At 40.0% G+C, this 212307-nt stretch overlaps 14 protein-coding genes and 1 long non-coding RNA gene across 16 annotated transcripts; 7 read left to right on the forward strand and 8 right to left on the reverse strand.

Annotated features, from left to right (window-relative positions):
• Positions 1-51078: 51078 nt before the first annotated feature.
• LOC134813127 (uncharacterized) lies at positions 51079-51543 on the reverse strand. Its single transcript, XM_063820814.1, has one exon. It carries the CDS (start codon positions 51541-51543, stop codon positions 51079-51081), a length of 465 nt encoding a protein of 154 aa, XP_063676884.1.
• An 11586-nt stretch (positions 51544-63129) lies between these two features.
• LOC134812546 (pro-cathepsin H-like) lies at positions 63130-69372 on the reverse strand. The gene is made up of 11 exons (XM_063820030.1): positions 67643-69372; positions 67397-67513; positions 66605-66721; positions 66355-66468; positions 66078-66231; positions 65563-65738; positions 65123-65238; positions 64541-64656; positions 64124-64303; positions 63725-63968; positions 63130-63480 (listed from the first exon to the last, which is right to left on the reverse strand). The coding sequence occupies exons 1-11, from the start codon at positions 67766-67768 to the stop codon at positions 63408-63410; spliced, it is 1533 nt and encodes a 510-aa protein (XP_063676100.1). The 5' UTR covers positions 67769-69372; the 3' UTR covers positions 63130-63407.
• A 3856-nt stretch (positions 69373-73228) lies between these two features.
• Positions 73229-85166, reverse strand: LOC134812524 (uncharacterized). 2 transcript variants are annotated; one of them, XM_063819997.1, is made up of 17 exons: positions 85031-85166; positions 84738-84843; positions 84338-84554; positions 84111-84191; positions 83813-83974; positions 83324-83485; positions 82947-83137; positions 82330-82466; positions 81533-81652; positions 81127-81353; positions 79872-80100; positions 79642-79729; positions 75685-75762; positions 75077-75221; positions 74782-74933; positions 74376-74477; positions 73229-74037 (listed from the first exon to the last, which is right to left on the reverse strand). In XM_063819997.1, exons 1-17 carry the CDS (start codon positions 85161-85163, stop codon positions 73914-73916), a joined length of 2454 nt encoding a protein of 817 aa, XP_063676067.1. In that variant the 5' UTR covers positions 85164-85166; the 3' UTR covers positions 73229-73913. The 2 variants fall into 2 exon arrangements, with proteins under 2 accessions (XP_063676067.1, XP_063676068.1); XM_063819998.1 differs by lacking the exon at positions 85031-85166 and having other exon boundaries at positions 84734-84827.
• Positions 85167-85431: 265 nt separating this feature from the next.
• Positions 85432-89321, reverse strand: LOC134812606 (polymerase delta-interacting protein 2-like). The gene is made up of 7 exons (XM_063820092.1): positions 89112-89321; positions 88780-88883; positions 88543-88648; positions 88160-88340; positions 87893-88035; positions 86863-87015; positions 85432-86250 (listed from the first exon to the last, which is right to left on the reverse strand). The coding sequence occupies exons 1-7, from the start codon at positions 89286-89288 to the stop codon at positions 86077-86079; spliced, it is 1038 nt and encodes a 345-aa protein (XP_063676162.1). The 5' UTR covers positions 89289-89321; the 3' UTR covers positions 85432-86076.
• A 731-nt stretch (positions 89322-90052) lies between these two features.
• LOC134813128 (recQ-mediated genome instability protein 1-like) lies at positions 90053-91535 on the reverse strand. Its single transcript, XM_063820815.1, has 3 exons — positions 91431-91535; positions 91122-91332; positions 90053-90843 (listed from the first exon to the last, which is right to left on the reverse strand). The coding sequence occupies exons 1-3, from the start codon at positions 91533-91535 to the stop codon at positions 90053-90055; spliced, it is 1107 nt and encodes a 368-aa protein (XP_063676885.1).
• An 825-nt stretch (positions 91536-92360) lies between these two features.
• LOC134812346 (trigger factor-like) lies at positions 92361-102060 on the forward strand. The gene is made up of 5 exons (XM_063819736.1): positions 92361-92499; positions 92704-93319; positions 97208-97345; positions 97465-97518; positions 101440-102060. Exons 1-5 carry the CDS (start codon positions 92374-92376, stop codon positions 101616-101618), a joined length of 1113 nt encoding a protein of 370 aa, XP_063675806.1. The 5' UTR covers positions 92361-92373; the 3' UTR covers positions 101619-102060.
• Positions 102061-102162: 102 nt separating this feature from the next.
• LOC134812347 (uncharacterized) lies at positions 102163-103843 on the reverse strand. Its single transcript, XM_063819737.1, has 5 exons — positions 103709-103843; positions 103451-103594; positions 102979-103216; positions 102477-102862; positions 102163-102323 (listed from the first exon to the last, which is right to left on the reverse strand). The coding sequence occupies exons 1-5, from the start codon at positions 103838-103840 to the stop codon at positions 102258-102260; spliced, it is 966 nt and encodes a 321-aa protein (XP_063675807.1). The 5' UTR covers positions 103841-103843; the 3' UTR covers positions 102163-102257.
• A 7187-nt stretch (positions 103844-111030) lies between these two features.
• On the forward strand, positions 111031-134499 carry LOC134812601 (chromatin assembly factor 1 subunit B-like). Its single transcript, XM_063820088.1, has 11 exons — positions 111031-111157; positions 111346-111454; positions 111628-111654; positions 111887-111998; positions 112262-112365; positions 113596-113692; positions 113924-114141; positions 114483-114552; positions 114703-114804; positions 114957-115082; positions 132287-134499. The coding sequence occupies exons 1-11, from the start codon at positions 111035-111037 to the stop codon at positions 132891-132893; spliced, it is 1695 nt and encodes a 564-aa protein (XP_063676158.1). The 5' UTR covers positions 111031-111034; the 3' UTR covers positions 132894-134499.
• On the reverse strand, positions 116202-116822 carry LOC134812602 (uncharacterized). The gene is made up of 2 exons (XR_010159927.1): positions 116711-116822; positions 116202-116445 (listed from the first exon to the last, which is right to left on the reverse strand). It is a non-coding gene; the product is annotated as an uncharacterized LOC134812602 (long non-coding RNA).
• On the reverse strand, positions 116877-118448 carry LOC134812348 (uncharacterized). The gene is made up of 5 exons (XM_063819738.1): positions 118345-118448; positions 117769-117870; positions 117533-117653; positions 117104-117350; positions 116877-116995 (listed from the first exon to the last, which is right to left on the reverse strand). The coding sequence occupies exons 1-5, from the start codon at positions 118446-118448 to the stop codon at positions 116877-116879; spliced, it is 693 nt and encodes a 230-aa protein (XP_063675808.1).
• Positions 134500-159908: 25409 nt separating the features above from the next.
• LOC134812775 (protein arginine N-methyltransferase 5-like) lies at positions 159909-163392 on the forward strand. Its single transcript, XM_063820337.1, has 4 exons — positions 159909-160773; positions 160953-161022; positions 161276-161394; positions 161984-163392. The coding sequence occupies exons 1-4, from the start codon at positions 159928-159930 to the stop codon at positions 162740-162742; spliced, it is 1794 nt and encodes a 597-aa protein (XP_063676407.1). The 5' UTR covers positions 159909-159927; the 3' UTR covers positions 162743-163392.
• Positions 163393-163515: 123 nt separating this feature from the next.
• LOC134812593 (uncharacterized) lies at positions 163516-176220 on the forward strand. Its single transcript, XM_063820080.1, has 13 exons — positions 163516-163670; positions 163859-164025; positions 166367-166680; positions 168400-168489; positions 168673-168753; positions 169186-169326; positions 169491-169747; positions 169852-170008; positions 170344-170499; positions 170637-170858; positions 171045-171162; positions 174524-174666; positions 174901-176220. Exons 1-13 carry the CDS (start codon positions 163516-163518, stop codon positions 175045-175047), a joined length of 2148 nt encoding a protein of 715 aa, XP_063676150.1. The 3' UTR covers positions 175048-176220.
• Positions 176221-180068: 3848 nt separating this feature from the next.
• On the forward strand, positions 180069-183979 carry LOC134813357 (ADP-ribosylation factor K-like). The gene is made up of 7 exons (XM_063821060.1): positions 180069-180382; positions 181495-181643; positions 181907-181983; positions 182252-182394; positions 182681-182757; positions 183264-183349; positions 183515-183979. The coding sequence occupies exons 2-7, from the start codon at positions 181547-181549 to the stop codon at positions 183584-183586; spliced, it is 552 nt and encodes a 183-aa protein (XP_063677130.1). The 5' UTR covers positions 180069-180382; positions 181495-181546; the 3' UTR covers positions 183587-183979.
• Positions 183980-184806: 827 nt separating this feature from the next.
• On the forward strand, positions 184807-189147 carry LOC134812125 (cysteine proteinase 6-like). Its single transcript, XM_063819320.1, has 10 exons — positions 184807-185505; positions 185713-185952; positions 186128-186284; positions 186511-186686; positions 186854-186957; positions 187102-187199; positions 187486-188085; positions 188182-188247; positions 188414-188552; positions 188815-189147. Exons 1-10 carry the CDS (start codon positions 185254-185256, stop codon positions 188900-188902), a joined length of 1920 nt encoding a protein of 639 aa, XP_063675390.1. The 5' UTR covers positions 184807-185253; the 3' UTR covers positions 188903-189147.
• Positions 189148-192684: 3537 nt separating this feature from the next.
• Positions 192685-194495, forward strand: LOC134813432 (uncharacterized). The gene is made up of 4 exons (XM_063821209.1): positions 192685-192855; positions 193102-193241; positions 193485-193560; positions 194079-194495. Exons 1-4 carry the CDS (start codon positions 192721-192723, stop codon positions 194217-194219), a joined length of 492 nt encoding a protein of 163 aa, XP_063677279.1. The 5' UTR covers positions 192685-192720; the 3' UTR covers positions 194220-194495.
• The last annotated feature ends 17812 nt before the right edge of the window (positions 194496-212307 follow it).

Below are 212307 nucleotides of genomic sequence, written 5' to 3' on the forward strand. Positions count from 1 at the left end.
TAAGTAACTACTGTTGCTTTAACTCTAACAGGAAGGGATCAAATTCAGGTGGAGTATGCATCGGAGTTCACAAAAGCTTAAAAGCTGGTGTAACCAACGTTCGTATGAATTCCACGGAAGATATCGTTGTAGTTAAGCTTAAAGCTAACTACTTCGACCTAGACCGAAACACCTATATTATCAATGTCTATGACTCACCCAAAAATGGATCCTACAAGAAGCGAAGAAAAGGTCTGGAAACTGAAGACAGTATGTCAACTCTAGAGGATCTTCAAGAATTCCTGGCTGGAGTTCCTCTGAACGAGGATATCATTCTTCTCGGGGATTTCAATGCTAGAACTGGCACTCTGGACGACATGTTATCAGACCATAGTCTAATGAAGGATACAGAGCTCGACGCTCATTTCTCTAAAAAGCTGGCTAAACGCAATAACTCAGACCCAAAGCTAAACACGAATGGGCGACCCTTCATCGAACTCCTTCAGATGACAGGCCTAGTCATCCTAAATGGCAGAACTCTCGGCGACATATTTGGTGAACCCACCTGTATTCAGCGGCATGGTGTCAGCACAGTTGATTACATTTGCGTCTCGACGAGTCTTCATGACAGAGTCCGCCACCTGAAAATTGAGAGCATCTCCCAATATTCCGATCACAGAGCGCTGTCAATGTCAATATCGACAAACCCTTCAAGAAGGATTTCTAACAGTCTTGAATCGCCAGATATCCAAGATGCACCTAAAGCTTTCAAATGGAACTTATCAGAGAACCTCTCTGCAGACACAGCAACTAAGTTCCGGCTGGCACAGAATGATCAGTCATTCAAAGACAAAATGGACTGCCTCCTTGATCAACCAGTGAACACAGCAAACGACGCTGCTCAGCTTAATGAAGACGTGGTTGCAACATACCACAATCTTGCGAATTTTGTTACTACGACCAAAAGTGGCAAACGCACCAGTAAGAAAAAGTGGTTTGACCAAAGCTGTAGACATGCTAAAAGGGAGGCCAACAGAGCCGACAGAAATGCCAACAGTAACCCACACAGCAACTTCCTTCGTGACCAGCACTTCCTCAGAAAAAAGGAATACCGAGCTATTAAGAGGATGAAAAAGGGGAAATTCCTGTATGAGATGAACCAGAAGATAAACGAAAGTGGAGATGTAAACTGGGCATCACTCAAACGGCTATCTGACCAGTACAAAGATGAAGAACCATTCGACATTTACGATCTCATCCTCTTCCACAAATTCTTTAATGATCTCTACAACCGGAAGTGTGGTAGGAACGATCACTCAAGGGACGATGTCACCTCTACTCCATTGTCCAACAATTCGCAGCTCACCAAGGAACTGGTCGATGAACTGAATCGCGACTTCACGTTACAGGAAATCAAAGATGCAACTAAAAAACTCAAAAACAATAAGAGTGTGTCCGATGATCTGATATCCAACGAAATGTTGAAAAACTCCAACGAGAAACTCCAACTCGTCGTGGTAAAACTCTTCAACTCCTGCCTCCAGCATGGAACTTACCCCTGGAACAACTCCATCACAACTCCCCTCCATAAGAAGGGTGACCGGCAAAACCCTGATAACTATCGGGCCATAACAATTGGGAGCTGTCTCGGTAAACTCTTTTCGAATCTACTCCTCAAACGGTTAATCGAATTCAGAGAAAGAGCCTGTCCTGACCGACCCTATCAACTTGGATTCAGGAGTGGAGCCCAATGTAATGACCACATACTCACCCTAACTACTATCATTGAGAAATACGCCAAGAAAGAGAAGAAGCGACTATTCGCATGCTTTGTTGACTATCGCAAGGCTTTCGATAGTGTATGTAGGGAAGCACTTCTGTTCAAGTTGAGCAACATGGGAATAGCAGGCAAATTCTTCGAATGCATCAGTCACATGTACAACAACTCTTCAACCCGAGTCAAGCTGATCCAAAAGCTCTCCGCAGCCATTGACGTCACGATCGGTACAGAACAAGGGCATCCAATGTCCCCTGAGCTCTTCAAACTTTATATCCACGAGCTCTCCATCAGGCTGGAACAAATTGAGGAATTGGATGTACCTTTATTAAACGGTGTTAAAGTAAGCCACCTCCTTTGGGCAGATGACCTGGTCCTCTTAGCGCTGGATGCGGACAGCTTACAGAAACTGCTGAACTGCTTGCATGACTATGCCGTAAAGTGGGAGTTGTCTGTGAACATCAACAAAACCAGTGTGATGGTATTTAACACAAGCTCACGAATACTCAAATGTGCTTACGGATTTAAACTAGGAAACTTGGACATCGCACCAGTAAGAAAATACTGCTACCTTGGAATCCAATTCTCTCTGAACGGTTCCTTCAAACAAGCAATCGACGAGCTTAGGAAAAAAGCTCTACGCTCGTTCTTCTCTATGAGACGAATTATTGACACGAGAGCACTCTCCACTAGCACGATGCTAAAACTCATCGATAGCTTAGTCAAGCCAGCAGCTACATACGGATGCCCTGTTTGGCTGCCATCGACCAACATCGCGAAAGCCATTCTCTCAAAAAACCAAGAAGTGAGTCTCCCAAAAGCAGCAGCAAAAGATGCTCTCGAATCTACTCACCTAAAAATTCTTAAATGGATATTGGGTGTCCACAAAAAGGCAAATAACAACTTCTGTTACGGCGACACAGGAAGAACCCCCTGGACAGTGACCGTCCTCCCTCAATGTATTGCCTACTTCTATAGAGCATCACAAGCGGTAGTAGGTAACGTGAACACACTTCTGCACCATACATTTCAGGAGCAGAAACAACTGAACCTTACCTGGTATGACACTTGGTCCACTATCATCAAGATGAGCACCTCCGCTAAACCAAACCTACACCCCGCTCTTGCAGCACGTGAGCACATACACGAAACCTTTGTGAACCACTGGAAAAAGGATCTTCACAACCAGCCGAAGATGTCATTCTACACCGCGGTCAAACCTGAGTTTGGTGAAGAACAGTACTTACAGATTCCGTGCAGGCTTAAGAGAGCTAACATTGCTAAACTTCGCTCTAGCAGTCACGATCTGAGGGTAGAGAAAGGTCGATATACTAGTGATCGATACAACACAGCATTGAAAACGTGTCGTTTTTGCTGCTCTCCAGACACAGACGTCATTCGCTTTTTCGAAGAGCTACCTTTCTTTGAAACACCTATCCTAGAAACTGAGGATCATGTCATAACTGAATGCCCTGGATACCACTCCCTCCGCTCAAAGCTTTCTGATAACCTGAAAAGCCTTGTAATGCTAAAAGAGTATAGGACCATAATGAACTCTTGTCACACAAAAGAATTCGGGAAATACCTAACAGACTCTTCAAACCTTCGAAATCCTAAAAATAAGTCCTAATCCTCGTACTCGAACTTTATTTACTGTATTACCTTAAATTATTATAGACGATCTTCTTTTATTTTCGTGAAATTGTAAACGGTTAAATTTTAATAATTTTTAATTGATTCAGTTTTAATAATTGTATTTATTGATTTATTCATCCTTGTATAGCCAAGACGAGTCCGTTAGTGTTCTCTCTGGTAATTTCATGTTTAATCCCTGTTTAATCCTGTTTAATCCACAGAAGTTGTTTTACAATTTCCTCATTCAGTAATCGGTACTGGTATTCAGTTTCAGGTTTCAAGGGAAAAGGGCACGAACCTATAAAACAATCCATGTTCCATGCTTTTAGACCCGGGTAAGTTGCTGCTCCGTTAACATATTTCTTACTCTTCAACATACAGTAGTTCAGTTCCACTATAACATTTCGTCATAGATGATCACGAAAGATTGGCAATTAGCCAGATCATTGCACTTCTTAATCTTGTAACAATCGTCTATTCCAATAAAGGGTTGGTGTATTAAGTCATATCCGGGGTAGTCTGTATCTTTGTCCATGCACTGCAGCCAATCTGAAATATTTTAAATAATATCATTCTTAGATTTACGATTTCTGCTGTTAGTTTCCTCCGACCCGAATCAAATTGATTTTTTTTTTTTTTTTCGAGATTTTGACTTCCAGTACCCCAATTTGGTTTCATTTTATCATCAATTAACTGACTAATTGGTTTGTGGGCAAAAATTTCATCCAATCTGTCAAATGGGTGTTCAGAAATTTTCACATCTGAAAATGGGACAGAGTTTTGAAAATACAACTTTTTGTTTTGTTAAGATTTCTGCTGTTAGCTTCCTCCGACCCGAATCAAACTTCCAGCACCTCAATCGTGTCATTTGGCATCTATAGTTGACTGACTAATTGGTTGCAGGTCAAAAATTCGGCCAAAACTGTAAAATTTCGGTCCTGGAAATTTCAGCTTCAAAAACTGAAAATGGGACAAAGTATGGGACAGTATGATTTTCAATTTTTTTTCGAGATTTTGACTTCCAGTACCCCAATTTGGTTTCGTACCATCATCAATTAACTGACTAATTGGTTTGTGGGCAAAAATTTCATCCAATCTGTCAAATGGGTGTTCAGAAATTTTCACATCTGAAAATGGGACAGAGTTTTGAAAATACAACTTTTTGTTTTGTTAAGATTTCTGCTGTTAGCTTCCTCCGACCCGAATCAAACTTCCAGCACCTCAATCGTGTCATTTGGCATCTATAGTTGACTGACTAATTGGTTGCAGGTCAAAAATTCGGCCAAAACTGTAAAATTTCGGTCCTGGAAATTTCAGCTTCAAAAACTGAAAATGGGACAAAGTATGGGACAGTATGATTTTCAATTTTTTTTCGAGATTTTGACTTCCAGTACTCCAATTTGGTTTCGTACCATCATCAATTAACTGACTAATTGGTTTGTGGGCAAAAATTTCATCCAATCTGTCAAATGGGTGTTCAGAAATTTTCACATCTGAAAATGGGACAGAGTTTTGAAAATACAACTTTTTGTTTTGTTAAGATTTCTGCTGTTAGCTTCCTCCGACCCGAATCAAACTTCCAGCACCTCAATCGTGTCATTTGGCATCTATAGTTAACTAACTAATTGGTTGCGGGTCAGAAATTTGGCCAAAACTGTAAAATTTCGGTCCTGGAAATTTCAGCTTCAAAAACTGAAAATGGGACAAAGTATGGGACAGTATGATTTTCAATTTTTTTTTTCGAGATTTTGACTTCCAGTACCCCAATTTGGTTTCGATACCATCATCAATTAACTAACTAATTGGTTTGTGGGCAAAAATTTCATCCAATCTGTCAAATGGGTGTTCAGAAATTTTCACATCTGAAAATGGGACAGAGTTTTGAAAATACAACTTTTTGTTTTGTTAAGATTTCTGCTGTTAGCTTCCTCCGACCCGAATCAAACTTCCAGCACCTCAATCGTGTCATTTGGCATCTATAGTTGACTAACTAATTGGTTGCGGGTCAGATATTCGGCCAAAACTGTAAAATTTCGGTACTGGAAATTTCAGCTTCAAAAATTGAAAATAGGACAAAGTATGGGACAGTATGATTTTCAATTTTTTTTTCGAGATTTTGACTTCCAGTACCCCAATTTGGTTTGATACCATCATCAATTAACTGACTAATTGGTTTGTGGGCAAAAATTTCATCCAATCTGTCAAATGGGTGTTCAGAAATTTTCACATCTGAAAATGGGACAGAGTTTTGAAAATACAACTTTTTGTTTTGTTAAGATTTCTGCTGTTAGCTTCCTCCGCCCCGAATCAAACTTCCAGCACCTCAATCGTGTCATTTGGCATCTATAGTTGACTAACTAATTGGTTTTGGGTCAGAAATTCGGCCAAAACTGTAAAATTTCGGTCATGGAAATTTCAGCTTCAAAAACTGAAATGGGACAAAGTATGGGACAGTATGATTTTCAATTATTTTCCGAGATTTTGACTTCCAGTAACCAATTTGGTTTCATACCATCATCAATTAAATGACTTATTGGTTTGTGGGCAAAAATTTCATCCAATCTGTCAAATTGGTGTTCAGAAATTTTCACATCTGAAAATGGGACAGAGTTTTGAAAATACAACTGTTTGTTTTGTTAAGGGTTCAAGAACATTGAAAAAAGACGGAAAAAAATCGAATTTTTGATGGTTTTGATTGCCTTCTACTTATAGTATTAATGTCCGTTCATAATTATGTCCGTTGAAGTAATGTCCGTTGAAGTAATGTCCGTCCAAATAAGGTCCGATAAGGTACTCACTGTTTATTACCTGATTCTATTTCTTATAACTAATCATTGTGTCGTTCAGTTCCACAGTATAGTTCCGCACATGCTGAACATCAAAGTTCCGGCAAAAACGCATTTATCTGCGTTGTTTCATAGTTAATTAAAACAATTTGAAGAAAAATAATGTTATAATCAAATCTCTGCAGTAAACTACTGGCACCCATTACATTTGAACCAGTTGATGATAAAATTCATAATCACCAAGTATTATGAAATTGAAATCTCGACTTACCTTTATCGCTAACGTCTTCAAGATGTATTGTTTCGTAAGATCCGTCCTCGACCAAAGCAAGAGACATTTTATCGTTAGAACAGGTTACCGTGCTGGTTATTGCTGAAATAAAAAACGTTTAAAAAGATGAGGATCTTTGATGGTTTTGAATGCCTTCTAGCGTTCATATTAATGTCCATTCATAATTATGTCCGTTCATTTAATGTCCGTCCAAATAAGGTCCGATAAGGTATATTAAAGCTTTAAAGCATATATATATGTGAATTTGACCAAAACTCATAATTGGGTAGAGTGGACCGCTGTCATGGTGTTTCTCTTTCCCAAAAAAAAGTAAATGATATTAATTTGAATGACCATCAGCAAAGGCAAAATGATATCGAGAATGAATGATTTAGGGTTGGGATTAAGGGTTTTGTAAAACCGTTTTGTTCGGCTGCAAAACCATGAAAACCAAAGTCACGTGATAATTTTAAGTCTAGCGAATTAGAAAAAGCCAGCGCCGAGACATTTAGCGTGAACCGTCGCAAACCGACATCCTCCGCTATCTATTTTTTAAAATAGCGCTAGATGTAGCCGCGTCAGATGTCACTGCGACATCTAGCGCTAGACAGCGGTAGATGTTGCCCACAAAAAGGCCAGAAATTCTGTGCAAATAGCGCTAGCTGTCGCCTGGCGACCATGTCGCGTAACTAGCGTTAAATGACGCTAGATAGCGTTATCTAGCGTCATGTAGCGTCATCTTGATCTTGACGGATGTTACTCGTCTAAATTTCTTCGAAGTAGCGCGCGCCGCTTTCTTCTCGAAATGTTAATGGCCCGACGGCAAGTGCTACGAAGTAGCGCGCGCCGGGCCAGACCATTAACAATGGTCAATCTTGATCTAGCGCTATTTAGCGTTATCTAGCGTCATCTAGCGCTATTTAGCGCTATCTAGCGCTTGATAGCGACATTGAAAAGGTGCAGAACAATTGGCGGCATTGTCGCTAATTGTCGCTAACTGGCGGTATCTTAATTTAGCATCATCTAACGTCATTTCACGATAGACGACGCTATAGATGACGTAAGACGTTAAATGAGTACAGTACGGAATAAATGTAAGTGGGAAGTATCGATGTCAAAGAAGACGCTTGCGTTTGAAATGATATTTCATATTTCAAGCTTGGCCAACTCTTCATATTTACTCAAACTACAACTACAAGGATGTGAATTGTAAGCCGTGAATCTAATTTTGCTTAAGCATGAAATCCAGCCCTTCTCGCTGGCTAATATTGATCAGGTTATCTATCAGCTGACTGTACCTCGTGACTGCGTCACTCGGTGACCACGTGCCCGACTGACTGGTGCGGGACAATATAAAGGTAAGCTGTTATAGAACTCCTGACCAAACGAGTGCCGAAGGCACGAGTTGTGTCAGGAGTTCTATAAATTGCTTATGGTACGGCACAATACAACAGTCTTGGGAACATTTTCCGACCATAATTTTGAAATTTGGTGCATTTTAACTGTGTCAAATTGGCAAAAAAATGTATCTACTTCCGACACAAAGTGTTCATTGTCCAATGAGCATTCTGCCAGTGCCATGCTGCTACCATCGTGTTACTCTCGTGGTTGCCACATGACAGCTTACCTAACTGCTATTGGACAGCGCACTTTTGTCACGTGTGTCACATTTATTGAGTACAGTACGGAATAATTATGTAAGTGGGAAGTATCGATGTCAAAGAAGACGCTTGCGTTTGAAATGATATTTCATATTTCAAGCTTGAAGGATGTGAATTGTAAGCCTTGAATCTAATTTTGCTTAAGCATGAAATCCAGCCTTTCTCGCTGGCTAATATTGATCAGGTTATCTATCAGCTGACTGTACCTCGTGACTGCGTCACTCGGTGACCACGTGCCCGACTGACTGGTGCCGTAACATAAGGTCATTAATCCTTTTCTGTGATAAATAGATTCCACATATACCTATCTAATAAATATAACATGATCTAATATCCGAGCAAGGTACACTACATGTCTTCTGACTTTTTGTAATTGAATGATGTTCCAAATCTCTTCATAGATCGAAAACACATAACTTCGCTGGGACGCAAGGCAAATTTCCGTCGATTCATAATTATTAGGGGGAGGCTGTGTACAACAGATATCAGGATACCTTGCGTCCATCCGATGTTAGCACTTTAGCACAGCTGATGTGTCCAGCTTTATTATATATATAGGCATTTCCCCATGGGGCTGTATATTGAGCAACCTTCCTCTGAGTCTGAGTTCTGTGTCGAGCGTGCTAAATCACTTTACAGTCGATCTTCGAGATTGTTCTAAAAGGGCCCCCGACAGTTGAAACCAACTTCAATCGACATATTTTTTAAATGCTCCCCTGACGACAGTGACGAGATATTGGTGAAGAACTGTCTCGATCACGTGATATGACCGTATAAGCTTAAGAAAGTTAGTCTAATTTCTCCTTAGGGTTAGGGTTTCAGCATATGCTTTTGTTAAGGATTGTGTTAGGGTTAGGGTTGGGATCAGATTAGAGGGTTACCAAGGTAACACGTGTTAACTGTTAGTGTTACCATGATGATGTAATAACAGGGTCATAGTAACTGTACCGACATCCTCCGCTATCTAGCGCTAGATGTAGCCGCGTCAGATGTCACTGCGACATTTAGCGCTAAACAGCGGGAGATGTCGCCCACAAAAAGGCCAGAAATCCTGTGCAAATAGCGCTAGCTGTCGCCTGGTGACCATTAATTCGCGTAACTAGTGTTAAATGCGGCTAGATAGCGTTATCTTGCGTCATGTAGCGTCATCTAGCGCTATTTAGCGCTATCTAGCACTAGATAGCGACATTGAAAAGGTGCATAACAATTGGCGGCATTGTCGCTAATTGGCGGTATCTACTATATCTAGCGTCATCTTGATCTAGCGTCATCTAGCGTCGCATTATTTCACAATAGACGACGCTAAATTACGCTAGATGACGCTAGATGTCGAATTTCAACAATCGGTAAAGGTCCCTGCTCTCTACAAAATAAAAAACAACGTACCTACTGTAAAGCGATACAAAGTTTATGGTCATTAGACATTAATCCTCTTGTTTCACTTGTCCTTGTCTCTCAACCGGATATTATCCAACTATCAGTATTTCAATCATGAGACTAATAAACAGCGAACTACTCCATCATTTGATATTAATCATTTTCTTTGATAAATGTAATCATGATTTCCGCTTGGTACTCATCAGGTCTCTAAGAAAGCCAACAGTGTGCTGATATGCATTGTCATATGTACTTCCTAGAAGCAGCACACGGCCCATTTATGACTTGCACGAGTTATAATTATTAATCCGTATATTTTCATAATCTAATATGGCCGAGCAGGGTAGATGTCTCCTAAACTTTTGATTGATGTTCCGCAAATCTCTTCCTAGATCGAAAACACATACCTTCGCTGTGACGCAAGGCAAATTTCCATCGTTTCATAATTATTGGGGGAAGACTGTGTACAACAGAAATCAGGATACCTTGCGTCCATACGATGTTAGCACTTTAGCACAGCTGATGTGTCCAGCTTTATAGGCATTTCTCCATGGGGCTGTATATTGAGCAACCTGTCTCTGAGTTCTGTGTCGAGCGTGTTAAATCACTCTACAGTCGATCTTCGAGATTGTTCTAAAAGGGCCCCCGACAGTTGAAACCAACTTCAATCGACATATTTTTTAAATGCTCCCCTGACGAGATATTGGCGAAAAACTGTCTCGATCACGTGATATGACCGTATAAGCTTAAGGAAGTTCATTAGGGTCAAGGTTTCAGCATATGCTTTTGTTAAGCATTGTGTTAGGGTTAGGGTTCATGGGATCAGATTAGAGGGTTAGGGCACAGCCGGGGATTTCATGAATGATTTTGGCACATTTTTGAAAAAAAATCAAATACAATTTAATGGTAATTATGACATTTCAAAGTCGAAAAATTTATTGTCTACGTTGAGTACGTTTAAATATAGAAAATACAACATACGGCTTAAATTAGACTAAGGCTAGTAGCATAAAATCCGTGGTTCTTCCTCAGTATGATCAGACTTTTCAATTAATCATCTCCGTGAAATTTGCGATAAAACATACTGCATACGTAGAAACTAAAAAGTAAAGATACTGCACTGCAGCTAAAACTTGTCATACGTTGTATGACCCGCCGCGCACGAGTGCGCTGCTCCCCCTGTATCGTCACCATAGTGAAATGACCGTGGGGGTCGCAACGTGCTACAAGCTAAAACTACGGCTCAACGCAAACTACAGAGCCTAAAATTTTGTGAACCAAGCCATATTTGGATGTGGGATTACTTTTAAATCACGAGGTCGAGATAAAGTAGCAGCTGAGGGTTATCCTCAGTTCCGAGTTGAGGATTAGAAATTAAGTATGGATCTCAGGATAGTGAGGATTATCCTGAGTTGGTTCACAGCACGAAGTTGCGGTTTAATCCTCAAGTCGGTGAGGATAAGCCGCACCTTGAGTTTAATCCTTCCCGATTGCATCACATCAGCCTAAATTATATTTATAATCAAATTCATGTTTCAATTTCTGACTTCAGTTTGGTAAACTACCCCCGGCCCCGGCAAAATAAAAAATTTCCCGGCCCCGGCCCCAGCCAATTCTCAGTGGTCAACCCCGGCCCCGGCTATATTGGGGCTCCCCGGCCCCGGTCAGAATCCTGCCCCGGTCGACCACTGCCCCCCCCCCCCCCCCCCCCCCCCCGTCTACGTGCCTGTGATAGGAGAATTTAAGGGTCAAGGAGGCCCGGTGAAGGTTTTATGGAGGTACATACATCACATAATACGTAATCAAACCCCCCCCCCCTGGTTCATGAATTCTTCCATTCCTAGTTCTAGACAAAGTGTTTTATCTTATGATCAGATTATAATCTCCTCGGATCCCAATCTTATTCCGGAGAAATCAGTACGGTAAGGTAAATTGATCGAAGCAAACCAATATCGCGAGAAGAGGTCACGTCAACCTGGTGAGCACAGTGGATATCCTTACTGCATACGGCTAGTAAAACAAGGATTTGAAACTGTGGGGTCCGTGCAGACCCACCTACCTGTGGCTAATGCTCTAATTTACTAAAACAATACATTCTAGGAGGAAAGTAACAGTTCCTGATTGAACTAAGCAGGGCCGGTGCACTCCAGTTAGACTTTTCATTCCACTTGTTCCGCGGAAGGAATATTAATAGACAAGGATTTCGTAGAAATTTTTAATTGAATTCCACAATCAAAATTCCAACTGCTAAGGATTCTTTCAAAGAAATTTCTAATAAAACAGTAAACTCATATCAGTGCCAACAATTTAAAATGAAATTAAATATAAATCTAGGTACAACATTTTAGTTGTTTGTCCCGAGAAATTGATTGGGTATTTTAAATCAAAATAAAATAAAATTAAGAAACTGTTAATAAATAACGGTTTTACATAAACCCTTACCCGACCCCAATCCAAACCATAACTACCTTATCGGTCATAATTATCACATTACTTTCACGCTGAAGATAATAATGTCCGTAAATAATAAAGTCCGTAATTATTCCCATTAATTTTAGTGTGTATCCCTGCATAGTGCATATGTGTAGATATGTGTGTAGCCGATTACTATATTAGTTTATTAGTATAAACCAGGGCAAATATAATCACTCATGCACTCCTCAGTCACATTCTAGAGTTCAGAAAAAGAGTAAAACACTTAGCTAACAAATCACCAGCCGCGGGGTCTGAAAACTTTTACAAAATGTCCCCAATGTCTTTTTCAACATAAACTGATCAATATACTTTACAAGTACTATTAGAGTATTAATAAAGGTTAAGACTAACTAGTTGGAGAGTTTCAGGAAGATGAACAGATATCTTTTCTAATTTAAATTACTCTATAAAAAAGTCATGTTTTTTTGGAGCACCCTGTATCAAAGTAATTGATAAATTACCTAGTCTTTTCTTGTCTTCTTCGAGCTTTCGATGAGTCATTAGGCTAAGTAGACATTTTCATGATACAGTAAAACCTTTTATAGCGGGTCTCGGGAGAAACGGAAAGTGCACGATATAGAGGAGGAAAAGAAGAGGCCCGGTATAGAGGAGGAAAAGAAGAGGCCCGGTATAGAGGAACAAAAGAAGAGGCCCGGTATAGAGGAGGAAAAGAAGAGGCCCGGTATAGAGGAGGAAAAGAAGAGGCCCGGTATAGAGGAGGAAAAGAAGAGGCACGATATAGAGGAGGAAAAGAAGAGGTCCGGTATAGAGGAGGAAAAGAAGAGGCCCGGTATAGAGGAGGAAAAGAAGAGGCCCGGTATATCCAAGTACCCGGTATACATTGGCACAGTTGATGGTATATGTAATTATTAGATCATACTTCTAGTTTCGGGATAGCCTGTAGCAGACAACGCCCGATACTAATGTATCTACAGACTTATGGACCAGGTGAGAAGGTGAGAGGAGCTGCAAGGTGAGCAGGTGAAACAACAGATGGACCAGGTGAGAAGGTGAGACGAGCTGCAAGGTGAGCAGGTGAAACAACAGATGGACCAGGTGAAAAGGTGAGAGGAGCTGCAAGGTGAGCAGGTGAAACAACAGATGGACCAGGTGAGAAGATTGATAGGAGCTGCAAGGTGAGCAGGTGTAACAACACATGGACCAGGTGAGAAGGTGAGAGGAGCTACAAGGTGATCAGGTGTAACAACAGATGGACCAGGTGAGAAGGTGAGAGGAGCTGCAAGGTGAGCAGGTGTAACAACAGATAGACCAGGTGAGAAGGTGAAAGGAGCTGCAAGGTGAGCAGGTGTAACAACAGATGGACCAGGTGAGAAGGTTAGAGGAGCTGCAAGGTGAGCAGGTGTTGAGGTGTAACAACAGATGGACCAGGTGAGAAGGTTGATAGGAACTGCAAGGTGAGTAGGTGTAACAACAGATGTACCAGGTGAGAAGGTGAGAGGAGCTGCAAGGTGAGCAGGTGTTACAACAGATGGACCAGGTGAGAAGGTGAAAGGAGCTGCAAGGTGAGCAGGTGTAACAACAGATGGATCAGGTGAGAAGGTGAGAGGAGCTGCAAGGTGAGTAGGTGTAACAACAGATGTACCAGGTGAGAAGGTGAGAGGAGCTGCAAGGTGAGCAGGTGTAACAACAGATGAACCAGGTGAGAAGGTGAGAGGAGCTGCAAGGTGAGCAGGTGTAACAACAGATGGATCAGGTGAGAAGGTGAGAGGAGCTGCAAGGTGAGACTTGTAATGTGCTGGTTAGTTACTGGGGAAGAAACCGGGAAGTAATCTGGAACTAGGGAGAACAGGGTCAGCGAAGTTCAGGGGCTTTACAAATGTGAGAGGCTTCACGAATGGTAAAGGCTTAACAAAAATAGGGCCTCCAACGCTACTGTTTTGGAAGTAATTCGAAGCCTGGCCGCTTTCGTGAATAAAATGTAATTTCTCTTCAATGCCGTCCCGCTGATACGGTTTTTCACCGGTATGAGTCATCTGATGGTGAACTAGGTTTGATTTTGGCTTGCACTGTAAGAACATTCAGAGCATTTATACGGTTTTTCACCGGTATGAGTACGCTGATGGTAAACCAGGTTTGCTTTTCGGCTTGCAGTGTATGAACATTCAGAGCATTTGAAAGGTTTTTCACTGGTATGGATCCGCTGATGGCAAACCAGGTTTGCTTTTTGATGGGCACTGTAGGAACATTCAGAGCATTTATACGGTTTTTCACCGGTGTGGGTCCGCTGATGGCAAACCAGGTTTGATTTTTTGCTTGCACTGTAGGAACATTCAGAGCATTTGAAAGGTTTTATGCAAATATGAACGCTATGGTGGGAAACTAAAGTTGATTTTCTGGAAGCACTGTAGGAACATTTAGAGCGAATGTAAGCATTTTCACTGGCATGAACCCATTGGTGTGGAACTAATGCTGATTCCTGATTAAGACAATACAACTGAGAAACACCATTCGAATACACTTCTGATTTGATTAACAAGTTATCTTCCTCCTTCTTAATCTCTGTCTTGATCAATTCTGGTGGAAAACTTTCTAATTCCTCCATCTTCATCTCATCTTTAAAGTCTGGAACATTTTCTTCCTCCTTCTTAATCTCTGTCTTGATCAATTCTGGTGGAAAACTTTCTATCTCTTCCATCTTCATCTCATCTTTAAAATTAAAGTCTGGAACATTTTTCTGCTCCATTTCACTAAAAAGTCAACGACCTTACAAAAGTTGCCTTTTAACAATCGTCATTAGAAAATAAAATGAATATAAGTTCGAGATACTAAATTCCAGTGTTAATTTGGAGAGCTTTTCGTGTAAAAGTAGTAACCCAGAAAATAGAAAATAAGCGAAGAAGGTTAACAAATTGGATACAAGTTTGACCAAAGGTTAACAAGGTATTGCTGATAGTGTTGATATTAATAAGGCAGCTCATGTTACCAAGGTAACATGTGTTAGTGTTACCAGGATTATGTAATATAAACAGGGTCATAGTAACTGTACCGACATCCTCCGCTATCTAGCGCTAGATGTAGCTGCGTCAGATGTCACTGCGACATTAAGCGCTAGACAGCGGTAGATGTCGCCCACAAAAAGCCCAGAAATCCTGTGCAAATAGCGCTAGCTATCACCTGCCGACCATGTCGCGTAACTAGCGTTAAATGACGCTAGATAGCGTTATCTAGCGTCATCTAGAGTAATCTAGCGCTATCTAGCGCTATCTAGCGACATTGAAAAGGTGCATAACAATTGGCGGCATTGTCGCTAATTGGCGGTATCTAGCGTCATCTTGATCTAACGTCATCTAGCGTCATTTCACAATAGACCACGCTAGATGACGCTACAAAATAAAATACAACGTACTGTAAAGCGATACAAAGTTTATGGTCATTTATACTTTTCTTTGATAAATGGATTCCACATATACCTATCTAATATAAACATGATCTAATATCCGAGCAAGGTACACTACATGTCTTCTGACTTCTTGAAATTGAATTATGAATGATGTTCCAAATCTCTTCCTAGATTGCAAAACACATAACATTAACTTCGCTGTGACGCAAGGCAAATTTCCGTCGATTCATAATTATTGGGGTAGGCTGTGTACAACAGAAATCAGGATACCTTGCGTCCATCCGATGTTAGCACTTTAGCACAGCTGATGTGTCCAGCTTTATAGGCATTTCTCCATGGGGCTGTATATTGAGCAACCTACCTCTGAGTTCTGTGTCGAGCGTGCTAAATCACTTTACAGTTGATCTTCGAGATTGTTCTAAAAGGGCCCCCGACAGTTGAAACCAACTTCAATCGACGTATCTTTAAAATGCTTCCCTGACGAGATATTGGCGAAAAACTGTTTCGATCACTTGATATGACCGTATAAGCTTAAGGAAGTTAGTCTAATTTCTCGTTAGGGTTAGGGTTTCAGCATATGCTTTTGTTAAGGATTGTGTTAGGGTTAGGGTTGGGATCAGATTAGAGGGTTAGGGTTTCGAATAGTCGTTCAGGACCAGCTAGAGAACGGGTTGAAAAAGTAACGTGACAGTCGAGTGTATAGTGATTAATCATCATTCGTTCTGTGTAGTATTACTGTTATCAGGGAAAGTAGTTTTCTCGTACCATTCAACATGCAGAGTGGCCTCAAATTCTTGAGTGGTCCTTAAGGTTTTCCTGGCTTTTGAAGAGGAGTCAGAAAGCCTTCTGAAAATGATGAAAAATGTTGGCTGAGTTCAAACAAACGATTTATGAGGGACGTATGTCGCAAATTGCCCAAAAAAGAGTTCTGTGTATATTTTAGGAGCTCATTTGGTCTGGACCAACAGCCTCGCCGTTTTTCAACTTGGAGACTGTATATTGGACTGCAATAGGGGTGATACTGATAGGAGTATTGAAGGGTCGAGCAGGCCCGGTGAAAGATTTTATGGAGGTATATAATATGGGGTCGTTCACATAATACGTAATCATTTTTTGGATCATTTTTACACCCCCCCCCTCCCTGATTCATGGATTCTTCCATTCCTGGTTCTAGACAAAGTGTTTTATCTTATGATCAGATTATAATCTCCTCGGATCCCAATCTTATTCCGGAGAAATCAGTACGGTAAATTGATCGAAGCAAACCAATATCGCGAGAAGAGGTCACGTCAGGATGCCAGATGCCTCAGGAGGTAACTAAGGCTAGCTTATATAACATCTGAACCGAAAGCAAGAGTACTTTCTTGACGAAAGTAAAATACAAGGAAACACTATCGAGAAAACCATAGTATATAGCTAACTCTAGCAGGGGAGTGTTGGTTATGTGCCTAACCTGGTGAGCACAGTGGATATCCTTGCTGCACGGCTGGTTTAACAAGGAATTGAAACTGTGGGGTCTGTGCAGACCAACCTACCTGTGGCTAGTGCTCTAATATACTAAAACAATACATTCTAGGAGGAAAGTAACAGTTCCTGATTGAACTTAGCAGGGCCGGTGCACTATCAGTTAGACTTTTCATTCCACTTGTTCCGCGGAAGGAGTATTGAGAGGCCAGGAGTGTTCCACAAAAGCAGTATTAAATTAATATTATTAACTATTAAATTAATAGTTAATAATATTATATTCTACGAAATCCTTGTCTATTAATACTATTAATAGACAAGGATTTCGTAGAAATTTTTAATTGAATTCCACAATCAAAATTCCAACTGCTAAGGATTCTTTCAAAGAAATTTCTAATAAAACAGTAAACTCAGTGCCAACAATTTAAAATGAAATTAAATATAAATCGAGGTACAACATTTTAGTTGTTTGTCCCGAGAAATTGATTGGGTATTTTAAATCAAAATAAAATAAAATTAAGAAACTGTTAATAAATAACGGTTTTACATAAACCCTTACCCGACCCCAATCCAAACCATAACTACCTTATCGGTCATAATTATCACATTACTTTCACACTGAAGATAATAATGTCCGTAAATAATAAAGTCCGTAATTATTCCCATTAATTTTAGTGTGTGTCCCTGCATAATGCATATGCGTAGATATGTGTGTAGGGGGGTGGGGATCATGTTATTTTTTGTCCGTTTTTGTCCGTTTTTGTCCGTTAATTTTTGTCCGTTTTGAAAATATAGCTGCCAAACGGACAAAAACGGACAAAAACGGACAAAAATTGTAACTTTTGATTTAAATTTTCTCCACAATTTGTAACAGGCTATCTGCAGAAATGGGTAGCCCGGTTAATGACCATGGTCCTTTCTCAAACTTTTAATCTTCAATTAGGCACAAAGAATAGTCTACACATTTTTTAATAACATAAAAAGGGATGAAAAGTTTTATTACTGGAGAGTAAAACTTTGTTAAACACAAAGATTCTTGAGCACATTTTGAGTCAGACTCAAATGCGCTTAAAAACATTTTAGTATATAACAATAAATTATGTTAACAATAACACCAACAATAATTATAAATTGAACAAATTATTGAGAGATGAAAGAGAGGAAAAGGAGGAGGGGGGACTGAAGAGGGGGACTGAGGAGGGAGAGGAGGGGGGCTGAGGAGGAGTGAGACTGAGAAGGAGAACTGAGGAGGAGGAATGAATAGGAGGAGGAGAAGAAGGACTCAAGAGGAGGAGGACCCAAGAGGAGGAGGACCCAGGAAAAGGCCCCATGAGGAGGACTGGGGAGGAGGAGGACCGATGAGGACTGATGAGGACTGATAAAGAGGACTAAGGACAAGGAGGAGGAGGAGGAGGAGAAGGACTGAGGAGTGAGGAGGAGGACTGATGAGGAGAAGGAGGTGTATGAGGAGGATGAGGAGGAGAAAGGAGATAAACGATGAGGATAAGGAGGACTGAGGAGGAGGACTGGTGAAGAGGACTGATGAGGAGGAGGACTGAGAAGGGGAGGACTTAGGAGGACTGAGGAGGGGAGGACTTCGGAGGAAGAGGAGGATTGAGCAGGAGGAGGACTGAGGAGTAGAAGGAGGAAGAAGACTGAGGAGGATCAGGAGGACCTAGGAAGAGGAGGAAGAGGAGGAGGACTGAGGAGGAGAAGGAGGACCCAAGAGGAGGAACCAGGAAGAAGAGGAGGAGGAGGACTGAGAAGGAGGAGTGAGACTGAGAAGGAGAACTGGGGAGGAGGAATGAATAGGAGGAGGAGGAGAAGAAGGACTCAAGAGGAGGACTGAGGAGGAGGAGGACTAAGGAGAAGGATGAGGAGGAGGACCCAAGAGGAGGAGGATTCAAGAGGAGGAGGACCCAGGAAAAGGCCCCAAAAGGAGGACTGGGGAGGAGTAGAAGGAGGAAGGACTGATGAGGACTGATGAGGACTGATAAAGAGGACTAAGGACGAGGAGGAGGAGGAGGAGGAGGAGGAGAAGGAGTGAGCAGTGAGGAGGAGGACTGACGAGGAGGAGGTGTATGAGGAGGATGAGGAGGAGAAAGGAGATGAAAGAAGGAGATGAAGGATGAGGATAAGGAGGACTGAGGAGGAGGACTGGTGAAGAGGACTGATGAGGAGGAGGACTGAGAATGGGAGGACTTAGGAGGACTGAGGAGGGGAGGACTTGGGAGGAAGAGGAGGATTGAGGAGGAGGAGGACTGAGGAGTAGAAGGAGAAAGAAGACTGAGGAGGATCAGGAGGACCCAGGAGGAGGAGGAAGAGGAGGAGGACTGAGGAGGAGAAGGAGGACCCAGGAGGAGGAACCAGGAAGAAGAGGAGGAGGAGGACTGAGAAGGAGGACTGAGAAGGAGAAGGAGGACTGATGAGGAGGATGAGGATGAGGAGGAGGGTGACTGGGGAAAGGATTGAGGAGGAGGACGACTGAGGAGGAGGAAGAGGAGAAGGACTGAGGAGGAGAAGGACTGAGGAGAAGGAAGAGGAGGAGGACTGAGGAGGAGGACCCAGGAGGAGGAGGACACAGGAAAAGGCCCCAGGAGGAGGAGGATGACTTGGGAGGAGGAGGACTGATGAGGACTGATGAGGAGGAGAAGTAAGTGGATGAAGAGGATGAGGAGGACTGAGGAGGAGGACTGGTGAGCAGAAGGAGGAGGACCCAGGAGGAGAAGGAGGAGGAGGAGGATAACTGAGGAGGAGGAGAAGGACTGAGGAGGAGAAGAGGGATCCAGGAGGAGAACCCAGGAGGAGGAGGAGGAGGACTGAGGAGGAGGACTAAGGAGAAGGAGGACTGATGAGGAGGATGAGGAGGAGGGTGACTGGGGAAAGGACTGAGAAGGACTGAGGAGGAGAATGCGGACTGAGGAGGAGGAACCAGGAAAAGGAGGAGGAGGACTGAAGAGGAGGACTGAGAAGGCGAAGGAGGACTGATGAGGAGGATGAGGATGAGGAGGAGGGTGACTGGGGGAGGACTGAGGAGGAGGGTGACTGGGGGAGGACTGAGGAATATGAGGAAGACTGAGGAGGAGGAGGAAGAGGAGAAGGACTGAGGAGGAGAAGGACTGAGGAGGATGACTGAGGAGGAGGAGGACTGAAGAGGAGGAGGAGGACTGAGAAGGAGGAGGACTGAGGAGGAGGAGGACTGAGGAAGAGGAGGAGGAGGAGGAGGAGTGAATAGGAGGAGGAGGGGGACTGGGCAGGACTGAGGAGGAGGACTGAGGAAAAGGATGAGGAGGAGGACTGAGAAGGAGGACTGACCTGAGGAGGAGAACTGAGGACTGAGGAGGAAGAGGAGGAGGATGAAGAGGAGGTGGACCCAAGAGGAGGAGGTCCCAGGAGGAGGACCCAGGAGGAGGACTCAGGAGGAGGTGGAGGATGACTGAGGAAGACTGAGGAGGAGGAGGAAGCATCTAAATATTATTTCCATTTTTGTTATTTTTTGTCCGTTTTTGTCCGCTCTATTTTTTGTCCGTTTTGGGGGGGGGTGTCATGTCCGTCTATGTCCGCCTATGTCCTGTCCTTTTTGGATTCTATGAGACAACGGACGTGTTTTTTGGGACATTGGCGGACACGGACGGACATTGGCGGACTCGGACGGACATTGGCGGACTCGGACGGACATTTGCGGACCCGGACGGACATTGGCGGACTCGGACGGACATTGTTGGACATTAGCGGACATTGGTGGACATTAGCGGACAAACATTTTGAGAATTTTTCGCAACTTCTATGTATTATAATTTTGTACAAAACAAACGACTTATTAATCATACTAAAGCTATTAATAGCTTTAACTTAATATATCAAATTATATAGGGACCCAGGAAAAGGCCCTAGGAGGAGGAGGAGGAGGAGGAGGACTGGGGAGGAGGAGGACTGTTGAGGACTGATGAGGAGGACTGAGGACGAGGACGAGGACGAGGACGAGGACTGAGGAGGGGAGGAGGAAGAGGACTGGGGAGGATCAGGAAGACCCAGGAGGAGGACCCAGGAGGAGGAGGAGGAGGACTGAGGAGGATGACTCAGGAGGAGGAGGACTCAGGAGAAGGACTCAGGAGCACTGAGAAGGAGGAGGACTGAAGAGTACTGAAGAGTACTGAGGAGGATGGCTGAGGAGGATGGCTGAGGAGGATGGCTGAGGAGGATGGCTGAGGAGGATGACTGAGGAGGATGACTGAGGAGGTTGACTGAGAGGGAGGAGGAGGATCAGGAAGACCCAGGAGGAGGAGGAGGAGGAGGACCCAGAAGGAGGACCTAGGTGGAGGAGGAGGAGAACTGAGGAGGATGACTGAGGAGGAGGAGGACTCAGGAGGAGGACTGAGAAGGACTGAGAAGGAAGAGGACTGAGGAGGAGGAGGAGAAGGACTCAGGAGGAGAAGGAGGACACAGGAGGAGGAGGACTCAGGAGGAGGAGGACTCAGGAGGAGGAGGACCCAGGAGGAGGACCCAGGAAAAGGCCCCAGGAGGAGGAGGAGGACTGGGGAGGAGGAGGACTGTTGAGGACTGATGAGGAGAACTGAGGACGAGGAGGAGGAGTAGGAGGAGGACTGAGGAGGGGAGGAGGAAGAGGACTGGGGAGGGTCAGGAAGACCCAGGAGGAGGACCCAGAAGGCAGAAGGAGGAGGAGGAGGAGGACCCAGGAGGAGGAGGAGGACTGAGGAGGACTGAGGAGGAGGACTGACGATGACTGAGAAGGAGGAGGACTGAGGAGTACTGAGGAGGATGGCTGAGGAGGATGGCTGAGGAGGATGGCTGAGGAGGATGACTGAGAGGGAGGAGGAGGAGGACTCAGGAGGAGGACTCAGGAGGAGGACTTAGGAGAAATGAGAAGTAGGACTGAGGAGAACTGAGGAGGAGGAGGAGGAGGACTGAATAGGAGGAGGAGAAGGAGGGGGACTGGGAGAGGACTTAGGAGGAGGAGGACTGAAGAGAAGGATGAGGAGGAGGACTGAGGAGGAGGACTGAGGACCGAGGAGGAAGAGGAGGAGGATGAAGAGGAGGAGAAGTACCCAGGAGGAGGAGGACTGAGGAGGACTGAGGAGGATGGCTGAGGAGGATGACTGAGAGGGAAGAGAAGGAGGAGGAGGAGGAGGACTCAGGAGGAGAAGGAGGAGGACTGGGGGAGGAGGATGGAGGAGGATGGAGGACTGAGGAGAAGGATGAGGAGGAGGACTGAGGAGGACTGAGGACTGAGGAGGAAGAGGAGGAGGATGAAGAGGAGGATGAAGAGGAGGAGGAGGACCCAGGAGGAGGACCCAGGAGGAGGACTCAGGAGGAGGAGGACTGGGGAGGAGGAGGACTGTTGAGGACTGATGGGCCCCCTCTCTTGTGTAAAAGCGACATGAACCCTAAAAGGTGACCAGAAGCGACCCAAAAGCGACCCAAAAGCGACCAGAATTAGAAGCGACCTAAAAGCGACCAAAAAGCGACCAGAAGCGACCAAAAGCGACCAAAAAGCGACTAGAAGCGACCAAAAAGCGACTAGAAGCGACCAGAAGCGACTAAAAAGCGACTAGAAGCGACCAAAAGCGACTAGAAGCGACCAAAAGCGACCAGAAGCGACCAAAATTTAAAAAGCGACCTGTGCAGAAGCGACCAAAAAGTGGCCTCAACGTGAAAAAAGCGACCAAAAGTCGACGTTGTTAAAAAAAAGTGACCCAAAAGGGCCACTTTTCGTCATCAAAAGCGACGGTCGCTTTTACACAAGAGAGGGGGCCCCTGATGAGGAGGACTGAGGACGAGGAGGAGGAGTAGGAGGAGGACTGAGGAGGGGAGGAGGAAGAGGACTGAGGAAGATCAGGAAGACCCAGGAGGAGGAGGACGAAGAGTAGGAGGACGAAGCATCTAAATGTTATTTCCATTTTTGTCCGTTTTTGTCCATTTTTGTACGCTCTATTTTTTGTCCGTTTTTAAAATATAGGGTACCGAACGGTGGAGGAGGACTGAGGAGGGGAGGAGGAAGAGGACTGGGGAGGATCAGGAAGACCCAGGAGGAGGACCCAGGAGGAGGAGGAGGAGGAGGACCCAGGAGGAGGATGAGGACTGAGGAGGACTGAGGAGGAGGACTGACGATGACTGAGAAGGAGGAGGACTGAGGAGTACTTAGGAGGATGGCTGAGGAGGATGGTTGAGGAGGGTGACTGAGAGGGAGGAGGAGGAGGACTCAGGAGGAGGACTTAGGAGGAAGTGGAGGAGGAGGACTCAGGAGGAGGACTTAGGAGAAATGATAAGGAAGACTGAGGAGGAGGAGGAGGAGGAGGAGGACTGAATAGGACGAGGAGAAATAGGGGGACTGGGAGAGGACTGAGGAGGAGGAGGACTGATGAGAAGGATGAGGAGGAGGACTGAGGAAGAGGACTGAGGACCGAGGAAGAAGAGGAGGAGGATGAAGAGGAGGAGGAGGACCCAGGAGGAGGAGGACTGAGGAGGAGGACTGAGGAGGATGGCTGAGGAGGATGACTGAGAGGGAAGAGGAGGAGGAGAAGGAGGAGGAGGAGGAGGAGGACTGAATAGGAGGAGGAGGAGGACTGGGGGAGGACTGAGGAGGAGGATGGAGGACTGAGGAGAAGGATGAGGAGGGGGACTGAGGAGGACTGAGGAGGAAGAGGAGGAGGATGAAGAGGATCAGGAGGAGGAGGACCCAGGAGGAGGACTCAGGAGGAGGAGGAGGACTGGGGAGGAGGACTGTTGAGGACTGATGAGGAGGACTGAGGACGAGGAGGAGGAGTAGGAGGAGGACTGAGGGGAGGAGGAAAAGGACTGAGGACGATCAGGAAGACCCAGGAGGAGGAGGAGGAAGAGTAGGATGAGGAAGCATCTAAATGTTATTTCCATTTTTGTCCGTTTTTGTCCATTTTTGTCCGCTCTATTTTTTGTCTGTTTTGAAAATATAGGGTACCGAACAGACAAAAAACATGATCCCCCTATAACAGCAAAAATTGAACATTTTATTTAGCAATTTAGGTGTCCATTAATGTCTGCTAATGTCCGCTAATGTCCGTCTATGTCCGCCTATGTCCGCCTATGTCCGTCTATGTCCGCCTATGTCCGCCTATGTCCGCCTATGTCCTGTCCTTTTTGGATTCTATGAGACAAGCGGACATAGACGGACGTGACACCCCCCCCCCCCCCCCCCCCCCCCCCCCCCCCCCCCCGTTTTGATAATATAGGGTTCCGAACGGAAAAAACGGATAAAAAACAGGATCCCCCTGGAGGAGGAGGAGGAGAAGGATGACTGAGGAGGAGGACTGAGGAGGACTGAGAAGGAGGAGGACTGAGGAGTACTGAGGAGGATCGCTGAAGAGGATGGCTGAGGAGGATGGCTGAGGAGGATGACTGAGGAGGATGACTGAGAGGGAGGAGGAGGAGGACTGAGAAGGAGGAGGAGAAAGAGGACCCAGGAGGAGGACTCAGGAGAAAGAGGAGGAGGACTCAGAAGGAGGAATGAGGAGGACTCAGAAGGAGGAATGAGAAGGAGGAGAACTGAGGAGGAGGAGGAGGAGGACTGAATAGGAGGAGGAGGGGGACTGGGGAGGAGGAGTACTGACGAAAAGGATGAGGAGGACTGAGGACTGAGGAGAAGGACTGAGGACTGAGGAGGAAGAGGAGGAGGAGGAGGAGGAGGAGGAGGAGGAGGAGGAGGAGGAGGAGGAGGAGGAGGAGGAGGAGGAGGAGGATGAGGAGGAGGAGGAGGAGGAGGAAGCATCTAAATGTTATTTCAATTTTTGTTATTTTTTGTCCGTTTTTGTCCGTTTTTGTCCGTTTTTGTCCGTTTTTGTCCGCTTTATTTTTTGTCCGTTTTGAAAATATAGCTGCCAAACGGACAAAAACGGACAAAAAAACATGAGCCCCCCCCCCCCCGTGTAGCCGATTACTATATTAGTTTATTAGTATAAACCAGGGCAAATATAATCACTCATGCACTCTTCAGTCACATTCTAGAGTTCAGAAAAAGAGTAAAACACTTAGTAACAAATCACCAGCCTTTTTTAGTGTGTGTTTTATCTGAAAACTTTTACAAAATGTCCCCAATGTCTTTTTCAACATGAACTGACCAAAATACTTTACAAGTACTATTAGAGTATTAAAAAAGGTTAAGACTATCTAGTTGGAGAGTTTCGTGAAGATCAGATATCTTTTCTAATTTAAATTACTCATAATAAAAAAGTCATGTTTTTTTGGAGCACCCTGTATCAAAGTAATTGATAAATTACCTAGTATTTTCTTGTCTTCTTCGAGCTTACGATGAGTCATTAGGCTAAGTAGACATTTTCATGATACAGTAAAACCTTTTATAGCGGGTCTCGGGAGAAACGGAGAGTGCACGATATAGAGGAGGAAAAGAAGAGCCCCTTATTTGGACGGACATTACTTGAACGCTGGAGGCCCTAGCGTTCATTTTAATGTCCGTTCAAATAAAGTCCGTTCAATAAATGTCCGTCCAAGTTAAAGTCCGTTGAAATTTTTTCAAAAATTTGTCCATTTCGAACTTTTTGTCCAGAATATGACAACTATGAGAACTTTATTGTGCCGTAAGTTAACGAAGGAAATGTTCTCCTTGGTCTGCTGGAGGCACAGAAAACTCTACTAGTATATGATGTTTTCAAGGGTCACTTGGCGGAAAAAGTCAATAATAATATATGATAAGTGACGTTCAGGAAAATTTGATGGACGAAGAAAATTGAAAATTGAAAATAAGACACAAGTCCAGAAATGAGCTGGCGGTGGGATCGAATGATAAATTAGCTTAGCCGACTGAATGATTCAATGAAACAAGAAATATTTTAAGACTGTATAATTGGTGTGGAACAGCCCTTAAACATTCTGCAATTTATGGAGGATTTCTGGAATTTCTGGAAATGATCTTACTTTACCTCACGTTTGCACCCCGACACTAAGTGGACCGACAATGGTATGGGGGTCACGACATGATGGTATGAGGGTCACGACAATGGTATGGGGTCACGACTTCATACAAATCTTAATCAGGTAACCAGAAGTTAACCCAGTAGAGGAATCTATGAATCTTTCCTAGCCGTTAAGTAAACATCTACGGTAAGGTAATGCTTCCCTTGACGATAACCCAGCCTGTGGACATACTATGTTTCTAAGATAAACATATATCTCTGTGGCTATTTCTATCCTCAGGATGCCAGATAATGTGAAAAAAAAACACTTCAGTTTATATTGGTCGTTCGCTTTTCTTATTCTGATTCATTCACGGCCGATTTCATTCTCGGCAACATTTCGCGTTTAGTACAGAAACGGTAATTTAATTTGATATCATTTCCTTTTATTTGGAAAAAGGAAACTTTTGTTACGTTCCATGCACTTTATATTATTACCCAATTTTAAGTTTTGGTTGAAAACTATTTCCAATGGAATTGAACATGAAATAATTTAAGTTTAACTACATGTATATTGTATAGTGTCAGTGACAAATAAAAGTGTCAATGCAATGCAAACATTTATATGTGCCATTAATTTACGAGAGGGCCACCAAAATGTTTGTCGAAATAATTTTTGGGAACTAAGAGTAAAATAAGAAACTTTCTAATAGTAATTGTGGTACGAGAGAGCATATTATTATAAACAAATTAATTCTATCAAAATTCTTGTTACTGGGCGGCGCTCGGCCTATCAATTGTTATTCCAATATATATTCAACCTGTTTATGAACAGAGAGGTCCCCAGGTAAAATTGTTTTTTATTACCTAGTTTTTTTTTGTCTTCTTTGAGCTTTCGATGAGTCATTAGGCTAAGTAGACATTTTCATGATACAGTAAAACCTTTTATAGCGGGTCTCAGGAGAAACGGAAAGTGCACGATATAGAGGAGGAAAAGAAGAGGCCCGGTATAGAGGAGGAAAAGAAGAGGCCCGGTATATCCAAGTATCCGGTATACATTGGCACAGTTGATGGTATATGTAATTATTAGATCATACTTCTAGTTTCGGGATAGCCTGTAGCAGACAACGCCCGATATTAATGTATCTACAGACTTATATGGACCAGGTGAGAAGGTGAGAGGAGCTGCAAGGTGGGCAGGTGAAACAACAGATGGACCAGGTGAGAAGGTTGATAGGAGCTGCAAGGTGAGCAGGTGTAACAATACATGGACCAGGTGAGAAGGTTGATAGGAGCTGCAAGGTGAGCAGGTGTAACAACAGATGGACCAGGTGAGAAGGCGAGAGGAGCTGCAAGGTGAGCAGGTGTAACAACAGATGGACCAGGTGAGAAGGTTGATAGGAGCTGCAAGGTGAGCAGGGTAACAACAGATGGACCAGGTGAGAAGGTGAGAGGAGCTGCAATGTGAGCAGGTGTAACAACAGATGAACCAGGTGAGAAGGTGAGATGAGCTGCAAGGTGAGCAGGTGTAACAACAGATCGACCAAGAGAGAAGGTGAGAAGGTGAGAGGAGCTGCAAGGTGAGCAGGTGTAACAACAGATGAACCAGTTGAGAAGGTGAGAAGGTGAGAGGAGCTGCAAGGTGAACAGGTGTAACAACAGATGGACCAGGTGAGATGGTGAGAAGGTGAGAGGAGCTGCAAGGTGAGCAGGTGTAACAACAAATGGACCAGGTGAGAAGGCGAGAGGAGCTGCAAGGTGAGCAGGTGTAACAACACATGGACCAGGTGAGAAGGTTGATAGGAGCTGCAAGGTGAGCAGGTGTAACAACAGACGGACCAGGTGAGAAGGCGAGAGGAGCTGCAAGGTGAGCAGGTGTAACAACAAATGGACCAGGTGAGATGGTGAGATGAGCTGCAAGGTGAGCAGGTGAAACAACAGATGGACCAGGTGAGAAGGTTGATAGGAGCTGCAAGGTGAGCAGGTGTAACAACACATGGACCAGGTGAGAAGGTGAGAGGAGCAGCAAGGTGAGCAGGTGTAACAACAGATGGACCAGGTGAGAAGGTTGATAGGAGCTGCAAGGTGAGCAGGTGTAACAACAGATGGACCAGGTGAGAAGGCGAGAGGAGCTGCAAGGTGAGCAGGTGTAACAACAGATGGACCAGGTGAGAAGGTTGATAGGAGCTGCAAGGTGAGCAGTTGTAACAACACATGGACCAGGTGAGAAGGTGAGAGGAGCTGCAAGGTGAGCAGGTGTAACAACAGATGGACCAGGTGAGAAGGTTGATAGGAGCTGCAAGGTGAGCAGGTGTAACAACAGATGGACCAGGTGAGAAGGCGAGAGGAGCTGCAAGGTGAGCAAGTGTAACAACAGATGGACCAGGTGAGAAGGTTGATAGGAGCTGCAAGGTGAGCAGGTGTAACAACAGATGGACCAGGTGAGAAGGTGAGAGGAGCTGCAAGGTGAGCAGGTGTAACAACAGATGAACCAGGTGAGAAGGTGAGATGAGCTGCAAGGTGAGCAGGTGTAACAACAGATCGACCAAGAGAGAAGGTGAGAAGGTGAGAGGAGCTGCAAGGTGAGCAGGTGTAACAACAGATGAACCAGTTGAGAAGGTGAGAAGGTGAGAGGAGCTGCAAGGTGAACAGGTGTAACAACAGATGGACCAGGTGAGATGGTGAGAAGATGAGAGGAGCTGCAAGGTGAGCAGGTGTAACAACAGATGGACCAGGTGAGAAGGTGAGAGGAGCTGCAAGGTGAGCAGGTGTAACAACACATGGACCAGGTGAGAAGGTGAGAGGAGCTGCAAGGTGAGCAGGTGTAACAACAGATGGACCAGGTGAGAAGGTGAGAGGAGCTGCAAGGTGAGCAGGTGTAACAACAGATGGACCAGGTGAGAAGGTGAGAGGAGCTGCAAGGTGAGCAGGTGTAACAACAAATGGACCAGGAGAGAAGGTGAGAGGAGCTGCAAGGTGAGCAGGTGTAACAACAGAAGGACCAGGTGAGAAGGTGAGAGGAGCTGCAAGGTGAGCAGGTGTAACAACAGATGAACCAGGTGAGAAGTTGAGAGGAGCTGCAAGGTGAGCAGGTGTAACAACAGATGGACCAGGTAAGAAGGTGAGAGGAGCTGCAAGGTGAGACTTGGAATGTACTGGTTAGTTACTGGAGAAGAAACCGGGAAGTAATCTGGAACTAGGGAGAACAGGGTCAGCGAGGTTCAGGGGCTTTACAAATGTGAAAGGCTTTACGAATGGTAAAGGCTTAACAAAAATAGGGCCTCCAACGCTACTGTTTTGGAAGTTATTCGAAGCCTGGCCGCTTTCGTGAATAAAATGTGATTTCTCTTCAATGCCGTCCCGCTGATACGGTTTTTCACCGGTATGAGTCATTTGATGGTGAACTAGGTTTGATTTTTGGCTTGCACTGTAAGAACATTCAGAGCATTTATACGGTTTTTCACCGGTATGAGTACGCTGATGGTAAACCAGGTTTGCTTTTCGGCTTGCAGTGTATGAACATTCAGAGCATTTGAAAGGTTTTTCACTGGTATGGATCCGCTGATGGCAAACCAGGTTTGCTTTTTGATGGGCACTGTAGGAACATTCAGAGCATTTATACGGTTTTTCACCGGTGTGGGTCCGCTGATGGCAAACCAGATTTGATTTTTTGCTGGCACTGTAGGAACATTCAGAGCATTTGAAAGGTTTTATGCAAGTATGAACGCTATGGTGGGAAACTATAGTTGATTTTTTGCAAGCACTGTAGGAACATTTAGAACGAATGTAAGCATTTTCACTGGTATGAGTCCGATGATGTTGAACCAGGCTTGATTTTCGGTTTGCACTGTAGGAACATTCAGAGCATTTGAAAGGTTTTTCACCGGTGTGGGTCCGCTGATGGCAAATCAGGTTTGATTTTTTGCTGGCACAGTAGGAACATTCAGAGCATTTGAAAGGTTTTATGCCAGTATGAACGCTTTGGTGGGAAACTAAAGTTGATTTTCTGGAAGCACTGTAGGAACATTTAGAGCGAATGTAAGCATTTTCACTGGCATGAACCCATTGGTGTGGAACTAATGCTGATTCCTGATTAAGACAATACAACTGAGAAACACCATTCGAATACACTTCTGATTTGATTAACAAATTATTTTCCTCCTTCTTAATCTCTGTCTTGATCAATTCTGGTGGAAAACTTTCTAATTCCTCCATCTTCATCTCATCTTTAAAGTCTGGAACATTTTCTTCCTCCTTCTTAATCTCTGTCTTGATCAATTCTGGTGGAAAACTTTCTAATTCTTCCATCTTCATCTCATATTTAAAATTAAAGTCTGGAACATTTTTCTGCTCCATTTCACTAAAAAGTCAACGACCTTACAAAAGTTGCCTTTTAACAATCGCGTCACTAGAAAATAAAATGAATATAAGTTCGAGATACTAAATTCCAGTGTTAATTTGGAAAGCTTTTCATGTAAAAGTAGTAACCCAGAAAATATTAGAAAATAAGCGAAGAAGGTTACCAAATTGGATACAAGTTTGACTAAAGGTTAACAAGGTATTGCTGATAATGTTGATATTGATAAGGCAGCTCATGTTACCAAGGTAACACGTGTTAGTGTTACCAGGATTATGTAATAACAGGGTCATAGTAACTGTACCAACATCCTCCACTATCTAGCGCTAGATGTAGCCGCGTCAGATGTCACTGCGACATTAAGCGCTAAACAGCGGTAGATGTCGCCCACAAAAAGGCCAGAAATTTTGTGTAAATAGCGCTAGCTGTCGCCTGGCGACCATGTCGCGTAACTAGCGTTAAATGACGCTAGATAGCGTTATCTAGCGTCATCTAAAGTCATCTAGCGCTACTTAGCGCTATCTAGAGCTATCTAGCGCTATCTAGCGACATTGAAAAGGTGCATAACAATTGGCGGCATTGTCGCTAATTGGCGGTATCTAGTGTCATCTTGATCTAACATCATCTAGCGTCATTTCACAATAGACGACGCTAGATGACGCTACAAAATAAAATACAACGTACTGTAAAGCGATACAAAGTTTATGGTCATTAATCCTTTTCTTTGATAAATGGATTCCACATATACCTATCTAATATACAACATAATCTAATATCTGAGCAAGTTACACTACATGTCTTCTGACTTCTTGAAATTGAATTATGAATGATGTTCCAAATCTCTTCCTAGATTGCAAAACACATAACATTAACTTCGCTGTGACGCAAGGCAAATTTCCGTCGATTCATAATTATTGGGGTAGGCTGTGTACAACAGAAATCAGGATACCTTGCGTCCATCCGATGTTAGCACTTTAGCACAGCTGATGTGTCCAGCTTTATATGCATTTCTCCATGGGGCTGTATATTGAGCAACCTGCCTCTGAGTTCTATGTCGAGCGTGCTAAATCACTTTACAGTCGATCTTCGAGATTGTTCTAAAAGGGCCCCGACAGTTGAAACCAACTTCAATCGACGTATTTTTAAAATGCTTCCCTGACGAGATTTTGGCGAAAAACTGTTTCGATCACGTGATATGACAGTATAAGCTTAAGGAAGTTAGTCTAATTTCTCGTTAGGGTTAGGGTTTCAGCATATGCTTTTGTTAAGGATTGTGTTAGGGTTAGGGTTGGGATCAGATTAGAGGGTTAGGGTTTCGAATAGTCGTTCAGGACCAGCTAGAGAACGGGTTGAAAAAGTAACGTGACAGTCGAGTGTATAGTGATTACCAGGGTTGTGAAATACGTGTTTTACGTTTTTTTGAATTGAAGCGTTTTTACGTTTTTTTAACAGGTTTTTGCGTATTTATTTAAAAAACGTTGTGATTTATACGGAAATTTACAATGTTTTGACGGTCACCGACTACCAGTAAACAAACCAGAGAAGTACGAACACTAAGGCCTGGGCCACAATCACATAAGCAAATTGCAGTCTTCAGTGACGAGAGGATAAGCGACCTTACCCTCCTCAGTCACAAAAAGGAGCTTGTCAAAGCTATAGACATTGCTGTCATTATTGACAAGTTTGCTGAGAGTAACCGCAGAGTTGTGTTGAATTGAACAGTCTCAGTGTCAATTATGTTTTAATTGTTATTAAAATATTTTTACCTTTATTTCACATTTAAAACATTATGTTTTATTGAACTCTTCAAGTTAATTCAGACACTTTCTGGTAAGGTTATTAGCTTGTAAAAACGCAAAATTTTCTGGGGTGCTTCGCACCAAGTTGCACCCCAAGAATAATCGGCTGGAGCCATGCCTGGTCAACACAACTGGCAAGTTTGATTGGTCATACCGCTACATTTTGAATTTTCACGTGATTCTGCTTGATTAGATTATGCGAACGTTTTTTCTCGTTTTTTTCTCGTTTTTTGAAAAAAATAGAAAAAAGCACGTTTTGAACGTTTTTTGAGTTTACCATTTACGTTTTTCACAACCCTGGTGATTACTCATCATCCGTTTTGTGTAGTATTACTTGTTATCAGGGAAAGTTTGAAGCAAACCAATATCGCGAGAAGAGGTCACGTCAGGATGCATCAGGAGGTAACTAAGGCTAGCTAATATAACATTTGAACCGAAAGCAAGAGTACTTTCTTGACGAAAGTAAAATACAAGGAAACACTATCGAGAAAACCATAGTATATAGCTAACTCTAGCAGGGGAGTGTTGGTTATGTGCCTAACCTGGTGAGCACAGTGGATATCCTTGCTGCACGGCTAGTTTAACAAGGAATTGAAACTGTGGGGTCTGTGCAGACCAACCTACCTGTGGCTAATGCTCTAATATACTAAAACAATACATTCTAGGAGGAAAGTAACAGTTCCTGATTGAACTTAGCAGAGCCGGTGCACTATCAGTATCAGTTAGACTTTTCTTTCCACTTGTTCCGCGGAAGGAGTATTGAGAGGCCAGGAGTGTTCCACAGAAGCAGTATTAATAGACAAGGATTTCGTAGAAATCAAAATTCCAACTGCTGATAATTCTTTCAAAGAAATTTCTAATAAAACAGTAAACTCAGTGCCAACAATTTAAAATGAAATTAAATATAAATCGAGGTACAACATTTTAGTTGTTTGTCCCGAGAAATTGATTGGGTATTTTAAATCAAAATAAAATAAAATTAAGAAACTGTTAATAAATAACGGTTTTACATAAACCCTTACACGACCCCAATCCAAACCATAACTACCTTATCGATTATCGGTCATAATTATCACATTACTTTCACACTGAAGATAATAATGTCCGTAAATAATAAAGTCCGGTAATTATTCCCATTAATTTTAGTGTGTGTCCCTGCATAGTGAATATGTGTAGATATGTGTGTACTCGATTACTATATTAGTTTATTAGTATAAACCAGGGCAAATATAATCACTCATGCACTCCTCAGTCACATTCTAGAGTTCAGAAAAAGAGTAAAACACTTAGTAACAAATCACCAGCCGCGGGGTCTGAAAACTTTTACAAAATGTCCCCAATGTCTTTTTCAACATGAACTGACCAAAATACTTTACAAGTACTATTAGAGTATTAAAAAAGGTTAAGACTAACTAGTTGGAGAGTTTCAGGAAGATCAGATATCTTTTCTAATTTAAATTACTCTATAAAAAAGTCATGTTTTTTTGGAGCACCCTGTATCAAAGTAATTGATAAATTACCTAGTATTTTCTTGTCTTCTTCGAGCTTTCGATGAGTCATTAGGCTAAGTAGACATTTTCATGATACAGTAAAACCTTTTATAGCTGGTCTCGGGAGAAACAGAGAGTGCACGATATAGAGAAACCTCGGTATAGAGTGTTTCATACACCCCATTAACATTAAGAGGCCCGGTATAGAGGAAGAAAAGAAGAGGCCCGGTATAGAGGAGGAAAAGAAGAGGCCCGGTATATCCAAGTATCCGATATACATTGGCACAGTTGATGGTATATGTAATTATTAGATCATACTTCTAGTTTCGGGATAGCCTGTAGCAGACAACGCCCGATACTAATGTATCTATAGACTTATATGGGCCAGGTGAGAAGGTGAGAGGAGCTGCAAGGTGAGCAGGTGTAACAACAGATGGACCAGGTGAGAAGGTTGATAGGAGCTGCAAGGTGAGCAGGTGTAACAACAGATGGACCAGGTGAGAAGGTTGATAGGAGCTGCAAGGTGAGCAGGTGTAACAACAGATGGACCAGGTGAGAAGGTTGATAGGAGCTGCAAGGTGAGTAGGTGTAACAATAGATGTACCAGGCGAGAAGGTGAAAGGAGCTGCAAGGTGAGCAGGTGTAACAACAGATGGACCAGGTGAGAAGGTTGATAGGAGCTGCAAGGTGAGCAGGTGTAACAACAGATGGACCAGGTGAGAAGGTTGATAGGAGCTGCAAGGTGAGCAGGGTAACAACAGATGTACCAGGTGAGAAGGTTGATAGGAGCTGCAAGGTGAGCAGGTGTAACAACAAATGTACCAGGCGAGAAGGTGAGAGGAGCTGCAAGGTGAGCAGGGTAACAGCAGATGGACCAGGCGAGAAGGTGAGGGGAGCTGCAAGGTGAAAAGGTGAAACAACAGATGTACCAAGCGAGAAGGTGAGAGGAGCTGCAAGGTGAAAAGGTGAAACAACAGATGTACCAGGCGAGAAGGTGAGAGGAGCTGCAAGGTGAGCAGGTGTAACAACAGATGTACCAGGCGAGAAGGTGAGAGGAGCTGCAAGGTGAGCAGGGTAACAACAGATGGACCAGGTGAGAAGGTGAGAGGAGCTGCAAGGTGAGCAGGTGTAACAACAGATGTACCAGGCGAGAAGGTTGATAGGAGCTGCAAGGTGAACAGGTGTAACAACAGATGTACCAGGCGAGAAGGTGAGAGGAGCTGCAAGATGAGCAGGTGTAACAACAGATGGACCAGGCGAGAAGGTGAGAGGAGCTGCAAGGTGAGCAGGTGTAACAACAGATGGACCAGGTGAGAAGGTGAAAGGAGCTGCGAGTTGAGCAGGTGTAACAACAGATGTACCAGGCGAGAAGGTGAGAGGAGCTGCAAGGTGAGCAGGTGTAACAACAGATGGACCAGGTGAGAAGGTGAGAGGAGCTGCAAGGTGAGCAGGTGTAACAACAGATGTACCAGGTGAGAAGGTGAGAGGAGCTGCAAGGTGAGCAGGTGAAACAACAGATGTACCAGGTGAGAAGGTGAGAGGAGCTGCAAGGTAAGCAGGGTAACAACAGATGTACCAGGCGAGAAGGTTGATAGGAGCTGCAAGGTGAGCAGGTGTAACAACAGATGGACCAGGTGAGAAAGTGAAAGGAGCTGCAAGGTGAGCAGGTGTAACAACAGATGTACCAGGCGAGAAGGTGAGAGGAGCTGCAAGGTGAGCAGGTGAAACAACAGATGGACCAGGTGAGAAGGTTGATAGGAGCTGCAAGGTGAGCAGGTGAAACAACAGATGGACCAGGTGAGAAGGTTGATAGGAGCTGCAAGGTGAGTAGGTAAAACAACAGATGGACCAGGTGAGAAGGTGAGAGGAGCTGCAAGGTGAGCAGGTGTAACAACAGATGTACCAGGCGAGAAGGTGAGAGGAGCTGCAAGGTGAGCAGGTGAAACAACAGATGGACCAGGTGAGAAGGTTGATAGGAGCTGCAAGGTGAGCAGGTGAAACAACAGATGGACCAGGTGAGAAGGTTGATAGGAGCTGCAAGGTGAGCAGGTGTAACAACACATGGACCAGGTGAGAAGGTGAGAGGAGCTGCAAGGTGAGTAGGTGAAACAACAGATGGACCAGGTGAGAAGGTGAGAGGAGCTGCAAGGTGAGCAGGTGTAACAACAGATGTACCAGGCGAGAAGGTGAGAGGAGCTGCAAGGTGAGCAGGTGAAACAACAGATGGACCAGGTAAGAAGGTTGATAGGAGCTGCAAGGTGAGCAGGTGAAACAACAGATGTACCAGGCGAGAAGGTGAGAGGAGCTGCAAGGTGAGCAGGGTAACAACAGATGGACCAGGTGAGAAGGTGAGAGGAGCTGCAAGGTGAGCAGGTGTAACAACAGATGTACCAGGCGAGAAGGTTGATAGGAGCTGCAAGGTGAGCAGGTGTAACAACAGATGTACCAGGCGAGAAGGTGAGAGGAGCTGCAAGGTGAGCAGGTGTAACAACAGATGGACCAGGCGAGAAGGTGAGAGGAGCTGCAAGGTGAGCAGGTGTAACAACAGATGGACCAGGTGAGAAGGTGAAAGGAGCTGCGAGTTGAGCAGGTGTAACAACAGATGTACCAGGCGAGAAGGTGAGAGGAGCTGCAAGGTGAGCAGGTGTAACAACAGATGGACCAGGTGAGAAGGTGAGAGGAGCTGCAAGGTGAGCAGGTGTAACAACAGATGTACCAGGTGAGAAGGTGAGAGGAGCTGCAAGGTGAGCAGGTGAAACAACAGATGTACCAGGTGAGAAGGTGAGAGGAGCTGCAAGGTAAGCAGGGTAACAACAGATGTACCAGGCGAGAAGGTTGATAGGAGCTGCAAGGTGAGCAGGTGTAACAACAGATGGACCAGGTGAGAAAGTGAAAGGAGCTGCAAGGTGAGCAGGTGTAACAACAGATGTACCAGGCGAGAAGGTGAGAGGAGCTGCAAGGTGAGCAGGTGAAACAACAGATGGACCAGGTGAGAAGGTTGATAGGAGCTGCAAGGTGAGCAGGTGAAACAACAGATGGACCAGGTGAGAAGGTTGATAGGAGCTGCAAGGTGAGTAGGTAAAACAACAGATGGACCAGGTGAGAAGGTGAGAGGAGCTGCAAGGTGAGCAGGTGTAACAACAGATGTACCAGGCGAGAAGGTGAGAGGAGCTGCAAGGTGAGCAGGTGAAACAACAGATGGACCAGGTGAGAAGGTTGATAGGAGCTGCAAGGTGAGCAGGTGAAACAACAGATGGACCAGGTGAGAAGGTTGATAGGAGCTGCAAGGTGAGCAGGTGTAACAACACATGGACCAGGTGAGAAGGTGAGAGGAGCTGCAAGGTGAGTAGGTGAAACAACAGATGGACCAGGTGAGAAGGTGAGAGGAGCTGCAAGGTGAGCAGGTGTAACAACAGATGTACCAGGCGAGAAGGTGAGAGGAGCTGCAAGGTGAGCAGGTGAAACAACAGATGGACCAGGTAAGAAGGTTGATAGGAGCTGCAAGGTGAGCAGGTGAAACAACAATGGACCAGGTGAGAAGGTTGATAGGAGATGCAAGGTGAGCAGGTGTAACAACAGATGGACCAGGTGAGAAAGTGAGAGGAGCTGCAAGGTGAGCAGGTGTAACAACAGATGCACCAGGTGAGAAGGTTGATAGGAGCTGCAAGGTGAGCAGGTGTAATAACAGATGGACCAGGTGAGAAGGTGAGAGGAGCTGCAAGGTGAGCAGGTGTAACAACAGATGTACCAGGCGGGAAGGTGAGAGGAGATGCAAGGTGAGCAGGTGAAACAACAGATGGACCAGGTGAGAAGGTGAGAGGAGCTGCAAGGTGAAAAGGTGTAACAACAGATGGACCAGGTGAGAAGGTGAGAGGAGCTGCAAGGTAAGCAGGTGTAACAACAGATGTACCAGGCGAGAAGGTGAGAGGAGCTGCAAGGTGAGCAGGTGTAACAAAAGATGTATTAGGTGAGAAGGTTGATAGGAGCTACAAGGTGAGCAGGTGTAACAACAGATGGACCAGGTGAGAAGGTTGATAGGAGCTGCAAGGTGAGCAGGTGTAACAACAGATGTACCAGGCGAGAAGGTGAAAGGAGCTGCAAGGTGAGCAGGTGTAACAACAGATGTACCAAGTGAGAAGGTGAGAGGAGCTGCAATGTAAGCAGGTGTAACAACAGATGGACCAGGTGAGAAGGTGAGAGGAGCTGCAAGGTGAGCAGGTGTAACAACAGATGGACCAGGTGAGAAGGTGAGAGGAGCTGCAAGGTGAGCAGGGTAACAACAGATGGACCAGGTGAGAAGGCGAGAGGAGCTGCAAGGTAAGCAGGTGTAACAACAGATGTACCAGGTGAGAAAGTGAGAGGAGCTGCAAGGTGAGCAGGTGAAACAACAGATGTACCAGGCGAGAAGGTGAGAGGAGCTGCAAGGTGAGCAGGTGAAACAACAGATGGACCAGGTGAGAAGGTGAGAGGAGCTGCAAGGTGAGCAGGTGTAACAACAGATGTACCAGGCGAGAAGGTTGATAGGAGCTGCAAGGTGAGCAGGTGTAACAACAGATGTACCAGGCGAGAAGGTGAGAGGAGCTGCAAGGTGAGCAGGTGTAACAACAGATGGACCAGGTGAGAAGGTGAGAGGAGCTGCAAGGTGAGCAGGTGTAACAACAGATGTACCAGGTGAGAAGGTGAGAGGAGCTGAAAGGTGAGCAGGTGTAACAACAGATGTACCAGGCGAGAAGGTGAGAGGAGCTGCAAGGTGAGCAGGTGAAACAACAGATGTACCAGGCGAGAAGGTGAGAGGAGCTGCAAGGTGAGCAGGTGAAACAACAGATGTACCAGGTGAGAAGGTGAGAGGAGCTGCAAGGTAAGCAGGGTAACAACAGATGTACCAGGCGAGAAGGTTGATAGGAGCTGCAAGGTGAGCAGGTGTAACAACAGATGGACCAGGTGAGAAGGTGAAAGGAGCTGCAAGGTGAGCAGGTGTAACAACAGATGTTCCAGGCGAGAAGGTGAGAGGAGCTGCAAGGTGAGCAGGTGAAACAATAGATGGACCAGGTGAGAAGGTTGATAGGAGCTGCAAGGTGAGCAGGTGTAACAACAGATTGACCAGGTGAGCAGGTGTAACAACAGATGGACCAGGTGAGAAGGTGAGAGGAGCTGCAAGGTGAGCAGGTGTAACAACAGATGTACCAGGCGAGAAGGTAAGAGGAGCTGCAAGGTGAGCAGGTGAAACAACAGATGGATCAGGTGAGAAGGTGAGAGGAGCTGCAAGGTGAGACTTGGAATGTACTGGTTAGTTACTGGGGAAGAAACCGGGAAGTAATCTGGAACTAGGGAGAACAGGGTCAGCGAAGTTCAGGGGCTTTACAAATATGAGAGGCTTCACAAATGGTAAAGGCTTAACAAAAATAGGGCCTCCAACGCTACTGTTTTGGAAGTAATTCGAAGCCTGGCCGCTTTCGTGAATAAAATGTGATTTCTCTTCAATGCCGTCCCGCTGATACGGTTTTTCACCGGTGTGAGTCATCTGATGGTGAACTAGGTTTGATTTTTGGCTTGCACTATAGGAACATTCAGAGCATTTATACGGTTTTTCACCGGTATGAGTACGCTGATGGTAAACCAGGTTTGCTTTTCGGCTTGCAGTGTATGAACATTCAGAGCATTTGAAAGGTTTTTCACTGGTATGGATCCGCTGATGGCAAACAAGGTTTGCTTTTTGGTGGGCACTGTAGGAACATTCAGAGCATTTATACGGTTTTTCACCGGTGTGGGTCCGCTGATGGCAAACCAGATTTGATTTTTTGCTGGCACTGTAGGAACATTCAGAGCATTTGAAAGGTTTTATGCAAGTATGAACGCTATGGTGGGAAACTAAAGTTGATTTTTTGCAAGCACTGTAGGAACATTTGGAGCGAATGTAAGCATTTTCACTGGCATGAGTCCGATGATGTTGAACTAGGCTTGATTTTCGGTTTGCACTGTAGGAACATTCAGAGCATTTGAAAGGTTTTTCACCGGTGTGGGTCCGCTGATGGCAAACCAGGTTTGATTTTTTGCTGGCACAGTAGGAACATTCAGAGCATTTGAAAGGTTTTATGCCAGTATGAACGCTTTGGTGGGAAACTAAAGTTGATTTTCTGGAAGCACTGTAGGAACATTTAGAGCGAATGTAAGCATTTTCACTGGCATGAACCCATTGGTGTGGAACTAATGCTGATTCCTGATTAAGACAATACAACTGAGAAACACCATTCGAATACACTTCTGATTTGATTAACAAATTATCTTCCTCCTTCTTAATCTCTGTCTTGATCAATTCTGGTGGAAAACTTTCTAATTCCTCCATCTTCATCTCATCTTTAAAGTCTGGAACATTTTCTTCCTCCTTCTTAATCTCTGTCTTGATCAATTCTGGTGGAAAAATTTCTAATTCTTCCATCTTCATCTCATCTTTAAAATTAAAGTCTGGAACATTTTTCTGCTCCATTTCACTAGAAAGTCAACGACCTTACAAAATTGCCTTTTAACAATCGTCACTAGAAAATAAAATGAATATAAGTTCGAGATACTAAATTCCAGTGTTAATTTGGAGAGCTTTTCGTGTAAAAGTAGTAACCCAGAAAATAGAAAATAAGCGAAGAAGGTTAACAAATTGGATACAAGTTTGACTAAAGGTTAACAAGGTATTGCTGATAGTGTAGATATTGATAAGGCAGCTCATGTTACCAAGGTAACATGTGTTAGTGTTACCAGGATTATGTAATATAAACAGGGTCATAGTAACTGTACCGACATCCTCCGCTATCTAGCGCTAGATGTAGCCGCGTCAGATGTCACTGCGACATAAAGCGCTAGACAGCGGTAGATGTCGCCCACAAAAAGGCCAGAAATTCTGTGCAAATAGCGCTAGCTGTCGCCTGGCGACCATGTCGCGTAACTAGTGTTAAATGACGCTATAAGATAGCGTTATCTAGCGTCATCTAGCGTCATCTAGCGTCATCTAGCGCTATTTAGCGCTATTTAGCGCTGTTTAGCGCTATTTAACGCTAGATAGCGAAATTGAAAAGGTGCACAACAATTGGCGGCATTGTCGCTAATTGGCGGTATCTAGCGTCATCTTGATCTAACGTCATCTAGCGTCATTTCACAATAGACGACGCTAGATGACGCTACAAAATAAAATACAACGTACTGTAAAGCGATACAAAGTTTATGGTCATTTATCCTTTTTTTTGATAAATGGATTCCACATATACCTATCTAATATATAACATAATATATAACATGATCTAATATCCGAGCAAGGTACACTACATGTCTTCTGACTTCTTGAAATTGAATTATGAATGATGTTCCAAATCTCTTCCTAGATCGCAAAACACATAATATTAACTTCGCTGTAACGCAAGGCAAATTTCCGTCGATTTATAATTATTGGGGTAGGCTGTGTACAACAGAAATCAGGATACCTTGCGTCCATCCGATGTTAGCACTTTAGCACAGCTGATGTGTCCAGCTTTATAGGCATTTCTCCATGGGGCTGTATATTGAGCAACCTGCCTCTGAGTTCTGTGTCGAGTGTGCTAAATCACTCTACAGTCGATCTTCGAGATTGTTCTAAAAGGGCCCCCGACAGTGGAAACCAAATTCAATCGACGTATTTTTAAAATGCTTCCCTGACGAGATATTGGCGAAAAACTGTCTCGATCACGTGATATGACCGTATAAGCTTAAGGAAGTTAGTCTAATTTCTCGTTAGGGTTAGGGTTTCAGCATATGCTTTTGTTAAGGATTGTGTTAGGGTTAGTATAGGGTTGGGATCAGATTGGAGGGTTAGGGTTTCGAAAAGTCGTTCAGGACCAGCTAGAGAACGGGTTGAAAATTCACGTGACAGTCGAGTGTAGAATGATTAATCATCATTCATCATCCGTTCTGTGTAGTGTTACTGTTACCAGGGAAAGTAGTTTTCTCGTACCATTCAACAGACATAGTGGCCTCAAACTCTTGAGTGGTCTTTAAGGCTTTCCTGGCTTTTGAAGAGGAGTCAGAAAGCCTTCTGAAAATGATGAAAAATGTTGGCTGAGTTCAAACAAACGATTTATGAAGGACGTATGTCGCAAATTGCCCAAAAAAAGTTCGGTGCATATTTTAGGAGCTCATTTGGAATCTGGTCTGGACCAACAGCCTTGCCCCCCCCCCCCCCCCCCCCCCCCTGGTTCATGAATTCTTCCATTCCTAGTTCTAGACAAATAGTGTAGTCATTCTGGCAAAATAACGTGGACAATCTTTTTACAAAGGATTTTTGATTTCTACTTGTAGATATAGGTCTCAGCTAACTTCTCTCAAAATTCCCAAGAAAAAAACCTTGTGCAATTTGCGTGGCGGCCACGCCCCTTTTTTAATATTTGCTCGTAATCGGAAACTATTGAAAATCGTAATTTTCGTCAATTTTCACAAGTTTGATGGCTAAATCTATGTAATTTTGCACGAGAAATCGATTCCCGTTGATGTTTTTGCTCTATATCGAGTTTTTAGGCGACCACGCCCTTTTTAAACAGACGCATGTGCCGATTTAATTTGAAAATCGAAATTTTGGACAATTTTCACATAGATGAATCTATGGAACTTCTCCCACAGAGGAATGAACATGAGCCAGTGAAAAGTATCCTTAAGAAGGAAGATGTTGCAATATCAAATTCAATCGGTACTCGCTATTATCAGTGAATACCATTTATATGTCAAGTCATATTATTATTGACTTGACATATAATATATAATTGGCCCCAAAGGTTTTGCTCTATTAGGGTAGACCTAGGATGCTGCAGATTCAACTCTGTACATTCAGACCGTCTGTGCGTGGTGAAGAGCCACATCCTGCTCGAGGTGGAGGCTGCATGCAACTCCAGTGATGGAGTTGTAACTGAACACAGCGGATCTAAGGGTGCACCCCCGAAAAAAAGCCGGGCATCCTCAAGAACAAGCCTCAAGAACAAGCCCGTGATGATGGTGATGTGGGTTAATTAAGATGTAACAGATTCCGGAACTATGGGAGCACCACCTGTCATCTTACCGTTTTATTTACTGTATGTGGGAACATCTACTGATGAAGTAGCTATCAAGAGAGCCATTCCAGTGGCGCAGGTGGCTCACGTGTCACATAGCCAACAGAAAAGAAACATGATGAATAGTTCTTGCAGCACTAGGGTATCAGCCCCTACTTTTGTTTCTGGACGTGAAGGTGGTAATGATTTCACCAACTTAAATCCGAATGGAAGGTTGGTGAATGATGAGCCTAATCAACCTGAAATACCCAACAGCATAAACGAAAACAACAAAAAAAGTTTATTTTCATGTACCGACATTACCTGGGTAGGCACTCTTAACACTAGAACGATAAGAACTACCCAGAGGAAACTGGAGATGGTACATATTTTCGAGAAGAGTGGCGCAGAGATTGTAGGTATCCAAGAGCACAGGATAGTTCATGAAGAGCCTGTCAGAGTAGTGAGAGTTGGCAAGAGCAGCTATCTAATTACTTCATCAGCTACTAGGAATAGGGCCCAGGCAGCAGTGGGCGGAGTGGGATTCATCCTAACAAGCAAGGCATTTGATGCAACTACGGAGATAACACCATTGACGGAGAGAATCTTTAAGATATCTCTCAATGGAAATCCTAAACCAACCTTCGTCTGTGTCTATGGACCTACGGAGGCAGATAGTGTAGAAGCGGCAGAAAAGTTTCATAACGATCTAAGGTGTGCAGTCTCACAGATCCCTGCTTACAACTTCTTGGAGGTGATTGGGGATTTTAACCTTAGTTGTAGTGAACGTACGGAACGTTCACTAAAAATAGTTTGTGAACGCGTTCGCTAAAAGATTTTAACGTTCGGAACATAAGGAACGTTAATTGCTATTATGAAATTAAAATGCCGGACATAGCCCAATTATCCGGCAAAGTACTAGCGTTTCCATTGCCAGGCCTTCAGGGCCTTATATTGATCCAACCCTTACTGAGTCTGTAAGCAATAAAAGTAATGCATACAAGAATTTGTTTGAGTGCGCTAAAGATTTAGTGTTTGACCCCCATTTCTGGATAGAAGTCGACTATTTATGCTCAGATCTCGAGCCGATAATAGTCTTGCTTAGATTTTCAGAAAATCGTCTTAAGATTCCTGTTGGTTTCATCGGTGTAATTTATTACAAATATTATCTGTTCACCTAAAAGTTAGCAAAATTTGCTTTCCGCAATAAAAACCATAAAAGTGATATGGTTAGTCTTGCCAACAAAAGGTGGCTCGAGCTCCATTCCCCCCTACTTTCAGTAGGGATTTGTGTTCACCCGGCTTATCAGGGATATGATCAGCACACGAATCAGGATGTCTGGAAGGAGTTTCTAGATGTCATGGACACGTGGTGTGACGGTGCAACAAAGAAGAAGATACTTTCGCAGTACACGTTCTACCGAGAAAAAAGAGGCTTATTCTCTACTGACGCTGCCTCAAGTTTTAGCCAAGATTCTGACGATCCAGTCTCTTGGTGGAGCAACTTCGGTTGCGAGGTACCCGAACTACAGAGTTTTGCAATGAAAGCGCTGTAGCAATCGACATCAGCCTCACCCTGTGAGACGAATTGGAGCTTGTACGACTGGGTGATAAACAAAAAAGAAACCGCCTCACAGTTGACAAGCAGCGAGACCTTATTTATGTTAACGCAAGTTTGCGTCTTATGAACAATTCAAGAACTAAGGAGCAATAATTTCATTACTATTTGCTATACTAGTGACTTATTTTTATTCGTTATTGTTTATTTACTGTCCAATTCCGACAACATGGTTTTATCTCATTGTATCCATCTAAAGTTTAAAACTATCGGAAAAATTATCAAAATATTGACTAACGTTCACTAACGTTCACAAACGTTCACTACAAAATGATTGGAACGTACGTTCAGTACGACTAAGTTCAGCGTTCACTACAACTAAGATTTTAACGCTCACTTATCAAAGAGGGACGAGAATGACTGTGATTGGTATTTCCATGAGAGAACCAACAAAAATGGGGAGCTGCTTCGGGATACTGCCCTGGAATGTAATCTGGAGATTACAAACACCAGGTTCAGAAAGGAGCGGGGTAAGATATGGACTCACCTATCGGATGGAACCCTGAATAAGTCTCAGATAGACTTTATTCTAGTGAGGAAGAAGTGGAGGAACAGTATCAAAGACACTGAAGTCTACAGTTTCTTTAGTACACTGGGTACTGATCATAGATTTGTTTTGTCTAAGATCAAGCTATCTCTTCGACGAGCAAAAAAGCAACCCAAGAAAACCTGGTATAATTGGGGAGCACTAAAATCGGATGAAGACCTACAGAAGAGATATGCAGTAGAAGTCAAGAATCGGAACTCTGCTTTATGCGAGCAAACCGATGAAAGTGAGGTTACGGAACTGTATGGGCATATTGTTGATGCGATTGCTGATACCACTAAAGCCATACTGCCTAAGAGAGAAAAGAAGAGACGTGACGATTTCGCGGGTGATCAGCGAGTTCAAAACGTGCGTACAGCGTTGCAGCAAGCAGAGACTGTCTATCACCGGGATCCTAGTGAAGACAGTCGACTATCTGTTAAGCTACTAAAAACTGAATTGGATCAGGTGTACCAGGACATCTTTGAAGAAGATCTAGTTGCCAAGGTTAGAAGGGTCGAAATGGCTGCAGACAGATGCAAAAATAAAGAAAGTTGGAATGTCATAAATGAGATTACTGGTAGGAAGGCCAAGGGGGCAACTCAAATAAGGGGCAACGGAGCCGAAGAGAGGAAGGAAAATTGGCTTAGGCATTTCACGAATCTGTTAGGGAGTACACCTAATGTGGAAAACGAACATCCTAGCATCGAGACTCAACATCAGTACAGAACCTGGGCCAGAACCTTTTACTCTAGAGGAGCTCAAAGCTGCTAAACTCAGGATTAAAGAAGGTAAAGCACCAGGTGATGACGGTATACCACCTGAAGTCCTCAAAAGATGCGACCTGGATGAAATCGTGTTGTCCTTCTGCGCCAGGTCAGTGGAGGATAAGCAACATCATTCCGGTCCCCAAAAAGGGAGACTTGACAAACCCTAGAAACTGGAGGGGGATATCTTTGACTTCACTTGTAGCTAAGACTCTCAATAGAATGGTGCTTAATAGGATCCAGCCGGCTATAGAAGGGGTACTTAGGGACACTCAGAATGGTTTTCGGGAAGGACGGTCCACTACTAGTCATATCTTGGCACTCAGAAGGAAACTAGAGGGGGCTAGACAGAGAAATCTACCGGCAGCTATGGTGTTTGTTGATTTTAAGAAGGCCTTTGATTCACTTCACCGGGGAATTTTGATGCAAATACTAAAGGCATATGGGATACCAGACAGTATTGTGGATATCATTAATCTACTCTATGTAAACACGAAGGGCAAAGTTATTACACCTGATGGGGATACCGTCTACCGAGCTATTTGATATCCTGGCAGGAGTTCTTCAAGGGGATACGTTAGCACCATACTTGTTCATTATAGCCCTTGACTATTGTATGAGACAAGCCTTAAGCAAGCACCCTGAAATAGGATTTACCATTAAGCCTTATAGGAGTAGGAGAGTTAAGGCGGAGAAGATATCAGGCACTGGTTTTGCAGATGACATTGCTCTGATAGCAGATACTGTAAAGGAGGCAGAGACGCTGATGCTAGAGGTAGAAAGGGTTCCTGCTACAGTTGGACTTAGAATGAATGAAGGGAAAACCAAATTCATTACTCAGAACATCGTGAACCCTGATACCATCAAGTCCCTGGGTAACAGTACAGTAGAGCATGTGGAAGACTTCACCTAACTGGGTTCTAGAATCAGAGACAGTGAGAGTGATATCAGGGTTAGGAAAGGAAGAGCATGGGGAGCATGCCACATACTAAAAAACTTTGGAATTCTAAGCTTAGAAAGTCTATCAAGATCAGAGTGTTTACAGCACTAGTGGAGTCGGTGCTACTGTACGGTTCCGAGACTTGGACTATGACGAAAAGGCTAGCGAAGATGGTTGATGGTTTCTATACGCGAATGTTAAGAATGGCCCTTAACATCAATCAATATCGAGACCATGTCAGCAACCACAGCCTGCACGGTGATCTTCCCAAAGTCAGCTCCAAGATAACCCAACGAAGGCTCTGACTTGCAGGTCATGCTCACCGACATCCGGAGCTGACACTGAACAAACTGATCCTCTGGAAGCCGAGTCATGGGCATACTAACAGGAGGGGGCGACCTCACTTAACACTACTAGATAACCTAAAAGCAGATACTGGGCTGAAGTCAGTAGATGAGATAGCTAGACTGATGGAGGACAGAAAGCTGTGGAGAACTGTTGTCAATGGATCTCGGGAATACTACCCGCCTTAAGTCGAGTCAAGTCACTATTATTAATTGGTTGAATTATCCAACACTTGCTTATGATATATTATTCAATAATTTGTTAATTGTTGTTAATTGTTTACAGAGATACCCAATTAACTTGAATTATTCCATTGGGTGTTGCCGATGATGACATTATACATTTACCAAATACCATCACTATATAATCCTATTTTATGAGGATCATTGGTTCACCAAAATAGTCAACTATTGTGAATTGTTCGAGATAAGTTTTTACATTATCTATTTTAGCTTTTTAATTTAAATTATTAAACTTTTAACTTATTAATTGGTTGAATTATCCAACACTTGCTTATGATATATTATTCAATAATTTGTTAATTGTCAGACGATATTATGTTTCATAATTATGTATTAATATATTATCGTTTTACAAGACGTTTTCGTCTAAATTCAATTCAAAATTTTAAAAAATAAATTTTGACAAAAAAATCTATAAAAGTGTCTAAAAACTTGTTATAGAGCAAAGAAACCAACGGGAATCGATTTCTCGTGCAAAAATACATAGATTTAGCCATCAAACTTGTGAAAATTGACAAAAATTTCGATTTTCAAATTAAATCGGCACATGCGTCTGTTTAAAAAGGGCGTGGTCGCCTAAAAACTCGTTATAGAGCAAAAACATCAACGGGAATCGATTTCTCATGCAAAAATACATAGATTTAGCCATCAAACTTGTGAAAATTGACGAAAATTACGATTTTCAATAGTTTCCGATTACGAGCAAATATTAAAAAAGGGGCGTGGCCGCCACGCAAATTGCACAAGGTTTTTTTCTTGGGAATTTTGAGAGAAGTTAGCTGAGACCTATATCTACACGTAGAAATCAAAAATCCACTGTAAAAAAATTGTCCATATTTCCGTGGATTTTATGCCAGGATGACTACACTAAAAGTGTTTTATCTTATGATCAGATTATAATCTCCTCGGATCCCAATCTTATTCCGGAGAAATCAGTACGGTAAATTGATCGAAGCAAACCAATATCGCGAGAAGAGGTCACGTCAGGGGCGGCAACCTTGATATAATATAATTGTATGTAAAATATACAGCAGCTTAAAACATTTCTCCTCGTTACATTAACAATATGAAACACACAATTCACAAAATTGTTTCATTGTTTATCACAAATTAACACCACTAAGCAGACAAATGACAAATTACCGAACGGCTGTTTCGAATGTAATTGTAATGTCAAGCGACAATGAAACGCGAACAAGATTCTGACATTCTGTAACCGACTTATCATTAGTGTCCAGTACATGAAACATTTATTGTTACCCTCACGCGACGTCACTCTGCATAGTCCAATCACAAGCATTAACAGATATCACGAGATAATATTTTATCCAACGCGAACACAATCATACGCAAATAACTGGCTATTTAATTACTAAAACGCGCGGCTTACATATAAAATTATTTGAATTGCGCGCGGCTTCTCACTTTCCAAATTTAAATTTTATTCATGGTACACATTTATGTTTCGTTTTAAAATTAAAAAATTGTGATGGCAACGGCCCTCGGACAAATCTAGCGAGCGCGCTCCAGAAATAGAAAGGGGGGCGCTTTTTGAGTTGAGCGGGGGTCGCCCAGTTGTAGGTTTACAACCTACCAGGACTCGTCGACGTTCCAATATATGGAACAAATATTTTACGAGTATCACCCGTTAAGCGCCAAGAAGTAACGTTACGCCACTCATGGTCAGGATGACTCAGGAAGTCAAAAGGTAACTATAAGGCTAGCTTATATTAACTAGCAGGAACCCGTCAACCCTTTAAAACTGGTGTCAAGGCTCTTTGGTGGCCGGATCAGTTTCCTACCCTAAAGTCTCCCAGTAAAAATAATTATTACCTATTTAATTCGCGTTTTTGACACCACGTCTTGGGGGTCCAAATTTTGGGTACTAAAATTCTTATTCCTTGGCCGATTTTCGATTTTTTTCATGCTAATTTGAAGGCCATTAAAGCATTTGAATCAATTAAAAAAGTTTCAGTTTTATATCTTTTACGGTTTTTGCGGAACGTCGTATTATAAAGTTAATGCCGTGGTGTCAGTAAAATGGTGCGGATAAATAAATATATATATATATATCGTCTCGCTTTATATATAGTAAGATATAACATCTGAACCGAAAGCAACAGTACTTTCTTCATTTCTTGACGCGACGAAAGTCAAATACAAGGAAATACTATCGAGAAAACCATAGTATATAGCTAACTCTAGCAGGGTAGTGTTGTTTATGTGCCTAACCTGGTGAGCACAGTGGATATCCTTGCTGCATACGGCTAGTAAAACAAGGAATTGAAACTGTAGGGTCCGTGCAGACCAACCTACCTGTGGCTAAAGCTCTAATATACAATTACAAAAACAATACATTCTAGGAGGAAAGTATGAAGTAACAGTTCCTGATTGAACTTAGCAGTTAGACTTTTCGTTCCACTTGTTCCACGGAAGGAGTATTGAGAGGTCAGGAGTGTTCCACAGAAGCAGGTCAAGGATCTCATAGAAATTTGTAATTGAATTACACAATCAAAATTCCAACTGCTGATGATTCTTTCAAAGAAATTTCTAATAAAACATGCAGTAAACTCAGTGCCAACAATTTAAAATGAAATTAAATATAAATCGCTGTACGACAATTTGGTTGTTTGTCCCGAGAAATTGATTGCATATTTTAAGTCAAAATAAAATATAATTAAGAAACTGTAAAATATATAATTAACGGTTTTTCATAAACCCTTACCCCAATCCAAACCACAACTACCTTATCGGTCATAATTATCACATTACTTTCACGCTGAAGATAATAATGTCCGTAAATAATAAAGTCCGGTAATTATTTCCATTAATTTTAGAATTATTGTGTGTCCCTGCATATGCGTAGATATGTGTGTAGCCGATTACTATATTAGTTTATTAATATAAACCAAGGCAAATATAATCACTCATGCATTCCTTAGTCACATTCTAGAGTTCAGAAAAATAGTAAAACACTTAGTATTAGTAACAAATCACCAGCCGCACGCGCGGGGTCTGAAAACTTTTACAAAATGTTCCCATTGTCTTTTCCAACATGAACTGACCAACATAATTTTCAAGTACTATTAGAGTATTAAACGTTAAGACTAATTAGTTGGAGAGTTTCAGGAAGATCAGATATCTTTTCTAATTTAAATTACTAAATTAGTAAGTTTTTTACCTAGTCTTTTCTTTTCTTCTTCGAGCTTTCAATGAGTCATTAGGCTAAGTAGACATTTTCATGATACAGTAAAACCTTTTATAGCTGGTCTCGGGAGAAACGGAAAGTGCACGATATAGAGAAACCTCGGTATAGATGATAGAGTGTTTCATACACCCCATTATGCACGTATTGTGATTGAACACAGATAGATGTGTACTCACATCACCCACCAATTACGATATGAGCTATGATAAATCACATTTCTTGCACAACTCGGTCTACGTCTGATTGTGGAGGAAAAGAAGAGGCCGGGTATAAAGGATGAAAAGAAGAGGCCCGGTATTATAGAGGAGGAAAAGAAGAGGCCGGGTATAAAGGATGAAAAGAAGAGGCCCGGTATTATAGAGGAGGAAAAGAAGAGGCCCAGCATAGAGGAGGAAAAGAAGAGGCCCGGTATAGAGGAGGAAAAGAAGAGGCCCGGTATATAGGAGGAAAAGAAGAGGCCCGGTATAGAGGAGGAAAAGAAGAGGCCCGGTATAGAGGAGGAAAAGAAGAGGCCCAGTATAGAGGAAGAAAAGAAGAGGCCCGGTATAGAGGAGGAAAAGAAGAGGCCCGGTTTAGAAGAGGAAAAGAAGAAGCCCGGTATAAAGGGTGGAAAAGAAGAGGCCCGGTATAGAGGAGGAAAAGAAGAGACCCGGTATAGACTATAGAGGAGGAAAGGAAGAGGCCTGGTATACAATATACATACATGCTACATGAAGAGGTCTCCTCCTAGTCGTTGGAGTGGCCTGCATCACACACATCTCTTCTACGGCGTAACATGTTCCTCCATTCCACTCGCTTTAGAGCTAACCGTTTTACTGCGTCTCTGCTGATGTTATCGACACCTGTTAATTCAGCCGCATCCTCGAGTACACAGGCCATCCAGCCTTTGCGGGGTCGTCCTCTCAGTCTCTTTCCATAGTTTGGTTTCCAATCCAGTAAGAAATTGGGAAACCGTGACTCTGGCATTCTGACAACATGTCCGTGATTTTCACGCCGATGAGGCATGCGGCTTAGTGTTCCCCCTGACTATTTTAAGTTTAATTCCAGTTTAATTCCAGTTTAATTCCTTAATCTAGCTGCACCGATGAAAGTTTCGATAGACTTAATTACAGCACGCCTGAGAACTTCTTCATTGGAGACATGGAAGAACCACTTTATCTTCAAGATTCTTCTCAGGGAGGTCAGATGGAAGACCTCAAACCGTTTCATCTGCTTCTTTGTTGTGTTCCAGACTTCAGCTCCATATAACAGAATGGTAATAACAGCAGCCTTGTAGATACGGATCTTGGTGGGCGTTCTTATAGTTCGACTGTTCCATATCTTCCAAAGCTGATGGAACGCACCATTAGCACGCTGGATCCTGATGTCAAGATCTCGGTCAATGGTACCATCCCAACTGATGTTGGCACCAAGATAAACAAAGTTGCTGACCTGTTCACCAGGTTCTCCCTCCACTGTTAGCTTTATACTGTCTCTTTCGGCATGTAAGGTCGCTGGGACGCACACTTGCTGATCGCCATGCATTGTGTCTTTTTAGCGTTGATCTTTTTACCCAGCATAAGAGGTGTAATAAGCGATAAGATCAGTGGACTCTTGCAGCCCTTCTTCAGTATTGTCCATCACTGCCAGATCATCAGCGTAGTCACTATCCATGATAACTTTTTCATCTGCACCCTTTAGTTCCTTTTGCAGTACAGCACCATGACTGATAGCCTTGTGAACCTCAGCCAAAAAGATTCCAAAGTTCAGACAAAAATTAAATACAGGAGGGCCCTGGATATCACCCTGTCCAGTGCCTGAATTGACAGAAAACCAATCAGACATTTCCCCATTAACCCTGACAGCACTCATGGTTCCGTTGAAAAAGAGGCCTGGTAAAGAGGAGGAAAAGAAGAGACCCGGTATAGAGGAGGAAAAGAAGAAACCCGGTATATCAAAGTACCCGGTAAAGAGGCCCGGTATAGAGGAGGAAAAGAAGAGGCCCGGTTTAGAACTAGAAGAGGAAAAGAAGAAGCCCGGTATAAAGGGTGGAAAAGAAGAGGCCTGGTACAGAGGAGAAAAAGAAGGCCCAGTATAGAGGAGGTAAAGAAGAGACTCGGTATAGACTATAGAGGAGGAAAGGAAGAGGCCCGGTATAGAGGAGGAAAAGAAGAGGCCCGGTATAAGGGAAGAAAAAGAAGAGACCCGGTATATCCAAGTACCCGGTATAGAGGAGGAAAAGGAGAGGCCCGGTTTAGAGGAGGAAAAGAAGAGGCCCAGTATAGAGGGCGGAAAAGAAGGGCCCGGTATAGAGGAGGAAAAGAAGAGACCTGGTATAGAGGAGGAAAAGAAGAGGCCCGGTATACTAGAGGGTGGAAAAGAAGAGGCCCGGTATAGAGGAGGAAAAGAAGAGGCCCGGTATAGAGGAGGAAAAGAAGAGGCCCGGTATAGAGGAGGAAAAGAAGAGGCCCGGTATATAGGAGGAAAAGAAGAGGCACGGTTTAGAGGAGGAAAAGAAGAGGCCCGGTATAGAGGAGGAAAAGAAGAGGCACGATATAGAGGAGGAAAAGAAGAGGCCCGGTATAGAGGAGGAAAAGAAAAAACCCGGTATATCCAAGTACACATTGGCACAGTTGACGAATGACGGTCTAATCTATTTATTAGATCATACTTCTAGTTTTGGGATATAATAGCCTGTATAACTATAAGCAGGCAACGCCCGATACTAATGTATGTACAGACTTACACAAGTCTGTGTACACATGTATCTACAGTCTACAGACTTATAGGTATAGAGAGGTTTTATTTACTGCACAAATGTGATTATCTTAATTCCACTGATTAATCATTGAAATCGATAAAATAGCTTTCGATTCTTAAAATAATAGTACAGCAGGTTATTGGTTCGATCTCGAATGGGCCTTAGGTGCAGTTTTTAATTTTTAGTAGAATTGATAAGGCTGCACTGGACTTAATTAAGAAACTCAAATATTGTGTGGTTTACGTTTATCAGTTTCCAATCTTTCCATTTTATTTAGTTATTCCTAGTAACTAAAATCTGCTGAGATTTACTAAACTTCAATTATAAATATTTTCGATTTTAACATTTTTCAGCCTAAAAGCAAATTTGTAAGTGAAAAAGTTTTTCTAAAAATTACTTTTCTCCGTGTTTCAAGCGATTCCAACCATTTTGAGCCAATAAAGAATTTTATGATTTTTAGTAATTAGCTAATTAATAATTAAACAGTTATATGATTGCCCGATGTGAAAATAGTCGGTACAAAAGTTTTTCTCGTTGATAAGATAAACACCCTTGATTGTTGATTAATCTGCAACCTTATATTAGTGCTTTTCATTCAAACAAGTAAAAACAAGTCTTTTATGTCATGTTTCCAGGGTTTGGACTGGAATTGCCCGCTTAAATAACTTCCATCGCGTTACATTACATAATTTTCTGAAACATATACTTCATTTACAATAAATTATGCAATATCACAACACTTATATGATATTCACAACTAATAATTAATCTATAAAGATACCGGGAAGTAATCTTGAACTAGGGAGAACAGGGTCAGCGAAGTTCAGGGGCTTTACAAATGTGAGAGGCTTCACGAAAGGTAAAGGCTTAACAAAAATGGGTCTTCCGACGCTACTGTTTTGGAAGTAATTCGAAGCCTGACCGCTTTCGTGAATAAAATGTGATTTCTCTTCAATGCCGTTCCGCTGATACGGTTTTTCACCGGTATGAGTCATTTGATGGTGAACTAGGTTTGATTTGTGGCTTGCACTGTAGGAACATTCAGAGCATTTGAAATGTTTTTCACTGGTATGGGTCCGCTGATGGCAAACCAGGTTTGCTTTTTGGTGGGCACTGTAGGAACATTCAGAGCATTTATACGTTTTTTCACCGGTATGAGTCATCTGATGGTGAACTAGGTTTGATTTGTGGCTTGCACTGTAGGAACATTCAGAGCATTTATACGGTTTTTCACCGGTATGAGTACGCTGATGGTAAACCAGGTTTGCTTTTCGGCTTGCAGTGTATGAACATTCAGAGCATTTGAAAGGTTTTTCACTGGTATGGATCCGCTGATGGCAAACCAGGTTTGCTTTTTGGTGGGCACTGTAGGAACATTCAGAGCATTTATACGGTTTTTCACCGGTGTGGGTCCGCTGATGGCAAACCAGGTTTGATTTTTTGCTTGCACTGTAGGAACATTCAGAGCATTTGAAAGGTTTTATGCAAGTATGAACGCTATGGTGGGAAACTAAAGTTGATTTTTTGCAAGCACTGTAGGAACATTTAGAGCTAATGTAAGCATTTTCACTGGTATGAGTCCGATGATGTTGAACCAGGCTCGATTTTCGGTTTGCACTGTAGGAACATTCAGAGCATTTATACGGTTTTTCACCGGTGTGGGTCCGCTGATGGCAAACCAGGTTTGATTTTTTGCTGGCACTGTAGGAACATTCAGAGCATTTGAAAGGTTTTATGCCAGTATGAACGCTTTGGTGGGAAACTAAAGTTGTTTTTTTGCTTGCACTGTAGGAACATTTAGAGCGAATGTAAGCATTTTCACTGGCATGAACCCATTGGTGTGGAACTAATGCTGATTCCTGATTAAGACAATACAACTGAGAAACACCATTCGAATGCACTTCTGTTTTGATTAACAAATTATCTTTCTCCTTCTTAATCTCTGTCTTGATCAATTCTGGTGAAAAACTTTCTAATTCTTCCATCTTCATCTCATCTTTAAGGTCTGGAACATTTTCTTCCTCCTTCTTAATCTCTGTCTTGATCAATTCTGGTGGATAACTTTTTAATTCTTCCATCTTCATCTCATCTTTAAAGTCTAGAACATTTTTCTGGTCCATTTCACTAAAAAGTTAGTGTTATCAGGATGATGTAATATAAACAGGGTCATAGTAACTGTACCGACATCCTCCGCTATCTAGCGCTAGATGTTATATAGCCGCGTCAGATGTCACTGCGACATTTAGCGCTAAACAGCGGTAGATGTCGCCTACAAAAAGGCCAGAAATCCTGTGCAAATAGCGCTAGCTGTCGCCTGGTGACCATTAATTCGCGTAACTATGCGTTAAATGACGCTAGAAAGCGTTATCTAGCGCCATCTAGCGTCATCTAGCGCTATTTAGCGCTATCTAACGCTATATAGCGACATTGAAAAGGTGCATAACAATTGGCGGCATTATCGCGTCATCTAGCGTCATCTTGATCTATAACGTCATCTAGCGTCATTTCACAATAGACGACGCTAGATGACGCTACAAAATAAAATACAACGTACTGTAAAGCGATACAAAGTTTATGGTCATTAATTCTTTCCTTTGATAAATGGATTCCACATATACCTATCTAATATATAACATGATCTAATTTCCGAGCAAGGTACACTACATGTCTTCTAACTTCTTGAAATTGAATGATGTTCAAATCTCTTCCTAGATCCAAAAACACATACCTTCGCTGTGACGCAAGGCAAATTATTGGGGGAAGACTGTGTACAACAGAAATCAGGATACCTTGCGTCCATCCGATGTTAGCACTTTAGTACAGCTGATGTGTCCAGCTTTATAGGCATTTCGCCATGGGGCTGTATATTAAGCAACCTGCCTCTGAGTTCTGTGTCGAGCGTGCTAAATCCCTTTTCAGTCGATCTTCGAGATTGTTCTAAAAAGTTGAAACCAACTTTAATCGACGTATTTTTAAAATGCTCCCCTGACGAGATATTTGCGAAAAACTGTCTCGATCACGTGGTATGACCGTATAAGGAAGTTAGTCTAATTTCTCGTTAGGGTTAGGGTTTTAGCATATGCTTTTGTTAAGGATTGGGCTAGGGTTAGGGTTGGGATCAGATTAGAGGGTTAGGGTTTCGAATAGTCGTTCAGGACCAGCTAGAGAACGGGTTGAAAAAGTAACTTGACAGTCGAGTGTAGAGTGATTAATCATCATCCGTTCTGTGTAGTATTACTGTTATCAGGGAAAGTAGTTTTCTCGTACCATTCAACATGCAGAGTGGCCTCAAACTCTTGAGAAGTCCTTAACCCATATTCTTCCACGGTACTTTTAAAAGTACGGTTCATAAACAGTGACCTAACTTGTCTCATGACAAATATTTTTTGATACAGTTTTTTGCATTAGGTTAGAAAAAGTCTGCTGATGATTTTAACACCCTGACCAGATGGTTAAAAAAATCAGGAAATTTATAGGATGTTGGCAAAGGTGGTCAAAAATGGTACTTTGAAAAAAGGTAAATTCTCGGTACCACCAGCCAATTCTCCAACTTTGATGGATCCCAAATTTGGTTTTTTAATATTGCCTAAACGATTGTGCAATAAATAGGCAATAATGTGGGGCGAGATAAAAATCATAAATTGTCTCTAATTGAGATGTAAATTGGGTGTACTTTTAAAAGTACATCATTCTAGACAATGATGTACTTTCAAAAGTACGTACTTTTAAAAGTACATTATCTTCGAATGATGTACTTTTAAAAGGACAGGTTTCAAGAAAAAGGTACTTTTAAAAGTACAGGTTTATATAGACTACACAATGTGTGCTGGTATGATTAATGTCGGTAAGACTGTAATGGTAGGTAAATTGTTCTGAATCAGAACGGAAGTCACAACAAAAACTTGTTGTTGTTACTTCTGGGATTTAGTCGATCTTGAAGGATCCACGTTTTCACTCGGTTATTCCACGTCTTCCAGAGCGGCCTTCAATATACTCTTTCTTAATGAGTTAATGCGGGGGTGGGGGGGATCATAAGGTCAGAATCGTACGTGACGTTGGGGGGGGGGGGGGTGGGTCATATTTTCTTCCAAAACACAGTTAGTACATTTGTACTAAGTGGTGGGTCTGCTGCTCATTTCCCAGAAAATCAGTTAGTACAAGGTACTAAGGGGGTGTTCAACCCCAAAATATCCATTTTACCTCAAATTTCAATATTGGGAATGGTTTGTTTTTGGTTTTGAGGTTTTTTTTCCTTTTTTTTTGGGTTTTTTTATTTTGTTTCCTTTTTTTGTAACTTTTTATTTAATTCGACTGCATTGAAAACAAAACCCCTACTAAATAGTGGGTATAATTTGCCCATTTCCCAATGTTTAATGAACTGTTTAAAGCAATTTATGGGTGGGTATCTTATTTTATATACCAAGACACAGTCAGTACCGTGATTTCTCAACAGTTAGTACCGCAAAAGGGGTGGGTGTCCTAAATATTATCCGAAAAAAAACAGTTAGTACCGCGAAGGGGGTGGGTGGGTCTTTTTTGTAAATTCCAAAGTTGCACTTAGTCGACGTCACGTACGGCACTTGGTACCTGATCCCCCCTCCCCCGCTTAATGTTTACAATCCTAGATCTTGTAACTGGTTTCCTAATCCCGATTTACTATCAAATACTGACATGATTGTGTGCCATCAGCAATCTGCTGGTCCAACATAAGATTCCTTTCCTTGTAGTCTATGCATTTCCTCAGCTGAGTTGTTCTGCTCCTCTAGAATTGTCTCAGCCTCTGCTACTCTCTTCTGTTCCTCTAGAATTGTCTCAGCTTCTGCTACTCTCTTCTGTTCCTCTAGAACTCTCAAAGCTTCTGCTACTCTCTTCTGTTCCTCTAGAATACGCTCAGCTTCTGCTACTCTCTCCTGCTCCTCTAGAACTTTCTCAGCTTCTGCTACTCTCTTCTGTTCCTCTAAACTCTCTCAGCTTCTGCTACTCTCTTCTGTTCCTCTAGAACTCTCTCAGCTTCTACTACTATCTTCTGCTCCTCTAGAACTCTCTCAGCTTCTGCTACTCTCTTCTGTTCCTCTAGAATACGCTCAGCTTCTGCTACCTTCTTCTGCTCCTCTAGAACTCTCTCAGCTTCTGCTACTCTCTTCTGCTCCTCTAGAACTCTCTCAGCTTCTGCTACTCTCTTCTGTTCCTCTAGAACTCTCTCAGCTTCTACTACTCTCTTATGCTCCTCTAGAACTCTCTCAGCTTCTGCTACTCTCTTCTGCTCCTCTAGAATACGCTCAGCTTCTGCTACTCTCTTCTGCTCCTCTAGAAGGAGCAGAAGATTCTCACCATTTTAGGTATTCTTTAAGTTGTGAAAAGCGTCTGGCTAAGTGCGAAGTGTGTGACGTTGCGCTTTGTGTGCTTTGTTTTAAGCCTTATCATCAGTTAGAGTAAAAGCACAAAACCTGACAATTTTCGTAAAATTCTAGTAAATTGGTAAATGGAATTATGATAGTAGTTTATAAGTATAGCTGTTCCCACCATCATGATTTGTTTAGTGTACCACTTAAATTTTGTATGGTATTGTTTAAATTTTATTCAGCCATTCTGACAAGGGCTTTTAGTTTTATTATCTGACCCAGAGTTTCTGTTTAATTAAGTAACATACCTCCAGAAGTACACTATTCATTAAACCCGTACTTTTAAAAGTACATTATTTATTAAACCCGTGCTTTTAAAAGTACATCATTCAAATATGATGTACTTTTAAAAGTACGATGCAATGTTCCAAAAACGCAAGCTCCAACAATGAACTTTTAAAAGTACGGGTCGAAAAAGCTATAAAAAATATAAATTTTTTCAAAATAATTATTGCACCGTCGGAGTTGGTACCTCAGTGCTTAGGAAACAAAATTTCATCAAAAAATTCGAACGTTTAGAGTTGTTGGTATTATATGGGTTAAGCCTAAGGTTTTCCTGGCTTTTGAAGAGGAGTCAGAATGCCTTCTGAAAAAGATGGAAAATGTTCGCTGAGATCAAACGAACGATTTATGAACAAGGAATTGAAACTGTGGGGGTCCGTGCAGACCAACCTACCTGTGGCTAAAGCTCTAATATACAAAAACAATACATTCTAGGAGGAAAGTAACAGTTCCTGATTGAACTTAGCGGGGCCGGTGCACTATCAGTTAGACTTTTCGTTCCAATTGTTCCGCGGAAGGAGTATTGAGAGGCCAGGAGTGTTCCACAGAAGCAGTATTACTTACTTTAGGTTGGTATGGCAGGGATTGCTTCTGGATAGTTTCCCCGTTAGTTGAACTGTAGCTGTAGTCTTCGTTGGAGAAGGGGAGTTTCAATAGACAAGAATCTCATAAAAATTTTTAATTGAATTCCACAATAGAAATTCCAACTGCTGATGATTCTTTCAAAGAAATTTCTAATAAAACAGTAAACTCAGTGCCAACAATTTAAAATGAAATTAAATATAAATCGCGGTACGACATTTTAGTTATTTGTCCCGAGAAATTGATTGGGTATTTTAAGTCAAAATAAAATAAAATTAAGAAACTGTTAATAAATAACGGTTTTACATAAACCCTTACCCCAATCCAAACCATAACTACCTTATCGGTCATAATTATCACATTACTTTCACGCTGCAGATAATAATGTCCGTAAATAATAAAGTCCGGTAATTATTTCCATTAATTTTAGTGTGTGTCCCTGCAAGTGCAACTGCATATGTGTAGATATGTGTGTAGCCGATTACTATATTAGTTTATTGGTATAAACCAGGGCAAATATAATCACTCATGCACTCCTCAGTCACATTCTAGAGTTCAGAAAAAGAGTAAAACACTTAGTAACAAATTATCAGCCGCGGGGTCTAAAAACTTTTACAAAATATTCCCATTGTCTTTTCCAACATGAACTGACAAAAATACTTCTCAGCCATATTTTAACCAATGAACTTTTGGAAAAGTTTTCAATTATCAAGCCAAATGTGTGCAAAAAATTTTGAGTTCTTAGCTTAAAGCGTTCTCATTTTATGAAGACAATAGTGAAAAAGAGGGAGTGTCACGCCACGCCCACTGTAATTGGGCGTGGCTTACGAAACTTTCAGGAAATCTAAGTTTGACCCATATAATCTATAATCTCTGAAATTTTGGTGCAATTTGGAGACGAATTACGTGAGTTATTAAGAGGTTGCGTGTGGGTAGTCACTTATGGGCCACCCTGTACTATTAGAGTATTAAAAAAGGTTAAGACTAACTAGTTGGAGAGTTTCAGGAATATCAAATATCTTTTCTAATTTAAATTTCTCTATAAAAAAGTCATGTTTTTTTTGGAGCACCCTGTATCAAAGTAATTGATAAATTACCTAGTCTTTTCTTGTCTTCTTCGAGCTTTCGATGAGTCATTAGGCTAAGTAGACATTTTCATGATACAGTAAAACCTTTTATAGCTGGTCTCGGGAGAAACGGGAAGTGCACAATATAGAGAAACCTCGGTATAGAGTATTTCATACACCCCATTATGCACGTATTGTGATTGAACACAGATAGATGTGTAGATTGTGTACTCACATCACCCACCAATTACGATATGACCTATGATAAATCACATTTCTTGCACAACTCGGTCTACGTCTGATTGTGGAGGAAAAGAAGAGGCCCAGTTTAGAGGAGGAAAAGAAAAGGCTCAGTATAGAGGAGGAAAAGAAGAGGCCCGGTATAGAGGAGGAAAAGAAGAGGCCCGGTATAGAGGAGGAAAAGAAGATGCCCGGTATAGAGGAGGAAAAGCAGAGGCCCAGTATATAGGAGGAAAAGAAGAGGCCCGGTATAGAGGAGGAAAAGAAGAGGCCCGGTATAGGGGAGGAAAAGAAGAGGCCCGGTATAGAGGAGGAAAAGAAGAGGCCCGGTATAGAGGAGGAAAAGAAGAGGCCCAGTATAGAGGAGGAAAAGAAGAGGCCCGGTATAGAGGAGGAAAAGAAGAGGCCCAGTATAGAGGAGGAAAAGAAGAGGCCCGGTATAGAGGAGGAAAAGAAGAGGCACGATATAGAGGAGGAAAAGAAGAGGCCCGGTATAGAGAAGGAAAAGAAGAGACCCGGTATAGAGGAGGAAAAGAAGAGGCACGATATAGAGGAGGAAAAGAAGAGGCCCGGTATAGAGGAGGAAAAGAAGAGGCCCGGTATAGAGGAGGAAAAGAAGAGGCCCGGTATAGAGGAGGAAAAGAAGATGCCCGGTATAGAGGAGGAAAAGCAGAGGCCCAGTATATAGGAGGAAAAGAAGAGGCCCGGTATAGAGGAGGAAAAGAAGAGGCCCGGTATAGGGGAGGAAAAGAAGAGGCCCGGTATAGAGGAGGAAAAGAAGAGGCCTGGTATAGAGGAGGAAAAGAAGAGGCCCGGTATAGAGGAGGAAAAGAAGAGGCCCAGTATAGAGGAGGAAAAGAAGAGGCCCGGCATAGAGGAGGAAAAGAAGAGGCCCGGTATAGAGCCAGAGGAGGAAAAGAAGAGGCCCGGTATAGAGGAGGAAAAGAAGAGGCCCGTTATATAGGAGGGAAAGAAGAGGCCCGGTATTAAGGGAGGAAAAGAAGAGGCCCGGTATAGAGGAGAAAAAGAAGAGGTCCGGTTTCAGGTTTATCCAAGTACCCTGTATAGATTATCACGGTTGGCGGTATCGGGAATAGGTATAGAGAGGTTTTATTTACTGCACAATGAAGCCAATAAAAAATTGTATGATTTGTGGTTATTAGATAATTAGTAATTCTCCAATTATATGATTGTCCGATGTGGAAATAGTCAGCACAAAAGCTTTGAAAAGAAGTATAACAGGATTAAACAATGCGATCTCTCGATAACTTATTTGTACTAATACTATTATGAAGGGCTGCCAAAACACATACACTACAAATTAAAAATCAATAAATAAAATCAACTGATGATATTCCAAACTTTTCAGAGTATCAGTCACCATTTAACATCAAAAATCGGAGGAGTAAACTACTAAGCCAGCTCATGCAGGTCAGGGATTGTAATTAAACTAAGCGTTACAGAGTCATGGCGATAGACGCAAAGCTGTGAAGATTGAATCAGGAAATAAAAAGAGAACGCCGGTAAAATTTTACTGGGCCGCTCTCAGCCTGTCATTCCGCCGAATTTCTATTAATGAACATGATAGCCTGAGGTCCCCAGGTAAGTAAAATTGAGTTTGAGATAGACTTGTATAAATAGAACGGCTTTAAGTTCATCGTTCATTATTAACTTTCCTACAGTCTGCGCCGCTTACGTTTATATAACCGACGTACTTAATGCCTCACGTTTCACAAATATTCGCCGCACTCGAGCCTCACTTTTTACCAAATTTGCTGCGCATTAAGCAAGTGCGGGATCGCAATTTTCGCAAAATTTCGCCGCACTTATAATTATATATGTTGCCTCTGGCAGAAGTAGGAAAATTTTAAAATAAAAAACTACATTTCTTGCTTGAAGGACTTTTGTAGATGATTTTATTTCTATTCGACAGCGTTGAGCGTCCAAGCGTGTTATAAATGCTAATTCATTCATGATTATTTTCAATCCAGGCAAATCGGTGAACATGACCGAGTTTGTTTGTTTAATCATTTGATCTGCTTCCTAAAGAAATTTAGGAAGTAGAAATGATTAAATAATTAAAGTAATTTTGGGAACCCAATTAAGCTGATTAGGCGCCCTGTTAACTGTGTGGGAACTAAGTCAAATTTGGTACATTTTTCGAATGTCAGTCACCCCAACTGTCGCATCAATTTAGTACAAGAGTAGTGGTTATTAGGATTCGTGTTCACATAGCCATGTGTATACGCGTACTGCAAGCGAGAGGACTCTGGTTAGAGCAAGGATTCGTGTGATCCATTGTTTGTTGTTATTTGATTGTGATCGAGAAACGAACGTTCACCGTTCGGAACCTTTATTTTTAAACAATAAACATTCACTAGACTAGATGATTGGAGCCGAGAAAAATGAATCTATCAGTTACCTTAATGAGTTCTTTAATTAACAATAGTTGTGTTCTCTCAAGTGGAAATTGATAAGGAGAGAAGAAGTTTACTACCCAGTCAGACAAACCAATATCACCTCTGATACCCTCCTGCAGCATCACCTTTCTTATTACCATATATGGTAATAAGAAAGGTTGAAGTGGTATCAGAAAAGTGTAAGTGGTATACCACTTACACTTTTCTGATTTTTTTCAGCATGGGAACCAAACATGTTTATTGTAACTGAATGAAGATAAGCTACCAGTATCAGCCATCAGCCATGTCATTGTGGTGAATTTGTTGTAATTATATTCTTCAATTTTCAACATATTTGTAAGCATTAGAATAAACAACTACTAGCTCAATGAAATTATTCATACAATGAAATTACCACATAAATATCAACAACTCAACGTAATATTCTAGTACAATCTTTGTGCTGTTCTACTCTTTGGAGGAGCGACACTATTAAGCCGTGGTATATACATATTACATTACACTGGATCGAGCTTACACAGTGTAATTTCCTCCAGTCTGCGCCGCGCGCCTATAATTATATTTATATAAACGTACGCGGCGCAGACTGGAGGAAATTACATTGTGTAAGCTTCATTGTAATGTAATATGTATGTACTACGGCTTAACAGTCTTACTACTGACAAGACATGATGTAGCTGTCGTATTTTTTACTTTTCTTCTCATTGCTCGAACTCACCAATGCACATCTGAAATTTAAAAACTAGGAATAAAGTTGTAGGTTGGTTATTCTACATCGAGTCATATAATTTACATACAGAGATGTCTAATTCATCGTCTGGGGCTTTTCAAAAACCCTAAGCATTGATATTATTAATCAACTAAATTCTATTTAGTAAATTGACTACATATTGGTCGCCTTTCATCCGTGAAGTCTTCGACGTGATTCATGGAGAAACTTGTGGCAAAGTATAATAAAGTTAAAAAACATACTTTTTTGCTGATTTGCAATGGATGCCCTTACAATCGTCTCTCTCTTCGCACGCCGCTTTAGCTTTCTCCATGCTAAGTTTTAATTTGGTGAGAACCCCCTTCATTTTCCTGTTATCCACTTTCTCCCAGTTGCAGATCTTAGGACAATCGCCAGGAATGTAGGTGGTGGAACCCTCGTGGTCTACCAAATCAGATCCTGACCTCAGGGTGAATTCATCCTCTTCTGTCGTCAGTCCTTTGCAATCTGGAGAAAATTGTCGTCATTTTGATAACATCCTTTACGAGAAATAAGTACAACTCATGGTGTGTGAAACTATAAAACCTTTATTTTTTATAAACTAAATTAACTGCTATAATGGAAGGTAAATTATGCTCAGAAGAATTTTGACAATTACAAACCTAACATGGCCCCACATGCACTTTTAGCAGTGTCAAGATCCCCCATAGCCACTCTCTTCCCTGTAGCGTAACCACTGAGCTCTTTATTTTCAATCATACACCACTCTGCACTTTCTTCTTCGCTTTCTTCTTTTTCTTCTTCTTCTTCACGTTCGTCACTTTCTTGCTCTGTATCTGAACCTATTGATGTATAAGTAATAACTATATAACAACATTAAAAAAGTAAATCGATACTCAGAGAGATTTATCATTGCTGGGCAAACACCAAATAGTTCAACCAAAGACTAAATCTATAGTCTGATTACTAATCATGATGGAAATATAGCATCTCTTTGCTTTCTAGATAATCGTCCTCATTTACATGCAACTATCTCTCAGTTAGATCTGCAAAAGGAGGTGAATAGTATCAGAACTAACCGGCAATAACCGGGTAGTGAGCATAGCTGGATATCTGGCACATGTTACTGAATTTCTTGTTATCTTCACTTCTCCTCATTTTTATATAACCATTCTGTCCCCATTGTTTGCCCCAACTGCAGAGTGATGCTGTCAGTGTAATTTAAAGATATTTGCCAGTTTATTTCGTTACTGAAGTAGTTGAAAAAGAACCAGTGTTGATGAATGCATTTAACCAGACGTTTGACGACATAAGTCAGGTGCAATCTCAAGGTAACCCATTTCCAATCTCCATATTAGTATATTACCAACCCCCCTTTCACCCCCCCCCCCCCTTCCACACCCCCCCTTTTTACCCCCCCCCCCTTTTCAACCCCCCTTCACCCCCCCCTTTCACTCCCCCTTTCACCCCCCCTTTCACCCCCCCTTTCAGCCCCCCATTCATCCCCCCCTCCATCAGCCCCCCTCTTTCAGCCCCCTTCCCCCCTCCCCTTCTTTCACCCCCCCCCCCCCCCCCTTTCACCCCCCCTCCTTTCACACCCCCCATTTCACCCCCCCCCTCCTTTCACCCCCCCCCCCCCCCTTTTCACCCCATGCTCCTACCTATTTCTGACTATCCAGTATAAAGCCCCGTTGTCGTCTCCGTACCCCACAACATTTACAGCGTGGTTAACAGACACTTTATTAGCCCCACACTTCTTCGAGCTGTACAATCCTACCTGTGAAGGAAAGTAGGTAAATTCATGGGGTAAATTGTATTGTACAACAAGGGCGGGCCTGACGTGAATTTGAGCCAACAGGACGAGTTTCAAATCTCTTGTTTCATTCCTGATTTTGCTGGGTTGTACTGTAATCCTAACTGGCATTAAAAACTTAGCCTAGGCTATGAGTATGGGTTCCTAAGCTATGTCTGATTACATTTAACATACAAACCTTTGTCTCGTTGGTAACTGTTTCTATTAACTTCAATTTAAATAAAACCTTAAATAATAAATGATCAACATAGTTCGCAACTTTAACCTAGGAAACATAGTCCCAAATACCTTGTATGAGAAGAAGTCGCTGGTGACAGCGATAGCTACGACCAGTACACCGATGTTGCGATCTGCCACCGCTGCTTTCAGATTGCTGTCACCTTGCACGTATACCACCGGATCCTTCTCATCAAACTTCCATCCAGATAGTGCGTTCTTTTTATCCTCGTACGAACACGAGCCATCTGTGGATATAAATACTGATGAGATGCAAGTTTATTTGATGGACGTGGCCAGTTTTAAGTACGGTGCAATATTATTATGCTCTAGAAAAGGAACCTTATAAATAACCATGTAGAACATAGAAATAGTTACTCGTGTCTACGCTACATTTGATTACATAGTTGTGTAAGAAGATGTAACTTACAACTGTACTAAGGGGCCATCTACTTAGGACGTCCGCCAAAATCGCAGATTTTCAAAAACCACCCCCTCCCCCTGTCCGGATTTGTCCGAAATTCCAAAAACCACCCCCTCCCTATTTGAAATTGCCGGACGTCGTAAGTAGATGGCCCCTAACTTACAAGTGCCAAGGTTAGGGTAAGAAGCTGCAGAGGCGAGGTGTCCCTGGTGTTTAAGAGACCATCTGTAGCAGTCACCAGGCCACCCTCCCATACAACCATCTCTGTTATAAACACAGTTTGTGTACTGCTGCTCTGACAGCTCTTTCTTTTCTCCCTGTAGGTAGGTTAAACAAGTTTTAGGTAGGGTTTTCTGAGAGAAAATTTCGTAAAAATAAGTATAGAAGTGGAATATAAATCTGAGCTTTTATCAGTTGTAATTTGTGACAATGTAACCAACTTTTCTGTCCTTGTTCACTTGGTACTCCAGTGCTGCATTGGCTCCGAAAGCCCAACAATTGCCACAACCCTGGTTCTTGACTTCTGTCATAATATCAGTGTAGTCCACGAAGTCCTAAACATTTATTAGCTATTATATATAAAGTATAAGCTTTTTTGAATCAAGGTCGTTGTATTTAAATGCAAGTAAAATTAGAAGGAAACCGAAAAGTGGTCGTGAAAAATCCAAACAATATTTGTTATCAACGCACCGGTAGTTCTGCTGCCATAAGATTTACAGGTCGGGTTTGTTGAAGGCTTATTTCAGCTTCACTTGGGGTAAAATCCGACATGTTCAATCCCAAATGACTTTGTAACTCGCCTTCTGTCTAAAAAGGTTTGAGTTTTAGAAAATATTTCAGTAACGAACAGAATTAACTTAAAATAAAACTGTTTCGTTACTGTAACCAAAATGTAGCCAACTTCAGCCAAAGTTAACATTGGCCGAATTCGGATATATCTTGGTGAAAATAAATCAATTATAATACATATTCAATTTCAGCCTTGCAATTGCGTTGTATTTAAATTGGGTACTAGCACAAACATGATCAATGGTGCAGATCACTTGTAAGATCTTCCAGCTCCATTAAGAAATATAACCCAGAATGTTTCTCACCTCTAAGAAATATAACCCAGAATGTTTCTCACCTCTAAGAAATAAAACCCAGAATGTTTCTCACCTCTAAGAAATATAACCCAGAATGTTTCTCACCTCTAAGAAATATAACCCAGAACATGTTTCTCACCTCTAAGAAATATAACCCAGAATGTTTCTCACCTCTAAGAAATATAACCCAGAATGTTTCTCACCTCTAAGAAATATAACCCAGAATGTTTCTCACCTCTAAGAAATATAACCCAGAACATGTTTCTCACCTCTAAGAAATATAACCCAGAATGTTTCTCACCTCTAAGAAATATAACCCAGAATGTTTCTCACCTCTAAGAAATATAACCCAGAATGTTTCTCACCTCTAAGAAATATAACCCAGAATGTTTCTCACCTCTAAGGCAAACTCGTTAATTTCAGCTTCCCACTCCTTATCTGCTTCATCATTGTGGACGAACACTTCAGCAGCGTGTTTTTTGAATACTTGGAAGTGTTCGTTCCCGTCACCGTTCTGGAATGTTACTGATGATAATTATCATGTCATGTCTGTACCTTTCAGACACACCATCGCAAACATAAAATGCTGCGGTAGAGAAAGCTCTGTAAGGATCTAAACATATGATTTTGTTGTTTTACTCACACCCAAAAAGAGTTGTGGAGTCTTGTGGTACTTTCTCAAAGTTTCTTGATAAAGTTTATTAAAGTCAACATCCTTCGCTGCAGAGGATCCCAACACTACCACGAAGAGTAGAAGAGATGAAAGCATTTGTGGTTTGGTACTGGTAGCACGTTTTATACTTTAACTGTGATCGAGCTTATTTGTTAACTAACAAACTATTTTGGCTTAAGCAAAAATAGCTTGTACGATGTACAAAAAATGCTGACTGAATAGCTTTATTAACATTGTCATTAAGTTAATTTAAGCTGAACTAAAAACACTAAAAGATTAAAGAAACGTAACAAAATCAACAGGTTTACGGATCAGAAACGACGAGTTCGACTTAATCTAGCAGACAATAAAATTACTGTCCGATCCCCCCTAAAGCTAATTCTAAACTGTGAGCCTAAAACTGCGTTATAAGCACATTGCTACTCAGTCAAATGTTTCAGCTTCTTGATGATAAGTCATCAAATCTGATGAGTCGATTTAAAGTTAACACTAAGTCTAACACTTATGACTTGACAGTTATTTAGTGCAAACGTAAGTCGTGAGGTAAACAGCATCGTTACGCGGAGGTTTTCTTCATTTGTACGTGAGCTTCAAACTATGAACAAATGAGCTCATGAAATATAATTATAGGATGGTAATATTGACAAACGCCCCTTTTTAAACGTTAACTCGGCCAAAAAAAACCGCAGACAACACCAAATTTAAATGTAATTACTGTATACGCTGACAGTTTATCGTGCCAATGATAAGATTGATCTTAGTCACATACAGGCTAAAGACGAAATCAGGGAAGGAGTGAGGAGGGATAAACGGCGCGACTTGAAAGGAGGGGCGGTCTCGCTGCATCGGGAGTCCTAGAAGGAGCTTCTATCAATACCAACAGGACACCATTCCCTGTGGTCGCTTTTATTGCTCATATTATATATCGGTATATAATTTACTTGATAATTCATGCTGACTAACTGACTAAAGATGAAAGAGTTTACTTCTTTGACCGTGAACTTGATTTACTGCACAAGATGATAATGATCGGTAAATATAGTGCATGAGCGACGATGAGGGACGTGTACAGTAAAACTGTGAAGATATTTGTTTTCCCAGATCAGAGATTCGAGATATGGTATCCTTTTCTGATTATTCTTAAGATCAACAAATTATTTTCGTTAACTATAGGGGGTATAACCAGAGTTAACACTGCAAATATTTGTTGTCGCTGTTTAGTGTCTAACCACACTGACTAATAACGATATATTTACTAACATGGATATTATATTAGTTTAAATTACTGAATGGTAAACTTGATAATTTGGCTTCATACTATTATAATGGACGACTATTCCGGAACTACGCCTAGGGGTAGGAGTAGTAGAGAAATATACTACAGGGTTAGACAGCGTTATCTAATATTTGTAAAAGTCTTCTTAATATAATAAGTGTCCAAAAACCAAATGAAACTCGTCGTTTTACAACAAACAATAAAGTAAAAGTATTGTGTAAGTATTTTGCAAGTAAACATGCAAAATTTAAAGAGTAAAATTATTGATACACGAAACTGTTAAAAATCGATTTAACGATAAAAGTTTGGGATACAAATGAAAAAGCTTCACAATTTTTAAAACTATCTAAACTTTCTGCCATTACGAATTAAATACTATCATAACCTTGATTTGAATTAAAAACAGTGTAAATTATAATTTATTAATTTTACCAAAACCCATAATCATGGGTAGAGTGGACCGCTGTCAGTGTCTCTCTTTCCCAAACAAAAGGAAATGATATTACTTTGATTGACCGTTCTCAAATGCAAAATGATACCGAGAATGAAATCGGTCGCTCGCTTTTCCCATTCATTCACGGCTTACGAATTGTAATAAGTTTCGATTGATTACATCAATCAGATGCTGTAAAAATCTCTTTGGGTTGCGTTCGGGTCGATACCTAGTATTTCGGGGTAAGGGTGGTAGTTATTAGTATTACTTATTGAATTAGCTGAAGTTTATTGAATCTTCATTGCCGAGTACAGCTGCCTTTGAGTAGTTTTTCTTAATCTATTACAATTGTAAATGAATGGGAAAAGCGAGCGACCGATTTCATTCTCGGTATCATTTTGCATTTGAGAACGGTCAATCAAAGTAATATCATTTCCTTTTGTTTGGGAAAGAGAGACACTGACAGCGGTCCACTCTACCCATGATTATGGGTTTTGGTAAAATATCATCTCTTTTTGATTATAATGTCAGGGTACTTTATAAAGTCGAAATATAAACTGATATCTTCATTAATAAGGAGGAAGTTTCAACGATTTCGAAATCTATCCTTTAAAAACATTTCCTTGTGTTTAGGGAAGCATATCGGTCGATCACTGACTGAATATGCCACTTAATACTCATTCAAGTTGGCATTAAATTCATATATAATGACATTAAACTGTCGTGGCAAAGCAGAATTTGTTGGAAATCACGAATGAGCAAAATTCTCACCTTTCGCACGTGCAAACTTTGAGCAGACGTTGCGTGCGCATCCAATATTGAATCGCCGTAAATTTTTGCATGTAATTGTTTTATATATAGCTTGATAAGCATGCAAAGTTTCAAAGTATTTTAAGAAGAACTGTAATCACAACGGCACTCTAAAGTTGACAGAAAATGACGAAAACAGCAATTTTCAGTGATTTTAGCGATTTTCTATCAATTTGGGCGTGTCCCAACGTGTGCAACTTTTCGATTTTCAACTTTAAAACTAGCCTATGACACAATTTATACCTATAGGAAGCAGAACTGAGCTCCACAACCCAAGGCATGGCCCAACACCAGAGAATACTAAATCGCAAAATTGACGTTTTTATAAAATAATTCTTCAAAAAAGCACAAACTTCAATGACGAATATCTTTATGAAGGAGCAAGCTAGAAAAACTTTCCGGTAGATTTTCAGAATGCTTGAACAATTATCTAAGATGAAATTTTCCTCAGATTTTGAATAAAATTACTCCTTAATGGTTTAAAATTAATTTTAAAAGTTATTACTTTGTCAAAAATCAAGTTTTAAAAACGGTTAACTTGATGACGTCATCAAGGGGTGTTTATGACGTCATATAATTTTTGTATACAATGTAAACTAAAGTATAAACAATTATTTGCAAGACCTGTGGTCGGAAATGGCTGTATCTTTTATACTTTTAAATCTATGGACAATTAAATACAGGCTACAATTGACTGGCAAAGCGTCTATCCCTGAATATATATATATATGTATATATGTATCACGACAATCTATCGTAAAACAGGGGTTCTAGAAAACCCACTTCCCGATGCTCCTGAAACCTGAAACTTTTTTTGCAGTCGATTTGGTCAACGTCTAGACGCCCTGAAAAATTTCAGATCTCTAACTCAATTTTAACATGGTTTTTAAGGCACCTGAATATGGCGATTTTGGGTTTTTTACCGAATTTCGTATAACAGTGCTGGCGAGTATTTTATGCAAATTTCTTAAAAATCTCAACATAACTATTTTTTATTCCTGTCATCTTTGACATCAAATTAGAATGTTTTGAACTAAAAATAAATCTGCTGAACGACTTCCGATGAGTCTTAATGCCTGAAAAACGCCTCCGGCCGGAGTGCACGCTTCGCGTGCACGAAAGAGGCTTGTAACGTGTACCAAAGGGGGTATAATAGTAAAGGGGGTATAATAGTAAAGGGGGTACATAGTATACCCACAATAAATGCACCGGTCGTGCTTGCCAGCACTGTGATATTGGAAATAACGAGTCTTTTCAAGAAAAAGACTCGTGTAAAAAGAAATGTAGAATCAACTTTATTGATAAACATTTAATTAATTTCATCGATGTAGAAAGATCAGAAATTTAGTTTTTACAAAAACTGTTTAGAGTATAAATGTTTTAAAGGAACATATTGATATACGGGTAAACCGCCCCTAAAATGTCACCCACCCCTAAACCGCCACTCTTGATTGATTGGATCCCATCTTCTTAGAAAGTATCTTACCTAATCATTTGTAACTCCTAAACATAAAAAAATATCATTCAGACCCTGCCACATCCTGAAATTGAATCTAAATGATGCCATAAGGGCATTTTTTTCACTTTGTACGAATTTTTTACTTTTGAAAAAAAGCGCACAATTTTATAACTCTGGAATTCATTAATATTAACTCGGTTTTGGTCTAGGATAGTGATATTTACATATTTTAGCAACTTTGTACATATGACTGGAGATATGGAAAGTTATACATTACTCAATATTACTACCCTCCCCTAAAATGTCACCTGGCCGTCCCCTAAAATGTCATTTTATCAGATTCTGGCTTTGAGACTACAAGCACCATAAAATGGAGGACGGAGGTACCAGCCTATTAAATATTTAGCATCTAATGGTAATATTGGAAAGCTTTGGCAGCTCAAGGAATTAGTTTTATTTTATTAATCGCAATAAACATCCCCTGAAATGTCTAATTATCCCCCCTAAAATGTCATTTTAACCTGATCAAATTACTCAGGCTTTTCCTAAGATGCAATGCATACTCACATTTCGTTAATAGTTGATGTTAATAATTAACAAGTGCCAAAACAAGAGCACACCATGCGAACAAAATACAAATTTGACATTTTAGGGGAGAAAAAAATGACATTTTAGGGGGCATATCATAGGTTTACCATAAACTAGTAAGTACCAAAAACCGTAGTTTTTGAGATTCAATTTTGCTAAAAGCAGTCAAATCTAGTCTATAGAGAAGGTCAGATCGATTACTGGGTTGGATTAGTTAACTACAGGTCACTAAAATTGCCAAAATGCAGGATGATGTTAAAAATCCCAAAAAATGCAATTAAAACATGCAATTTGCACAAGGTTAAAATCACATTGAATCCATTTCATTTGTGCCAATTGTTAGTTTATAACTAGATAATCTAACTACAGGTGTAAATTTTGTTGACTGAGTTACTGTTTTGCCGTAAGTTCTGGGTATTCAAAAAAAAGTCCCCAAAATGTCACAAAAAGTAAATTGACTAAATTCCACCATTTTTTTTTTCAACAGATAGAGAAACTCTGGTCGACACCTCTCAGAAATAGATTATATTTGTCCCAGAAGTGGTTAAAATTAATAATTGAGCAACATTCTGAGTGCTACACAACCTGTTTTAGCTGACGTTTTAGGGGTGGTGCACGTGACATTTTAGGGGGTGATTACGGTTTTGGGGTACTTCCTTTAGTGAGTGAATGTTTTCAAGTAGCTTAATGTTTTAATAAGACAAAACAAATAGTACTAGTGACAAAAGATAAATCAGGCCTCCTGTACATTTTGTAATTATCACACATATAGAGTTGACATTTTAGGGGTGGTGTTTTAAAAGTGACTCCATTTCAACATCAAAAAAATTGTACCTGATTTTATTTTCAAATTTCCAAATCTTCCTGGCAGGCTAGAAAAAGGTTTAAATATTATTCCTAGACACTTCAGAACCCTGTAAATTTAGCCCTAACTCGGCAATCTGGGCCCAAAAAACAGGTGACGTTTTAGGGGCGGTTTACCCGTATTGGTATTTTTCAATATGTAATTCACATATAATACCGCATTCAGAAATGCAGTATTTTCAACCCCCCCCTCCCCAAAAAGAGAGATGACTGCCGGTTAAATGGAAAATGTATCGCTTCGTAGTACTTTTTATTATTAATTAACCTGACTTCACAGACTGGAGACACAGACACATACCTCACTGAGAATGAAGACACAGAAACATACCTTGCTGAGAATGAAGACACAGACACATACCTCACTGAGAATGAGTCTAAGAAGAGATAATACGGACACGTACATTTAAAGATTTAGAAATGAGAAGCAAAAACTGGGCACAGAAAATTGAAACAAGACAAGATCCGCTGAATTTAAGATATTTAAAAATTGTGAAGATGATTTTCTTCAAAGCTTGAGTTTGAGAAGGAAAGATTTTTGATTAGTAATCAGGGCCAGGCTCCTCCCTTCCCCCTCCACAATCATTTCACAACCTCTCCTCGACTGATTACATTATATGTGAACTACCCCTTATTAAAAGTTTTTATTTAACACGTTTATCATTAAAAAATGTGTAATAAGCTAATTTACATATAAATAAACTGAAAACCGTTCTGCTTTCTACAGTCTTTATTTTATTGTTAACCACTACTGTTTATTATATTAATAGATTCCAACATGCACCCATCCTACAACAACCTCTCCCTCTCAGCTCTACATCTTAGATTTCACCAGGCTCTGATAAAGCTTGGTCAGGTTATTGCAGTATTTGATGTGAGACGGTGCGTCCTTCTTTTTACACTCTGTTGAACAGTAGGGGTGCTTACATTTCTTACATCTGAAACAAGTAGAAAGTGTTGAGTAATCGGGATTTAGTAAACTAAAAAAAGTAAAGTTGGAGACACATCATTTAAAATTGAAATTCAGAACAGGATAGTTGAAACCATGCTATCATTGAAAACTCTCAACTATTTTAGAAAACTTCTCATCAGAAAATCTAATTACCGATATTGTAGCTCACCCCCCCCCCCCCCCCCCCCCCCCCCCCCAGCTCATGATAAGTAACCACTAGTTACCACTAGTTACCACTAGTTACAAATTGAATTACCGATATTGTAGCTCATGATAAGTAACCACCAGTTACCACTAGTTACCACTAGTTACAAATTGAATTACCGATATTGTAGCTCATGATAAGTTTTGTCGTCCTCCTCCTCTGAAGTACAACACACCACACAAAACGGAGGATACTGCATGTTCTTATAATGCTGAATATACCTGACGAGAATACTGTTTTTAGAATGTTTTATTCTGGCCCAATTTGTGGAGCTATCTCAACAGTTTGTGTCTCAACAAAGCCTCAATCATCAATTTGAAAGTTGTCCTATTGTACAATGTACTTGTATGACTGACGCATGCTTCTTACCATATTATATACATTTCGGCCCATTTTATATGTTTGTTCGGTTTGCTGTATATTTGCTATTTTGTAAAAGTTTTATATCAAATCATATTTCCAACTTTTAATAAATGTCACTGACCAATTAATTAATTAATTAATTAATTAATTAATGTCACTGACCTGGTGAGACACTCGTAATAATATCCAGTAGCTAGTTCTTTAAACTGCTCGTGCCTTATTACGATTAATATGTTCTGTAGGGCGGGGCCCCATTGCTTTAGGTTCACTAGAGCTTTTACTCTCTGGAACCTTACTTTTGTATCTCGTCGCGTCTGTGGGCATTTTAGTAAGCTTTAGGAACTGGGAACTTGACTTTTTGGGCTCATAAGAGATTTATCAACAATGTCAAAATGTTGGATAATAAAGGTAGAAAGTGGATTGAAGCTAGAAATATGTTATCTTTGAAAGTACTAACCAGGGTGTCCTCATCCTTCCTCTCCTCTATAATATCCCAGTAATCCTGCTCAGTCCCCTCTAGTAAACAACGTAACTCTCTCAGAGCTAGAGTAGCGTCCACTATAGCGTCCTCATTCCGACTTAGTTCTAGGTTGGAGCTGACCCTGAAGAGGAAGTTAGGTTATCATTCCGACTTAGTTCTAGGTTGGAGCTGACCCTGAAGAAGAAGTTAGGTTATCATTCCGACTTAGTTCTAGGTTGGAGCTGACCCTGAAGAAGAAATTAGGTTATCATCTGCTGGTTTATTGGTTACAAGAGGACAAGTGAGGGTGACTAGTGAGCAGGACTGATAGTTTGGAACACTTCACCATGGTTACCACCATAGTTACCACCATAGTTACCATAGTTACCACCATAGTTACCATAGTTACCATAGTTACCATAGTTACCATAGTTACCATAGTTACCATAGTTACTAAGTTACTAAGTTACCATCTAGTTACCATAGTTACCATAGTTACTAAGTTACCATAGTTACCATAGTTACCACCATAGTTACCATAGTTACCATAGTTACCATAGTTACCATAGTTACTAAGTTACTAAGTTACTAAGTTACTAAGTTACCTGTTACTTCTACAGTTAGTGAGGAGGTTCTCAATATCGTACTGTACCTCCGGGTTATCATCGTACTCTCCATGACACCTGTAATTAATTATTTAATTAGTGACACCTGTAGTTAATTATTTGATTAGTGACACCTGTAATTAATTATATAATTAGTGACACCTGTAATTAATTATTTAATTAGTGACACCTGTAATTAATTATTTAATTAGTGACACCTGTAATTAATTATATAATTAGTGACACCTGTAATTAATTATATAATTAGTGACACCTGTAATTAATTATTTAATTGAAAAATAACAACAAAATTAACCAAAGTTGTCTTGCTCATAGTGCTGAAGTATTGCAGTGTAGTAATAATTGTAGTAGTAGTGCTGCAGTATTGTTGCCAATCAAGTACGCCCAGTACAGGGTTTCAGAGCAACTGAATGTTAAGACTTTTCTCGAGTGGTAATGGAGAAGGGCCAAGTTATTTAACTGATATCCCCTTAAGGGTCAATTAAGGTTTTCCAGTATCTTAATATGATCTGTTACCAAAGAATCAAACTAACAAATTTGGCTCTAAAATCAGCCTTCAGAAGATCTTATACGGAATGAAACACTAAAAGTTATAACTTATAGCTGTTAGAACAGTGACTGAAGGACTAAAATAGTAATATGTATTAATTTAAACATTGCCAAGGATACCTTACACCAAATATATACAGTATTTTATCATACACCTGTGTCAGATTGCAGAGCGCTTACAATTCATAATTTAATAGCCAGAAATAAGCCGGAATTAGACTCATGTTACAGAGTTCCATGCTCACAACCAAATATTTTTAACAGAATACTGGTATATATAAAACTTTTGTTCCGTTAATCTGGGGTGCATTTATACGCTGAGTGAGTTGAGTGCGGTAATTCTCCAGCATTCGAAGGTCCGCCCCGGGCACTGCGCGGCTTGTCACCCCTCGGCAGTGGGCGGCCACCCATCCGCCGACGGAAGGGCAACCGAACAGTTCCCGGAGCAGCCCGGAGAGTGCTGGCGGGCTGCCAATGTTAACTCTTCACGGTATGAAAGGTGTTCCCCATCGGGTGACCCGTACATGGCACAGATAAGACAGTGCATTGGCAATGCCTGTCTTGGATCGTGGTGTATGGGTCACTCTTTTAAACAACTTCTCTTGTATAGATTCAGTTACATTATTGTTTATAAACGATAACTTTTAAGTGCATTGACCTAGACTTTTAACATCTGGCTCTGTCACTGACAGAACATTTCAGGACAATGAACTCAGAATGCTAACATTTCGTAGTGTAATGACCAGAAATTGGTATTAACATATTATGTTACTGAGTAGTAGCCTACTCACAAGGAAATATTTTCTACAGAATGCTAGTATAAATACAACTTTTGCACAATTCACTCGGGGAGTATCTATACGCTGTTGAGAGGCTCATCCGTTGCCCGTGTTCTCTCGCTGTCCAGGCCGGGGGTCGCGCGCCCCCCCTCGCTCGGAGCTGGGCGGCCACCCAGCTCCCAGTTCGGCGGTCGCACCTCAACCCAGCCCGGGCGCTTGAGGGACGGAGCCGCGGATGTGCCCTCTCAACGGTATGCAAGTTGCACCCTATCGGGTAACCTGTACATGACACGAATATCCTCAGAGTGAGTATTTGCGTCGGATGCTTCTCTAGGATCGTGGTGTATGGGAGACTCTTTTATACAACTGTATCGAGTCGGTTCAATAACGATAAGTGTAGATAATTATCATCACGATCTGTCAAATACCAGTACCACTTTATAACTTAGAGCTGGGACACAACCTTAGAAAATCAAAATGCCACGGTTTGAGAAGCACTATCGAAAAATATAATACTAAAAGGGTATCAAAATAAACTAATGAAAGATAATAATGTAGTAAGATGAAACGACAAAGTATTCTATAAATATATAAGTTCAAGTTATCGATTGAATTAATAACTTATATTAAAGTCGTTATTGTAACGGTATATTAGAACCAGACAGAAACAAAGTGTGAAGGGCCTGAACGGAACCCCTCGGTTTCAGTTCCTTGTATTGTGTAACTTTAACTGTAATCATGGAAAAGATGGACTTGGAAAGTATTAACTACAGGTGGGATGAGATTTATTCTTGGAGCAAAGAGCAGTTGCGGAACTTTGGCAAACCGTACGGAAAGATGACGGACATAGCAGATCCGAAGTTTGCGAAATCAGTGAATAAGCCAGAACTTGTTGGTCGGTCTTATGAGTACATTGGCTATTTAATGGAAACTGTGGAGTCGTACCGAAATTGCTGCACAACTCTTCAGGCAAAGTTGATTCAGAACCAGGAAACTCTCATCAGCGTTCAGCAGGAGCTCTCTCAGTGTCAGTCCGAGAAACTGGAATCTATGAAGAAAATCGTGGAAACCTCAGTCGCTGATTCAGTTAAAGAGGAGATTAAGACTTACAGCGCAATTGTCAGCAATTCACAGACGGTAACTGCCCCAGTTATCTGCCCAGAAGCCCTAAAAAATGTTGTGAAGACCGTAGTCGCAGAAGAGGACCGTAGTCGAAATCTTCTTGTTTTCGGTTTGCCGGAGGAGGAGCAGGAAGAGTTAGAGGTAAGAATCGGCGAGGTTTTAGAGGAAATAGGGCAGAAACCGAAGGTGGAAGTAGAGCGACTCGGCAAGAAGAAAACTTCTACCTGTACTCGCCCAGTGAAAGTCTGCCTGACCAGCTCCTTGATCGTACATCAAATCTTAGCAAACGCTCGGAAATTGCGACAATCAGCCAAGTTTAAGACTGTGTTTTTGAGCCCTGACAGATCACTGGAGCAGCGGGAAGCCCGAAAGGAGCTGATTGCCAGCATGAGAGCTAAAGCTTTAGCGGAGCCGGACAAAAAGTTTTACATTAAGGAGGGACAGATATTCAGCTGTAGTCGCAATTGAGTGTATTTATCAGTACATGTGTGATAATGCTTGTTTTTCAGTGTGAGTGAAGTTTTAGTTAGTGCTAAGCGGGTGCCTACTAGGCTTTTAACTTTCTATACAGGACTGGATAGTCTTCAGACTGTTTTAAAGCTTATTTTTAGTGCAAGAGTTGGTTGCTAGGCATTGCATTTATCTAAGCAGCGCCTGTATTCAATAATTAATGAAATCTTATTAGCGGATTTAGGTATATAATTATTGTATATATTATTGTATGTATAAATTCTTGAGTAAACATTAACCAGTAAACAAAGCTGGTTCCCAATCAATCATAACACTGCCGTACAGCAAGGACATTCGTATCACTTACATATCAGTATCACTTACATATTAAATATACTCATTACACATTACACATTTAAGTTTTAACATTTCTCATAAGTATTGGTGGTCGATATGAAGGATATTCTATGCTGCATAAAGCATTCAATCCCTCACAGGATTAAGGACAATGAACTCAGAATGCTAACAATTCGTAGTCTAATGACCAGAAATGAGTAGAACATATTACTTTGCAGAGTAGTAGCCTACTCACAACGAAATATTTTCCACAGAATACTAGTATAAATACAACTTTTGCACAACTCACTCAGGGAGTATCTATACGCTGAGTCGAGGGTGGGGTGCAGCAGTCCCCAGTACTCGAAGGTCCGCCTTAGTCATTGCCCGTCCTCCTAGTCCTCAACGATGAACGGTAGTAGGTTTGAAATACTAGTTAAACCTACGTCCGCGCGTTTCCGGGGCGGGCTGGAGAATGCTGGCAGGCTGCCAAAGTCAACTCTCCTCGGTATGCAAGGTGCACCCTATCGGGTAACCTGTACATGACACGGATATTCTTAGAGTGAGTACTTGTGCGGGTACCTCTCTGGCAAGGATCGTGGTGTATGGGAGACTCTTTTATACTTTTATACAACCTTTCAGGAATTCAAAAACAACAGCAAAAATGTAATAAGTAAATAGTGGTTAGGTTTTAACTTACTTGAGTTTGAGATCCATTAGCATATCAATTGCTTTATCGTATTCCACTAATGCCAGCTGGAACTCTTTATTTTTATGAAACGAATTTCCTGGGAATAAATTGTTGAGCTATATAATATCACAATGACAACTGATAGATATGCATGGTAATTAAGCGGTTGTTCATGGTACTGGTAGTTGAACACATAGAAATGATAATTCTAAGGGGTTATACTTATATGAAACGCTCACCTCTTATTTTAACTTGATCAATTTTATTAATATCATTTCTAACGGACTGTCTGGATCCCCCGTATCTGAGAGCATTTTTAACAGCGTTAAGAGGTTTGACCACCATATCCCAGTATTTTGTGTAGATAGAGTGGTAGAGCGGCATAAGTTTGCCTATTTCTACTTTTTCGTTCTGGTAGGTAACTTCTAGACAACCACAGTCTGCTGTGAAGGGAACTTCGTATGATACCTGGTGGTGATTGAGGTTGTCAGAGATCAGTCCATTAGTAGTCATATTCATGTATCATGATAATCTAATGTCTTTATTAAAGTGACATTGACATAGTAGTAGTATAGCTCTTTCTTTATAATTTTAGATTCAAACCAACGACTCCTATTTCAACAACTCAAACTAACACCTTAAAACCAACTCTAACGAACACCTTAAAACCAACTCTAACTAACACCTTAAAACCAACTCTAACTAACACCTTAAAACCAACTCTAACTAACACCTTAAAACCAACTCTAACTAACACCTTAAAACCAACTCTAACTAACACCTTAAAACCAACTCTAACTAACACCTTAAAACCAACTCTAACTAACACCTTAAAACCAACTCTAACTAACACCTTAAAACCAACTCTAACTAACACCTTAAAACCGACTCTAACTAACACCTTAAAACCAACTCTAACTAACACCTTAAAACCAACTCTAACTAACACCTTAAAACCAACTCTAACTAACACCTTAAAACCAACTCTAACTAACACCTTAAAACCAACTCTAACTAACACCGTAAAACCAACTCTAACTAACACCTTAAAACCAACTCTAACTAACACCTTAAAACCAACTCTAACTAACACCTTAAAACCAACTCTAACTAACACCTTAAAACCAACTCTAACTAACACCTTAAAACCAACTCTAACTAACACCTTAAAACCAACTCTAACTAACACCTTAAAACCGACTCTAACTAACACCTTAAAACCAACTCTAACTAACACCTTAAAACCAACTCTAACTAACACCTTAAAACCAACTCTAACTAACACCTTAAAACCAACTCTAACTAACACCTTAAAAACCAACTCTAACTAACACCTTAAAACCAACTCTAACTAACACCTTAAAACCAACTCTAACTAACACCTTAAAACCAACTCTAACTAACACCTTAAAACCAACTCTAACTAACACCGTAAAACCAACTCTAACTAACACCTTAAAACCAACTCTAACTAACACCTTAAAACCATCATACCTCAGCAGGGACTAGATCGAAGAGAAGAGGGTTACAGTTGGCGTTATCTTTCAGCCACTTTACCCAGAATCCCACCAGTTGACTACTGGCGTGTTTAGATACGAGTCTAGTTATATTGTTCAGGGTAAAGGCCTGACTGCCCGCGTCAAAGTAGGGGTTTATCTTGTTTTCTCCGATTGTACGCAGGAAGAGTTGAGCTGTACCAATGGGTAGCGCCTGTAGTTTGTCTGGAATACGAGTATGTACGTTACTAATGGTTACCAATCACCATGGTAACCAATAACCTTGGTGTTAGGTCAGGATAAGTTACTGTACAAATGAATAATGCTGCCTAAAATGAATAGCGGAGCGACAAAATAATCCCAACAATTACTCACTGGAGGTAATAATCTCAACAATTACTCACTGGAGGTAATAATAGATAGGGCCATCTTGTGGTAAAATTCGTAGAAGTTGCTGACGACTGTATTAGCGGTATTTACAGCCCTGTAGCTCTCAACCAACTGTAGGTTATCCGTCCGTCCGGCTGCAATATGTTAACAATAATACCACATAAGGTAACATAGCTATAAGATAACATTCCATTACATTATTCAATCCAATACGATTTAAAACTCTCACAAAGTGTCCCATCCGCGCTATTATCCCAAGTTGATGATTATTATGTCGAACTTAGGTATCTGTTGTATTTTATTTATCCGTTATATTTTACCGTAGCTATGATATCTATGATACTAGAAGCCCACATTTATCAAGTTCCCTAAGTTTAATAACCAATGACATATCAACTATAATGTATATATTTGATAAATTTTTCTCGACATTTAACGTACCCAAAAAATACTTAAAGTTTTGAAAAGACAATTAATTTACAATACATTTATTTACCTAAAAGTAGAGTATTCTTGATGTTATAATAATGATTACCTAAAAGTAGAGTATTCTTGATGTTATAATAATGATTACCTAAAAGTAGAGTATTCTTGATGTTATAATAATGATTACCTAAAAGTAGAGTATTCTTGATGTTATAATAATGATTACCTAAAAGTAGAGTATTCTTGATGTTATAATAATGATTACCTAAAAGTAGAGTATTCTTGATGTTATAATAATGATTTACCTAAAAGTAGAGTATTCTTGATGTTATAATAATGATTTACCTAAAAGTAGAGTATTCTTGATGTTATAATAATGATTTACCTAAAAGTAGAGTATTCTTGATGTTATAATAATGATTGAGGTCCGCCAGACAGTGTACGAACTGTACGATAGTGTCGTCTCCTTCAGTAGTGTTGTAGAGCATGGGGAGCGCGTCCAGTACTACTCGGGAAATCAATCTGTACAGGCACACACGATTAACAACAACATTAACAACATTAACAACATTAATAACACAGACTTAACAACAACAGTCTACCCGATTTAACAGAAAAAACTCAGTTTAATCAAGCACTAATTTCAATATTGAGCTAATTTCAACATGTTATACTTTATCACCTGGTGCCGTATTTACCTGGTGCCGTATTTACCTTGTGCCGTATTTACCTGGTGCCGTATTTACCTGGTGCCGTATTTACCTGGTGCCGTATTTACCTGGTGCCGTATTTACCTGGTGCCGTATTTACCTGGTGCCGTATTTACCTGGTGCCGTATTTACCTGGTGCCATATTTACCCGGTGCCATGTTTACCTGGTGCCGTATTTACCCGGTGACGTATTTACCTGGTGCCATATTTACCCGGTACCATATTTACCTGGTGCCGTATTTACCTGGTGCCGTATTTACCTGGTGCCGTATTTACCTGGTGCCGTATTTACCTGGTGCCGTATTTACGTTCCTTTACTTTGTCCATAAGAAGCCGGGATGTTTTGAGGACCTTATCGTTAAACAACAAGACCTCAAACTTATTAAGAGTGTTCGCTCTGAAGGTAAGTAGTCCAACAAATAGACAGGGAACCAAAGCAGACCAGGACCCTTGGCTGAAGTCTGCTGTTAGGAGGAATATTACCTGAAAGGGAGGACGTTAGGAAAGTGGAATTAGCGGCTGAGTCAGTCAGCAGCCAAGTCAGCAGCCACTTCCTGACTTCCAGCCTGACGGAGGCGAAATTATAGAAAATCATACATAGATGTCCATCAACTGATTAATAAATTAACAATCAGTATAATTGAAGTGAAGGAAACAATATAAACCCACGTGGTCTAACAACCCTGAGTCGTTCATAAACTCCCGGAGATCTCTTGGCGAGGTGCCAGTACCAGTAGAGGCCGTGTCTTTCCACCAGTACCGACTGATTATACCGGTCACGTAGTCCAGCATCTTATACCACATCTGTCCTGTGCTCAGTCTCATGGTCTCCTGAAGGAACGTTTAACAGGATCACCAGGAAGAAGAGGGAGATTACTTATGGTAATACTGGTAAGTTTAGTCGTACGACGTCAACTGAAACAAGGGCTAGGTTGGGATTAAATTTTGATTATCATAATCACTTTTATAATGTTCATTTGTAAACCTTACTTCGGACAGAAGGTTGTAAAGAGCGCTGAGAGCAATAACAGCGTTGTGAACCTTACCTCGGACAGAAGGTTGTAAAGAGCGCTGAGAGCAATAACAGCGTTGTAAACCTTACCTCGGACAGAAGGTTATAAAGAGCGCTGAGAGCAATAACAGCGTTGTAAACCTTACCTCGGACAGAAGGTTATAAAGAGCGCTGAGAGCGATAACAGCGTTAGGAGATGTGACCCCCTTTGTAGAGGGCAGATGAGGAGACATCATGTGTTCTGACATGTACTCCCAGTGCTCTAAGCTCACTCTCATGAGGGCTGGTGGTAGTTTACTCTCGTGTCTCTGGGGGGAGGGAGGCGGTAACATCTGCCAGATCTCTTATGGGTAGATAACTGTACTTTATTGTGTGGTTCTGAGGATTTAGTCGTATTTTCTATCATTGTTATATAATGAGAAGTTCACTTTTTCTGTCTTTTACCTTTCTTTTATCAGTTTTAATCTCGATTGTCACAGCAAACTCAAACATCTTCCCCTTGTTTGTCTTTGCTGCTTTCAGTTTCTGAGATCATAATTTATCAGTTGGATGGGGAAACAAGTTTGAAAACTCTCATGTTTGATTTAAGAAGATGTCAAGTGAAGCTATGAAAATGTAAATTGAAAAAAAAACAATGAATACGAATACTAACGATTAAAAACTGAACTTACAGTATCAGAAATACAATCAGGCAGCACAAACATCTTCTGGGATTGCCTAAAATACTGAGTTTTAGTAACCGCACTGATAGGGTTAGGACCACTGAAGCGGATGCTGGCGAATATCTCCGAGTCTTCCTGGCAGAGTGCCCCGGGAAAATAGCACTTTATAACCACGTCATATGAGACTGAGTTGGAGAACAAGTTGTGGGGCTCCAAGTGAATAGACCTGAGAAAGTGAAAGTGGAAGTTAAGGGTCTTTCAGATCGAGTGGAGAACAATTTATGGAGATGCAAAAGAATAAACCTGGGGAAGGTATAGTTTGTACAGTTTGTTCCAACCGTAAGAAGACAAAAAACATCCCTGATATGATAAAAACACATTAATAATCACAAACAAAAAGCTCACCTACCAAGGAACATCCTTTACAAAGACAATAGAGTCTACAAAGAGTTTCTTGTTATCTGTGAGCTGTTTCATGGAGAACTCAAACTTGCACTGGCCGTACGGTGACGTATCTGAGAAACAAGTTCTTATAAATCAGTTAGATAAAAGCTATTAGTGGTGCTCTCATTTCACAGTGGGCTCTCATTTCAGTGATTAAGTTATTTGAAGCAGTGGACATCCCAAATTTCTGTGCTTTGACGGAGATAATTACTCCAATCTATATTATTTAAATTCAAAATAAAGATTTACAAGATATACCTGGAACCCTCTTGAGGAGTTTGTTAAATGAACGTATCTTGGTGGACGATTCATTCTCTTTTCGGATTTGTTTCTTTAAATCCTTGAGGAACAATTTCACGGTCTCACCGTTGCTTGACACAGCGCTGGCCATGGCTATAATATATATAATACAATCAAGCTTGAAACGGAGGCGTTAAAGAAGAAGATAAAGAATTAATCTTTAAGAAAAATCATTAAAACTGTGTACATCTTAAAATGCTTGTGTCTACAACTTTAACCGTTAGAAAAGGAAGCCAACAATTAAATTACAGTAGGAAGGAGAGGAAATTTTCATTAACTTCTGCTATTTTCATTACTGTAAGTAAACATCTGTAAACATCTGAAAATTTAATTCGCTAAGAGACATAATAAAACCCAAGTTAGGTTATAAAACAATAAATTATCAGAGTAGTAAAAACGATAATTTGCTCTCTTTTTTAGCCTTACATTCTCAACATTTACTTTACAATTCTTAAAAAGAAATAGAACTCTTGAGGATACTAATCCAACAAAGGAATACAGCTAAAACTATGAAAGACTAGTACTCAAAATTAACAATGATTCGATAACATAAGTTTGCAAGTTTTTATCTCTTCTTCGAAATGTCCCGTAATTATAAACTGAATAGTATAATATTATCTTAAAGTAACCATCCAGGTCACAAAAATGGCCCAAAAAGAAAACTTGTTTACGGTTCTGGAATAGAGATTTGAGACCCAATCGAGGACAACTTTGGTACAAAGGATCAAATGTCTCAAGTAAGCATATCTCTAATCTCCTGATTTAAATGAATGATCAAGTAAACGATTCTTAATCTGCTGAACTTTCATTCTGTTCTAGGTTCAATTCGGTGGGTCCTATCACTCAACCGAGCAATCAAACCGACGACCTCAACGGACCATCCCAAAAGTTTAACAGTGTAAAATGAAATTTCCGCTCAAAAATAATTTTCTTATTTCAACATTTAAAAGCTGTTTCTAATAATCACCACATTTTCCCCCTCCCCAGAAAGGTATCAGACAACCCTAAGTCTGGGGCTCAGCTACCTTGCTGACAAGCAGAAAGGGAGGGATGCTGACGTTAATAAACTTCCGGTCCTCCCGCTCAAACAAGTAGGTGCCCCACATGTGCCCTGCACTGGACCTCAGACTGACCAGAGAACTGTACTGGAAACACTGCCCTGATTTCAGCATTGGCTCCTGAGGTGTAATTAGCATGTGATTAGGATGAGGTGTAATTAGCATGTGATTAGGATAGAGGTGGAATTAGCATGTCATTAGGATGAGGTGTAATTAGCATGTGATTAGGATAGAGGTAAAGGAGTAGTAGTCAATTTAAGGGATTCAGATGGTTTGTTGAACTAATTTATCACTTATAAAACAAAGAGTGATGAAAGTGTGAAAGACTCATCATCAAATTGCTGAACTTTACGGTGATACACGTGATGCCCATATAAGGTCAGATACACGGTGTACACATCTGATTTATCAAGGATCGTTGCAATTATAGGTCCTATGTTTATAAGGTCTCATTGGTTTCAGAGCACTGATTAAGTTTCACTAACTTTCGCAATGTAAATTAAAACATTGCCTGGTATTTCTCTTAGACACAAAATGTGTGTGAAACCTTAATTAGTTTACAGGACAGTACAAATAATACTACATAACACGAATGATTGGAGATAAAATTAGAGATGAAATCTGTAGAATGTAGAATGTAGAATGTAGAATGTAGAATGTACAATGTACAATGTACATGGTATGTGTGTAGTGTGTACTCATAAAGTGACAAATACTGGCACTAACTCTCACCTGGCCGACGACCCCTTTGCCAGTGACCGACTCTTTGTTGTCAGCATTGCTGAAAATACACCAAGTTCTCTCCCGTAGCTGCACGGTTATGTCCCCCACATTCTCCATTAAAATACTGTACCTCCACCAGTGCTCTTTATTTGGTGTCTCCGACTGTAGAAATAGAGTTCGGGTCAAACTGGGTAATTTGGTCTCTGATTCCTAGGAAGCGGTGGGTCTCCGGGAACATTGCTAGGTACAGTAAAACCCCGATTTACAGTAAAACCCCGATTTACCGCGGAATTTGGGGAAAGGAAACATCCGCGGTAAATCGGGGTTTTTAAAAAATTTACATTATAGATGTTAAGCCCTATTTGGGGGAAAGAAGATGGCCGCGGTATATCGGGGTTTGCGGTAAATTGGGGCGCGGTAATTCGTGGTTTTACTATACTAGGGCCGGAGAGTATTAGTATACTTTCGAAGCAAGTTGCAAATCAGCGAATGTAATTTTATTTTTAATTTAAGATTACAAGGGTCCTTAACTCGCGTGTACAGGAAAAGGAAGTGCCACTACCAAATGGAGTGACTGCATAAGTTATCATGTTATTCTTGATTTTCACAACAATTAATATTGCGCATGTGGCATGACGTCTCTAATTTCTCAACAAGGATGATAGTTGATACTTGATACCATACCCGCAAATATTTGTTTCAACCCGGCAACGAGAGGCAGCTCGGTGCGAGGATCAGTAGGTTATAAGTCTACAACTAATCCCACTTTAACAACAGGTTTGAATGACATGCCGCATGCCTGTTTTATTTAGAGTATGTGACAATATATTTCGTAGTAAATAAAACGCGCGCGCGCGCGTAGTACGCGTTGATCCAGCGCTAGAAATGCTATTTTAAGGTCGGAGCGCGTTACAAATCAGCTACCGCAATATTAATCATTGCCATTGACACAGTGCGCGCGCACGTGATACAACAGCAAAAACGGATGAAACTGAAAGTCTTTATTTCAAGCAATTTCAACAGATTTGAATCAACATACCCTGCATCCCATGTAAAAACTGTAAACAGTTATCTTAACACCATTGGTAGTTTGACTGTGAACGTCCCTCAATCGCAAGCAGTCAAAGTTGTCTTCATGGAACTGATGCAGCATGTTCGTTGAGTAATAAGAAGCCAATCCATCTGGGAGAGGATATCTTTAGTTTATAAACAATTCGATGCATACTAATTTGTTGATTCTTGCCACAAATCGTGAGTGCTAACTATAAGAAAGACACTAGACAGTCAAATTCTAAATCCGTCGTACTTTGGTCGTTTTTCTTCTCCAGGAATTTCTGGAAGAGGTTATGCTGTATCGGATCTCTGATAGACTCGGAGTGCTCATAAGGCAGGACATCCTCGTGTGAAATGTAATCTATTCCAGGTATTGTGTAAAACTTGTTGTCAGAATTTTGTCCCAAGAACGTAATTCCTTCCCTCTGTGATACCTGATTGTTGTTAATATTTGTTAATCAGTCGATTAGTTAATTTTTAATAATTTAATTTTTAAATTGATTAATGATTGTATTATAATATAGTTAATTATATTCAATGATAGTTTGATAACTTGACAACTACATACGAATACAGTTGAAAGAAGGCAGTCAGCAACATACACGGCCAAACACATGGTAATAGTTAAAAACTTACGATGGGACAATCTCTGAAATCGAGTAGAACTTGATAATATATTAAAGTCTGATAGCTCTCCTTAGTAAATCCAGGGATATCGTCAACTTCTCCTTTCTTTAGCATACTGAAGTATTTTCTTTTCTTTTATACTGCTCATGTTAAAATGCGTTTAATTACCTCCATAAACTGTTGATACAACGCTATTTATAATTAATAAAAGAATTCACTCAATTACACTTTTTATAACATTCAAACCTATCAAATAGTGTTGGGAAAGCTTTGTTATTACGACTAAATAGACGAGCTACCCAAGGAAACAGTACAACGCCCCGATAGTCCAGTTTCTTGTGCAGAAACATCTGAAACAAACGTGAGTACAAAATACTGTAATAATTATTACTTTACGTAAGTACAGAAAACTATTATTATTCTTATCTTTAGGCACACCTCTTACTTTAAGACCCAATCATTCATCATAACAACCAATGCAATAACTGTAGATTATATAAATTGTTTACTTTTAAACTATAAGTTTATTTAATTGGTTACTTTTTAACTATAAGTTTATTTAAGAACAAACAACAAACCTGCCCACAGTCATAGTTGCCAGTAACTTTAGGAGCAGTAAACTTGCCCACTTCAATAAGGTTGTAAGCAGTTGAGTTGCATCTTGCTAGTAATGCAGCGGGCAGAGCAGCGGGCAGAGCAGCGGGCAGAGTAGCGGGCAGAGTGCCCTTTGAACACGACCTGGCTAACTTGAACATTGTGTCATGTTATCTCCTAGTACCCTACTTCCTAGTAACAGAGCGGCATGTTTAGTTCCTGGTTATTTTGGGAAATGTTTATTGAAATTCCAGAGCATGATAGGTACTGTGAATTGTCATGTAAATTTCAAAAGACTTAAGATTCTATCAAATCAATAAATCAGCAAACTGTATTCTCTGTTGAATTTATTGAGGGTACTTGTAATTAATGAACACGCAATTGTTGTGATTATCTAAAAATAGATTTCATGAAATTCATAACCTCAATATAAAATAAATTACAAAAATTATAAACTCTACTGCAATAAGTTAAAGCCAAATTTTAAACATGTTAAAAATAATGCTAAGCATCGTGAATTGTACGTGATAATATGCAATGTAAGATCACCATTACTGACACTATACACGTGAAAAAGTTACCGTCACATAAAATATGCAGTTCGTCATCATAATAAAATGTCAACATGGCATCTGATAATGTGAGGTTAAAAATAATCCCAGTAATCAGTATCCTTAGTGACTAATCTGGCAAATACCTTCGACATACCTGGCGTTTTCCTAAAGTTAACAACACTTACACTTAGAAATTGACCTCCGGTGGTCCGGTGGTGTGCCACTTAATTAAACAAACAGTAACACATTTTACACAACTTAATGAACAAATATCTCTAATATTACAATAATTTCATTGATCAGACCCTGCCTGGCTTCATTGAGATAAGAACTTCCCCTGATTACACAGATTTCACAGATTCACAGTCTTCTCACTGCACAGTTGCTGTAACATATTCCTTCAGATTCCTCTCACTAACCTCATCAATCTTCTCAAACTCCACCACTTCAAAAAGCGACAAGTTGTTCTGTACAGTGTTCAACTGAACGGTGAACACGCCTGTTTTAAATGCCACCTCCTCCTGAAAAGTTTCCAGACCTTTCCTTAAAAACGCTTTTATCCCCGGGTTGGTCGCTCCGACAGGTTTCAACTTTTTAAACTCCTGAGACGTAAAGCCGATAAGTTTAGCCAGTAGTTTCTCACTGAGGCGAATGTTTTTAGTACCCGACCTGTCACTCAGCAGAGCTTGCGAGGTCCACTCTGGATCAGATCGGAGTTTAGAGGCGAGGCTGCAGATTGTGGCTCTTATCTTTACTGGGAATGGTAAGTTTGTGGTTAAACAGCTGATCGGTATTATATCTGGTGGTATTTCAGGAACTGACGGAATCTTCACTTTAGGTTCCTCTAAATCTGTAGTGAAATTTTCATCAGGTTCAAAGAACTCCTCAAAATCATCGTCAAGATCATGTTCGGTTATTTGTAGTTCACTAGATGAGGAAGGGTCTATTTTCAATCTCTTACTACTGTGTGACACAGAGTTAACTGAATGAGCTCTAGAAGGAGCTACTTTCGCAGAAACATTGGAATTATTGTGTGCCAGAGAAGGTTCCTGTCTTGAAGGAACTGTGTTGAGTTTCTGCTGAGTAGAGTGACTACGCTTTGCTGTATTCTGATTGGTAGGGTTATTAGTAGCAGTGTAAGGGTTGTGGGCGGTATTGGCACCTGATGTTACATTAGTCTGCTGATTTAGATTTGAAGTATTATTTCGAGCCTGATGGTTTGAGTTCACATTTGGATTAGAAGCATTAGCCTGAACACGATTAACAGAGTTAGAAGAAGGCACCTGAGGGTTTGTCTGGTCAGTATTGACCACCGTCACCTCCTCATCCTCCTCCTCCTCTCTCCCTCCTCCTCCCCCTCCATAGCACTCCTCAGCACTCTCTCCTGGGTGTACAACAACCGCAGTCTCTCCACACACCCTCCAATCAGCCTGAAGTTACCTGGTTGTAACAACAACACACCAATCCTAGCAGTAACGTTAGATACCAGGATCTTAGTTCCAGGGAGAAGGTTAACAGATAGCTGGGAGCAAGGTTTATACTCCATACCATTTACTATATTGGTACCGTCTGTCAGAGTTAAGAACAACATTCGGGAGGGTGCAGGACCGTTATACTGGCTGTTGTTCTGAGTGCTGTTCTGAGTGCTGTACTGGGTGTGTTTTGGGTGCTAGCTTCAGGCACTGGCTTCTCTGTTATCTTCTTCAACTGAGAGTAGAAGGAAGATCCAACATTAAAAACGGATTGTACCTGTAGTGTCAATGTTCCAGGTATCTCAATCTTAGCTCCACTCATAGTTGTTACATCAGAGGCAAACACTCCCCTCCTGTCTCCATGATATCTGTTGTTAGCCATTTCTTGTAGATCTGATCAGCTGTAAGTGGTTCTGAGGTTAACACCTCGCGTATCCAGGCGGTGTTAATTGAAACACCGTGGTGCTTGCTTTTCAGTTGATTGTGTGTGTTTTCAGCTGCACTTGAAACTGCGGGCACCATTTCCTGTTTCACATTCCTGGTGATACAGAGATTTATAATGAATACATTGTCCAGAGATTTATTAATAATTTACAGGAGCTATAAAATCACAGAAATAAAATCACATGGCTGACTTCTTGTCCTGATGCAAACTACTATTTCTATTATAGAATGTTCCCGATAATTATAAGCCCATCTAATTGAGCCAGCTCTGGTCAAATTTAAAAAGTCTTCAGTAGGACTAAGTGGACGTCAACATTACAGATAATAAGTCACATGACCAAATTAAAGATAACAATCGGTTAGTATTATGTTCACATTTACTTTCTTCATAGCTTTTAAATTCAACTGGACACCTAGCTGAATGACCTTATGATATCTTAGTGATTCTAACTGACATTAGCCACTGCGATATAACTGAGCGTTGTTGGAGAATGTGCACTCGCTTGGAGACCTTCAGGACCTCAATGTACATCAGATTTGTACAGTGTGCATTGCCTTGTGTTACTGTCACATGAATTTAGCTTACATTTTTGTTCGCATTTTCGATACTGCTGCTAGTCGAGTTCCGATTCAATCAAAGTTGTCGAACAGATTTCCTTGGAAATATCAATATATTTTTAAATCTCAGGAAGGATGGTACTTTTGCAACTAAGCAATTATTACATATTATAGTTATTTTATTCTGCACTAACATACTCCCTTTAGAGCATTAAAACATGGCGAACCGTATGTTCTTCTTCATAGCCCTACCAGGCACCATTATATGCTTTATAGCATACACTATGGTAGTGTTCACACCAAAATATATGACCTACGATGCACCACTACCCAGTGGAATGAAGGTAAGCTATATAGCAAAATGTTGGTATCATTAATTTACTTGCTTTTCCTGAAATTTCAACTGTCTAATACATAGATGGTGTTATAAGGGGTCGTTCAAATATTATGTAATCACTTTTTGAACAGTTTTTACGTAATATGTGAACGACCCCTAACCTAAACTCTGCTAAACTACTGATGATATCTGAGTAAAATCATTCTTTTAGGACGGAGACAAAGTTCAGAGTTACACAATGGGAGCTATTCAGAATTGTACTAAGAATGGGACATTCAGTTCTGTCGCTGTTAAAGCTAAGGTAGCACCGAAGAAAGCTACAAAGAAGAAGGCAGTGGCGATTGTAAGAAGGTCACTAGAGGAAACAGGGGGAGGAAAAGAAGTTAAGGAATTTGTTAAATCAGAAGTTCCGATGGTGGAAGTGGTAAAGAGTGAAGAAGCGTCCGTGGGAGCAGGAATTGAAGAGGAAGCGGAAGTGGATGTTCCAACTATGGAAACTGTTCCAATAGAGAAAGTGGAAGAGGTAGAGGAGGAAGTAGTGGAAGAGGAGGAGGAAGCTGCAAAGGTAGAACCAGCCAAAAAGGCAGCAGCACCAGCCAAAAAGGCACCAGCACCAGCACCAGCCAAAAAAGCACCAGCCAAAAAGGCAGCACCAGCTAAGAAAGCACCTGCCAAAAAAGCACCAGCCAAAAAAGCAGCTGCCAAAGGAAAGAAAACAGCTGCAAAAGGAAAGAAGACGGTTGTAGTGAAGGGACCGAAGGGACCACCTACTGACCCCACAAAGGTTCATTTCGGCAAATGGGATTGTCATCTCCTCAACTGGAAAAGTATGTACCACGCTGTATATAATACACAGTTTTATTATATATTTTGTACATAATATATGACATAAAACCAACGTACACAAAAAATCGTCGATTTTTGTTCAGTTTATTTTTTATATTTAGCAAATATGTATTATCTGAGGAATAATTACAGTTTCGATGGTTTATATAGATTTTGCCAGATTTCAATCCATAAGAACTTAAATTGCATATTTACTGGTAGAACCGGCAATACACTCACGGGATGCATAATTTGGTTGTTTTTGATGAATGGTTTTTTGATAGTTTTAGTAAACCCTGGAATTGTAAACCCAGGGCCGTCTCCCATAGGTGTTAGAGTTGGGAATGGTAATAAATTGAATGTTTACTTTCAGAATGTTCAAGGTCTCATCCCTTTTGGTGAACTGAACAATGCCCATCCAATGATTGATACCACTAAATGTCTTGAAGTGTCGACTTATCTTAATGAGGCTAAGATAGATATTGCAATACTTAACGAAACCTGGTTTAAGAGTTCTATTGCTGATAGTGAATTTCTGCACCCTGACAGATATAAGATATTTCGCTCTGATAGATCGAAGAAAACTCATCCACCAGATCCTTCTAATCCAACCCGGTTTAGGAGGAATGGTGGAGGGGTCATGATTGCAGTGAGAGCAGACCTTGATCTAACTTCAAAGGAAGTTCATCTCAAGTATGGTGCAGAAATTCTTGCTGTGGAATTTAAGACATCCACTGGAATTAAGTTTGTTGTATGCACATGTTATCGTGTTGGTACACTGGGCTCCGCAAATCATGAAAAAATTGTTGAGTCTTTGAAAACTCTTCTCAGAAGAAGAGGACTGAGTAAAGTCTTCATACTAGGAGATTTTAACCTGACCGGAGTTTCCTGGTCTACCCTGGCCAGCTCCTGTCCTATTGAGCAATCTTTTGTTGAATCTTTTGTTGATCTAGGCCTTCAACAATGTGTGTTAACACCTACCCACTGCAAAGGCAAAACACTTGACCTATTGCTCACAAACTCTGTGTCAAATATTAATGACCTAATGGTAGGTGAGAGAGATAGTGCTTGCAAGTCTGACCACTTCCCCATCAATTTTAAGATCAACGTTAAAGTTGGTAGGAAGAAGCCAGTCAGGCGTATGTGCTATAACTTTAAGACTGTGAACTGGGAGAGGCTAAACCATGAACTCCGACACACGAATTGGGATGCATTGCTCAATGGCACAGAACCTGAAATTGGATGGAAAAAATTTAAGGACAAACTTTTTAATGTCACAGATAAATTTGTTAAAAAATGCTCTGTCAAGACTGATGGCCAAGATCCATGGTTTGACTCGGAGTGTTATGATGCATGGCGTAAGAAAGTGAGATTACATAAAGAAAGGCATAAAAGTGATAGAGCTGAAATTGCATTCTCCCTTGCTAGGAAAAATTTCAAAAATGTGGTTGCTCAAAAAATGAGGGAAACATTAAATGAATCTGATGATAGTGCTTTAATAACAAAAAAATTTTGGTCCTATGTCAAATCGAAGACAGCTAGTCAGCGGATCCCTGAGTTTGTAAGCCACAAAGGCACTGTCCGCAACTGCCCTGAAGACCAGGCCAACCTATTTAATGACTTTTTCTTCGAGCAGTTCTCTGAGGCATCAACTTATGACATAGATATAGATTACTCTAATGATTGGCGCTTTGATATTGAATTTGACCACAGAAGGGTTCGCAAAATCCTTTCCAATATTAATGCTAATAAAGCTTATGGACCTGATGGTATCCATGGGAAACTTTTGAAAAACTGTGCGGTTGGGCTCGCATACCCTATATCAATACTTTTTCATTCATGCTACAACATTGGGACACTACCAAGGGAGTGGAAACTGGGGCACATTGTACCAATATTCAAGAAAGGGGATAAAAATGAGGTTTCAAATTATAGGCCAATTTCTCTTACATGCTTAATCACAAAAGTTCTTGAACGCATAATAAGAGATGAGTTATTGGCACTTACTAATGGCATGATCAATGACAAACAGCATGGTTTCCGAGCTGAGAGATCTTGTGCAACTAATCTTGTAGGACTGTGCGACAGCCTAGCGCTCTCACTGAATGAAAATATGAGAACAGATGTAGTCTACTTTGATTTTGCCAAAGCATTTGACTCGGTTAACCATGATCTTATATTATTTAAGCTAAAGAGCAAATTTGGTATTGATGGGAGGCTACTGAAATTCATCACTGATTATCTAAGAGACAGGCAACAACAGGTCTTGATAAGTGGCAAGTTTTCTTCTATGAGAAACGCCCAGTCTGGTGTACCTCAAGGGTCAATTTTGGGACCATTGCTGTTCATTATGTTCATTGATGATATATCAGTGGGGATTTCACCAGGCACACAACTGTCACTGTATGCCGATGATACTAAAATTTGGCGTAAGATTGTTTCGGAGTCTGATATCCTGCGACTGCAGAAGGACATTGATTATCTCCATGACTGGTCACTTTCTAATAAAATGAGATTTCATCCCGACAAATGTAAGGTCCTCACCGTCGCAGGAAGGATATCCGAAACAGTTTCCCTCCTTAGTGTCCTACCACTCTTTAACTTTGTATACTCCATGGGAAGAATCACACTTGACTATGTTGATCATGAAAAGGATCTGGGTGTAATTGTGACATCAAATCTCGATTGGAAAGATCAGTGCTCCAAAGTCCTTTCTAAGGCAAACCAAAAATTAGGCATGGCGAGAAGAAATTGTTATTTTGTCCAAGACGTAAATCGTCGTAGAGTACTGTATCTCACTTTAGTGAGGAGCCTATTTGAGCATTGCTCGGTTATATGGAGACCAGTCACAAAATCCCAGATAAGCAAGCTGGAGGGCCTCCAAAAGCGTGCTATTAAGTGGATTCTTCACGAGGAGTATATGAGTTATCCACCATCCACATACATTCAAAAATGCAGACAGCTGAAGATTATGCCGATTGAAGACCGCTTTGACTTCTTGGATCTCATCTTCTTCTTTAAAATTGTGAAGCAACATATACCTGTCACTTTACCCTCATATTTGCAACCATTTCAAGGCCACTCAAGGCTCAGAAATAGTCACATGGACTCTCTATGTTTTGTAAGCTCTATCTCACCTCGAGCAAGCTCCAACGCTTTTGCCAAGAATTTCTTCTATAGGACCCACACTAAGTGGAATCACATTCCTCTAGATATCCGTGAGATAGAGAGTATCACTGATTTTAAAAGTAAACTTTCCACTTACATGTGGGGGAAAATTATCCCGGTGGATTCGGACTCTGAACTTGACTATTCAATAGAAACAAATCCGTAAAATAGTTTATTCAAGATTATCTATTCTTGCTGTCTGCATTCACATATTTCTCAATTTCATCTCACAGCACAATATTTTATGAATTGATTGAATGGGTGTGTGATTTTGTTTAAAGTAACTTATTACAATTTTATAAGGGCCCATGCTTGTGCAGGAGCTGCATTTGCACTCAATATCTGTGTTTTGGTGACCCTCAGGTCCTTTGGTTACATACATCCGAGACAATTTCAATTTTGACAATCCATGCTTAGAGGACAATATTATATTTAACTAATTCATTGTGTAAACTTGTATGTAATTGACTGATTTGAAAGATTTCAATAAAAAAAAAAAATTCAAACTTTCAAACAGATATCCAAAAGGAGCGACTGGTCTAGATGTTATACTGTCTAATGTATAAAATAAAAGTCGAAATTTAACTACGTAATTTTGGCCCATCTGCAAACGGATGCTTCAGAGGACTGCACATATAGTTTATCCCTCAGTATTAACGATAGCATTGCCGTAAACTGTTTATTGTTTAAAGCTTATATCAAGATCAACTATTGTATTTCAGTGCTTACCAACCAGCTCTTCCTTGCCTACCTTTCTACGACAGCAGTTGCTTGGTTCACACTACTTGGTGCTTTCTTGGTATCATTGGTAAAGGTCATCTTGGACTGGGTACCCCATGACAAAATCAAGGCTGCTAGAAGTGAGTCTATATATGAAGTATAAGTTTCACTTTTACAATAAAGATAATAATAACGACTTAACTTTTTACAACGAATTAGAGATAATGAACCGGAACTTAATGAGTTAAAATATTTTCAGTTCTTTGCAGTAGAAACTTTGGTCTTGGTTTGATGTCTGCTCACATAACAGCAGGTAAGCCCATATTACTGATTGCTGCTTTAAATTTTCATTATCTCCTACTCTATTCTGAAGTTAGATGATCTACAATTTAAAATGTTTTATAACAGAATCTAGACCAGGTACAATGTAATATTGGGGGGGGTGTCATGTCCGTCTATGTCCGCCTATGTCCTGTCCTTTTTGGATTCTATGAGACAACGGACGTGTTTTTTGGGACATTGGCGGACACGGACGGACATTGGCGGACTCGGACGGACATTGGCGGACTCGGACGGACATTGGCGGACTCGGACGGACATTGGCGGACCCGGACGGACATTGGCGGACTTGGATGGACATTGGTGGACATTAGCGGACAAACATTTTGAGGACTGAAGAGTACTGAAGAGTACTGAAGAGTACTGAAGAGTACTGAGGAGGATGGCTGAGAAGGATGGCTGAGGAGGATGGCTGAGGAAGATGACTGAGGAGGATGACTGAGGAGGATGACTGAGAGGGAGGAGAAGGATCAGGAAGACCCAGGAGGAGGAGGAGGAGGAGGACCCAGAAGGAGGACCTAGGAGGAGGAGGAGGAGAACTGAGGAGGATGACTGAGGAGGAGGAGGACTCAGGAGGAGGACTGAGAAGGAGGAGGACTCAGGAGGATGGCTGAGGAGGATGGCTGAGGAGGATGATTGAGAGGGAGGAGGAGGAGGAAGAGGAGGAAGAGGACTGAGGAGGAGGAGGAGAAGGACTGAGGAGGAGAAGGAGGACCCAGGAGGAGGAGGACCCAGGAGGAGGAGGACCCAGGAAAAGGCCCCAGGAGGAGGAGGAGGACTGGGGAGGAGGAGAACTGTTGAGGACTGATGAGGAGGACTGAGGACGAGGAGGAAGAGTAGGAGGAGGACTGAGGAGGGGAGGGGGAAGAGGACTGGGGAGGATCAGGAAGACCCAGGAGGACCCAGGAGGAGGAGGAGGAGGAGGGCCCAGGAGGAGGAGGACTGAGAAGGACTGAGGAGGAGGACTGACGATGACTGAGAAGGAGGAGGACTGAGGAGTACTGAGGAGGATGGCTGAGGAGGATGGCTGAGGAGGATGACTGAGGAGGATGACTGAGAGGGAAGAGGAGGAGGACTCAGGAGGAGGACTCAGGAGGAGGACTTAGGAGAAATGAGAAGGAGGACTGAGGAAAACTGAGGAGGAGGAGGAGGAGGAGGACTGAATAGGAGGAGGAGAAGGAGGGGGACTGGGAGAGGACTGGGGAGGAGGAGGACTGATGAGAAGGATGAGGAGGAGGACCGAGGAGGAAGAGGAGGAGGATGAAGAGGAGGAGGAGGACCCAGGAGGAGGAGGACTGAGGAGGAGGACTGAGGAGGACTGAGGAGGACTGAGGAGGATGGCTGAGGAGGATGACTGAGAGGGAAGAGGAGGAGGAAGAGGACTGAGGAGGACTGAGAAGGAGGAGGAGGAGGAGGAGGACTGAATAGGAGGAGGAGGAGGGGGACTGGGGGAGGACTGAGGAGGAGGATGGAGGACTGAGGAGAAGGATGAGGAGGAGGACTGAGGAGGACTGAGGACTGAGGAGGAAGAGGAGGAGGATGAAGAGGAGGAGAAGGACCCAGGAGGAGGACCCAGGAGGAGGACTCAGGAGGAGGAGGAGGACTGGGGAGGAGGAGGACTGTTGAGGACTGATGAGGAGGACTGAGGACGAGGAGGAGGAGTAGGAGGAGGACTGAGGAGGAAGAGGACTGAGGAAGATCAGGAAGACCCAGGGGGAGGAGGAGGAAGAGTAGTAGGAGGAAGCATCTAAATGTTATTTCCATTTTTGTCCGTTTTTGTCCATTTTTGTCCGTTTTTGTCCGCTCTATTTTTTGTCCGTTTTTGAAAAGGAGGAAGAGGAGGAGGATGAAGAGGAGGAGAAGGACCCAGGAGGATGACCCAGGAGGAGGACTCAGGAGAAGGAGGAGGACTGAGGAGTACTGAGGAGGATGGCTGAGGAGGATGGCTGGGGAGGATGGCTGAGGAGGATGACTGAGGAGGATGACCGAGGAGGAAGAGGAGGAGGATGAAGAGGAGGAGGAGGACCCAGGAGGAGGAGGACTGAGGAGGAGGACTGAGGAGGACTGAGGAGGACTGAGGAGGATGGCTGAGGAGGATGACTGAGAGGGAAGAGGAGGAGGAAGAGGACTGAGGAGGACTGAGAAGGAGGAGGAGGAGGAGGAGGACTGAATAGGAGGAGGAGGAGGGGGACTGGGGGAGGACTGAGGAGGAGGATGGAGGACTGAGGAGAAGGATGAGGAGGAGGACTGAGGAGGACTGAGGACTGAGGAGGAAGAGGAGGAGGATGAAGAGGAGGAGAAGGACCCAGGAGGAGGACCCAGGAGGAGGACTCAGGAGGAGGAGGAGGACTGGGGAGGAGGAGGACTGTTGAGGACTGATGAGGAGGACTGAGGACGAGGAGGAGGAGTAGGAGGAGGACTGAGGAGGGGAGGAGGAAGAGGACTGAGGAAGATCAGGAAGACCCAGGGGGAGGAGGAGGAAGAGTAGGAGGAGGAAGCATCTAAATGTTATTTCCATTTTTGTCCGTTTTTGTCCATTTTTGTCCGTTTTTGTCCGCTCTATTTTTTGTCCGTTTTTGAAAAGGAGGAAGAGGAGGAGGATGAAGAGGAGGAGAAGGACCCAGGAGGATGACCCAGGAGGAGGACTCAGGAGAAGGAGGAGGACTGAGGAGTACTGAGGAGGATGGCTGAGGAGGATGGCTGGGGAGGATGGCTGAGGAGGATGACTGAGGAGGATGACTGAGAGGGAGGAGGAGGAGGACTCAGGAGGAGGACTCAGAAGGAAGAGGAGGAGGACTCAGGAGGAGGACTTAGGAGAAATGAGAAGGAGGACTGAGGAGAACTGAGGAGGAGGAGGAGGAGGAGGACTGAATAGGAGGAGGAGAAGGAGGGGGACTGGGAGAGGACTGGGGAGGAGGAGGACTGATGAGAAGGATGAGGAGGAGGACCCAGGAGGAGGAGGACTGAGGACCGAGGAGGAAGAGGAGGAGGATGAAGAGGAGGAGGACCCAGGAGGAGGAGGACTGAGGAGGAGGACTGAGGAGGAGGACTGAGGAGGACTGAGGAGGACTGAGGAGGACGGCTGAGGAGGATGACTGAGAGGGAAGAGGAGGAGAAAGAGGACTGAGGAGGACTGAGAAGGAGGAGGAGGAGGAGGACTGAATAGGAGGAGGAGGAGGGGGACTGGGGGAGGACTGAGGAGGAGGATGGAGGACTGAGGAGAAGGATGAGGAGGAGGACTGAGGAGGACTGAGGACTGAGGAGGAAGAGGAGGAGGATGAAGAGGAGGATGAGGACCCAGGAGGAGGACCCAGGAGGAGGACTCAAGAGGAGGAGGAGGACTGGGGAGGAGGACTGTTGAGGACTGATGAGGAGGACTGAGGACGAGGAGGAGGAGTAGGAGGAGGACTGAGGAGGGGAGGAGGAAGAGGACTGAGGAAGATCAGGAAGACCCAGGGGGAGGAGGAGGAAGAGTAGGAGGAGGAAGCATCTAAATGTTATTTCCATTTTTGTCCGTTTTTGTCCATTTTTGTCCGTTTTTGTCCGCTCTATTTTTTGTCCGTTTTGAAAATATAGGGTACCGAACGGACAAAAAACATGATCCCCCTATAACAGCAAAAATTGAACATTTTATTTAGCAATTTAGGTGTCCATTAATGTCCGCCTATGTCCGCCTATGTCCGTCTATGTCCGCCTATGTCCGTCTATGTCCGCCTATGTCCGCCTATGTCCGTCTATGTCCGCCTATGTCCGCCTATGTCCTGTCCTTTTTGGATTCTATGAGACAAGCGGACATAGACGGACGTGACACCCCCCCCAATATTAGAGTATTAGCTGGATTTGACGATTTCTACATTAATTTATGCTACATATTTTAACATTCATTATGATACAGGTGGAATGATCATTGCATCCTCTGTCCTGATGATAGTTATATGGAAGACAACCCTGGCAGCCGCCGGCTGGAAGCTGGGTTTCAACATATACCTTGGGCTAGGTGTTGCTGTTGGGTCTTTCTTCACTGCAATTATGTGGTTTATGGATGTCAAGAAGATGGGACTGATTCCTATTTAGATGAACCAAAGCTATTTCTGATACAGAACGTCTCGTCCCTGGGAGCTTTAGAAAGACCTTCTTACTGTTTCAATGGAATACCTACAATATCTATATAATAAGTGAAACAACATTTTTCCCGATGAGCAAAATCGTATTCTATTCTGATTTAAACGAGCAATAAATCGATCTTAAAGTCTAGTCATATTAGAATTTTGGCGATAAAATTAAAATTTTTTTGATACCTTGTGTTTGAAGTCTGAGGCAAGATTCTTCAGACTTAAAATTTATTACCTCTCAGCTTTGCAATATATTATCAAGGGAGTAGTTGAAATAATTGAGACGATTGAAATTCTGTAATCTATACTTAAACATACCAGAATCGTTTATATTTATGTACAAAATATCAAATAGATAAGTAACAACTTATCACTCCTCACTCAATTAGAAAATATGCTATTTCAATAGGCATTTTACTGTGACTCAGGAATGTTAGCAAATTCCATTAAGTTTCAAAAAAAATGAAAATATGGACCTTTAGAAAGAGTTTGAAACAACTTCAAAAGTCTTTGATCAGCAATAATAATTCTCTTGCATTTTATCTTCCTAACTCTCAAAACTACTCGACCCAAATCTTTAATATCTACAAATAACACCGTACTATTCCATATCATTGAACAAAAGTTCAATCGCTGCTTCTACATTACCGTTCGTTGCTTGTAACGCCTGTAAGATAAGATTGAAACTCTGTGGCTATAGAGTTCAGTGTTTTCATTTAGGCAGACACTATAATTGATATTCACAGAATACGTTAGACTTAGGTTGATCTTGTTAAAAAACCAATGATAAATTGAGATGGAATAGCAATAGTTAGATTACCTGGATGTTTTGAAGGTCGTCCGTGAGCCCCATGGAATGGAGTTGTTCTAACTGTTCCCTCCGACTAGCCATCTGCTGCTCGATATTCTCCTGCACCCCCTGCATGGGCTGCTCAGTCCCTTCAGCAGGAGGAGGTACTGGTGGTGGTTGCTGGTAGCTTCCAAGAAGCTGTGCCAGTGCGCCATTCGCTTGACCTGTTCCGTTTGCAGAGGGAATGTTGTTTGCCCTCATTGCACCAGATATAGCTTGCTGCAGGAACTCAGGTGTAATTCTGGGCTGATTGCTTGGAACTCCTTGGCGCAGTCCTGCACCCATGTTAGGACCAGTTCTTGCACCATTTGCATTGCTTGGTCCACTACCAGGTGGAGGGGGAGGGTAACCCAATCCTGGTGAAATGGATGGTTAGAAATAATTTTAAAACAGAGAAATCAAAATGGTGTTCATTCATTGCAAATTCAATAATAATCAGACGATGCGTTGTTAATAGAATATGTCTACTGACCAGCAAACATGCTTGCCATATCTTGTTGATTCGATGACATGACTCCAGGTTTGGTTTTTAGGGTCTCCAGGAATTTGATAAGACAAGTGTTGGACTGAAGAAACTTTCTGGCTGCTCCTTTATCTGTAAGAGCCTTGCGGCGCTCAGGAGAAAGGAGCAGTGCTATGAGAGTTGAGGGAATTGTTTTGGGATCAAGGTTTACTTCCATATACATAAGGGCCTTTTCATTGGTCTGCATCTGAAATTTGCAGTTTAAACCTAAGAGGATTAACTTCTTGCACTGTATCATGCACTGAACTATGAAAATTTTCATAAAAATAAAATAAATAAAGTCCAAATGTGCATTAAATGCCTCCTGGTGGCGGTTGAAGCACCCATGAGAAGTATAAGCATTATTGATCCTATAAAAAGCATATCTTAGTAAAATGTAAATGCTTATAATCACTGTCAAATTTGCAACCGCCTCACCTACCTGAGTGATCAAGTTAATAAATGTTGCAATATGATCTTCCGTCACTGTTGGGTTATTATTCTTAATCATGGGAATGATGAATAACAGATTGTCTTCATCTGCATTGACAGTGCTTTCATCTGACAAAACTCTCGAATTCACCACCTGTGGAAGAGTCATGATTCCAAATTCAAATGCATACAATGCAATGTAAATATATTTTTATTGCTGCACTATTGGAAATCCCAAGATGTCCAAACAATGTGAAAGTACACAAACCAACTGATGAGATTCCATCAAGTGGTCAGTGAGATGTTGCACATGATCCTTAATCAGGAGGACAGGAGTCAACCCACCGAGCCCATCTAGCCTATGTTTAGTACGTGTCTTTGTGTCATAAATTGTTATCATATTCTGAAACCATGATTATAAGTACACGTTCTTGATGCAGAATTGAGACTTCAACAAAATGCTAAACAAATATCTTAACATTAGTAACAAATGGTGATCAATTAAACAAGCTTTCAAAATCGACTTAGTAATCAACATAAAGTGAAAGGGTGTGAACACAGATGACATGCATGCTTCAACTTTATTAGACGGATTTTACTCTGTGGGAAACATAGTTTTAATTGGTCTGCACCAAAGTTCGAACAATCCTATTCAAATTGTGCGATTATATATGGTTAAGACTACCCTTCTTTGGTGTATGTTGGTAGCGATCCTGATAAAAATGGGATATCACCATAATGAATCGATATGGTTTACGATATACTCGAATGTGTGCTTGTACTGAATAGTATGCTTGCAATCAAACGATCAGATCTTTTGGCAGCATAAAGGGTCCCCCTCAGTCACAGTTTTTATCGATTCATCATCCGGAATTGGTGGCACTATCGATTATCACATCCAAGTGAGTAAAAACAAAAATTTGTAATAATACATGTAATACCTTACATGTGATCTGAACCGATCTGAAAATAAAAATGCAATGCTAATAACACGTGATGTTCACAAATTTCAATATGATGGACAGTAAAAAGGATAAAGGGAACAGTCCTAGGAAACCACTGTTAAATCATATATCTTATTTTATCACTCATTAATTTATTACTAATTATGTTTTACAATTTACATGCTATTTCCTTATGTCCCTAGAAGGGTGTTCTGCTAACAGTTTTCGACTGACTTGAATGTCCTGCACAGCAGATTGAAGCTTCTTAAATTATTTTTTATTCTTATTGTATTGCTGTGTAAATTTGATTCTAATTCTAATTCTAACCAAGCTAGTCTGAAAATTTCTGCAAGATCGATTTGGAATGCTTCAGAGATGGCATATTCTGATGTAAGGGTGTTCCATGCCCCAGCCCCCTCCAATGCAAGCAAATCGATCCTCGCAATGTACCAGTTTCATGAAAATGAGAAAAAAGGTGTTATAACGCAAGGGCTCTTGAAAAGGAGAAAGGAAGCTTCACACCGTTAGTTTTCTCAACGTCTGGTGGTATTGGGGGGTGAAGCTGAAAGACTGGTGAAGAAGCTAGCTAGTAAGATGGAATGGATATATAAGGAAGCGCCTTCGTTTCGAAATCCTTAGAACAACAGTGATTTCTCTCCGGGGAGAAGAAAACTTTGTTAATACAGATATAAGTCTAGATTTGAACTTGGTTGACATACGTTGCATGCCGCTTTCGCGCATGTATCAAGAACTTGGAGTCAGAAGGACAAGGGTGATTTTCAAAAGTTTCTACCAATATTTGAGATATATTGAGTTTTTGAATCATAATCTAATCTAATCTATCTTGAAGGGTTGGTTTTATATAGGGTCATTGTGACATAATGTATAGACTGTTTGAAAAAAAATTATTCTTGCAAAAAATAATAATAATTAGCTAGGGATAGCTTAACGGGTGATACTCTTAAAATATTTGTTCCATATATTGGACCGTCGATGAGTCCAACTCGGCACGCGTCTTGGTAGGTTATAAACCTACAAGGGATAGCTATGAGCTAAATTTAGTATATTTGTTCAGCTTTTTTGGTCTATGGCTCGCAGATTCGCTTTTTTTATGAGTTTTGACTATTTTACTCGTCTAAATTTTTTCGAAGTAGTGCGCGCCGCTTTCAGTTTTCTTCTCGAAGTAGCACTGAGATCGCCGAATTAGTTCATTAATTGTAGGTTTATAACCTATCAGGACGCGCGTCGAGTTGGACTCGTTGACGGTCCTAATATTTGAAACGAATATTTTACGAGTATCACCGTACTCGTTAATTCATTAACAATGGTCAATTTGGGTTCAGAACATGTAACTTTAACGAATGTTTACTTAATCATGTAGCGGGCGCGTATTTGTTTCACAAGTAAAGGCGGGGGCGCGCTACTGCAAGCGCAAGGGCTCTGGATAGAGCAAAAATGAATGCACTCAGAGGGAATGCTGCATCAGCTCAGGTTTATAAAGCTTATGGAGGATGCTTCTTTGATTCGCTGCGTGGCGCGCATATTTATACAAATGCTCAGTTCGCTTCGGCAGCAAGCATTTACATTTAACCCATCAATTTAATTTAGAATCATAACTTTTGATCGACAATGTCAATTTTACAGCTCGTAGCGACCCAACATTTATTAATTGATTTATGATGTCAATTCTTTGCAGCTCGTCGAGGCCCAATAGCCCATTTTGCCGATTTAATGAAGGTGGTGGTTGCGATAAGCATTATTGGATGCGCCGCGCGGTCCAGTTAAATAACGCATTGCGTTATATATACTGCAACGTTATTGTACGTACTTTGAAGCGAATATTTACAGCTATCAAATCCACATAGATTTTACTTTGAAAATAAATATCGTTCCAAATTTTGTTGGTCATTATATTTGTTCATTTTTGCTGCATTTCTTTTTTATTCCACTGTGCTGTAATTTACTCACTTGACGAGAAATGAAGTTAAAGCACTTTAATTTGATTGTGCTCTGCCAATTGCATCACTTGATTTTATTGAATGTGTATATTGTTTGAATGACCTTTGCCCTTTTTACTTTGCATCCCTGATAAAAAAGATTTAGAAACTCAATGAAACAATAAGTTTTCAATGAAACAATAAGTTTTATTTTACATTCCTTTAATCATAAATAAAATAAGAGCTTAAACCACGAATTAGTTAACTAGAAGTAAACTTAAAGAAATATTCTTTGGTGATTGTATATAATTATTTTAAAAACTTTATTTGGTTGTTAGTATTTTTATTATGGCAAGTGGTTGAATTTAGAGGAATTTAGTGACTAAACAAAGCTTCAATGGAGCTGAGTTTGAAGAACCAACACAAAAAATGATGTTATTTTGTGACATTTTATTTTTAAATATAAAACTGAGTTCAGAATGTGCTTCTCTGATCTAAGAGAGATCCCCAAATACCAGGGAAATTAAAGGGGACTAGCAAGCCAATAGTCTTTAACCTTATTCCTGGTAAATAAATAAATGACCAACAGGACAGTTTTTAAATAGTTTTGCACGTGGTACGAAAGAGCTCGAAAACGTCCTGCCCTTATTTTTGATATAAGATCTAAACATATCGACCAGGTATATTAGTTTAATACACGAAGTGAGATCCTGAGAACTTTTTTATTATTCGGATACACTATCCAGACTTAAGATCTTGAGACAGCTGATAGATTCTGCGATCTAAGCCTAGAGAAGAGGCATGTTACCTGAATGACTGAGGTGAGATCTGGAGATGTTTGCTCAGCCTCGAAATCCAAAACTGAGCACTGCTTACCATGTAACTACCCAAGGTGAGATCTCGTTTTATACAGGGTGGTTTTGATGTTTAATTCCATGATATTGATTAATTGCATTCTGATGTTGACTGCTGTTACATATGATATTATTATCATTTAAATTTTGCCCCATCAAAAGTACAAAATTCTTACACGAATAATCATGTTTTCTTAACAGTTTCTTTTTGCACCTCCGTCCAATGCAAAGATGCACGTTCTTGTTAATTAAGTATCATTTATAGCTGAGCATGAGGGTTAAATTTAAACCTTTTGGTGCTGTATAAAAATAACATTAATTTATTATTATTATTATTATCCTGCACCACATAAAAAGCACCATTTCGTATAGCTAAATTATTGAATATGCATTCTTGATGCAAAATTATTCAATTATCATTCAATTCAATTATTATTCAATTCAATTTAAGAATGCAGGATATCTCTCACAACTTTAGACCTATAGGAGTTTTGTTCTCATCTGAGGAAAGAAGTTTTTGATTGAAATAAATTTTCGTGCACATACAGAATGAATGGTTAATAATTTAATATATATGTAGACCAAGGTCTGTGCACGGGATGCTTCCTGGAAGAATCCAGTTCTTTTAGCGGGGCACCCTACCTAAAGCCAAATTGAGATATAATAATCATATTCCTAAGAAATAATCAGAAATCGAATACCAATCAAATAATATGATATATATGAGTAGTAACCATATTTACTATGCAAAATGCCCCAACCACATAGTGTAAATTTATATAGAATTCAAATTCCATATCATCATTAAACCTCAATACCTAGTCAATATAATAGCCCAAGCAAAATTAAATAACTTCTTATATACCTTACTGTCATACTACAAATTAATTAAACATTTGAAATCTGTTGACCAGAGAATAAATTCTAAGCCTAATGCAAGTGAAATAATTTAGATGCAATAATGAATGCCTAATGTGAGTATCATTTGTCAATGTCCTTGTAAAAAAGTCTGTACAAGAGATATGAGTAACTAATATAGAAGAAAAAACAGGAAGTTGTCGTCTGTTGTAAAATAAATAAAATATCTAGAATATAAATTAGAATATAAAATAACATTCAGTCAATGTGTCGTCAATAAACTGTACAATTATCAAATGTTAAAACTGGGTGATACAGTCACCAAAAATAAATACTAAGTATGATAAGTTAATAAATTAAATGTGGTCTATAAAACTACCACTAGGTATAATAGGTCAATAAATTAAAAGTGGTCTATAAAACTACCACTGTGGGAACCCCTTCTCCAGTTAAAACATGTCAGTCATGTGCAAAATCAATCAGAATGGTAAGGTGGTAAAAAAGGGAATATCTTTTCGATACATCAATTATATATGCCTCAGATTTAAAAGAATTAGAAGTTAATTAGTTATCGTCGACTATGATTGCAGTGTAAAATTTTTCATATGAATTGTCGACGGTATAATTAGGGTATGTTGTTATAGATGATAGTAGCTGTTTCTTATACGAATCACTAAAGCTTTTAACATCGGGCAGATTTCGTAGATCTGTTGGAACATTATTCCAACATTTTGCCCCCAAGTATTGAAAGTTTTTATGTGATGTTGATCTATTGACATAAAGGTTGCAGCTTTCGCCGCTCCTACTACCTCCTGATATGTAACTAAATTTGTTCATAAAGTTTGTAGGACAATTGTCATGGATGATTCTAAACATATAATTTGACAGATGGAGTTGTCGTCTAAGATGGAGTGGTAACCATTTCATGTCTCTATAAACATTAAGGCTGCTCTCTGTTTTTGGAACGTTGAGAGCTATTTTGGCTACCTTTTTGTACAGAGTGTCAAGTTCAGCAAGTTTTGTCTTGCCAGCTCTACAATAGATCGTGTCTAAATAATCGAATTGTGGCAACATGAGTGCATTGGCAAACATTTTCCTATATTTAATGGGTAGCAGTGCTTTACTTCTATACATGGCACCAATTCTCTTCATGACCTTCCTAATAATATAATCTACATGGCTTTTGAAGTTTAATTTACTATCTAGAATGAGGCCAAGATATTTTGTCTCTTTGCACTCCTTGATTGTGAAAGTTACCTCATTACAATCAATGGTTATTTCATCATGTTGGTCAACAGAATCAAACAATAGGAATTCAGTCTTCTTTTCATTGAGTGATAATTTATTAACACTGAGCCATTTAAAGATTGTCATAAGTTCTATTTTCATGTTTATAAATGTGCTTCTGCAGGTTTGATCAAAGAATAGTGCACCATCATCTGCAAATAGAAAGGGCTTAGATAGGTTACAGGCATAAATGATGTCATTTATGAAGATACTAAATAATATAGGCCCAATGATGCTTCCTTGTGGTACACCACTCAGAACTTCTAAAAATGAGCTTAGATTGCCATTGATCCTAGTGCATTGATATCTACAAGATAAGAAGTTCTTAAACCAGGTTAAAGCAATGCCACCAATTCCATAGTATGCCAATTTTTGAAGCAATATTTCATGATTCACTGTGTCAAAGGCCTTCTTAAGATCAAGAAAGATGATTCCTGGTTTATAAGACTTAGATTTACTCTTATATATTTCGTCCATCAGATCGTACATCAGATAAGTTGTGGAGTGATTTTTCCGAAAGCCATATTGATGCCGGATGAAAAGTTTGTTCTCTTCCATGTAATCAGTGAGTTGCTTGCCGACAAAATATTCTATAAGTTTTCCTACAAGTGGAAGGATGGATATTGGCCTGTAATTATTAGGATCATCTTTCATTCCTGCCTTATGGATGGGAGTTACTCTAGCTTTTTTACAAAGGGTTGGTACAACACCTGTATTAAGGCTCAGATTGACAATGTGGGTCAGTGGCTCAACTATGTGTGGTACAGCTTGCTTAAGTAAAAATGAACCTCTTTAGAACTAGCAGGGAGTCAAACCAGCTTCAAAAGTAAAAGCCCATTCATGACATATGAAATTTGAACCGTTAAAAAAGAGCATACAGACTCACGACTGTAAGTGCACAAAAACACTACACTAAACAAGTACATTGAATCACAAGTGGTTCCGCGGATCTCAAGCAATCATGAAGTGAACTAATCAGAGCATGCAGTGGATAAAAGTCCAGCAATCAGCATATGACCCAATAGAAAACAGGTGCAATTCTTTTTAATAAGGTTATTTTAAGAAATTCATTATAAGTAGAGAAATAGCGAATTAATTTTTTGAGATGCCTGATATGCACTATAAATGCATTAATTTCTTGACTCATGCTTTTCAGTATCACCTTCAACTTCTTTGGCCCTTTTACTCACAATTCAAAACCAATTATTGAAAGTAGAATTTGATTGAAATAAATTTTCGTGCACATACAGAATGAATGGTTAATAATTTAATATATATGTAGACCAAGGTCTGTGCACGGGATGCTTCCTGGAAGAATCCAGTTCTTTTAGCGGGGCACCCTACCTAAAGCCAAATTGAGATATAATAATCATATTCCTAAGAAATAATCAGAAATCGAATACCAATCAAATAATATGATATACGTATAGGAGTAGTAACCATATTTGGGGGGGTCCAACCCGATCAATTCCGATCATTCCGATCCCGATTTTGGTCTCATCAACCCTCATATCGGAAAAATCGGGAAAATTTAAATCTTCCCTCTGAGGTTTCTAGGCGATATAGGTTTTTGATTGAAATAAATTTTCGTGCACATACAGAATGAATGGTTAATAATTTAATATATATGTAGACCAAGAATCCTATATTTCTATCAACTCTGACGATTATTTAAATACTGTTGAATTAACAACCATTCAAACCAGACCTAGCAATGAAAGTAACAATCCCGGAAATTGCATGGCACAACAGGGATCCAGTGTTCAGTGCTGATTTCAGTATGGGAGAGGGCTGTCAGTGGAGAATGGCAACTGCTGGTGCTGATTCTGATGTCAAGGTTCGCCTAGTTACAAATAATCTAATTTTACACTCTGTATTCTGTTTTTTTTTGTAGCTTTGCATCTACCATCTGATAGATTTAAATCCTAAGTTTCACAATAGCGAAAAAACGTAAAAATCAAGGAAAACAAGTAACTTCCAATGATGCAAAGTTTTAAATTCACTTCTTAAATGTGTATTTTCAAGATGTGGAGAGTTGTGCCACACAGAGACGGTAAAGATGCGGAAGTAACTTTCCTGTCCAATTTGAGAAGACACACAAACACTGTCAACTGTGTCAGGTTCTCACCTGATGGTTTGCTATATTTGAACATTCATATTAAAGACTTGTATCCATCTGAAACTCTGCTTGAAGTTTGCTGATGTTCATGGTAGTTATTTCTGTTTCAGATCTAAAACTAGTTTTTTATCAGCTTATCTTGGCTCATAAGATTTTCTATCCAGTGAAATAAAAGAACCCAATTTCAGGTTTATTGCTCGCATCTGGTGGGGACGGTGAGTGCTATTTTTCCTTGTATATCAAATTTTTAAATAATTTTGCACCAAATTTTGTGTAACTCACACAACACATTCTGACACATTTGGGACATTAAGATTTTTACTAAATTTTACTGTAAACATTGTACATGTTGAACCCAAGTTATTTTTACAGATGTGTAACATGCCCGTCAGTTTGTTTATATCGAGTTTTAATATGTATCATGTATCACAAACCAATTTTCTGCAGATGGTGCTATGTTTTTGTGGCAGGAAAAGGAAGATAAGAATGTTGAGGGTAATTTATTTGAAGAGGATTCAGAACAAAATAAAGAGCATTGGGTTGCATACAAAATGTTGAGGTAAGAGACTATCACTGATCACACCTATCATTGATCATACATCACTAATCAGACCTGTCAAGTTTAGACAAACCATCACTGATTACTTCTGTCAAGCTACGTATATGGCTTCTGTAAAATCTACGGGAATGTATTCAAGGCATAGATTAGGGCCACATGTCAACTGTATTCATATATCTACCCGGCTGACTTGTATAGTATTTCTATAATTATTCATTGATAAACCTCAAGATATACCTATAATAAGAAGACTTTTTCCACAGAGGGCACATAGAAGACATAATGGACATCGCCTGGTCACCTGATGGGAAAATGATAGTTTCAGGGTCTATTGATAATAGTGTTATAGTTTGGGAGGCTAAAACTGGTGAGTCAAGTTCCTTTTTATTTTTTTTTAAATACAGTTGTGTAGAAAGACAAATTACAAATTTATACTTATAGAATGTAGCACAGAAAATTATATCATAGATTATATTATAAGCCGGCTTATGATATAATCTATGATGTAATTTTCAGTGGTCTGATTGATCTTGTTCTCGCATATCGGTACTACACAGTACACAAGGATCAGAGTTGCAGGATCTAGTTTTTATGTTTTTGATCCCTGACAATTGACATTTATGACCACCATTTTGTGGGGCTGGGTTATTGCAGCCTTAGGTTTCAGGCTGTGTGATAATCACACCATTCAGTCTGTGTGATAATCACACCATCCTCCATCAACCGGTTTCAACAAGTCTCCAGTTCATACTCCAGTTTATTGCACTTCTTCTTCTGTAGTTTGTAAAAGTTGTCAGATCTTTTTGCTGTACTTAGAGTAAAGAATTGTAATAAAATATTGGATCAGTACTCAGTAGCAGTAATTGGTAAGCTGGTTCTGGGTTCTTATAAAGTTATAAAATCCTATAGAATCCTCGACTCATATATCATTTGATGAATTCCTTCCTCTGTCCACTTACTGTACTTTTGAGCGTGTGATCCACTCTTGTATTGCCTGTTTGATAAGTTTACTTAAGTAATAAAATGTTTCTCTTATCTTCACATTTTACTCTCCCCTAACGTTTCAGTTACTGAAAAGTATATATAAACTTCACGTTTTATACATATTACTTCACATTTCAATTATTTCATGCCGGCAATACAAATTGTAAACACCCTCCTCAGTACATTGGTATGCAATTAGCATAATGTATGAAAATATTGGTGATCTTGGATATCCGGACATCCGCGGATCAAATACAAATAGCATTGGAATTAGGATGTTTATCTATGTTGGTTCCCAACTCACGGCTGACGGCTCTCTAATAAATTATCTTGAAATACTTCTCGCACCAAATACCAATACACATTTTGTATAACACAGTAATGAGCAAATCTCGTTCAATCTTTGAAGCAAAAATATCTTAACGTACTCTTCTTATTTAATACAAATTAAGCGTATAGAATAGTATCAGGACGACACACCCAAATATGTAACAATTAAATAATTAATATCGTATGACATGCTCGTCAATCTTACTAATTCCTTGCCACTCTCCCAGATCCTAATACCTATGCTCCTTTATAAACATTCCATCAATGCTAACTGTTATCTCAGGCAAGAAGCTGCATCTGCTGAAGGAACATTCCCACTACGTGCAGGGAGTCACGTGGGATCCCTTAGGAGAGTTTATCTGCTCTCTTTCTAGCGATAGGTTTGTCATCTGATATCAACTCTGCTAGATCATATTTTCTTATAACATTATCTCTAGTTTTGAATTTGTGAACTACCATCTTTCGTCTATGTAACTATTGTATATATGTGGCAAACGCCCAAACTGAATGACGAATATGATTATCAAACATGAAAAAGATCCTTCCCTGAAATTAAAATAAAAATTTGTCCCACACAAAATTCGTTGAAGAATGATAAACAAATGTCTCAGATCGTTGCTAGTATACGAAGCAGCACGTGGTAACTTAATGTACAACGTATCAAAACACCGGCGGGAAAAGAAGCAAGTGGAGAAGGACGCAGATGATAAGGAGAAGACAGAGAAGATTGAAAAAGAGAAAACCAACAGATTGTTTGTTGAAGAGGGCGCCACTAAATATTTCAGAAGATTGGATTTCACTCCTGATGGAGCTTTTCTTATCACTCCAGGTTTGATCCTAAAGAGCGTTTTGTCATTTCTTCCTATTCTACAGAAGCCTGACGTACACGTTCATGGCAGTTTTTTGTTTGGTATGAGCATTTTTGGGATGTTTGGCATTCTAGGGCTGAGTGTGGGCATGGCCATCCCGTGGGCACAGTTGTCGCTCGGGGTCTGCGGCCCCTCAGGGGTTCAGTTGCGGGCTCTGTATGTTGGTTGACTGCTGTCTCGGGTCTGGTTTCGTGAAAAATGATGTTTTCTTACTATAAGAAAATCATTCATATTACTAAATGAGTAAGTATCAATAGAATTGATCGTATTAACTAAATAACTTAACTAAATAACTTCGCAGCCGGTCAGGTGTCAACCGCAGATGATCTCTGTCACGTGACTTATATGTTTTCCAGAAGTAATCTTAAAAAGTAAGTTTATGTGTTGAATTATTTTGAACATCTTTCGTGTATATTGCTAAAGTATAAAGGAAACATTCGCATTCAACTGTAATTATTTTATTTTCATAGTTTTTTGCTATAAAATTGTCAGCAGAGTTTTAAACTTTTGACGAATTTCAGGCCGATCTGTCATTTGCCGGGCCCTCAAAAACCAGTGTGTGCTGTAAGATGCTGCCCGGTATTGTACGAATATCAAAATAAAGAAACTAAAAAACATACCAAGTTAGTATCAAAATTGTTCTTTTCTAATTAGATTTAGTTCATTTAAGTCAAAGTAATTATCTCTATACATTTTGTAATTCATGTCATATTTTTTCTGTGCATACTGGTTTACATTGCTTTCTTACATCATGTGACGATTATTTCTTTTTCAGTTTACCGTACCGTATGATTTACGCTGTTGCATCGTTAAGTGAAGTTTACCTGTACGATACTGAACAATTTACACCATTTTGCTCCGTGTCAGATATTCATTACGCTTGTATAACAGACTTGGCATGGTAAGTGAAATAGTAAACACAGACTTCTCAATTCTTTATTTGTGAAACATTGTATTGTCTTCTCGACTGTTCAAAACGTTTTGGTTGGTCATCACGATGAAACCTATATCGTAGCTGCTTCGCTTAAGACGCGCTTTGCAAAGTATGTCACTGCTAGTACAGAGTTCCTTTATCATATATGTTTATACTATCTCTTTAATTTTGGTGACCCAAGAATGGGTATAAAGAAATTAGCTTTTCTTTGGGCAACTGAACTGATTCCTAACGGAGAACATCTGTAGCTTATAGCTGGCGAGGGTATGTTGTTAGTTCTCATTGAAAACAATGTGTTGCTTAAACTCGTGAGTCTAAAAAACAAGTTTTGGCGCGAAAATCTAAATATACCAAATTTTATATGGAATATGCGGAAGGCGCGACACGCAAAATGCTAAGAGATCTGCGCTCAATAAACGCGCAATGTGCCTCGCGCGTAGGGCCTGTCGTGATATCATGGATCGCTTAGGTTCCACCAGGATCTGGTAGTCCTCATAATTCTGCGGCCTCTATGTTTCGTCATCTCGCACAACTCTTTAAGAATCTTGTGGATTTGGCATGTGAAAATTTGCAGCCTTCCAGACATTGATTGGGTTAACGAGGTGTCGTACGTCACCTCAAGATCGGGTGACAGGGGGCTGACCAGGCCAGAACCCAATTGATTGGGTCTTAGGTCACGTGATTATGAGCCTGAGGTCACGTGACTATGACGTCACCAGACCTTCCTCTCCGTTTCCCGCTCATTGGACCAGGTGAGCTTGCATGCATGTGAATGTGGGTGTAAGTATAGCTGTACTGTAGTTTATACCTAATTAAACCCCTATAGAAACCGAAAATTTATTTTCTGGCAGAAAGCTAGAAATTTACCAAAATATCGTCATTGTTTTAAATTTATTTTGATGACCATTCCTGACCTAAAATCGCACGAGAAATCGATTAAACTTGGTTTCAGAACTCAACTATGCTTCCTTATGTCTTAAAATCCATGTTTTATCAATACAATCAACATCTCGATCATGTAGTTAAACTTATTACTTAACGGATTCAAGTATAGTTACGCGGTAGACAAACTAAAACAAAATTAGGTTTATAACCTGCCAGGACGTGCGCCGAGTTAAACTTGTCGAAGGTAATATTTTACGAGTATCACCCGTTAAAGACAAAACACCAGTTTAATTGTCCTTTTGTCTGAACCATATGGTTAAGTGCAAGCTGTATACAATACGTCAAAAAATCATATCAACGAATCGTATCAAAGTCCATCATCAGTTAGTAACAGAGTAGAGATCAGAGCAGAACGAAGGAACATGCTTGCTTGCGGGAATCTTTTCTGAAATATTGTCGACAGGTTAACATCAATTGCATTTCCGTTACTTGGGTGTGGGATATAAAGCATTATATGGTTGTTAAAAGCCTACATAATACTCTTCAGTTAATATGGCTAATGTTTAGCATTATTTATAATCCATTATAATGATTGATGTGATCTGAAATTAAGTTAAGCTACAGACGTTTTTTGTGACAATACAAGAAATAATGGTTGAGCTCCTGCCTGTGAGCCACTTAGGAAATACAGTATATCTGATTTATTGTACCTTCACTTCTTCTGCTTTTTCGTTTGCTGTCTGTGCTCTGCGACAGCAATTTGTTGCCCAGACTTCCTATCCTCCCCTACCACCTTCTTACCACAGGTTGACATAAGAGCCACTTGCCTCTCAACGGCTTGATTGTTGTTGACAAATGCCGTTTTGAGAGGCATTCTTATATAGGAGATTTCTCCCCCGGGTACCCCACCAACGACAAGCGGTCCTCTTTCAGAAGCACGTTCTTTCCACCAAGGTAGTGGAGGCTGTCCCCTACCTTTCCATCAAAGTAAAGCCCTGCACGAAAGTTCAAATTAAGTTTACACTAATACTTACTCATTACTCAAATATATATATTTGAACTCTTAATATCATGAAATACGCAATCGAACAGATTTGTCTTACCCTCCACTTTAAGATCTTGCACCGACAACAGAGCACTCCTCCTTCGCTTATTTGTTGCCAAGCGCAACTGAGCCTCTGTTGCCTCCCTGTACAGTCCGTCCTGAGAAGTCATGTCACGAAGAATATTAGTCATCGTGACATTGCTGATGCCATGCCTCATCATAGATCCAGTGACCATATCGACAGCAGGGTTAATCTCCAACTCCCGGTCCCGCCTATTTGGTGTCCAATCTTTATCTGATGGGTCCTATAGAAGTATAAATTATTTATCATGTAGCCTTTATCCTAACTTAAAGTGAATAAGGTCACGCGATGAATCACTTATTGTATAACGTGACGTTTTAATTACCGTCTATAATAGCTAAGATGTTATCACCACGAGCTTACAATTATTATTGTGCTGACAGGGATGAGACTACTGAAACTTACGCAGTATGACTCCTGGGACGATTCATCCACAATAGCGAATTCATAGTTGAACTGTCGATCTGTCTGGTCCATATCTTCTACTTCTAGTTCTAATTCGGCCGGTCCTGCTTCATTTTCACTCCTAAATAATGTATTATTGAATTTATATCAGAGAACACAAGTTCATATCATCGAAATTTCCGACATAGTGTTATAGCAATCGATTTATTCGGGATTGCTGATCATAGGCTACCTACCGTTCTTCATTTGTACTTATAACGACAGGCTGGAGGTCTTCTGTCGTCAACCGGGATTCCTCTGCTACGATCCCACTGCCTTGCTGGGATTCCACTGCTTCGCTGAAATGTATATATCTCAAATTGCAGCAATGAATTCAGTGTAAAAAGGAGTATTATATTACCTTATTTGTTAGAATCCTTACGGTAAATAAAGTATAGAAAATCTCTGAAGATCACGACCAAGGCCAAGAGGTGTACACAGTGGGGTATAGTTGGCAAGTGTGAATAATAAACCCCATGTACAGGAAAAGTAAACAAACCTATATAATATTTGTGTCGCTTATAATGTAGACGATCGCCTGTCTGTACAGTACATAGTAAACTACACATTACACACTACACACCCTGCACCATGTTCATCGTTTTAGTTGTACTAGTACATTATAACAATGTGTGTGCAGCATGTAGTGTATTTTGTACTTTACAGACAGTCGATTGTCTGCATTAAACAAGTTATTGCACCTTGCATACATCCCGACATATTACATAATCATTATTCCTATATACCGCTGAATGGGAGTGAGTATTACAAACCTCGGGTCAGAAAACTTCCCAAGGACCGAGAATCTTTTGTTCAATTCATCCTGGAAGTCGGCGTACGGTGTATTGTTGACTTTACAATTACGGATCTTCTTCATGGTTGCATGAAGTTTCTTCAGTTTTCTAAAAGTAAAAGATGAATGAATAAAAACCTCCGAAATAAGTGTTACATCATAAACAAACAAAGTCCGTAATTTGCTGATACGTGTTCTATGCTCACACTCGCTCCCTCAACTTCTGTCTTAATCTACGGATATCGAACGAATTGTAACAAAAAGAATAAAAAATTCACGTGTAAAGTTGCAAGTAATAATATATCTAATAGCTTGATCATATATTCAGCGACAATATTTACAAGGGAAATTGAAACTACATACTTGAAGATGTTGGCTTTACTGTTAAGAGATATCAATAATTCCGATTCAGCATAAAATTGAACAAGTTCCTCAGCCACCAAGGTCAGAATTCTGTTAATCTGTACCTTCGGTTGCTGGTCACTTCTAAGAAGTAATAATTGAAGCACTCTCCTAGTCGAAGGAATCGTTTGAGGTAACTCAAGTGGCTCTCCAATAAGGGAGGAAAACTTCATTTTTGAATGGAAAATTGTAACGAATTGAAAATGTAACGATTAAAATAATGCTTGCATTTCTTGCGTATTTAGCAGCCTTTTTTAGCGTAATCTTGATTAAAACTGCTGCCATTGGTCGATATATTCTATCAGTAGAATAAGCTGTTGCAATTGGCCACATATTGTTAACTAATGCACCCTACTAACGCGTGTCTTACTCCGCAAAACCATCCAAAAGCTATACACTAATCCTACCTAATCTTACACTCAGCTCTAATGGCTATTCTACACTCAAACTAGAACATTCTAAAAGATCGATTATTACGCTGAAACCCTGCTGTGTACAGCTTATTGGCCACTGTGTATGTGCTAGTAGTCATATATGTGTGAAAAGATGCCGATAATACTTCCAGATTAATTACGAAAATTGAAATAACAGAGACTTAAAAAAAGCTGCCCAACTGAAATTGCACAAATTGCAATACAACTGCCACATAACACAAGGTTTTTATACATATAAGTTTATTTAACGGGTGATAGCTAGCTTAGCTACTGCGTACTGCGACTACCCTGTCGGGCATTAATAGGAACGCTTGAAGTCATTTTAATAATACAATACCATTAAAGCACATAATTGTGAACGTTAGGGCCTTCGGTCCAGCGTCCACATAATGTCGGTCCAAATGATTTCCGATGAGGTAAATACAAAGTATTGTTTTTCATGGACGAACTGTTTATCAAAAGATGTTAAACATGCAATTGCAATGTGTAACGATGAAGTCCGAAACCATACTGTGACACCACCAGGGCATTCTCACCAGGGCATCTAAACTAGTACTTTAGATTTGTTTGGAGAGGCGAATCATAAACTAGTACTTGGTAGAATAATCTTCTCGATCCAAAGTAACTATTCTCAGAATAGTATTCTTATGCTCGACGTGACGAAGTGCTCTATAATGCGACTTACGTGGGCCCACACAATACATTAATGTCTTCCTCCTTAGATAGTAGGAATATCGGTATTTGACAAAACTTTAGTTGAGTACTCGATAGTGCCTACTATCGAGTATCGTGTACGCCGTACGGATTCTAAGGATTCTGTTTTTGTTTTTTTTATCATGTAAGATGATATCACGCATGACTGACCATATTTTCGTTGCAATAAAAAAATATTCTGTGGTCGATGTTGCTTTGCGTTGTAAGTATTTTAAGACTATATCAGGCACATTTATTCTGGTTTTTAACCAATTGTATCATAAGCAATAGAACCGACAACAAATGCCTCTACTGAAGTGTCCTAGATCAGAAGCAACATACCAGGATGTCCTGGACACCATGTCCCTGTGGAACATACCCCTATGTGTCCTGATCTGTCTGCTGAACTCCCTGGTTATTCACCACTACTACCGTCAAACCAACAAACTAACATCCCTCTTGTTTCTCCTCATATCCCTCTCTGATCTGTGCACTGCTCTGGGACAGTCTGTTATAGCTATCAGCGTCCTCTGCCTGTATGGGACGTCTCATATCTCAAACTGGATTGCTACAGGAATAGCTATGTTCCATGCACTTTTTGGACTGCTGGGTTATGCTTGCTCCATCTTCTTTAACGTTGTGATGGCCGTTATTAGAACTATAAACATCTGCAATCCTTTCTATCGTTTAAATAAACGTATTCTTAAATTGGCAGTGTTTTTTCATGTGATGGTTCTTCTTCTTCTCTGTTTTATGGATTTGTATTACGATGCAGCCACTAGCAACACTTTTAACCGCCCTTGGTTCACTATTTGGTTCAACATGGTCATGGCTTACGTCGGCCACAACTTGGTGTATGATCTCGGTATATTATGGATTGTCAAACTTCCTTTTGGAGTACAGATCAGCATCACGGCTACTCTAGTGTCACTCATATTCCTCATACCAGTTGTAATGGTGGTGATGTGCCTCATAACACAGCTAATAGTGGTAGAATATCGGCGATATCACACCCAGTCTCCACGTGCGCGGCTCCTCTGCTGCCCACGTGCAAGCTGCCCACGTGCAAGCTGCTCAACATCTGACACAACACGTGCTACATCAGGTGACCACGTGTACCTCACTGACTGGAATCACGTGAACGTCACCGTCTTTCTCTTATCTCTGGTATTCGTTATCTGCAACTCTGGTATTGCTGCTCTCACTATCTACTACAAGGAAGTGTTTAGTGAGGTAGGAGAAGGTTCTGTGGACGAGTGTTTCCTGCAAGGTATAGTCAGCTCTACTCTGCCCCTGCTCAGTGCTCTTCTCACCCCTCTTATCATCATATCCAGGAGCTCTTCACTACGTGGAGATGTTGTGAGTTCTCTCTGTGCAGCCTGCAGCCTGGCGCGTGCAGCCTGCAGCCTGGCGCGTGCAGCCTGCTTTGAAGTCTGGCGCGTTTTGAAAAGACTCCCAGCAGGAGCTGTTCAGGCGAACAATATTCAAGAGGATGATCTCCTACTAGGAGGTTGAAGGCACGTAAACTGCTCACTTACTTTGTTGACGAATAACGGAGCCTTTTCGCGAAATGACTTCTGAGACTATTAGAAATAATATTATACTATACTTTTTAGTCAATTGAAACAATTAATTATGATAATAATTTAATCATTCCAAACGATACTATAAAGACTTGGATGTGAGCTAGTTATGTAGATTATTGCTTTTAAATCACAAGAACGGTGTTAATTTCTGTATAATTACTAAAATAGAGTGTAAGACAATGAAGGATCAATTACTTTTCTAACAGTGTAGTTACTACAAACGGATGGTTTTTGAGAAGTCTTCTGATCTTCCCTTCAAGAATCATCTTGTTTGTAAACTCCACTCCCATAACCTTTACTGACTTCACTGCAGATTTCTCAGCAGAGATATTTAACCGTAGTCTCCTACCAATCTGATTCAACGACTCTAATCTATTAAACCTTTTGTTTCCTGAAGCTGTTTTGATAGTTAAGCTTACTTTTTCTGCTGCTATATTTAAATCCCAGTCTATTTCTACGCTCTTAATCAAACAGAATACAGATGTTACCCAAATCCAATTCCAGCCACGATTCTGAACATTTTCCTTCCGATATAGTGTCCTCCGAATGTCCAGACATTTCGTTAGTTTTATAAATAAACTTTTGAAGATAATTCTCAACATTCTCAATGCTAACACCAGCAAACAATGATTCTTCTGCCTGTCCACCAAACAAACCAAGCCCGTTGAATATTTTCAGAAATTCTGGAATCACTTCCTGAATAGTATTTTCCTCCTTTTTTACAAGCTCAATCAGCTCTCGCCACCTTGGTTTGGTTATGTTACAGACATTCTCCTTTTCAATGCCAAATATGACAACTTGGCGCACACCAAACGACATCCCTTTGTTCTTGGAAGGGTCTCTACTGCCGTCAGAAAGCTCCAATCTTATTTTGCAAGTCTCCACCAACCAACCAGATATATTGATCCACTGATTACGCTTTTTGTTCTCCTCCCCTTCATCAAATGTTTGATCTATTTCTGTTTTCAACAGTATTTTTTCTCCATTTTCCATGATGGCAAAGATTTTGAAATGATTTGCTTTTGTATGCCCCCACCAGTGTATTCTCACGTGGTCAACTATGCAAGCTGTCTTTAGATCGATTTCTATCCAGGCTGTTTCGTCCCCTGTCCACCATTCACTGCCGGAAAGCTCGGTTATATTTTTACCCCTATCCTGAGTAGAGCTAACACGGACAGGTTTACCCTCAGATATAACTCTTACTCCTGTGGATTCCTTGACTTGGATTTCCACTTCCTCCTCGAGAGCCTTATCTACATTAAGTAAACTTGGTGCAATGGGAGAGGCTTTCTCTTTTTCGGAGGTTTTGATTGCAAAAACTTGCATTTGCCGTAAACCAAACGACATCCCTTTGTTCTTGGAAGGGTCTCTGTTACCGTCAGAAAGCTCCAATCTTATTTGGCAAGTCTCCAGCAACCAACCGGAAATGTTGATCCACTGATTACGCTTTTTGTTCTCCTCCCCTTCATCAAATGTTTGATCTATTTCTGTTTTCACCAGTATTTTCTCTCCATTTTCCATAATGGCAAATATTTTGAAATGATTTGCCTTAGTATGCCCCCACCAGTGTATTTTCACATGATCAACTATGCAAGCGGTAACTAGATCAATTTCAATCCAGGCTGTTTGGTCGCCTGTCCACCATTCACTCCCCGCGTTTTCAGTTATATTTTGAGCCCTATTTCCAGTTGAGCTAACTGTGACCGGTTTACACTCTGCAACATTTTTGAAAGAGTGAGAGTTACCGACCAATCCAATTTCTTTTGCCAAGTAAAGAACATCTTGCCAACTGCTATAATTCTCTGGGCATATGGGGAGAACACGTGAGAATAGAAGTTTAAATCGCTCCGCAGGATCCAGAAAGTTAACAGCTAGACGCAACTTTTCTGACAACAAATACTTCTCACCAGTTTGAGCGTCGTTTATGAGCCTTATAAAGAGAGCAGACCTACTCCACTGAGCCTGGACCCTTTTATGATACCTTGACTCATCCCATCCTCTTATTTTATTACCTAGGACCCATCCTTGGCCTTCATCCGTGTACCAAGTAAAGCTAAGGCGCAGTGTCCAGGCTGCCCTATTGGCATTGCTGGCACCCCAAAAGCTTGACAGGCTGCAGCCCCAAAATTGGAGACCGCCCCACAAACTCCCCCTTCCTTGTGGAGAAGCATCAGGGTCCGGGGACGGTGGTTATAAAACGCAGGACCGCTATGGATTGATACACCTTCATCATTTTTGGCCCTATATTTTGTCATGGAGAATGTGGCCTTTCCTATCTTTTCTGAAGATTGAAACTCGAGAGGTATGTTTATCCTGGCCCACTCTAACTCTTCATCCTCTGCAAAGGATCCCACCACATATCGAAGATGCCAGCATGTCATCTTGTCCAACATTCCAAAAAGAGGACTGGGCTTCGTGTCCCACCAGCTTACAAAGCTTAGATACCGCCTAATTGGATCAATTTCCTTACCTTCCTTCCTCAATGCATACGATATAACAGGCATTGCAAAGGTAAGTGCTACAGCTACAGCTAACTTCAGTTTAACTGGGTGTTTGGTAGCGTGAGGATCTAACCGGAGGATGGATTTTAACAAATCAAGAGCTCTCATCCAGTCTCCATTCTCTACGTCTCCACTTGTCATGAACGCTTCTAACAGGGCTCTGTCTCTGATTATGTTCTGAGTCGCTTTACATTCCAGTAACTGTGAAAGGAGCGTGGTGCTGTCAGATAATTTAGAGAACAGTTTCCATTGTAAGATATCCACAGAACCAGTGTTAGATAAACAGTATTGTTCCAGATCTTGTTTGTGTTTTTCAACAGAGTCAGTTATCTTCTTTTCAAGCTCCTCCATTTCCTGATGTTACATGTTTTAAATTAAGATACCCACTAACACAATATATAGAATACTTGCAAACTATTGTATGGATTACAGTTGCTGTAAGTGATGTAGAGTTTCATAACGATAAGTCAGGTGATATTTCATTTGATATGATAGAATTAAATCTACATAATACTGTTAAACGAAAGGTCACAGAGGCTTATTTTATTAACTTGTTTAATCCTAAGATTTACAATAGGGAATAGTGCAGCAGCTCAAGGGATTTTTAGTACAACAAATTTAAACGAGCAAGTTCAAATGAACTGGCACTGCACTGCAGCGACATAACACCCGACTCAGTGTATGTGTTTCAGTGTAGACGTCTATTTGTTAACTTGTATATACTAACTGTCTGACAATGTAACCATTTTACGTGTTACTATATAGTATATATTATGTATATATCATTTAGATACTTGCATATCCTATGTTTACATTTTAGTGATTGTAATTTTATCCTAACAATAATTTGAAATTTTAGCCTGATGAAGTGTAGCACACTGAAAGCTCACGTTTCCTCCTAAACAGTAGTTTCACTTGTCCTACCTAGTCTCTACTACCGGATATTATTCTTTGAATCATTATAGTTGCTGTAAATGTACAAATAACTTAAAACATACATTTTATAAATACAGTCAATGTAAAGTGTAACAGTTAAAGTTACTCAAAGTGAACATTTTACAAGTACAAATACCGAAGTACAAACTGAAACAGCCAACAAATCAATCTCGGGAATGTAGACGTTATAAGCTACTAGTGATGTACACAGTACGTTTTCTATGTGTCTTCGGTGTATTGTATAATACATTATACCTTATACATCTCATAGCAACATGTATTATAACAAGGCCGCACAGAATATGGCTTCTAAAGTTACAAGAGCATCTGGATATAAATTTGTTGATTATTGATAATGAGGTCTGATCGTCATCTTCTTACACTTACAGCGTTCGATGTCTGTGTGAAGGTAAAATGGTGACATCCTCTGGATCAGGCAGAGGGCGAGTGTAATCGGGATAACTTCTGTAGTAGTTGTACAGCAATACTAAGGTAATGGGACTACTGCGGACCCTCTACCGGCAAAACCTTGTTAACAAAGCCGCAGTCAAGGTTTGGTGAACGGTAGTTTAAAGCGCTTAAGGGACATAAGTCAAAGTGGTAGTGGACATCTTGAGAAATGAGTAAAAAGTATAATTTAAGGTTGCTCCTTCATAAATCGTCTTTTTCTCCGATAATAAATTGACGAGCAGAATCTCGAATAATTTACCGGCTTTGTTAACAAGGTTTGGCCGGTAGAGGGTCCGCAGTAGTCCCATTACCTTAGTATTGCTGTACAACTACTATGTTGATTATTGCTTTAAAATCAAGATAACTGTTTTAATTTCTGTATAATTACTAAAAAAGGGTAAGACAATAAAGGATCAGTTACTTTTCTAACAGTCTATTAACTACAAACGGATGGTTTTTGAGAAGTCTTCTGATCTTCCCTTCAAGAATCATCTTGTTTGTAAACTCCACTCCGATAACCTTAACTGACTTCACTGCAGATTTCTCAGCAGAGATATTTAACCGTAATCTCCTACCAATCTGATTCAACAACTCTAATCTATTAAACCTTTTGTTTCCTGAAGCTGTTTTGATAGTTAAGCTTACTTTTTCTGCTGCTATATTTAATTCCCAGTCTATTTCTACGCTCTTAATCAAACAGATGTTACCCAAATCCAATTCTAGCCACGATTCCGAGCATTTTCCTTCCGATACAGTTTCCTCCGAATGTCCAGACATTTCGTTAGTTTTATAAATAAACTTTTGAAGATAATTCTCAACATTCTCAACGCTAACACCAGCAAACAATGATTCTTCTGCCTGTCCACCAAACAAACCAAGCCCGTTGAATATTTTCAGAAATTCTGGAATCACTTCCTGAAAAGTTTTTTCCTCCTTTTTTACAAGCTCTATCAGTTCTTGCCACCTTGGTTTGGCTATGTTGCGGACAATTTCCTTTTCAATGCCAAATATGACAACTTGACGCACACCAAACAACATTCCCATGCTCCAAGGGTCTTTGTTACCATCACAAAGTTCCAATCTTATTTTGCAAGTCTCCAGCAACCAACCAGAAATATTGATCCACTGATTACAGCTGTTGTTCTTCTCATCGTCATCAAGTGTTTGATCTTCTTCTGTTTTAACTAACACCTTTTCCCCATTTTCCATGATGACAAAGATTTTGAAATGATTTGCATTAGAATAACCCCACCACTGTATTTTTACATGGTTAACTGTGCAAGCTGTCTTTAGATCGATTTCTATCCAGGCTGTTTCGTCCCCTGTCCACCATTCACTGCCGGAAAGTTCGGTTATATTTTTACCCCTATCCTGAGTAGAGCTAACACGGACAGGTTTACCCTCAGATATTACTCTTACTCCTGTGGATTCCTTTACTTGGATTTCCACTTCCTCCTCGAGAGCCTTATCTACATTGAATAAACTTGGTGCAATGGGAGAGGCTTTCTCTTTGTCGGAGGTTTTGATTGCAAAAACTTGCATTTGCCGTAAACCAAACAACATTCCTTTGTTCCAAGGGTCTTTGTTACCATCAGAAAGTTCTAATCTTATTTTGCAAGTCTCCAGCAACCAACCAGATATATTGATCCACTGATTACAGCTGTTGTTCTTCTCATCGTCATCAAGTGTTTGATCTTCTTCTGTTTTAACTAACACCTTTTCCCCATTTTCCATGATGACAAAGATTTTGAAATGATTTGCATTAGAATAACCCCACCACTGTATTTTTACATGGTTAACTATGCAAGCTGTCTTTAGATCGATTTCTATCCAGGCTGTTTGGTCGCCCGTCCACCATTCACTCCCCGAGTTTTCAGTTATATTTTGAGCCCTATTTCTAGTTGAGCTAACTGTGACCGGTTTACACTCTGCAACATTTTTGAAAGAGTGAGAGTTACCGACCAATCCAATATCCTTTGCCAAGTAAAGAACATCTTGCCAAGTGCTATAATTCTCTGGGCATATGGGGAGAACACGTGAGAATAGAAGTTTAAATCGCTCCGCAGGATCCAGAAAGTTAACAGCTAGACGCAACTTTTCTGACAACACGTATTTCTCACTCGTTTGAGCATCGTCCATGAGTCCTACAAAAGGGGCAGACCTACTCCAATATGCCTGGATCCCATCATGATACCTTGACTCATCCCATCCGCTGATGTCATTACCTAGGACCCATCCTTCAGCTGTGTACCAACTAAAGGCACAGTGTCCAGGCTGCCCTATTGGCATTGCTGGCACCCCAAAAGCTTGACAGGCTGCAACCCCAAATTTGGAGACCACCCCACAAACTCCTCCTTCTTGGTGGAGAAGCATCAGGGTTTCAGGACGGTGGTTATAAAAAGCGGAACCATCGTGGATTGAAACACCTTCATCATTGGTCGCCCTATATTTTATCATGGTGTGTGTGGCCTCTCCTATCTTTTCTGAAGATTGAAACTCGAGAGGTATGTTTATCCTAGCCCACTCTAACTCGTCATCCTCTGCAAAGGATCCCACCACATATCGAAGATGCCAGCAGGTCATCTTGTCTAACATTCCAAAAAGAGGACTAGGCTTCATGTCCCACCAGCCCACAAAGCTTAGATACCGCCTAATTGGATCAATTTCCTTACCTTCCTTCCTCAATGCATACGATATAACAGGCATTGCAAAGGTAAGTGCTACAGCCACAGCTAACTTCAGTTTAACTGGGTGTTTGGTAGCGTGAGGATCTAACCGGAGGATGGATTTTAACAAATCAAGAGCTCTCATCCAGTCTCCATTCTCTATGTCTCCACTTGTCATGAACGCTTCTAACAGGGCTCTGTCTCTGATTATGTTCTGAGTCTCTTTACATTCCAGTAACTGTGAAAGGGGCGTGGTGCTGTCAGATAATTTAGAGAACAATTTCCATTGTAAGATATCCACAGAACCAGTGTTAGATAAACAGTATTGTTCCAGATCTTGCTTGTGTTTTTCAACAGAGTCAGTTATCTTCTTTTCAAGCTCCTCCATTTCCTGATGTTACATGTTTTAAATTCAAAATCATTTCAGTATAACAGGGTGATCCGTTATCTTAAATTCACAAATTAATAAGATTGGTCCTTATAAAATTATGATACCCACTAACACAATATAGAATACTTGCAAACTGTTGTATGGAGTTACCCAGTTATCTGAGTTAAAAACACGCTCTTAAGATCTTATCTAAATCACTATAAATAGGACCTGGGAGGTGTCCCGGAATTTGATATTTGATATTACAGTCAAGCTGTTATGTGAGATAAATATTTTAAAAACGTTTCGCATTGTTGTACTAGTGTTGAGCACCTGTCATGAAATTTAACACAACGAAAATGTGATTGGCTGCCGGCTGGTTTTAAGGTTTAATTTAAGAGATGTTTATTAATTATATCATTGAAATGAAGACGAGTAAAAGTAAAATTGAAGTTGGAGGCTATTTTCATTGTGACTCGGTTATAAATTGATTCATGGCGCTTGTGCAACTTGTTATTTGAAACGTAATATGGTGACTTCATAAACCTGACAAAGAGCCCACAGCACTGATTTAATTTGCGTGATGATAGTGCAAGGAAATATTATGTTTGACATTTAGTGGTGGTTTCCTTGTTTTCTGTTGTTTTCGCACCATTTTGTGACCCGTATAGGATTTTGTGACCCTTCGTGTACATTGTACCTTGATCATCCGAACGACAAAAATCACCGGCAATTAAGATGTGATGCAGATAAAGTTCCTTTATACTAGCCACAAGCCATTTTATTGTAAGGTTTTGAAACTGGGCATATTCTGATTTAAGACTGCTTGTTGCTTAGAATAGAGTAAATAATAAATATCGTTATCTGAAATTTGAATACTTTCCAGTATAAACGCATGAACAGGATGGCTTCGCTAGTTCCGTGCATTCAAGTACCAATGAACTTTGGGCTGGAATATCTCGGCTCCCCCTCCCATGGCAACCTGAAGTTTCTTTTGAAAGATGAAGTACTTCTCGCAAACTCAGCAATAATATCCTTCAACAGTCCTGTTATAAAAAAAATAACAGTAGAACTTTTCCAAACAGAAATTGAAGTTAAAGAATTCTCTAAAAGCGCAGTACAATGTTTCCTAGAAGCCTCATATTCTGGTACTTTGAAAGATATCTCAAAACTCAACTTCAGAGACCTCAACAAAATAGTCCATATTTTTGAGGTAAACTGGTTGATAGAAAAGTGCTTTGAGTACTTTCAGGAATTGACGGAGTCCGTAAGAGAGGATAATTTTGACGAGCAGTTATTCTTATTTGATGAAGCCATGTATACTCTGGACAAATTGAAAAAGAAAACTTTCATAGATGTGGTAATCAAGAAATTTACATCTTCTGCAACCTGCACACAGTTTTTTATGACCAAATACCTCAGCGATTTCTCATCCTGTTCTACAAAGAATATTGATGTGATAATGGAACTTACTGCTAATCAGGAGCATGTTCTTGTGGAAGCTCTTATCAACAACTTGGAAAGGACTGAAAATACTCTTGATCAGACCAGCAGATACATACTCCAGAGGTTGACCTATAAAGATTGTTCTTCTACTTACGAGACTGTCTATCAACGACTGTTCGAGAAGCTGGCAGAACTGGAGAACCCGACAACTGAGGACTTCCGGCTCGTCGTGAGGGCTCTGCAACATTACAATAAAGCCCAGAAGGAAATAAAAGATTCCACTTTATCATTCGCAGCTCTGCCAAACTTGTTTCTTGATTTTCAGCAGCTCAAGAACATAAACGATCTTGATGAGCTGACGACCTTTTTGATAGAATCTCCAATGGTGAAAAACAGCTATATTTTCTTTGAAGCTGTTTATAATTGGCTTTGTGATAAAAGAATTGATATAAATACACCTTTCGTATCCATCAGCGACGAATTCATTGAACAATTTTCTCATACAATGCAGAGCAGAGAATGGAAACCTCTAGAACTCGAATACATGAGGCAAAAAAATGGAGTATATCTTGGTGGCTTGATTTATAAAATACTAAAAAAAGCCAGCATGGTATCTGGAAACTGTTCCAATTGCATACCATCCATATCTGAATACTCTCCAGAAGAACTATTTGCACGAGATCACAACATTAAGTTTAAATTCAAACAGGCCTCTATAACAAACTGCATCAAGGAAGGGGATTGTGGGTTTATACTGCGAGTAACAGCTGCAACAGGGAAAAAAGATGGTAGCTTTAACATACGACTAGTTACAGATCCCAACCTCTACCCTGATGATATACATTTTCACAGAGAATCCCACATGCTAGCTGATAATATTCACTTTACTCTTGTCATAACCTTAGACGGCACAACCTATCTCATCCAACCGGTAACGTGGTATGGTAGACCTTGTCTAGATAAAACTGACAAATACTGGTACTGGGGAAGACATTGTTTCTGGAAACCAGGGGAAACAACCTGGTCTAGGGGTATGGGAGATCCCTTGAAGTGGGCACGTTTTTACAGTTCAACCGCAAAGATAAGACCTGTCGTGTACATTGTGTAAATTGGGGTAATCAGAAGAGTTAGCTAGAAGGTATTCTGTAACACTCATAGATTGTAATGACAAGATGAAGAACAGTGGAATGTTTTTTTAAAACTCATCATATCTGCATTTTTACGTTTAATATTAAATTAAAATATTTATTTTAAAAACCGTTAGTTTAACGCAAAGTTTTCTTGAAAAGTTCGATTTTCCAGATTAAACAATTAAGGGGGAGTTCACCAGGATTTTCTTGTGAAAATTTATTTGGAGATAGGAAATCAAATCTTGAAACCCTATTGAGTTCTATTGTTTTGAACGAAATCAGTTTCGCGAACTGAGATATGGGCGATTTTGTTCATTTTTTGCGATTATTTGAACACAAAATCCACAGATAGGTAGATATTGAGCTGATATTCATAGCGAATGTGTAGTTTAGGCTTACCTTTTATATAAAGTTAGTTTCATTCAAAAATATTGATATTTAGCCAATTTATGGGCCAAAATCGTTAAAATTTGGTGTGTATGCCCAAATATGGGCATATGGTTTTTTAGCTCATAACTCGGTCATTTTTGTCCGATACATTTTACAAATACAATCACTGAAAAGTGTAAGAGTACAACTCGTACTGTACAAGTAACTCAAACTGTACATTTTACAAGTACAAATACCGAAGTACAAACTGAAACAGCCAACACATCAATCTCGGGAATGTAGACGTTATAAGCTACTAGTGATTTACACAGTACGTTTTCTATGTGTCTCCAGTACATGGTATAATACATTATACCTTATACATAGCAACATGTATTATAACAATGCCTCGCAGAATATGGCTTCTAAAGTTACAAGAGCATCTGGATAAAAATATAATAGTACAACAAAAATTTAAAGAGAAGAGGTCCATTCTACTTATTAACTTAACACGAAATGACCTTATGGCTAATACCCATATCAATAACACTGAGCGGCACTGAACATTGATTAAACATTATATGATACACACACTAAATTTAAGCTCCCATATTAATATAACACCTGGGAAGATAAAACAATGAAAGTGAAAGATACTGATGTAAGAAAGTTACATCATCAGGGGGAATTACACTAAATTTGAACTGGTCCTATTTGGCACTTACTTTTTTCGCGCATTGGCCATTGGGTCGACGAACAGGACGCGCCAAAAAGCCGCTAATTAATAAATTTGTGGGGTCTAGATTGTCACGATACTTCCTACAGCTATTACAGTACTGTTATAATGGCTTATGAAGGCAACATATATAGCTATGACATATTATAACAGGATGTATATTGTATAATGTATACTTACATAACAACATGTATTATTTGCAGGTCGAGTAACGGTAGGGTGCTAATGATAACCTCTTACGATGGTTTCTGTACTGTACTCTCATTTGATCAGGACGAACTTGGCACTCCCTACTCCTCTCAGCCTGCCCAGATCAACTCTCCTAGACTTCTTCTGCGGCCCGAAACCAAATCTAAAAAGAAAAAGAAGAGCAGCCCCAAAAACAGCGAGAAGAAAAACAGTGGTGTAGAAAATAAGGACCCTAATTCAGTTCAGACGACTGTCACTGCTGATTCTTGTGTTGTTGCCATGGAAGTGAAGGAAGGAAAGGATCTGCCTGCCAATGAACCTTGTGTCACCCCAAAAAGGCAAAACGGCATCAGTACAGCACCAAAGGAACTGCTGAACAATAATCACGTGACCCCGGTACGAGAAAAGGAACTGCTGAACAATAATCACGTGACCCCGGTACGAGAATCAGAGTCAGTGGTAAAACGGATCACCCCGATAAAGGTATCGGAGGTACAGAAAAGTCGGGAGATGAAGCCGGAGGGCGTGGTGGAGGTGATGGTATCAGAGAACACTGATAATATCAATAATAAACCAGTCAGTAAACCTCCGAGAAGGCTGGCCCTCACTAAAATAGAATGAAATGTGATATTTTACTGACTTTTGTTCAGTTTGAGGCGTTCTAGCCAATCCTAAAATACGAAGATGGTGTTCTGCTCACTTGTCACTGTGTAGTATGTGTTAGCCTAAAAGGATATTCGCCAGGATTTTCCTCCTGGCCTTGTTTGATTGTTGTTTCTTGAAATCGTATGGCTACTAATAAAATTTGCAGATCTATTATCGACTGACCTTTAAGTTGCAGTTTTGTTAGATTTTGTTTTATTCAGTCACATGATTTTTTAGATTTTTAATTTTACCACACGTTTTAGTTTAAAATTTAGATATTTGCTTTGGTATATTTCAGTCTAACTCTAACTCAAACTCTTAATTTGGTCTGCGCCAAGCTTTAGGTTTGGCTGGCTAGTGGCTCTAACAATGAACATGTGAACTCTGGACCCGCGCAAACGAATCGAACCTCTAAACGAACCTACACTTAAGTTAAACAGTGTAATTCTTAAGTAAGTATTCAGTATTGGAATCTGCAGGCTTGGATAAAATACATCATTCTGACCTTGTTTAATTTAATTTTTTTTAATTGTGTGAACTATTGTACTAATGGAAGGGCATTTTATCATGACTTAAATTTTACAGTTAAACCTCCATATACCGGGGGAAAAACCCGGTATAGAGTCATAGGTTCACGTGAACCAAATCCTGAATCTCCATTATCTGTACAACAACAAGATACAAGGGCAGGTCTCTCCCGAACGTTGGGATGGCCTGAGGTGCTTATCTCCTTTTCAGTAACCCTAAGCCACTCTGTGCCGAGGCACTATACTAGCTGTAGGGGGGTTAGTCCTACGAGCCAGAGAGTGTGTATAACCAGCCGAAGCTGTACCAAATCACAGCTTGGTAACTGGCCGACTTGCATCCGACCGGATTTGAACCCGGGTCTTCTGCTTGGGAGGCGATCGTGTTACCACTACACCACCCGGCTCTTAAATAACCTGTCAACCATTTGCCATTTGCCATTAGGGCCTTACATACATACATTATACACGTATTGTGTCTTATTGCGAGGGAATACAACCCAGTCACCACCAAATGCGATGTGAGCTCTGATTAATCACATTGTTTGAACCTACAGGTCAAACAAGGACTAAGTAACTAAAAGTTTAGGTTGGGGGAAGAAGAAGCCCGTAGTCAGTTTATCGAGATACTCGGTATAGAAAGGCACTATATATAGAGGGACGCCTGTATTGCGAATTGTGTGACATGCCCATCTTAGAAAACGATACTGTCGAAAATCTTGTTACTTCTAGTATAGAATCACTTCTACAGAAAGTTTCTTGCCGTTCCAACTTCATAGAAATTAAAATTTTCTGTTCATCATTTTTAGTGCCATATAATTATAAACATGGCAGGAAAATGTTACAAATGTAAGCTCTAAAATTCGCCAGATGAATGAAGGTATCTTATGTAGAAAGGGATTGGCATCTGTAATATTAATATTATGATAATTCATTCCTTTGAAGTTGTACATCATACTGATACATGTGTTCTTGTTCTGGTTTTTACTTTTGGAGGGACTTGATTTGACGATGCAAATGTTACTTCTGAATTCAATTGTGAATTGTATTTCCTGACAAAAACGCATTACATTTGTTGTATTTGGCGCGCACTATATTTTATATTGTATATGAATATCTCTACGATGTATGACGAAAAATACACCAAAGTCAAAAGTATGAAATATGAAATAGTATTACCTGGCACGCCAATCCCAATGTGCGGCGCTCTTTTCGAGCTTCTCACATTTAATTGAGTGAGAGGGGCAAGGGTCGACCGAGTCCTCGGCCTCAGTTTTACCGAGGAATAGCGATTTTTCCTCGGGCTCGGCCAACAAAATGAAACCTCGGTTGTCCTCGGCCTCGGTTTAATCAAAGCAAAATTTCCTCGGCCTCGGTCGCAAATCCTGCCCTCGGTCGACCCTTGGAGAGGGGGGGGGGAGAGGGGTGATCATCATCAATAGACTATGGACTAGAATTGCAAGCCAGGTAACAAGTTGTATCACCTCGTGACCCCGAACGTGCTAAATCACTCTACGGTCGATCTTCGATATTGTTCTAAAAGGCCCCCTGACAGTTTGTAATTGTTAGTTGAATCCAACTTCAATCGATGTAAATATTTTCGGACGCTGATTCCGAATCACCCCCATGAGTATGACACAGGGTTAAAATGCTCCCCTGACGAGATATCATGGCGAAAACCTGTCTCGATCACGTGACATGACCGTATAAGGAAGTTAGTCTAATGTCTAGTTAGGGTTAGTGTTTCAGCATATGCTTTTGTGTTTTGGGTTCACATATGTGATATGTGTATACGCGTTCTGCGTGACGCGCGGCGCTTGTTTCCCGTGCCGAGTTCGACGGTCGCGCGCTACTGCAAGCGAGAGGGCTCCGGTTAGAGCAAAGGATTGGGTTAGGGTTAAGGTTGGGATAAGATAAGAGGGTTACTAGGGTTTCGAATATAGTAGTCGTTTAGGACCAGCTAGAGAACGGGTTGAAAAAGTCACGTGACAGTCGAATGATTAATCATCATCCAAAATAAATCGATTGAAGTTGGTTTCAACTGTCGGGGGTCCTTTTAGTTTACTGGGCCGCGCTCAGCCTGTCATTCCGCCAAATCTATATTCGGGCTGAGTTGACATAAATTCTGTGATATGTCTACCACCTTTTTCCACTTGATTGTATTAACCTTTAGACCTCCGGCTTTTGTGTTCTTTAACACGATTGATATATAATATGGTGGAATGACATTGGTCGCGTTTTTGGTGTGGAATGCTAGGCGAGTTGTCGTGTGATCATTAACAATTCAGTAATAGTAATACTAGTTATACCATCATGAAACCTTTGATCCGTCAAAGTTCGGGATTGCAATTGCAATTGCAAATTGACCAAAACAAATGAGAAACTTCATAAAGTATCACAACGCTACCGCACTAGTAACCTACAACATGTCGCTTGTCGGCTTGTTGCCACTGTCACATACTGCTTTTAAAAGGTCTACCGATATGCGATTATCATTACAAAACATATATTTTGCGCGCTCAGCATTCCACGCGCAAAAACGCGCCCGTCCGAGAGACCTGCGCGTATTAGAGGGTTCAGTCTCACCAGGCTATGTTAATGAACATAATAGCCTGGGGTCCTCAGGTAACTTTTAGTTTAGAACAATCTTAAAGATCGACTGTAGTGTGTAGAGTCAAAAGTGATTTAACACGCTCGAGATTTTGAGTTGTCTTAAAATCTCCAGAAAAGTGTCATTTTGGGCCGATCAAAAGTTTGCAAATTGAACTTTGCAGATTTCTGTACTCTGATTGGCTGAATTGTTTCACGTGCCATGCTAGCTGCTTGGATATTGGAATGCGTCACGCGTGTAAATCAATGAGCTTAATTGTTAATATCGCGCGCGAGCTAAAGCCGTCTGTTTAAATGAAACCACCTTTAGTAACACCGCCAGCCAATAAGTTTTGCTGCGTAACAAGCAAGCTAGGTAATTACATTGTTAACGGGTGATACTTTCACCTAACCATGTGCTTTCGCGCCACTGCGGGCGCGCGCCACTGCAAGGGCTTTTGATTTGTATCACGTGGTGACCCCCACTGTCGCTTCACTATAGTAGAGTTTCTACGATACAGGGGAGCCGCGCACTCGTGCGCGGCGGGTCATACAACGTATGACAACTCTGGATAGAGCAAGGTGATACTCGTAAATATTTGTTTCAAATATACAGGACCGTCCGCGTCGACGAGTTTAACTCGGCGCGCCCCAGGAACCCTGACCGGATGGGGCTTAACTTTGAAAGTAAAAGAGTTGGAGACTTCCGGTTTTTTGTAACATGTTCCTCTTTTAAAAGTAACGTTACCTCTCCAGGAGGAAAATTCAAGACAACGTAATTGTTGAGTTATATCAAAATCTCCAGAAAAGTCCCCTTTCGGGCCGATCAAAAGTTTGCAACTTTAACTTTGCGGATTCCTGTACTCTGGTTGGCTGAATTGTGTCACGTGAACATTGGAATACGCCACGCGTGCAAATCATGCTTGTTGTTGCGCGCGAGGTCAAGCCGTCTGTTTAAATTAAACCAACTCTAGTACCACCACCAGCCGGTAACTTTTCATGGGGCGTCCTGGTAGGTTTAAACCTACAATCCACAGGCTATCATATTTATATGTTCATTATCATAAATTAGAGATTAGGCGGAATGACAGGCTGAGCGCCGCCCAGTAAGCTTGGTAATTGTAACAGGTAAGATTGACAATTGACATAGACGGATGTTACAGGTTACTCGTCTAAATTTCTACGAAGTAGCACGCGCCGGGCCATATCATTAACAATGGTGATCAACAATTGACAATAAGTCGATCAAACTTTGTAGGTTTATAACCTACCAGGTCAACGCCCGTCCTGGTAGGTTATATAATCAATAATAAACCTACAAACAACAAAGTTTGCTCTGCAGCTTATTGTCAATTGTTGATCACCATTGTTAATAAATAATAATATGGCCCGGCGCGCGCTACTTTGTAGCTCGTGCCATAACATTTCAAGAAGAAAGCGGCGCGCGCTACTTCGAAGAAATTTAGACGAGTAACATCCGTCAAGACGGGCGCCGAGTTGGACTCGTCGACGGTCCTAATTTGAAACAAATATTTTACAAGTATCACCTTGCTCTAACCGGAGCCCTTTCGCTTGCAGTAGCGCGCGACCGCCGAAGGCGGCACGCTTGAGAAACAAGCGCGTCACGCAGTACGCGTATACACATGCCATGGCTATATAAAAGTATCACCCGTTACTGACTCATGACTATATGATGGTAATTTTAGCATTAATTTTTCATTTTTGTCCAATGTTAATGTCTATTGTCCTAATCCAATTTTAACAAATTTGTTACAAAAGCTTTAATAACATTTGAACAGTTAAACAAGGGCCAGGGAAACTTTTCGAAAAAGTTTGAGCATATCCAATTTGATCCACGATGGGACCAGGTTGCGTAGGCCGCGCTATCCACAGTAGCTGTTTGGCGCTGCTAGTCGCGCTGGCGTCGGCGCGTTACGTGTACGTATTATGATATTTTGACGTCAGTTTACAAATACACCGTGATTGTTGCGCGCGCGACCTAGCCATGCGCTATCCGAATTTATCTTTTCAATAAAGAAAACTACAAAATAACAAATATGCAAATTTTGAATTAGGAAATTATTAAGTAATTGATGATTTAAAGTTATTTTAATATAGCTTGTATAAATGTTTCATTATTATGTGTAAAAAGATAGCCTGTGGAATCGAGCGCTACTCTTAATTTAGTAGTATTTCCCTAATAATAGCATTTTCACTTGTCGCAACATCCGGGATAAAGATAATTTTACACAAAATACATTAGTAGTGTTGACTAGTGCTTATGAACCAGAAAAACGCCTACTTAATTATCTTATTTTTTACTGTTCAAGCAAGTTGCATTGTTACCTGATTTTGAAGCTGACTTGAATTTGATATCGTTTACAAGTCTCGGAAATGCCATGCTATCTGTATTACATGATATGCCTGCTCGAGCTTTTGTTAATACACATATTTAAACTACATTGCCTAAACTTTGATGTGAATTTCCATTTATGAGACTTCGTTGAATCCTTGATATGATAATTTCAAAGATATTCAAACAAATGATAACATATTGATTGCTGTACATTACAGGTCCATGAATTCTCACATACTATCTCCAGGACAAAGCACACATGTTTATCTAGTTTGTTTATTTGAGGCTATACTGTGAGTTCTCACTTCTCATGACTTGTGTAAAATCCGTTCAAGTGCTTCACTTCTGAAATTTAGCATTATGACCATGTTTAAGTTCTTCAAGAAATTAGCGGAAAAACTTTCTAGGAAATCAGGCCAACGATACAAGGATACAAGGATACAAGGATACAAAAGTGATAATTATTTTATTGAGTTCACAATAGTTATAATTCTGAAATAATTTAAGTTACACACTTCTAATCATTTACAAATGTGTAGGGATAAAATAGAAATGTTATAATATAATGCTATTTTCTTTAAGTAAATCAAATTTGTATGGTTCATGAGTTTATTTTGAGTTCCTAGAGCATTATGCACTTGCCAGTATTTGAGTGGAAATCTGGGCTCTTATAATAGGCTGTATATTGTTCGTTCACAGAGAGAATTGAATGGATTGCTCTTGCTGTGGCAGTAAATTTGGTAGGATCTAGATTTTTGTTGGAGAGCAGACCGGCTAGGTCAGTGATGTTTTGGGGATAAAAGTTGAATTTTTCCCTAACTGAGGAGTAAAGCAAACAGTCAATTAATACATGGCTTTCGTCCTCGATAGGTTTGAGCCCTTTACTGAAAAAGCAGTAAGTGCACCAACGTTCTTCTCTTGGTACAAGAGGGGTTTCGTATCTGCCCCTTTCAACGTAGAGGTTGTGGCAGCTGATACGAAACCTTGTCAAGCTTTTTCGAAAATCAGGTACTTTGATTATTCGTAGGTATGCCTCTGGTTCAAAATCATGTTTAATTAAGTTATAGAATTCTAGTTTCGGTGAGGAGGCCTTGGCAGATTTCCAGGTATTCACGAATTCTTCCCTCATATTATGACTGATTTGGGTGGAGAGCTTAGATTTTGATGAAGATGAGTGGGGGAAGTTGTATTTGGTGAGAAGCTTTGAGATGTTGGTATACCAAGGAAGGCCCAGCATGATCTGCTCGTGAAATGCAGCACAAAGTAGTTCATTTTCGGTGCTTTCAAGGCAACTATAGTAATCTATTGCAAGTTTGCAGGCTTCAAAGAATAGGGGGCGCCCACTTTCGCCCCAGCAACCTATATTTGATGCTTTTGAATGGACGGACAAAGACTACTTGATAAATTTTAGGTGGAATTTCTCATAGTGGTCCTGTGCAATGTACTTCAGGGTATGCTGGGGGCTGGCTTTGTCATCTATTTTTGAAAGGTATCTCATTGTTTTAGAGTGGGGGCATAAGACTTGACAGCCATAAAGCAGGATTGGTTTGATTAAGGAATCAAATAGAATATTAAGGGCACGGTGAGAGAGGGCATCTTTAACTATATTGCCTTTAAGGCCATATAGAGCACGGAGAGCTTTGGCCCTCAGCTCAGTATTTGCTGCCGTAAAGGATCCATTTCTGTGGAATATTATGCCAAGATAGCAGTACTTTTCGGTGTGCTGGATGGGCTGACCTCCCAATGTAAATGTTTCATGGGACTGCTTCTTTTTGGGAGGGCTGAATATGACAATCTTAGTTTTCTTTATATTTACTTCAAGGCCCATGGAGTTACAGAAGTCAGATAGAATGTTGATATTGACTTGCAAGGCCTTGGGACTTAGAGCAAGAAGGACAAGATCGTCAGCCCAGAGCAGATGTGATATTAGAACGTCAGCAAGAACTGGATAATCACCAACAGATTTCAGAAGAGATGACAAGTTATTAATATAGATTTTAAAAAGGTCTGGTGATAGGGGGTGTCCTTGCTCCGTTCCTTTGCCAATATCAATTTTAGGGGACAAGAGTTTGGAGATTTTTATATGAGCAATTGAGTTTTTGTACATATCACTTAAGCAGTTAAAGAAGTTACCGGTAATTCCAAGGCATGTTATTTTGTGCAGAAGAAGGTCCCTACATACAGTATCAAAGGCCTTTCTTAGATCAACAAAGCATGCATAGAGACGAGCTTTTTTAACTTTAGTGTATTTATCAATGACTGTCTTAAGGGTGAAAACGTGATCATTAGTTTGAGCACCCTTCGAGAAACTGAGCTGTTCTTTTGGATCAGGACAGTAGAGCTTTTTGAAGTATAACAGACGTTCAAGTAAAATGCTAGAGAACAGCTTACCCATACAACTGCCAACTGCTATTGCTCTGTAATTGTCTGGGCTGAAGGGGTTGCCTGATTTGTAGATAGGAGTGATAATACTGGTATGCCATGGATAGTAACCTGAGACCAGAGAGTGGTTGAACGTTTTGAGGATGACTTGGAGACAAAGCGGAGTTAGGCTCTGAAGCATTTCGTTTGAGATCAAGTCATTTGAGCAACTTTTACCCTTTTTGAGCTTTTTGATTGCAGAAGTTAGTTCGGGTTCAGATATGAGCTTGTTTAGGATATCCAGATCTGGTGGTTCAGGGTAATGATTGTGATTGTGGTGAGTGGGATCGGGCTCCTGGTCTGGTTTCTTATAGAGGGATGCAAAGAAATCATGAAAGCTAGCTAGATCGAATTTGTCTAGTAGGGGGCTAGTGTCATGTTCTTGTTTAAGCCTTTTAAATTTTTTCCAGTCAAGAATATGACCCTCTTCAATAGCTTCATTTAACTTCCTAAGAAAAGATAATTTCTTACTGTTAACAAGATTACTGTGCTTATTGCGCTGCTTGTAATATTCACGTCTGAGAATATTGTTGCAGTGCTTACTACCTAGCCGGTTTGCTAGCCTATTCAGGTTTCGCCTCGAGGAGTTGATTTGTGGGTCAAACCATTTCTTGTGGGCGGAAGTTTTAGGAGGTTTTTTCACTTTTAACGCTATATCAGCAGCACTGTGGAGACAGTTAGTAATTGCATCGTTCAGTTCATGATTGCCCTCCAAGGTGCTGCTAAATTCGTTTGCTGCAATGTTTTCCAGGTTACTAACAATTTCGGGCGAGTTAAGGGCTGTTTTAAATAGTGAGTGAGAGGTGTTGCTGTCCCACTTATAGCCACAAAGAAAATTAGAAAAGTCTGGGAGCTGGAAGTTGGCAACAAATGGTTCAAATGTGGTAAGTTTCAAGACTAATGGACAATGGTCAGAGTATGATGTAAACTCCTTCACTTGGAGAGAGTTTACATGATCCCTTGCCCATGAGGTGATTACGAAATAGTCAACCACACTGCTCCCATTGTATTTGTGACAGGTCATTTTTCCAGTGGTGTCCCCGAGGGTACGGCCATTAAGAATTTTGAGTTGGTTATTAATAACCATGTCAAGAAAATGTTGGCAGTGGGGTTCAGATATAGTCAGGTCAGAGTTGTTTCTGGGTTCTTCGATGTCATGTTCAAGTCCAATGTCATTGTAAATGTCATGCATGGCAGGTGCATTACAAGAGAGGATATAGTCTGGGAGTTTTCCAGTTCTTGCATTTGCATCGCCACACATGATAACCTCTCCCTTTTGACGTAGTCTGATACAGATGGAGTCAAGAGCGGAGAAAGTATTAGCAGTATAGTCTGGATTTTTTTTGACATAGGACGAATATGCAGGGCTAATATAGTAACATACTAAAAATAGGTCAAAATCAAGCTTAAAAAAGTTTTTGTCAAGTTTGACAACAATAATATTGTCAGATTCGCTACAAGGCACACAAGAAACACCTTTTCTTAAATCATTTTCAGCAAGAATGCAGACCCCTCCTGAGCGAGAATTTTTGCGGTTGCTATTAAAAGAAAGGTATCCTTCAATAGAAAGGTATCCTTCAGTTTATGTCTAATTCGGTATCTGACTCCATATACCTGGAAGAAACTAATGAAGAAGAAATTATAGAGGTGATCAGAGATTTTCAAAACGGTAAGGCGAGTGACATACCTATAGTTGTTGTAAAAAAACCGGCCAAGCTCATTGCTGGTACCTTGGCTAGGCTTTACAACTCATGTATACAAAGTGGTACATTCCCAAGTATTTTTAAAACTGGTAAAGTTATTCCTATTTACAAGAAAGACAATAAAGAATGCATTGAAAATTATCGGCCTGTATCAATATTACCTTTATTTGGAAAGATCTTCGAGAAGGTCATTTATAAACGCCTCTATAATTTCTTCACATCTAAAGGTGTACTAACAGACTCACAGTTTGGATTTAGAAAAGGCCATTCTACCACCCATGCTCTACACAAATCTATAGACTCCGTTACTAAGTCTCTGGTAAGCAATAAACATGTCCTAGGGATATTCATTGACTTGAGCAAAGCCTTCGACACCCTTGATCACGATATTCTTTTATGCAAATTAAATTCCTACGGTATTAGGGGCACAGCACTTACCTTACTAAAAAGCTATTTGACTAACAGAAAGCAGTATGTTATGTATAACGATGTACCATCAGAAACAATGGACGTGAAATTTGGAGTACCACAAGGGTCAATTCTAGGGCCGTTACTCTTCCTATTGTATATGAACGATATAGTAAACTGCTTTTCAGACAGTGAGGTGAAATTTGTACTTTATGCTGATGACACTAATATCTTCATATCAGGACCATCTAGAGAAGCAACATACAAAAAAGCCAACTTAGTACTTAAACATGTCTCGATTTACATGAAATGTAATCTACTTCATATCAACATGTCCAAATGCTGCTACATACATTTTAAACCTGCCTCTGAATATGATGACACCTGTGCACGGACCAGACCATTTGCTATCCTGCTAGATGAATCTAGATCAATATTCATCAATGGTAAGGTTATTACTAAAGTCAAGGATACCAAATTCTTAGGTGTTGTTATAGATAGTAAGCTAAACTGGATTGCCCACATACACTACATCCGTAAAAAACTGCGATCTATGACTGGTGCAATCTGCAGAATTCGGCACTCGATACCTTCTGAACTATATTTGAAAATATATAATGCTCTTTTTGAATCACATCTCAGTTATGGTATAAGTGTTTGGGGTGTTGTCCTTAAAGAACGGTCCAATGATAGTCTTTTCATCACACAGAAGCACTGTATAAGGATCCTTTTTGGCGACCTTGACTCATACTTAGATAAACAATCAACATGTGCACGTACTAGACCATACGGTATGCAAAAACTAGACCATAAATGTTAATATGTGTTCACAGGACTTGAGTTGTTTACAAGAGAAACTCGCTGGGTTTGAAATAGAAACAGAACCTGTAATAAATAGGATTTATTACACCAATAATATAAACTCAAATAGTTATATCAAGTTCCAATTATCCATTGTAAATATATAATAGTATATAGATCATTGTAAATATATAGTTTAAAGGAACCGGTTGATACTCTACAATAACATAAATCTTCTTTCTACAAACTTAATCTTCTTTCTACAAACTTCAACCGGTTCTCATGCTATGAATATATAATGATTAGTATTCTGCTAAGTCTAACATTCCCCCCTATTTAAAAACTTTTGAAAATAGCTCGAAGCTCTTTAAAAACACTTAAAAACACTTGACACGTAATCATCCTAAATATGTGAAAACTCCTGCGTGGATCCTCGAGATTTTAAAATCTCGTCTCACTCTGTCAATAATCTCTCGATGAAAAGTCGGTGTTCCTGCATACAACAAATCATCTACATGAGTAAGAACAATCCCGTGTAGCTTATCATTCCTCACATATCTGAATACACACTTGTCTAGCACAGACATGGTGCATCCTCTCTCTGTTAGATACTTGCTCAGCGTTATGTACCATCTTCTGGCAGCATCTCCTAAACCGTACACCGGTTTCTTTAACCTCCACATCACACCCTGCTTTCTGATATCAGCAGGTGGTTTCAAATACACCTCACGAGTCATTTCATCCGATTGTAAAAAAGCTGCAGTAACATCTAGCGACTCTAGACTCCATCTTGCACTTGCGGCTATTGCAAACAGTAATCTCAAACTCGTCTTGTTTGATGTCGGGGCGTCAGCTCTGGGATAATTCTCTTCGTAACCCCTAGCAACTAGTCTCGCACGTACTTTCTCTTTACGCTTTGTCACTATCCAACGAGACGATACTGACGGTTGTCCCACATCTCTTACTTCTTCATAGACTCCAAACTCACGAAACTTTAACAACTCTAATTCTTTAGCTTCTTTTACGCCAGGATCTTCTGTGAACACCTTGCTCACACTAAACACAAATCTGTCCTCTTCTATGAAAAGCAGTTCCTCATAACTGTCCTCTTCTTCGTTTTCCAAAAACATGAGTCTTTCCACTGTCATCCCGTCTAAATCCACGGCCAGGGCTTCTTCTTCGTCTTCTATCTCCAAGTTATACTCATTCTTGTACTGACCTGTCGATTTTCCTGCCCGACTTGTCACGAGTCCTTTTGTCCAGTCTTCGGTTTCTTGGCCTCTAAATCTCACTATATCATCCTTCTTGAGATTGAGAGCTCCATTCTTCACCGGCTCTACTTTGGTCCAGTCCTCTTCAATCTTCACTGGCTCTACTCTGGGCAAGTTCTCTTCAACCACGCGACTAATAGTGTTGTCTTCAGTTTCATTCAACACCTGCACTACAGGATCCTCTGTATCTCCCGATTCCTCACAGTCGCTTTCCTCTGGTTCTTCTGTACCTTCAGATTCCTCACGGTCGCCCAATATTATCTCTCCATAAAGACGACTTCCGCCTTGTCTACGGATCCCACGTGTGACATTCCTTTGCTCCACTCCCATTTGGAGTCCTACAATCCTCCCGCTCCCGTCTGTACCACGGGTCTTTGCCTTTCTGCAGGGTTCTTTATCAACTGCAATCCCGCCAGCACGCGTGCTACGAGTCTTTGTCAGCTCTTCTTCGTCATCACTAGGTTGATTCAACTCTTCAACCCTCCCGCTCCCGTCAGTACCACAGGTCTTTGCCTTTGTGCGGGGTTCTTTATCAACTGCAATCCCGCCAGCACGCGTGCTACGAGTCTTTGTCAGCTCTTCTTCAGTGTCCTTGTCAGTGTCTTCATCATCTTTATCATAAGGGTCTTTTCCTCCAGCTCTCACCTTATTCACTTGATCATGATCCGCTGTCTGTTTCAGTACTACTTTACAGGGGTTGACTCTTATTAGTGCTCCACCATGCTTGATCAATACGGAGTTTGCCTGTTGTCCCACTACATGTGCTGGTCCTAAGAATTCTTTGTCCTTCTTATAGTACACGATATCTCCAGATGTGTACCAGGTACCTAGCGTTGTTCCTGGTGAACACTCGCTCTCTTAGTACCTTTTTCAGTTTCTCTGAGTTTTCGAGTTTCACAAACTGTCGTCTTGCTTCCTCTAGTGCGTTCAAGTTATCTGCAACAACTTTGCTTGCTGTTTTGTTGTTCAAGCTTGGCAGATTCTCTTGGTTCATGACTGAAGGCACTGTGGGATTTCTACCAAACACTAGTTGGTAGGGTGTGAAACCAAAAACATTATTCAGTGAGTTCTTTGCATTACAGGACCACCCTATTGCTATCTCTAAGTTGCAATAAGATGGTTTCTGTTCTTCTATCACTCCGTCTATCATATTAGACAACATTGAGTGATGCCTCTCGACCATCCCGTTGCACCATGGTGATGCTGCTGGTGATGTCTTAAAGTTAATAGAGCACATCGCAATCACCTCATTGAAGACATTTCCGCTAGGTATTGCTACCTTTCTTTTCGGAGCCTCTCTAGTTTTGTGTTTTATACAAAACTCACACTTCGCTTCATACTGTTCCAACTCTCGGATGATTTCTTTGCTGTTTTCTACTTCGCTGGATTTAACCCACTCTCCTATCTTCTTTGCTGATCCATGAGCAAAATATCTGTGCAAGTGCTGTGCTGTTTTCTTTGCGTCATTCACATCAACCAGGAATGTCATTTCCTGTGCATGTGGCGGTACATCTCTTGAATCCTCTCCTCTCCCGATTGACACCACCATGTGTCCTGAAGCTGTGTCAAGGATTGGTTCTTCTCTGCCGTGAGCATACACTTTCTTCTTTCCTACATCGATGACAAACCTGTGTTCAATCATGGTTTGTTTTGACAGCAGTAACGGAATGTCTGTGTCGACAACATGTGTTCTAATCACTATGTTCTTACCAAACATTTTCACAGGTAAGGTTACAAGCTTCCTAGCCACCACGCTTTCACCATCTCCAAAGCGAAATGTTGCTCTACTGTTCTTTGTCTTTAACTTCCTCGCTTCTTCCCCTGTGAGTGACTTTGTGTAGACTTCTAGCCACTTTTGTCGACATACCGTTGCAGACGCACCTGTGTCTAGTAAACCTTTGTTTACAGTTTCTCCGATGAAGTATGTATACTGTTCGTCTCTTTCAGGTAGAACTACTTCGCTCGTCATATCAGCCAGGTATGTATACCTTTTTCTTTGACCATCTGTCTTATAAGTATTTCTTTGACCTTCTGTCCTGTAAGTATTTCTTTGATCTTCTGTCTTGTTATAAGAATTATGAGGGCAGTTTGCTACACGATGGTTTGGATTTTTGCAAATATAACAACCCTGGTAGTTTTGGTTGGTTTGATTTGTTCGGTTATTAGTGCCATTACCATACTTTCTGAACTTTCCTTTCCCCCTGAACCTTCCGGTATTGTAAAGAACAGCCTCATCTTCACTTTGTGCAGTTTCTCCACTGGCACTGCTGCTTTGTCTACTTCTTTGGTCTGATAACATGATGTCATGTTCTTCCTTAATAACAGTTTCTATCCGGGTAGGACTTTCAAATGGTACTTCATCTCCAAATGTCTGCTTCAACGATTGGACCATCATTTTATAGTCTAGCTTTGTTATTGTTGCTTTAACAAGCCGTTTCTGGTCCGGGTTAAGGTTTGCTTGATTGAGAAGTTTATACGCTAACACTCCATCCTCGTACACTACTTGTCCTCTCAGTTGGTCTATCTTCTTTCTTTTCTGTTCAAAGTCTCGCACATACAGGTCCATTGCTACACCTTCTGGTCTCTTATAGTGTTCGAAATCTTCAATTGCCATGAACAGATTGTGTGTGGCGTCTTTAAGAAACAGAGAATCCAGCTCTGTTATCAGCTTATCAACTCCGGTTTCATCTCCTAACTCTGCTGGTGCTATTTGTAGTGCTGCTTCATACGCTCTTCCATTCATGAATCCAATCAGACGGCTGGCTTGTTGAGTTTTCTTTGCTGTTGTTCCCAACTGCCACACTTTGACTGCTTTCTTCCAACGGCTGTAGTCGCTGTCATCCTCTAGATTCGGTATCCTCTCGCTCATAATGTGAATGAATGTGACAATTACTACAAACACGAAACTACTTTACACTGACACAAACAAATGTACACTGACTATAACTAACTAACACGAGTTTTAAATCTAAATTACTTTCAACACTTGAATCAGTTCAATACTTTCTAGTTAGTCTCTTTCTTCTTTAAATTAACTGAACAGTCTATAACAATTTCTTCCAATTACCTTTTCTCTACTTTCCTCTGGTTCTTCTTCGGTGGATCTGTCGTCTCTCACAAGTTAACTGAACTGCTACCACTGTTAATATGTGTTCACAGGACTTGAGTTGTTTACAAGAGAAACTCGCTGGGTTTGAAATAGAAACAGAACCTGTAATAAATAGGATTTATTACACCAATAATATAAACTCAAATAGTTATATCAAGTTCCAATTATCCATTGTAAATATATAATAGTATATAGATCATTGTAAATATATAGTTTAAAGGAATACGTACCGGTTGATACTCTACAATAACATAAATCTTCTTTCTACAAACTTATCTTCTTTCTACAAACTTCAACCGGTTCTCATGCTATGAATATATAATGATTAGTATTCTGCTAAGTCTAACAATAAACACTTTGAAAAGGAGCATACAAAACCCATTTTTAATAGATTAAAAATTCTTACGGCTCAAAACTTGTACAAATATCACTGTATTTTAGAATTCTCTAAGATTATCAAGTACCACTGCCCATACTCCCTTTATGAGGCTATCAACATTTCAAACCGTGCAACGAGTCTAATGGTTATTCTCCTAAATAAATCAAATACCTTTTTGTTTAACGCAGCCAAGCTTTGGAACGCTGTTCATAAAAAAATTTTAACTTCAAGCAATTGCTTAGAAACGTCCATTAGCTTGATAAAACTGAGAACCAAAGCACTATTAATACAAGCACAGGCAGCTGACTTAAAAGATACTTGGACTCCAAACAATTTTAAATTGCAGTAATCAAATCTAATTGCAGCGGCACACACTTACTATTACTATCATGATTGTACTATAGACAGAAAATCTTTCAAATTGATTTTGGGCGCTTTTTAACCATTTGTTGTAATGTTTTTAGATAAGTTAAATATCTAAATTTATAAAATTTTTTATCGGAATGAATTAATTGATATTTAATAATTTATTCGGTAGGTTTATCTGGTATTGATATTGATTATATTGATATTGTTATTATTGAACGAAGCTAACTCTAGACATAGTTAATACTACTTCTTTTAAGAAAGGGACTTGGAGTATAAACGACCAAGTTTGCATAAATTTCTATCCAACCAAGAACTCAGGAGGCAAAGGTGGGTGCGTAAACTTTTGGTCTGCACTCTCCGATCCTGTATCACCCTGGATTCTTCTCGACGTATCTTTGTAAAAGTTATATACCTTCTAGTCAATCTCTTGCTACTCCAAGTCCCCTAAGATATCTGATCTAAAGTTCGTGCTAGCTATATATTATATATGAAATATATTTTTAAGAAAAAGATATCCAAAAGAATTGGTGCTATGTATAGATCAAAAAAACTTCTCCCTCTTAAGTTCAGGAAGATGTTTGCTAATGCACTTATGTTGCCACATTTTGACTACTTAGACACCATCTGGTCAAGAACATATAAAAAACGACTAGGAGAGTTAGATATCATGTACAAAAAGGTTGCTAAAATAGCCCTAGATGTAAACATCAGAGAGAGGTCGGTTAATGTATACAAAAATATGGGATGGCTTCCTCTCCATTTGAGACGACAGGTTCATCTTAGCTCATATATGTACCGTATAATCAATGAAACATGTCCAAAGCATTTTATCGGGAAATTCTCGTATATTTCTGGTGGATCACGTGAGGCAGAAAACTGCAATCTTTATACTCCTAAATCAAGATCTCACAAGGAGTTTAACTATCTAGGAACTAAGGCCTGGAACATATTACCAAAGTCCCTTAGAGAGTGTGACGACGTTAAGAAATTTTCTAAGTTATACAAAGAAACTCTTATGAATATGGTGCTAACTGATGAGAATTACCAAGGGGATAACTCTTACGATAAATTCATGATCCCACCCAACACTAGCCAATGTATCTAGGCAGTTATGTTATTTCGGTTAAGTTATCTCAGTACATAAGTGAATCCAATCTATCCCCTGCAATCAAAGTATTTCCATGCCTATTAAGCTATTACAGGAAATTAGGAACATCAGTGGAAAGGTGCACTGTCAATCATTATTGCTCCATACCTCCAGTCCTCCTGTTATGTGCAATTCTCACTGCTATGTATGCTCCTCATTTGTATCAATTATATTGATGCTACATTGTTATTGAATATGAAATAATTTTCAACCGTATTATTTATTAACTTATTGTAAATAGCAAGTTTGACAAAGGGATTACGTTTATTTTACCCGGAGTTCGTTTAAGTTTAGTATTGTAAATAGTTAATTTGACGAAGGGAATACGTCTATTTTACCCTGAGTTATGTTTTAGTTCAATCTTGACACAATTTTAAAATTATAATTTAATTATTTTATATATATATGTATTGTCCATAACTAGGGTGGCCTGCTAACAGAACCATGATCTGCCTTGATTCATCCTTCAGCACAGAGAAAAGCTCCTTTTTTTATACATTATGATTACAGAGGATCTGATATTTAGATATATATTGCTGTGCTGTAAAAATTGACTTTATTTATTTATTTATTTTTGTCTGCTTTAATTGATACTAAATAAAATTGTTGTTTTCTTGAAATTTTTGTTTTCTTATTGCACTATAGTCCTCCTGTGGCCTGTCACGTGACCAAAACGTTTTTTGCCCATAACTCTCCAGGGAAGCATTTAACCCTACGTCATGGGAGGTTATTCGGAATCAGCGTACAAAAATACACCGATTTAGATCAATCTAAATCTATCTAGACCAAAGGGCCTTTTCACAAAAATTTTCTTAAAGTTTGGCCGAGCGATTTAGTAGGAGCGGAATTTTGCAGCTCTCTGGCATTGACTCGTTTAAAGGAAAGCAACCTTGCTCATTCCTGGAAGCTATACTTTATTTAGTGAAGGGCACGCTTGCGAAAAAGGGTAAATTACATATGAAATGAAATGAAATGAAATAATGTGCTTATATCCCGCCCAAATGGTTAGCTGCCGGCACAAGTGCCAGCTACTAACCATGTCAGAGCGGCTTTAAAGGGTGAGTGAAAAAGACAAGCGTGAAAATGAATATGACAATGTTGTAAATAATTTAAATTAGTCTAGGATCTTGTCCTCACAACAAATAATACCACTTCTGATATAATAGCGTCTATTCAAATCGTCCTTTGCCTTCTGTTACATTTCCAATACCAGCAGATGGTGTTTGGTTTGCTCCTCAGGTGACCGATCCGGAGAAATGAAAACTGTTTTGTGGTGCTGACTCAGTTTCAGTTTTTTCGATTTCAATAATATCTCGTGGACATTGTTGGTATTTGAGACCGATATTTTGACAGGTCTGGTCTTGTCGGCTAATCTCCTTCCAATCGTAGTTTAATCAATAGTGAGTTCTAAATATACAGCTTTAAACCGATTAAGTATGAATGAATGAAATACCTGACAATCCGCACTCTTATAATCCAAAAGCATGAGTAACTCGTAGTGATGTATGATTTCTAGAAACTTTAAATTAATTTTGGCGCTCACAGGTCCTCGTGAATATGTGATCGCCGCATAAGGTTCTGTAAATGCGCAGGGCACCTTCAAGCTTAAATTATTCACCTTACTGAGGCAGTCAACCAACGCGTGGCTTTATTTTTATGATATGATATGTTTTGATTGTTATTAATAAATACCAAAATTTAAATTTGTTTTCCTAAAATTTGTTTTCCTAATCCTGACAGCTTCATAACGTGGTTTTACTTCGATTTGTTCAAACAGTTCGTCTACTTTATCGGACAGTTTCTCATCATCTGTCTCCATTAAACCAAACACGACCAAATTCCTACTGCGGTCCTCTTTCGATACAGCATTCTGAACTACCTTTTTCAAGCTCTGTTCTGTCAGTGCAGTTTCCTGCGGGACCTTCGAAACAGCTTTACTGTATGACCTGATCTCAGCTTGTACACTTTCCTGAACGGCAGATTTAACGGTGGTCTGAACAGATTCCAACTGCTTTGATTTGCCCTCAAGAAGTTCACTCTGCAGTTTAATCACCGAATTTTGAGATCGAATAAGAGAGTTCTTCAACTCCTCCACATCTTCTTTCATTTTGACAGCTTCTCCTACAAATTGTTTCATATGCCTGTACACACTGTACAATAAATTTGACATAACTTTCTTAGTCGGTTTCCCTGGTTTTTCAAATTGTTCTGCTGAGAACTCTGATTCCTCACAGTTTGAGGCTTCTTCAAGTTCTGTAATCCAAGACTGGAAATCCTCATGCGTTTCAGTCAAATACACAGAGCGAGTTGACACACGCTCTAATAATTCCATATCGTCCATGATGTACTTAACTTGTATTACAAGGCTACACGGTGAGCGCAGTGTAATTAAACGATTTTACTAATAAGAGAGCAACTGTTATCAACACACAAGCTAAAAGATTAAACTGAATATTGCATTATACTGCATTATAAGGCCTCCCCCAGCCTCGTATCTTAGGATTAGATTTGCAAAAATTCCTGAGACACAGGTGCAAAAGTTAAGACAGCAGAATAATCCTAAGACAGCAGAATAATCCTAAGACAAAATTTAAGCAATTCTGAGACAGCGAAAAATCCTGAGACAAAATTTAAGAAATCCCGAGACAGCAAAAAAACCTGAGACAAAATTTAAGAAATCCCAAGACAGCGAAAAAACCTGAGACAAAATTAAGAAACCTGAGACGCGCGAAAAAACCTGAGACAAAATTTAAGAAATCCCGAGACAGCAAAAAATCCTGAGACAAAATTTAAGAAAACCTGAGACAGCGAAAAATCCTGAGACAAAATTTAAGAAAACCTGAGACAGCGAAAAATCTTTAGATAGAATTTATACAATAACCACAAGAATATACATGGATATTACATCTTTTTATTTCTTTCAAAGAATATTACTAGGTATAGTAGGAATGTCAATAAGTCAACAGAATTTGTCTGAAATCTCTATGTGCCTGCTAATGAAGTGAGTATCCTAGATCATATCTTTACAGGTAGGACCCCCCCCCCCTTACCCCTCCTTAATCTGATTAAAAGCTACAAAAACTTCCAGAAATGAGATGGCTGGTTAAAACCTACCTTTGGAAAGCTCTGATGAACCTGCCCGTGGAGAAATTAACACACTTAACTTCACCTCAATTGAGCAATAAATGCCTATTTATCGCTTATTACTTCATTTATTTTGGATGTACAGTGTGCTTCGTAACTAATTATAATTATTATAATATATCAGTAAATGTGTAAGATACTATACCTGAGTGATTACTCCGAACTTTCTAAAAAGCTACAAAGTTAACTTTCTAATAAGCTACGTTGTAGCTGCTACAATGACAACTAATCTTTCGTTTTACTCCCTACTGTACTAGTTTACTCGTCAATCCAGGTATATGACTATGAGAATGGTCTTGAAACTCTGAATTTAAGAGGGAAGCAGTTTTGGGGACGGGGAGATTGAAGCGGGTGGGCGACAAATGACCCCCCCCCCCTATTGTAAGCCCCCGGCTTACAATTGACCCCCCTATGCAATTACACTGAGTCAATTGATCTCAGTATAATAACATGGGGGTTAATTGTCGGGGGGTCAAGTGTCGGGGGGTTAATTGTCGTACTAAGCCCTAGATTGTACCTGCTAATGAGGTGAATATCCCAGATCATAGCTTTACAGTTAGGCCTGTATAATAGAACCCTGATGTTAAAGCGGACATCACCTTCCCCTCCCTAATGTCTGATTGAAAGATTCCTTTCTTAATGTACGAATAAGAAAACAAGAATTTTTACTAGTACTATCTTTGTATCTTTAATACACTATCTACTTATTGACTAGCTAGGCTTGCTAAAATTCATCGGCAAATTACCGCTGCTCGAGTTACCTAGCCAGGCCCATTTCAGTTTTGAGTACTGGAGTCGGTTATCTACAAAGTAGAGTCAAAGCCTAGCTTTTTTGTAACTGGCAAGTTCTTTTCCGGATTCAATTTTCAAATAGTCGTGTATTTTCAGATTATTCTTCATTATGTCCTCAATCCTGAGCACTGGGACTACTTAAGTTTTTGCTACTATCTGAATTATTTGCTCAAGCTACTGCCACTGGCTCGCTAGGTACAAAGGTTTATTTCCTATTTATCATGAAAAAATTTGTGTGCTGGGCTTAAGTTTACTTGGCGTTCACGCAGGTTTGAACTCCCGACCTCCTGCAGAGCCAGTCAATCGCCTAGCCGCTGGGCTACTCGGGTGATACTCTACTAAAATTTTCGATGTACATATTTATCGCATACAATCCTCTATTTTGAGTTTGTCATAATTGTAATCGGGAAGTGGGAACATTAACAACTCTTCTGCATTTAATTGGAACTGTCTGTACTGTGTACACGATAAAACACATAAGATAAATACAAAGATTGTGTACACTACTGTGCTTATATGGAAAACCCAACTAGACTATAATATATCTTCAGAGTTTCAGGATCATTCTCACATATACTCATAGTTAATAGTTAATAGCACTATGTTTACAGTATGCACTGAAGGGGTATCCTAGGAAGGTTCTTGAACTTTTAACAGGTACCCATCCTCATTTAACCCGTTTCCTATCATTCGGCTGAGTCGACCGAGGAGATCGCATAGATCCAATGGATCCTTAGTTACTCCCTAGACTAGGTGACACTGGGATTCAAACTCATATACCTGGATTGACGAGTAATCCAGTACAGTAGGGAGTAAAACGAGAGACTAGTTGTTGTTGTAACTTATTAGAAAGTTAAGGCCAGAGGGGGGGGGGGGGGTAAATGGCACTTTTGTAGTTTTTGCATATTTGATAATAGCTAACGGAGACGAACAAAAAGAAAAAAACCGGATCAAAATCTGACCTTGCGCTTCTGAGATATTGTGCGCTCAATTTTGAGGTTTACCTGTAATTACATGTTAAACTGGATCTTTAAACGGCTGTAACTTTTTTGACCTTTCGATTCCTTAGTTGAGAAAACCGGCCAATCCCTGATCTTGAGGTTTGGTACAGTGGTTCCTTGGACAATTATCCTCACATCTGGTGCAGCGATTTTTTTTATTTGACTCTGTTCTCAAATTATGAGGTTAACCAGGTCAAAAATTCGAAAAATTTAATTGGTTAACCTCATAATTCGAGAACTGAGTCAAATAAAAAAACATCGCTGCACCAGATATCTAGATAGTTGTCCAAGGAACCACTGTACCAAATCTCAATATCAGGGGGTGGCTGGTTTTCTCAACTAAGGAATCGAAAGGTCAAAAAATGTGTTTTGAGATAGATGTAATTTAGTGTTTTCAAAATTTTGAATATTCACTGGAATGTATCACAGTTCGTTAGTTAGGACTTTTTATACACTTAATAACGTTTGCTTGATCAGACCTGGCCGTCCCCTAATTGATTTTAGCCACTTTCAGTAATTAATGTCCTTGTATTGTAAAAAATGAGGTTAACCAAGACTTCCTGTAAACACTAACTGCTTAAAATTTGGTTGTTAACCTCGCTTTAGACCATATAACACTGGGATCGGTTTATCAATATGTTATTATATATGTAGTAAAACATTTGCACAGTATAACGATTAAGTTTTTGAGGTTAACATGTAATTGACTGGTCAGATATTCAAAAAATTAGAGGTTAACCTCATTTTTCAGCCATTTACGGGTAAAATCTTCTACTAAAATATGGTCAGTTCAAATCACCTTTGTCACGTAATAATAGTTGTAGGCATTGTGATACCAATAGATACCTCACTTCGATATTGTGGTACATTACATAAGTAAGAATCGTATGTATATTCCCTACGGTACCAAAATGTGATGGTTAACCTCATTTTTTTCATTTTCTCAAGATAAAAGAAAGTCAATCAACACATCATCTATTTAGAAATGTGTATACCGTAAACTTACGATGAAAATAATAACTCTATCATTTGATCTATTCTCGCTATATCTAAAAGAAGAGGTTAACCTCATTTAATCACGTTTGGATATTACTTTTTCTGATAGTTATGAACCTAAAATTTAGAGTTCACATTTGCTGACCGAAATAACAAAAAATTATGGCGTGTAATAAAATATGAACCTCAATTTTATTAACCTCAATGTTGTATAGTCAATTTTGTGAAAATCGGTTAACCTCAATTATAAAATAAAGTTAATCAGCTACAAATATGTGAATAGCAGCAATGTTTTTGTCATCAAAAATTAAATCGATTTAGAAAATAATATTTTGGTAGAATTTTTTGACCCCTTACCCCCCCCCCTCTGGCCTTAACTTTGTAGCTTTTCAGAAGGGGCATAAGGAGGGAGGGGGATGATGTCCGCTATATAACATCGGGGCCCCCATTATACAGTCCTACCTGTAAAGATATGATCTAGGATACTCACTTCATTAGCAGGCACATAGAGATTTTAGACAAATTCTATTGACTTATTGACATTCCTACTATACCTAGTAATATTGTATTTATTATATTCTTTGAAAGAAATAAAAAGATGTAATATCCATATTGTATATTCTTGTGGTTATTGTATAAATTCTATCTAAAGATTTTCCGCTGTCTCAGGTTTTCTTAAATTTTGTCTCAGGATTTTTCGCTGTCTCAGGTTTTCTTAAATTTTGTCTCAGGATTTTTCGCTGTCTCGGGATTTCTTAAATTTTGTCTTAGGTTTTTTCGCGCGTCTCAGGATTTCTTAAATTTTGTCTCAGGTTTTTTCGCTGTCTCGGGATTTCTTAAATTTTGTCTCGGGATTTTTCGCTGTCTTGGGATTTCTTAAATTTTGTCTCAGGATTTTTCGCTGTCTTAGGTTATTTTGACATCTGACTTACTGACTTAAGTCGGCTTCTTGGTCCGAGCAACTACAATTCCTCGCCACACATCGCGGTCAAGCATAACAGATCTTATCTCTTCAACACAGGAAAGGCTGGTGTCCTTCTTTAGCATGTCCAGAAACGTAAGGTGGGGCCTCCCCGGTCTCCTGTATCCATGCTGAGGGTCCCAGAACAGAAGTTGGTTTGCCAGAAGGTCGTCATGCCTGGCTACATGTCCAGCCAGTCTCATTCTTCTGGAGGCTATCATCGCTGATGGCTTGGGGATGTTGCCGTATAAATCACTGTTGTTGATGATTTGTGGCCAACGTATGTTCAAGGCCATCCGGAGCATTCTAGTGTAGCATCCATTGATCCGCTTAGTCATGGATTGGCTTATCGTCCAAGCTTCAGAGCCGTACAGGAGTACGGGCTCAACCGTTGCTCGAAAGACACGGATCTTTAAGTCCCTGCGCATTCCAGACTTCCAGGTTGTCTTTAACTGATGACAGGCCCCCCATGCCTTTGCTTTCCTAACATCAAAGTCCTTCTCCGCACTCATTATTCTGCTTCCAAGGTAGACAAAGTCATCTACTTGCTCTATCTCCTGCCCACTTGCTGCTTTAATGACGGTAGAGTCAGACTCAGAGAGATTGACTCTGATGTACTTCGTCTTACTCTCGTTGAGGTGAAGTCCAACGGAGTTAGCAGCCAGCTCCACACTGAGGAGAAGATCTTGCGCTTGCTCTGCGGTGTCTGTTGTCAGTGCAAGATCGTCAGCAAAGTCGACATCTGTCATCTTAACTGCTGGGTATCTCCTGCTTCTTCTGGGGTTGACAGTGAAGCCCAGATCTTTGCCTCTAAGTGCTGTTGTCATCACATAGTCAATGACAATCACGAAGAGGTAGGGCGCCAGTGTATCTCCCTGCATAACTCCAGCAAGTATAAGGAAAGCTTCAGCTTTTGACATCTCAGGTTCGCTTAAATTTTGTCTCAGCTTTTTTTGCAGTCTTAGCTTTTCTTAAGCAGTTTGTCTTATGAATTTTTGCAAATCCAATCCTAAGATCCGAGGCTGGGGGAGGCCTATTATACTCACCGCCTCGGCGGGTAGTTGATACACCCTTCACAAGCAAGAGCCACTTTGGTCTACTTGCTGTGAGGTGTATCAGCTACATGGGTTGGGGGTCCCCCCCTTTTTTAAAAAAAAAATATTGCATTATACTGATTCTGATTTTAAAAGCTGAGCATGCTAGCCGCGGACAAATTTTTAGTTTGGCTCCTTTGTTTTAGATTGAAAGTAAAATTGCCATGTAACCATATAGATATTGTACACAGTGAGCATATTATATTTACTGAAAACCTCCTTTGTGTGACCCTTTATAACGAATCTTGAAACTTTCTTAATTGCGAACAGGTTGCGTAAAGCCTTTTCCTATAGACAAAATAATTGGTGTAGTGAGTCATTTAATTAGCATCAGAAGAGGTTACAAAAGACCTGAATGAAACCCAAAAATTGCAATTAGATCTTACATCAGAGAAAGGGGCAAGTTCCTGGCTTTCGTCACTCCCGCTCAAATCATTCGGATTCTGTCTCAACAAGCAAGAATTCAATGATGCCCTAGCCCTAAGGTACAACTTCGGGATAAAAGATGCTGCAAGAAAATGTGTATGTGGAAGTGACAACTCAATAAACCACTCATTAATATGCAAAAGGGGTGGATATGTATCTCTTCGCCACAACTCATTGAGGGATGTGATAGCAGAGCTATTAGACACTGCTGGCTGTAAAGATGTTACCACTGAACCTCTCCTCATTCCTGTCAACGGGAGAGAACTTCCTGCAGGGGCCAACAAAGCAGATGGAGCTAGATTAGATGTTAGTGCTAGGAGTGTATGAAACCCATTGGAAAGGGCATTTTTAGATGTAAGAGTATTTCATGCTCAAGCTCCTTCCAATAAGGCTCTTGGATCTCCAACCACTATGTACAATAGCCACGAGAGACAGAAAAAGAATTTATACAATAAAAGTATTGTAGAAGTGGAACATGGGACGTTTACACCGATAGTCCTATCAACCACTGGGGGTATGGGAAGGGAAGCTAATCAGTTCTTCAAGAAATTAGCGGATAAACTATCTAGGAAATCAGGCCAACGATATAGTGAGTCAATGACATTTATTAGGAAGAGAGTAAGATTTGACCTATTGAGAACAACAGTCATAGCTCTAAGAGGAGAGAGAGGGTTAAAAAGTAGTAGTGCAGTAAAAATAGCAGAATTAGATATAAATCTGGAGCCAGTTCTTTAAACTGGCTTACTTATACTACTTAAAGGGTGTTTATATATTTTATTTAGTTTTCTATTGAATTTATATTGAATTTTTATATAGGGTAATTGTTATATTATGTGTATATTGCATTGTTCTCTTTAATTAGCATCATAGCCACCCCAGACAGGTATAGCATGAGACAATTGAGAATTCACTACATCATTACACTACACCACAAATCATGTAAATGTACAGATGAGTATCCTTATTAGATACTAGATCTTGAAAGGGCTCCTCATTGGACCCTCTACAAATTCTCGCTTATTAAACTCCTATCTATAATTCCTGCAAAATTTCAAAACAATCTCTTAAAAACCCTATGAGGATCAATTTTGGTGAATGCAGTTTAAGTGTCGTGCCCAATAGAGTTACACTTACGTACTGACCTCCAAGAACCCACAAATTTTGCCACAAGATCAATCTTCCACGTCTTAACTTTTCTTAATTTCTAAATCTTCATCAAACTGAATTTATATTTTACAATTCATTTGATAGCTTATTTGATATTGATATTGCTGAATTAACTAAGCTCCTGAGATAAATTATATAAATTTTAATCATGAAATACTGCGCGTTGACTGGTTGCCAAAGAGACTGGAAGATCTCAATCCTCTTTTAGAGGCCACCTTAATTTTCAATCTCATTTCTGTTAACCGCTGATGGACAATGGTATCACTCTTTTCAATTCTTTTCATAGCTCACTTCCCATCCAAATTTGATGTTTTCTAGTTAACTAACAGGTTGTTTGCAGGTTTCAAAAGCTATGAGTGACCCTATTTGTGGTATAGAGTTCAAGTCAATCTCACAGATTGATAACGATCATGTTGATATATTCAACACTCAAAAGTTTGCTTTTGTTACAGTTCCTCTTTCTGAGAAAAACAAAAACTACGAGTTTCAACCTCTTGAAATTTACAACTATGGTTTTGAATGGGGATCAAAAGTTATAGGTGCTGTGCCTGATAATGTAAATGTTGATAGTGCTGATTCAGAAGTGCGCTCAAAATCAGTTAACCTATTGAAAAAATCATTAAAGCTAGCATGTTACATTGGTGTGAATACTGTCATGTTTAACTTGAACAATGATAAAAACACAAATCTGGCCAGGCTATGTGCTTATCACTTACATGAGTCGCATGGTCGACCAATGTGGTTCAGATTAGCAGTTGGTGAAGATTCAGATCATGAGTGGAACAAGTGGAATAATTTTCTTTCGCTTCTTCCTGAAAGTCAGAATAAAGTTGGCCTAGTTTTAGAGCTGACAGAGAAGGTTCCATCAGAAAGAGACATGATGCGTTGGTACTCTGAAGTCTTATTGGGTATCTCAATTTCTACTGAACTATTTGTTTCCAACAAATGTGGATATCCAGTACTGAGAAGAGAGTTCCAAAATCTGTTAGCAACTTCATTCAAGAACAAGGTGCAGGTTGTTATTCATGGTGAAGATCTTCACGGGAAGGGTATGGACGCATATCAGAAATATATCTATAATCTATACGAGAATAAAGAACCCCTGTCTGTTTATGAAGACTTCTCTAGAGGATACGAGGAATTGCTACAAATCCCTTTACAGCCTTTAAAGGATAACTTGGACAATTCAACATATGAGGTAGTTAAATTCCTTAACCATAATTAAAGAAATTTGAGCTTAAATTATAGCTAAGTCTGTTATTTTTTATATTAGAAACGCTTTCAATCATAACCATAACAGCTGATCTTAAATTTACAATTCGTATTATATAATAATTCAGCACTCCTTTTTTAAACCAATTTCGTTGTGATCCTCAGATATTTGAAAAAGATCCCATAAAATACAAGCAATACGAGGAGGCTGTTTATCAAATTCTCCTTGATAGAGGTAAGCACTTTTGCCTAATATATCCTTCATAATGTAGGATTTATGTTAAACTAATTATCCCAACATATTTGTTTGTGCTTAGAAATCAAAAGTAATTTTACCGTGTTTCATTACCACCGGGCCGAACGTTAGCTACCAAAAGTAAAAGTAGCTTAACTTCTTTAGTCTTTAGCTCTGCTGTGACAACAAGTAAGATTCCCATTATTATCTATCATTATATATCTCTAGCAGCAAACAGTTTCTACCTCTCCAGGTTCCCCAGTTCCAGGCGGAGAACCAACAAGTCAGGTGGTGATGGTGGTCGGAGCAGGGCGTGGTCCTTTGGTTAGAGCCAGCCTCAACGCTTCTCGTCGCAGCAAAATACCAGTCAAGGTATGCGTGGTATTGTGGAAGTACACTGTGCAAGTTTGTCAATGTGTGTTGAGTTCTGTCTAGTGTAATATTATATACTACTTTCGTGCCATGGAGTTGACTGCCGTATTTTATCGGCTAGTGTGTTGAACATTTGAACAAAGTTAGTAAGCTGAGGCTATAGACTATAGTTTATATGGACACGTTCATTGAAGTTTGAGGATATTGGTAAATATTAGTGGCCCTAATAAATGGCACGATGAGGTAAAATTTGTCACACTGTGAAACTATATAAACCTTCCACGGTTAGGATAATCGTCTCATCCTCTAGGTAAACTTTGTCACATAACGATATCTTTATCAGATGATAAGATAGCGCTTAAATTCGGCCGGCAGCGAGATGCCAAGATTGTTACACTATAAAACTATGACTATAGACTATAGGTTATATATAGTAGGTAATGGTTGGGATTTCCGAGATTTTTCCTCAACTGTGTGAGCTGAATATAAGGTAGTTGAAATGGATTGGTTTTTACACCATTAACAAATAAGGTTAGCTATACAGAATACATGTGATTATACAGTTCTTGTATACAGTTTAATTTCCCAGGTCTATGCAGTAGAGAAGAACGAATCTGCTCTGATAATACTACGTAACCTTATAAAAGACCCCTTTTTCTCGGAAGTAACGATAGTAGACAGCGACATGAGAAAGTGGGAACCACCCGAAAAAGCAGATATTTTGGTAAGCGAGCTGCTGGGCTCGTTCAGTGATAACGAGTTATCTCCCGAATGTCTGGACGGTGCACAGCGCCTCATGAAACCTGATGGTTTGAGTGTCCCGTGTGAGTACACCTCATATCTTGCCCCCATGTCTTCTCGGAAGCTTTACAACAACGTTGCTAACCAAGCTTCAGAATCAAGCTCTCACGAGGATTCGTTTCATTTGGGGTATGTTGTTCGCTTGCAAGCTGTTAACTTGCTGGATAAAGTACAGCCTTGCTTCAAGTTCGTTCACCCCAACACTGACCCAGTCGTAGACAATTCCCGGCACTTATCATTGGAATTCAACACAGACATGGACACAGTTTTACACGGTTTTGCGGGGTATTTCGACGCCAAGCTGTACCGGGATGTTTACATCAGTACCCATCCTGATACCCACTCTAAAGATATGTTCAGCTGGTTCCCCATGTTCTTTCCCGTCAAACACCCACTTCTCGTACGGAAGGGCGAGAAGATTGTGGTGGATTTCTGGAGGGTGGTGGATGATACTAAGGTATGGTACGAGTGGGGGCTCAGTTCACCAGTCCCACAAGCTATACATAACTCTAGAGGGGTTAGTTACTGGATAGGACTGTTTTCTTAAGAGTTTCATTATTGATATCTGCTCTTTCTCGTGTCTTCGTCGCGATGAGTATTTATGAAATACTGGAATAATGAATCTAATTACGGGTTTCTTAACTTATTATTAATAATGTGCTGTTCAATTTAATGTTAAGATTTATCAGACAGGCTTGAATTAAAGTCAATGCTTCTAAGGCTTCCTCGTTTATATTCATATTGTCCTTTACTACTCGTGAGCTTATGACACATTGAATTACTAATAAAAGTTTACCTTTAAATACTGTTGTCTGTTCATGCGGTGTCTTTTTAATGCGATGGTAGCTTTTTGTTATTGTATCTGTTTTGAAAGCACAATTATGTTTCAAATGTTATGAATCTTTTAATTGGTAGACGACGATGGTTTTTTAACATTATTGAATATTAAAAATATAGTTTAATTATTATTTTGAATATTTGTTTAGTGTATACTTGATTACCCAGCTTCATATTATACAGTGCTTAAAGTATTAATTATGATCTCGATCGATTTGAATTTTACCTATATTTATCAACAAAGCCAAAACCCAATAGGAAAGCATGAGAGTAGCTACACTATAATAAAACTTTAAGGAAAGGTCACCTAACATATTAGGCTCAACATTGAAAATTAAAGTTTCAAAACTTTTGTAATTCTGACTTTAGTTTTATTTTGATTATATTATATAGCTTCTTGCTCGGTCACTTACACTCATCAATCATCACATACTTGATGTTTAATTGCTGGGTCCTATAAAACTTTCAATTGAAACCCAGTTAATGGCAGAATGGTATCGCACAAGTAGCAGCAGTAACACTAACAGTGCTGCCTCCCGCAAGACGTATCAGATGAACGATGGGGACCGCATGCGCAAGAGAAAAAAGATAGATGGTTCAGGAATATCAGGCATACTCTCCACTTTTACTGTTCCAAAGTAAGTGATACCAACTCTCACGAAGCTTTATAATGGATTTTGTTCTGTACTCTTGCTTTTGTTCTGTATCTTTTAGGCCACCCTGAAACACTGTATTTTAGTCAATTTTGCAACTTTTTCGCCGTACGGGTCCTCACTCCTCGATCGTCTCACTTCATGTCAAATGACTGATAATTTATAAACATCAGGTTAAAGTCTAATACAGATGTGCTAGAAGCGGCAGCATCCAGAACACCTCCTACTCTAACACAGCCCAGTGCCCTACAACTTATCAGCAAGAATTACAGCAGCAATGATGCTTCTAGCAAGAAAAAGTCGGAATCTGAGGACTTATTCCCTTTTTACAATAAACCTGGTGGGTTTTGTGTTTTTATCTGAGGATCTATTCCCTTTTTACAATAAACCTGGTGGGTTTTGTGTTTTTGTATCACTTATTTAAATTTCATGCTGGTCACATCTATCGTTGAATTATAAACCATTTAAAAGGCATAAACCTTTTTTTAGGGTTTTACGGTTGGTTAAAATACATAGCCGTCACAAATTCGACAACTACTTGAACTGCATATAATGTATAAATATTATATAATGTATAAATATTATATCCATAATATTATTATATTATGGATGTGGGACATATTGCCTTGACAAATTGAATATTCTATCGAATATACAACTGTATAGACTGCAATGTACACGTAAATACGACTGTAACTACCGCTGTATGCTCAACATATTATATACATTATACATTATACATGTATTGCAATTACATTCTGCAGGATTATTCACAGTTGTCCAGTTATACTTGCCAAGGATCATCAGTGCTATTGTAAAATATGGGGGGGGGGGGGGGGGGGGGGGCCAAAAGTCAGTACCCATACGTTGGGTCTTATACCACCTCCGTGTTTCATATTTGAGACCTGTAACTTTGCAGAATGCAGATGGTATACTGCAACTGTCACTACTCATTCGAGGATTCCGTCACCAAAATTTGAAAATTCGATTTTTGGGGCCACAGTTCACACCCAATTAACACATTAAATTGCTTATACTCGTTGTAACATATTGCGGAATATAATCTGAAAAGATGGTGTGAAACAGCAAACGACCGTGATAAGAATTTTGAAATTGCTGGGACCGGGACCGGGATTTTTTATCCAATTTGAAATTGGCCGGGATCAGTCAAATTTGATCGGGACCGGTATTTTAGCTCTATTTGGACACAAAATTTAGCGGAATCAACTGTAAGTGCGGAAGTGATCCATGTTTAAGATTAAAAATTTGTTGAGTTTCATATTATAAATGATATGATATCTATTTTCGACTAGAAATTTTTTAAATGACGAAGTTATCAAGCAATTTGTTTATCTCGTTAGCAATATAGATTGAATAATCAATGATTGCCCAATCACTAATTATGTGATAGCGTGCTGCGACACCGTAATTGGGCTCTCTGCACGATTCCCATAATGCAGATCTAGTTTCAACCCAATCATCGATCACACGTAATGAAGAAACTCGTTATGCTTCATATCTCGGTCATCTGGAACTCTCATTTTTTTAGGGCGAATGTTATTTGAATAGCCTAACATAATTTAATACAATTTGGCTACATCTATCAAATAAATGCAAAAATGAACCTTCATTCGAAAAAAATTAACACGAATATTCTTTGATTTGATGTATTCCTCGAACGAGTGGTGATAGTAAGTCATACCAGGAAGAATTATCTCAATAGGGCACTCAGTGAATGAGTATGGGTACTGACTTTGCCCCCCCCCCCCCTTGTACTCTAAAATATGTGCCCGTCTAGATAAATACACTTCTACGAGATAGTATTATATACCAGCTATGAACTAGACGGCTCATACTTTAGTATTTAGTTAGGATCGTGATCCACTGTACGTACCAAACTACAGTTTAGTTAAAGTCTAGTACTTATGCCTGTACAAATTACTCTATGTAAAGCATTTCAAGGAACGAAAATCTGGGGGGGGGGGGGGGGATCATAAGGTCAGAATCGTGACGTTGGGGGGGGGGGGGGGGGGGGTGGGTCATTATTTCCTTCCAAAACACAGTTTGTACTGTGTACATGGTACATTTCCCAGAAAAACAGTTAGTACATGGTACTTAGGGGGGTGTCCAACCCCAAAAAAACCCATTTTACCTCAAATTTCAATTTTAGGAATGGGTTTTGAGGTTTTTTTGGGGTTTTTTGAATTTTTTCCTGTTTTTGTAACTTTTTATCTAATTCGACTACATTGAAAACAAAACCCCTACTAAATAGTGGGTATAATTTGCCCATTTCCCAATGTTTAATGAGCTGTTTAAAGCAATTTATGGGTGGGTATCTTATTTTATATACCAAGACACAGTTAGTACCGTGATTTCTCAACAGTTAGTACCACAAAAGCCGGCAAAAGGGGGTGGGTGTCTTAATTATTATCCTAAAAAACAGTTTGTACCGCGAAGGGGGTGGGTGGGTCTTTTTGTAAACTCCAAGGTTACACTTAGTCGACGTCACGTACGGAACTTAGTACCTGATCCCCCCGGCCCCCGCGAAATTTAAGCATATTACAGGTACGTTCTACTCTTCAGTCTTGATACATTATTGCACCCATTTAACGTAAAATCAGGTAGCGAGCAGTATCAGTGTTCTACTTACACTACTTGAAAATAACAATAGTTATCTTCAGAAGAGAAGAAAGCGGAAGTGCGGTTGATAACCCGAACGCAGGCCTCACCCCGGGAGCCCCTCCACAGCAACACCACCAAACAACAGACCACACCCAAACTAACTCCACCCGCTAAACCACACATACCCTTTTTAAAGACACCTGAAGACGAGGAACCCATGATAGCTCACAGATCTCGATTTAAGGACGACCGGTTGGAGACAGCGAAGACAATGGAGACACGGGAGACACCAACCACTGAGGCTAGGAGAACTTCAAATCCTATTAATCGTCCTATTGATGGAGCCCCTACTAGGCGACCTAAGGTACCAAAGGTACTTGCTCATTATTAAATATCTACTGCATGCCGCCTACTTATAATGAGTTATGAGTCCCTTTGTGATTTTTTTTTTTTTTTTTTTTTTTTTTTTTTTTGTCGCGACACCCACTGACCACCGTCATATAGAGGTGGCGACCCTCCACTTGGGGAGCGTCCTACTGGAGTCCATCCATCTGCATTAAGCCCCTTCCCTGAGGGCCACTGGATGATAATACGTGCTAAGGTATCAGCCGAATCGGGGTTGCACCTCCGGAGATTTACTAACTTGGTCCCTAGGGAAGTTCTGGGTGGTTACCCTGGCCGCTCAACACCATGAAAGGATGACGCCCGTGCTGAGTAATGCTGGCTCTTGAGACTTGGTGAGACGTAGGTTGCTAATGGCGGTTGCGGGTGTGCTAACGTTTGGATAGTGTGTTAGGTGGTGGGGAACTGTATTGATACTATCTGCCTTTTGGTGGCTGAGCTAAAACGTGAGGGTTTGTGACGTCACGTGAGGTGGACTCTCACTCAGTCCAGAAATAACAGGAGCAGGGATCATATTGTACGACACAGGAAATACAGGTTCTGATCCAGGGTCCATTTATGCCATTACACACATTACACACGTTTGGTGTGGTAACTACTATACATTACTCCCATAACACTCCCACAATGTAGCGATACTCCCATTGCACTCCCACATTGTAGCGATACTCCCATTACACTCCCACAATGTAGCGATACTCCCATAACACTCCCACAATGTAGCGATACTCCCATTACACTCCCACAATGTAGCGATACTCCCATTACACTCCCATAATGTAGCGATACTCCCATTATACTCCCACATTGTAGCGATACTCCCATTACACTCCCACATTGTAGCGATACTCCCATTACACTCCCATATTGTAGCGATACTCCCATTACACTCCCATATTGTAGCGATACTCCCATTACACTCCCACATTGTAGCGATACTCCCATTACACTCCCATATTGTAGCGATACTCCCATTACACTCCCACATTGTAGCGATACTCCCATTACACTCCCATATTGTAGCGATACTCCCATTACACTCCCACATAGTAGCGATACTCCCATTACACTCTCCGAGGGGGCGGCAAATTTGCAAACAGGGGGGCAGCAAAACCCAGCGGGCTAATTAATGTAGAGACTGGCAAGCAGAACGGCTATATTAACAAGTGGTTTAATCCGGTTTGGCTTGTCATGATCGAAATACCGCACCGCGGCGTGAGGTTAGTGTCACGTGGGAGTCAGGTGAGTGTTATTGGTACTAGCGGGAAGCAGTTCTGTGCGCGCACCCGCTGTTTATGACTGCGCGCCAATCTTTGCTTATATCTGGGGCGTTAGTCGATCGTTGCCGGTAGAGTCCTGGTACATAAGGGGGCCCACTAGCGCTGTCGGCTCTGTAGTAACCCGAGGAGCTGGCGTATTCAAGGCCCACCATGGCTTTTGCGAGTTGCCCTTTGTGATTATACACAACCCTTAGTATCTGCCAGCAAATCCATAAAATTCATTCCAATGTCGGCTCAAAGTTGCGTGTAAAATCAGATATCCTGCCTGGCTTGGAAGTCATTTGTGCTCTATTCATCTTTGATAATATGTAAGATTAAACTATACTACTAATTTTTGTCCTGATTTTACATTCATCTCGACTTTCACTGTCGCTCTGTTTCACACTGCAAACACACTACCCTTATTTCAGGAGGAGGCAGCAGCAAACAGGCCTCCTCAAATAGGAAGTACTGCCGACAATCCCATGACGCTGGACAGCTCCGAGGACGAAGCTGAGAATGTAAGTTTTGAGATTTATATAGATAATCATCGATAGAAATAAAAATTACGCATTAGTCCAGTGCAATTTGGTGTCGATTAAAATCTGACGAATACGAATAAATTCTTACTAATTCCTGGTTGTTATCCTATAATTAGTAAGCACCCTTTAAATAGTAAGTACATTGATTGTGCACAACTTCAGAGTAACGGAGACGTTCACCAGTGGTGCATTTCTGCAGCACACATAGGATCGCTCACAAAATTGGATGTATCCATCCTGGAGGTGAGTAGGTCTACTAATAGTTGTGAGCATTCTAATCAGGCTTTTGTCATGGAAAGCATAATGGTTAATTTGCGCGGCGCGATTTATTTGAAGCACATGGTTTGCGCTAACCATGCTGTCGACTTTTTCAGATCGGGAACTGTCAACTGGTCAATTTTGACAGTTTAGCTGGTTTCATGGATATCTTTCATAGCCTGTTTGGATGTCACCATGGTTCCATGTTATTGTGCTTGACATGGTGATGAATTATGGTGGAACCTCAAAATTCACTTATTTCAAATTTCTTAAAAATGGCCTCTCCTCGTCTCCTAGATAGTATGATGATGAGTTTTTTCGCCTGTCACGCGGACGACCAGGGTTCGATTCCCTGTCATTTAGCTCTCTTTGGCAGTTCGTCAGATTCCTCAAATTAATATTTATTGTCCTTTTCAGATAAACCAGGAACATTTCGAGTTTAACGTGACGAGCGAAGTTTTATTAGCTGAAGTCAAAGTTTGTGTGCCGTGGAATGAGATCATTAAAATGGAATCTCATTTTAGTAACGACCTTCACGCACTGGTTATTCATGTAGAGGTTAGTCACAATCGACATATTAATACTATTTTGTAGACCTTAGTCTTAGTTGAATTTAAAGATTTAAATAGAATGATAGAACGATTTTTAAAAATAGCACATAATTGATTATTTTTAGTTAACTAATGTCCAAAAGGTAGAGTCCTAACATCCCTTACCCTCAGGAGCTGTGGGCTAATGGTTTAATAGCGCAACTAAAGAACGCTCTCTCCAGACAAATACCCTTAGAACTTGAACCTAAAAGCACTGTTAGGTACAAAAGAGTTATAAGTCTAGAGTTTGTGAAGGAGCCGCCAGCTCAACACATTACCATGATGGGATACTACCTTGATAAGCATCACAACGTTAAAATGAACAGGATCGAGTCCTGTACTGCTGCACATATTAAGGAACTTCTACCACCTGTTGATCATTTTGACTCGTAAGTTACAATACCTTTTATTTGTTTTAGCAACGTTCGTAGCTTATACAGAATCAACTGATCATAAATCAGACTGAATAAACAACACTCAAAATTTCTTTCAGACACATGGACACTGATGTAATAGAACAGGATACGAGGACACTATTGGTGTACCCACCACCCCCAGCTCAAGCCAGCATTACTTTAACTTATGCAGATCTGGAATGTCTGAAACCTGAGGAGTTCCTCAATGATAGTATACTCGACTTCTATCTCAAGGTATGTTTCATTTGATTTGAAACTTTCATCTAATAGTACAGAATTACACAGCAATAAACTTAAATTAAAATAATGGCGACAGAAAATTATTAGGCTCGGGAAATGCTCAGACTGGTTAGAGCAAGCACAAGTAAAATATATATGAATATTTAAATTATATAGTATGAAGTGTAATTAAACTTGTTTTCCATGTTCTTCACTCATTATGAGGAAACTTTTCTTTCCAGGAATTTTGCCATATAAGGCGAAATAACTCACTATTCAATAACAACCAATCTAAAACACCACATCTGTAACTGTAATGAGTATTCAGTAATCTCCACTTTCTGTTACAGTACGTGCACCATGAACTAATGTCAGTTAGCTTACGAGACAAGACTCATCTGTTCAACTCCTTCTTCTACAAAGCTCTGACTCAGCCGATTAAGAAGGAGACTAAGAACGATCCGGCCTCTAAGAGGATGAGCAATTCTGAGAGGATGCACCAACAGGTTAGTGCTGGAGCCTTCAATTCTCACCCTCCTGATTTTGCCATACATACATACATGATATATAAACTTTTTTCAAAATAAATACTTAATCCAACTCCGTCATTTCATGTAACTTCTGTTAAATTGGACTTGTACAGGTGAAGAAGTGGAGTAAAACAATAGATCTGTTTTCTAAGGACTACATAATAGTGCCAATCAACGAGCACCAGCACTGGTATCTAGCCATCATATGCTACCCCTGGTTAGAATCACCTCATTACGAGGAGGCTAAATCTTGGAAACCTGCCAACAAACGTAGTGAGAGGTCGGAACAGGATGATACTGTGGACGAGAAGGATATTGATGGTGTGCTCAGCAAGGTGCGTGCTTAAACTCCAAGGGTGTTTCATACGAATATCTTCATCATCTATTTTAAAACTGTCATTTCTCCTTTAGATTTTTAACCTTTTCCTTAGGACAACTTCTTTTGAGGAAACTTATTACTTTTGTAAACACTTGACCTATCCCTCTGTAATCTGAATGTTGTGTTACAAGAAGTATTTCAGAACAAAGAACACAGCACAGTGCCCCCCATCTCCTGTAGACCTTGTATCCTTATGTTTGACAGCCTGGTTGCGAATGGCCGTAACAAGGTAGTCAACAACATCAGGAACTACCTTGCAGGTTGGTCCAGTTTTTGCTTATACCACAAAAATTGTTTGGGGGGGGGGGGGGGGGGGGGGGGGGGTGTCACGTCCGTCTATGTCCGCTTGTCTCATAGAATCCAAAAAGGACAGGACATAGGCGGACATAGACGGACATAGGCGGACATAGGCGGACATAGGCGGACATAGACGGACATAGGCGGACATAGACGGACATAGGCGGACATAGGCGGACATTAATGGACACCTAAATTGCTAAATAAAATGTTCAATTTTTGCTGTTATAGGGGGGATCATGTTTTTTGTCCGTTCGGTACCCTATATTTTCAAAACGGACAAAAAATAGAGTGGACAAAAACGGACAAAAATGGACAAAAACGGACAAAAATGGAAATAACATTTAGATGCTTCCTCCTCCTACTCTTCCTCCTCCTCCCCCTGGGTCTTCCTGATCTTCCTCAGTCCTCTTCCTCCTCCCCTCCTCAGTCCTCCTCCTACTCCTCGTCCTCAGTCCTCCTCATCAGTCCTCAACAGTCCTCCTCCTCCCCAGTCCTCCTCCTCCTCCTGAGTCCTCCTCCTGGGTCCTCCTCCTCCTGAGTCCTCCTCCTGGGTCCTCCTCCTCTTCATCCTCCTCCTCTTCCTCCTCAGTCCTCAGTCCTCCTCAGTCCTCCTCATCCTTCTCCTCAGTCCTCCATCCTCCTCCTCAGTCCTCCCCCAGTCCCCCTCCTCCTCCTCCTATTCAGTCCTCACTCCTCCTCCTCCTCCTCCTCCTTCTCAGTCCTCCTCAGTCCTCCTCCTCCTCCTCCTCCTCTTCCCTCTCAGTCATCCTCCTCAGCCATCCTCCTCAGTCCTCCTCAGTCCTCCTCAGTCCTCCTCCTCAGTCCTCCTCCTCCTGGGTCCTCCTCCTCCTCTTTCTCCTCGGTCCTCAGTCCTCCTCGGTCCTCAGTCCTCCTCCTCCTGGGTCCTCCTCCTCATCCTTTTCACCAGTCCTCCTCCTCCCCAGTCCTCTCCCAGTCCCCCTCCTTCTCCTCCTCCTATTCAGTCCTCCTCCTCCTCCTCAGTTCTCCTCAGTCCTCCTTCTCATTTCTCCTAAGTCCTCCTCCTGAGTCCTCCTCCTGAGTCCTCCTCCTGAGTCCTCCTCCTGAGTCCTCCTCCTCTTCCTTCTGAGTCCTCCTCCTGAGTCCTCCTCCTCCTCCCTGAGCTCAGTCATCCTCCTCAGTCATCCTCCTCAGCCATCTTCCCCAGCCATCCTCCTCAGCCATCTTCCTCAGTACTCCTCAGTCCTCCTCCTTCTCAGTCATCGTCAGTCCTCCTCCTCAGTCCTCCTCCTCCTCCTGGGTCCTCCTTCTCCTCCTCCTCCTGGGTCCTCCTGGGTCTTCCTGATCCTCCCCAGTCCTCCTCCTACTCTTCCTCCTCGTCCTCAGTCCTCCTCATCAGTCCTTAACAGTTCTCCTCCTCCCCAGTCCTCCTCCTCCTCCTGGGGCCTTTTCCTGGGTCCTCCTCCTGGGTCCTCCTTCTCCTGGGTCCTCATTCTCCTCCTCAGTCCTTCTCCTCCTCCTCCTCAGTCCTTTTCCTCCTCTTCCTCCTCCTCCTCCCTCTCAGTCATCCTCCTCAGCCATCCTCCTCAGCCATCCTCCAGCAGGAACTTCCCGACATTGTAGAGACCTGAGACCTCCACTAAAGTTAACCATTTTCTACTGTCTATATTAGAGGAGCACACATTTAGAACTCCTTCCATACTCCTCCTCCTCCTCCTTCTCAGTCCTCCTCAGTCCTCCTCCTCCTCCTCCTCCTCCTCTTCCCTCTCAGTCATCCTCCTCAGCCATCCTCCTCAGTCCTCCTCAGTCCTCCTCAGTCCTCCTCCTCAGTCCTCCTCCTCCTGGGTCCTCCTCCTCCTCTTCATCCTCCTCCTCTTTCTCCTCGGTCCTCAGTCCTCCTCCTCCTGGGTCCTCCTCCTCATCCTTCTCACCAGTCCTCCTCCTCCCCAGTCCTCTCCCAGTCCCCCTCCTTCTCCTCCTCCTATTCAGTCCTCCTCCTCCTCCTCAGTTCTCCTCAGTCCTCCTTCTCATTTCTCCTAAGTCCTCCTCCTGAGTCCTCCTCCTGAGTCCTCCTCCTCTTCCTTCTGAGTCCTCCTCCTGAGTCCTCCTCCTCCTCCCTGAGCTCAGTCATCCTCCTCAGTCATCCTCCTCAGCCATCTTCCCCACCCATCCTCCTTAGCCATCTTCCTCAGTACTCCTCAGTCCTCCTCCTTCTCAGTCATCGTCAGTCCTCCTCCTCAGTCCTCCTCCTCCTGGGTCCTCCTTCTCCTCCTCCTCCTGGGTCCTCCTGGGTCTTCCTGATCCTCCCCAGTCCTCCTCCTACTCTTCCTCCTCGTCCTCAGTCCTCCTCATCAGTCCTTAACAGTTCTCCTCCTCCCCAGTCCTCCTCCTCCTCCTGGGGCCTTTTCCTGGGTCCTCCTCCTGGGTCCTCCTCCTCCTGGGTCCTCCTCCTCCTGGGTCCTCCTTCTCCTCCTCAGTCCTTCTCCTCCTCCTCCTCAGTCCTTTTCCTCCTCTTCCTCCTCCTCCTCCCTCTCAGTCATCCTCCTCAGCCATCCTCCTCAGCCATCCTCCAGCAGGAACTTCCCGACATTGTAGAGACCTGAGACCTCCACTAAAGTTAACCATTTTCTACTGTCTATATTAGAGGAGCACACATTTAGAACTCCTTCCATACTCCTTCATGACTAAATTGACGATTTAGAGAATTTTACCTGTATAAGAAACGCTATAAAAATGGGCGTGGCCCATGGCGACATTATCCGAAACACTAGAGTCAAAAATTTTTTTTTGGTAGTTCCTGACCCTATAGAGCAACTAATAAGATAGGGTCTCTAATTATTTGAACAACTTTTGGTAAAATGAACCGGTCTAATCCTCCTGAGTCCTCCTCCTTCTCAGTCCTCCTCAGTCCTCCTCCTCAGTCATCCTTCTCAGCCATCCTCCTCAGTACTCTTCAGTACTCTTCAGTACTCTTCAGTCCTCAAAATGTTTGTCCGCTAATGTCCACCAATGTCCGCTAATGTCCACCAATGTCCATCCAAGTCCGCCAATGTCCGTCCGGGTCCGCCAATGTCCGTCCGAGTCCGCCAATGTCCGTCCGAGTCCGCCAATGTCCGTCCGAGTCCGCCAATGTCCGTCCGTGTCCGCCAATGTCCCAAAAAACACGTCCGTTGTCTCATAGAATCCAAAAAGGACAGGACATAGGCGGACATAGACGGACATGACACCCCCCCATTGTTACGTTACCTCGTGATTGTTATTTTTAATAATCGAATACTCATTGATCATTCTTGATATTTTATTTGATAATAGATTAAACTTGTACTCAATTAAAAATATCAGCTGAGTGGAAGACGAAGAGTGAAAGAGGACCCCGGAGTTTCAACAAACAAAACTTTCCCGGTATTTTCGTTGAGGGACCTCTCCAAGAGAACTTTTGTGATTGCGGTGTCTTCTTGTTGCAGTTTGTCGAGAAGTTCTTCGAGGTGAGTAGCAAAACTTTTGTCTGATTAATTGAGACAAGGCCATAATGTTTTATTTTTAGTGGCCATTATCTGAAATTAGGTTTGAGCGTAACCCTTTTTGGTCCCAACTGGTTGCCCCTATATAGTTAATAGTTTTTGCTACTTTTTTTCACTGCATGGTTTCGATAAGAAGAATGCCTTAACGCTGTAGCATAAAAACTAAACTGCTCTGCTAATAACACTGCACATTTTCAGAGCCCAATAACAGACTACAGATTCCCGGTTGAAAGGAAAGACTGGTTCTCCCAACAAGACATTACGAAAAAAAGAGAGTCACTCAGAAAACTAATAGTTAGACTCGGACCTAACAGACAGTTTACAGAAGCAACCAACAAGAAATAGGACATGTTAGCCGCCGGCAAAGCAGCTGTAGGATTTGAATTTTAATGTTATTCGGAAAAATTAATCGGGCGAATTATCAGCGCGGTGGTACGCGAGGCATGATGAGGCTCGAGTTGCCAGATTTGCTGAGACAACTTCAAATTGAAAATCAAGAACGGAAATGTGATCATCAATTGGATTGTTTGAAATACTGAGGATGACAGAGATTTTGTGTTCGAGAGTATGAGTTGAAAGGGTTAAGAGTTTGGGAAGGAATGGCTAAAATCTGAGAGGAATTATTTTTTTGAGGTGGTAGATCCTGTAACTCAGTGTTTATGAGCAGGCTCATAGTTTATTGAATTCAGTAGGATAAGTGACTTCTTATCAGCATCCTAGAAGTTTTCCTTACGTCGTGAACTTTTGACTGTATTTTATATTTGCCTTCTTAAGTTAAAGGAAAAATTCGTTGAAGCTTATTTGTTTTGAGCGAGAACCGAAGAAGCCCCATTAAAATTGATTATATTTATACTAACCTATTTAAGTCGCTTATTTTCAAAATGTTTCAGTATTGTACCCGCTTATGCTGATCGCACTTTGAAAGGCTGAACTTGTTTTATATTTAAGCGTTGAAAATTTTGAGCCCTTGTATTTTGCTAAACGTAACAATTTGTTGAAATTTTTAATTTGCGTGTGTTTTTTTCCGAGATTTTAACCTAGCATTTCCTCGCTAATTAATAAATGCGTGCGAAAATTTTCGCTCATCATTACCGTAAGCCATTAAATGATAGCCATGAGGGTCCTTGACCCTTTTCTTGTCACAGTGTGTACGCTGCGGATTCTCCGACTGTTCTCCTCTTTCAAATAATTGAACTCAGAAATTGAATTATTCCGCAATAGATAAAATATCAATAGTTCATTCGATATGCATTGCATTAACGCTAGATCCTCCTATTACAGTCCAAATCTTGGCATGTTTTTACACGGTTGATCTACAAATTTCGATTACCGATCCCGAAAAACACATGCAAAGAAATATATTTTTCTAAGTTAACTCTAACTGAAATTACTAATTTTTTCAGTTTAATTTTTAAGCTACGCTGTTCTATGGTACTGAAACTTCCCAGTTTGCGGCTATTTTATCCCATTTGAAATGTTATATATAAATTATATTTGTTTTGCCTTGAATGGATACCTAATACTCGCGTGTTATTTGTAAAATTAGATTAAATTAGATTAAATTTAAACAAAATAAAACGTATTTGTTAATGTTACCATTTTTCATATTTTCTACTCGGCAATATGGTTATAAAAATATTTGAAATCTTAAATTAAGATACTTAATTGAAAACATCGTTATCAAATGTTATTAAGGATGATGGATATGTGATATAATGGCAAGATGATATTGGCAAGATGCCAAGAAGAAGAAGTGTAGATTTCGCGATTTTTGGCGCAATACTCTTTCTAGAGTTCTAGTCAGGAGGCTACTCTCTTATGCAATATGCAGGTGTCTCCTCACTCCAATACTATCAATGAGTAGTCTGGCTAGAAGTAGAAAGAGTCCAGAGTCTCCAAGCAGAGCCTCCTCCTCTAAGTAGAGCCTCCTCCTTCAAGCATAGCCTCCTCCTTCAAGCAGAGCCTCCTCCTTCAAGCAGAGCCTCCTCTTTCAAGTAGAGACTCCTCCTCTAAGTAGAGCCTCCTCTTCCAAGCAGAGCCTCCTCGACAGCACTTCCTCAAAGTGTACAATGAAATAGCTTTGTTTCCCCCCTTTGTTTCTCTTATAGTGTTGGAAAGCACAATCCACACTTCTGATCCAGTGGACCTTGATTAAATATTAAAAAACTGAGCACCTTTGCTTAAAGTTAAACGGAAAAACAAAGATTGACAAATTCCTGAGATACCAACACCGAAACAATAGCCTTGATCCTGTTTTGACATACCTCCTGAGCCGGTACTCATTTCCTCTCTGAGCTAGCTAGTGTATATCAGTTTTTTGTTGGTGTTTTGTCTGGTGTTTTGTCTGTGTTAGTTTGTCCGTAGTAGGAATTTGTGAATAGTGTAAATTTGAGACTTGGCTCAGTAATGTCCCAGAGGGTTTGTAACATCATGGATGCTGACTAAGCTTACCTGATCCTCTCCAACTTGTATTAGTACACTACTTCATCCACACCAGTCATTTCACTACATTAAACTGATTGAGGTTATGCCCTTTTATTTGTACATTCTGAAGCAATATGCTATGATGAGTGGAATATGAGTTAGGATCTGTTCGGTCCGTTTTATGGCAAAAACATTTATTGATCCATACACCGCGCCCTCTCGAAGATTAATCCCCGACCATATAACATATAAACGGTAGTTAGTATTTCTTGGTAATATTTTCGTTGTTGTACATTTTACAAGAGTCTAGGAGCGTACAGCAGACAGCACGGTTAACATTGTGAGCTGCAACAAATTGAAAGTCACTTTAATCAATATTACGCAGTTCTTGGCAAAGCATAGTATAGTTTAAGTTACAAATACAAATACAAAGGAAGAGACATTTGACTTCTCGCAGATAAATTTCTTAAATCACAATGCTGGCAAGCATTACCGCCGCCCTTATATTCACAACACTATTTACCCCCTATACGATTATATCCCCTTTATTGTTTTCCAGGCATTAAGACTCATCGAAAGTAGTTCAGCAGGTACATTTAAGTTCAAAACATTCTAATTCAATGTTGAAGATGACAGGAATAAGAAATAGTTGTATGGAGGTTTTTAAGAAATTTGCGCAAAATACGCGCCAGCATGTTATACGAAATTAGGTAAAAAACCCAAAATCGCCATATTCAGGTGCCTTAAAAACCATGTTAAAATTGAGTTAGAGATCTGAAACTTTGCAGGGCGTCTAGACCTTGTCCAAATCGACTGTAAAAAAAATTTCATGTTTCAGGAGTATCGGGAAGTGGGTTTTCTGGAACCCCTGTTTTACAACAGATTGTCGTGAAGATATATATATATGTATAGACGCTTTTTGCAGTCAATTGTAGCCTACATTTAAGTGTCCGTAGATTCAAAAGTATAAACGATACAGTCATCTCGAACCACAGGTTTTAAAGATAATTGTTTAAGCTTTAGTTTACATTGTATTGAAAAATAATTTAACGTCATCATCATCACTTGATGACGTCATCAAGTTAAGTGTTTTTAAAACTTGACTTTTGACAAAGTAACAACTTTTTAAATCGATTTTACACTATTAAGGAGTAATTTTATTCAAAATCTGAGGACATTTTCATCTTAGATAATTGTTCAAGCATTCCGAAAATCTACCGGAATAGTTTCCTACCTTGCTCCTTCATAAAGATATTTGCTATTGAAGTTAGTGCTTTTTTGAAGAATAATTTTATAAAAACACAAAAGTTGTGAATTAGTATTCTCTGGTGTTGGGCCATCCCTTGGGTTGTGGAGCTCAATTTTGCTTCTTAAAGGTGTAAATTGTGTTATAGGCTAGTTTTAAAGTTAAAAATCGAAAAGTTGCACACGTGGGGACACGCCCAAATTCATTTAAAATAGCTAAAATCGCTAAAAATTTTGATTTTCACGATTTTTATCAACTTTGGAGTCCCGTTGTGATCCAAGCTCTTTTTGAAATCTTCTGAAACTTTGCATGCTTATCAAACTATATATTAAATACCACTATGCAAAAATTTACGGTGATTCAATATTGTATGCGCACGCGACGTCCGCTCAAAGTTTGCACGTGCGAAAGGTGAGAAATTTGCTCATTCCTGATTTCGAATATATTCTGCTTTCCACGATATTTAAATGGCATTATATATGAATTTAATGCCAACTTGAATGAGTAAAAAGTGCCATATTCAGTCGGTTATCGACAGAAATACCTAACTAAACACAAGGAAACGTTTTCAAAGGCAGAATTTCGAAATCGTCGAAATTACCTCCTTGTTAATGAAGTTTCGACTAGCTGTGTAAATTATCCTGACATTATAATCAAAAAGAGATGATATTTGACCAAAACCCATAATCATGGGTAGAGTGTACCGCTGCCAGTGTCTCTCTTTTCCAAACAAAAGGAAATGATATTAATTTGAGGAACAGTCCGCTAATGCAAATTGATACCGAGAATGAAATCGGTCGCTCGCTTTTTCCATTCGATCACGGCTTACGAATTGTAATAAAGCTTATTGATTTGAAAAAGCGAGCGACCGATTTCATTCTCGGTATCAATTTGCATTAGCGGACTGTTCCTCAAATTAATATCATTTCCTTTTGTTTGGAAAAGAGAGACACTGGCAGCGGTACACTCTACCCATGATTATGGGTTTTGGTCAAATAATCCATTCGGTATTTAACTACTAGCTACCTACTTATTGTTCGATGGCTTGCGGTTGTACCGCGGCCTTTGGTCTACATGATCGTTCTGTTACAAAATAGAAATAGAAATAAAAAGTGTGATAGTGGCGCAGTTCGTTAGTCGGCTTGCTTGTGAAATGCCTCGCATTCACAGGGTCCCAGGTTCGATTCCCATTTCCCGTCTGTGCCGCTAGCCATGGGGTGAGCGTCGTTGACGCTCTGCTAAGGGTTCCGTTGGACCTATGCAGCCCCCGGTCTACTCAGCCGAATGCTCGAGAAATCGTGTGTGAGGGTTAAATGAGGAGCTGTACATGATCAATACAGCGAAGCTTCGGGCGAAGAAAGTGTGATATAATACCTTAACCGTCGCTGGCGTTAGACTTGATCCTTCGGTTTCCTGTAAGTGCCAGTTACATGCCGTGACTATAAAGCCATGGTTGTCCGAAGTTAAGCATAAGGGTGGTCATTTCAGTTGATGGCCCTGCTGCTTAGCTGCAGCGCAGCTAAAGCATCACATAAGTAACATAAGTAAGTAAGTCGCACGATTTGGATTTTGGAATAAAATAACGTTGAAATAGAGCTACTTGAAATAGGAAGTGGAGTTTGTCACCGATTATAACCAAATATAGGATTTGTTTAGCTTGCGGGCCCCGTAAATATACTAGAGAACCAAGCGGTTGCCGGTACACCTATAATACACTTATCATTATCTCTCTAATTATTGTGCTGAGTATAAATAATCTGGCTCTGTAGGTACTACTGCTAGTGCTACTTGTCTGGGTATATGTATGCACATGTCATCTTTCTAGCTGTTTGTTTGTGTACTGATCCTTATAGCGCTTAGTTAAACGTTTGTTTACGCTAGTATAGTTGCTAAGTTGCTTGTATTATTCCTGAGCAGTATAATTGCACTACACCCTGTTGCATTTTGAGTCGAGTTCATTGGTACATCACGCTCAACTCAGCAGATGATTTGGGATTGATCGATCTTACGGTGAGTAACTCTGCTGTAGTTTTCCCTCTGCTGTATTGTGTGTAGTAACTCTGCTGTAGTTTTCCCTCTGCTGTATTGTGTGTAGTAACTCTTCTGTATTTTTACCTCTGCTGTATTGTGTGTAGTAACACTGCTGTAGTTTTCCCTCTGCTGTATTGTGTGTAGTAACTCTGCTGTATTTTTACCTCTGCTGTATTGTGTGTAGTAACTCTTCTGTAGTTTTACCTCTGCTGTATTGTGTGCAGTAACTCTGCACTGTAGTTTTACCTCTGCTGTTTAAGAATTTTTAGGGTCACATTTTTTATCATTGTGATAGAAGGTGGAGTTTTGCACATTGCACAGAGTAGCTGTTGTTCTCCAACCTACGCCCGGCCATGAACAATAAGCATTGCTGAACTGTCAACTCTCGAGCTACTTCATCTCACTCGTCTCATTTTTCCTTTTTGGTGTGCTCTTGATATCGTGTTTAGAAGCCATTCCCGCCTATAAATCCTTCATATATATACAATATACATAGCATGTAGTGTCGAGCAAAAGAAGGACCGGCGGGGTAAGAAGTAATTTTTGTATCTGTAGACCTATTCGTTATGAAACACTTGTATATATTCTTACTACGCTACCAGACTAGTACTACTACTAGTACTAGTAGTAGTAGTTGTAACTTGTACTGGTGATACTCATAATATTTTAGTCTCTTGTTTTTTAGAGTGAATTCCCGGACTCCTTCACTGTTGACTGTGCACTGTGCAGATCGCTTATTGATTTTATGAACAGCTGCAGTTTTGTCTGTTTGGGAGGGGTCGGGTGCAATTAACTTTCACCCTCATTATATTCCGGAATTTAATGTTTATTTATAAATTCATTGACGTCTTAATACGGCTTAAAATTAAGATATCAAAATTCCTGATACACACTTACACGCATTGCTAAAAATAAAACATAAAAGTAATATCCGTGTTGATTACAATGTACAAGAACTTACCCTATACAATCCAAGTGAATGCAATTGATTTAAAAAGAACGTGTACTATTGCCGCATTTACTGTGGACAAATACCACAAAGCTATTGAATTAAGAAGTTTTAGATTTGTTTACTTTGTTCGTTATTTCAGGTTGTTGGCTGATAGCTCTGATAAGAAGTAAGGAGGCAGCTGCTATCTTGCTATGGGAATATACCTCTCAACCTTTGTGGGGCATATTTCCAGACTATTCAGTTCGGACAAAGCTGCCAGTATTATTATTGTGGGCCTCGCTAACGCAGGTAAAATACTTTGTCGGATTAGCTTTAGATTATAGACTCATGTTCGACTTTTGTGATTTTGGCTAGAGAAATCTGAAAAGAAGATCTACAGTTATGACACACTATTAACTAGTGCACATCTAAATTCGCATTGGTCGATGCCTTTGTAAGGAGAGGTGACATTGCAGTCTGCAGATGTTTAATTCAAGTAACGAGTTAATTAAAAGTGCCGCTACCTGCAGTGTTTAATGCAATGGATTTTGCCAATAATATGATAACTTCAGGTAAGTCTAGTTTGGTGAGGATTCTGAAAGATGAGGACGGGGAGGAGGTTCTCACTGCACCCACTATTGGTCACGTGGTGGGTTACTTTATCAGTTATTAAATTAATTACTTAATTAGTTAATGTTATTACTCATACAGTAAAACTCCGCGGAGTTTGGGGGGGGGGAAGAAAATCGGTAAATCGGGGTTTTGTTTGCTTACATTATGCCTTATTTGGGGAATGGAGATGACCACGGTGAATCAAGGTATGCGGTAAATCGTGGTTTTACTGTCCTATTTACTGGCAAACACTCAGTAAACTGTGGAAAGTGATTAGTCAATATATGGTGACAGTGGTCTCCAAGGTAGAAACTATCAACTACAAGAATATTGTAAATCTCCACATCTGGGACCTGGGTGGACAGGATAAACTGCGGATATTGTGGCAACGGTACTTTCTTACAGCAGAGGCGGTCATATTCGTTGTGGACAGCTCCGAAACTGACAGGTTATTGTAATTAAATTAAATTAATTGATAAATATATTATATAGGTTATAGATATATTATATAGGTTATAAATATATTATATAGATTATAGATTTCTATTTTAATAGCATGATTTGATCTATTATATAGTGATGTCATGTTTTAGTTGTTGATATAATTATTACTCGTGGTTATTTTAGTGACCTGTTTTACTGGTTCCAGTATACCGTCAAATCTATTACCACTCCTGTACAGTACTGTAGTTGTCATGGTAACCAGTGTAATCTATTGCCACTTCTTTCTTCAGGTTCACAGAAGCGCTTGGCGAGTTAGAAGCAGTGTTAAAAGCTGAAGAGCTAAGAATTGTCCCCATCTTAGTATTAGGTAACATTATGGTAACATTATGGTAACATTATGGTAACATTATGGTTACATTACGGTAACATTATGGTAACATTATGGTAACATTATGGTAACATTATGATTTATGGTAACATTATGGTAACATTATGGTAACATTATGGTAACATTATGGTAACATTATGGTAACATTATGGTAACATTATGGTAACATTATGGTAACATTATGGTAACATTATGGTAACATTATGGTAACATTATGGTAACATTATGGTAACATTATGGTTACATTATGGTTACATTATGGTTACATTATGGTTACATTATGGTTACATTATGGTTACATTATGGTTACATAACCGTAACATTATGGTAATGTGCTTGCACTGTTTATGTTTTCAACGGTACAGTGGTACTCACACTTCGCCACAAGATGAATAATAAAACTGTTCAATAGAATAGAAATTCTACGATCGCTGCTAGTCAAATATTTAGTATCTCCCTCCCACAGCTTACTAACAATGTCTCAGCCAACAAACAAGACATGGTGACAGTTGGAACGCAGGACCTTGTCGAGATGTTTGATCTGTCCCATATTTCTGATAGACCTTTTAAGGTTACTCAACCAGTTCTCATACTTTACTTTATATATTAGATTAATCGCTGGTTCCCCAAATTGTGTTTGCATTTTGTCTATCTCAACGGTCATTAATTATAGTTCGGGGTTTTCTGGTCCGGGGTTCGATGTTTCACTGCAACATTATCTACCGCTTTTCTTCAGGTGTTCAAATGCTCCATAAAAAACAACGAAGGAATAGAGGAGGCCATGAAGTGGCTGCTACGGTCTTTATAGCAAGTATCCTGATAGAAGTTAACTGAACACAGTTACCAACTTCAGTTACCACAGTTACCACCAACTTCACACTGCGATAATCACCTTCACTTCCAGTCTTGCCTCATCTTTTGCTGAAATCCAGAACTGTGAGCAGGATGTTGTTTGGCGTTTTAATCAGAATTTTAGTGATATAAGTTGTTACTTGACTTTTGATATTAGTATGTTGTCGACATTTTGAACATGTTCGATCGGAACATATTAGTTTTTGTTTGTTAATAAAGTCGCTGATATTTAGTAAAGGTTCTGAATATTTTTTAATGGGTTTTCACGTTTTTATTTGTTACGTGAGTTTTTATAACGTTAATGAAATTTCAGAATTTAAACAGAACATTTTTGAAGACGTTTCAGATATCAACTAGTATAAATTTACTTGATAATTGTAAGTGTAGTACTTGATCTGTTGATTATAATGACTAGCAGGAACCCGTTAAATATAACCCTAAACGGTGTCAAGACTCAAGATACTGAAATAATTATTACCTATTTAATTGGCGTTTTTGACACCACTTGGGGGTCCAAATTTTCGGCTCTAAAATCATTATTCCTCGGCCAATTTTTTATTTTTTCATGCTGATTTGGAGGATATTGAAGCATTTGACCCAGCCAAAAAAGTTTCAGTTGTATATCTTTTACGGTTTTTGCAGAAAGTTGCGTTAAAGTCGATGCCGTGGTGTCAGTAAAATGGCACAGATATATATATATATATCGTCTCGCTTTATATATAGTAAGATGATCGTAAACAAATTTGTACCGTTCCCATAACTTACTCTTCTTTGTAAACTGATCTCTAGACTCTAAGTCTACTGGTCACAATGCTTATTCATGTCCTTTGTAGCAGCAGCTGTCGAATATCTTATACAAGCACAAAGAGGACATTTGTGTTCCAATCATTAACCATAGCATTGCCATGACTATAACGCTTCAGGATATAAACAAGGAACTGGTCTATGACGAATTATATTGTCCTCAGGTACAAGGACTGTGCTCTTTTGTTTTTTCTTCACAGTTTATTGTCTAGAAATGTTTACAGGCCAGGATCAATTGACCGGGCACACAATGGACGAGAATAAAACTTCACCGGACACAAAAAGATACAAAGAGAGACGTGTGATACAATGGTCTAACAAGCTAGAAACATAATATTGGACCACTTATAAAGGGTGAGTTCGCGGAAACTCAAACGCATCAGCTTGTCCATTATGTGCCGTGTCCATTTGTAGCAGTGGTACACCATTTGGCTATTCATTTATCTTCCGTTTCGTTTTCGCTTCAAAATTTATTATTCTTCAGTCACACCCTCTTTACCGCGGCTTATAGTCTTCTAGACTTCCATCCATATCATACTATTACTAATAGTAATAATATGGAATACTGCGCCCGGCCCGAAAACTAATTTAGTGAAAATCTTGGAGCAAAATTAAAACCGAGGCTATTGTAACCTTGTTCGGCAAGTTGATAATCTAGCCGGGCACACTTGGGGCACAAAATTAGAATTCCGGGGGTACACTTATTTTAACTTTCTTACACCATACACTCGAACCGTGGTATGATGAGTTGCAGGTTTAGCTATAATCGTGCGTAAATAGATTCATAAATAGTCAATAAATAACAAACCCTCCTTTAAGATGATGAAGCTACTACCAGTACTGGTATTCAGTGCTATCATAGCTGCCGCACTCTCCAAAGACAAAGACATGCGAGGCTTGTACAGAGAGATCCAGGCTAAATACATGGATACGGTCCCGCTTGTCGCATCCTCTCAGGCAGACTCGAAGCAACATTTCGCTGAGTTTTGTGAGTATGTCCGAGGAGTAGAGACAAACAACGCGGAGAATCAGGATGGTTTTCTTGCTGAGGTCAACATGTTTGCTCTTATGGTGAGTGCTAACAAATTAACACGTACTTTACCCACGTGACTTACCCTTTACTTAGTGATGAGCTGGTTAGATACTGTTTTTCATATCGTCCAGAGGGCAACAAAAACTGGACTCCAGTTCAGCTCGAGGTTTTACAATTTCGGATTTAAAGTAATGATTATAATCATATCTGGTAACAGTATCTAACCTATATTCCTAAATCTCCAGACTAAAGCAGAGAGGTACCAGTGGACTGGTCTGAACGCGTCAGATATCATGGAGGAGCAGAAAAGATCTCTGTCCAAGAGGAGGGGAGGTGCCGTGCCAGTTGCCATCGAGAAGCGTCAATCATCTAGTGTTGATTACACTAGCAAGTTGCCTCCAGTTAAGGGGCAAGGAAGTTGTGGGAGTTGCTGGACTTTTGGTGCTGTCGCAGCTCTGGAGTATCAAGTCAACAGGAACAGTAACGTGAGTACTTTTTAAACATGACCAGATAATAGCGTGAGTGTCAACTGCTAACTTAAGTGCGCAGTTGAAGGTTAGGAAGCGTTAATTAATAATTATATAACTAAGAAGTGTTTACATAACTATAACTATGAAATGATAAAATAAACGTTTTAATAAACGTGCCCTCCCTCCTCAGACGGTGAAGTCTCTATCAGAGCAGCAGTATCTGGACTGTGTGTACGAGGGAGTCCGTGACGGGTGTAATGGCGGGTGGCCGACCCAGTGCTACGATTGGACCAGAGATAACGGCAACATGATCGCCAAAGAAGAGGACTACCCCTATGTACAAAAAGGTGTGGAAATCAAATTAATCATTTTCCTCGTTATTTGAACTGGCGACTGTACATTTGGCTTTCAGGAAATTTATCAGCTGTGAACGGATCGGTGTACAAATCATTTCCTCGTCGTTTAACTATACAATATACATTTTAAACTAGAAAACGGTTGAATTTAATTTTAATTTTGAACTCCGATGCGAAGTTAAAGTAAATTCTGTGAGTTCAACTAAATCTCTGTCAGATGGAGTTTGTAGAGGTGCTGCCAATGGTATAAAGACAGGAATCAAAGGGTACTCTCTCACTGGAAGTAGATATCTGGTTAAAGGAGATAGTGCCATGATGACAGCTGTTGCTGATGCCAACATTGGGGTAATCTCCATCGCTTTCGGGGTTGTTGATAACTTCTTCTCCTACAAGGTAAAAAACATATGCTTTAAATTTGTTTAATTAGGTTCTTTCACAAAGGAAAAATACAAAAGCAATACTTAGTTGTGAATCCAACCGTCTCGATTAACAAATGAACGTTTGACATTTCGAATTTTTCAGCCTTTTCTGGTCACATGATAATAGGCTTGATTTTTCAGAGCGGTGTTTACACGGGAACAGGATGTAGCTCCATCAACCATGCTATGGACGTTGTAGGCTACGGTGTAGAAGGGGGCAAGAACTACTGGAAAGTCAGGAACAGGTACTGTGGACGATATGATTTACTTCACGATGTGAAATTTTAATTTCTAGTCTCAATTATTTGATCATTGATCGATAACCGATATCGTTAACTATTTAATCGCACTCAGTTTAAGAGATTTTGTTAAATTGAGAAACTGTTCAGCTGGGGAGCTGGTTGGGGAAATGGTGGCTACGTGTTGGTGTCACGAGGAGGCAATACCTGCGCAATCTCCGACTATGGCCACTATCCTGTTGTAACAGGTTAGTCACTACTCTTTTATTACCGCCTCTTGTATCATTAATTTTTTGAGTCGTGATAGAGGGTGATTTACCATGTAGGATGTAGCTCAAGCTGCTTCATACATACTCAATATCTCTCTACTTCGCTCTTCAGTCCGTTAACAGTCAGTAACTATAATGTGGACGATGTATTCATTAAAATTTTAAATACCAACAAGTAATTGCTGAGCATTTGCTAAACATTTGCTAATGCTAAGCAATTCTAAATTGGTATTTCATGAGTACAAAACTAGCCCAACCTAATAAGGTTCTGATCCTGATGATGGAGAGGACGATGGTAGTAGTGATGATGAAGATGATGGAAGTGATGAGGATGACAATGAGGATGACAGTAATGATGGTGACGATATGAGTGCTCTCACATGGATACAGTTCAACCAAGGAAAAAGTGTCACCGTATCGGTCTCCAAGAATGACCCTGCCAAGTTTTACGTGAAATATCCCTGTGACGAAAGTGTCTGGTATAAGATCTATTTGAAAACCAACACCGGAGCTTCTTTTGGTCACTTTGAGATGTACAAGAAAACCTCCGCTACCAGTGATCTCACCGGAAATCTGTACTGCAAAAACGGTGGCGACAAGAGTTGGTGGGGCGGTGAGAAAACCGACTTCAACCTCAAGTGTGATGCTGTGAAGTGCCGAGACGGAATGAAAGTACTGAAAGTACAGAAAACCAACGAGTGCGTCAAGGTGATGGATGCAAGCAATGATGAAGTTCTCTGGAGCAAGATGTTCGATTCGACGGACGGAGACTGCGGGATGGCAATGGGCAGCGTCACCTCTCAAGTTTGGAACTACAATGGCAACGATCTGAATCTGGCTGTCTCTAACAAGGAGGAAGAAGACGGTAAGCTAATGCTCGCTACGCTATGCTATGAACCTTGTTGGCCATTTTAGTTTCAGAGCCATTTCTGGGCAGATTTTAATTTTATAATTCATTCAGGTTCTGATGAAGATAATGGTGACGATGGTGATGATGGTGATGATGGTGATGATGGCGAAGAGAAAAGTAAGTATACTGTGTTCAGATCTAATTACTATCCTAAGTAAGTCGGCATATGATTGGATTGAAGAATGATGATGATCCTAACTTTTTCAAACTTTTTTCTAGATTAATGTGAATCGTATCAAATCGAGTAAATAGCGATTAACGTTAAGTAGCCAACAATTCTCAGAGGTATGTAAATGGGTAACAAGAACAGAACAGAAGATGAAGCAAAAGATTCAAGGACTAGATAACATGAATATGGCTGATGCCAAAAAAGCTTGCGAGGCATCGGAAGAATGCAATGCTATTACCTGCAAGAATGCCAAGTAATTAAACCATTTAATTAAGTGATTATGTAATTATGTAATTACAACCATACATTGCATTCAAAGTTAATATTTCTGTAAGAAATCTGCTTTACCGACTCGATAGTATATTTACCGTTCATGTTAATGTTTGTGTATTGATAATGATAGTATAGGTTTTATTGAACAATTTTTTTATTGAATTTTTTTATTGAATTTTTTTATTGAATTTTTTTATTGAATTTTTTTATTGAATTTTTTTATTGAACAAATTTCTTTGCAGCAAATGTTGGTTGAACAAGAAACCCAAAGGAAAGGCAAACACAAAGTTTACTGGCTACATCCTAAAATGTAAAACGAAATCTGTCTAGGTCTTCATTTAACGAATTCGCTTGATAGACAACCCCAACGGACGAGATTCTTCTCAGCTAAAAAGACAAAATCAATTTAACGCATGTTCTTGTAGCTTTAAAAGCTAGTCCTTGATCGACGACTATCCATTCAGCAGAATCAAACTATTTAATTATAATATATAATATGCATGAATATCATTTTCTCAGATCGATTTTATTCAACCCTGTTAATTTTAGTTTTTAATTGCCTTGATCGCAGATAATGGTGTTTATTTGTTCTTACAAACATTTGTATACAAATTTTTTAAATCTAAAGAGTTGAGACCAAATCACAACTCCTATTTCTCACGTAATGTCAGTCTCAACCAGTAAGACCCAATCCAGTGCCTTTAGTGAATTGTGAAATCAATGTAGAGATCTCGCTTCAAAGCGATAATGCGATAATGACACACTGATATCAGTATGTTAAATTTCACTGGATGATTTGTTCACCAAATCTGTAGCGATCAATTCTTTCTAGTTGTAGTCGCAGTGAGGATAAAGTAATTGTGTTTCAAAAGCAGTTCAGGAGGTCAGGTCACCACTATCAGGGGTAGATGATGTAGATGAGGTAGAGTAGGACCAGTATCACAGAGCTGCAGAGCAAGGAAAGAGAGGTCTAGTGTCCCTGACAAGGACAAGAGTCAGGGTGTAGATGATGTAGAGGAGGTAGAGTAGGACCAGTATCACAGAGCTGCAGAGCAAGGAAAGAGAGGTCTAGTGTCCCTGACAAGGACAAGAGTCAGGGTGTAGATGATGTAGATTAGGTAGAGTAGGACCAGTATCACAGAGCTGCAGAGCAAGGAAAGAGAGGTCTAGTGTCCCTGACAAGGACAAGAGTCAGGGTGTAGATGATGTAGATCAAGATGAGGTAGAGTAGGACCAGTATCACAGAGCTGCAGAGCAAGGAAAGAGAGGTCTAGTGTCCCTGACAAGGACAAGAGTCAGGGTGTAGATGATGTAGAGGAGGTAGAGTAGGACCAGTATCACAGAGCTGCAGAGCAAGGAAAGAGAGGTCTAGTGTCCCTGACAAGGACAAGAGTCAGGGTGTAGATGATGTAGATCAATATGAGGTAGAGTAGGACCAGTATCACTGAGCAGCAGAGCAAGGAAAGAGAGGTCTAGTGTCCCTGACAAGGACAAGAGTCAGGGTGTAGATGATGTAGATGAGGTAGAGTAGGACCAGTATCACAGAGCTGCAGAGCAAGGAAGGAGAGGTCTAGTGTCCCTGACAAGGACAAGAGTCAGGGTGTAGATGATGTAGAGGAGGTAGAGTAGGACCAGTGTCACAGAGCTGCAGAGCAAGGAAAGAGAGGTCTAGTGTCCCTGACAAGGACAAGAGTCAGGGTGTAGATGATGTAGAGGAGGTAGAGTAGGACCAGTATCACAGAGCTGCAGAGCAGGTTAATCAGCAGGCCTTCTGTTGTGTAATCTTCCCACACTAGGTCACTGAGGGTTACAAATGTTAGGCACAAATTGGTTAGGCACGCAGAGATCTAAAGATGTTATCCCTAAGTTGTTATACTGCTCAACGCAGAGTTAGATATATAATAATTTAGTGATTTCATATCCAGAACAGTGTTTCAATTAAATAGTGACATTAGAATGGTGGAAAATGTAAGTTTTTACTGTGCATCTTTATGTTGCATTATATACTGCATACTAAACCAAATACTGATAGTTAGTCATAGCAAAGTATCATCTTACCCTGATTTCTCCCGAAAAAGCGCTTTCTCCACAGTACCCGTCTCAATAGAAAGTATTGCACTGAAAAGCAGGAAAACTCCCATAAATATGTGAAAAGGTTTGTAGTTTCGCCGGAGCTCAGGTAGTTTGGTACTGTCGAAATCTTGAAAAACCACAGCTGAGAACAGTGCCTGAACGTAAGGTTCGGTGAATCTTAAAACACACCTGTTGAATAAACCTCGATAATTTGAATCAAAGTCAATACAATCAACAATAATTTACAAATCAGTTATTACATACCATTACATACCTGTGCAATAAATGAGGTCGCAGTAACAAGACCAATCCAAGAATGAAGACTATAAAAGTTATTGTAACCCCAATCACTGTGGTACTCTATAACAGCTACCAGCCCGAACACAACTAACACCGCCGCCACCAGGTTAAGGATGGCGTGTATTTTCTTGTTAGTTGAGCGCTCGAACGGGAACAGACGGTACGCCACCGCAGCTGGCATGATTGATGATAGGAAATGAGAATTTCAGTTTTTGATGGTAAAAAGTACCCATCGTAATATTATGTTAAATTGTAGAACTTATTTTTAGGTGAAAAGGGAAGTTTGAGTTAAGCTGGAGGGTTTTAAAAAGGCTAGGTAAATCTGTATATACAATCTTTAACAATGTTTAAAATATCATACCATTTCCTAAGAGCAGAATAAAAGCTGTAATCATAGCCAAAGGATGCCAGTTGAACTTGTAACTGTTTTCTGAGCTCCAATCCAAGCCTCCTAGGTACCCAAACACCCACCAGCTCATCAGAAGGACCGGTAGTAGAAGTACCACTTCAAACTGCGGAAATTCCATGGATCATGGCCAGTTTTCTGGGGTTTGAAGCCTTCGTCTGGCTTAATTTAATTATATAACAATAGCAAAGAAATTAAGTTAGCTAAATCTCAATTCTAATAAAATTTAATTTAATATTAAGCTGGTTGGTGAGAATACCTGTATGGTAAGAATACCTCTACTGTTCACTGTGGAGGTGATTATGTTGGGGCCCCTCTGGTTTGATATTGCTAGTTCTCCAGCCATATTTTACTACTTTACTAGTTAGCCGAGAGAATATTCTCTGTTATTCTCGACGAAAATTTGAAATACAGATCTTGATTATGTTTGGGTTAAAATCTTTATTTTCAAGACCGTTCTATTTCTACTGTATATAGTTATATCCACAATAATGATTAATTACATGTTCAAGCGCAAGTACAATTATTTCGACTACACTATTGAACAAAATTGCTGCAACAACCACAAGCTCAGAACAGATTTGGAAATGCTTACAATTTGTGCTCTTAGTTGCTTACACTTACTCTTATTTGTAAATATATAGGATATCATTATTACCATATCCCTGGTAGTGCCACATATTAGGCTCCCTATTAGGCTCCCTATCATGACCACGGTAGAAAACAACAAATCTCGACTTTTCAAATTGAGATGAAGTCACTGATCACAACTTTTGGATTTGCTACCTCCCAAAGCGTGAAATTCGGGTCCTCGTCAAAATGAGGTGTCAAACCGTAGCCATGGTTACAGAGAATGAATATTTTACACCTCATTTTTAAGTAGTTTTATTCGGTACATGTGTGTAGCGTAAACAAGTGTTTTAAATAGGTTTATTACGTGAACATGATCCTAGATAGGCTAGTAGAGCACACGTCCCCCCTCCTGCCACGTCAGTGTCACACTAAGTCCTAACTCCTCCCCCTTTTACAGGATAACAGTGCGACTTAGTCTCGTCACTCCTGGTTAAAGTTAACCCGGCAAAGAGGTGATAATCTGGCGGGGAATGTGACAAAGTCTGGGGTTAGAGGTGCTCGGACCTTTAAATTCGGGGACTTGCTCTTCAGGGACACAGTTACTTTTACGCAGTTTCTTATTCCTGTCATCGGTGTTCTCATATTGTAGCAGCTAGCGTATGTCTTCATATATTTCTGAATATCTTCATTCAAATGATCTTCTTTCTTATTTCTACATTCTGTACTTATGTTCACATAATTAAGTTTGACACTTTTTTAGTGATAAAACTTTACAGTTTTAACTTTATCAGAAGTTATGGCGGCGGTTAGATTTCTACTAATCATATCCCTCTCCTGTCTTCACGTTTCACTTGCCCGACCCAAGACTGCTTTTAGGTTTAGGGTGGACAATTCGAAGATAAAATCTCTTGATGCCATGGAATTGCTTGAAGTAAGGCTCATTATTAGAAATAATATCTATCTCTTTAGGTGCACTTTTCGTTATTTAATTGCAGACTAATTAATCAATGATCATGGTATGTTGAAACCTTCATACATCAGGAACTGAATCGACAAATTGGATAATGGATATAACCAGTATTGATCTAGATATGATAAAATCTAGACCGTAAACTACGAAAAATAGATGTTTTTTAGAACAAACTCTTAACTCACACCCTGCTCATCCACTATCCAGTTGCTTGGCGAAGGAGGTCTCAGCCCCGAATACATGAAGATCTACGACTCTGACGACTTTGACCCCGTTAAGAGAAATGAAGGTCAGGCCTGTAAAAGCGTAGAGGTGATTGAGGATCTCTCCGACGATTACTTTCCAAGGTTTCGTATTTTTTATATAATTAACTGACATATTAATTGATGAGCTAAACAATTCTTTAATTAAATTAATCTATCCCACTGCTTGGGTTTTGTGACCTATCTGAGAAGGGGATTGCTCATGTTATTGATCCCCTAGCGATTTGATAATTTAATAACAAATTGTTTGTTTTTAACCCCCTGAAAGTTTTGCTCCTTGATGTTCCTTGTTATAGATAGCATACCTAATTCACATAATTGTGGCAGGTATGTAAAGAATATTGTTTGTGTGGACACTGGATATACTTGCAAACCCTCGGACGGATCTTTCTCTTGCGTCAAGGTACATTCAGTCACAGTCACAGTCACAGTCACAGTCACAGTCACAGTCACAGTCACAGTCACAGTCACAGTCACAGTCACAGTCACAGTCACAGTCACAGTCACAGTCACAGTCACAGTCCAGTCACAGTCACAGTCACAGTCACAGTCACAGTCACAGTCACAGTCCGTCACAGTCACAGTCACAGTCACAGTCACAGTCACAGTCACAGTCACAGTCACAGTCACAGTCACAGTCACAGTCACAGTCACAGTCACAGTCACAGTCACAGTCACAGTCACAGTCACTTGCAGTCAGTTACAGTCATAGTTTTTATAATAATAAATCATTAAGCTCGTAGATATCATTCGCTCATTAAATTTTTCTTACGTAAGACAATCTGTGCTGCTCACTCTGCCATAATTTTCGATGCTTTCAAACATTTAGTTCTCAATTTTAGGCATTATATCAATATATAAACGAGGATGCAAAATGTGAATTTTATTGTTTTACAGTTATATACCTCTATACCTTTTCAGACGACAATAGTGAAGCATGTTTTAAAACGCGAGGACCGCTATGTACTTGAGCACGTGGACGACAGTGGCAAAACGGAGTATTTCGACCTATGGAAGAGACAGGAGATAGAAATTGGAGTTGGATGCGAATGCTCTAACTGAAAACTGGATTCGAGTGAACGGCGATGTACTTATATATTTAAACACTATTATATAAATAACTACAGAACAGTGTCAAAATATAGTCATATTGAAGTTTATTTTTATAAAGACAACACTGAAAATAGCGAAACTATTTCATCGTTCTGTTTGCAAATATCTTTTATTGTTTTTCATTTCATTCGAAGAAAAAGCAAATGATTTATGATTGATTGTTGCTAATATATAAGGTTAATGATGCAGTATGTACATTGTACGACGTTGCTTGAATAGTTACTTTTGATTCATTATAGTTCAGATCAGTAAAGAGTGTCACGCTTTTCTTCAAAAACAAAAAACGTAAAATTAACATAAAATGGCCAAATGTCATTAAGTGCTGGAATCTTCACGAAAATGTGAATAATGAACGATTAAAATGCAGACAATAATTTTACGGGGCAGATTTAACTTCTGAATAACTATTCTATATATAGATCTATCAAGATTGACGATGACACAGTCCACACGTTACGGATATTACTGTACTTGTTAATGGCTGTTCGTTTCTTTGTTGTTGCACGGATAAAGAATATTATACGAGGGAGAAAGAAGTGACTTGTTTCCCTCATACATGTACAGACCTAAGCTCAATGATTGGTCACTCATGGCCAAAAATCCAGTCAAAACTGTGAACTTTTGGTCGAGGAAACAGCAGAAAAATCTTCAAAATAAAAATTTCCTTCCATGTGATAATTGTGAATTGTTCGTTAATCAAAGCATTCTTTGATTTAAAAAAAGCTGAAATTTGAACATGTCTTACCGGTAGTATTGACCCACTGATTGGTCACTGGTTAAACTTAAACATTCTGTCAAAACTGAAAAATTTCGATCAAGGAACGGCAGAATCGCTTTTATTTTTATTCAAAAATCATCCAAAATGTTCTTCTATTGCGATAATTTCCTTACTGAGGTCCCCAGGTAATAATTTCCATGCTCGTTTATCAAAGCTTTCTTTGATAATTTAGGTTGCAGTATACCTCAATTAGGTCTTTTGCCATCCACGCCACAGTACGTGCGCGTGGACTCATTAATTGGCCTTGGTCATTCAAGAAAACTTGAATGGTTAGAGCAATATACAAATTATATTATGTGAGAGAAGCGAGCAATTTGTAGCGTGATGCGTTAGCCGTTACTGTGCCGCGCCACGCACTCAATTATGCTTCTCGCTAGCAGCTAGATCGGCGAGATCGCGAATATACGCTACTTAGCTTCGCCGAGCTGCGAAGAATTGACATCGCAAATTAACGAGCAATATACTAACTGCAAGCTAGGTAAGTGCGGCATTTGCTTTTATGTCATCAATTTGCTTTATCTGCACTTAACCTACAATACAGATATGGTTCACATAATTTGATCATTGTTAATGGTCTGGCCCGGCGCGCGCTACTTCGTAGCACTGGCCATCGGATTTTTGAGAAGAAAGCGGCGCGGCGCGCGCTACTTCGAAGAAATTTAGACGAGTAACATCCGTCAAAATTCACATAACCATAAGTCTTCGCGTTACATTAATTGACGATGTTAATTCATCGCAGCTCGGCGAGGCACAGTAGCGCATTTCACCGATCTAACGAGAAGCATAATTGAGTGCGCGCGCGGCGCGGCACAGTAACGCATCGCGCTACAATGCGTTACACTTGAACTACACGCGTGCATGACCAATATGACGCGCACACTCACGGCGTTAGTTCGGCGGGCGCATACCGTGCTACTGCAAGCGCGAGGGATTTAGTTAGAGCAACAAATATAATAATAGTTCCTATCGTTAAAAAGCATGCTGATTGATTTGCTTTTGCGTAAAAATCTTTTGGCGTAGCTGTAAACTTATATTTTTGGGTAGACTTAACTTTCCCAATTGCTCACTCTATACTATTATTATCAAACTTTACACAAATCCGAAGTAGTAATATATAACATCCTAAGGATCTAATAAGTCTACGTGTAGAACTGAGAACTCTGAAATTAAACTTAAATATATTTAACCCACAAAAATTAAAGTATCAAAAACTAAACAAGTTTCTCCAATGGTTTCTGTTCGAGGCTATTAGTCGAAGTTCTGTCAAATCTGTCAAATTACATAAATTCATATTTCTTTTATTTAAATCACTCAAAATGGTTTTGAAAATACTGATCCGATGTCTACCAATTCTCCCTCTCATATTCTCCATACTCTCAACAGTAAAACTCAATGCTAGTTGGGGTGGGGAGGTACAATCACTTTTAAGGATATGACCGAGCATTTTCCAGCGAAAATCTGTTAATGGAGTCATCCCACAACGAGCATAAAGGTCTCGGTTACTGATGATTCGGGGATAAGTGGAGTTCATGATCCGCCTCAAATGTTTGTGCTGACACACATCCACTTTCTGAAGGATTTTCTCTGGAGCGGCCCAGCTATTGCAGTTGTACAGCAGTACTGGGGTAACAAGGGCCTCGTATAACTTCACTTTGGTGTCCAGTGAAATTCGGGACTTTTCCAGCCAAACTTTGTTGTACTTTTCGAAAGCAACATTAGCTAGGATACAGCGGTGAAGTATGTCAGATTTGCTGCAAAGCCTGGATCCCAGTGACACACTCTTCCTCCATGGCTCTCTACCTCTGAATGGCTCTCCTTTCTCGTCGACATCTGTTTTGTCTGCTATATAGAAACGGAAAAATTCAGTAGATCCCATTCAGCCAAAATCTCTCTCCAAATAGGCAGCATCTCACGCAAATTTTCTTCGTCTTCATCACCAAAATCTGCATCATCTGCATACTCCCATTTTATTGGCAAGAGAGAGTCTGGATCAAAAGGAGGGTTTGGACGCAGGTAGTGAAATGATAACACTACTCTTAGGTGGTACAGAGCGCCAGCAAAGTATTGAGTAAAAAATGCCCTTGAAGCTGCATCACCTTGGAAAGATCGGTTGGAGGTTTCAAACTCCAGAGAGATAGTTTCGTCAGTCTTAATTCTGAGCTTGGTTTTTTCTCCTTCACTACAGATATAAGCAGGTGTTGGGTCCATACTCCATACAATATTTGCACAACTGTGACCTGCCTTGTACGCATTTTTCCAGGGTCCAGTATACTCAGCTATCTGTCTCCTGACCCTGTGAAGTGTTATAAGGGACAAGAGCTTCTTAGTACCGTTGAGTAGACATAGGGGCCTGAGACTCTTAACTGGGCCTTTGGGTTTGCCAGGCTTTTGCAGTGGTGCCAAATCAAGAAAACAACAAATTTTTCAAGAAAACAACAAATTTTTATTTAAATCAATTATAGCAACAATTTGAAAAACTTTAAAGCTCTTCTATTACCATGGAATATACTACGGGTATGGTGACTTGGGCTATTGAGTTGTTAAGTAGATTAAGATTAGTAAACCTGCACTTGCATTGTATATTTTATAAAAATTAGAAATTAGGCTTCACGGTAAAATGGAGAAGCAGGCTGATCTTGGAGAGAGCAGACCGTAAAGTTTACGCACCCACCAGGGCTACCTACCTACCCCAGTTGTTCTTTTTGGTTTATCAGCTTGTATTGTTATATTTATGGACCCCAAGTCACCACACTAAGAAGGAGTATGTAAAAAAAAAAAAAATAATAATAATAATAAATTAAGTTAATACCATCATATCTGTTTAAAACAGTAAAAGTCAAGTTGAGGATTGACTTTCCTAGTTAATTTAAAGGTTCAAACGTTTGGGAATATAATAATGTTGGTATTTGTATCTGTTGCAGCAATAATATCGAAATATCATTTGTCTAGAAAATGTTCGCCACTTCAATAGATATTGGGTCGGCAATTTGGTGAGTGAGTGATGAAATGGTTTGGTCTGTGATTGAGTGAGGGGCGATGTGAAAGTTGTGGTAAGTCCAGGTGTTATTATTGTTGATGGATTGAGATCCCAGGATGATACTTTTACAGCGTAATTTAACCAAAGATACAGAAGTAGTAAGGATTTCCCCATTCTCATTTATAATCCGTTTATGTATGCTATTCCACAATTTGGAGGCTATATAAAGAAAAGTGTTGGTTTTTCTTGGGAGGATTATGACATTGCTTGTATCACGTTTTGATGAGTCTATAGTACAATACAACGAGTATGGAGTGCGAAATTTCATAATTCGAAATATCTCAGATATACAGTGGTATTTGTACAAGTTTTGAACAGTAAGCAATTTTAGTCGATTAAAAATGGGCTTGGTGTGCTCTTTTTCGAAAAAAGCAGCTCCTAACCTCTGTTTAGTATAAGGTCTGGCTCGTGCACAAGTGGCATGTTTGTCAAGGTATGCATTTAGGTCTCCGAAAAGGATTCTTATACAACGTTTCTGAGTTATGAACAGCTTATCGTTTGGTTGGTCTTTGAGAGCTGAGCCCCAAACACTTATTCCGTAAGCAAGATGTGATTCCAATAATGCAGAGTATATTTTTTGGTAGTGTTCCCCTGGAACTGAATGTTTAATCCTGTTAAGTGCTCCTGTAGTGGATCTAATTTTTTTTCTTAGATATTCTATATGTGGGCCCCAGCTAAGTTTTTCATCAATTACTACACCAAGAAATTTGGTGTTGCTAACCTTGACAATTTTGTGTCCATTTATAAATATTCCTTGTGATTTGTCATGTTCATTGGCATACGGCCTAACCCTGGCGCAGGTTTCATCAGATTCGTATGCAGGTAGAAAATGTATGTAGCAGCATTTAGACATATTTATATGTAAGAGATTACTTCTCATGAATTTGCATACGAAATCAAGAACTTTATTGGCCTTCAAGTATGTTGCTTCTTTGGACGGTCCAGTGATAAATATATTTGTGTCATCAGCATAGAGCACAAATTTGCATTCATCGCCTTTGTAACAGTTTATTATGTCGTTCATATATAATAAGAAAAGTAGAGGGCCTAGTATGGAACCTTGGGGAACTCCATATTTTACATTCATAGTCTCTGATGTAGTGTTGAGAAATGAAACATACTGTGATCTATCGGATAAATAGCTTTTTAGAAGTCCTAGAGCTAGACCTCTAACCCCATAATTTTCCAGTTTCCTCAGGAGAATGCCATGGTCAAGAGTATCAAAAGCTTTGCTTAGGTCAATAAAGATTCCTAGAACATGATTACCACTGGATGTTGATGTTGTGATTGAATGAAATGATTTGTGGAGTGCATGTGAGGTTGAGTGGCCAAATATGTAAAAGATGGAACATGTTCATTACGCTCAAAAGATTGGTTAATGAGGGTAGCATATTGTCTGTAGACATTTTCAAGGGGCATATTTTAGGAGTTCATTGGGAATCTGATCTGGGCTTACTGCCTTACCATTCTTCAACTTTGAGGCTGCATACTGTACTTCTTCATAGGTTATAGTAGTCTGAAGGGGTCTAGGAGGTCCTATGAAGGGTTGCAAAGGGGGTTCTGGACTGGCAAGAACCATGCCCTATACTAAAGCAAAGTAAAATAAAGTATTTAGTGCAAAATAAAAGGTGCAAAATAAAAGGTTAGGCCGGGTTAGCAGTTAGGGTTAAGGCGCGCGTTATTTTGAAATAGCTTTGCCTAGGCCTTCTAAAATAATTATTAAAGCAGGCAATAATAATATAATATTTTAAAAAGAAAGCGGCGCGCTCTACTTTGTACTTCGAAGAAATTTAAACAAGTATCATCCGTCAAAGTTTCTACAGGGTGGCCCAAAAGTAACTGTATACACGTAACTCTTTAATAACTGACGTAATTCGTGTCAGAATTACGGTGCGCGTCTTCAATCTTGGTTGATTAATGTAAACTCACAATATTAATTGACGATTTCAATTCTTCGCAGCTCAGCGAGGCCCAGTAGCGCATCTCGCCGATCTAACGAAGCATTATTGGATGCGTGGCGCAGCCCAGTATCGCATCGCGCTACAACCCACAACTTAGCATTACAATTCAATTAGTCTATCCATTGTGATTAGTGGTCTATCAGAGGCTAACGATCTTTAACAGAACAGATCGTCAGTCTTCAATTAAATGTTTCGCAGATTGGCAATTAATCGGTGTAGTTGGTGTTGTACACACTGCACTGATAATGATATCACATCAATGTAAATATAATGTGGATATATGCGAATATATATTCTAATAACGATCTTTGAAAACGGTTTTTAAAAGTTTTGCCCCTATGATGGAGTAGAGTTTTAGGTTTATAACCTACCAAGACGCGCACCGAGTTGGTCTCGTCCACGGTCTTGTTTGAAACAAATATTTTGAATATTTGAAACAAATGTTTTACGAGTATCACCCATTAAGAGTAGATGACATGTATATTATATATTTGATTGTTGATATTTCATATAATAAATGATATTTATTGGTAACAATGGACAATTTCCCTCATAGGTGCAGATTTCGTTTTGAGGTGAACTTTTAAGTTCCCGAGAAATCTTCTTAAGTTTGCTTTTTTTTTCTTCTCGGGCACATTCGTAACCTACGGGCCAGGTAAACCTAAACTACATATTTACCGTTATGTACGTCGGTATCTGTTGAGGAGCCAAATCATCTGAAAAGCCCTAAACCTATATTTTGCTCAGGCACGTAGCCAGGATTTTTCTTTTGGGGGGGGGGGGGGGGGGGGCTGTCGGCGAGCGAAGCTGCAAGCTGTGGCAGGGGTCTGGGGGCACAGACCCCATTAGCAGGGGCTAGGGGGCGCAGCCCCCGGAAAAATTTTGCGAAATAGGGTGTTTTAGGCTAAATTGAAAGTTTAATGAATTTACAAAAATGTATGGTTTAGCATAATCATTGCCTACAATCCTGACCTGAGTAATTTCCCCCTTTGAGACTTTATTTTGGGTTGAAAATTGAGTTTATCGAGAGGAAGTGAAAAATCTTTGGTTCAAATTTGGATTTGAAGCCATGTTTAATTTTTTCTGTTGAGGTCAATTTTTTGCGCAGAAAGCGCTCGATTTTAGGGGAAAAAATTTAAGTTTGCTTTTAATTTTTAAGGTCCTGTCGGCACCTGAAATGGACGAAATCTGCAGGGGTGATTTCCCTTACCTGTGTTGTGTATTATGCTCTGCTAATTGCAACACTTGATATAATTGAATGTATATAATATATTCAATATTGTTTGAATTCAGACCCTTTTTCTAAATTTCTTTGTACTCAGTTAAAACAAAAATTTCAGTTAAACAAAAATTTCAATTTTATGCCATTTATTACATATTAAACAAGTTTACAATAAATCAATTTGATATTTAACGGAATCCTAATTCAATGTGCAGTATGGTTGTCACTCTTTAAATAGATTAGATATAGGTTGACGGGGCAAAGGAGTGTTCGTGCTGTTCGCTATTGCTCACACCAAACGGCAACCTAGTAAATGTTTTGTATGAACACCGGTCTCCATCACGATACAAATTTAGGATTGTAGAATTTATTGTATAACTATTAGTGCAGTGAAGGTAGCGGTGTGGTGCATTAATAGAGTGACAGCCTACTGATTTAGAGTTGTTTTTAGGTGAGCATGATGGGTGTATTTTTGGAACTAATGGCAACTTTAAAATTGGTTCTTTTAATCATTTATTAAATATCAGTTTAAAAATATATAAATCTGGAATCTGTTCACACTGTGAACCAGTCCTAAAAATTTCAAAAACCCTCCTAAATTAAATATTAAAAACGTCTCAGTAATGGAAATAGTCATACAATTAAGAAATTAACCAAATTCTTAATATCTACCTAAGAGAAACATACCTACCTACTAAGTCAATTTCTACCTGTAATACACTAAATATTAGGTTAATTACATAGGTGGTGGAGTCAGCACACATTTACCAAAATCAAAATTTTTTAATAGGAGGAGCCTGTGGGCCGAGATCACTGGATTAAATTTGATGAAGGGGATTGTATTCAAATGACAGCTGCATTATGTCATAATCGCTTGTGGTCCATGCCGAATCATTATAAGCATGTTGCAGCTTTAGAAGTGCCTTTTTCAGGCGACTTTTAGCAAGGCTAATCTTGTAGGAGTAGTCAAAGAGCTTCAGTTTAGGTGAAATTGTGTTCCAAATTTTGGTGGATCTTGATATAAAGTCATTAGATGGGAGTTGTGAAATGATAGTGGTTTCCTTTCTAGAAGATGACTGATAATGCTGTTGCAGTGATACTGGGCACCTTAGTTTTAGTATTTTAAAAACTTCCATAAATGTGTGATATGTATATAAATTTTTGAAAGCCAGGATGTTTTGTTGCTTGAAAAGTGGTTTACAGTGCTCTAGTTGGAAGAATGTATGGTCAAGTGCCTGGCTGTCAAACTCTCATGTTCTTGCACATGTTAGGAACTTGTTTAGGTATGCCTCTTTATCACCAAAGAGGACCCGTACGCAGTGCTTCTGAGACAGCCAGATACTTGCTGTCCTAAAGAGTGCTGCATCACCCCAAACTGAGATACAATATGTAAGGTGGGATTCAAATAGTGTGTGGTAGAGGTCTTTATGGAGTTCCTTTGGTACAGAGTCCCTAATTCTATTTAAGGTGGCAGAGGCATAGTTTAACTTTCGTTTAAGTGCTGTTATATGAGGCCCCCAGGAAAGCTGTTCGTCAATAACAACTCCAAGAAACTTAGTTGCTTTGGTTTTTTTAATTGGAAAGCCATCAATATGGAGTTGAAGCGAATCTGGCAATTCTACTGGTTTACTAGCCTTTGGTTTAAAATGCATATAACAGCACTTTGACATGTTGATGTGAAGTTTGTTAAGGATCATATACTTTTTTATACAGCTTAGCAATTTGTTGCCTTTCTCATAAGCTTCTTCTACAGTTTTTCCATCAATAAAAATGTTGGTGTCGTCAGCAAATAGTATGAAAGTTCCTAAATCCGAGGAATTGGCAATATCATTTATGTATAGAAGAAAAAGGAGCGGTCCCAAAACAGAGCCTTGTGGAACTCCATACTTAATGATAAGGTTTTCGGATTTTTCATTAAGGACTTCTGTGTACTGTGTTCTATTTGATAAGTAGCTTTTAATAAGACAGTTTGCATTGCCTCTTATTCCATACCTATCTAGTTTTGTTAGGAGTGTACTATGGTCGATTGTATCAAATGCTTTACTCAAATCTATAAATATTCCTAGAACATGGTTTCGTTTTTTTATGCTCTCTTCAATAATCCTAACAGAGTAGTTAACAGCATGGCTAGTAGAATGGGACTTGCGGAAGCCAAATTGGTTTTCATCAAGAATATTTTGTGACAGAGCGAAACTGTAGATACGGCTGTATATCACTTTTTCAAATATCTTACCAAATATAGGCAGTGTAGAGACAGGTCTGTAGTTTCCTACATCCTCTTGGTTTCCTTTCTTAAATATGGGAGTAACTTTCCCAACTTTCAAAACATCAGGAAATACCCCGCTCATCATGAGTTTGTTGAAATGTTGGGCTAAAACAGGGCAGATTAAATGAGCTGACTTTTTGATTATACGGATCGGGATATCACTAGATTTACCATTTTCCAACTTGGAAATTATTTCCATGAGCTCAGTATGTGAACAGTCAGATAGGAATATAGAGTTATTGTTGGATGGCAGGAGGTAGTCTTCAAATGTTGAAAATTCAGAAGCCTGTATAGGCAGGTCAGCTATTGATTCATTTAGAGTGGAGGCAATTGAGTTAAAGTATTTGTTGAACTCGTTTGCAATAACCCTTCTATCTGTTATTTTTCTGTTGTCGATTATAAATGAGGGTTTAATAGTCTTTTTACACTTCCCTCTAAGTTCATTAATGATCTGCCATGTCTTCTTACGGTCGTGCTTATTTTCTATGATTTGGTTGCAAGAGTAAGTATTTTTTGCAGAGTTAATTACAGATTTGAGGATCCTTCGGTATACCTTGAAGGTTTGTTCGAGAACATGGTCTCCATCAGGGTTTGCCTTAGTTTTAGACGTAATCCAGTTATCTTTTAATTCATGTTTTTTTTCAACGGCTGCTGAGATACTATCTGTTATCCAGGGGTTATTGATAGGATTCCGTTTAGTAGTTTTTGGCTTTACAAGTTTGCATGTTGCATCAAGTACATGATCAAATAATTTAGTAAAATCCGAGAATTCATGAGAAGTGTGGAGCTTTGAGAGGTCAGTGTTCAGTAGGGTTAGGAATTTATTAAGGTTGGCATTACTGAAGTCGTAGTACTGGACATGTTTTTCACTTTTTGGACCAACCTCAAATTCGATGTCAGTGAATTCAAATGTTGGAGCATGGTCACCAATTCTATCTGTTATACAACCTGAGAGAACACAGTTACCAGGGTCATTCGTGAGGATGTTGTCAATACAAGATGGTTTGCAATTTGGTCTCTCATGTGTAGGTATCGAAATAACGGGAGCGAAACCATTTCTAAATAAGCATTCTTCAAAAAGAGTATAGTTGCCATGACCAGCGTCACCATTCACTTTAAGAAGGTCAACATTAAAGTCCCCCATTATACGTACACCAGATTTAGGGAGGAGTTTACATATGTGATCAAATGACTTAAGGAAATTATGAATGTCACCATTAGGAGGGCGATAGATGACCCCTGAGATGAGTGTGAGCTTGCTGGATGATTGAGTGATCTTAACAAAGATTGATTCAATATCAGGCGTGCAGTAGCCAACATTTTCTATGACTTCTGCATTAAGGTGATTTGCTACATACAGGGCAACACCAGTCCCTTTCAGCTTGTTCTCCTGAGTGACCTGATAAAAACTGTTGTATTGCGGTATTCTGTATAGTTCTTTAAGGGGTTCATCTTTGTTTGTTTCAGCGATACCAATTACAGATAAATTTAGTTCAATCCGTTTGAGTTCAACATTAAGACAATCGAAGTTGGTTTTGTTACCATCTAAGTTGACAAAGTAGGATGTGAATTTTGAGTGTGTGGATGAAAGATTACATGAGTTTTGAAGCTCCCTGACTACCCTATTAAGATCAGTTGTAGAGTAGCTCTGACATTGGTCTAGAACATTCGAAATTTTTTGAATAGTTTCGTCATCACATCCACCTTCATCATCGTAAAATTTATCACCACCATCACTAATCATCCCAGAGAAGGGGTTGTAGCGTGGTATCACATTCAATGAACAAACCTTACATACCCATAGACCATCGGTGGGGCAGAAACCTGCTACTTTAAAACATTTAGTATGAATAGCTGTCCGACAGGCTTCACATTCCAGTAGGGGCTGCCCAATGTTGATGGGCCTTGAGCATGGCTCACAGACCTCCTTAATTAATTTCATGATCATAGTAATGTGTCGGTTAGGTTGGACCAGTGGATCCAACCCTCTGTGCTGACTCCCTAGACACCTTTTCCTTCAGAAACACACAGTTTTTCATGTGGCTTACAAACTTAGCTAAACCTCTACTTCCTAGGTGGATTGTGTCGTTACCCCTAGTGAACTTAACCGATAATAGCTTATTGTTATCTAAAAAACCATACATACCCTGAAACCAAATATTAGGAAAACAGTTCTTTATCATCTCCTGTACCAAGTTGTTGTAGAGCATTATGTTTTTATTCATTTCATGGATTCTTGATGGTAAAACAGGTACAACAAAAATGTTAGTAAGTGGACACAATTGACGTATTTCAGTTAGTTTGTTCTTTAAAGTTGACACTGTCTCATGGATATCTGAGACATTTTTTACGTTTTCACAGCGTAGATCGTTGGTACCACACATAAGGAAAGCGTTGGAGAATCCAGCACACAGGTGTGGATCGATGTCTTTGACACGGGCAGCCTTGACTCGTTTACCAGGGAAGGAATGACCAACTTTACCTGCACCATCCCCAAAGTTGACATCTTTGGTATTCGAATCACCGATTAAAACGATGCTTCGTCGAGACTGGCTGCTGAGAGATCTGAAGGTGATCGAAAATCTCTCCTCTGTTGCAGGTTATCATCAGGTAATTTTGGCACACCGTGGCGGTACCAATTTTGTGAAGACCTTGTCATAGTGTAAAGTGAGTTAGACTTCACATCAAGCTCAATAGGATCTAGGTCTTTGTCTTGTTTGGATTCAAAAAGCACAGTTCTAGTCGCACCAATTGAGATTGTGACGATTTGCGAGTTGGCAAGAATAGTGGATTCATCATCAGAATGCATAGCTAGGTAGCTTTGGGATGGAGAGAGTCTGTCTGAGGAAGGGTAGTGGTTAATGAGGACCGAGTTTGGCTTGTGCTCGAGTTGTAGTTCTGAGGAGAACCTGTCAATAATAGAAACAAGTTCAGGTGGGATAGGCTCAAGTTCTTTAGGGGGCTGGGAACCAGTGTAGCTGTAGGGCTCTCCATACAGCCGGACGCTGTGGCCATTCTCTTCGATGAAGTCTCCAGAGTCCTTAAGATAACCTAGAAGGTCTCCTACACTGCTCAGTTCCACGTCTGTCAGGTATAACTCTTTGTACTGCGCGTAAGGCTGTTCGGGACATTTTAGATTTCTTTTGGTGGGTGATGGAATAACAGGTCTACTACTAGTCCTTCTCCATTAGGTTAAAAACCCCCTTAAATCTTAACCAATAGTTCTGAGCAGGTTATACAGGTGGATAACATAGAGTTATGAATACCATATGTATACCATATAATAATATACAAATATTGTTGTGATTAAATATGAAATTTCTAACATCTTTGATTGAAATAAATTTTCGTGCACATACAGAATGAATGGTTAATAATTTAATATATATGTAGACCAAGCTCTGTGCACGGGATGCTTCCTGGAAGAATCCAGTTCTTTTAGCGGGGCACCCTACCTAAAGCCAAATTGAGATATAATATTCCTATTCCTAGGGAAATAATCAGAAATCGAATACCAATCAAATAATATGATATATAGGAGTAGTAACCATATTTACTATGCAAAATGCCCCAACCACATAGTGTAAATTTATATAAAATTCAAATTCCATATCATCATTAAACCTCAATAGTCAAAATTAAATAACTTCTTATATACCTTACTGTCATACTACTTCCCTTCAACGTACCTAAGTTACAAGATAAGTTTATTAATTCATACAAGGCCAACATTGTACGTTACTTACTGGACAAACAAAAACTTGACCTAGAAAACCTTTCGTGGACGGACAAGAACTTTGTCCTTTACAACTTTTAAACAAAATATTAGCAAAATATAACAGCTGTAAGAATCCTAAACGTTAGTGCAGTCAAATAAATGAACTGCGATAATGCATTTGACAATCAGTCACTGCAATTTATTCTGCAACTTATTTTTCAATTTTCACTGCCACACTTAGGCTCATTTCGTTTAGAAAAAATGTGTAGGTACACATTTTTTCTAAACGAAATTCCTTGCGCACCGCGTACTAAAATTACTTGGATTTCTACCGCTTTGATAAATGACTACAAGAAGATGGGGAGTTAATATTGTTGATTTATATAATATAGATTATTTATTCTTTAGTGTAGATTAACTTTATTTTTATATATTTTACCAAGTGTGAAGGATCAACCATATGTTATTGATATTTTTGAAATATTTAACGATAAATTGATATGGGCGATTTCACGTAAAGTAAATTACACTTTGCACAAAAATTTGGCCTTATTCTGACTCTCAAGCATTACACAAACATAACAGAATCATGATAAATTGCATGAAACATCTCTTATGTACTCCACACACAGCTATATTATGATTTTTACTCCAACTGCTATGGCTTTTGAGTGAGGCACGTTTGAAAATGTAAAGTAAATTACAGGGCACAAATTGACATTCCTGACCAACGTGTATTGAAATCTCATTTCGTGCCCAGGTGTGAGAGTAAACATTTAAATATTTTTCATGCACACTGGCAAATGTCTTGCCTGTACTGGAAAGGGTTTGTTTTGGTAAATAGTTAATAGCTGTGTTCTGTAGAAGCCTTTGTTCCTTGTAAAGTAAGTTACTCTTTTGTGTCAAGTAGTTTACACTGTTACACAATCCTTTGATTTTAACTGTTTAAAGCTGCCCCTTTGTCTTTAATTCGTTTGCTAAGTGTATGAACTATGTAATATATGATTAATAATGATGTATCAGTTTATCATTAGCCAATTAAGGGGGCCGGGGGGGCCTTCATCAAAATTTTCTCGAAATTGACTTTATAGTTGTTTCTAATAGAGGGGAGTGATATCTATCAGATGCTTTTGGTCCCATGGAAAAATATTGTTCCTAGACGAAATTATTATCGGTCAAATGTCAGCGCTTATGTGTAATTGTATTGCGCGAGCGATTTTCAATTTTTGAAAATCTTGGACCTCAAAAAATCGTCAAAAAACGAGGTTCAAGATGTTCAAAATCGAATAAAATATGTTTAAAGGCCTATCTCAAAATTCTGTTTGGCTCATCTCTTTTAAATTATCTCTAGAACATATCCTGAAAGTTTCAGGGTGATTGCTCAAAACATGTAGGAGAAAATAGATTTTTAGACTCGATTTTCAGGACACGTGATTGAAATTCGCTCGCGCAATACAATTACACATAAGTGCTGATCTTTGACCGACAATAATTTCGGCTAGGAATAATATTTTTCCATGGGACCAAAAGCATCTGATAGATATCACTCCCTTCTATCAGAAACAACTAAAAAGTCAATTTCGAGGGAATTTTGATGAAGACCCCCCGGCCCCCTTAATTGGTTGATTGATCCACTGATTGGGTCCACAGTTAGCCCAGTTATACAGAGTAGGTAGGTGGGCGTAAATGTACGAATGTTTCCCAGCTCAAAAATTTGTGTTCAAGCAGGCCACTGAATTTTCTGTAAAGTAAAGTATTATTTATATTATATTTTCGAAAAGTCAATTTTTAACCATTTTAAACCATTTTTATAGATTTCTTTAATGAAATTCTGACCAGAACCAATCTATTATCACTTTTAAATAACTTTTATTCTGTTTGACAATCGTTACTTGTTGTGTTTTACTACTATTACTGAATAAAAAGCATATGTGTAAATTACTTGACTCGTAAATTACTTGACATGTAACTTACTTGACGCTGGTATTGACATGATCTGATATCTATGGATCTAAATAAACAAGTACATTATGTCTTGACATCAGAGTTAGCTTGTTTTAGCAAGATTTCAGCAAGAAATAACATGAAATGTGGCCAGCAGAAAACTTTTTTGTTTTTTATGTATAGTAATTTACACTAAAAACAGGAGAAAGTAGAATAGCATTGCTCCGAATCTGCTTAAATTTTGAGTCCCAAATTTTGCATACAGCTTCAGTGAAGTGGTATGCACCTTTACAGATCAAGAATTAATGAATATTACAACAACCTCTTTTTAGTAAACAGCTTTTATTATAGAGTAGTTTTAGCCTGTAAAACATGACAATTTATGGGTATTTTGAAAACGCGATAACACAGAAACGAAGTGAGATATTTATAAGCGGTTTTTTGTGTCTAACAGTTTATAATCTTCTCTTTCAGACTCCAATTAAAGCTAGTGCCATAACTGAAATTTATTTTTTTCCCTCCTTGTTCATGTTTCATGAAATTGCCCATATAATAATAAATGATTGTAATATTTTTATTGAGGCACATGCCACCCCATCGCGGGTTTACTACTACAAATTAATTAAACATTTGAAATCTGTTAACCAGAGAATAAATTTCTAAACCTAATGCAAGTGAAATAATTTAGATGCAATAATGAATGCCTAATGCGAGTATCATCTGTCAATGTCCTTGTAAAACAGTCTGTACAAGAGATATGAGTAACTAATATAGAAGAAAAAAACAGGAAGTTGTCGTCTGTTGAAAAATAAATAAAATATCTAGAATATAGATTAGAATATAAAATAACATTCAGTCAATGTGTCGTCAATAAACTGTACAATTATCAAATGTTAAAACTGGGTGATACAGTCACCAAAAATAAATACTAAGTATAATAAGTTAATAAATTAAATGTGGTCTATAAAACTACCACTAGGTATAATAGGTCAATAAATTAAAAGTGGTTTATAAAACCCCAGTGACATAAATTTAAAAAGGGACTAGGAATCCAGTCTGGAAAGAAAAAACGGCTACCATATATTTTTAAAACGACTACCATAAATTTTTCGGCCGCTCCGCGGCCGGATAATGATTTCATTTTACGTTGCTAGTTATATTACAGAGGTTTAGTTATTCATTAGTATAGTTATTAATTCATTAGTATAGTTATTCATAATTGCCAAAAGATTGTGAAAGGATTCCTTTCCGGGTCTCGAACTCGCGATCTGCTAATGTAGTAACGACGGATTAACCAACTAGGCTACGATTTCATGTACGCTTTTGTAATATTTACATATATAGGTATTCGCGCGTTCCTGCAACTACCATACTACCATACTACCAAACAGTCCATACTACCATACTGGTAGTAGGAAAATCTTGGATCCTGACAGAAATATCTTGGATTATTTGGTAACGCGCAAGTTAAGCGCAAGAACTAGGATCCTGACAGGAATCTGGCATTTTCGCTCGATTCGAACATCTTCTTGGATAAATATAGAATTAAGGGGGCCGGGGGGGGTCTTCATCAAAATTCTCTCGAAATTGACTTTATAGTTGTTTCTGGTAGAAGGGAGTGATATCTACCAGCTGCTTTTGGTCCCATGGAAAAATATTGTTCCTAGCCGAAATTATCGCCGGTCTAAGGTCAGCGCTTATGTGTAATTGTATTGCGCGAGCGATTTTCAATCGCAAATTCTGAAAATCGAGTCTAAAAATCTATCTTCTCCTACATTTTTTGAGCAATTACCCTGAAACTTTCAGGATATGTTCTAAGGACCATTTAGAAGAGATCGTTCAAGCCAAAATTTTGAGATAGGCCTTTAAAAAATTTTTATTTAATTTTGAAAATCTTGGACCTCGTTTTTTAAAGATTTTTTCAGGTCCAAGATTTTCAAAAATTAATAAAATTTTTTTAAAGGCCTATCTCAAAATTTTGGCTTGAACGATCTCTTCTAAATGGTCCTTAGAACATATCCTGAAAGTTTCAGGGTGATTGCTCATAAAATGTAGGAGAAGATAGATTTTTAGACTCGATTTTCAGAATTTGCGATTGAAAATCGCTCGCGCAATACAATTACACATAAGCGCTGACCTTAAACCGGCGATAATTTCGGCTAGGAACAATATTTTTCCATGGGATCAAAAGCAGCTGGTAGATATCACTCCCTTCTACCAGAAACAACTATAAAGTCAATTTCGAGAGAATTTTGATGAGGACCCCCCCCGGCCCCCTTAAAGTACAGTGCGCGGCGTTACAGTGTGTAACAACCGAGAGCGACTATTTTAAAGTTGATTTAATAATTTTGTTGACAAAAATTAGTCGGCGTGGCTATGGAAATTAATATGGCTAGGAATTAGATTCTTAGATTCCTCACTTTATGTCACTGGGTATAAAACTACCACTGTGCGAACCCCTTCTCCAGTTAAAACATATCAGTCATGTGAAAAATCAATCAGAATGGTAAGGTGGTAAAAAAGGGAATATCCTTTCGATACATCAATTATATATGCCTCAGATTTAAAATAATTAGAAGATACTTAGTTATCGTCGACTATGATTGCAGTGTAAAATTTGTCATATGAATTGTCGACGGTATAATTAGGGTCTGTTGAACTATAGATGAGAGTAGCTGTTTCTTATACGAATCACTAAAGCTTTTAACATCGGGCAGATTTCGTAGATCTGTTGGAACATTATTCCAACATTTTGCCCCCAAGTATTGAAAGTTTTTATGTGATGTTGATCTACTGATATCTGGATATTATCCGGTTGGAAGAGACAAGGACAAGTGAAACAAGGAAGTTAGGAGTAAGGGCAAATTTTCGGCGTCAACGCCATCTTCAGGCTAAAATTGTTATAAATGTTAGTATATAATAAATGCTTCTATACTAGTTAAAATGCTAAATTAAAATTACACACACTGAATACAGGTTACATCAAATGGTATTGTACATTACATTGAAAATAGTTTCACGATAACATAGAACCAGATATTTCCTTCGATATTTTAGAAATTAACTTATATAGCACCATTAAACGTAAAGTGACAGAAGCTTACTACATTA

Source organism: Bolinopsis microptera, chromosome 3 (genome assembly GCF_026151205.1).
Source record: "Bolinopsis microptera isolate Bmic1 chromosome 3, MBARI_Bmic_1.0, whole genome shotgun sequence".
NCBI classification, from domain to species: Eukaryota; Metazoa; Ctenophora; class Tentaculata; order Lobata; family Bolinopsidae; genus Bolinopsis; species Bolinopsis microptera.

Bases quoted from the DNA above. Each gene is read 5' to 3' on its own strand.
- LOC134813127 (XM_063820814.1), bottom strand. From the start codon at position 51,543: ATGCATGGCGATCAGCAAGTGTGCGTCCCAGCGACCTTACATGCCGAA.
- LOC134812546 (XM_063820030.1), bottom strand. From the start codon at position 67,768: ATGCTTTCATCTCTTCTACTCTTCGTGGTAGTGTTGGGATCCTCTGCA. The intron at 66,469-66,604 runs GTGCGTTGATAA...ATAAATGTTTAG, and splicing joins TTATGGCAGCAGAACTACCG to GACTTCGTGGACTACACTGA. The intron at 65,239-65,562 runs GTATTTGGGACT...TTTCCTTCACAG, and splicing joins GCGACTTCTTCTCATACAAG to GTAGGATTGTACAGCTCGAA.
- LOC134812524 (XM_063819997.1), bottom strand. From the start codon at position 85,163: ATGGCCAGCGCTGTGTCAAGCAACGGTGAGACCGTGAAATTGTTCCTC. The intron at 84,192-84,337 runs GTAAGTTCAGTT...TTATGATCTCAG, and splicing joins CTGATTGTATTTCTGATACT to AAACTGAAAGCAGCAAAGAC. The intron at 75,222-75,684 runs GTAACTTAGTAA...CTTCCTCTTCAG, and splicing joins ACTAACTGTAGAAGTAACAG to GGTCAGCTCCAACCTAGAAC.
- LOC134812606 (XM_063820092.1), bottom strand. From the start codon at position 89,288: ATGTTCAAGTTAGCCAGGTCGTGTTCAAAGGGCACTCTGCCCGCTACT. The intron at 88,341-88,542 runs GTAAGTTTTTAA...AACAACAATCAG, and splicing joins ATTTCAGAGATTGTCCCATC to GTATCACAGAGGGAAGGAAT. The intron at 87,016-87,892 runs GTATGTTGATTC...CTATTTCTACAG, and splicing joins GTTTTTACATGGGATGCAGG to TCGGAGACACCAAATAAAGA.
- LOC134813128 (XM_063820815.1), bottom strand. From the start codon at position 91,535: ATGGCTAACAACAGATATCATGGAGACAGGAGGGGAGTGTTTGCCTCT. The intron at 91,333-91,430 runs GTACAATCCGTT...AAACACACCCAG, and splicing joins CTGGAACATTGACACTACAG to TACAGCACTCAGAACAGCAC. The intron at 90,844-91,121 runs GTAACTTCAGGC...ATGTAACATCAG, and splicing joins TGTGTTGTTGTTACAACCAG to GTGCCAATACCGCCCACAAC.
- LOC134812346 (XM_063819736.1), top strand. From the start codon at position 92,374: ATGGCGAACCGTATGTTCTTCTTCATAGCCCTACCAGGCACCATTATA. The intron at 92,500-92,703 runs GTAAGCTATATA...TCATTCTTTTAG, and splicing joins CACTACCCAGTGGAATGAAG to GACGGAGACAAAGTTCAGAG. The intron at 97,519-101,439 runs GTAAGCCCATAT...ATTATGATACAG, and splicing joins GTCTGCTCACATAACAGCAG to GTGGAATGATCATTGCATCC.
- LOC134812347 (XM_063819737.1), bottom strand. From the start codon at position 103,840: ATGATAACAATTTATGACACAAAGACACGTACTAAACATAGGCTAGAT. The intron at 103,595-103,708 runs GTTTGTGTACTT...ACTCTTCCACAG, and splicing joins TGATGGAATCTCATCAGTTG to GTGGTGAATTCGAGAGTTTT. The intron at 102,324-102,476 runs GTAATCTAACTA...CTTATCTTACAG, and splicing joins ACGACCTTCAAAACATCCAG to GCGTTACAAGCAACGAACGG.
- LOC134812601 (XM_063820088.1), top strand. From the start codon at position 111,035: ATGAAAGTAACAATCCCGGAAATTGCATGGCACAACAGGGATCCAGTG. The intron at 114,553-114,702 runs GTAAGTTTATGT...GACGAATTTCAG, and splicing joins TCCAGAAGTAATCTTAAAAA to GCCGATCTGTCATTTGCCGG. The intron at 115,083-132,286 runs GTAAGTGAAATA...TATTATTTGCAG, and splicing joins TGTATAACAGACTTGGCATG to GTCGAGTAACGGTAGGGTGC.
- LOC134812348 (XM_063819738.1), bottom strand. From the start codon at position 118,448: ATGAAGAAGATCCGTAATTGTAAAGTCAACAATACACCGTACGCCGAC. The intron at 117,871-118,344 runs GTTTGTAATACT...TATACATTTCAG, and splicing joins GGGAAGTTTTCTGACCCGAG to CGAAGCAGTGGAATCCCAGC. The intron at 117,654-117,768 runs GTAGGTAGCCTA...TACATTATTTAG, and splicing joins ATAAGTACAAATGAAGAACG to GAGTGAAAATGAAGCAGGAC.
- LOC134812775 (XM_063820337.1), top strand. From the start codon at position 159,928: ATGAGTGACCCTATTTGTGGTATAGAGTTCAAGTCAATCTCACAGATT. The intron at 160,774-160,952 runs GTAGTTAAATTC...TGTGATCCTCAG, and splicing joins TGGACAATTCAACATATGAG to ATATTTGAAAAAGATCCCAT. The intron at 161,395-161,983 runs GTATGCGTGGTA...TTAATTTCCCAG, and splicing joins GCAGCAAAATACCAGTCAAG to GTCTATGCAGTAGAGAAGAA.
- LOC134812593 (XM_063820080.1), top strand. From the start codon at position 163,516: ATGGCAGAATGGTATCGCACAAGTAGCAGCAGTAACACTAACAGTGCT. The intron at 168,754-169,185 runs GTGAGTAGGTCT...TGTCCTTTTCAG, and splicing joins TGGATGTATCCATCCTGGAG to ATAAACCAGGAACATTTCGA. The intron at 174,667-174,900 runs GTGAGTAGCAAA...GCACATTTTCAG, and splicing joins TTGTCGAGAAGTTCTTCGAG to AGCCCAATAACAGACTACAG.
- LOC134813357 (XM_063821060.1), top strand. From the start codon at position 181,547: ATGGGAATATACCTCTCAACCTTTGTGGGGCATATTTCCAGACTATTC. The intron at 181,644-181,906 runs GTAAAATACTTT...TGATAACTTCAG, and splicing joins TGTGGGCCTCGCTAACGCAG to GTAAGTCTAGTTTGGTGAGG. The intron at 181,984-182,251 runs GTGGGTTACTTT...GTGGTCTCCAAG, and splicing joins CACCCACTATTGGTCACGTG to GTAGAAACTATCAACTACAA.
- LOC134812125 (XM_063819320.1), top strand. From the start codon at position 185,254: ATGATGAAGCTACTACCAGTACTGGTATTCAGTGCTATCATAGCTGCC. The intron at 186,958-187,101 runs GTACTGTGGACG...GAAACTGTTCAG, and splicing joins TACTGGAAAGTCAGGAACAG to CTGGGGAGCTGGTTGGGGAA. The intron at 188,248-188,413 runs GTAAGTATACTG...AACAATTCTCAG, and splicing joins TGATGATGGCGAAGAGAAAA to AGGTATGTAAATGGGTAACA.
- LOC134813432 (XM_063821209.1), top strand. From the start codon at position 192,721: ATGGCGGCGGTTAGATTTCTACTAATCATATCCCTCTCCTGTCTTCAC. The intron at 192,856-193,101 runs GTAAGGCTCATT...TCCACTATCCAG, and splicing joins ATGCCATGGAATTGCTTGAA to TTGCTTGGCGAAGGAGGTCT. The intron at 193,561-194,078 runs GTACATTCAGTC...ATACCTTTTCAG, and splicing joins GATCTTTCTCTTGCGTCAAG to ACGACAATAGTGAAGCATGT.